General features: G+C 51.6%; 3 protein-coding genes and 2 long non-coding RNA genes across 18 annotated transcripts; 2 read left to right on the top strand and 3 right to left on the bottom strand.

Moving 5' to 3' along the window:
• Positions 1 to 16,122: 16,122 nt before the first annotated feature.
• On the bottom strand, positions 16,123 to 89,814 carry LOC139075828 (uncharacterized). The gene is made up of 5 exons (XR_011526728.1): positions 89,676 to 89,814; positions 82,284 to 82,680; positions 34,168 to 34,412; positions 31,686 to 31,982; positions 16,123 to 16,713 (listed from the first exon to the last, which is right to left on the bottom strand). It is a non-coding gene; the product is annotated as an uncharacterized lncRNA (long non-coding RNA).
• Positions 89,815 to 95,028: 5,214 nt separating this feature from the next.
• OAT (ornithine aminotransferase) lies at positions 95,029 to 115,102 on the bottom strand. Of its 9 annotated transcripts, none has more exons than XM_070631724.1 (12): positions 114,909 to 115,031; positions 109,695 to 109,781; positions 108,205 to 108,374; positions 107,352 to 107,579; positions 104,072 to 104,296; positions 103,876 to 103,971; positions 101,428 to 101,555; positions 100,676 to 100,798; positions 99,850 to 99,978; positions 98,703 to 98,816; positions 97,798 to 97,942; positions 95,029 to 96,110 (listed from the first exon to the last, which is right to left on the bottom strand). In XM_070631724.1, exons 4-12 carry the CDS (start codon positions 107,548 to 107,550, stop codon positions 95,950 to 95,952), a joined length of 1,320 nt encoding a protein of 439 aa, XP_070487825.1. In that variant the 5' UTR covers positions 107,551 to 107,579; positions 108,205 to 108,374; positions 109,695 to 109,781; positions 114,909 to 115,031; the 3' UTR covers positions 95,029 to 95,949. The 9 variants fall into 9 exon arrangements, with proteins under 9 accessions (XP_070487825.1, XP_070487845.1, XP_070487836.1 ...); XM_070631744.1 differs by having other exon boundaries at positions 109,743 to 109,781; positions 114,909 to 115,013; XM_070631735.1 differs by having other exon boundaries at positions 109,695 to 109,778; positions 114,909 to 115,001.
• A 12,364-nt stretch (positions 115,103 to 127,466) lies between these two features.
• On the bottom strand, positions 127,467 to 132,257 carry NKX1-2 (NK1 homeobox 2). The gene is made up of 2 exons (XM_070631686.1): positions 131,993 to 132,257; positions 127,467 to 130,413 (listed from the first exon to the last, which is right to left on the bottom strand). Exons 1-2 carry the CDS (start codon positions 132,204 to 132,206, stop codon positions 129,722 to 129,724), a joined length of 906 nt encoding a protein of 301 aa, XP_070487787.1. The 5' UTR covers positions 132,207 to 132,257; the 3' UTR covers positions 127,467 to 129,721.
• On the top strand, positions 129,619 to 135,833 carry LOC139085238 (uncharacterized). Its single transcript, XR_011543435.1, has 3 exons — positions 129,619 to 129,682; positions 130,898 to 130,945; positions 134,510 to 135,833. It is a non-coding gene; the product is annotated as an uncharacterized lncRNA (long non-coding RNA).
• Positions 135,834 to 144,693: 8,860 nt separating this feature from the next.
• LHPP (phospholysine phosphohistidine inorganic pyrophosphate phosphatase) lies at positions 144,694 to 284,037 on the top strand. Of its 6 annotated transcripts, XM_070631586.1 has the most exons (8): positions 145,086 to 145,269; positions 162,235 to 162,422; positions 165,812 to 165,965; positions 172,535 to 172,598; positions 173,579 to 173,671; positions 190,398 to 190,489; positions 264,045 to 264,233; positions 283,154 to 284,037. In XM_070631586.1, exons 1-7 carry the CDS (start codon positions 145,145 to 145,147, stop codon positions 264,205 to 264,207), a joined length of 879 nt encoding a protein of 292 aa, XP_070487687.1. In that variant the 5' UTR covers positions 145,086 to 145,144; the 3' UTR covers positions 264,208 to 264,233; positions 283,154 to 284,037. The 6 variants fall into 6 exon arrangements, with proteins under 6 accessions (XP_008514438.1, XP_008514437.1, XP_008514439.1 ...); XM_008516216.2 differs by lacking the exons at positions 264,045 to 264,233; positions 283,154 to 284,037 and adding an exon at positions 192,609 to 193,233 and having other exon boundaries at positions 144,694 to 145,269; XM_008516215.2 differs by lacking the exon at positions 264,045 to 264,233 and having other exon boundaries at positions 144,738 to 145,269.
• The last annotated feature ends 387 nt before the right edge of the window (positions 284,038 to 284,424 follow it).

Below are 284,424 nucleotides of genomic sequence, written 5' to 3'. Positions count from 1 at the left end.
GAGGGAGTACCGTCCTAATCCCCATTGTAAAGATGAGGAAACTGAGGCACAGAGAGACTGAATAACCTGCCCAAAGTCACACAGTAACTAGCAAGTAGCAGAGTTGACTACAGGTCTGGAATCTGCCCTAACCACCATGCTACAATGGTGCCTCTCAGTGGAGATTGCATGACACAGGACTCCCATGGACAGAAGTGACAGAGACCCAAACAGGCAAGCTCAAGCATAAAAGGAAATACCTTGGTTCATGAAATGGAAAAGTTCAGGCACAGCTGGCTCCAGGTGCTCAACCGATGTGTGGCATCCACCTCCTTCATCTCTCACTCTGCTTTCTCCTAGGCAGGCTCTGTTCTAAGCAGACTCTCTCCAACAGGTGACAAAGACGGTCCCAGGACTTCAGGCTTAGGCTCTACCCATCTGGCAACCACCACAGAGCAAGTGACTCCTTCCAGCAAAACTTCCAAGGTTGGGTCTCACTGGTTGAGCTTGAGCCACATCCCCATTCCTGAGCCAGTCTCTATGATTCAAGGGGGGCCTACAATTGAGAGTGGGGGGCTTCCCCAAAGGAAAATTGAGGGGCTATTCCCAAAGGATGGATAATAGCTGCTGGGCTGGCGGAAACATCAGCCATGCCTCCGACATGGAAGTACTTAGAATTCTGCCAGACAGGGTCAGACAGGGTCATTATTACTATAGGAGACCACAGTGTGCATGGCATTTGGACAAACCCAGGCTGAGAGACCTGCTTCCACAGAGGGGTTGGCAAGACGTCACAGTTTGGTCCAACATCACCATACACTTCCTTGGTCTCAGAAGGAGCGAGAAAGGAGCGTGGGTCTGCGACCCTGGGGTCTGCATTCCTCCCCTCGTTCTGTCATTCCCTGGCCGTGTGGCCTTGGGAAAGTGACCTAACCATACTCAGACTTGATTTTCTCATCTGGAAAATGGGAACCAGAAAACCTCGCTTGTAGGATTGCTGTCAGGATTGAAAGAGAAGAGGATCCAGGTGCCTGGAACCATCCTGGCACACATCAGGGGCTCAAAGGATGATTTTTAAAAGCCCACCTGCCAGCAGGCACCTGCACTCCTGAAAAGCCCTTTGGGCATCTGAACTGAGGACCAGAGGACCTTCAGGAAAGCAATTCCCCTTTGCCTTAGCTGTTGGCGGACTTCACAAAAAGAAGTTAAATAAAGCCAATGCTGTGACTCTCTTAGCTCTTTTCCAAGCCCCTTGACTCAGCAGTGGTGAAAACATGAGGAGAACCAGTCCCACCAAGCCAATCAATGGCAAAGACTAGCTCCGAGGTCCCCAGGGCCCAGTGCTCCGGCATTGAGGCTGCTGCCCTAAGAGGTCGGGAGACAGGAGAAGAGCAGGAAAGAGAAAGCTGCTCGCCCACTGCCACGACCAGTGGAAGCGCTCGTCCAGCTCTGCAGTCAGTGCTCTGTCTTGCTTGGCTGGGAGTTCCCAGGAGCAGGGGAAGCACTTTGTCACTATGAAATGCCACAAAAGTGGTTCTCAAAGAGGGCATCACAGGACCCGCAGCCCTTGGGGAACTAACAGATGTGCAGTGCATTCTGGGTGATTTGAATTCTGGAGAAAATCTGGCATCAAAATGTTAGGAAAGCCTCCTGTGGTGCAAAATTTAAAATAATGCAAATCTCCCTTTTCACATGTTCAAAATGTGTCAAGAATTGCATAACTGCAAACGAACGAGGTGTCAGTGGAGCTTTCTGTGCTGCCCATGTCAGCACCACCACAGCTAGTGAATAATCGTACCCTGCCCTTTATCCATGCTGCGAGAAATAGGTCTTGAATTATTCACATTGTGCACTGATACAGTAGCTTAAAGAATGGATCCTGTGCATGAAACAACCACCCTGACTTGAGAACAAGTGGCTGTGCTCAGACATGCTCCCTGCACATCACTGGCACTCCATACCATATTGGGGGAGGGGGGTGGGCAGAGGGGAGAGGAGTGGTGGGGAGGGAAGAAGGGAGATGATGGTTTAAATCAGGGGTCAGCTCATAGGCTGAATCCTTCCAGCACTGCTGCCCACCTGGGGCCTCAGCCCTGCTTCTCCTGGCCCTGGGGCACTGAGCTGTCGAAGACCAGCAAGAGGACACAGCTGCTCCTTCCTCCGGCCTCAGACCTCAAGCACATCCGGCCACTCACTGCCACGCACGCCACCCCCTGCTGCAACCGCTGCCAGTGTCCAGCCATCTATGGCCCAGCTCCGGGCCGGGACAGCATTGCAGGAGTGCCAACTTGCATTGGACAAGGGATCAGGAAACCCCCTTCTCTGCCCTGGAGGGCTCATCAGCCGAGCTGAGAGGAATCATGGAAGGACAGGAGAAGGGCTGTGAAAGAGGGGAAATCCAAGAAGCCTTCCTGGAGATGTGGCCCCTGAGATGGGCCCACCCACAGGGCATTGACCAGGGTGACTGCAAAGGCAGAAGGCATTTCAGAGTGAGAGTAGCCTGGCCAGCATCAGGGAGCAGGCAAGCGCAGAGTGTCTTCAAGGAGCCTTGTAGTCCATGTCTGCTTAAGAGCAGCCTTTTGCGCTCTGAGAGAGCCTCAGTGGAGCAGCCTGGCTGGGGCCGAGTGGCAGCTAGGGGTCCTGAATGGCAAGAGAAGAACCTCCTGGCAGCGAGGCTGTTGGAAACTCCAAGATGGGCAGCAGTGTGATCCGGACCGGCGCTCACATGAAACCTCACTGTTCAACCCACAGGTGCAGAGAGTGTAAATGAATGTGACAGCCTAACGGTGTCAGCTGCTGTTTGTGCACACAGTGTGCCAGCCATGTGCAAAACACTGTATGGGCACGATTTCATTTTATCCTCACAAAACCCTTATGAGATGGGGACGACAATTAACCCTGCTTTCCTAAAGAAGATGAGGTTCAGAGAGGTTAAGAAACTTACCCAAGGCCACTCAGCCAGGAAGTGGCAGGGACAGGGGTTTGAATCCAGGCCCTTGACTACTCTTTCTTAACCTCTTCCTGTGGCAGAAAGAAGATACCCAGCACATGGGCTGTAAACTGTTCTCTAATGCCGAATCATTTCCTCCAGATGGCCTCCACCACACTGTGTTAGAGCACCGGGTAGGCCCAGCTGTCCCTGGCTGTGGTGGTCTTCCCAGCAGTGCTCCTCAGCAGGGCTGGGCCTCCAGGGAGGCACCAGTGTCAGCCTGTCTCAGTCCCCGTGGCCTGGCCCAGAGCCTAGCTCATAGTAGGCATTCAGCAAATAACTGTGGGCTGAACAAATGGTTGCACTGCTGTTTGTAAGTGACTGAAACACAGCCCACGGCGGCCAGCTTTCCTCTTTAATCCCTGTTAAAAGGCAAAGTGAAGCTCTCCGAATATCTGCATGATCATGAGCGATCTTGAAGGTGAAACACGTTCCCCCAGATTACCCACCGTGTCTGGTTTCAAAGGACTTATATTCTTGTAGACTTTGGCTTCAAGATGGAACATGTCAAATTCTGACAGTCAGAACGAGAGCAGCTCCTGAGATGTTCAAAAAAGGCAGCAGCCAGCCCGTGACAGCCCTCCCAGCCCCCCAGGGAAGAGGCTGGGTAGGAGAAGCGGAGTCTTCATCTGGGTCGGCAGAAATGAGTGGTGGCATCAGCTGCTCGGGCTGCCCCATGACCCACTCATTCTTTCCCCTAACCCAGGAACTGATGCCATAAATCTCAGGATTACTGATGGCTCCACTCCTCCAGGTATGGGCTTCTTGCCCGGGGACTAAACATCTTATTCAAGATGATCTAACTACGTTTGTTGAGAAACAGACAGACAGAAACAGAAAAAGAAGAACAGAGGGCACACGCCACAAATTGAAGGTTGTCCCTGGAGCATGGGCTCATGCATGATGTTGGTTTCAGAAAGCAAAAGATCATGTGTGGCCAGCGACTTGCAGCTGCCCCCCCTGAATGGGGCCATTCAGTCCAGCTGTGGTGGCGTGGGCGGGGACAGGAAGGTGGTTGAGAAACAGGGATGAGAAAGTTTGCTGGGGCCCCGGCCTTCAGGGCCTGGGAGAGGCCTGGAGGGTGGAGGTGGACAGGAGGCAAGGGAGGTGTCCCCTTGCTAATCTGGCAGGAAGTGGGCATCTGTGACCTGGCTGCCACCTCCCCTCGGTGCCCACCTGTGCCCACCACCCACTGCGCTGGTGGCACCTGCCTGTCTCCCCCTAGCCTGCAGGCACCTCTGGGCAGGAACTGTGTCTGAATCCTCTCTCTCTCCTATGCCTGTCCCAGAACCTGCACAGAGGAGCTACTCAGAGAAGGCTGATGAATGGAATAGTCATTGGTTTGGGAGTGGAAGGATCTGCCCTCAGAAGGCCCCTGGTACAAAGCCAGAAAACAGATATTTTGGTGAGGTTAAAGGTGGGCTCTATCATGAGATGTTTAAAAGCACACACTTCAGAGCAAGATGGCCTGGATTCAAGTTCTAGTTCCACCATTTCCTGGCTGTGTGACCTTGAGGAAGTCACTTAACCTCTCTGAACCTCAACTTCCTGATGTGTAAAATTGGAAAAATAATAAAACCCACTTCATAACGTTGTTGTGAGGATTAAATGAGTGAATATACAAAAAGTTCTCAGAAAGTACCATTTTTTGTGCATAGTTTATCATAAAGGCCACTGCCCCTCTCATTCTGTCATCTCTGCTAAAGTTTCCTCTGTTTCAAGAAAAAAAAAATGTACATATGGCTGAGGGTCCAATAATAGCTGGGTGAGGGAATTTGTTGTGGAGCATCTCAGGCGGTCAGAAAATTCAGTGGAGCGGCGGGAACTGGTGTGCCATGGGGGGCCCTCCATGGAGGACACTCCCCTCCACCTCCAGGGGAGTTCTTTGTCCTGGAGCTGATTCTCAGGCCCACGGAGACGGCCCATTTTGCCCTGCATCCTTGCAGCAAACGTTGATGCACGTGATGGCCGCGCCCGGCGCTGCCGTACACAGTGGCTGGGACCCGTCCCTGCCCCAGGGGCCACAGCCAGCTGGGCTCCGGGCGTTGAGACCAGTCGTCCACTCCGCCCTCTGAGGAGGCCCAGAAGGCCTGTGGGGCCCCGGGGGCTTCAAGGGGCTGCTGCGTATCCCCGGGGGCTGGAACGACACCCGGGACCTCAGAGGGCTATAATTTCAGTCCGTTCTTATCTAATGGCGATGCCTCCTCTGCAGAGAGACTGCCGCCCGGTCCTAACATCTCTCCCAAACCCGGGGTTCTAATCAGCAGGTAAACGGGTGGTATCGTGTTTCTTTTAAAATACGTGTAACTAATGTTTCCTCCTCCCCCCTCCTCCGGCCCGTTCTGTTCTCCGGGATTTGCTCCTCTCCCCGCTCCACAGTCAGGGCATATGGGCTGGTCCCATGTGATTCATCCTGGTTACCAACCTCCTCCTCGGGGCTTCCCGCATACCAGGCACTGAGCCAAGAGCCCTCCAATGTTGACTCCTCTGGTCCCCAGGACATCCTGGGAGAATGGGTGCCATCATCCCCCTAGTTTGGCAGATGAGGAAACTGAGGCATGGAGAAGTGAAGGGACTTGCCCAAGGCTAAGCTGACCCTTCTCTCCAACGGGGTCAGCCTACCGACCAGTGGTGACAAGGACGGAGTCGACCAAGCCATGGCCAGAAGGGTGGAGTCTATGTCCATCCGCGGAGCCCTTGGGAGAGGTCCCCTGGCTCCCACACCTCCCTCTGTGATCTGGAGTCTCTCCTGCTTGATAAGTGCAGGGCCCAAACTCCCCAAGGGCTGGCCTGGAAAACGGGGCCCCACGCCCTGGACAGTGAGAGGTTCTGGGGGTTGAGGGGGAACAAGTAGCCAGAGAAGACCCCTCCCCTCCTCAGGGTGCAGGCATTGATCAACACAAGTAGAGGATGTCTGGTGACATTTGCACTTCGGATAAACAGCTAGTAAATTTTTAACACGAGTACATCACGTGCAGTATTTGGGGTATACTTATTCTAAGGAAGTGTCCATGGTTTATTTGAAATGCAGATCTAACTGGTGTCCTCTATTCTTTCCCGCAGCCCCAGCCCGCATCCCTGACTACTCCCCATAGTGCTGGTGGAAGGTCAGACTGGGGTTTGGTGCCCGAATTCACGCCCTTCCGACATGAGGTCCTGGTGACCGAAGGCGATCGGGTGGAGTGATGGGCAGGGGTGGAAGTTGTGGCTTTAGGAATACTATCATCAGACTGGAGAACGTGCCTGAATTTGGAACAGACTGACCTGGGCAGATGACAGTTCCCCTGTCCCTGGCTGTGTGGCCCAGCCAAGTCCATTAATGTCTGAGCCTCAGTTTCCTTTCCTGCGACTTGGGGCTAACAATAAACCTGCGCTCCCTGCTCCCAGAACGGCTGGGAGGATCGACCCCTAGGTCCCGTGTGGAGGAGCTCCTGGAGAGGTGAAGGGCCGGCCCATCCTACTGCATTGTAATTTATCCACGTGATTTTAATAATAATAAATGAACAGGTGAACGCGTTGCATGACTCCAAGGCCCTCCAGCCGGAGCTTTCTCTACGAACCTCGTTTTCCGTGTGTACACAGAGTTAATGCGAACTCTACCTTCTGGAGGTGGTGGAGAAAGACAAGTAGCCGTAACAAATTTGATTTAGGTGCCTAATTCCGTTTGAGATGACTTCAGCAATAAATAAACCACTCTCTTGGATTCTTTTAGATCAGCATGTTTCAGCAGCAAAGTGACATCTCAGAATTGGTGGTCCTCTCCATCTCACTCTCTTGGCCCAGGTGTGTCCACAGGGAAGGGACACCCAGGCCTGGCCCAATGCCAGGCTGCCGGCCTCTGCAAACACCAAGACTGTCTTTTGCCAACCATGTCCAGCTCGGGCTCAGCAGCGCAGTAAATCTTACTTGGCGTGAGGCCGGCTGAGGTTTTCGCCTTACTCAGCTCCTCTGTGGTCACGGGTGCCTGAGGAGGCTAGCGCGGGGTTGAGTATGTGAACCCATGGGAACTGTCCTGCAGGGTGTTCACGACAGACTGGGAGGCTCTGGGGGAGACGTTGGCCAGGGCAGGATCCCAGAGCTGGGCTGTGGACCAGGGCTCCAGCCCTTTAGCCTGGAACAGTTACCCAGGTGGATACTACCAGGTTCATGGGCCTCACTAAGCCCTGAAGTCAGACAGCCCAGAGCAGCCCCTTACTGATCGGGAGATGCTGGTGAGTTCCTGAGCCCCTCTGAACCTCCACTTCCTCCCCTGGGTGGCAGAGAGGATGGAGGTGTGCACCCCTAGGCTGTCATGAGGATGACCTCGTAGCACATCAGCCATGGTCATGTGAAGCGCTTAGCACAGGGCCTGGCCACTGTCAGTCAACGCCACAGATAGAGAGTTTCCTACCAGGGGTCAGGACACTCTGGGGGGCTCAGAGAAGGTACACACACACACACACACTCACACCCAAAGACACGCACACTCTAACACTCAGAATCAGACACGCATGCACACACATGTACACACACACCCCCACATACACAGATACACTGACATTCATAGACTCACACACACAGACACACTTACATACACAGACACATAAACTGATATACATGCATTGACACCCATACACACACACACACGTACACACACATGCACAAACACACACACACGACAGGCAAAGCAGGGCCTGTACACGGCTCATTGGATGTGGCCACTGAGCAGCTGCATCCAGCTCTGTGTTCACTGGTTCACATGGACACCTGCCCCTCCCTGACCCCGACTCCATCCCCAGTCACCACCCCAAGGTGAGCCCCAGCCATCAGGGGAGGGTTTTACCTTCCACAACACTTGATAATAAAAACAAAGCTGAGCGATTTAATGGCTTGGTTTTTAGGCCTCCTGGTCGCCTGGAGAGGCTGGTCTGGTCCTGGGCCGGGGGCTCCTTCTCAGTCCCCACCTCCTCCCTCCCCCATCCCAGCTGTCTCTCCACCTCGAAAGCTTCCCCACAGCTCCATGGCTAGCCCTTAAACACAACCAGCAACCAGAGGCCCTCCAGCCCTGGAACTAGTCAGGCCCCAACCACTGGAAACCACAGGGACCACAGGAACCAGGCGGACCACGGGCACCGGCAACAGGAGCAGCTGCTGCCTCACAAGCCCCTGCTGCCCTTAGACCCCTTCAGAGGTGACAGCCACAGCCCCCTTCCTGGGCTCCATCCCTTAAAGCTGCCCTGGGCCCAGAGTGGTTGAGCGACAGCACAGCATGGGGGCCTGTTGTCCTAGTGGTTCTCAAAGCCCCAACAAGAAGAATCCCCTGTAAGTCATGCATGGGCTTCCAGGCCCTCGCTGGGCCTCTGATTCAGAGGCCCTGGCATGAGGATGGCTAGCAAACACACCAGGTGATTCTAATCACAGGGAGGGCCGGACCTGCACCGAGGGAAACCAGCACTTCCCAGGCCCTGGCAGCTCAGAGACACCTGGAGAGCTTGTGACAACCCAGGTGGGGGCCCAGCATGTCTAAGCAGGCCCCAGAGATACTGAGGCTGCTGGGCAGGGACCGCACTTCAGTGGGGATTGCTGCAAGCTGTCAAGGGACGTGCAGAGTTCTTTGAAGACGACCAGAGGTGCGACCATCTGACCTGATGGTTTGAGGAGGGACAGGGACATTGGCCATCAGAGAGCTCCTCCACCCTCTGGATGCCTCCAGCCAGAGGCCTACAAGTCCCTCAGATCCAACAGGGCCAGAAGCACGGGGGCATCTCTCACTGCTCCTTCTTCCTCACCCCTGCCTCTGACTGGTCACCAAGTCGCAGGGTGCACCCATTCTGCTGACTATTGCTGTGTGGCATAAAACAGCCATTTATTTTATTCATCGGTTGGATTCTGCAGGCCAGGAGTCCAGGCAGGTCATGGCGGGACAGCTTGTCTCTGCTCCACAGTCTCTTGGGCCTCAGCTGGGAAGACTTGAGACTGAAGTCTAGAATCTTCTGCAGGCATCTTCACTGGTATGAACGGCAGTTGATACTCATGTCAGCTGGGACCTCAGCAGCATCTGTCCAACAGAACACAGCGTGTCCATGCGCCTCTTCCTGCAGCCTGGGCTCCCTCCCAGCATGGCGGCCTCGGGGTGGGCAGTTTTCTGAGTCGATGTTCAGGGCTCGAAGGTGTGTCTCAAGAGAACCAGGACCCAGCCTCAGAAGTTATGCACTGTCACTTCTGGTGCATTCTGGCACCTAGAAGTTCAGCCCAGTTTCAACGGGAAGGGACATGAATGCCACCTTTCCATGAGAAGAGGGTCATGAAATTTGCAAACCTGTTCCAAACCCACCCACCGTCTCAGGAGAGTCTCCAGAAGGCAGGCTCTCCTTCGCCCCCTGGCCTCTTCCATGGTCCCGGGCTTCCGGCTCTCCCATCTGGGCTTGTGGAGCAACTTCTTTGTTGCTCTCCTCACTCCAGCCCCGCCCTCCAGGCCATCCATCACCAGCAGGGATGTTCATATAGAAGCAGGTCCGGTCGCTCCCTCCTGGGACTCCTCTGGCAGAGCCAGGGCCACAGAGCCAGTTGTTTCACTTGCCGTATTCGTTTCTCCTGGCCTGCACAGCCTGCCTGCCGCTGCTCCAGTGTCCTTGCAATCCAAATCCTCCACTCTTCTTCCCTCTCTGCTGCCTTTGTGTATACCGGTTTCTCTACCTGGAAATGTCCCTTCTTCCCCTATAGGATCCTAGCCAACTCCTATTCATCCTTCAAAACCCAGGTACAACCTCACATCCTCTGTGATTTATGATTATAATATAGGTGCAGACCAATGGTTCTCAGTCTTGGCTGCACCTTGGAATCACCTGGGGAGCTTTAACATATATTGATGGCTGGGTGCCACTCTCAGACATTCTGATTTAGTGGACTGGGTGCAACCCAGACATGGAAATTTTAAAAACTCTTCAGGAGGTTCGAATGTGCAGCTAAGGTTAAGAACTACTGTATAGACCAATGGCCCACAATGTGGCTGCACGTGAAAATCACCTGGGACTTTTAAAAGCACACCTTTTCTCCAGGGCCCCACCTCAAATTCATCAAATCAGAATCTATAGGTATGAGATCCAGGCAATACACTGGATCTTTTAGAAAACCTCTCCAGATGATTCTAACTTGTAGCCAGGGTGGAGAAATACCAGGGTAGATTCCAGCTCTCACTCAAAAACTGGACATACGGGGCATGCTCAAAAACTCAAGTGAATTTTCAATTTGTAGAAGATGATCTCTTTATCCCAGAAGTGAACAAGGTCACAAGTCTTTTGGGTTTTTATAGAGCACATCACAGGGCACTTTTGAATTCTAAATCCAATAAATGAATGCAGAATATGAATAATTGAAATATCAATTTCATGCACATAAGAGATGCTCAATAAATATTCATTGAGTGAATTAATCAGTCAATCGATCAATACAGCCCTGGTTCTAGAGCTGCCCCAGATACTTCTCCATCACCCGGTGGACTGAGTCTCCTGAGGGGAGTCCCCAGCCCCCAGCCTGGGACATTTGATGCATGAGACGTTGAGTCAGTGCACTGAGCAAAAGGGCCCTGAACGCCCATGCCCGTCTCTGAATTCCCTAGGTGTGCAATGAATTTCTAGGTGAACAGGGAAATGCTAATATGTCATTTTTGTTGAAAGGATGACAATGTTACAATTTAATTATGGGAAAATCAGCTTGTCTAGGTTATTGTGCTTTTTTGGAGGGCTGGGGAGAAGCTCAGATGTGGTTTTCAACTCAACAGGAAGGCAAGGCTCATGGCCAGCCCTGACTGGCTGGTTAGGCATCTGGCCCTGCTCCATGCACTGTCCCCCTTGAGATGCGGTGGCTTGGCCTTTCCTAAGCAGCCCTCACGGGGGACGTGGCCTCTACTCTGTGCCCAGTGGAGGGTGGATAGCAGAACCATGGCCTGGACATCACCTCTGTCTTGTGATCTCAGTTGATTCGGCCCCTTGCTTGCAAGAATATTCCTCCCCCAGAGCCCCCTCAACAGCCACGGAGCTGCAGCCCAGTGCTAAAAAGCAAGGGCTCTGGGGTCAGACAGACCAGGAGTCTAGTGCCAGGTCCACCACTTGTTAGCTGTGTGACCAGGGCAAGTCACTGAGCCTCTATGAGCCCGTGCCCCTGCCTATAAGACCACATCAATGCAGTACCTGCCCCAAAGGTCATTATGAGATAATGGAATGATGCCTGCTGAGCCGGAACACCAGGCCTGGCACGGAAAAGTCTCAGGATTTGGCAGGTGACAGCACAGAGGTTGAGCCCTCAGACCCGAGGGCTGCCACTTAGTCACTGTGCCACTCAGAGCAAGTCACTTGCCTTGGTAAGCCCCAGTTTTCGACTCTGCAAAATGGGACAGATAACAGGACTCATCATGAGATCACTGCGATGTGCCAATGCCGTGAAGGACCCATCAGGGGGGCCAGCTCACTCTGAGCTCTGAGGAATAGCTGCCAGCGTTATTTTCACCTTTTTGGGACTATGGTTATTAGTAGCTGCCATTTATTACAATAATCAGGAGCTGACTCTTCTCCCAGCAAGGGTGTGGTCATGGTCTGTGTGCTGACAACATCCCAGAGACTGGGAAACAGCTCTCCTTCCCCCGGCGCAGGCCCCGCCAGGACTTTGCCGCAACTGTTTTCTCGTCAGTGGAAAAACACGCGGCTCAGAGGAGGCGGGCGGAGAGGTTGCTGCGCATCACAGGCCTGCGCCTCCCCGGGGCCGTCCGCCGCCACCAAGGCTGGAGAGAAGAACAAAGTCAAGTCACCAGGGGGTGACAGGCCCTTTCCCCACTGACAATCCGAGCCAGCTCGGCCACCAAACACCTCGTTGCCCCAGCCCCGCTGAAGGGAAGCGAGAGTCCCAGCCCCGCCTTCTCCTCCCACGCCCCTGAAGCCATCTGTGGGCCCGGGGGGAATGTGTGCCAGGGATGAGGTGCTGGGTCAGGGGGACACAGGACGGGCCAGCTCCATCCCTGGCTGGACACAAGACTTCTCCCCAAATGCACACACGAGTCCTGGTACAGATAAGAAAAAGGGAGACAGGAACATTCCTTTGGCAAAGAGAAACAGCGTGGCACTCGGTCGTCACATGTGCACTCATGTGGCCATGTCCTTGAACAAAGGTCAGAGGGCCACCTTCTCCCCCATCTACCATGTGGACAAGATCAGCCTTCACCCCCCCCCGTCGGGACTGTGGGGCAGCACAGCTCTCCAGCAAATCCTGACATTCCTAAAGCAGCCAAGGCCATCCTCCCGGGTCCCCCAGGCAGCCGTGGGGCATCCTAGAGCACACGACCCAGAAAGGAGCATGTGGAGAAGACAGGTTGGGAGCTCTGTCTGAAGGCCTGGGTTCCATCTGGGCTGAGCAGGGCTAGCTGCAGCCACTCTAATGGCTTAACCTCTCTGTGCCTATGAAATGCATAAGGTAATTAACGCTGGGTACTTCCATAGGCATGGAGAGTTTGCAGAGTGCTGGGCAGAAGTTAGTGATCCTTACCGGCCTCCCTCTGGCCCCGGGGAGCCCCAGGCAGAGGAGGGTAAGCTTGAATATGGGCTTCTGGGAGCAGTAACTCAGAGCAGCTCTCTGAAAATGTGAAATTTCTGCAGTAACTCCTGTTTGATCTTCAGAGTTCACGCAGACTTTATGTTTAATTCATAATATCTTGGTTTGTTTTAATAAAATGGTGTTTTAAATTAGTTACCATCCGGTAGATTGATGCATCTGGTAAATCAATGCTCCAGAAAGCTCTGGCTGGCGGGTGGCGCCCCTCTGGCCTGCCGGTAAAGACTGCTCCAACCCAGGACGCCTCCCCCCAGGCTCATTTGGGTGCCCTCCCACCCACCTCATTCCCCTGAGGAGTCAAGGGCTGCCTCTGGCAGGTGATCCCACAGCCTCACCCCAAAATGGGTGGGGGCTGCACGTTGGTGGAACTCTCACCCAGATTAACCTGAAAACTTGGCCTATGGGAAATGGCTTTGTGGGGTCATCTGAACACGGGGTCTGGGAGACAATCAAGTCCAGTCCCCATTCTCCAGAAAAGGAAACTGAGGTCCCCTGGACCGTGCCATTTCTGCCACCCCTTGGCGATCCGATCAAGTCTGAGCCCCAGCCTGGCTGAGAACGCTGGGAGGCCTGGGCTTGTGCGAGGTTACGGGAAAGGGGAGGCTGGCCTCAAGTTGTGGGGAGGGCTCCCCAGTCCTTGTAGCCCTCCCTCCAGGTCCCAGGCCCAAATGCGCTGTAAGAGCAGAGCTGGTGTGCCCCAGCGGTGTACCCTTCTGGGCTGTAGGGCGAAGTCAGAGAGGGCAAGGCCACCCAGACTGTCCTCCTCCCCTGCGGGATAACGGCTCCTGTCTTTCAAGAGCTTAGATTTGGGAGCCAGACGGGCCTGGTTCAGATCCCAGAGAGTGGCCTTTGGCTTGGCCATCAGGGTCTTTGTCTGGGAGGAGCTCTGGGAAAATTACCAGCTCCCTGAATTGGACCCAATAGCCACCACCAGCTGAGCACCTCACAGAGCTGTGGACAACCCACTTGTTATCAAAGGTAGGTCCTCGCCGGGACAGGAGTGCAGCATGTGCCCCTCTAAGAGCTGCTGTGGGATCTCCCTCCTCCCTGTGTGGAATCCCAGTGAGACAACTACGTGCTGTCATGAGCCGTGGGGCAAGCCCATCTCTCAAGGGATAGGGTCCTAGGCAGGGAGCCACAGATATGTGGCCCTGAGAAGGAAGCATCTTTGGCCCCCCCCAAGGGCAAGAGCTGATCTCAGATGAGGCCTGCCAAGAAGCCAGAGCTGGCAGGGACCTCAGGGTCATCCAGTCCAATGTTACTAATTCACTTGGGTATTAAGATGACACATTTCTTAATTTGTCCTAAATTGACATAAACCTGTCTTGGAATCCCCACGCAACAAGATGGATAAGCAATTTAATGCCATCCTGTTGAGTGGTCTCTCTGGCATCAGACAAGAGCTCCAGGAACCTTAGGGAGGGATCTTGGGTCTTCAGGCCACAGCTGTCCTCCCTGAGGGCTCTGCATCTGGCCACGATGGTCGTGTGAAGGTGGGCAACTCTGCTATTTTTGTGCCAAGTTTAGGCATGGCAACCCTAGCCATTGCAGACCAGCTCACCATGTGCCCCAGACAGCCATGCCCTTCTGAGACCCTTCCCCCACCACTGCTACTCTGGGAGATATTGGGGGGGGGGTGTGTGACCGGGTTCCCCCTGCTTATAGAACCCACAAAACCCCTGACCCAGGCCCAGCCCCGGTCCACGCCCTTCCTCCCATTGGTCCACTTCCACCTTTAAGAGCTTACCAGCCCACAGCTCCTGGCTGCTTGGCTTTTGAAACAAATTCCTGGGTCGGGGCTGTGTTCTCTGTGCCTAGCATCTTCTGCTCTGGGTCCTGAACCCCAAAAGCTGGTAGTAAACCCCTGTTTGGCTACCTTAAGGATCTGGAGGCAGGAAAATACTTACAAGAACGAGAAGAAGCTTCCATCTTGATAATTATCTTGGCACATACATGCATGGAGAAAGGTCTGGAAGGACACACACCAAACAGGGAGGGGCCAGGGAGGGGTTACCAGCAGACCTTTTTTATCGCTACTTTGAAAACACTGCTATATATAGTTTGAACATTTTATTACTCATCATGTATTACTCTCATTATTCATTTTTTTATAAAAAGAAAAAGTAAATAAAGTGAATGGCCCTATGTCTTACCAAGAGGAGGCTGAGGTCATCAGACAGAGGCAAAAGAATCAAGTATGTTACCCCCAGCAGGGAGGAAAGCAGAGAAGTTGGCGACTGAGGCCTGATGGTCCAGGGTTTCTGGCTGCACTACCTGCCAGCTAGGGATGCAGGCACAACCTTTCAAAGCCTTGGTTTCTTCCTCTGAAAAGGGGAAAGTAATTGTACCTGCCTCCCAGATCGCCATGGAGATGAATGCGCTACTGCATGTATCGCGCTCAGTGTGATATTGTGCGTTTATCATCTGCCTCTTCGTCATCATCGTCATGATGGATTCTGCCCCCAGATTCCATCAGAGCCCAGCATCTACTCCTGGCTCACCCCTGAATAATTCCGGGACCTCGATGGGCCTCCCATCCTCTCAGGCTCCATTCCCTATGCCAGGTCTGTCTTCATAATTGCAGGGCCCGCATTCAAAATGAAAATGTGAGACCCTTGTTCAAACACCAGGGAAAAGTGTCATGAAAGTTACTAAAATGCCAAGCTTTCTCCTTTTTTCCGTGACATCTTTCTCTCTCTGTCTCTCTCCTTCTCTCTCTCTCTCTCTGTGTCTGTCTCTCAACTAGTCATGGTGTTTTTTATTTGCTATTTAATGCCATCCTGAGTACACCTTTCATCACTATATGGTGCAATGCCAGTTTTCAATGCAAATAAAAGAGCAATTAACTCACACGTGGAATCATGGAAACTATACACCTCGTGTTTCATACTTCGCATATGCAAACTTATTTTTGTCCTTACCAGAACAGTGAAAATGCTGCGCAAAACTCAGTGGTTTTTCTTTCACTCCTTGACATTCTACCCACACTCGGTGCCTTTGCCTCACTGCTGAGTAAGAGGGACTGAAGGAAAAGGAGCTGTGGCGGTCCTGTCTCTCCCTTTCCTTCTGTCTCATCATTTTCAGTGCAAGTGCCTGACTAACATGGGGAAGTAACACGAGTGAGAAAGGCTAAGACTTGGTCCTCATGTTTCTTAGAACATCACTGCCTTCTTTCTGCATTCAAAGCAAGTTCTGATTTGAATGGAAAGTGTAGCCTCTCGGAGACGTCAGCGCCCTCACTCACCCAGACATTGACATAACATGCGTGCTTTGTACTCACCTGAGTCTCGCTGAACTCCAGTGCATGGGGGTCCCCTGGAGTTCTGTGCTCACGGGGCTTTAAGAACGTTCTATGCAAGTGGGGCAGCACAGAACAACTGATGGGTATGTTGCACGGATCTCCTCTGCCCATGTGCATGCTCCATGGTCCCTTCAGACTTCCCTTACAAAACACATGTTCAAAGATAAAATTATTAACATTTCAAGATGGCAGCAAAAGAGCATTACATCAAGCACAGGCCCTTCTGACCTGGCCTCTGCTGTAAAATGGGCAGAACGTGCTTTGGCTTGCCTACCTCAGGGGCTTGGGGAACACCATGCGCAAGCAGGATGGTGGAGATGCTTTATAAACAGTGACTCTGGAGCCCATGTGCTCCCGGAGGAGAGAGCAGGCCGGCCCCCTGAGCTCCACGAGCATGGGCATGGAGCCGCGGGAGCAGCCAGCGCCAGCAGGAAGGTGGACAGCAGGGAGCTGATTTTGATTCCGAATGAGCTTGAATGACACAAAATCCACTTCCTTTCAGAGTCTGAACTATGTTCAGTAACCCAGCAAGCTCAGCATCATAACACAGTTCTCCAAGCAGCCACTGGGCTGTAAAACAGACATGGCTGTCTGCAGTCCAGCTCCGTGGTGCTCGGAGGTCAAAGCCGACTCGCTGCTCAGAGCTTGGTCCCCCTCTGCAGATCTTGGAACCGGCAGTGGAGGATGGATGTCATCAGTGACAGCTTCTGCCGAGCTCTTCTTTACTTGGCTGCCCATTCCCTCTGAGTCAAAGTGTGAGAACAGAGCTGGAAGCCTTTCCCTGTGTCTGCTAAGCGGTCACATATTCCCACCTGGGAAGGCGATTTCACACTCTCCTTTCTTCTCTGAGGGAGGCAGACAGGCGCTGTTGGCACAGGAGCAGGAATTCAGCTGGCACAGCGCAGGGAGTCGGGCTGTTCCTCAGCTCTGTCCAGCTCAACAGGCAGGACCAATAGGGCACTGGACCAAGATCTGGAGGTCCCAGGTTCTCCACCACAGCCATGGAACCTGGGTCCATGGTGGCCCAGAGGGGAGCCACCAAACCTTAGGTACTATCCTCAGGTGTGACCTGGGAGCAGTGATGACCACATGGGCGCTGCACCCATCTCACAGCCACCCTGAGAGGTACTGTCCTGGTCCCACTTATTGTGGAAGCACCCAAGGTTTAGAAAAGTTAAGTGACAAAAATGTTACTGTCCCATCTTTACACATGTGAGTAATGGAATAACATTCCCAAGTGCTAAAGGAATATATAAATCTTCAGGTGGATGGGATCCACTGTCCAAGCAGAATCCACGCAGAATGAGTCCACCCTACAGGCAAAGAAACCCTCACCAGCTACAGCCTTCCTCACCCCGGTTCTCTGTCCATAAACACGGACCACCAGACCAGGCACTGAAGAGAACCCCCCGCACAGAAGGTGCAAACCCCAGTGAACCAGCCGACAAAGTTCAAGGAATGGAAATTCAAGAAGATACTGTGTCCCTAAAAAGGAGAACAGGCTGTGCTCAAGGTGGAGCAATTAGAGACCAAGAAAGAGTTCTTAGACGTGTGATTACTAAAATAAAAATTCCATAGAAAAAAGCTTAAATTTCAGGAAATCTCTCAGAATGTATATCAAGAAGGCAGAGAAAAATAGGAGAGAAAATATATGAGAGATGCAAGATCAATTTAAGAAGTCGTGTATCCGTTTACTAAGAATTCTAAAAAAAAAAATGTAGAAAATGTATAAATTATACAAATGATGGAATAACATCCCCAAATTCTGAAGGAACATATAAATCTTCAGATTGCTAGAACCCACCAGGTACCAAAGAATGAATGAAAAAAGACCCGCTCCCAGATACTCCCCTGAAAACCAGAACTCCAGCGGTAGAGAGAAGATTCTCAAGGCTTCCAACAGGAAAAACAGATTATCTGCAAAGAAATTACGAGCACATCAACATGTGACTTCTCATCAGCGGCGCTGGAAACTAGAAGACAACAGAGCAATGCTCCCAAGTTCTCATTAAAGATATAAAATTCTAAACTTACAACTCCCTCTTTTCTTTAAAAAAAATTATTAAATTAGTACAAGGACAAAACAAATATTTTCAGGTGTAAAAATGGTTGGAAAATTTACATCCCAAACATTCTTTTTGAAAGACATTCTCTCAGGATATGCTCCAGAAAAATGAGAAAGAAATCCAAGCAAGAAAAAAAGACATGAGAATTTTTTTAAAAGACTAAACATTCCAGGAGTCCAAGGAAAAAATTCCACGGTCACAGCTGGGCCACAGAACTAGATACAATCTGGCTAAACCATAACTGCAGATCAGAGAACTCTGAGAAGGAAAAAAATCTTCAAGAAGAAAACATTTTCTTTAACAAAGTATGGTTGAGTGACGGATAGCCATAAAGATGTAATGGCAGTATAGAGTTCCTTTATCAAAAAGAAGAAAACAAGGCAATTAGAAACTCCACTAAGGAAAGAAAAAAGAAGAAGAAAAGGTCATGGTCTAATTATAAAGAAACTAAAATGTAGCAAAGTTTAAGCAATCAATGGAATATAACAAAAGAAAATCCTTTTCACTCAGGCTCTTAAAATGTTCTCCTAGCATTTATTTTTTTCTCCTTCAATAACTAATTTATAGATAAAGCACCAAACACTCAATTATAGCTAAGAAGGGAAGGTACATGTTATAAACATGAACAGCGTGGAAATTATGGTGTGCTTGACAGACACTTGAGAAGGGGTGGGAGAAAGAGAGAAGATACAAAGAAACTATAAGAACACTAATTCTATCCCTTACATGGTCGGCAGTTGGAAATCTGTATAAAGGGGATAGAACAAAAAAATAGAGGCGCAAGGATAGAATTTAAATTTCTAAAGGGAACCGGTAAAACTGAAACAGTAAAATAAGAAAACGTTTCGAAGAGACCGAGGTGAAGGGAAGTGGGTAGTAGAAGTGAGCTAAGCCTGTTTTCACATGAGGGACCCACTCAGTGCAGGGGACGTTGCCTGACAAAGAGAATAGTGAGAGCAAAGCACACGGAGACGTGGCCGTGAGCCCCGGACTGCTGAAAACAATGCAATCTGTTTCTATAAGTAACCCTTCAGGTGGAGATTGTAGAGAACGGTTAGGAGAGTTTTCCCCTCTTCCCTTGTACCATTCTGAGCTGTTTGAGTTGTTTCTTATGTGCATACACATTTCTTTCATAGTAAAAATAAAACTGCGTTCCTCTGACCGTTTCATTACCTGTAGACCAGCTCAAATGCCTCCTCGACGGCTAAGCTCTCCCCTACCCTGGGAATAACGAGCTGGAGCAGACACAGGCCCTCACGGGAAAGGGTGCGGAAAAGCCAGGAAGCTCCTCTCACTCCCCTGGGCTCATGGCACTCATTCTCTCTGTCTTCATCTGACACATACCCAAGAGGGTCTCAGGCCACATTTATATTTTTGTCCTCTCAATGTCTCTCTCCGAAATAATGATAAAGCCTGAACAGTGTGCTAGGTGATGTGTTGATGCAGGATGAAACAGGGACTCACCACGCCCTCAGGGAGCCCCCACTCTAACAAAAGAGATTAGCCACATACAGGAGTGTCCAGAAGATGCAGTACAGTGGTGGTCAGTCTCATAAGGAAAGTTTAAATAAAGGTGCAGAGAAAAGAGAGGCTACTCCAATGCAGGGTGTTATGGGCTAAATTGAGTCCTCTGAAAATCCATATGTTCAAGTCCCCATAACCTCAGAATGTGACTATATTTGGAGATAGGGCCTTTAAAGACGTAATTAAGTTAAAATGAGATCATTAGAGTGGGCCCTAATCCAATATAACTGATCTCCGGATAAGAAGAAGAAATTGGACGTGGATACATATGGATGGAAGACCATGTGAAGACACAGGGAGAAGAGGGCCATCCATAAGACAAGGGGAGAGGCCTCAGAAGAAACTAACCTTGCCGGCACCTTGACCTTGAACCTCTAGAACTGTCAGAAAATGAATGTCTGTTGTCTAAGGCCCCTAGTCTATGGTACTTTGTTATGGCAGCCGTGGCAGATATTACACGGCAGGAATCACACAGAGTTTCTGGAGGCCATGGGTCAAGGTTCATTAATAGGGTGACCTATGTCCCAGTAACCAACACCTCCCTTTCCATAAGACCGTGCAGGGCCCTCCCTGGTTGTTTTATCAGTCCTCAGGAACACGAGCAGCCAGGGACAGCTTCCACTCTCAGGTGGTGGGACAAGTCTCCCAGTCTGCGGCTCTTTCTGGCCACTTAGTATACCAGCCAGTGCGCTGTGACCTGTGCCACGGCCCACGAGAGGCAGGCCGTCAGTCACTGGGGTCAGCAGGTTACATGAGAGACAGCAAGTAACGTGTGTGTGAAATACGTGCACCAAATAGCATGGCTTCTTCAACTCTGTTCTCTCTTGTTTATTCTTTTTTCTCTCTGTGCTTGTTAGGATCGTTTGTACTGAGTATCCTTGAGTTCATTAATCCCTTATTCTGTTCTGTCTAGTCTGTTAAACCTAACCAACTAATTCTTTATTTCGCACACTGTTGTTGTTTTTTTCTGTTCTAAAATTTCTATTTGGGTTCATTTTAGAGTTTCCATTTCTCTGCTAAAATTCTCCATCTGTTCAACTATATCGCTCATTTTTTTCTAATTTTTAAACATGTTTATATTAGATATCTTAAACGTATTGATTGTTAATTCCCATATCTGGATCATTTGTGGGTCTGCCTCTATTTACAATATTTTTCTCTTGATTATGAGTCTCATTTTCCTGCTTCTTTACATGTTCTATATTTTTTATTGAATTTTGGACACTGAATATTAAAGAAAAGTAGAGATAAGGGTAGATAACTCATGCCCTTTCTTCTGTCAAACAGCTAAGCGAAAGAGTTGATCAAGGGCCGGCCCCATGGCCAAGTGGTTAAGTCCATGCACTCCACTTCGGCAGCCCAGGGTTTCACTGGTTCGGATCCTGGCATGGATACGGCACCGCTCATCAGGCCACGCTGAGGTGGCGTCCCACATAGCACAAACAGAAGGACCTACAACTAGAATATACAACTACATTCTGTGGGGCTTTGGGGAGAAGAAGAAGAAAAATAGGAAGATTGGCAACAGATGTTAGCTCAGGTGCCAATCTTAAAAAAAAAAAAAAGAGTTGATCACTTTGACGCAGTTAGGAATTGAGATTGGCTGGAGCTGGGTTACAAGTTTAATTAATTTCAATTTACCTCTGCTTTCAACATATTTGAGATTGAAATCAGGCCTCCCCTTCCAGCACAGTTTGGGGACCAGGCATCATGAGACTATGAGATCTCTCTGCTTTCTAGCCACACCCTCAGCCATAACTTATTCAGTTTACTAGCAGGCAAAGAAGATTAGTTTTCCATTTGGTGCTCTTCAAAGTTCCAATCCCTCATGTTGGCTCACACAGAAATTAAAAGTTTAGCTTATTTTATTCCAGCAAAATATCTTTGTCTACGGCAAACTCATGCCTCTGCCCACTCACATACTGTGTAGGTAACATCTTCCAGGTATAAAATTAGCCACCAGTCTTTTCTCTTCTAGAGAGGATTGGTCTCTCTCCCTGGTATACAAACTTTTTTGCATTACGGCTCTTCAACAGCTTTTTAAATACATATAATTTTTTATCCAGTGTGTTCTTAGTGTTTCTTCAGGAGAGACAGTCTTCTACCATTTTCTACATCCTAATCAAAAGTAAAGCTCAAATTTCACTCATTTTCAATTCTAAAATATCATGTTCAGGTACAAAAAGTGAAGCAATTATTATTTACGTGTTGGCTCCATTATAAAAACTATACAAATACTAAAATCATGCAAGTTTTATTCCAGTGTCATCTGATTCTTCAAATAGGAAATCAGTTAATTCCAATAATGTTTTTATTTTTTTCATCCAAGTCATGGACTCAGAAGAAAGCTTTTGGAAGTTTTCGTTATTAATTGTGCAACATCTGAGACTATTAAGAACACTATTGTGAAGCTGACATTGAAATTAAGTAGTTCTTGTTTTTGCAATGACAATGCAAATACGGTTTTTGGTGGAGCACAACGTCAGGGTAAAAAGAACATCCTTACTAAATTAAGAAACCGAGGAAGCAGAAATTGACATGAAATTGGTGATGGTGCGCATGTCACTCATAATCGCATCCAAATAGGTTGATATTCTACCAATTTAAGTAAGAGCTGCGGTTGCCAACATTATGTGACAACGATGATGAGAAATGAAAGAACAAAAAACACACTTCAGCATAGCTTACTGTGCTTTCTCTCTGCTGCCTGCCATCTATCAGATTTTAGAAGAGTTGGAGTTTTGAAGTCAATTTAAATGTCCTACAATGATATTGAACTTTTTTGTAAATGAGAGTGCTCTAAATTTTGGATGCATGTTGCTCAAAACTAAATATTTTTGATCAAATTATTCGGCACATGGGGGCTGGCCCAGTGACATAGAAGTTAAGTTCATGCGCTCCCCTTTGGTGGCCTGGGGTTCACGGGTTCAGATCCTGGCTGCAGACATACACATTACTTACCAAGCCATGCTGTGGCAGGCATCCCACATGCAAAGTAGAGGAAGATGGGCACGGATGTTAGCTCAGGGCTAATGTTCCACACACAAAAAAAGAATATTGAGCACATGGACTTTCAGTTTTTGAAGCTTGGAAAGAATTGCACTAATTGAAAACAAAACTTGCAAATGAAGGGGCTGGCCCCGTGGCCGAGTGGTTAAGTTCGCGCGCTCCGCTGCAGGCGGCCCAGTGTTTCGTTGGTTCGAATCCTGGGCGCGGACATGGCACTGCTCATCAGACCACGCTGAGGCAGCGTCCCACATGCCACAACTAGAAGAACCCACAACGAAGAATACATGACTATGTACCGGGGGGCTTTGGGGAGAAAAAGGAAAAAATTAAAAAAATCTTTAAAAAAAAAAAAAAAAACTTGCAAATGAAAAGACATTGGAATTTACCCCTAAAAACTAAAGGAGAAAAGGAATACATTAAAGAATGAGAGCTCAGTATTGAAATTCTATAAGGATACTTCAGAATATCTTGACTTGTAAGAAGAATCTTTTGATGGAGCTCTTATTTTTAATTTAAGAAATTACGTTCTGTCCCAAAAGGGCATGAAATAGAAAAAGCCTACAATTTTGAAGCATCTAAATTTAATGAAGCATTCAGAAGAATCATAAAGGCAATTTATTTGATGAATTTTATCTTAGAAAAATATTTGTTGAAGAAAGGTACTCTGAAAGGAGGCAAAAAGACAGTACCTGGTAAAATATTTGGGCTGAACGGTTTCCACATTTTAATGCCAAAAACTTAGCACCGAGATGAGCCTTCACTTGCCCAGAGCCAACTAGATACCTCAACACTCGTAGAGAGAACATTTCCCCAATTAAAAATATTATTATAATAATTTCAAATTTACTAACCACAAAATGTTTCTTTGAAGATTACAGTAAATTTTGATTATGGAAAAAACAATTAAAATGATGAGACCATATTGGGGAAAAGATTTTAATACCATTGACATCATATTAGAGACAGACATGGCTTAAGAAACTGATTAAAGTACACTATTCTGCTTTTGATATTTTTAATATTCAGACAGTCAATATAAAAAAGTGTTTTTAACTTTTGCTTCATTGTACATGAATATATGTTAATATTTGTTTCAGAAGGAATTTTATTATTGAAAATAGTTCGTTTTCTTGTTTGGTTTTTTTTCCTCGCCAAAGCCCCAGTGCCTGGTTGTCTATCCTAGTTGTAAGTCCTTCTAGTTCTTCTATATGAGACACCGCCACAGCATGGCTACCGACAGACAGGTGGTGTGGTTCCACAACAGGGAAACGACCTGGGCCACTGAAGTCGTGAGACCATCAAACTTTAACCACTAGACCATCAGGGCTGGCTCTGAAAATAGTTTTTAACAAAACCATTTATAACACCAGTGTAATAAAACCGATCTGTCAGTGGAGAAATAAATATTTTCAAAGTATACAAAATTTTAATTATTTTAGAATCTCCTTTCGCTCTCAAAAATGCTTTGGTGGTGTCAATAAAACCTATGTCACTCTAGCCATGAAGGATAAGGAGGCCTATTAGCTGTCTATCGCTGTGTAACAAATTACCCCAAAACTTAGTCTAAAACAGCCAACAGTTGCTATCTCACAGTATAGACAAGACACCATGTGGCTTAAGATCCCAGATGTGGGTCAGCTGGATGCCTCTGGATGAAGGTCTCCTATGAGGCAGCAGTGAAGTTGTCGGCCAGAGCTGCAGTCAGATCTCAAGGCTCCACCGGGGCTGGGAAATCTCCCAGGCCCACTCGTGCAGCTGCCGGCAAGTTTCAGAAGATGTGCCTCCAGGCTCGCTGACATGGCTGCAGGCCTGTGCTCGTCAGCTCCAGTTGCCATAACAAGTACCACAGACTCAGGGCTTAAACAACAGACATTTATTTCCTTGCATTTCTGGAGGCTGGAGGTCTGAGATCAAAGTGTCAGCAGGATTGTTTCTCCTCAGGCCTCTCTCCTTGGCTTGTAGATGGTGTCTTCTCCCTCTGTCCTCACATGGTGGTCCCTCTGTGTGTGTCTGTGTCCTATTCTCCTCTTTGTGTAAGAACCCCTGTCATACTGGATCAGGGGCCCTCAATGGCCTCATTTTAACTTCATTACCTCTTAAAAGACCCTATCTCCAAATGCAGTCACATTCTGAGGTACTGGGGGTTAGGACTTCAACACATGCATTTTGGACATCAATCAGCCCATACCAGGGCCTCTCCACCTAAACGTCCTCACAACACAGCAACTGGTGATTCAAGATTGGGCGGAGAGAGAGAAGAGAGACCCAAGACACCAAGACAAAAGCTACAGCCTTTTTGTAATTTAACCTCAGAAGTCACATCCCATCCTTTCTGCAATATTCTATTGTTAGAAGAGAATCGATAAGTCCAGAGGGAGAGGGATTACACAAGAGCATGACTATCACAAGGCGGCCATCTTGGAGGCTGCCTTCCACACTTTGTAACTTTTGCTCCAAGTCCACTTGAGGGACCTAGACTGAGACTGGAAATGCTGGCTCTGGAAAGGCAGTTCATCGTCCCAGATCTCTAAAGAGACGGGAGTGAGGCCAGACAACACATTGGCCTCTTTGGTGCCAGCACGACTAAAAGATCCAGGCCCCCACAGACAACAGGCATGAGCACACAGCTCTCTGGGCTCATAGAGGAACGGACGGCTGGGTGTCTCCTCACAAATTCTGAGGTAGAAGCTGTCCAGCAGGCGATTCATCTCAAGGAGGCGAACTTGATTTTTTTCTCCCTCAATTGCATGTAGTCTCATGTGTGAAGCCAGAACTAGGAGCCTAACGAAGGTCACCAGCTGTGCAAACCGGCCCCCAAGTGTGGGGACCCACCTCTCCACGGGGTGTCCCCACACAACTTCCCAGCACTCTGGACCAGACCCAGCTGCTGGTTTTCATTTGTTCACTAGATTAGCTTTCCCTCCGCTACCTCAGCCCCTGACTTATGCTTAACAGTTTGGGACACACGTTTCTCTATCACCTTAGACACTGACATACGACCTGCTTCTCCCTTATTACGTTCACACAACACTGCACATTCACAGCAGCCCAGCTGCCTCCCACCTGGAATCATTCTAAAACCGCTGTAAAGTCTCAGGGGTAGAACACGTGGGGCCTGCGATGCCTTCCGGATTGTCCCCACACAGACAGGCAGGGCGGAAAGGCAGGAAACGGAGGAGAAGGCATTCTGGGCAAAGGCCTGGCAGAGCCGAGACGCCATGGATGGGGAGCTGGGGGCTCTCATGAGGAAGCCCAAGCGATCCAGGGTGGTGAGAATTTAGGGCAGAGGAGGGGAAAGGTGGGGACGGAGGTCAGGGGGCTTTGGGCATCAGAGGAAGCAGGTGCTGTGTGCAGGTCTTGTAGTCTCTCCCTGGCAAGGTCCTGGGGGCAGGACACAGCGTCCCATTCACTTCCGTATGCCCTCCTCTCCCACCACACACACACGCACACACACACCCCCCCCACACCCCACACAGATACCATACACACACATACACACACCACACACACTGTGCACACACATACACACACCACACACATATACACACACACACCCCACACACACATACACACACCATACACACACATACACACACGCACGCCGCATACACACACCATACACACACACACGTGCCCAAGCACAGTCACACAGACACAACCCATATGTACTCACACACACTCACATACAGTCACAATCTCATGCACATACCCACATGTGTGCGCACACAATACACAAGTCACATGCACTTGCACACACAGTCATACACACACATCCACAGCACACATTCACACATCACCACACATACCCTCATTTGTGCTCACACACGCACACTCACACACCACACAGCCCCTCTAGCACCCTCCAGGGTCCCAGCATGTGGCTGGTGCTCTGTCGGAGTTGATAGCATTGATGAAACATTAAGTCCAGGGAAATTGTATTTGGGGATCCTTTTTTCCAATTAATCTTTCCAGGCATTTAACATCACCTCCTGGGCATTCATGTATGCGTGCGGAGCCCTAAACTCGTGCTTCTCAGAATTAGAGAAATAGCATTTCTCTTTCCTGCAAATTGCATCTGAACTGACCATGCTTTGGGGGATTTTTAACGAAATATGACTTTGTAAATCAGGCCACGTCTAAGTCCTATGCTTTAGTCAAGCACGTGGGTGAGGCGAAAGCATAAAAGATTTTCTCCCAGCAAACCGCCCCCACACATTTTAGGGATCCTTTTAAGGGAAAGAGAAATTTGGGGGAAAATAGTCCATGGCCAAATAGCTCCTCAGTCCAGGGGCTGCAACTTCCAAAGCCCCCTGAACGGTGCACTGCGAATGGTGCACCCCAGAGATGACAGCACGGCTGGATTTGTTGAAATACGTTTTCTAAAGAATATCCAATAAATATCCACTATTTTGTAATAAGTTAAGGGTTATTTTTCAAAAGAGGAAAGAAATGATCCTATTACACAATGAATGTGAAGAATTCAGCAAAGGGCCTCCTGGAGGAAAAGTTCTACGGATGTTGCTTTCTGGTTGTTTTTGGTATAAAGAACCCACTGGGAGGGAGCCTGCTTCCCCAGAGAGCAGCATCCTTGACAATTTGATGCTCCTTCCTGGAGCCGCTTTGAGCTGGAGCTGCTTCTGAGCCCAGCTTTGTAGGGAAGCCTCCAGTGTCAACACGGCTCCCAGATCCCCACTGAAGAGGAAGGCTTTTCCACACATCCATTCTTAAACCGCCGACTCGGGGCACGAGAAATCCCACTGGAAGTGCAGCAATGTCGGGAACACTCACGCAGCCCTGATCTTGGTCTCTGCCTCCCAACAATTCCCTGCTCTGTTCTCTTTTGTGACAGGGTCCCACCAAGCCTGCTACTTCCTATTACAGAGTTATTCTTTATTTCTATTCGATTTCAAAATTATTCTTTACGTGTCACCTTTTTCCTTGAGCCATTTTCTCCCTTCAGTGAAATCTTGGCATCCAAAGCAGCTCTTAGAACTAAATTAGCTATAAAAGCATATTATTGTCATCCATATAGCAATGAAATTAATTTATTCAATACATCCACGAGGAAGTCATCAATTATGACCAGTGACTGTAGCATTTTGTGTTAACAGCATTTACTATTCTTACAAATTTTCATATTTCCTCCAGCAAGAATTGCCATAAATATCATCTGCTGTGCAGCCTTGATTTATGAATTAAGTGTACCTTTCAGATGTCACTAGTGTTCAAATATTACATATTTTATTCTTATCAAGTGTGTGTTCTGGAGGATTTATTCTCCCATGAAAAATAAGGATCTCCATTCTCGTAGGGATGAACTCTGCCCTCCACGTGGGGGAATACACAATACAGTCTGTGCCAGGACATACACAAATTTCTTGGAAGTGTTTCCAACTTTCTTGGGTTAAATTTCCCAAAATACATTATAGTCTCAATACCAAGGAAATCTATCTGCACCTTCATGCCAAGATCTGAATACACGTAAGGGCCCCAAGTGACCCACTCTCAGAATGAGTAAGACATTCAAAGGAGCAGTCTGGTCTTCACTTACGTCTCTTAAAGACCATTTGAGGAGATCCAATTCACTATCCATAGCAATCCTTATTAAACTCCCCTTTCCGCTCAATTCTTCTAATTCACCTCCAAGACCCACGGCTAGCCAGAAATCCTTTCTCAACTGTTCCCCAAGCCCCCCAAGAGAAGATAGTTGACGTATATCTGACAGATTACTTGTATCCCAACTACGTGAGACATGCCTACAGGGCAACAAGAAAAAGGCAGACATCCCAATAAAACAAAGGGCAATGCACTAGAACAGGCAACTCACAAAAGAGGAGGCCTGAATGCCCATTAGGCGAGCGAGAAGGGGCTCTGCTTCGTGAGTCTTCAGGGACATGCAGCAAATTAAAACCGCAATGAAATCAAAACAGAACACACTGACTAGACTGACTATAACGAAAAAGGCAGGAAATGCCAAGTTATTGGTGAGCAGGGAGAGCAACGGGAACTTTCACAGGTTGCTGGCTGGAGTGTAAATTGGTACCATTTGGAACGCCTTTTGGCAGGATACACTAAGCTGAACGCATGCATTCCCTATGACCCAGACATTCCACTCCTAGGTAAATACCCAAAAGAAATGAGTCCATATGTTCGTCAAAAGACGCGTACCAGATACTAGAATATTCATAGCAGCTTTATTCATAATAGCCGCAAACAGAAAACTACACAATGTCCATTAACAGGAGAATGGAATAGAGTTGCCAGATAAAATACAGGACACTCAGTTAGAACTGAATCTCAGATAAACAACAAATAATTTTTTAGTACAAGTATGTCCCATACATAATATTACCCAAAATGTGCTGCTGCCGTACACGACGTGGACGGACCTCACAGACACGAGGATGAACAAAAGAAGGCAGAGACAAGGGAATACAATTTGGGTGGTTCCATTTATATGATATTCAAAAACAGGCAAAACTCACCCGTGCTGTTAGAAATCAAGATAGTGGGGGGATAGGTAGTTTCTGCATGGAGACACCAGGGGCATTTGGGGAGCCTGGAATGTTCTGTCTCTCGATCTGGGTGCTGGTTCCACAGATGTGTTCACTTTGTGAAGATTCATCAAAATGTATGCTTGTGATATCTGCCCTTTTATAAACATGAGACACACATAGTAAAAAGTATTTGCTGTTTATCAGAGGTTCAAATTTAATAGTGTCCTGTATTTTATTTGACAACCCTATTCCATTCCCCTGTTAATGGGCATTTTGTCCATCAAAACATATCAGAAGTGTATTTTGTAAGTTAATAAAAGTTAAAAAAAAAAAAAAAAAAAAAAACCACCTCACAGACACTGCTGTCAGTGTAGATCCTTCCATTCTTTTCCCTAAGAAGGGAGGAGGGAAACGTCGGTGAGCCAAGTTGGAATTTTCAGTAGGCCGAGAGGAGGGTCAGAGTAGAAAACAAGGCTGCAAATGCTCATGCAGGAGTAATTTTTGTAACACAGAAAATCAATCTTTCCAAGTCCAGAGATAGAACCTGTTTCTGTCCTCTTAGGATTTAAATTCAAGTTGCCTACTAGGTAGCTTTAAAACTCATCTGTTTTTGTAGAAGGAGAGAGGGTGGTGATCCATCGTGTCTATTTGAGTCCCCCCCTCCTCCCCCACGATAGAGACCCCTGGCCTCCAGATGGGGATTAGGGAAGCGGTAGAGACCCCAAACAGGGTCGAGAAAGACACTGAGAAGTGCAGCTGCTGGTTAGCCGGTGTCGCATTAAAGTGGAGATAAAACATAAAGCTAAAAGAGAGGAGGAATAAGTCTACTGAGATGCTCCGTCCAAGGACGAAAAGGCAGCCTCTGACAGGCAGCAGAGCGATGGCTAGACTCAACTCCCACACTCACTATGTGCCCTTGAGCACTTACCAGCCAGCTGAGCCTCAGTTTTCTCACCTACAAAGTAGGGGTAACAATGACACCTACCTCGTTGGGTTGTTGCGGGAAGTGGGTGAGATAATGAGTGGCAGATTGTATTCTCCAAAAGTGACCACAGTGTATTTCCTGCTCCGCAGGCTCATCTAGAACCTTGCCACTTCCCCATCAAGATGGGGTCCAATTCCCTTCCCTTGAATCTGGGGGCAGGAGAGAACTTGTGACTGGCCTGTAACCAATGGAAGCGAGCAGAAGTGATGCTTGCCTTCCAAGGCAAGGTCATAAAAGGCAGTCACTGTCCCCCTTGTTGGCTGGGATACTCGCCTTTGGAGCCCTGGGCCTCCATTAAAGTCCAGCTACCTGGAAGCCACCCCTCTGTGGGGAAACTCAGGCCCCAGGGAGAGGCCACGTGCAGCCGCTCCAATGGACAGCCCCTGCTGGGATGCCAGCTAACAGACAATATCAGCTCCTAGCAGTGAGTGAAGACACCTCCAGATGATTCCAGCCCCCAGCTGACCATACTCCGGGGTATCAGCCCTTGAGTCTTCCCAGCTGAGGCTCCAGACATCACAGAGCAGAGACATGTCATTCCTGCACGCCCTGTCCAAACCCCTAACTCACATCCAGGAATGTGATGAAATGGTCGTTTTGAGCAATTATGTTTGGGGGTGGTTTGTTAGACTGCAACAGGAACTGAAATACAATATCTTGTATCAGTTAGCTTTTGCTGTATAACGAACCGCCCCAAAATGTAGTGGCTTAAAACAACACGCACTTATTTAGCTCATGATTCTGTGGGTCAGTTGGGCAGTTCATGCTTTGGGCTGAGTCAGTGGATCTCTCCTGGGCTCTCTGATGTGTCTGTGGTCAGCTCGTGGGTTGGCTGGTGGCTGGATGAGCTAGAATGCCTCACTCACAGGTCTGACAGTTGGCAGACTGTCAAGTGAGCAAAAGATGCAACTGGGCCATGGTTCTCTCACTATCTTGGAGGCCGGCCCAGGCTTCTTCACAAGGGAGCAGAGTTCCAAGAGCAGCAAGAGACCACTAGCCCCAGTGTGCAAGCTTCTCAAGCCTCTACTTGTGACATATTTGCTAACATCCCATCGGCCAAAGCAAGTCATGTGGCCAAGTCCAGAGTTAGAATGAGAGGGCTCCTAACAAACATAGCAAGGATGTGTGACTCTGGGGAGGGGAAGAATCCACTGCCATTTTTGTAGTCAACCACATCTGGCACAGAGTAAGCCTCCAGCACGTGTTGGCTGCGCACATGCATCAGGGACATAGAGCATGTATTGCTCTGCCCTCCCTGGACCTAAGCTCCATGGCCCTGGAGCGTAAGGTGTCTGAGAGGATCAGCTGGGGATGGGGGTGAAGAGATAGGCAAGGCGCAGGTATGAAAGGCATTCATCCCTGACTCCTCAGGGACAGAAGGTGTAGCAGAAGGGGACAGAGTTTGAGAGGCAGATGCCCAGGTTTAATTCCAGCTCTGCCATGAGTCCCTGTGAGGCCCCTTGCTAATCCTTAACGTCCCTATCCTTCATCAGGGATAAGAGCGTCTACCTCTAAGGGCTGCAGTGAGAAGGAGATGAGGCCAGGTGCCAGGCCTGGAGCAGCCGTGCCAGAAGAGCTGCGGGTTGGCTGTAAGCGGACCCCAGCAGGCTGGCCAAGGTCTCTTCTGTGCCTGCTGAGTGACAGTAGCTGGCAAAGACAGAGCCAGCAGAAAAAGCTCCCCAGCCAAAGCCTGCACAGATGCCTGCTCCCCGAACTCCCTGTTATTGTGCCACAAAAGAATGGTGCAGCTGCTTACCAAGAAATAACTGGTGCGGCGCTTGTCTGAGGGTCGACCTGTGCAAATTGCAGTTGCCTAGATTCCTGCACCTGGCCAGCCCAGCAGGTCCATGGGGCTGCGCTGATGTACGCATTTCTCAAAGGCTCATGCTAGGTGGTGCTGTCTGATATGACTGATGTCCAGCAGTGGAGCAGAGCCGCGGGCCCAGCTTGCAGTGTTAGAGGTCCAAGGAGGAAGGGCACACTTCCCAGGGGCTGCAGCCCAGAGCGGGCTTGGAAAAAACTTTCCTGCTGCAGGATATTCCCAGAAGCCAGGCTGTGAATGCAAAAGTGCACACATCACACCCACTTACACGTACACACCTACCCACCCCCTTACAATGGCATGCCTTGGGGTCCCTCACATGCCAAGATGCTGTATACTCTGGGATTGCTACCCTAATCATCACCAGGCCTTGCTGACGGGGGAGAGGTGAAAGCACTCCTACCAAAAGAGCAAGAGGTGACAACACAGGGGGTTGCCCGTGGGCCTGGGATGCCACAAAGGTGCAAAGTTCTGTGAAGAAAGTGGGAACAGGGGGATCCAGACCCCCCGGAACATTAAAATTCATCTTGTAAACAGTAAGGGGTCAAGGGAAGTTTTTTAAGCGTTCATGTGATGGCCAGGCATGCAGATGAGTTTCAGGACATCCCCTGGGGATGGCCAGAGGAAGGAGAGACTGGACATGGGTGACCAGTTCGGAGATTTCCAGAGCGCAGGGGAGAGCTGCGGGGGGAAGGAGAGAATGGAATGAGCATCAGCAGTGTGGTCACTGGTTGGATGTGGACGTGGAGAGGGTGGAGGGGACGGGTTGACTTCAGGATTCTGGCGTGCCAGTGGGGTGGGGTGGGGCCGTTACCCAGCCAGAGGGCACAGGAGCAGGAACGGGTTTGAGGAAGAAGCCAGGCTTGGTTTGAGACAGTTCCTCCAGTCTGAAGGCTTGTCCAACACACACGTGTTCGTCCCCTCCTGCCCTGTGCTGCAGCCACTCAGGAAACCCTCCTGCTCCCTGCAGACAATGGGGATGGGCTCCGCTTCCCATCTCTGCAGCTAAGGCCATGGAGAGTGGTCAGTGTGAAATGGGAAAGGATGTCCCCATGGTTGCTGACGAATGAGGAGAGCTGAGTGAAAGGGTCAGGTGACCGAGAGGGAGCCCTGTCGGAGTCATGTTGGCCTCAGTTCACTCCAGCTGAGGGAGCCCTAAGATCCTCACGGAATCTGGGGTGTATGTGTCATCTCCCCCTTCCCCTAAAGATGTCTGTCTCCCCTGACCTTTGACCCTCCAGGCCTAAGTCCCTGGTGCAGTGGACCCGTGACACACCACCTCTCACAGCCAACTGGGGAGCCCTCCAAGTCATGTGCCTGCCCCAGGCTGGGACCCACAGGCGTGCACACACATCCATGCCCTGTCCCCGCAGATGGTGAGCACTACGTGGAGCTGTGAGAAGGGTTATTTTTGAAACCTATTTGCAAGGTAGATTTCTCATAAATGCAGAAAAGCCAAACAAAATCTATAGATTTTTTAAAAAGTAACACGAAAACGTGATTGGTTCTCTGAGTGCATGTGTTTGCAGCATCACTTTTCTGCACCTCGTGGTCCTGCATGTTCAGGCTCTGCAGTCACGCCTGCCCCAAACCATCATCGGCTCCTGGAAGCATCCACTGGGCACCTGTGGGGCAGGAGGCCTGGGAGTGGGGCTACCACAGCCATTCTGGGGGGCCCTCTAGTACCCAGCACCCCCTGAGGCATCTGCCCTGGTAGGGACAAGCTCCAGACTCTACCAAAGAGAAGGGCAGAGCCTGGGGGCTGATTCTCAGGACTCGGCCTCGGCCACACAAAGGGACATTCATCCACTTTGGGGTCAACAAACTCTGGCTCTGTCTCCCCCCTACATCCTGATGTCCCTTCCCTGGGCTCCCGGTCTCTGTGAAAGGTGCCACCTCGCATGCAGGGCACAGCCTCCCCTTCCTCACAGTCTCCAGGTCCTGGGGTTCTACCCTCCTGGGCTTCTCCCTTCCATCCCCCATCAGCCTTCTTGTCTCCCACATCTTACGTCTCTTGCTCCAGGCAGCCTCTACATGACAACTGGAGGAGCCTGCCTGAAGCACAGTATATCTGTCATACTCTCCCTCATTAACCTTCTATGGCTTCCATTGCCTACAAAATCAAGCCCACCTTCTTCAGTCTGGCACGACCTGGCCCTACTACTGCCCCAGGGCCTCTGACACATCTCCTGGACTTCAGCTCTTGTGCCTCTGCTCAGATGGGGCTCCCCTCCTGGGTGGCCTCTCCTCTCCTTAGCAGCTCTGAAATGTCCTCTTCCCAGCCCAGCCTCCACGAATTCTTCCCCAACCCCCAATGAGACCTCCCCTCCCTTGGCTCCTCCACATCCTTCCCTGTGCCCCGAAGGTACCCACCCACTTTGGTTTACAGCCTTTTACATTTGCCATCTCCTCCGACCTTTGTGAACTCCGGAGGGAAGGGGGGACTTCCGTCTCCATCTCTGAAGCCCATGGTCAGTGGAGGCGATGCCAGCTGCTGTCACAGATAAACCCAGAATCTCGGTGGCCTGACACAGTAACCGTTGAGGTCTCACTCATGTCACGTCCAATGTTGGTGCTCCTGGTGGGCCGCCTTCCACAGGCTCATTCAAGGACTCCATCCATCCTGTGGCTCCACCCTCCACTCCACCCTTGGAGTCCTCTCTGCAGAGAGATCACATCCGGGTTTGGATTTTGGTTTCCACTGTGATAAAAAATTGAAAGCATCAAATTTACCATCTTACCCAGTTTACGTGTACAGTAGTGTTAATTTCATGTACATTGTTGTGCAGCAGATCTCTGGAACTTTTTCCTCCTGCACCGCTGACACGCTTACCCATTGAACAACAGCTCCATGTTCACCCTCCCAGCATGCCCGGTTTCAACCATGTCGGCTATGATGTGTGTCAGTTCCACTCACATTCTGATAGCAAGAGCTCACCACGTGACCATACCCCTCGGGGTTGGCAAATGTGGCCGCTGGGCAGGGAGCCCTGCAGAGGGGAGCACAGATCTCCGCCTCGGCTCAGCAGTGGGCATAGACGAGGCCTCGATAAACATGTGTTGAACTGAGCATATCCAGAGAGTGGAGGAAAGAGAGGCTTTGGGGTGAGAGGGAGGGCAGTGTTCATGCTAACATTTCCTGGGCACCTCCTCCGTGTGAGGTGCTGAGCTGGGCGCGGTCACACACATTAGAGCTGTGCAGTAGGTAGAAAGAGCTCTGACTTGAATCCAGAGAGGCCCAGTCCAGGTTCCTGGTTTCTGAGCTTAGATGAGTGAATGAATTCCCCAAGGCCTCATGTGAGTCCTCCATGAAACAAGATGGAGCCCACCTCCAGGGTGTGGGATGATTGCCTGAGATAAGACATGAAAGGTCCCAGCACATAGTAGGTACTCAAGAGCAGGGAGGCACTGTTATTATTTATCTTACATAATCCTGCAGTGGAGAAACCCAATCTCAAGTCGCCTTGGCCACTTGTACAGTTAATAAGTGGCAGGGCCAGACCTGCCCTCACACCAAGAGGGCAGAGAGCTCCCAAGAGCATCCCTGAGATGTCCTCTGACCTCCTGGTTCCAGCGTGATGAAGATCGGGGAGCCAGGGGCCCCTCTCAGACCTCATGACCTCCCTCCACTCACCTCTTGCCCACAAAACCCTTGGGATCTGCCAGATGCCACCAACTCCGTCCACACCCTTTTAAAGGAGCTTCACCCGAGAATTCGCAATAAAAATACTGCAGAGCCTGGGCCAAGATCTGCTTGTTGTCTCTGCACCCAGCCCTCCTGCTTTCACCCATCACTGCCTGCCAAGCAAGTCCCTGCCTCCCACTGTCGACCGTGTCCAAGATTTATCAGCTGTTGGCCCTCCCCACGCATGCCGTCTCCCACAGCCCAACCTGCCGACGCAGCCCTCCCGCCTCTCCTCTCCAACCCTCCCTCTTTGCGCTGGTGCAGCAGACAAGCTCATGGTGGGGCATTCAGACACGCCATAGCGGAAGAAAGCAAATCTGAGCTCGTGTCCTGGAAGGTCAGCCGCACGCCTGGCCATGCATGTTCCCTGGGGAGACGTGTGGGCTGCATGGCTGCTGGGGAGCAGGACCCTCAGAACTGACCCAGCATCAAACTCAGCAGTGCAGGTTCAGAGGCATCAGGTCCTGACTCTTCCTGCTGGCAGCTTCCTAAATGCCGCGGATGATCAAATAGATATTTACACCCCCTTGCCCGCCGACTGGCACACTGCAGGCCTTAAGCTTCAGAAAGATGCGGAGGAGGGAGAAAAATGTAAAAGCCACTCCTTCCTGCTTGGGAAAGGACCTGCGTTCATTAGAACATTCTTACCTCACTGGCGTGAGGCAGCATATCACTGAGAAATATTGATTTGTGGTCAGTTTCTGGCACTCGCGGAGCTTGCTTTCATGTTTGGGGGGCCGTGTGCACAGAGAAGGCCCCTGCCCGCGGCTCCGCTTCCTGTGCCACGTCTGCACTGTTTGATCCTCAGCCAGCGAGGATGCACGGCGGGTGGGAACGGTGGGCGTGGGGCCAGGCCGGCTGGGGCGCCTGCAGCCTGCACACCACCTTCCGGGCCTGGAGCTTGTTAATGTTTGATGCATCACCCTTTCATCTGCACCAAGGTGCACGGCGGGATGGAGGCGAGTTAAATCACAGGGGGAGCCTCAGCCGAGTGTCAGGAGGGAAATAAACCTCGTTGCTCTTCATCTGTACCTGAGGCGGCTGGCAGGCGGGGCATGCCCGGCTTACATCTCCCTCTCTCCCTCCACCGACCTGGAATTAGGAAGGACATTTGTCATCTTTGGATTCTCAGATGTAAATCCCGGCAACCTCTGGTGGGGTCTCCAGCTGCCTCCGTCCTTCTAGACATGCGGTGTTTTCTCCAGGCTCAGCAAGGCCAGGCCCTGTCCAGAGACTGCAGATGCTCTGGCCGCGGACGCACCCAGGATTTCAGTCCCAGAGTCAGCGCCCCCCAATTCCCTGCCCCTGACGCCCCAGGCCCCACAGCAGAGCCTCCCCCCTCCCCCTGCAGCGGCAGACCACCACCAGGTCCGAGGTCATCGGCATCGGAGGGATTGTCAGCAGCCGTGACTATAGGGAGAGAGGGGAGCAAAACTCCATCATCTGGGGTGGGGAAGACAGTCAGTACCCAAAGCACAGCATGACACTGGGCTCCTCAATGCTCCCCAAAATCCTTGCCTACTCTCTCCTGCCTCCAGGCCTGGCATATGCTGTTCCCTCTGCCTCAGACACCTCCCGCCCACTTCCCACTGCTCATTCCCATGGGCCTTTCAGGTCTCACCCTGGATAGTGCTTCCTCCAGGCAGCCCTCTCTGACCACTGCCACACAAGGAGAGATGCCCCTCCTCCCTCTCTCTCAGCTCCCTGCACTCCCCACTTCCTGCACTGCCCCTGTCACTCTGAGAGAGAAGAGCTAGTTGGCTTGTCTGTCTCCCTTTGCAGTCAGTGAGTTCCACAGGGCCAGGCAGGGACGGGGTCAGCTTGCTGCAGTCCCTAACATAGCACCTTCAAGAAGATCTGCTGCTTGAATGAAAAGCTAAAAAGAGTAAAATGAATGAATGAATGAATGAATGAATGCTGGGCTTGTCGCTCCTTCCCAAGGACCTGTATTGCCCAAAATCCCAGGCCGTGTTGCTCCAGAGGTGAGCCCTAAACACCCATGTGGCATGGACAAGCTTCGCTCCTGCTCCAGCTGCTCCAGCTCCACCTGGCTGGTGGGCGGGGCCTCGCCTCAGCCTGACTCTGAGCTTCCAGACCTTCCAGGCCATTGCCCAACACCCTCCTCCCCTTGACTAGAGCCTCCTACAACTGGCTGGCCCCAGCTGACACTGGCCTTTGCTCAGGCCAGGCCCCTCCTACAACGGGAGTTGGCTATGTGCCTGGTGCTGGCAGGCTGGTCCTGCTGCTCCCCATGGTAGAGGGCATGGCAGACCACCTTCCACACTCACCATGCTGGGTACAATTGGCTTCCCCACCTCTGCGCCGCACTGTGTCCCTCTCCCTTCAAGAGGACCCACAAGCCCCATCTTAGGACCCTCGCCTCAATGGTATGGTGAGTGCTGGTGGACCCTGGGTCTCATGCCCCACGTACCACAGTACCTCATGCCTGCCCTTCCAGCCTGGACTCCAAAAATAAGCTCACTCAAACCTGAGTCCCATTTCTCAGACCTTGGAGCTTCAAGGCCCCATCCTCAGGGCACTGTGCATCTCACTGCACTCTCCCTTCCCAGTGAAAAAACTTCCTGTCTGTCCTGTTCAGGTGTGAAGACTTCCACACTCTGTCCAACTCATGTGAAGTCTTTTACCCTTATCCCCATCTGGTGTGAAGGATTCCATACTCTCCATTTGGTGTGAAGACTTTAAAGACTTTCACTTTCCCCATCTAGTGTGAAGACTTCCATACTGTCCCTATCTGGTGTGGAGACTTCCACACTCTCCTCAACTGGTATGAAGTCTTTCACACTTCTTCCCATCTGGTGTGAACACTTCCACATTCTCCTGATCTGATGTGAAGATTTCTACACTCTTCCTATCTGGTGTGAAGACTTTCACACTCTCTGCATCTGGTGTGAAGACTTCCACACTCTCCTCATCTGATGTGAAGACTTCCACACTCTCCTCAACTGGTATGAAGTCTTTCACACTTCTTCTCATCTGGTGTGAACACTTCCACATTCTCCTGATCTGATGTGAAGATTTCTACACTCTTCCTATGTGGTGTGAAGACTTTCACACTCTCTGCATCTGGTGTGAAGACTTCCACACTCTCCTCATCTGATGTGAAGACTTCCACACTCTCCTCAACTGGTATGAAGTCTTTCACACTTCTTCCCATCTGGTGTGAACACTTCCACATTCTCCTGATCTGATGTGAAGATTTCTACACTCTTCCTATGTGGTGTGAAGACTTTCACACTCTCTGCATCTGGTGTGAAGACTTCCACACTCCCCCTATCTGATGTGGAGACACCTATGCTCTCCCCAACTGGCATGAAAACTTCCACACTCTCCCCTTATAGGGTGCGCCCCAACTCTCTGCCTTGTTCAAGCTATTTTCCTAACCAGGAAGGCCTTCTACCACCTTTCTGACTGTCAAATGTCTACGGATATTTCAAGGGCACCCTCCAATCTTCTCCTGCATTGAACCATCTCCTCATCACTCTGACCAGAGTGAGCTTCTCCTTTGTCTGGACCTCCATTTACTCATCCAGCACTGCCCACAGGGGCATCAACTCTCTGTTCATTGCCTCCTATGGAATGAGGCACAATATTCCGGGAAAACCCCTGTCCTGGTGCCCTATCTGCATCCACCTCACCCCCATACAGCCAGTGGTACCACATGATTCAGGGGCTTCTCTCAACCTGTGCTACCCTCTGACTTGGACCTTTCTGCCCAGGCTGGCATTCTCAGCTCATTTCCTGCTGTTGGTGTAAGTTTTCCTCTGCTCAGCTCCACAGATCAGTGACAGCCCACTGAGCTGCCTTCTTCTTTTGGGATTTTGGTTTGGCCCCTGGATGCTGCCTCTCTGATCATGTCTTCCCTCCCTACTCTATACTTGCAGGCTCCACTCCCAGTCTAGTCTTTGCCTTCAGACCTCCTGTCCTGTCCAGGGACCTAGATTCCTTCATATCATGGGGAGAGTGGGCCATCCAGATGAGACAGAAGACCACTGTTCCCTGGATAATATTATTCGCTCACAATTCCTTCTTCCCTCCCCACCTACACCGTGGGATCCTTGTGGATAGAGATATTTCATTCCTTTTCGTTGCCAAATCATATTCCATTGTATGAATAGACCACTTTTTATTTATTTATTCATTAGTTGATGGATATTTAGGTTGTTTCTACTTTCCAGCTATTGTGAGTAATGCTACTATGAACATTGGGGTACAAGTTTTTGTGTGGACACATGCTCTCGATTCTCTTGAGTATACACCTAGTTGTGGAATGCTGAGTCTTAGGATGACTGTGTTTAATTGTTTGAGGAGCTGCCAAACAGAGGCCTCTTCTCTCTCTGCTGTACCTGAGCCTGGAAGGATATGAGCCTGGAGCTGCTGGAAGCTGTCTTGCCAACACATAGAACCTGGGAAATAAGCCAGCATGGAGAAGAAAAGAGGTGAGAGAGAGAAACTAAGCCCTGGTGACATTGGATCAATCAATCCATGGACGTGTCAGTTATACAAGTCAATGTAAGCCTTATTCATTATTTTCTCACTCATTCAGTCACTTTTCATTTAAACCAGTTTGAGCTGGGTTTTGGTACTTGAGATGAAAAGTCTTAACTGATTCAGCTGAATCAGCCTTCGACTGAGTCACCTTCACTCTAGTGCTGACTTCCAGCTCTGGACTTGTCCTCACATAGGTTTGGCTCCCAAACAGAACCCACAGTAGGTACCCAGTCTCTGCTCACAGACAAAGCTTAGATGACACAGGGGTGACCACAGCATCACTGCACTGATGGGAGACAGGGCTGCATGGCCTCGAATGGACCAGGTCTCCAGTCCTTCCCCTTTCATCACTCACAGCTGGACTCACCTCTCAGAGAGCAGAGTCCCTTTCCCCTCCACATCATGCATACTTTCACCATCACCCTCTCCTCTCTGCCCACGGAGGGCTCATTTCCCATTCATAGACGTAGCCTATCACTTTTCTGCACTCCCCACACCCAAAGACAGTGGCCCGGAACTGCCAACAAGGCTGTCTCTATGAAGCCCAGTGCCCTTGATGGTTCCATGACTTTGTCCAGGTGGAATTCACAGATTCCAAAGCTACTCAGTCAGGTCTACTAAAAGACTGTTGGAAATGGTTCAGTTTGAGATGGAACAGTAGCCAACATTCAGGGGTTGCCATGGGCACTGTTTTCATCTCTTCTTAAACACACAGCTGGACTGAGCAGCCAGGAGAAACACAGGCAGAGCCTTGCCAAGGAGGAAATTGTCTCTCACTCACAGTGACTCTCTTCAGGCACAGGGAGGCAGGACTCTGCTTCCGCCTGGGATTTAGGCTGGGCACACTCGAGCAGGTCTGCATCCCAGCATAAAGTCTCCAGGCCCTGCTTGAAGGGGTGGATGGTCAGAGCAGAGATGTGCAAACACCTCTGCAGAAGGGCACAGTGACAACTCTGGAAGGATGAGTGTAGGTAGCATTTTCTGCTGCAAATTGGTACACCTACGTGAGGAATGGTGGGCAGGTGTGCTTCACCAGATGGAAAACACAAGGGCACACGTTCGACCCATTTTGGGCCACCCAGAGCAAGCTGTCAGAAACTCCTGCGGCCAAGAACATGCCAGCACAGTTCACTTCATGATCCCAGTCTGGAATTAATGTTGGCAAATGTTGCCTTGGCTTCATTAAACTTATTAAGATGTGACGGAAGGAGTGCCAGTTCCGGCCCATGTTTTAGATATTCCCTAGGGTGTTGGGGTGAGGGGGTGGACTCTGCCAACCCACAGCAAGTTTCCATAAAACTGATCACCCTGAGGACTCGTAAATGAAGGTTCTGACACAAGTGTTGGATATCTGAGCTCCTTAACGACAGGAATTAGGTCCCACTCATTTCGCGTTCCAGTGCCTTACTCAGCAAGGCTTACAGTCGGGTACAAAGAACCCCATCCACACTCTTTGGGGAGTGGGTATAGGATCCCTTTGCTATGCCCCGGATGTTTGGAAGGAAGGATCAAACCCATAAAGTCTTCCTGTTAGACCTTTCAGCACACACAGCAGTCCAGAGATTGAGGCCAAGGATCCTTTGATTTTCCCCAAAATCTCCCATTGGGCCAAGTAAGCCCACCTTGAATGGGCAGAAGGAGCTCCTCTCTCTTCCTCCTCCCCACCATTGCCCCATCCTTCTCTTAACCTCTCTGCTATCACCCTAGAATCCCACTTCTTATTCATCCTTGGCCCCAGCCAACGTTTCAGTCCCACTGGCTTTGTCCCAACCCAGGGGGGAAGGAGCAAGGAGAAAGTTGGGATCCTGAGAGATGAAGGAAGGGGGTTCCATCCAGGTCTAGGCTCAGAGAGAAGTATCCACCTGGCAAACATACCTTGTCCTGCACAGGCTGACCACCCTTAACTCTGCAATGGTGCCATGAGTCTCGTCTCTTTGCTCTGCCCTCCCCAAGGCTCCTTCCTGTTAGCCTAACATGCAAAAGGCCAGCGCTCCATGCTCCTTGAAGTGATGAGGGAAGCAGAAAAGTCCCACCCCTGTCAGAGCTCAAAGAAAAGCCCCAGGGGCCCGAATATATCTCCAGCCCAATGAATATGCTCCCCACACACACATGCCCCATGGAAAGTGAAATGAGCAAAGGAGATTCTAGGAAAACAATGAACCCATCAGCTCTTTGCAGACCTGACCCCTTTCATCTCTCAAGAGAGTTCTGTGCTTGTGCTCTCCCTAAGAACAAGGACAACTAACTACACTCTCCTGGTCTCCAGAGTCTTCTGTGCATTGAATTCTCTCTACTTCCCCCTGCCTCCCCCTGCCTGTCACCCACAAAGCCTATGCCTGTCCCTGTTTGGAACTCTACTCCCCACACCCTGGGCTCTCCCAGGAGACTGCCAGCAACTGAGATCCCCATGGTACTGATGTGCGGTGGCCACCATCTCTGGGTGGCCACCATCTCTGATCTGAGATCCCCATCCCCACCCTGAAAGCAGAAGCCGTCATCCCCAAAACCCACAGCCATGCTACCTCCCTTTCCACACTCTGCTCTCATCCCTTTCCTGACCAGCCACTCCTGGTTTTATAAAAGGCCTGCTCATTTTTAAATTTCCAAAGTAAAGCAAAAGAAAGATCAACAATGAAATTGGAAACAGATTCACAAATGCAGAAGGGGTAGAAAGGGAGCAATTCCCATCCTCTCATCACTGATCGGCCAGCTGCACCCCATGGCTGCTCATAGGCAAGGGGCTGGGCTGCTTCCCATGCATATTTGCGGGGGAACTGACAGTGTCACACTAGCTGAGCTCCTTTGTAGTGAATATGTTCCGTTCCTATCACGGATCAGACAAGAGATCGTGTGGGCAGAAGATGGTCGCAGTGCTGGCTTTATTCTAGAGAGGGTCACTCATAGTCCCTGCCTTCTTCTATGTGCCAAACATCAGCTGAATATTCCTGCCTTTGAGGCAGAAAAAAGACAGAATAGAGGGTGAGGGAGATGGAGAAAAAGTAAAGCAGCACACAAGGCAACAGAGGTGAAGACAGGGCAACTAAGGGCCTCGGGACCATCTTAGATTTGACTACACATGCTCAGCAAAGTCCAGGTGATCTGAGGTCCCCATCTTTTTTTGCACCTTGAAAAGAATGGAGCAGGTAAGTCGTAACATCAGGACCAGAGCCCAGCCTGTACTTTCCAGCCTAGGGCGCCTCCAACAGACCCAGCTGCCAATTAGTGCCAGTGCTTCCAAGAAGCCACTGCAGGTTGCCCATGCAGGACTTGAACTTCTGGAACTATGGCAGACTAGGTATTTTGAAAACCATCCGTACTGCATTGAATAGTGACCTCCCACAATTCATGTCCACCTAGAACCTGTATATATGACCTTATTTGGAAATGGGGTCTTTTCAGATGTAATCAAGTCAAGATGAGGCCATACTGAATGAGGGAGAGCCCTAAGCCCGATGACTAGCATTCTTGCAAGGACAGGGAGATTTGGACCCAGAGACCCATACAGAAAGAAGGCCAGGCAAAAGCAGACACTGGAATGCTACACCTACAAGCCAAGGAATGCCAGGGATTGCCAGCCACCACCAGAAACTAGGAAGAAACAAAGAAGGATCCTGCCCTGGAGGGAGCAGAGCCCTGCCGACACCATCCTCTCAGACTTCCAGCCTCTAAAACTGGGAGAGAAGACATTCCTGTGTGCCAAGCCGCCCGGTTTGTGGTAATTTGTTACAGCAGCCCTAGAAACTAGCCTGCCTTCCTCTATAAAACATCTAGAAATGCTGGTTAAAATAAAACAGACACCCCCACCTGGATGAGCTCATAAAAAATTAAAAGCCAAACACAAAAGGGAAAGTGAAAATCAGAATAATGATGATGCTGCCACATCTACCTTGGGAACATGCAAATCTTGTTAACCAAGGGGCTGAGGTTTTAAGAACAATACAGGGATAGAGACAAGGCCTTGGGCCCACACTGGGGTCCACATCAACCTCCGCCTACAGCCCAGCCCTTGAAGGCCACATCTTCAGTAAAGGAGTGGAGTGAGAGAAAAATCTCCCAGTGACAAAGGGAGATGACAAAGACACTTGTCTCTCTTGGCCTAAAATCTAGGTGGTGGGGGAGGGGGCAATCCTATCCTCAGACAGATTTGGGATTAACATTTATATTACACATGTACACCGCAGGAAACTTCAAGCCAAGAAATTATTATAAAGTGAACCCCAGAAGGTAACACTTTAGGGAAACTGCAAGAAGAAAATGCACATACTCTGTGTGAAACATCACCTCATCCCAGGCCCAACGTGAGCTCACAATCCAAAATTACAAAATGTATAAGAACACAAGTGGTGTGTGCAAGAACCAAGATAAGTGACACCCAGAAGAATTAGGTCCCCAAAACTGCAGATAACAGAGTTGCTGCACGCCAAATCCAAAATAAGAATGTTTCAAACGTTCAAACAAACAAAAGATAAAATTAAACACATGAGGAATAAGACACTCTTAACAGAGACCAGGCCGATTTGAATTTGAAAAAGAACCAAATAGAACTTAGAGAGGAATGTGTGTGCACATGTGTGTGTAATATGCATATGTGTATATAATACACGTTATATATAATAGATGCATATATATTATATTAGGCACAGCTGAAGAGATAATTAGTGACCTAGAAGAAAGAGATGAAGGAAGTATCCAGAACATAGCAAAGAAAACAAGTTTAGGAATAGGAAGAAAATTTGAATAAACTTCTAATTAGTGTTCCAGAAGACAAACGGAATGGAAACAATGGAGAGGAGCCATATTGGAAAGAAAAGAATTCTCCAGAACTGATTTAAGATGTGAATACTCATATTCAGGAAACTTAACAAACCCCAAGAAGAATAAACACAAAGAAAACTACATCTAGACAGATAGCAGAACACCAAGCAAAGAGAACATCTTTAATGCATTTTAAGAGAAAGACAGATTACCCGCAATGAGACTGGCAATAAGCTTCTCAAGGACAACAACAGAAATAAGAAGTCAGTGGAATAATATTTTCAAAATACTGATAGCAAATATGTTTTCACTAAACTAGTATGCGTAACTAAGCAATTATTCAAAAACAAGGGCATAACAAAGATATTTTTTCAGAGAAAACAAAAACACTTTTAGCCATAAGAGAGTAAGAATGTCTGGACTAGAAACTGGACATCTAGAACTAGAAACTGGACAAAACATAAACTGGAAACATCTTTCCAGACGTTGGAAAACAGGCAGCATAGAATCATGATCTCTGAGAAAAGGGAAACAAATAAGGTGAACCTCAGTATTACTCAGGGTAGAGGCAACTCTGGTCCATGGTGCAAGGAGAACCCAAACAGAGACCTGCAATCGCACAGAGTCGAGGAAGCACACATTGGTGTTCAGGAAGGCCAAGGTAGCTAGAATTTGTGGGGGAGAATACCCAAGAGGAGGAGGCATCACAGAGAAAGAAAACTAGAAATCTAAATAGGGGTCCACTTGAGTCTTGGGCTGAATACCAATCTGAGCATGAATAGAATGACACCCGCAAAAGGCCAAGAAGAATGACTTTCAAGGAAAGAGCCATTAATGAGGAACTGTACGATGAGCAATTCCAAAAGCTCACACAGGGCCAGGACTTGGTCCATTTCCCTCCAGAGAGAGTGGAGAGACATCATTCAAAACACAGGGCGTTCAGTAGAGAACGCAGATGGGCCAGGCCTTAGGAGTGGGAGCTAAATTAGCCTTAGAACAAAGGATATTTGATACCTGCCTAAAAATCCTAAAAACAAAACTCAAAAGAATCAAACTAACCCACTAATTCAAACTAAGTAACTTAACTGCCTGTCTAAAAAGTTCAACACTTTTCCTTCAAAGTTAAACAAATACATGTAAGCACCAAATTGCTTAGTTAAAGGAATATACCAAAACCCAGCACTCAACAGTGTAAAACTCATGAAGTTCATCATCCAATCAAAAATTATTACACATACAAAAAAAACAGGAAAATTTGTCCCCAAACTAGAAGAAAAATCATTCCATAGAAATAGACCCAGAAATAACAGGGAAGATGGAGTAGAAAAAGGCATCAAAACAGCTATTTTGATTTGAAAACAAATTTTGTTTTAGATCAGAAAAGCCTCAAATGAATAATATAAGCTTCCATCTTATGAAACCAGGAAAGAATGGCAAAATAAACCCAACACAAGCAGAGATATCAGAAATCAGTGAAATTGAAAGAATAGTTGAAAAGATCAATAAAATTGATAAACCTCTTGAAAGACTGACAAATTAAAAAAGAGAGAAGACACAAATAACCTATATCACGAATGAAAGAAAGAATATCACGAAAAACCCCACAGATATTAAAAGGATAATAAAGGAATACTATGAACAACTCTATGCACATAAAATTGACAATGATAAAATGGAAGAATCCTACAGAACAAGAACTGCTAAAACTCCCCAAGATGAAAGAGATAATCTGCACATCCCTATAACTATTTTCAAAGTTGAATTCATAATTAAAAACCTTTCAAAACAGAAAAATCCAAGCACAGATGGTTTTGCTGGTGAATTCTACCAAACATCTAAAAAGTAAACCACCCCAATTCTACATGAGCACTTCCAGAAAATAGAAGAGGAGAGAGCATTTCCCAACTCATTTTATTATGCCAGCATTACCCTGCTGTCAAAACCAGTCAACAATAGGACAGGAAAAGAAAACTACAAAGCAAGCTTTCTCATGGATATGGATGCAAAAATCCTCACAAAATATTATCAAGTCGAATCCAGCAACATACAAAAAGAATTGTATATCATGACTAAAAGCATGATTTAGCATTGCCTGAGAATGCAAGCCGGGCTCAATATTTGAAAATAAATTGATGTAATACATCATATTAGCAGTCTAAACAAGAAAAATTACATGATTACCTTTGTTAAGGCAGAAAAAGCAATTGACAAAATCCTACATCTATTTATGATAAAAACTCCCCCAAAACTAGGACCTCCTCAACTTGATATAGGGCAAATATAAAATACATATACCTAACATCATATTTGTGAAATACTGAATGTTTCCCCCCTAAAGAACAAGATAAGGATGTCCAATCTCACCACTCATATTCAACATCATATGGGAAGTCCTAGACAGTGTAATTAGGAAAGAAATAGAAATAAAGGCATACAGATTGGAAAGTAAGAAATGCAACTGCCCGTTACAGATGACATGATTGTCCGTGTAGAGTATCCCAAGCAACCTGCCCCCAAAAAGTTCTCTTAGAACTAATTAATGAGTTTAGCAAAGTTGCAGGACTAAAAATCAACACAAAAATCAATCAAATTTGTATATTAGTAATGAACAATTAGAAACCAAATTTTTATTTAAAAATACAGCTTACACGATCCTGAAAAAAAAATACTTAGGCATAAATATAACAAAACATGGATAGAATCCGCATGCTAGAAACTATAAAAGCTGAGGTAAGAAACTAAAGAAGCCTGAAATAAAGCAAGAGACATACCACGGTCATGAATTGGAAGAGCCACCAAGTTAAGATGTCCATTCTCCCTAGAGAGATCTATAGATTTAACACAATTCCAATCAAAATCTCAGAATGATTTTTTTATAGACATAGACAAATGGATTCTAAAATTTTAACAGAAAGACCAATAAACCAGCAAAGCCAAAACAATTTTGAAAAAGAAAATAAAATTGGAGGAATCGCACTACCTGATTTTAAGACTTTCTAAAAATCTACATTAATCAAAACAGTATGGTATTGATGAAGGAAAAGACACATATCAATGGAATAGGACAGTACATTGAGAGATAGACTCTCACCAATATGGCCAATAGATTTTTGACAAAGTTGCAAAGGCAATCCAATGGACAAAGTACAGTCCTTTCAGCAAATGGTGTTGGAACAATTGGACATCATGGGAAAAAATAAATTTTAAAAAACTGATCTATACACCACATATAAAAACACCCCCAAAATGTAATATATATCTAAATGTAAAATACAAACCTTTTTAAAGCAAACATTGGAGAAAATCTTCATCACAAAGAGTTCTTAGACATGACACAAAATGCAAAATACATAAAAGAAAACAATGACAAGTTGAACTTCATCAAAATTAAAAACTTCTGCTCTTTGAAATACACTGGTAAGAGGATTAAAAGACAAGCTACAGACTAGGAGAAATATTTTCAAATTACATGACAACAAAGGACTTCTATCCAGAATGTACGGAAAACTCAAAATCCAACAGTGAGAAAACAAACAACCAAAATTTAAAATGGGCAAAACTTGACGAGGCACTTCACCAAGGAAGATACACAGAAGGCAAATATGCAGATGAAAGGTGTTCGACATCATTAGCTGTTAGGAAAATGCAAATTAAAACCATGATGGGATACTACTACACGCCTACTAGAATGGCTAAAACAGAAAATAATGACAATACCAAACGCTGGTGAGAATGTAGGGCAACTGGAATGCTCGCAGATTTCTGGTAGGAATACAAATCGGTACAGACATTTGGAAAACAGTTTTGGAAGTTTCGTTTAGAGTTAAACCTCTGCCACCCATTTGACCTAGCAATCTCACTCTTAGATATACAGCCTAGAGAAATGAAAATGCATGTTCACGCAAGAACTTGTACATAAACGTTCATAGCATCTTTATTTGTAATAGCCAAGAACTGGAAACAACCCAAATGTTCTTTCAGCAAGGGAGTGAGTAAACTCCGGTGCGTCCATGTAATGGAACAGAACTCAACTTCTGGCACATGCAACAATTTGAACCAGTCATAAAGGCACTACGCTGAGTGAAAGAAGTCAATATTAAAAGGTTACCTTCTCTATGATTCTACCCATATGACATTCTCAAAAAGACAAAATTCCCCAAAAAACAAAGTTCTCAAACAGACTCTCTGACAAAATTAGTGACAGAATACAAATAAGTGGGTTTCAGGGTTTGAGGTTATGGTGGGGAGTCATTACAAAGGGAGAGCATGAAGAAGTTTTTTGGGGGTAATGGAAGTGTTTTGTATTCTTATTGTGGTGATGGTTACACAATGTATAATGTCTTAAATTCATAGAACTATACACCTTCCAAAAAAGTGTTTTTTACTATACATTAATTTTAAAATATTTTAAGAACTATTATAAATATGCTCCATATACTCAAGTATGTAAAATAAGAACACGAGAAAGAGATAAGTGGAAGATATAAAAAAGAAACAAATAGAGCCAGCCCTGAGGGCCTAGTGGTTAAAGTTTGGTACTCTAGCTGCTTCGGTGGCCTGGGTTCATTTCCCAGTCACAGAACCACCTGTCTGTCAGTTGCATGCTGTGGTGGCGGCTCACACAGAAGAAGTAGAAGGACTTACAACTAGGATATACAACCATGCACTGGGGCTTTGGGGAGGGAAAGAAAAGAGGAAGATTGGCAACAGATGTTAGCTCAGGCTAATCTTTCCCTGCAAAAAACAAACAACAAATAGACTTCCAAAGATGAAAAATACAATGGAAAAATAAATTGAATGAGAGTAACACAGATTAAACACTGCAGAAAAAAATATTAGTAACCTTAAAGACTAACAACAGAAATTATCTAAAATGAGGCACAGAGAGACAGAGGACTGTAAAATAAGATCAAGTGGTCTAGCATGTGTGTAATTGGAGTCCCAGAGAGAGGGGAGAAGGAAAAAATATTTGACAAAGTAATGGCTGAAATTATTCTAAATTTGGTGAAAATTATAAACTCACAGAACCAAGGAGCTCAACTAACTTCACACAGGATATATATAAAGAGAAGCACACCAAGGCGCAACATAATCAAATTGCTGAGAACCAGTTATTAAGAGAAAAATCTTAAAAGCAGTCAGAGAAAAAGACGTAAACAGGAAGAAAAATTAAAATGACAGCAGACTTCTCAGATACTATACAAGCCAGGTGACCAGGGAATTACATATTTAAATATTGAGGGGAGAGGGAGTCAACCTGGAATTCTACACCCAGAGAAAAAATCCTTCAAAAAGAAAAATGGATGAATGTCGGTAACGACAGTGTGCATTGCGGTATTTCACCTTGCCCTATTCCCATATCCCCTCCCCAGCTCCTTTCATGTCTACATATCTCATAGTAAAATAATAACTTAAAAAAGAAATATTTGGCACATCATTTGTTATTTCTCCAAGTCTAAAACTCCCTGATTAACAGATGGAAAGTCAGCTTTCTCCTAGATCTGTACTTCTTACTGTGCTGTCAAGGGTCTTTCCCTATTGGCCCCATCCATGTACTTCTCCTTCTCTCCAGACACCCCCAGGCCACATGTCTCTTCTCGATGTCCCCACCTTGCAGCACCTCAGCCTTCCCGGAGCCTTGGTCCCAGTTGTCTCGACCTTCATAGCACTCCTCTGCCACGCCCCAGGACGCCCCTCGCCAAGTTCTCTGCCCTGCTCAGCCCTGATTCAGGGCTTCCTGCTCAGGGGTGGGGTCACAGGAGCCCCTTACAGGCTAGTCTGACACGTGGCAGGAGGGGCAAGCTGTATCTGATAAAGGGCACTGCCCTCTGTCCCTCTGAGAGGTGAAGAGGGACAATGACTCAGATCCCACAGTCAGAGCAGCTCCACCCGCCCTCAGCACCAGAGCAGAATTCATTCCCTTTCTATCCTAGAGGGCCATTGTCTTCGTCTGTTCGAGCTGCCATAACACCACACTGCAGGCTAGGGGGCTTAAACAACAGAAAATTATGTCTCAGAGTTCTGGAGGCTGGAAGGCCAAGATCAAGATTCCAGCATCGTTGGTATCTGGCGAGGGCTCTCCTCCTGCATTGCAGATGGCCATCTTCTCACTTTGTCCTCACGTGGCAGAGACAGAGATCGTCTCTGTGTATTTTCTTATAAGGGCACTAATCCCATTCGTGAGGGCTCCACCCTCAGGACCTAAAAGATACCCAAAGATATCTCCGAACACCAGCACACTGGGGCTTAGCGAGTCAACATATGATCTTGGGTGGACACAAGGCAATCCCCAGCAGTCACCCTCTGCCCAGGAGCCATGCTTACTTCCCCTTCGCATGCCACGAGAGAGCTAACAGCCTCAAACTTTGGGCTTAGTTGAGTTCTCCCATCCAGCTGGGCTGGCCTGTGTAAACAACCTGCTTATTTTAACTCAGACAGGCCCAGACACTCCTTCTTCAACAAAGGAGATTGGTGCCCCCGCTGAGGCTCACCAGCCAGGCAAGGTGAGCAGAAAGTGGGGAGCTGGCAAAGCTATGTGCCAACAGCGTCCCTACTACTGAGCTGCCAATGCGAGCCTGGTGGAGTCGAAGGAGGAGGCTGGAGACGGACAGGAAATGACATCCTGAGGCAGGGCAGCACCTGCTCACATGGGTTCGCAGGGCATTCACCACCGCGTTTATTCACTTCTCCAGCACACAGTTCTTGAGCACTTACTCCTGGTACGGGGCAGGTTGCTGCAGGCAACAAGAGAATCAGACAGGCCCCTTCCTGCCTCCGAGAACTTCCAGTCCTCTGTCAGGTGCCATAGTGTGTTACAGACACCATGGTGCACACAGGCTTGGAGGTGGCCCCTCAGTGGAACGATGGGCCCCAGGGTACCACTGCCACACTCATCACCTCTGGATGCCAGGTGGCAGCGATTCATGACTGTCTGAACAATGCCAGTACCTGCACCATTCAAGGGCACGCAGGGCTGACATTTGTACACACTTCACATGCAACTTCACTTGTAGCCTTGGGCCAACCCTACAAGGTGCAATTATCACCCTATTCTTCAGATCAGGAAACTGAGTCTCAGAGACAGGAGGTAACTTGTCCCATGGCTAGGCTGGGTCAGGTCTGAGTCCAGACCTAAGGAGCTTCTTTTTTCCACTCCACTCTTGACCTCTGAAGTGGTCCCAATCCCGGGGCCTGGGGACTTCATGAAACACATGGTCTGCAAATGTCATTTCCCCTTTCCCCGCCATGAATCTCTCTTCCTCTGCAACCGCAAGCTGGATGATTTGCGTGGGAGCTGGGGGTGGGAGCTGGGGCTGTGGAGCCGCATTTACGTCTTGCCCCGTCCTTGTGCAGCTTCCAGACACAGACAAATTTGTGCTGTGACCTGCCACTTTCCCATGACTGATCAAGTGTGCTTTCCGCATGGAATCGTTTACTTTCAAAACATGTATGTTTCTCTAGGCATGCTTGTGTAAACACCCTCCTGAGGCTCCCGCCTTCCAAAGAGAAGCACGCTGCAGGCCACAGCTGCTCTCCAGAGCACCCACTCCTCGGGCCACAGCAGCCTGGTGGAGCCTGAGGCCACAGCAGGCAGCCCAGAGCAGTGATGCTGGCAGGGCTGCCAGGCTGCTCAAAACCCTCATAAAGGTGTCCATGCAGGTCCCACAGTGACCGTGCTGGGTGTGGTCTGAGGCCGCCCCAGAATGACTCCTCCTTCCCCAGGATGGATGGTCCAGCACCCTGCTGAGGCCACTGTGACAAAGTGGCCCATGATGGACTGTGAGCAATAGGAACGAGAGCCCCTGCCTGTGGTCCCCTGCGGACTTCAAGATTCAGAAAGGCTCGGTGCACAGCCAAAGCCAGGGGAGGAGCTGTCCTGGTCTCCAACCACCAGGCCCCACGGAGCACATGCTGGGACACCTCAGCACATCAGCGGCCTCTGAAGCTCCCAGTGCTGACCTGTGAAATTAGGATGCTGAGACCAGGACAGTGTTACTGTGAGCGGGACAGCTCACAGCACTGCCAAGAAGATTAAATGCAACAGTGAGGGGAGAACACTTTGCATGGTGCATGGAAAATGGCCAGTGCCCCTTAAAGGCTAGCTATTTTCACTGTGAAGATCAGAAATGTGAGGGTCGAGCAGGGCTCACCCACCTCCCGCACCAACCACTAAATTAATGTAGAGAACTATTACTTGATGTTCATTAGGTGTCTTTGCATCCAGCTGGAATCCAGCAGGAATACCTCAAGCTCTGGGCGGTGGATGCTCCCAGAGATGACATTCACCAAGCCACAGGGGACGTCCACACCACTCCTAACCTGTGCCTCCAGGGCCTTGAGCTGATCTCAGATTACAGACACACGATTCAAGAGCGTCAGCGTGAACTTGGGGGTGAGGGCAACGTGCCCGGCAGCAGCTGCCAGATCAGCACTTCCGCCACACCAAGCACTTTGTCTCATTTCACCTCCCAAGGGCACTGAGAGATGGGCACTATTCTAAAGCCTGGTAGGTGGATGAGGAAACTGAGGCAGCCTCTGTAGCATCCCTTGGGGTAATCAGAGACCCCCCAGAGCATGGCCGAAAGTAAGGAAGCTCTCTCTGGACCAGAGAAGATGTAGCAGCCAAAATGGTCTCCAGCTGCAAAGCCTGGACTCAAAAGTCAGCAGCTCGGAGCAGGGGCCCCGCTTGTGGGAGTGCTGGGGGCCCCTCGCCCAGGGCCTGGGGTCAGCACCAAGGAGCTGCACAGTCTCCTCCCATCACACCCTCCTTCTTCCACTGCACCCTCTGCCCAGCCCCAATCACCCCAAAGGGGCAGGGTTTCTGGGAAGTCAGAGAGCAGAGTCACGTAGAGCCCATGAGTGCGGCACATTGCACCCTGCCATGAAAAGGGGCCAGTACCAGCAGGAGAGCCGCCTGCCTCCTCCAGGGTCACCTGAAAGAATTGGGAGGTCTCCCCAGCAAAGCTGAGGCAGGACAGGGCACTGTGCCCCACCAGGACTCTGGTGGTCCAAGGAGTTAAGAAGGCTGGCCCAGAGGACAAGGAGTGCCAGGTGTCCACCAGGATGACCTCTACCTGGCCAGCAGCAAGGATTTCCTTCTGGATAGAGCCCACAGACCTGCCAGACACTGCAGGTCTGACTCAGGGAAGTCACAACCTCACGGGTCACAGTGTCACCACATCATAGCATCACCACTGGTGCCTCTTGAGAGCTTTCTGGGTCCACGTGATGGCTGCTGAGAAAGGATTTTTCAGGACCACCATGCCTGCCCAGTGGCCCACCAGGGTCCCTGCTGCCCGCAGAGATAAACATCTCGGGATCCATGAGCATCGATGGCTACAGATGCCCACAGGCTGCCAGCACGAAAGGTTTGTGTGGCTCCCCTCGGGGTTCATCTTTAAACAGTGCCCAGAAGTTTTTCTAGATCTATTTTCACATCAACTCTGGAAGAAGTTCCTCGTCAACAGCTAAGTACGCACAGCCAGGTCCAGGAGCACGACGACCTGCAGGGCCTCCTGTCCCCCTGCCTTCCTCGGACCGTCCCACTGGACAGGACAATTGCTTCCACGCTCACGGGCCTCTGCTCCCAGGGGTCATCTCCTCTCCACTAGCCATCCAGTAAGACGTGGCCTTTGCCCCAAGCAGGCTGTCAGAGCCAACTCCTTTGCATAAACCCGAACTCCCACCCACCAGCAGACTTCCAACAGAGTCACCAGCCTGAGAGTGAGTGAGGTGGACTTTAAAGTGTTGACACCACCTACTCCAGGGCCCATGTCCTGAAGAAGCAGGAGGCGGCATCCCCATCTGAGTTTCTAGGTGCCCTGTGGCTGGGAAGCACAAGAAGAATGGATCTTGGTGTCAGGCCCTGTGTTTCAGTTTTGCCTCCACATCTCACTCTGTGACCCTGGGCAAGTTACTTACCCTCTCTGAGCCTCAGCAACCTCCTCAAAAAATGGAAGGATAACACCCACCCCTCCAGCAAGCTCAGCCTAGTTTAGAGACAGGGCTTGGCCACAGCCTAGTCCTGGGCCAGGCTCGGCAGACACACGGTAAACGTTGGTTCCTAACCCTTGAGTTCTTAGCCGGAGGCTTTAACACTAGAGAATGCTGGAAAAAATGCACCTTTGCTTTTTCTCTACAGAGAGGCGGGTTACATTCACAGCATGCAATTCGCTGCCCTGCAGGGCCTGAATCTGCCTGAATGGCGGCTGCAGACCAGGGAGCTCAAAGCGCCTGTGAATGGCCTGTCCTCACCGCAACCCCTCCCTGGGATTGTGCAGAACAGAGCGAAGGCCCCACGTGTGGTCTGGGGGCTGTAGGAGCTGGACCTCACCAGCATCAGTCTCCTTGGAAAATAAACAAGGCTTCCGGCTGCCTCTACTTGGAACCCCAAGTGCAACCACTCCAGGGACACTGGAGGAAGTGGGGCCTGGGGTGACAACGCACGCTGCTGGGAGCCGAGGGAGAGAGGCTGCAGACAGGCCTGGTGACCCACCCTCTGGGCTTTTCTGGGAGATAAGGACAATTCTAACAGCGCCATCTCTTAGAGCACCCAGGCGGCCTGCCGGCTGAGGAAGGACAGGGCCTCCCCAAGCCCTTGCCAGACTCACTCACTCAGCAAAGGTTCATTCTGTCCAGATGCTGGGGACTCAGCCGTGAGAGAAACCAAGAAGGCCCCTCCCTTCTGGAACTTATAAACAGACGCAAATCGAAGAAACTAACTAACAGAATAGCTGCCAGCTGTGATAGAAACGAAGCCATTGTGCTAAGACCTCCTAAAGACCCCTCTGAAAAGATGCTGTGCCAGGACCCGCAGCTGAGAGGGGCTGCCTGGCTAACGGCAGGGCCACAGCCATCCCAACGGCCGGGCCGTGGGTGCCAAGGCTCAAGGTAGGATAACAGCTAGCACTGAGTTCTCACCTACACCAGGCACCGGTCCCAGCTCTTCACAGGTAATATAGTCCTCTCCGAAACCCTACGAGGGAACTTACAGATGGGGAAACTGAGGCATGGAGCAGTTAAGTGACTTGCTCAAGATCATGCAACTGCAAGTAGTAGAGCAGGATTTGAACCTAAATGATCTGGCTCTGCAGGTGGGGCCCACGTCTGATCCCTGTCCAGGGCCACCCTCGGCCCAGAAATGGCCCTACAGGCCGTTTATCTCAGCACTGAGGCCGGCCTGGGCAGCCCAGAGCCCAGCCTGAGCTCTGGGGTCTGAAGACAGAGTTCGATGACTCCCGAAGATTGCTCCTGAGACCCGGCCTTCCACCGTAGACGCACCTGGACGCTGTGCGCCTGCTGAAGTGCGGAGCAGCCGCCTGGCTTGGGATGGAGCTGAATCTATCCCTGGCAGGCAAGACGGTGCCCAACCCCTCAGGTTCAGTCCCCAGCTCAAACTTTTCCTGGCTGTGTGACCAGGGTGAGTTGCTTAACCTCTCTCTGCCTCGGCTCCCTTATCTGTAAACGGGGTGATAAATGAAGATCAATTTAGAAATAGCTATTGAATTGCTCTGCAAAGGAAGTTTTTCCCAAATGTTGGCAATGTGCACTAAGAAATTTTTGCTACATGGTCTTTGTCGTTGGCAAGGAAAGGCAAAACCTGGCCTTTTCCAGAGGCTTCGAGGACATTCGTGCCGCCTCGGTCCCCATGGGGGTGCAGAGCTATCTGTCGCTAGTTGGGACACACTTCGCACATTCATATCAGTGCACACCTGAGAAATGGAGATGAGCTGGGTGCCAGCCAGGCCTGGGGCTTAGTGCAGTGACCTCAAGAACAGAGACATCAGCTCACCCATGTCCCACGTCTGCAGCCACCTTCCCCTACCCCCGCAGCCAGGCTGGGTCTACTTCTGTCTCTCACACACACATGCACACACATGCACATACGTGCACACACACACGCAGCCTCAGGAACTGGCTCAAGCAGTGCCAGGGGCCACGTGTACCCAGGCCCTATTAGGACACCCCTCAAGGGCAAAGCTCCTGACAGCCAGGGCAGGGAGGAGGCCCCGGGTAATGACAGGGGTCATTACTGTGGAAACTGCCAGCCTCAGCAAGAAAAGAGGCCAGGCAGGCACAGGGAACAGCCGGCTCCATGTTCGCGGGGCCTGTCGCCTGTGGCTGGCACGGCGCTAAAACAGCTGTCAGCAGCTGTGGCCAGCCCAGGCCACATCCTGACAACTCCCTCCGAGGAGCTCCCCCGCTCTGTAATTATCTTCCTCAAGGTGGGTCGCAGTCCCCGCCCCCACCCATCTTTGCCTCTGGGCCCTGACTGCAGCCACTCTCCCATCCTCCTCCTGACCTTGAGTGTCCCCAGAAAACGCCTAGAAAGCCTGGCCCATCCCGGCCTCCCTGCAGGCGAGGCCTCCTTAGTGCCCTGTTCCTCCTGAGCCCTGGAGAGCCGGAAGAGAAGGGAAGGCCTCTGCAGCGGCCGCCTCGAGCCAAGAAAGTGACGGCTGCCTGTGCCTCTCCGGCCGAAACTCAAGGGCTCTGGCGGCTGCGGGCCCCAGCGTGAAATCAGAGTGTGCTACTTGTCCCAAGCGCCTCTGCAAAGCGATTGGCTCACCGCCCTGCGTCCTGAAAGTCCCTCCTCCTAGGTTTCCAGGGCTCCCCTGCACCCCCTTCCCCTCCAGCTGTTCCTTCCCAGGCTCTTCGGCAGTGTTAACGGGTTCTTAAATGCTGGGGTTCCCTCGTGGTCCGTCCTGAGCCCCTTCTGAGTCTGCCCTCTCCTGGGCCGTCTTCATCGCCCTGCATCAGGATCCCCACCTGTCTCTCCAGCCCCACCTCTGGGCCGCAGGCCCCATTCACCCCACAGCTGATGGTGCCACTCGGGACCTGGCTGTCGCGGTGGGGCTCGGGCCTCCTTTGAGGGACTCAGGAGCCGTGGACCTGCAGACCCCACTTCCAGTGCACACAGAGATTTCTCCGTTGGAAAGCAGGCCAGAAAGGGAGGCAGGGCCTTGTCCAAGCCTCAGGCTCGGCGGCCATGGAAGGCTGAGAACCCCACCCATGAGGACCTTGCCCTCGCCAGGCCACCCACTGCTCGCCCCAGGGTGGCCTTGGACCCTTCACTCGGTCCTCACCATAAGCTGTCATTATGCAGCAGCAAAGACCCGGATGGACATGCTGTTGTCCAAATACCCACACACACACACCCCCCTGCTGAGGCCACAGGCTGTGCAAGCCATGGAGATTCTCTGAAACCCTGCTCCCTGCTGTGACGAGGCCCACGACTCTGGGTGCAGGTCCAGTCTGGGGTCTTGCTGTTGCTCCCCAGGTCCTGGAACGGATGAGGACAACCTCCTCTATCGTCACCTCTCCCCCTTCTCCACCATCCTTTCCCTGGCTGCCAGAGTCGCCTTCCCAGCCCCTGGACTCCGAGCACAGGATCACCCCGTCTGCGTTTACCTCCTTTAAATTCTTTCTGGAATCACCTGATGCCTCAATAAATAAATAGAAAAGTGTAAATAAGATTATTCAAGCCACCGCCCCCCACCATTTACGTGCTAAAATTCTGTTTTTACACACCTGTGTATCTACGTATTTTTATAAAGAGATATTTATATATATCTAGGCAGCAACCTGGATGGATGAATAGGTAAGTAGATAGACAGATAGAGAAGGGAAGGCCTCTGCAGCGGCCGCCTCGAGCCAAGAAAGTGACGATAGATAGATAGATAATAGATAGATAGATCTCATTTAACCCACTGCATAAGTTCTGGATTTTTTTTCTAGAGCAACCCACACTTCAAATTCATCTGGAAAGCTAGACTTCTGTATAGCAGGCACACACACTGATTTAATGGCTATTTACTCAAGGTTTTCCAGCGTTGGATGGGCGTGGAGTGAGACACATTGAGGCGCACGTGGCAGTTCCCCCATCTCCTCTGTAATCTTCGTGTATCAGACTGGCCTTCTTTAGCACAATCCTCTTTGCTGCCCAAAGTGAGGTTAAGACAAAAATTCAAAGACTGCCTTGTTGGATGCAATTAGTTTCCCGCTGGCCAATTCTTCACACACCTTCAGCTGCTTTGATCTGCGGCTTTGCTCCCGACCCTCACCCTCTCAGGAATCTTCGCACCGTCCTCCACCCCAGTGACCATCCTGACAGCTCCAAGCTCTGAACAAGGGCTGGGAGCCAGCCTGGGAGAGGTGGGCCAGAGTCGGGCTCTCTGAGGACGATTTGCGGAGCAGGGTTCCCTGAAAGGAATGGATATTCCCGCCACCCTGGAGAGTGTTACATGAAGAACTGGAGGCACACGGAGGGAATGGAGATGGGGGAAGGCAATGGAGGCTCGGACGGCTGTCTTGACCGGTCACATGGAGAGAAACTACTCTCCGTGTCATGGGTAGGTCTGCTGAAGCCTGAGGTGTAGAGATCCTGGAGACGGTCTCGTGGTAGGAAGCCATCTGAGCGGAGGGTTTCCTGGTGGGAAGCAATCAGCAGCCCCCAAACAGCGGGACACTGGGAGCAGCCTGTAAGAGGCCGTGGTCTGGCTCGGCTCACGGTACAGCTGGAAGGCTCTGGACGCACACTTGAGCAACAGCAGGAGGAGAAGGCCGATCTGCCCCTCAGCCCAGGTCAGCGTTCCCAGGAGTGGGAGCACCGTGAGCCGGATGCGCAGACAGAGGAGCGAGGATATATCCAGGCCATCAGCAAGCGGCGTCCCGGCAGCTCCTCTCAGCACTGTGAGCGCTGGGGGCAGCATCGCGGCCCACAGGGGTCCAGTGTGCTGTGCCCCAGAATCCCAGGCAGCAAATCTGAGCTCCATCAGTGAGTGGTGAGAACAAAAGTCACCTTGAGGATTTGGGGATCTATCTAGGGAGAGGGACCCAGGAGAAGGACTGGAGACTTCCCACTAACCCAGGCGTCGACTTTGAGGAGTTGACGTGAGGTGACATTATTTGTACATTGGACTGACCAAGCTGTGCGTATGAGCTTCACTTATGTGGGTAGATTCTCTGCTTCACCATACCATGCCTGCAGTGCCTATGGTGGTGACTCTCCACCAGCCGTTCCATCTGAGATGATCACTCTAAGCCAACTGTGGTAATTCCGTCCCCTTTGAAAGTTTCCAGCTGGAACAGGAATTCACATGTGGCCAAATTCTGGCCAAAGTGCAAGCGGAAGTTGACTAGGGAGCTTCTGGGAAAGGCACTGCCAAGAAAGGTATGGGAAAAGACAGCTTCGTTCTTCCTCTAGACATTGTCATGTCTAGCTGTGATGCCTGGAGCTGTAGCAGCCGTCTTGTGAACATGAGAGGCACCAGCCTGAAGACAAAGCTGACCTTTGAGGATGGCAAAGTAGAGGCATGGAAATAACTCAGGTCCTTAATGACACTCCTGAGATTCTGAACTGACCAATCCAGGAGCCTATCCTGCTTTTGGACGTCTCAGTATGTAAGATGGGCGATAACTTTCCTTCCTATTTAACACGGGTTGGTCAGCATTTTCTTGATCTGCAGCCTTTGGTTATTTCTCCATCTGTCTTCCCCCGGTGGGTAGAACCACCTCAAAGTTCTTATCTTCAATGAGAAGTTCATAAGGTCAAACGCTTATAATGATGACAACACCTTCCTGCGGGCAGTTCTTCTCATTAGCAAACACTGTCATTTTTGTTACCTCAGGGAATCCTTACCACCTCCCTCCCAGAGACATGTCTCCATTTTATAGATGAGAAAACGGAGGCTTAGCAAGGGGAAGACGCTTGCCCACGCTCACTGCCAGTAATCAATGCATTGGGCTTCAGTCTGGATCTGGCCCCAAAGCCAATGAGTCATTGGACACTTGTCTGCTCACATTTCCCAGACAGCTCAGATCTTCCTATCTTGTCGTTAGAGTTGGTCCCTTAGCCCAGGCAAGTCTCCATGTCAAACAGTGGGGTCTTTGGTGCCCTTCTCTGGCAGCCATCTTCCTGGTGCCACTTTGACCAGAAAGTGTCTGGGGAACCTGGGGCCTGGCTGGGAGAGGACCCCTCTGGAGCCTCAGAAAATCCAGGATGAACTGGAGCAGTTAGCTGCAGTGGTCACACACACACTCACACACACACACGCATACACACACACACACACATGCACACACCCTCCAAGGGGAGGCACAAACATGCCAGTGGGGCGGCACGAGCTCTGCCATTTTCATGCTCTGTGACCTTAAGCAAATTACTTAACCTCTCTGAGCCTCAGTTTCTGCATTTATAAAAATGGAGAAAAGAACACGAACTTCCTAAGGTTTTATGAGGATTAAACGAGAATTCATGAGAAAGAATTCTGCAAATGGTTAAAGGTCGTGTAAATGAAAGACTTCTTATCATCATCATTATTACGTATTTATTATTTCAGAATTGATAATATTATTAGCATTAGGACATCCAGAGTGTCTTTTCCAACCAAATCAGGAAGGCCAGGAGATTGTTAAAATGCACTTGAACAGCCAAGATGAGTCTATAGGTAGGCATGACCTGGAGGAGATCACTGGACCTAAGAGAAGATTACAGCTGCCTTCCTGGTTTGACCTGAGGTCTGAGGTGCCTGTTCTGGGCAAGGATCTCTAACTTCTAGAGGCTTCCCTGCCCCCGACCTGGCCAGGCCAGGGATGTTTGGGAAACAGCCAGCCCTTCTGTTCTGCTTCTCCTCTCACGAGGCTACCTCGTGGGCTTGTCCATCTCCAGGGCAGTCCTAGTCCCAGGCGGTGTCCTCAGAGTGTTCCCCTGCCAGCTCCCTCCCTGTGGGCCCTTGATTACCCTCCCTCACCAAGCTTCCCCCCCACACACCACGCCCCCCACCCCCCCACCCCCCCGCCCCCGAGACAGGCGGCTGTTGGGCCCTGGGTTCAGGGGATCCGGAACTCAAGAGTCCCGGCATAACACCCATCACTCGGGCGACCACAGTTAGTCCTTCGGGCCTGAGCCTGGGTTGTGGGGATAGCACTGGCCAGCTGAGGCCACATCCAGTCTGGGTTACCCTCAGAGGCAGGTAAAGCACCCCCCAGGCCTCACAGCTGCCTGCGGCCTCCCTGTCCTGCGCAGGCACCCCCTGACCACACACGTGGGTTTAGGGATGCAGGAGGGAGGCCCTCCCAACACCCCAGACCACAGGGTACGATTCCTGTGGGCTTCAAACCATATGCCCGCCCCTAAAGCTCCTGTGGTCGCAGCCAGAGACATGCTGAGGCAGAGCGGAGGGAGCAGAGGAGGCCACAGGCCGCACGCAGGGTGAGACTCAGCATCAAGGTGACCCCAAGCAGGAGTGCCCCATCTCCCCACTGTACCCACAGCATGTGGTCTCAGGCCTCTGCAGGCTCCGCGCAGCCTGGGGAAACCAGGTCAGCCACGGGCCCACCCAGCTCTCACCCGCTGCTGCTGACACTCCAGCCCCAGGAGGGTAAAAGGACATCCTTTTCTATGCTCTGGAGCTCCCCCGAGACAGGGGAATCATCAAAGAAGAGCTGAGGACAGGGGAAGGCCATCTAACCCCCGCTGCGGGAGAGAGCAGCCCTTGGACCCTGAGTCTCCTCCCACCTAGCTGCTGGGGCCCCTGCTGTTGTTCCAGGCTCCTTCTTAGCTGTGCTACTAAACCAAAGACTGGAGCCACCCCTGCGCCCCTAAAAGGGATACCCACGCACGCCCCAACATTGCATGCAGACCGCTGAGGGTGCCTGGGGGCATGGGGCTGCTCTGGCCACAGGCACTGCAAGCCCAGAGAAGCACGGGAATTGGGAGTCCCTGGGGGCAGTGCTCAACAATGACTGACAGGGGTTGACATGTGAAGCCCCCAGCAACCTTGCATCTCAGGTGGGCTATCTCAGGCCGAGTCTCCCAGAGCCCCCGCAGCAACTTCCTTCCCTGGCTCACGTCTCCACGCCGGGTGTTTTGGGATCACCTCCCAAACGCTCGCCCTCCCTCCATTCCTGGCCTCAGGATCTATTCCCAGGAGGCGGGGCAGAGAAGGGAGAGGGAGGTCAAACCAAGTCAGAGGGCCAGGGCTCAGAGGCTGGAAGAGGAAGGACTTGCTGGAAGAAACTCTGTCCTACAGTGGAGGAGGGAGAAAGGAGGGGTGAAGGAATGAGGACCTCAGGGCACCTCCACGTCCTCTAGTTCTCTCCAAGGTCCTCTGGGGAAGCTGTTCTTATGCCCATTTCTCAGATGCAGGAACTGAGGCTCAGATGTACCCAGGCCCCCACAGGGATAGGTGGAGCTGGGTTCAAACCCAGAGCCCAGGTCCCAGCCCGTGGACCATAGGGCTTCCAGGCAGAGGGGGCAAAGCTGGAGGAAAGAGCACGTTCCCCAGAAGCGGAGCATTTTCACGCATTTCATGGAGTTAGCATGGCCCCGTCAGGTCTGCAAGATGGACGAGAAGGTGGTTGGTGGGCAGGACGGCTGTTCTGTGCCCTGGCCCCTCCTGGGCCAGGCCCTTGCGCCTCAGCAGCCGGGGCACACGGCCGGCCCGCCGCTGCGCTCTGAACAGCCTCATCTCCCGCTCTCCCCTTATCTCGAAAAGCCCAGCGCTCAGCTTTCTCTGTAAAAGCTCCGCTAATGAGAAGCATATTTTATTTCCTCAGGGGAGGCAGCTGTGGGCTAAAAGTCAGAAGTGTAAACTCTGATGGTGGATGAATCATCGTGTTGCTTTTTATTAATTTTTTTATGGCAAAGTTTTTACGGCTTTCTAAAAACATAGAAGAATGAGGCTCATCTCATTATTGGCAACGACTATTTGGGGTAGAGTTGAAAAGGCTAAGCCGTTTTTGAAACATTCTCCAGGGCTTGGGGGGCCTGTCATCCTGATAACCCAGGCCCACATCACCTCAGGGCCGTGAGAGCAGCTGCCCAAGGCAAGACAGTGAAGAGAGCAACCGGCACCATGGGACTTCAAGTTCCTCCATTCGCACACCGTAGGTGTTCAATGAGTGTGTGCTGGATGAATTAATTAACTAACTGATTCCGCTCAAACCTTCTGTTTGACCAAGGAAGTCAAACTAATTGACCTATCGTGGCCCATTAATAAGATGGAATACGATGCAGCCATAAACTTAATGATTGGGAGAACGTTTAACGATGATGGGCAAGTATTCCCCTCCTATTATTAAGTGAAAGGCACAGTGTGTAGACTGGGTTCGAAGCCTGAGCTTCAAAATATAACACACGCTTATGTAAATGTGCGGAAATCTGCCATGAATGTGAGGACAGGCACAAATGCCGATGGCAGTTGTCTCGGAACGGTGCGGTAATGAACGAGGTTTGTCATTTCTTTTTTATCTTTCTCTGTATTTTCCAGTTTTCAATAATGAACACGAATTACTTCAGAAATCAGGGAGAAAAAATGTTCTACTGACAGTAAGAGGAAACATCACAGAGGAATAGACAGCTTGACTTGCTGGTGTGAAATGCAGGCGTGACTTGGAGCCCTCTGCACGGGGATCCTGGGATTCAGGCCCTGAGATTCCTCAAGGAACCCTGGGCGGGGGGGGGTGGGGGGGGGAGGCGGGGGGACCTGCACAGACCAGGCACCATCCCCACATCCTGCGTCTCCCAGGCGGCTCTACTCTGCTGGGTTCAGCATGGGCGAAGGCACCAAGAAATGGTACTGTGTATTTTTCAAAAGCAAATTAAATCTGACCCCAGGCTCCCCACCTCGGGGCTAATGTCAAATTCACCCTGTCATTATTAGGGCTCCCTCTCTGACTAGGGTAGCTAGATTTAACAAATAAAAATACAGGATGCCCAGATGAAAAACGAATAATTTTTAGCATAAGTATACCCCATGCAATATTTGGGATATACTTATACTAAAACATTATTCATTGTTTATCTGAAATTCAAATTGAACTGGGTGTCCTACACTTTATCTGCCAACCCTATCTCCGTCCCCTAAGGGTCCTGCAAAGGCCTGGGGAGATCATGCAGAGTAGAACTCTCTGTGAGTTCTGAGTCCACCCTGGCATCCTCAGGGCCAGGGAGCTCTCCTGTCCCCACGCTGAGTGGGGCAGAGTAGGGGGCATCTTTGCCAGAGCACCTGGTGACCAGGGGTACTGGTTGGTCACCCCTCAAGGCCCTGCCACCTCTCAGGACACTGCTGGCATGGGGCCTAGGTGCCCACTGCTGTCAGGACCCCACGTGCCACCCCTGTGTTAGTCAGGGACCTGGTGGGAGACCGCTGGCCCATGAAATTGGGTGATTTAGGCAAGGTTCATAAAGACACCTTTTACAAAGTTGTACAGCTTAAAGAAGAAAGACACAAAAGCCAGGGCTATAAGCAAACCAAACAAAGAAATGCCCCAACTCAAAACTAAACCCCTACACCTGGAAAAGTGTGTAAACCAAAGTGCTGACCACATGCTCTTAGCATGGACATTAATCAGCCAGGCCCAGACAGACCTGCTCCACCGAGGATGCCTCCCTGCTTTCCTGATCCAGGGGTGGGGCGGATTTTCCTTTTGTTTTTTGTTTTTTTTTTTTTTGGTGAGGAAGATTGGCCCAGAGCTAACATCTGCTGCCAATCTTATTTTCTCTTTTTTTTCATCCCCAAAGCCCTAGTACATAGATGTATATCCTAGTTGTGAGTCATTCTGGTTCCTCTATGTGAGACACCACCATGGCCTGGCTTGATGAGCAGTGTATAGGTCCAACCCCAGGATCCAAACTGGCAAACCCCGGCCCACTAAAGCGAAGGGTGAGAACTTAACCACTCAATCACAGGGCCAGCCCCTGATTTTCTTAAGCCAATCAGCAAATTCTGTTTTCCCTGGCCTCAATAATTGGCTCAGGAATGGGCACCCAAGCCAGGCAAAATCAATGAGGCCCCTTCTTCCATAAGAAAGCAATAAGAAGAGACTTAACCTTTCCCACTGGACACAAATAAGGAAGGACGTAGCCCCAGGAGCTTTGGCAGCCATTCTATGCCCATGAGGAGAGAATCTGCCTGAAAATATGTTTTGTTGAAGCCAGTTTGGGTTAGGCTTTCTGATACAAGCTGGATTCCTAAACAGCATGCAGCATATTGAGGGCCAGGAGCATCATTACCTTGTCTTTCAAGGCCAAATAATTAGAAAACTTATAGCATCACCTGTGGTGTGAATTGTTGTGGAGATGAAATGAGGTAATACTTGTAAAGACCTTAGAACAGAGGTTGGCCCAGAAGTAGCCTCACGAAGAGGCTTTAGCTGCTATTGTCATTGTTGTTATTGTTATTGTTACCAATATATAAGCTCTCCTTGGGTGAGCTTCACTCCGGAGGTTATGGCCCTCCGCCCTCCTGCCCACACGTGGAAGAACTCTGCCACCTGTCCTGCGTGAGCTGCATTCTGCTCCACCTGTCTCCCTGCAGGCTCTGCCCAGCCTGGCCCTGCCCTGACCTGGTGGGCTGCCCTGGGCCCAGCTGCTGGTCCAAGCACATGCAGACTCACCGAGCAACAGCATTCCCCCAACCCCAGACTGTGCAGTTGTTCTGCTGCAAGAGACAGAAAACCCTCCACAGACGGGAACATGGGGAGAGGAGCCTTGACCGTCAGGCCTCGGGGGTCTCATGATGCTGGCACCACTCTGCCTCCCACCGCCTCTCCCACTCTGGGTTGGCTATACCTTCTAGCACGTCGTTTTCAAGCCAAGGATAACTTTTTTTTTTTGAGGAAGATTAGCCCTGAGCTAACTACTGCCAATCCTCCTCTTTTTTCTGAGGAAGACTGGCCCTGAGCTAACATCCATGCCCATCTTCTTCTACTTTATATGTGGGATCCTACCACAGCATGGCATGCCACACAGTGCCATGTCCATACCCAGGATCCAAACCGGCGAACCCTGAGCCACCGAAGCGGAACGTGCGAACTTAACCGCTGCACCACCTGGCTGATCCCACGGATAACTTTTTAAAAGGCTGAAAGTTTAAGAGACCCACCACTTTAAAAATGAGAGTTAACAAGGAGAGGGAAAATGATAATCATTCAGAATACTGAATACTGAGTAGCTAAAGTTACCAAAAAAAGCTGAATCGCGATGAACATCTACAGTAAAAATTCATGGATAGTGGGGCTGGCCCCGTGGCCGAGTGGTTAAGTTCGCGCGCTCCGCTGCAGGCGGCCCAGTGTTTCGTTGGTTCGAATCCTGGGCGCGGACATGGCACTGCTCGTCAGACCACGCTGAGGCAGCGTCCCACATGCCACAACTAGAAGAACCCACAACGAAGAATACACAACTATGTACCGGGGGGCTTTGGGGAGAAAAAAGGAAAAAATAAAAAAATCTTTAAAAAAAAAAAAAAAAAATTCATGGATAGTGGCTGAAGTCATCCTTAGAGCAAAATTCAAAGCCTTTAATATATTAATTACCAACAAGAAAAAATGAAAGGAAATTAGTTTAGCTCAAGGGGCCAGACAAAGAGCAACAAGTCAACCCAAGGCAGTAAGAAAGACAACAAAATTGAGAACAAAAAAGAGAAAAAAGTTGAGAACAAAACAGACACACTATCAAAATACAAATCAAATACAAATATATAAAATGAAAACAGGGAACAACTCAGATATAACAAATATTTTTAGATTAAATATTTAAGGGATATTATTCACAACCACAAGCTGACACTTAAAAACAGGTTAAATAGATACATTTCTGGGGGGAAGAAAAACACAGTGCCAAAACTGGCTCAAGAGAAAATAGAAAAATTGAATAAATCAATAGCCATGAAAGTAAAAACCCGACAGAACCGACAGACAGACTATTAGAACGAATCAGAGTCCAGTGTGGTCCCAGACACATAATCAACGCACGAGAAGGCATAGCGTCCCTCCGTTCCAGCAAAACTCACTGGAAAAATATAGCCAAAACTACAATAGCATTTATCATAGCAACAAAAATAGAAAGCATCTAGGAGTCAGCCTAAGCGAGGATGCACAGGATCTCTATAGAGACGATCTCGAATCTACTAAAGGCACAAAACAACATGTGAGAAAATGGAGCGCTGTGCCCTACTCTCAGGTGGCACTACTGAACATTGCCAACGCCAGTTTTCCTCAAGCTCATCTGTAAGTTAAAGACAATCCAATCAAATCACAGCAATGTATTTTCAGGAACTTTACAAATTGACTCAAAAATTCATAGGAAAAATAAAGATTCATGAACGGCTAAAAGATCAAAGAAGTGGTATTGGCAAAGGAAGAGATGAGAGGATCAAAGAAACAGGATAGCAATTCCAGAACCATACCAAAATGATGGAAGTGGCATCAAAAATCAGAGAGGAAAAGATGAATTATTGAGGAAATGATGCCTTAGCTGTTAGCTTGCTGTGCGAAGATCTTGGCTCCTACGGTGTACAGACTATACTCCAAATGGAGAGCCCCCGGCCCAGTGTCCGGTCCACAGCTTGATTCGGGGCCACATTTACCCCCTAAACATCAGGTTGCCCATTTGACAACCTTTAGTCTGGGTATTGCAGCCTGTCTGATAATTCCAACATACAGTCGTGATATTTTTCAGTGTTTAGTGCACATTGAGCGCTTATGTAACCAAACTTCCCCTGCGTGGGAGAGTGGTGGAAAGAAGCAGATTCTAAACGAAAAGCAGGTTCTTGAAATCCTTACACTGAGTTAGTTGAGCAAGCAAGTAACCGGCTGCTTCAGAGGGAGGGTAGCCTCCTGGAGCCGGCGGCTTCTCAAAACGCCAAGGAGAACTACCCGGGACAAACAATTGCCGCTCGATGCCAACAAGACAGCATCAGGAAAGTAAGAAACAAAAGGAAGTAGAAAGAAAAATATTTGCTCTGGATATTGACTTCCTTCAGACACAGAGAGAGATTTTAGATTCTCAGTACAGGTTATGAAGAAAGAAAATAAACAACACTAACGTTCTTTAGATGCAGCTGTCAGCGGTATTTAGAAAGTCTTCATATTGCAAATAAAGACAAGAACATAAAAATGAAAATAGTATATATGTATATAATATCACGTGATAATATAATATACAGACACATTCCAAACAGTTTAAGGACTAAAATATGTAAATTAAATTATAAAGCTAATAAAAGAAAAGTGAAAAAGCTTTATAGGCTCAAAGTCGGGAAGAGTGGCTTAACAAGATGCAAAAGAACAAACTATGAGAAGAAAAACGACAGATTGGACTTCATCAAAATGAAAGTTTTCTATGTGGTAAGTAATACCACAGACAAATTGAACAGCTGAGTGACAGACGGGAAGCTTGTCTTCAATGTCTGAAACTGAGAAGGAATCAAGTATGCAAATTATACAACTAACGCCTACAAATCAGCATGTGAAAGAGGGTCAGCCCCTCCGGAAAATGAGCAAAGGTGTGAACAGGCAATTAACGCAGAGAGCGCCTGCCGGCTGAGGAGGACGTGAGGAGATCTCTACTTCCCATCGCCAGAGACCAAACCAGAACCAGACACCGCCTCCCAGGCATCTGATCTGCAGAAAATCGGAGGTCAGGCAAAAGGAAGGGCAGCTGTGAGCTTGCAGAAGGAGCTTGTCGCCGACTCGGCTAGGAGGACAGACGGCTGCAGGACTGCAGCCAGCCAGGCAGGAGTACCCACTAAGTGTGTGCACCACCATGGGACACAGGGGTGTGGCTTTTGCAGATGTGTCCCATAGATGTGCCTGCCAGGCCACCAGGAGACACGGAGAAGGGCGCTCAGCACAGAGTATTCACTGGACAAAGAGTCGTAGGGCCCATCGCTCAGGAATGGAAAAGGGGAGTGTGCGTGTGTGTGAGTGTGTTTTAAGTTGTCCTAGCCCATTCTGGCTGCTATAACAGAATGCCACTGACTAGGTGGCTCATAAACAACAGACATTTATTTCTCACGGTTCTGGAGCCTGGGAAGTCCAAGGTCAAGGTGCTGGCAGATTCTGTATCTGGTGAGGGCCGACTGGGGAGGTCGGGTGTTCCACACCCTGCCCACATCACCTCTCAGCAAAGCCCCCAGGAAGCCCAGCACACACTGAGGGTGGGACCCAAAGGCCTCTGGGGTCCTAGCCCTGGAGTCCTGGAAGGATGGCCCAGATGACAGCCACAGTCTCAGCTGCTGTCTGAATGACTGCTGAGCGTTATTTCTTGTTAATTAGATTTCAGCTCAGATGATCGTAAAATGAGAGAACAGAAATGCCCGTCCTGCATTTCAGGGATTCCCAAGGCTGCTTGGACTCTGGGGGTGAACACATACCCCCGGCGGCGGCAGCAGCAGCAAAAGGCCAGAAGCTTGTGGAAGGGCACGGTCGGGGGAATGATGTTCGTTTGCCTTGTCGGCAATTATTACCTTTTTGGGGGTGACAGTCTGAGCAGTGAGGGCCTTTGGACAGGACTGGTGCGCCTCCCACAGCAGAGGTGCCAAGGAACTGCCTGTGGAATCTAGGGGAGAAGGAAGGGCTTGATGGAAGGAGGGCAGAGGGAGAGACCTTGTGGACACCGCCCCCCATCTTCTCTTCTAAACCTCCTTCTTCTCTCTCTGACCTCGGGGCCTTCTCCTAGGCTGTCCCTCTGCCAGGACGCTCTCCCCATGATGCTGCAATCCTGCATCACCTGCTTCCACGAACACTAGGCCAAAGCTCTGGGCTCAATTACCAGTGTATCCCATGCCCAGCTCTGTGCCACTGAGCCTGCTGTAGGAGGGTGTGTTTAGACAAGGGAAGCGGGTTCCTACCTGCTTTGGGGGCCTGGCAGCTCCTGCTGGAGAGAGGGGAGACACGGTATTCCCAGCTAGGGCACAGCTGAGCGGGTCAGCTCCTCGGAGGGACCTGCCTCCCCCCACCACGGTGGGGCCAACAGAGGACAAGAACTCTGCCTGGGGCTCAGGATGCAGAGTCCTCAGCAAGCCCTGGGCTGAGATGGAGGAGGATGAGAGGGAATGCTCGCTGGGACCCCAACCCAGAGAAGGCAGGAATGGATGAGGCCCAGAAGGACAGTTGACATTCTCAGCTGAATGAATTTGTGTTCACATGAGACACCAGAAAGGAGAAGTCATGTTAGAACAAACATCACCAGCGAAGAGAGTGGGAGGGAGGTCGAGGTGCTGGGTGCTAGTCAGCCTGGCCTGGAGAGGCCAGCACGTGCGTGTCCAGCGGCTCTCCCCTTCTCTCCCCTGGGCTGGCCCCTCCTCATCTCCCACTCAAAGACCCCAAGGCCACTGGGGCTTGGTCCTTGGTCTCTTTTCTTCTCTCTCCACACTGAATCTTGTTAATCTCATCCAGTTTCAAGATTTTAATTTCATCTGTATGGCAAAAGTTCTGAAACTGACATTCCAGACTGGATCTCTCTCCTGAACTTCAGGCTCACATATCCAGCTGCCTCCTGAACACATTTCCACTTGGACGTCTAACAGATATCTGTGTCAGTTATCACTGCTGCATAACAAACACCCCAAAACCTAGTGGCCCAAAAGAACAACAGGTTGTTTCTCAGGATGCTGCTGGGCAGGGGTTGGGGCAGGGCTCCTCGGGGCGGCTCTTCCACTCCCTGTGGTGTCGGCTGGAGTCCCTCCCACAGCTGCATTCCTCCTGGACCTCAGCCGAGGCTGGACCGTGGGAGAAGGCTTTCCTCACATGCCTGGCGGTTAGTTGATCTGCTTGTTGGCCTCAGCTGTCCTCCATGGGCCTGCCCTCCAGTGGTCTCTCTCGGCTTCCTTACTATATTGCAGCTGGGTTCCAAGACAGCAAAAGAAGAAGCCGTAAGGCCTCTTCCAGGTGAGTCCCGGAACCGACATGGCATCCTTTCCCCACACCCTACTGATCAAAGCAAGTTACAAGACCAGCCCTAATTCAAGGACCAGGGATGAGGGGGAGGAAAAACGGCTGAGTGGCAGGGGGTATGGAAGGAGGGGTATGGAAGGAGAACTGTCAGCGGCTCTCTTTAGAGACTTTTCTACCAGGACATTTCACACCCAGCCTGCCGAAATTGAACTCGCAATCTCCCCCGAGACATGCTCCCCCAGCGCCTTTCCCAGCGGATAACGGCTCCATCCTTCTGGTCCTCCAGCCAGACCCCTGGCTGACAGCTAGTCCCTTACAGGTCCTGTCAGCTCGGCCTTGAGAATATATGCTGATGCCACCCCTCCTCCACCCCCACAGCTCCCAGCCGAGTCTCCGTCTCCAGCATCTTTCCCCAGGTTCCGCCTGACTCGTCTTCCTGCTTCTACCCTTGGAGTCTCTTCCCAACACAGCAGCTAAGTTGATCTTTCTATACTTTAGGTCAGACAACATCACTCTTCTCATCGAACCTTCCTTTGCCTTCCTCTTTCTCTGTGAGTAGGGCCAAACCTCTTACAAGGGCCCCCAGGGCCCTATGCTGTCCTCAGCCACCCCTCATACACACCACAGCATTACTGCTAGCCCCGATCTCTGACTACCATCTCTCTTGCTCACTTGGCTCCAGCCACCCTGGCCTTCCGTCTGGAGAGCACCCTGCAGTCCGTAAAGCATTCTCTTAGCCAGGAGTGGCGACGTAATTTGCAGGGCCCAGTGCAAAATGAAAATGCAGGCCCTTGTTCCAAACGACTAAGAATTTCAAGACAGCAACAGGAGAGCATTAAACCAAGCATGAGGTCCTCTGAGTTGGGGTCCTGCATGCCTGCACGGGTCACACGCCATGAAGCCAGACCTGCCCCTACCCCTCATCACAGCTGGCCCTTAGAACAGCCCTGTGAGGCAAGCAGAAGAGATTTTTGATATTCCGCCCAATTCAAGATAAGGAAACAGACTCAGAGAGGGTAGGCACATGGCCATGGTCACACAGCCAGAAAGCAGAGGGTCAGCTCTGGACGCCAAACCTTAGCAACAGGGTCTGGACTCTTTCCTCCACACCTACCATCCTCCCCTCCACGTCTGGGTCCAACCCTGAAAGAAGGAAGACTCAGCACCCCCTTCCCTGCCCAACCCCCGCCCAGGCTGCTTCCTGTCCTCTCCAGCCCCCTTGGACACTCCCACCCGGCAAACACCTGTCCTGAGCATCAGAGGTCCAGCCCCACCCACCAAGATCCCCAGGTCACCCTATGTCATGGTAAAGCCCCTTCTCTAGGAATTAGGGTTTCAAGCTGAGGATGAGACCAAGGAAACTGGCAAAACAGAGAGAAAAGCAGAAGCTGGTGGGAGAATGTCACTTCCGAGGATGGGAATTAGAGACAGGAGGGGAACTGAACAGGAAAAATGGGTAGAAGGTATTAAACAATATAAATCAGAGCCCTCTGGCCTCCAGCCCCAGGAGCCCGAGAGTCTGCCAGGACTGAGGGCAGAGCCCAGCAGGGCTGGCCCGAGGGGATCACAGTGCCAGAGCCAGGGGCACAGGATCCCTAATTAGGGTCTTACACAGAGCCTGCAAGCCGGGCCCCCACAGGCCCCAGCCCTGTGTTGGGACAGACTTAATGGCCTGGGCTGGAGGATCCAACATAGAGTATTCTTGTTCCCCAGCGATTTTTATAAGGCATTTATGGACCCGGGACAACCTCAGGACAACACTCAGCTTATGAGGCTGGCCACCCAGACAATGGGGGCAAAGAAGCAGGTCAGCACAAGCGCCCTGAGATGGAGGCTCAGAGGCGGGGGACCGGGCAGCATTCACCCCACCGTGCAGGGGTGGGGCCTCCCCACCTTGTTACCACACAGCCCTGGGCTGAGCTCTGGGGGACCCTCACCTCCACAGACTGGGGGTGGGGCACACAGCATCGTAACCAGATTCCCGGGGCCTGGGGAGCCCACTGCCACCACCACCGTTTAAACATAGCCCCAGTAGACAGAAAAATCATTGGAGGCACGGCCTCTGAGCCCCCCAACAGCACCAAGGACCCCGGGAATATATTCACTCCCGCTAACCACCGTATTGTTTCAATCAACCCACATGCTTCATAGCAATTGATCTGATGTCCCATTTTTGCTCATCAAAGGTGGCCGTAACTAGGGTCCAATGTGTGGGAGCTAAGCCCTCACACTGACGTGATTCCAGCCCAAAGCAGACATACTTGGTGCTTTGATCCATCAGTCCCAAGTAACTGTGAGATTTCTGTTTTCCTTGTATGCAGTTACCATTTACCAAGAACCTAACATCTGCGAGATCCGGGGGCAGGGCTTCCAGAGAGTGATCCCATTCAGGCCTCAGGGCACCTTGAGAGAGAGCTTGTCATCGTCAACCCTATGTCACAGGTAACAGATCAGGTGGAGAACAGCCCTGAGACCACATACTGGTAAGTGATGGGCCCAGGATTCCAACCCAGATCTGAGGAGGGTAATATCAGGCTCCTTCCACCCACACGTCCATGTCCACCCTCCTGAGAGGCGAGGGAGGTGCCAACACGGGAAAGAAGCAGCCAGCTCTGCCTGGTACAGTCAAAGAGGGCTTCCTGGAGGTGGTGATAGCTGAGTCAGGCCCAGTATAATGAGTGGGGCTTGGCTGACAGAGAGGAACAAAGAGGCCTGAGCATGGCAGGCAGGAAGCAGAGGCGTCCTGGGGCCACAGTGCACATCCTTGGAGGCTCTGAGATCTGGGGTTCTGCCCTATTGGTATCACTAATAGTAACAGCTACCACATAGCCAACATTTATTATGTGCTCTATAGAATTATATTTTATCCTCACAAAAACCCTATGAGAGAAGAATGATTATTTTCCCCAGAGAACCGAGACGTAGGAAGGTCAAGAAACTTGCTGACTGTGTGATCTCAGGCAAATGAGGAGCCAGGTCTAAAACACGGGTTTCATTTGCAGCCAGCATCACAGGCTTGGTCCCCATGCAGAGAGCCTGCGACAGGACTTGAAACGGGAGACCCTGGCTCCATGCTCAGCGCCGGCACTCACTTCTCAACCCCGGGCAAATGACTTCATCCGTGGGCGCATCCACGAAAGGACCCGGCACTGGAGACACCTTCCAGCTCCCGCATCCAGCTGGGCGTGAAGCTAAATCTCCTGCTGAACCTTTCGGTTAGAGGAGCCAGTCAGCCTCCTTTCAAGCTTAGGCTGGTTTGAACTGGGTTTTTTCCCCTCGGTAGAGTAGTCTCCAAGCAATGTAGGATTAAATGAACAAACACAGTCAAGGCGCCGAGCACGGAGCCCGGGACAGAGTCTGCCAGGCTTCTTTCCCAGGACATGTGATCAGATTCCTGCTGGCTTGTCCCACTAGCCTGTCAGGCGGACCCCGGTCCCAGGTCCACTGTGCCTCTCCGCATCACCCCAGAGGGCACCCTCTGCATCGTGGTCAAATGGCTGCCTGCAACCAGGATGCACCCCAGCCTGCCCAGGCCCCAACCCCAGCGTTAGACAAGCTTAGGTTCAGTCTGGGTCCCGGTGACACAATTCTGCGCCCCACTTAATGCTTTTTGTGGACATTTTCCCTCGTCATTAGTATTCTTTGAGAGCCTGATCTTTAATGTCTAACCATCCAGAATGAAGATTTCCCATAGTTTTTTTTAGCCATGCTCCTATTGTTTGGTATTTAGGCTATTTCCCATTCTCCACTTTGCAAGTTACGCTGTAAAAGCATATTTGCACGCAGAATTTTGACTGCATCCTAGGTTGTTTTCCTGGGATGGATTTCTAGAAGCAAAATGACTAGGCTGTGGGCAGTTTTATTGCTCGACTATTGAGATGCTCAGTTTTGAAGCAACATCTGTCCCCTCTTTAAACGCCCCGGTCCACTGCTAACCAGTCTCCATTGCCCAGGCCTTCACTAAGTGAGCGCTGGAGGCGCTGGAGGCTCGCGAGGTCTGCGGTGAGCATCCCAAGTGCCTTTTCTTACTCATCACAACGCTATCGCATGGACGAGATTCGTGCCCAGTTTCAGGGAGGAAACTGAGGTACAAAGAAGGTCTGCATCTTGCCAAAAGCAACGCAGCTTGGAAGGATGGAGGCAGGATGCGCTCTAGCTTTGTCTGACCCTACATCCTATGCTGCTCCTCTGCCATGAAACCCTCCTGGGAGGGAGGGCCACTTCCTGCTGTGAGTCCCACCTAAAGATAATTCCCCCTGCTGGCGCCTGGACACTTCCTGTGTAACACCATGGGGTATCCTACTAGAATCAGTCTAAATTATTTTGGGTCCTATGTCACTTAAGAACATCATGGTTGGCTTGAGGACCCTTTCTAAGAAAAGCGTAGTCGCATGCATCTATGTGGAAAGGTTCCCTGTGGGACAAGAAGCCCCAAGACTGGAGAATCTCCTTGTCTGGGGTCTTTGAGATGCAAACTACCCCCTGGGTCAACAGAGCAGCTGCCTGGGCACTGGTGTACTGTTCCCTCCCATGGCATTGCCGTGTCCCTTCCTGGGGCAAGCTCAGGGTGACAAAGGGAAGAGCAGGTGCTGGGTAGGTTGAGTTCACCGAGCTCCCCCTCAGGACTGAGGGAGAGGACAAAGAGCCTTTGGGGGTTTCCACAACTGTGTCAGAAGGGGGCGAGGGGAGGTGTGTGCAGAAACCTCAGCCCAGGCCAGTGGCCCTGAGGGCCCAGGGAGGTTGTGAGACTTCTGCTCTGGAGTTGGACCTGTTATGCCCGTTCCTGGAGTGCCGGGCATGAAACTCTCCTTCCAGGGAGAATTGGGGGCCTGTGCACGTGCTACAGCTGGTCTGGCAGAAGAGGGACCCTGAAAGGGAGAAGCCACACGCTGAGATGCTAAAGGCCCTGGTGAAGAAAGGGGGCCCTGGGTGGGCGGAGGCAGGGCATACAGTTGGGCCTGAAAAGTCAGGTACCGAGGGACAGGGTGGGGCTTGGCAGCCTGAAGATCTGTGTATTCCCCTATGGGGTAAACCCACTTCCTTGTCCAGGTGGAGGCAGGCAGTCCTGAGGGGAGAGCGCTCTGGGTAGAGTCGAGGCAGCTGGCCTTTGCTTGTGACTCTGCACTCACTAGCGTGTGACCACGAACAAGTCACGTAGCTGAACCACCACTCACTGCCTCCTTTCTTCCTCTAACCTGGAATGTAGTGAGGGTTGACTCAAAGTGAGACCCTGAGCTTCTTATCATTTGAGGCGAACATTGTGCATCCTCCTAGTGTTAATACTGTTATCAAAACCAGTCACTCATCATTCCTAGTGCTCACCTTACCAAAACAGTCCAGATCCTTCTTCCAGAATGGGAAATTGAGAGGCTACTTGCTATAACAAGAAGCTTCCAGAGCTTATGTGAGCTAACGGCGAGTGGCAAGCAAGCCCTCAGCCTCCAGCCACTGCTCTGGGAGCTCCTGCCCACCTGGTCTGCTCCTTTTATCTATAGATCACTCGTGCAGATCAGGTGAGAGCCCTGGGCTGTCCCCAAGCACTGTGAGGAAGGGTTGCGCATCATCTGAGGCCCCAGGTTCTGGGCTTTAAGAAGGAGTGCGATGTCGGAAGTCGCCCTGTCTGCAAGAAGCTGAGATCTTTTGTTTGTGCAGAAAGTCCTTCAGCATTGCCCCCTCCTCAGGGCTGGAGCAAGGTGTGAGGATGAAGACTGGACCTTCTCTCTTCTTTCAACCTAGTCATCTGGACTTCGGGGTGCTGGTCCATGAGTGGTGACCTGGGGAGTCTGGGGGCTGTCAGGTGTGGAAGGCACCAGGCAGGTTGGGGTGCGCTTCACTTGAACAATATCCACGTCACTCTGAGGGAGGACTGTGGGTAGCTGAGCTGACTCGATCCGTCACAGCAGGAGCCCTGGCGTGTGGCAGAGGCCACAGTTCTGACCAGTTTTTGGTGGCCACCCGCACATCAGCAGGCCCAGGGTGTCTCCTGAGCCCAGGCTGAGGCTCACTCCTGCTGGGTCTTCCCTGCTGCTGGAGGAATTGGGATGAGGGGGACAGGAAGGGGCACACCTGTCCCTGAGAGGATGCTGGCTGAGGCACACGGGAGCTTGTCTTCTGAGCCCGCACTGCTACTGCACGTGGAATCCAGCCACACCCCCACGCCTTGGGCTGCTGAGGACCAGGCCACGAAGCAGGGCTCTACCACCAGCTGCCACGGGATCTGACTACGGCTGACAGGGCACTCCTGACACAGGGACTTCTCAGGGTCCAGGGAAGCTTACGTATGGGGTGGCCCCAAAAGCTTTGGTCCACAGCAGAGTCTGCATGACACACCTCCCCTCCATCATCCCTGAGCCTTCTACCGGCCCGGGCCTCCGGGCCCATTCCAGCTGCATTCTTTGACCAGATTCCACGAACAGGCAACCTTGGACTTCGGCATTGCCTGCCCCGCAGCAATCTCTAGTGGATCTCAAACTACGCATCATCGCCCTCCTACAGCCCCTCAACAGTGCTGAGCCCAGCGATCAATCACCAAATACCTGGACACTGGGGCCCAGTGTGGCAGGGCTGGTGCTAGTTGATTCCAGGGAGATGAGAGCCAGGGGCCAAGGGCCATACCCAGGCACCTTTAGCAAGTGAGTGGACCGACTCTTTTCCCCACAGGTGTCCCCTACACGGGCTCTGCCACTGAGATCTAAGGCCCTTTCCCTTCTGGTCCCCTCGGAGTCCCTCCACCGGGCTTTCTGTAGAGGCAGAGCGAGTTCGTCCCAGGCCTCTTGGCTCGCCTCCTGCTTTCTCCCGAAGGCAATATTAATAAAGATGTCACATCTATAACTTCTTCCCAGATTGCAGCACGGGAGCCAGACGGCGAGGTGGGGGTCTGGGGGCAAGGCTCTCCACGATCCTTGCTGCAGCCTTTGGGACAGGAGGCCGTGTGTTGGAAGAGCTGTCAGGTGACTTCTGCAAGAAGGTGGGTGACTCCATCTCTGTTCGAAGTCTCTAATCCCTTAGCCCTTAAATCCAGAGGGCCTACCCAATGGGGCTCAAGGACAGGGAGCCCCTTTATTCCCAACCCCCCCGGGTCCCATGTGATGTCACAGCCTTGTGAACCTGGGTATAAAGGAACTCTTTTTTATTATTCGGCTTCAAGAAGGTGGCGTGTGCTCCAGCCCCAGCTCTGGGCACCACCTTGAGGGTTGTGAGGTGGGGGTCTTTCCCAGCCCCTCAGCCCCTGCATGTTGTGCACAGAAGGTATTCCTGAGTTTTCTCTCAAGCACAAAACCCCTCCAGATGGGCCTCAGTAGTCTGCGGCTCTGACCTCACTCTGCCCTGGTGCCTGGGGTCTCCAGGGGCCAGGGGACAGTGCTACCTGCCAGGCTGCTGTGCGTGCCTCAGAGAGCCCAGCTGCTGGCACCAGGCAGCATCCCAACGCTGTGCCCTCCCCTGGGGTGAAGACCACATGGGGGCTCTTTAGTCTTCGAGAGCTCCCCTCCTGGCACCCTTTCCTTTCTGAGCTTTTGTCTCCCCATTCTTCCACCCGGGACTCACCCTCCTCCCTTCTGAATCAGCCAAGTGTCCGTGGCGATTGGCCCAAGGCCCAGCTCTGGCCCTGTGAGCTGACCGTTTTGAAGAAACGGAGAAGCAACAGTGGGGTGAGATGGTGGTGGGGAGCGCCCTCCCCATCCTGCTTCTTCCCTGAAGTGGGGAGCATGTCCTCAGCAGACTGTGGTGCCTCATGGCCAGGGCTGAGCCGGCGTCTGGAGCAGTGTGACTACAGCCTGGTCACTTCCCAGGCAAGAATTGGATGTGAGAATTGTATAATAAATAATATAACAATTTCTTATCACAAAATTATATGATTATATAAATACATATATATAAATAATGTACACATATATATATGATTTATTATAGGGTTTTGTGTTGCCCAGTTGTGAGAGCTGATTAAACCGTCTCTGGGAGGCTGTCCCTTCTCTGTCTGGTGCCACAGCCTGAAGTGGGCAGCCGAGAAGGGAAAGTGGGTGTGAAGTGGGGGAAGTCAGGAAAAACAAGATGAGCAGAGCCCACAAGGATGGACTGGAACCAACTTGGATGATGGGGGTGTCCTGACTCTGGGGCTGTTCATCGTGCAGCCAAACACACCCCCAGCCCAGGAGCTGCAGAGGCTGAAGGAGGAGAGCCAGCCGGAGCTGGAGGAGCTGCGGCCCCAGGTCAGCGAGGTGAGCCTGCTGGTGAGCAGCGAGGTCTGTGAGCTGCCACAGTGCCTTGTGCCCTGCTCCAGTCTCCCACGTGTGAGAGAATATGGCTGCTACTTCACTCCTGCCTTCGAAATCTCAGCAAAACATCTCTGTGGTTCACACTAACCTGAAACCATGTAGGGAAGGGAATTCTGGAGAATGCGTCCACCACATACGGATGTCCACTACCCTTGGAGACCTGGGGGCCACCCAGGACACTGCAGCACTGTCCTAGAGGACAAGAGTGACCACAGGGGGGCCACAGGGACACTCTGCCCCGGTGTGGAGCCCAGTTCCCCAGCCTAGAAGCCCCCTTTCCTCAAGACAGGTTTCTGATAGAGACATTGTGAGCCTACTCTGACCCTAGAAGCAGACGGGGGCCATAGTGAACCACTCGACAGCTCTCCCTACCTGGTATTTTGGGGCACTGGGACCGGGCAGTTGGTGCCCAGCGTCTTCCCAAAAGGCCTTGGCTCCTTATACACCTCCTCTCTGGAGTCTCAAGATTCATGCCCCCCCACAAGCTGGGCACCACCTGCTCTCCATCTGCAAAATTCAGGGAGACCACAGACAAGACTCTTGAGGGGAACACAGTCGGTAAATTCACCTCTGCCTTCCCAGACACTGTTACCCACGGTGCCGCGATTGTGGCAGGAACGGTTATGTGAGGGTATAGACAGGAAGCCCAGAAAGAAAGGTGCTCACACATCCTCAGGGGTTCTCTCTGAGAGAGGGGTTATGCGTGATTTTTCTGCCCGCCTGTGCATCTTTTCTGTATTAAGCGTTTCTCAGTCAGCATATATTACTGTATCAGAAAAACAAGCATGTGTAATGGAGTCGGGTTTCCCTCGCTCCCTAGTCCGCTCAGAGCAGACCCCCTCATGGGGCAGGGGAAGCGGCAGCCAGGGCGAGCTTGGGGCCGAGCTGAGCCACGTGCATGCTGCCTGCCTGGCGTCACGGAACATCCCGTAGCTGAGCAAGGAGGTCACTTGTCAGCCTTTCAGACACCGAGGACGCATCCGGGGTGTGAAACTCCCAAAAGGTTTAGTCATCACTCTCTCGTCTCCCCAACAGTTTGCCAGTTGTCGGCAGAGATCTCAGGGACGGGAGCTGGCAGACAGCATCCTAACATATGCGAGATCTGCCAAGGGGCGAGGGGAGAGGGGCTTGTCCCTGTAAGTATCAAACATCCCAGGTGCTGCATGTATAGTCACGCCCCTGGCCTTTCCGAGGGTGGCCGGAGTCCTAGCCCAACACAAACACCGTTTCAAAGGAACGAGGCGGACGAGAGCCTTGCAGAGAGCCGCAGCCTTCCCGAGGAGCCAGACACCAGCGAGAGCCAAGGGTCTGATCCAGCTTCTTTCCCAGGCCCTTCGCTTCCAAGTCACCATCTCAGAGAGCAGCGTCAACAACCTCACCTCACGGATGTGGAGGGAGCATGTGGATGTGCACCACTTGGGGACCAAACCTGGGTGTCCTGTAGCTCAGGGCACGTGCTCAACTCTAAGGGCCAGAGAAGCAGCAGGCACCCACGAAGGCAGATAACTTGGTACCTTCCGATTGACATTCTTGATACATGTGTTCACGTTTATTTGTCAAGTGCAGAGAAGGGACCAATCCTTCCCACACTGTGTGCAAAGCTGAGCCCTTCCTGAATGTGACTTTCTAACCCAGGCACTGCCAGAGGAGGTGTGGAGAGGCCGCTCATTTCTCTCCTGGAATCCAATTACATTTTGCCAATTAAGCTTATTTTCTGTGATACCGTTGTGCCCTTTAGTCAGGATGGCAGCTGTCCCTGCCTTCAATCAACTCTGCCCACTCTGGGGCCAGGGAGAAGCACCCACATCCCACCGCCAAGCCTCTGGGCCCGAGCCCCTTCCGTTGCCGGTCACACTACTGCATGGGCTATAATGCCCCATTTAAAGGGCCCAGCTCCTCTATGCTCCTGCTCTGACACCCCAGCTCCTCTGTGCTCCTCCGCTGACGCCCCAGCTCCTCCGTGCTCCTCCCCTGACGCCCCAGCTCCTCCGTGTTCCTCCCCTGACGCCCCAGCTCCTCCGTGCTCCTCCCCGACGCCCCAGCTCCTCCGTGCTCCTCCCCGACGCCCCAGCTCCTCCGTGCTCCTCCCCGACGCCCCAGCTCCTCCGTGCTCCTCCCCTGACACCCCAGCTCCTCTGTGCTCCTCCCCTGACGCCCCAGCTCCTCCGTGCTCCTGCCCTGGCACCTCAGCTCCTCCATGCTCCTCCCCTGGCGCCCCAGCTCCTCCTCCCACTGCAGGTGGGAAGGTCAGGCAGCGACCCAAGTCATAAGGCCAGTGATGTCAGAGCCAGGACAGGCAGCCAAGGGGTGGCAAAGACAAGCCCCTACTGAGATCAAAACTGCAGGAGGCAGCAGGCATCCCACTCCCACAGCAACCCTGAACCTGTCGCTCTCTGTGTCCCTTAAAGCACCCAGAAGCCTCCTCCACTTTGCCCTGATGGGCGCCTCTTACGAGAACAAATAGACTATGCAGAGCTAAGGGGAGCTTCCTGGCCTCTGGAGGGCTGTCTGTGGTGTCCAACTCAGCACACCCTGCCTCACACTCAGCAGGTGCCCAATAAAGTTTGCTGACTTGTGGATTCTGAACTCTCAGTGTGGGCAGTGGGTCAGCATGGAACACATAGGTAGTCATACCTGCATGGTCTGACTCAGTCCGAGGAAAAGAAATCTGTGAACAGTTGTCCTAGATGAAATCACTCAGTACTCAAGTGGTGGATGATGCTTCTCTTCGTCTCATCACTGAGCAAAGCTGCTGGGTTTGAGCACTGAAACCTCGCTCCAGGCATTCTCAACTCTGCTGCGCATCAGAAGCACCTGGGAAGGCTGCTACAAAGATGCACGCAGTGGACCCGCCCTGCGCGGGGCGTGCAGGAGCCGTAGATGCTCCCACGGGTCTCGAGGGCACTCCGGAGCCTGAGGACCACCAGATTCGCAGATGGGCAGACTCAGGGGACACTGCCCCAGCTCTGCCACTGAAGTCCTGTGAAGTTGGTGCTGCTCATTTTATTGGTCAGGATCTCAGCTTCCTCGTCTGGAAAACAGATATAATAAAACCCTGGACCCCTCTGACCATGTAGGTCCACCCAAGGCGCAGGAACTCACTCTGCAGACCTTACAAAGCAGCTGCCAGCCACGAATAGCATTTTATTTATGTAACAAGCACAGCTTTGCTCCATGACACTCAGATTCGAGAAATATCTCCTTTGATAATTTTTCTTAAAATTAAATCTAGCTAAGGCCGCTGACAAATCCCAACCTGGCCAGGTCACTTGGCCACCCCGGGGCAGACCTGGTTGAGTGCCACAGTCCCCACTAGGGCAGGTTGCACGCACAGCTGAGTTAGCTGGGCACCATAAGCCCAGGAATGCACCTCAGCCAGGCAGCGGGCCCCTCTGGCCAGCCCATGTCACGGCCAGCCATCACTCGGAAGCCTCACGATCCTGAAAAGGGACAGACAGTTCAAGGTCTTTGGGTTTTGGAAGACCTACCTTATGTTTCTTCTCCCAAACCCACCCCCCAGCCTGATCTCTGGTCTAGACTGGACTCCCCACTTGACAGTAAAACGTTTCTACTCAGCACTCAAACTTGGGTTGCTTAGGGTTTTTTTCAACACCCCGCTCCCCAGGGTTGGCCAGACATCCAGAATTAGTAACATTAGGGCCTCCCTCTGCCGCTCAAAGACTTGGTTCTACATGAACCCAGGGCCCATGGCAGAGAAGCCCTGTCCTTGGTCAGCTTACTCCACTGGGCCTTTGCTACGTTGACCATGAGCTTGGCCACGGGGCCTCTAGCTGCTGCTCCTGCTGTCACAGCCCCGGGTATCCAGCCTCATGCCCACCCCCAACATCTGTGCAGCCACTCTCCCATCTGGGGGTGCCAGGGCACCAGTCTCTGCCAATCACAGTAACCAAACCCCAGCCCTTCCCTCAAAGCGCACACGGCCTCCTGCCCTGACGCCCATTGTCCTTGCTTCTGCAGACCCAAAGAGGGGCTGAGGGGGCCTGTCTTGAGGGGGGCCCTGGATATACAAAGAAACTGTTGATCCTCTCCCAGGGTGAGGAGGCCAACTCAGCACACAGAGCCTTGGCTGTTCTTCCAGGAAGAGGGGCCACAGAGCGGAAATCAACCTTTCCATTATTTTCAGGCTCCTGAAATTCAGCAGCAGTATCAGGTCCAGTGTCATATCTCAGCACAGCCAAATCAGCACCCATATTAGCCAAATAATGCAGTTAGTCATAAGCACAGTTTAAACGCAGGTGGGGGGGTGGGCAGTATGCCTCAAGTCAATGTACCTCCTTACCTGGAAACCCTGACCTCCTGTGTGCTCTCTCACGCTTTCTCTGTACAGACCTCCTTCTCTATGTTGGGAGACACACCCTGGTCTACTGCCCTCTCCTGAGTCCAGGTGGAACCTGTCCCTTGCTCCTAGCCAACAGAATATGGCAAAGGTGTGGGCTCGTCCCTCAGCTGATTCACTTGATCACACTGCATTATGTCTTAGCAGACCAGAGCGGGAAACCCTCCAGCTGGCCCTGAAGAAGTGAGCTGCTGCACTGTGTGAGGGGGCTGCGTGGCAAGGCACTGCCAGCCTCTAGGGGCTGAGAGTGGCCTCAGCCGACAGCCAGCAAGAAAGCGGGGACCTCAGTCCTACCACCAGAAGGAGCTGAATTCTGCCAACAATCCCGTGAGCTTGGAAGAGGCGCCCAGCTCTTGAAAGGAACACAGGCTGCCAACACCTGAGCAGGGGACCCAGCTAAGCCATGCCGATTCCTGACCCATGGAAATGACGAGATAATGAAGGCATGTGTGTTAATCTACTAAGTTTGTGGTAATTTGCTACACCGCAGTAGAAAACTAGACAATTTCTTTCCTATTTCATCATGTCAAGTGAACATGTCATCAGCACATAAGGGTCTGGGTCTAAAAGAAAGCAGACACGAACCAGGCCGCTTGGCTCTGATTTCCAACTCCAAAGGAAGCTCCCGCCACTAACCTGCTGTGTGTCCCTGAGCAAGTCTCAGCTCTCCGTCAACCAGGGGGCCGCCTAGGGCTCTTCACCTCTTGCAGCTCTGAAATTCAGTCTCTAGTTTCAAGAGTAAGATCTTACAGAGCCGAAGAAGTCACATTTATTTCCACATTCTCTTATCTTCGATTCCATCAGTCCACTGATCCTTCATTCAAAACCAGAGCAGAGGTAGGAACCAGCACGGATGTCAGATTCCCTGGAGACTGGAACACCTGCAGGGGCCTTCCTGGGCTCCGGCCAGCCTCACAGCCCCCAGCCAAGTTCCCTCTCTGGCCTCCAGCCGGAAGCCTACCAGGACTCAAGGGACAGCCTAAGCAACAGAAAGCCATTTTTCAATGCAAATTGTGCACTGCTTTGGGAACAGGCTGCTGGCTAAGCAAACTTGTCCCGTTTTTCACCTGTCCCAGCACATTCTTCTGAGCCCTGAGAGAGAATAATGGGAATCACAGCTCCCGTTCACAGGCTAATTCACACAGGAAGTCACGGTGCCCAGGAGGGTGAGAAGCCTGTTGCAGGGATGTCCCCAAGCCTCCCTCTGCAACCCAAATCAGCAACGGGGCAGGGAGGGGCTGGGGCCTGGATGTGCGGCTGTGCAGGTCAGGGAGCACCGAAGACCAAGTGCTGACCCAGCCATCAGAGCCACTGAGCCCCAGGCTTGTGTCTGTGGTCAGCGACTCATGGCTGCCCCGCACCCGGCCACCAAGACACCCTGCTGCAGACCCACGAGTGTATTGCAGGGAGTCACCCAGGACCCCCTCGGCCCGGTTTGAGCAGCACTCACCCTCGCTCTGCCCCTGCCACGCCCTGCTCAGCCCCGGGCCCTAACTCCAGCAGCAGGCAGCTGGCCACCCTGTTCAGTCCCACCTTCGGGATCCATTTACCACACTCCAAACAAGCTGAACGATGCCTGCTGGGTGCCAGCCTCCCAGCCCGGCCCAGAGGGTGGGCACAAAGTCAGGTGAGCTGGAGTGAGCCCACTGGATGCCCACCAAGATTCATTCAGACCATTTGTGTGTGTGTGTGTGTGTGTGAGGAAGATTGGCCCTGAGCTAACATCTGTGCCCATCTTCCTCTGTTTTCCGTGGGACACTGCCACAGTGGGGCTGGAAGAGCAGTGCTAGGTCCGTACCCAGGATCCGAAAATACGAACCCCAGGCCGCCAAAGTGGAGCACGTGAACTTAACCACTATACCACCGGGCCAGCCCCCATTCAGACCATTTTTAAGCAAGCAAGCTGGTGCTGTCACAGGAATAGCAGCATCTCCAGAAGGGTCTAGAAATGACTCTCAGCTGCCACCACTGCCACATGGGACACCAGAGGACCCTGTACATGAGTGGACGTCCCTCTACAGAAGTGGGCTCCTTTCCCAGAAAGCCAGGTCCTCCCTGAGGCTTGTCTTCCTGCTATCCATCAGCACTTTTAGGGGAATCTCCCTTACCTCCCCGACCCAGAGCCCTGGGAAGCCCTGAAGCATGTCCCACATGCAGTGAGGCCATGTGAAGTAGCAGCAAGAAGTTACCTGGACCGTGGCTCTCCACAGGGCTGCCCAGTCAAATCACAGGGAGCTTTTCACAACATCATGTGCCCAGGCCTGTCCACCCCCAGAAGGCAGAATGGTGGGGAGTGACCCAGCCCCAGCACGGTGTGGCCTTTGTAAGTCAGTGAACCTCATGGAGCCCGTCTTCTCACCTCTGGAATGGGGAGGATGACAGCACCATCTGGCTGTGAGAGGAAATGAAAGAATCTGGTGCTTCACACACCCTTTCTCACGACAGGGTGCAGAACGTGAAAATATTTGCACGATGCACTGAGTAAAGGAACAAGACCACTTGGAGGTTCCTCCTGGCCCAGACCCTCACCCAGAGCTGGAGGGCTCCCATTCTCTGTCCCCGTTCCCATTCACATGCAGGAAGATGCTGAGGGGCAATGGTGCAGAAGGCCTGGTCACCTTAAAGCACCAGGCAGGGGTCTAGCATATGCTAAGCCCCCCACCCAGTGCTGGTTTTGTCGTCTCAACAGAGAGGTCTGAGACAGAGCAGACGCATCACCATTTTTAATGAGCTCCCTGCATGGTTCTGGAGCAGCTGGTCTGCAGCACCAGGTTTGGACTTTTGGTTCTAGCCGGTCAGAGCCAGTAGGCTCTTCCCCAACAGGGTCACTAGCTCCCCCACCCATCCCATCCTTTCCTGCAGCCCACCCACCATTATGGTCCTGGTCCTCCCAACCTAATTAGCAGGCAAATCCCGTTCTGGGAGAACTGAATGGGCCTCTTCTGCTCCAAGGGGATCCCTCACAGTGTCTCTTTGTAGCCAGCCGGGATCCCGACCAGGCCAGACTGGGTCCTCAGCTGTTTACCCTTCATGCAATTTTGACTTCGCCTCCCGGCTTCCACCTTCAAAGCTGCGATCAGGGCGTGTGGGGGCTCCTGTGGGGCCCCATTTTCCTCTGGAAAAGTGGCTGGCCACAGGCGGGGCCCTGTCTGGCTGCCGCAGACAGGCCTTGGGCTGGCTGTTGGCAGGGGGCGAGTCGACCCAAACAAACGCACTCTGGAGGTGAGAAGCGCAAACAGCCAGGCCAGGCAGAGGGGAGACTGAGTTCTGGCCAACGGGGGCAGACACTGCTCCTGCAGTCCAATGCTCCCACACCCCATGAGGGGCTCCCCCACCTTGAGGGAGAGCAGCCAGAGAGGGCTGCAGTGAGGCAGACATTCCTCCAGACTAGGCAAGGCCCCTCCCCTCTGCGGGAGAGCCCAGCTCCAGTAAGGAATGAAACAGCAGATCTCTCCAGAGAGGGCAAGGCCCCAGGTGGGGTGGGGTCACAGCTCTGCCTGGGGGTTGGGGCTCAGCTCCTGCAGCAGGAACTGGATAGAAGTGTGGGAGCCAGGGCTGGAAGCTACCTGGGCCCCACCCTTGGCCTCCAGAACAGGCGGGAGCCCCCCACTGGGCCCTGCTTACCAAACCAGCCTCAGCCACTCTTGGGTTGGAGAACTTGGGGTAACTGTTGGCATGAGCATGGGGTTTGGAGTATCGGTTAACTCCACAGCAAGACAGGGCATCTGGGCCCAGGCTCCATGGGGGTCGAGCCTTAACTCCTGCCTGAAGACGCCAAGAGCTGCCTGACCTCCCCGTGAGCTACCAACTGGCAGGGCTGCATGGGGGTTCCTGACTCGAAAGCATGAACTGCCCCCATGGGGAAGAGAGGACAGGACCCTTATCCCTACTCATGCACTCATCAGATGGAGACCATGGGGAGAGGGGCAGGCACTGGGCGAGTGAACCCAGCATTAAAACCTAGGCCTTGAACAAGTGACCACAAGATTAGAACTCAGGCCTCAAGCAAATGAACCCAGGATTAGAACCCAGACCTCAGGCCAATGACCCCAGATTTAGAACCCAGATCTCGGGAAAGTGAGCCAAAATTAGAACCTAGACCTCAGACCAGTGACCCCAGGATTAGAACCCAGGCTTCGGGCAAGTGAACCAGGAGTAGAACCCAGACCTTGGGCAAGTGCACCCAGGATTAGAACCTAGGCCTTAAACAAGTGACCCCAAGATTAGAACCTAGACTTTGGGTCAGTGACCCCAGGATTAGCACCCAGGCCTCGGGCAAGTGAACCAGGATTAGAACCCAGGCCTCAGGCCAGTGAACCATTATTAGGACCTGGGCCCCAGGCCATCCAAGTCCGGAGTGTCCTCACTTCCTGGAGCAAGGAGCCCTGCCAGGTGAAATATGGACTCAGTGTGCTGCCTTGAGTCCCCCAAACCGCTGACCTCCCTCACTCTCGACATCGCCTTGTACGGGTTGATGGGTCTTAGGGTGGGCACCTCCCCACACCCCACTCCCCTGGCCCCTCCTTGCCCAGTGCTGGGGCCCATGGGGTCCACCACCAGACCCCAGGAGGGTTCTTCCCAGGAGGATTCCTGGGCCACCCAGACCTACAGAAGCCGCTAGTCGGAGCAGGGCCAGGGCACCTGCAAGTTTATCAAGTCTGGGTGATCCCAGTGCCCTCCCAGAGGAGAAGGTGGGGAAAGAAAGGGAGACAGGTAGGACCAAGGTCCCAGCACTGCCCCCACCCAACACCCTGCTCCCACTTCCAAATGAGGACCAGAAACTACACAGGTTTCAGAACTTATCCAAGGCCGAGCTGGTACCCAGCTCCAAGGACTCAGAAGAAAGCTTGGGGGCGGGGCAGCGCCTGGAGGGGTTGGGGTCTCGCCCTTTTCAGCTCCCCGCTCCCCATCTATCCAGTTTGACTGCACTAAGTTCAGGTCTGGGCCCCAGCCACGGGCCTGGCCCTTGGCGCCCACACAGCCGGGGTCTGCCAGACATCCCCCGGGCAATGCTGTCACTATCTCGTGCAGCCGGGGTCTGCCGGGCTACAGCCAGGCCAGGTGAGCAGCAGACCCCACATCCTCCCACTCATTGCACAACTCCCCTCCCCCAACCACCAGGACAAGTATTAGTAACCCCATTGTGCCCCCAATTGAGGCCCCCAGAGACCAAAAAACCACCCCACGGTCCTTGTAAGACCTCAGGCTGCAAATCCCTCCCACCGCAGCCAGTCCACGGAGCTTTTGGGAGTTCCGGGGCGGGGGGCCTTCCCCCAAGGTCAGAGCGCCCCCTGTCTCCTGCCCGGTGCAGGCACAGGCGACCATCACTGTCAAGTTGGCCGTACAGCTCTTTACAATCACCATCCCGGCGCGGTGGGTGATCCTCCCGCCGCTCGGGAAGCCTCACCTCTACTCAGGGAAAAAAAAGGGGCTCCAGAGAGGTGCAGGGGGCCACGCCTGGGCTCTGAGAGGGCAGAAGCCATCCACAGCGACCCCCAGCAAGCTAGAAGGCCGAGCCCTATAGCCATGTGGAGGCCCAGGAGCCTGAACTGGCGCCCCCACGGCAACAGCACCCGTCTCGGCAGGGAGCGGCCGTGGGAGATTTGTTTCTACGTTTTCCAATTTCCTACGAGGAGATCTTTTCATAATAATAATAAAACAACTTTTACCAAAGCACACTGCACGGTGGCGAGGCTCGCGCAGGCTGCAGCAGCCCCTGGACCTCCTGCATCGCGGGCTCCCGGGCCTGGCTCTGCAGCGCCGGGACCGAGACCACCCGCTCCGAGCCCGGCTCCGCAGAGGCGGGGCCCCGGCCGTGCGAGCCTGGGGCCCCAGCGCACGCGCGCTCACGGTCCTCAGGTCGGGCCACGGGAGCAAAGCTTTGCGGACAGCGCCCCCTGCCGTCCTGCGGCGCCCTGGGCCCTGCGCCTGCGAACGGCTCTGGCCAAACCCCAAAACCCGGCTCCTGGTGCTGTCGAGTTGCACAGGGAGTACTGGATCTTAGAGACTAGGGGGCAACTCGCCACAGCCCTGTCCTCCACCCAAATTCCGAAGCTCCCTGTCCGCACGCAGAATTGGGGCCTCCCGTTTGCGAGGAACTGACTTTGGAGGAAACTAAGTCACAAGAGGATCTTAAAACCCGAGACCAGGCATGGGAACCTCACAAAACGCAGTGGCTGTTTGCTGGCCGTCCCTACTTGAAATCTTCTGCCAGGGGTCTCAGACCCTGGCTCCTCCAGGCCTTCACAAGGCGCACAGAGAGACCACTGACACTGGGTGCTCACTGGTTGGGGGCTCAGGCTCACCCAGGTCAGTGCAGGGCACCACCTCTAGAGACGTTCTTGGCCGGGGCCTCGCTTTAAGAAATACTGGCCTAATTCAACCCTCATTTCATAAAGGACAAACACGCAGGGACTTGCCTGAGGTCACACCGCTCCGGGGAGGGAAAAGCTCTGACAGCACAACTGCCACCCCACCCTCATCCCACAGTTAAAGAAACCAGGAGGCTGAGAAACCACCCCCATCCCAGCTCTGCCATCGCTGGCCGTGCGCACGTGGGCAAGTCCTTGCCTTTCTCCCAATCTCTCAGGTCTGTGTTCTAACACGAAATGATTGGCAGTGGACCCTCCATGATTCTAGAATTCCCGGGGCAGGTGCAGACTCTCACTCAGGTTCAAGTTCAGAGGTCATCCGCTGAAATCCTGCAGCTTTGTGTCCTGTTTGCATAGGTATTTTTAAATTACTCCCAGGAGTAATTAACTTCCAGGTCATTAATAAGTATGTGGCTCGGCACTCAGGAGCCACTAAATTAAAGTGTTTTTGTGATCAAAAGGAAGGCAGAAGAGATTGGGGGCCGGTGGATCTTACTAGCGCCCTTCACTTTCCATCTCACAGAGGAAGATCCACTCGGCTGGCCTGGGAGGAGACCACCAAGATCAGAAGGCACCCAGACCCTCCACCACCCATTCCACAGGAGCCAGGCTGCTTCTGAACAGGCTGCTCTGAGCTGGGTTCTGCCCTACTCCCGCTTCCATTTAGCTCCCATCTGCTCTGCGCTCAAGTATTGTGATGCAAATTATAAAAGCACTCTTAGCTCACATATTTCATTAACGATCTGAGGGACTGGACCAGTGCATGGGGGAACAAATCTCATTTGCAAGTTAATCAAAATAAAGACTGTGGAGCTAATAAAACTCCTCTGAGCCATTATACATTCAGGAACAACATCTAAGTCCCGAAATGTGTTTTAAAGAGTTTTTCCTAAAGTGATTAAGCTGCTTTAGTGTATATATTATCATTTGAATGGCTCCTGCTGGTATTTTTAAGAATCCCTCCCCCAGGTTGGAAACAAATTGGAATGCTGTTACACACACCTGGGGCCCCTCAGCCTGCTCCTGAGATGAATGGAGGAGCTGCCCCTCAGTGTCCCCAGCCCCTGGGGCACCTGGGGCTACTTCCTGCCTGCCCCCAGAAGCCTTGTCCAGCCCACCCAGAGCTCCGGGCTCCACCACTTACTGTTTCAATGACCTAAAGCAAGTTTCTTTGTCACTCTAAGCCTTGGTTTCCTCATCATCTGTAAAATGGCATTAACTGTACCTGTGGTGAAATACCACTTTTGGAGCAGTGCCTGGCACGTGCTGTTTGATAAATGCTATTTCTTTGAACCACTGCCTCTCCTCTGGGGTTAGCCAAGTGGTGCTCAATAAGTATTTTTCAAATACATGTACTGACCAAAAAGTTCAGAGACCATGTCTGTCTTATTCACCAGCAGACTTTCTGTGCAAACCCAGTGCCTGGCAAGGTAAGTTGGTGGACAACACCATGCCCTACACTCAGTATCCACTCATGCATCTATATTCAATATCCAATTTGCAAACCTGCACTAGAATCCCCTGGGGAGAGTTTAATATACAGTTGTCCGGGCCCTATCCCCAGAGCTTCTGGCGGAACTGATTTGAGATGGGGCTTGGGCATTGATATTAATTTTTAAGCACACCAGCTCACCCTAATAAGCAGCCAGGGTTGAGAAGCTCAGTTCTAAACCTACAAGTGGCCCCCACATGGTGTGTCCCCATCGTGTAGGGAGGACACTGGGAATTTTAAATTCCGAGTGCTTGCAATGCACTGTAACTTTGCCTCGTGTATCATCCTAGGTAAATCACAAGTCTTGTCCCAACCTGTTTTCTTATGTGCAATGATTAGTTTAGATGAGGTGTTCTGGAAGGTCAGAATCCAAAGAACAAATCATTATTGGGGTTTCTTATGGGCCGAATTATGTCAATTTCCCCCCCCAAATTCATATATTGAAATCCTAACCCCCAATACTTCAGAAGGTGACTGTATTTGGAGAGCGGGTCTTTAAAGATGTTGTCGACGAAAATAATCCATAACCAATCTATAAATGAAAATTTGGGTGAGTTTATTCTGAGCTTAAATCTTAGGATTATAACCCAGGAGAGTCTTTCCACAAAGGAACAGAGCACTCCAAAGTGGGGGTATAAGGGTGGTTATATACCCTCAAAGAGGGTGTTTCACATATGATTGAAATGTCCCTCCCACAATAGTCACAAGATTGCCCTGTCGGCACAGCGCTTGATGGACACAGCAGGTAGTGGTCTGCTATCTTGGTGGGCATAGCAGGAGGCAAGTCTATTGTCTCCAGCTGGGTGGTCACAGGTGGGCGCAGCAATCAGTTTCTAGCCTAAGGAAAGATACTTAATCCTTAAGGAGACGCCAACGTTGGGAGGAGGAGGGAAGTTGCACCTTTATCTCAAGGGCCTTTTGCTCTTGCCATAGGGAATCTCTAAAGCAGATATACAATGCATGCTCAATGGCCTCAGTCAGGCCCTTTTGGAAAGACAAGGTCAGGCCGAATTAGGTTTATACCAAATGGCTTCCTCATATATTCCAATATATCCTATTACTTGCCATTTTTATTTGTCAACGTAGTTAAGTTAAAATGAGGTCATTTGAGTGAACCTTAACCCAATGTGACTGATGTCCTTATAAGAGGAAGAGATTGGGACACAGACACACAGATGACAGACCATGCGAGAGAGGCCTCAGAAGAAACAAACCAGGCAGACACTTGGCTCTCGGACTTTCAGCTTCCAGAATTGTGAGAAAATAAATTTCTGTCGTTTAAGACACCCAGTCTGTTGCACTTTGTTATGGCAGCCCCAGGCGACTAATAGAGGACTTATGTGCAAAATAGCACCTGGATTATTCTTTCTTTGGACGATTCTGCGTGTGGGCATCCCACACTCTGGGCAGGTTCTCTCTCTCCTTTGGGCCACTGCTCCCCTGCTGGGGGATGGCCAGTCCTATCAACTCTACCCCATCTCTCCTCCTCCGGCTATCACCCTCATACAGAGGTTCCCCGCCCTCCGGTTGTGTGCTGGAGACTCCTGACAATGCTCAGATGCCATCAGCAGCATCTGCACCATGCGGGTTAGCAACTCACTTACTGATCTACAGCTCTGCCGGGTCCTGGGCCAGCTTTACCTACCCCATCCGTTTTACTCCTCAGACCTCTCCTGAAAACCTCTCCTCATCCCTCTTCCGCAGATGAGGAGAGTGAGGCTCTAAGACGCGCAGCAATGGCTCTGACGTTCCACGCCACGTCTGATTCCAAAGCCTCCGCCTGCTCCTGGCTGCCTGCTACCTGGGCTGTCCATCACACGGCCCCCCACCTTATGGCCGGGAGCCTGGAAAGCGAAGCATGCAGGCCTTCCGCCTTGTCCTTCACTGTCCACACACCCCTGCTCCAGCCCCAGGGGGGCTGGCACACCAGTAAGCACATACTGGGTAAGCAGTCCACAGCACTCACCCTAGTGGGCTTTCCTAACAGCTGTGAGATCGTCTCTCCTCCATGCATCACTCCACCCTTCAGCAACCCCATGGCTTCCCCACTTCCCTGCTGGGAATCCCACTCTCCACTGTCATTGCCTGTCTTCCTCCACCCCAGGTTCTAGTCTTCTCTACAGGCTCCTCAGCTTTCTCCTGCAGGGCCATTCTCAAGCTGTCAAAGCCTTTAAACAATTTGAGAGGCTTGCTGATTTGTTAAATTCACCAAGCCTTTAGGGCTTCTCTGATGGCTGAGACTCGCTGACTGCAGACACCGATCTTTCGCCTGAAGGCAGCATCAGCAGGACTCGGAGGTTGCTGGAGATGTAGAATCTCAGGTACCCTCCAGCCCCACAGACACTCACTGAACCAGAATCTGCAGTTTAGTAAGATTCCCAAGACAGGTTCTCAACCTTGACTGCGCACCGGAATCACCTGTGGAGCTTTAAGGGTACCGATGCCTGGTGCCACCCGAGATGCCGTTCTGGGTAAGGCCTGCACAGCCCCAGTGATTCTAATGTGCAGCCGCAGGCTATCTGGGGTTCCCAAGCGGGGGGCTCCAGCAGGTTTCGCGGTCAGGCTGAGAGACTGGGACCAGCACCGGGAATACCCCATTCTGTAGTCCAAACCTGGGGTGGAGAACTGGCAGCCTCTCAGTGTTTTAGGACAGACTTCACACTCCAGCTTGCCATGGGTCTCATAAAGACTTAGATCTGTCTGGCCCCTGCGACCTTTCGATCAGAAACATGCACGCAGCCCAGTAAGCACTGCCACGATGGTGTGAGCAGACCCTCCTGTAGCAGCTCACACGTCTAGTCATCCACTCCCACGCTGCTAAGAGGTAACTCATTAGAACGCGGGGTGGCAGGGAGCAACGGGCACTGTTAAATTCAAACATTCCTGCCCTGTGACACAGCAGTCCACATCTGGGGACCCGCTCCACAGAAACACAACTGTACAGACACAACCAAAGTGGTCACAACAAGCTTTGTTTAAAGAGTGAAAAACTGGAAACAGCCCAAATGTCCCCCAGCAGGAAATTATAATGTATCCAGGTATGATGAAATACTATCATCGTTAGAGAATGAAATAAACTTACAATTACTGACATAGAAAAGCATCCAAAATGCTCTGTTCGGGCAAAAAAAAAAAAAAAACCCTCAGAAAATTGCAAAATACCATGCATAATAAGGATACTTTAATAAAAATGGTAAATACTAGTATACACAAGGGAAAAAAGCAATTATTTTGAAATGGGAGAAGGCAGTATTATTATAAGAGACTTTCTTTTTATAATTTCTGTTTTTCCAGAGATTATCAAAGAATCTGAATGCCCTTAGAAAACAGATGAAACAAAGAAAGGTAAGAACATTCTCAAAGAGCTTTAAAACATTAGGTCATTGATAATACTGCAGTAATGGTATACTGATTACAAAATAGACATTGTAAATATAAGCTTTATTTTAAATTTAAAGAAAAACTGAAAATAAACCTTTTACAAATTAATCAAAGACTTAAAACTAATTCGGAAATATTAAACATGAATTCTTAATTCAAAATAATGACCTTCATAGAATATATCCTGGTCTGGGCCAATATGAAGTTTACTTAAATCTAGTATTTTATATAAGCTAACCATTAATCTTTCCTAAAATTCAATGATTATGATTTAACTTTATAAGGTTAAGCAAGTCTTCTATATAATACCACATATAACTTTTTGAAATACAAAACATTTATACCAGCAAGGAAGTTATACAAACGTATGTAAATGATACTGAAGGTCTTGATTAAAAGGCTGTCGATATACACAGATGTATATTTCACCTTAGAAAGCACGCAGGCACACAAAAACACTTAATCAAATATAGATGCCATTACATTCTCTTATAGTTACGCTACACAGCAAACTGCACGTTTATAAATGTCATTCTATTATGCATGAACTGAAAAATATATATATTAAAAAAAATGTTCTTTAAGACAGGGGAGTGGAATGTGCCTGCATTAAGGGAGAAATGCAGGGGCTTTACAAGACATCAACAAACCGCCTTTCTCCAGCGGGTTCCCAGGAACCAGTGAGAACAGCCACCACACTCAGAAGGACAAGATGGTCTTGTTAATGATTTCCACGGACTCCCGAATCTCATCTTCCTTGATCACGAGCGGAGGTGCAAGCCTGATGATGTCACCGTGTGTTGGCTTGGCTAGAAGTCCATTATCTCGAAGTCGCAGACACACCTTCCAAGCATCATAATCTAAAGAAAGATGGCCAAACATGCACTGATCAAAGATAAATGTTTAAACACTCCTCTACAGTGTGCATGGGCACGGGCAGCCTGGCCAAACAGAATTCCCAGTACCAACTTGAGACAGGCAGCTCGGGCTGCAAGCTTGCTGTTTGTTCTTATTAAAAATGAAAGTACTTTAGGGCTGGCCCCGTGGCCAAGTAGTTAAGTTCGCGTGCTCCGCTGCAGGGAGCCCAGTGTTTCATTGGTTCGAATCCTGGGCGCGGACGTGGCACTGCCCATCAAACCACACTGAGGCAGTGTCCCACATGCCACAACTAGAGGACCCACAGCAAAGAACATACAACTATGTACCGGGGGGCTTTGGGGAGAAAAAGGAAAAAAATAAAATCTTTAAAATAAAAAAAAAAAAAGGAAGTACTTTGCAGCAAGTGCCTAACTAGGTTGGAATGGTATGATCAGACATATGGTTTTTATTAGTTTTTCATAAATGAGAAAGACCAAGCAAAAAAATTATGTGCTGAGGCTGCTGTATTAATTACATGAGGAACCAAGGCAAAAAGAATTTGGGTATGATACAGATAATTAACTGGCAGAGAATGAGCAATATTCACCACTCAGCAAACGCAACACATTCCTAACATGGATTTGCCTCCTGAGCTCGTGGACCTAGACTCTCATTATTTTACAGCATGATTCTCCACCCTGGCTGCACATTGGAATCACCAAAAGGGCCCCTGCTGATGCTGGGGCTCCACCCCAGACCCATCAAATCAGAATCTCCGAGCAAGGACAGGCTCAGACTAATTTTTTAAAAAGCTCCCCAGGTGATTCTAAAGTGCAGCCAAGGATGGAATCACTGCTTTAAAAGGATTATCGCAAGAAAATCCAGCAAGGAACCCTCAAGGCTTACAAACGACGCACTAAAACATCAAACACTCGATTAAGTGGCAGCTGTGGTTATTTCTATGACCAACTGGTCTTTGGGTTCCTCTGTTCTAGACTGTTGACTGACCTCCTATTGACCGAGTCTTTTAGGCAGAGTATCATCTTGTTACTGCTGCTCCTGCCGCCTCTACAGATATGCAAAGTACTAAAGTGAGGTGGGAAAGCACCGGGAAGAGGAAACAAAGGGAGAGTGCTCTGTGCAGACTCACTAACAGAAAAACCCTGACTTCGCCCAGTGCTGCATAACCAACCTCAGGCAGGATAACAAATGACTGAAAGGAACAAAAATGGAGCAAATTAGTTGAATGTGCCTTTGCGCAGGAAAGAGCTATCTTTTTAAGACCATTAATATAAATCAGATGATACTCTGCCTAAAAGACTCGGTCAATAGGAGGTCAGTCAACAGTCTGGAACAGAGGAACCCGACAACCAGATAAAGCACCAATGGTGTTCAGGTCTTCCTATAAAAACAATATTTTTTTTTTTTAAAGATTTTTTTTTTTTTTTTCCTTTTTCTCCCCAAAGCCCCCCGGTACATAGTTGTATATTCTTCATTGTGGGTCCTTCTAGTTGTGGCATGTGGGACGCTGCCTCAGCGTGGTTTGATGAGCAGTGCCATGTCCGTGCCCAGGATTCGAACCAACAAAACACTGGGCTGCCTGCAGCGGAGCGCTCGAACTTAGCCACTCGGCCACAGGGCCAACCCCTATAAAAACAATATTTTGAGTAAAATGTTGTGTCTCCGTACCTTTGGTTTCTCTGATAACAATAGCATTTAATAATCCTTTCCCTCTTACGGCAGTGACAATATCAGAAGGTAGCTTCATGAGTTCATTTCTCAAGACGGTACCCATTTTCTCTGCATTTTCAACAAGGTTTTCTTCTTCCAAGACCTATGTTTAAGGAGAAATTACACAAATGTTGAGATTGCCTTTTTTGATGTTGTTCTTGGGAAGGGAACGTGAACTGTAAGGGAAGGAAGCACACGATCAGATGCCGACGAGAGTGACTTCACGTCCGTTTCTATTTCTCTAAGCCTCTCCCAGTTTAACTTCGCATTAAATGTACACCAGCTCAGACAGAACCTTGCTCTAGTCACAAATCCATCATCAGTCAGATGTGATGGCAAACAGGAATTAAAATTTAATACAACTGGTATATTTTCTTATTAGTTGAATAAATCAAAGAACTAAATATATTTTAATTTTTAAACTGCAACAGAGTTTCCTTCCCTCCCTAAAAAGTCCATCTTTAGAGATTACATAATAATTCTATGCCTTTGGCAGACACTTAAGGAATAAGTCTAAAAATGTTCAAATCCACATTTTAAAAGAAAAAGCCATGTGTGCTACAGCAGAGGCCCGACAGGCCAGGCTCGGTCACACAGTGAGCTCTGCGAGGGCCAGCCAGGGCTATGGCCCCAAGGCCCTAAGCCACCTGGGACCTGGGAAGCCTCCAGAGGATTCCTGTCTATCTGGCCAAGGCTAAGTCACTGTTTGAGACTGCCTTGTCCCTAAAACCTTTCCTCCAGACTCCATGCTCCACATGCTTGCCAATCTTATTACATTTCTCCTTACACCTATGGCTCGGACTTAAAAGTCACTTCAACGCCACCTAGAGGAATGGGTACCACATGGCTGCATCAGTTTTTACCTCAAGGGCTGCAATGGCCACTCGGCAGCCGAGAGGATTGCCACCGTATGTTGACCCATGCTCCCCTGGTTTAATGGTCAGCATTATTTCATCATCACACAACACCGCAGATACCTGAAAGACAGAGAAGTCAGTGCTAACCAAGTCATGTCTCAGACTATTCTTTTTTTTTTTTTTTGCTGGGAAAGATTTGCCCTGAGCTAACATCTGTTCCAATCTTCCTCTCTCTCTTTTTTTTTCCTCCCTCCACAAAGCCCCAGAACATAGATGTGTATTATACTTGTAAGTCCTTCTAGTTCTTCTATGTAAGCCGCTACCACCACATGGCTACTGACTGATGAGTGGTGTGGTTCTGTGCTGGGGAACCAAACCTGGGCGGCCAAAGCAGAGTGCTCTAAACTTTAACCACAAGGCCATCAGGGCTGGCTCAAACTAACTACTCTTATGTTTAGCACACCAGGAACACAAATATATATGAAGCTGATATTACATTTGACATAAAGCTTCAACAAACAAGAGCTACACATCTGCCATCTTAACTAACAGTGACAAACTGAGGAACACCCCAAGAGTACAAGTGCATCAGGCATACTTCAATGGCACAGAACAAGAGCATTTTTGAATTAAGACAAAAGCTATTTCTGCAATGATGGAATTTAGAATTCTTTCCACTTTCAAGGTGAAATGCTTTGTTTAACTGCTTAGAAAACAGCATTCCACACTTTAATACATCAGAGCCCTCTAATCCAGCACCAGCACTACCTCTGAACAGCAAGCTCAAGAACAGAACTACAAACATTAACTTTTCCCAATCTATACTTGAATCATTCATGGTTTTAAATTAGTAATGCTGTGTTTCTGAACAATGGAAAAAACGTGGAGGCCTACAGGAGTACTTAGGGGGTAAATGTTTCCATTCCAGTCCGAAGCAAATGTTGTGGCAGATTCTAATGCCTGCTCAACTCTTCAGTTAACATTTACTAAGCAGATCACCCTAGGGAACTCTGAAATGTTTTCATTATATATATTTCAGGTGACCTAGAGCACAGTAAATAAAACCAAACCATTGGAAAATATTATTGTCAAAATCAGCTGACGTAAAAATATCTTAAGGATACATTTCAGGGGAGTAGGGAACAGAACTCACAGGGTATAAGCCACCAGAAAGTGCCTTTCCAAGAAGGACTATATCAGGTCTGACGTTTTCATGATCAACAGCCAGCCATCTACCAGTTCTGGCCAATCCCGTCTGTATTTCATCAGCAATAAACAGAACCTATTGGAAAATAACATAATTATTATTATTTTCGTTTCCACCGGGAAAAGAAGGACCTCTATTTTACCTTTCCCCAAACAAATCTGTCATTCTGAGATTCCTTCGCATTTGTGAAAACATTTTAGCAACCTACACAACTTCAACAGAATTCTATGAAAATCCTGTAGACACACCAATTACTTCCTGTGTCGGCCACTCTCCCCAGAGGCCCACTCTGCACTGTTCTACGTAGTGGAAAGGCACTCGTGCTAAGTGAGGGTTTTGTGGGGGGTTTTGGAGATAACTGCTCTCTGGGAACAAATTAATTCACTTATTTATTCCATAAACATTTATTAAATATTTATTTCTTATTAAATATTTACTAGCTTGGTGGGAAGAGGAGCAGAGAGCTTAAATGTCGGAGCAGAGGGATACAACAAGGGGTCCAGGAAGGATCGCAGCCCAGGCTGCCGGGGAGGAGGGGAAGGAAGCACAGGGAGGGAGGGCCGGGCAGTCCACAGCTTGGCCAGGGCCAGGGTCTGGCCAGGCTCCAGAGCCAGTAAAAACCTGGCCTCCGTGCAGACTGCTGATAGAGAGCACTAGAAAGTTCTGAAGCTCTCAGGATGACGTCTCCCTCTAGTGGAAAGGTGATGTAATCTTTTCATTTATCCTACCAGCCAAACCCTAAAGGATGCAGGCGGGTGGGAACAGGGACAACCTGGTGCCTGGTGCAGAGTTCTCGCACGCCTGTTAGGTAGCCTAGATCCGGAACAACAACACCAGCTTCACCCTGAATTGGTTCTACCATGAATGCGGCAACATTTGGATCCTGAAGAGCACGCTACAAAAAAATATGAACACATTTTAGTAACTTCCTTTCTAACCTACTTGGAAATCTGCAATCTCATACACTGCATATATTTTCCTGTTAAGAATAAGTATGCAAATCAAGTTCTCACTAATTTATACTCTGACTTCAAAGTATAACACTTCTGACTGACACGCGATTACCAGAAGCTCCAAATACTTCAGCTTTAACCTCCTCTAGCCTGCATTTTCTAACATATAGTCAAATGTACCGCAAAGAAAAACTAAAGAAAATGCCCTTTTTAAAAGCCATTTTATGTGAATCTTTTTATTTTACATGTCCTCTACTACGTGATTTTAAAAAGCTGGCTGAAAACTGAGTGATTTTGTTTAGGAGAGTAATTGAACAAGCAATATCTGAGTTAATACTTCTGCAGGACGCAAATCTCAAGTGACTGGCTGGTCATCAGGATTACACCATGGAACCTGACTGTGCCGTGCTGGAAACTAACTGACCATTACAGAGAGCAAGTCTGAAATCTTCTCAGCCTAACTTAAGACAGATCTTCATTACAGGCACATATTGTCTATTTTTAATTCATACATTTAGCAAATTTAATTTCTATAGACTTTGAGCTAAAACATCACAACGTCAGTGAGTACCTCAAGAGCAGGCAGATCGTTATATGGAATGATTTCAAAACCTGGCATAAATGGTCCGAAACCATCGTAACTGGTTGGGTCTGTGGAACTGGAAACAGCAGACAATGTTCTACCCCAAAAATTTCCAGCTAGAAGTGAGAAATAAACAGCGATTATTCCAAACAAACCTCCAAATTTAATAAGCATTGTCCCCCAAAAATACCTTAGGAAGTTTTTTGGTTTTTGGTTTTTTTGGTGAGGAAGATTGTCCCTGAGCTCACATCTGTGCCAGTCTTCCTATTTTGTATGTGGGATGTCACCACAGCGTGGCTTGATCAGCAGTGTGTAGGTCCACACCCGGGATCCAAACCTGCAAACCCCAGGCTGCGGAAGCAGAGCGCACAAACTTAACCACTACACCACAGGGCTGGTTCCAGGAAGTTTAATTTTTAAAATACCACGGGTTTGCTTTAGAGAGCCTCCAGCGAGCCTCCACTTGTTAAAACAAAGTCTGATATTAAACACCATGGTTCATATGACCACTAAGGTCTGGCCTTGCAATTACTATTTCAGGCACTTGTCTGCTGAACCTCTGACTGTAATATATGGCCCTGAGGATAGATACTTATCTTTTCTTCCAACAATCCCGACCCCTAACAGCTGAGGCGTTCGACACATGCTTTTCTAGAGATGGTGCATTTATGATAGTGATATGAGAAAGATAATATCCTTCACAGAGAATCAGCAGTTTTCCTTTTAAAAATCCAATACTACAGGCTAACTACCCTACAGGACGAATTTTACATTTCTTTTGGAGAAAATATCCTCAGGTAATCCAAACACTTTCAGTTTTGCCTTCCCTAGTATTATAATCTTTTATGGCTAAATGACAGACATTTGCCTTTATTCAGGAACATTCTTTACTCATTAACTTATTGAATTAATGAGTTGGATTGAGGACCTCCTAACTGTTAGGCACTATTCTGTGTCGGGGATGGAAAAGTGATGACAACTGGCAGGCACTCTGCCCTCAAGGAACCTGGATTCTGGCAGGGAAGAAAACACCATAAACCAGTAAAGGGCACAAACGAGATCCTTCCAGCTGGGTTCAATTCAAGGACAGGAAGAAACATGCAGGATAATAGAGAGGTTGGGGGTTCGCCTACGCTTTATTTTTTTAACATCTTCCCACCACCTCCGGCAGCACCAACTCAATGAACCCAGTACTGAATTATTGTACTGTGGCTTCACAGCATCTCTAAATACCACTCTTGCAAAGCCTCTCTAACCTGTGAGCAATCCCCACTTTACTTGTCCACAAGCAACAGCATACTGATTTTGACCAGGCATGTTTAAGAGAAAATGCACCAATGACACCATGAGCCTATTTGCTCTGCTCCCTCCAGCCTCAGGGGTCTCATCCTCCGTAGCTTACCCTGCAGGAATAAGGGACTTACAGCTGGGGACAGTCTTCTCTGTCTCTCTACCCCAGACTCACCAGCTTCTCTCAGTACTCAGGTGAAAACACCTTTGCACCCTTTCCTAGTATGAAAGAGACTGGATACAGTCTGTGAGAATTAAAATCACTGGAAATGCCATTTTTGTTTACGAAACAGTTATGTTATCCAGCAAGTAAGGCAGAAGATTCCAAAATGGCAGGTCACAGAGCTGTGCAAAGATTTCTTTTTTGGGAATACTAATCTATCACCCCCAAATACCAACTATGGCCTCTCAGTTGAAATCTGGATTCTATTATGTAGTGGGGTTTATAATTTAACTGTATTACTCACAAGGCAGAATATTTAATGATTTCAACTATCACAACAATGAATTTTGACTGTGTGCAGTGACAAATTCATACATACTTTATGTTTTTAAAAATTAAAATCAAAGCTTTAAAAAACAGTCAGAACCTATCAATTGAACAGCATTATAAAGATTCCAAAAGTCAGATTCTATCATCTCAATTGAGTTTCAGTCTCCCTAATCAGTATTCAAGTCATTCCTCTCAACCATCCCCAGAAATACATCCAAGGGCAAACCCAGCCCTCCTCTTCCAACAGCTTCTAAGAACACGATACAATACATCAAACATTAAGATTCAAACTTCCCATCACACCTAGGACATGACTTCACTCTAACATAACCCAACCTCAACGACCTAACAAAAATCCTCCACCAGTAAGACCATCTAATTACCCAGAAAACTACTATTAAAAAAACTGGATAAGTGAATGGGAAATAAATCATACAGTAACTCATTTTAGGGAAGGAGGAGTAGGGAGCTATTTAGGAGAGAAAAATCTTATATATAAATACTTGGAAATAAACCCAAGCAAAGGAAATCCCTCATTAATTTTATGAAACACTTGGCAAATATGTATGAGGCGAACACATTAGAAATACACAATAGGTAAATTAAAGTGGCAAGCAACATTGTATGTTTAAATCATGTTGAATTTCACATACCTACAAAAACCATCTTTGCTTTGTATTTCGGGATACCCTTGACGGTATATCCCCATTTACGAGCAAGTTTGCAAGCGGTTTCTCCAGCCTCCACTCCTACCAAGAGAAAACATTTCAGTTTTAAAAATGTTTTAAGTTATCAGAAAATAATAAGATCATATTCTTAGCTATTTAACAAAAAAAGGAAACATTTTACCTGTATTCATAGGGAGAACTTTATGGTAGTTGAACAGTTTCGTAACAAACTCTTCGTATTCACCGAGCACATTATTATAGAAAGCCCTAGATGTTAACGTCAGTTTGTCCGCCTGAGTTTTCAGAGCATTCACAATCTTCGGATGACAATGCCCTTGGTTGACAGCACTGTAAGAACTCAGGAAGTCAAAATATTTTCTGCCTTCTACATCCCATACGTAAATACCTATAACATATAAGGAAAATCGTTTTAGAAAATTACTAAATTACATAAAGTTCAAAGATTAAGACACCTAGCAAGCCCTATGAATACCTACACAGGAACTCTTATTTAATACAGAATTGTGGTTTAAGACATGTTTTAGCTCAAGCATAATAAACTCTGGTTTATAAGGAATTATATTTTATCTGGCCAGCTTCAAATTACACATTTAACAAGAACAGTATAACATGAAAAGATTTTATAAACTGTGGAGTGAAACCTTTAATTCTAGCAAACTGGAGTGTGGAATTTAAAGGCAGAAGTTATACATTGCAAGAGACTATAATTAGTTGACTATAATAATCAGCAGAATGGAAAAAAAATTTCCAAATCATAAATCTATCTGATAAGGATCTAGTAACCAGAATTCTTACAACTCAACAACAAAAAGACACATAATCCAATTAAAAAATGGGCGAGAACAAGGGGCTGGCCCGGTGGCACAGCAGTTAAGTTCGCACGTTCCACTTCGGCGGCCCAGGGTTCACCGGTTCGGATCCCGGGTGTGGACATGGCACCGCTTGGCAAGCCATGCTGTGGCAGGCGTCCCACAGATAAAGTAGAGGAAGATGGGCACGGATGTTAGCTCAGAGCCAGTCTTCCTGAGCAAAAAGAGGAGGATTGGTGGCAGATGTTAGCTTAGGGGTAATCTTCCTCAAAATAAAAAAACAAGAGCAAGAACTTGAATGGACAATTCTCCAAAGGAGATACGCAAATGACCAACAAGTACATGAGAGGATGCTCAACATCATCAGTCATTAGAGAAATGCAAATCAAAACTACAACGATAACATCTCACACCCACGAGGATGGTTATAATTTTTTTTTAAAAAAAGAAAACAAGCATTAATAAGGATGTAGAAAAACTGGAGTTCTCGTATATTGATAGGGAGAAGGTAAAATGGTATAGCGGCTGTGGAAAACAGTTTGGCAGCTCCTTAAAAAATTAAACATAAAATTACCACATGACCCAGTAATCCCACCCCTAAGTATATACCCAAAAGGAGTGCAAGATAGTTGTTCAAATAAAAATTTGAACATGAATCCTCATAGCAGTACTACGCACAATAGCCAAAAGGTGCAAACAACCCAAATGTCCATCAACTGATGAATGGATAAACAAAATTCGGTCTATACATACACTAGAATATTACTCAACCATAAAAAGCAAGAAAGTATGAACACATGCTACAATATGGATGCACCTTGAAAACATGCTAAGTGAAAGAAGCCAGACACAAAGGGCCACATATTGTCTGATTCCATTTATATGAAATATCTAGAATAGGCAAATCCATAGAGACAGAAAGTAGATTAGCGGCTACCAGGCTCTAGGAGGAGGGGGGAATGGAGAGTGACTATTTAATGAGTATGAGGTTTCTTTTGGGGTAATAAAGAAGTTCTGGAACGAGCTAGAAGTGTTGTACAACATGTAAATATACTTAATGCCACTGAACTGAATGGTTAAAATGGTAAATTTTATGTTATGTACATTTACAACAATTTTCTTTAAAAGTTGACTATAGATGTTAAAATGTAGTGGGAGGCTTGACACCTAACCTTTACCATGTGCCTAACTCACTGTCTTAGGTGCTTTTGTACCTCTTCTCATCAAAAGCTCCCTGTGAGAGTGCTACCATCCCTGCAGTACAGAGATAAGGAAACAGATGCTTAGATTCATAACATGCCCAGGCTGGCACTCATGGAACCAGGACCCGAACCCAGGCAGTCAGATGCCCGAGTCCATGCTCTGCTGCTATAAGTGAAGAATATTTTTGCAAACCAAACTGTTTCCAAATTTGTAATATATAAATCTAGATTTTCCTTTGTTCAAAAGGAGATTTATCTGTATGACACTACTGGCCCCAAATAAAATACAAGTAAATGACAAAAATGTTTAATACCTTACACATCATCTTCTGGCCCAAAGCTAAGTAATATACTTAGGTTTTATTTGGTTAAGGCTGTTATTTCAAAATGTAGATTGAATCACCATTTGGCAACTATCAGTAACCACTTATTCAGGAAAGAATCGCTAATGGATGCTACAAGTGTGAGTAAGTTTGATGAGTAACAGGGTATTTGCAGTCTCAGACCATGACCCCACAAGATATTTAAAAGGGAAGAATAAAAACTTTGCTGTGGAGAAGCCTGGCAGACAGTACCTTACCAGACAACCCCAAACTGAGGTTCATTCCACAAAATGATTGGCCCATACTCTTCAAAAATATTAGGTCAAGAAGACAGAGACTGATGAATTGTTCTGGACTAAAGAAAACTAAACAGACCTGAAAACTGAATGCAACCCATGATCTGAGATTTTCTTCTGCTTTACAGGACAAAGATGAAATGTGGATCAGGGCCGTAGATTAGATAACAGTGCTGTGTCAATGCTAATTTCCTGATTTTGATAATCACACTGTTGTTACAGAAGGGCAAGTCCGTGTGTTTCAGGAAAGACACACTAAGTATTTAGGGGTAAAGAGGCAGCATGTCTGCAACTTCCTCTTAAAGGGTTCAGGAAGAAAATGTAGTGATTCTGTGTGTGTGTGTATGTGTGTGTGCACGTGCGTGCTGTGTATGTGTGGCATGTGTACGTGTGTGGAGAGAGAAAGAAGATAAAGCAAATGTGGTAAAATGTTAGCACTTGGGAAATATGGGTGAAGAACAAAAGAAAATTCTTTGTACTACTCTTCCAATTTATCTTTCCTTAAATTTAAAATTATGCCAAAATAAAGGAAAAAAAGCATAGCAATATTATAGCACTTTACTTATGTATCTTACATCCCTCCTGGCAAGGTCTAGCATGACAAAGTCTGAAATGAGTTCATCTTTGTATTCCCCAGAGCACCTAAGAGCAAGAGCTAGGCACTCAATAAATGTTGAATTAACCGTGTCTGCAATATAGAAATTAAGTGCATCTGGAAAAATGTATACTGAGAAAACATAAAAGCAATTTTTACAAAAGGTTTCAAGCCGAAAAAGCAGGGAGGGGTGATTAGATTAATTCAAAATGTACCTTTTCCTCTCTCCAGGGCTACAGGTAAAGGATGGTAGTTGTGGGCACCATATTTAGATTCCCGTTCAAAAATGTAATCAGAGGATGGAGGGCCTTGGACCGTTTTTTTAGTTGCAACAGATGTAGCAGAAGCCACTGAAGAATGAACTCCACGACGAAGCAGGGCAACAGTCTGCAAATGTGCTAGTTTGGAAAACATCGCGTCCTTCAAGTAGGAATATCACCAACCTGTCCAAAGAGAAGAGCAGGCATTAAGAGTAAGACTCTTCTGGGGCCGGCCCGGTGGCGCAGCAGTTAAGTGCGCACGTTCCGCTTCTCGGTGGCCCAGGGTTCGCCGGTTAGGATCCCGGGTGTGGACATGGCACTGCTTGGCATGCCATACTGAGGTAGGCCTCCCACATATAAAGTAGAGGAAGGTGGGCATGGATGTTAGCTCAGGGCCAAGCTGCCTCAGCAAAAAGAGGAGGACTGGTAGTAGTTAGCTCAGGGCTAATCTTCCTCAAAAAAAAAAAAAAAAGAGTAAGACTCCTCCCAGAGTGATGTATGTCAAATCATTACATACGTGTTGAGCATTTACCATAGTCTGATGAAGAATCATGAAAACGAGAACTGAGACCTAGCCCTTGCCTTTGGGAGGCTTGAAGGCCAAAAAAGGGAACAAGCATGTCAACATTTACAGTAAGACCTGACAAGTGCTACGGCAGGATGTGCACAAAGTGCTACAGGCTAGAAGTCCAAGAGAGCACGTGAGGAAAACGAGGAAACCATGGATCGGAGGCCAGGGGCTTTGACTCTTCCCTTACCCTCCTCTGCACGCTTGACCGTTTTATAACAAACACACACACGCACTCACTCTTTGTGTTAAGTCCTCAGTGCCGACAGCCCACCAAGGACAGGGAACTCAATCTGGGGGGTGAGGCAAGGCTGAAGAGCAGAGGACTAAAGAGTTGGCACCTGGCCCTGTAGACTGAGCAACCACCCGACAGGCATTTAGCAGGAGTGCGAGACCTCAGACAGCCAGGACTGTAGGGCAGAGATGGGAGGAAAGGAGACAAATGAGAGGGGCAGCCTGCCAAGAGTGGTCACGGGGACGGGACAGAGGCACTGAGAACCACTCTGCACATCACCCTCTCCCTGTGTGTGAGGAGGGAAGAAACTACAGAATTTGGTTTCTACAAAGATATTAGGGTGATCATTTAGTAAGGTACATAAACGTCGAATCACTATGCTGTACACCTGAAATCAACATAAGATTGTGTGTCAATTATACTTCAATAAAAACAAAGATAACAGGGACCATCCTAAAGGAAAAAGAGCACGTGGGGAGAGGAAAAAGTGATTTCTTGGGGGATGGGAAGGGCTTTCTAAGTATAACACCGAAAATAGAAACTACAAAAGGTAAAATCTATTATTTAGCCACAAATATCTAAAACTTCTGGAGGTCAAAATTATCATAAACAAAGGCGAAAGGCAAAAAGACCAGGAAAAACATGTTTTGTAATCTATAATGAATAGCCTCTGAAGAGCTTTTACAATAAGTTCACCAGAGCAAAACATGTATATATTACACATGGTATATGTTATATAATTTTATAAGTTAAATAAACTATATATTACACACACATATACGAAATGAAAACAGGCAATTCCCAAAAGAAAGAGTCTACTCTGCTAGGATGGTTATTTCTATAAAACTAATCCCAAAAAAACTGCAACACAAAAGCAACTGTTTAAAAGAAAAAAAGGTAATTAGGAACTAGAGAACATCAAAGTACCATAAGCTAAGAATTTTAGTAATAAAACCTAAACATCACTGAGCAAATCGGCATTTACTTGCAGTGTGTATATGTCAGAGTCTCAGCTTCTCTTATCCTGTCACTACCAGCCCTACAGCTGGCCCCTCCACAGTGCCTCCCTTACGGTTTTGTATCCAATCGCTACATTAATAGGCATGATAACCCATGAAGTAAAGACTAAGCTATAAAACAAGTTAAGAATAAAAAGGCAATTGGAGAAAATGCATAGCAATCATAGAGGGAGGGAGTGTTTTTTTAAAAGACAAATTCAAGATTAATAGAAAATTGCCAACAACTAGGTATACTTAGTATGTCTACACTTATTTTTTTAAAAAGACTAGTGAGTTCATGTTTCAACAGAACTCTATCAACAAGTCAAACTATGCATAATCTTCCAGCACTCACTCTGAGCTGCCAAATTAGCAAAACTTAATACTTGGAGCTTGGCTTACTTCCCTTTCAATTTGGCACGACCCAGCAAATCCAGTATGCTCAGGAATTTGCAATTACTAAACAAAACCCAGCACTCTGGTTTGTCAAGACTCACCAGCTATCCGTTCTTCCCACGGTTCCAAATAGAATACAGATTTCTAACCTGAGATCCAGGGACAGTCTTCAGAGGGTCCAATAGCTACTGAAATAAAATGCAGAATTGTATGTATAAGTGTGTTTTTCTAAGGAAAAGGTCCCTAACGTTCACCAGATTTTATTTCAAGGATGTATGTATCAACAATTTAAAAAGGTGCATGAGAGGGGCCGGCCCGGTGGCGCAGCGGTTAAGTTCGCACGTTCCGCTTCTCGGGGGCCCGGGGTTCGCTGGTTCGGATCCCGGGTGCGGACATGGCACTGCTTGGCAGCCATGCTGTGGTAGGCGTCCCACGTATAAACTAGAGGAAGATGGCCACGGATGTTAGCTCAGAGCCAGGCTTCCTCAGCAAAAAGAGGAAGACTGGCAGTAGTTCGCTGAGGGCTAATCTTCCTCCAAAAAAAAAAAAGGTGCATGAGAATCATTAGACTGAAGATAGCTGCTAGCAAAAACATCTAGTACTAGACAGAATCTCCCCAAAATACTACTGCTAAGTCTAAAACATTGATTTTAACTTTATTTCTCTGGCTCTTTATGTTCTATTAAGAATTAAGGCTGTATTTGACCAACTAAAATTAAAACCACACATTAATTTTTGCCTTGATCAAATTAGCAATAAAACATGGCACTCCTTAGTTTTACTCTAAACTGAAACACTTTCTGAAAAACCTTGTAGCCACAATAAAAGCCTTAGAAATGTTTGTACTCTTAGACCAGTAATTTCACTCTCAAGAGTCTATCCTAAAGAAACACTCGGGAATGGGGAGAAACATTCATGCATGAAAGTTGTTCAACAACATGAACAGTTCAAAATAATCACATCCATAGTAACATGTTGCCATTTAAAATAATTACAGTTTTTAGTGACATGGAGAGACGTTTTAGGATGTTTAAGTGAAGAAAACAAAATGATATATGCAGAATGTTCAACTCTGAAAAAAATAAAAGGAAAAAGTATACAGAAAGGCACAAATAAGTTCACTGTGGTTATATTTCTACTATTCTGTACTTCCCACATTTACTAATGACCATGAATTACATTTATAATCAGGAAAAAAGTTATTTAAAAAATTATTAAAAATGAAATGAAATGTAGCATAGTGGTCAAGTTCACGCACTCTGCTTCGGCAGCCGTGGGTTTGCAGGTTCAGATCCCAGACAGGGACCTAGCACTGCTCATCAGGCCACGCTGTGGCAGCATCCCACATGAAATGGAGGAAGATTGCCACAGATGTTAGTTCAGCGATAAACCTCCTCAAGCAAAAAGAGGAAGACTGGCAACACATGTTAGCTCAGGGCCAGTCTTCTTCAAAAAAAGAGAAAGAAACAGTGTCTGCCTAGGTTGTCACATTAGACAAAGAGAAAGCTTAGGCAACAAACAAAACAAAACTAAGAAAAAGAAACGGTTTGACAAGCTTGAGAAAACCGGTTGTGGTTAAAAGAAACACAAGGGACATGGTCAAATTCTAAAATAAAAACTATTCTCTAAGATGATTTTGCTATCAAGGTCTGCAGGTCTGCGAATTCACTAGAACCAGGCAGAGAGGGACTAAAAACAAAAAAAGCACTAAAAACTCTCTAACTAGTATCTTTTAAGTTAATTACCAGTCTAAAACAATATTGCAAGTGAAAGGAATCTTTGACGTTATCTATTTTCAACATTCTCATTTTATACAAGAAGTTATTTGCTCAACTAATTTGCAACAGAAATGGGAGAAAATATCCATTTATCTGCAGCCTTCAGGCCGTCTTATTAAAGATAACTACAGCTTACTGACAAAATAGTCACATTCAAAACATCACTAATTCTCATCCTTAAGGTTTTTAAAGACCAACTCTGGATAATTAATCCTACTGGGAGAAGTCCGCGGTGGCCGGTTGCCTGCTGACACGTACTAGAATCCTGTAAGCACTTTTCTGTTAAAGAAGCTTCTGTGTTCAAGTTACTGTGCTTGGCACTACACAAGAAATATTAGAACAGAATTAAGATGGGCTTAAAAATAGCCAACATCAATAATTCCCTTTTCCAAAAAGCCTTGGAAAATCAGGAGAGAAGAATGAAAAGTCCACAGAGTTTGCAGACTAGCATTTAAATTCTGGCTGGGGCTCTCAAGAGGATGTTTTTGAGCTTCCATTTCACCATTTGTAAAATGAGGTCGAAGCCATTCAAGGTCATCAAGGAGGATTAAGAGATAATGATAAGGGCCAAAGCTAGCACAACACGGCTACTCAATTAGTTCCCTTCCTCCTGTAAATTCATAATAGAGTTAGCCAATTTCTGCCATATAAAAATCAACAGTATCATGGTTTCTTTTTTAAACTGGAGGTTTTTTCTTAAAAGAAAAAAAAGTTTTCTAGTGATAAAAAATTACAAACACAGACAAGAAAATTAGCTGCAATTCCATATTTAGGAGATAACCATCAACTTTTTTTTTTCTGTGTATAAATACTACACACATTAGCTTTTTTTCCACACTTCCCTATAGAATTTACCACATAAGACCCTCCTGAAGACTCCCAGGAACGTTGCACAGACTCACGTCACAGGTCCTAACCCTTCAGGACACTTGTTTTCATGCCTGTCCCCCTACCAGAATCCTACTAGGCTCCTTAAAAGGACAGTAAGTGTGTTTTAAAATTGACTTTGCATAAACAAGGTTATTCCTAAATACACTTAGAACTCCTGAAGGAGTCAAGGCAGCAACAGAAAGTCAGCAAGTCCATCCAGGGAGAAGATTAAGTCCCCAATCCCTGATGGAGTTGAGTCTAGCTCCAGAGGCTAACATTCTCTCAGACGTCACCAGGAGGAACCACTCTTTCCATGGAGAGTTCACACCATTAGATTTAACAGCCTTCAAGAGTCCAATAACCTGTATACTATCTGTGACCATTCCAGGCTGCTGTCCTACATGTAAGCCAGGCCCACACTCAGGTCCCGGAGAAGGGCATACGTTGCTATTGACAGCAAAAAATTTAACACTGAATGTTTTCAGTAATCCACATAATGAACAAAGTTCTTCAAGCTACTTTTATTCCCTCCTGTCTAATCCATCCTGTCTACATGAGAACATACCTAAAATAGAATTTCCATAAAAGGCTGCATTTTTAAGAGTTAATGTAGTGTACACTATGAAATACTAGTTTTTAAAATCACTCTAAAAGAAAAACCAGTGCAAATTCATCAAAAAGCCACTTAAAATATTCCACTTGAGGAGTAAATCTGGTTTTACTATATTTGTCAAATATTTACTTTTCTGGAGGTAACCATTCACAAATACAGTCCATTTTTAAAAGTTCTGCCCACAAAAGTTTTTTGGCTTTCTTTTTTACGTAATCTGGCTAAAATTCAACTCAAGTGCGTCACTGGCAAACACCTGAAGCATTACTATTGGAAAAGGACTGGCTCGGCTACACCACACCCTCCACACAGCTCCAAATTTGGTCCATCACTATTTTAAAACATATGAGATTTAGCCCATCTCCAAGAACTCAGTAAAGGGCAGAAAATATGGACACAAGTAACTGTAATAAAGGCAGACCATAAGGGGAAATACACTTAAGACAGCCTCTCTGGGGCTGGCCCAGGCCCAGTGGTAAGTTCACGCCCTCAGCTTCGGAGGCCCAGGGTTTTGAGGGTTGGGATCCTGGGCGCTCATCAGGCCACGTTGAGGCGGTGTCCCACATGCCACAACTAGAAGGACCCACAACTAAAAAAATATGTACAACTATATACTGGGGTGATTTCGGGAGAAAAAGCAGAAAAAAAAGATTGGCAACAGTTGTTAACGCAGATGCCAGTCTTTGAAAAACCAAAGAAAAAAAAAGATAGCCTCTCTGAGGGGGAAAAAAACGCCTTTTCAAGAACTTTTACTATTTAAAGTTATACTGAATTTTTTCAGGATGCAAAATTAACCTTGAACACCACGAAAATCTGTAAACTCAAAACAATGAGTTTTATTTAAATTTTGTTTTTATTAAAAGATTCCACTTTCATACTTGGATCTTTTCCATAGTCAGGAGCTAGATTCTCTGAAGATGGAACCAGGATATTCTAATGAAAGAAGTCTACTGTGTGTTTCAAGTGGCTAAGTAAAGAACTTGGATTACATACCTAAAGAACAAGTTCCGGGTTCAAACTGGGAGATCTACATTACCCACAGGAACTCTTACAATTCCAAAGAAGAGATTCAGAAATGAGAAACCAGAGATTAGTAGTTTCTTAAGGTAAAGCCACTTCATTCTAAAGTCACTCCTTTTTCCCCTTATCAGAGGTAAAAAGGAACGCCAAGAAGGTAAGAGAGAGAGTGACAAACGGAGGACACCGAAGGTCACCGAGAACAAGTGTCCCAATGAATTCAACCAGAATTGACTGATGCTCAGCATATTGCAAAGGAACGCTAAGGATGAAGTCTTAGCGCTGAAAGCCCTGTTGGCCCCAATCCCCTGACATCGTCAAATTAACCTGCACCTTACTGTAAGGTAAGGCTCTACTTCCCTAATTTTTTATTTGGACAAAGGCGGGGGGGAGGGGGGACGGCGTGGAAAGAGAGAGATTGGGGGAGGGGAGAGATGGGCAGGTTGGCTGCAGGGCCCAGGAGCTGCCCAGGGGCACTCGGACCCCCTCCCCGGAGTCTCCATAGGCGCCCCCCGCCCTGTAACAAAAGCCACCGTTCACTGAGCAGCTCCCCGCATCCACAGTGCACGCTCCTTGCGGACCTCAGGAACCCCAGGCGCCGGCGCCCCAAACTCCTCCTTCCCGGACACGCGGAGGCGCGCGCGAGGCGCTCGGGGCCGCGGCGCGGGGGCTGCGGGCCGGGAGGACTGCGGGCCGGCCCCCACGGGCCGCGCGCCGAGGGCCCCGCCCGGCGCCGCCAGCTCTGGCAGGTAGTGCTGCCACATCCACAGCCTCGCTCTGCCTCCCGCCGCCCCGCCCCCCCGGCGCTGCGGACCGGGATGCGCCGCGCCCCTGCCCGCCGCGGCTGCGCGCCGGCCCGCGGGACCCGCCGCCGGCCACCTCCCCGGGCCGCGGAGGCACAGCCCACCCGCCCGCCGAGGCCCAGCGCGCCCCTCAGCCCGCTCCCCGGAGCCCCTCCCGGAGCCGCCCGCCTCGCCGGCCGCTGTCGGCGGCGCCCCGGCCCCGCCCGAGCCCCCGCCCCGCCGCGCCGACGCGGATACCCGGCAGCGCCTCCGACACCAGCGGGGACACGCGGCGCCGTCTGAGAGATAGCGGCAGTGACCGCGCGTCACGGAGCTTAAGGCGCGGCTTCCGCCCCGCCCCGCAAGACGCCCTTGCCGCCCATTGGCTGGCGGCGGAGGGCTGGGCACCAATCGCCGTGGCCCGCCCTCTGCCGCCCGCCCCGCAGCCGCGCGTAGCGGACCCCGCCAGGGCCCAGAGTTCGAGCCGCGCTGGCGCCTGCTGGGCGGGGCTGCTGGGGGCCGCCGCCCGGGCCCTGCGCTCGGGCGCCCACCTGGCCAGTGCCTTTCCCTCGGTCGCTCACTGCCCTCCCTTTACTGACAAGAAAACGAGACCCGAAGGGATGAAACGTCGATTGGGCCCCCTTGGGCTCGCGGCGTTTCCTGGGCCCCCCCGGACAGCGGGCTCGACATCCAACCCAGCGCTCCCCTGCAGTGCTCCCCGCCCCTGGCCTCGCAGAGCCGTACGTGGGCGCCGACCCAGCCTCGCCCCAGACGCAGCTCCGGGCCCCACGCCCCTGAACCCTGGTGTGCAGCAACGCTGTGGCACTTCTGAGTCCACCCCCAGACGTCCTCACTGCAGCTGGAAAACGCGCTGCCCACGTCCTCGTGGTGCTGATGGATACTTACACAACTGCAACGCACTCAGTGAAGTTTGTCTACGGCGCCCTCCGCAACCCGACATAAAACTCAAAACTCAAAATGATGGTCCGGGATAACCTCCTGTTCGAATTGGAAGGGACTGGGGCATGATTTAGTCTACACCATTTTTGTTGTATACTAGGAAACAGAGCCTGGGAGAGGGGAAGAGACTTACGGGGGGTTATCCCAGGGTGAGGAGCAGCCCAGCCCTGTGTACCACCACCCTGCTCTGACAGCAGTCGCAGAGCTGCAGGGACAGAGGACTGCAGGTCACCTGTGGTGGTCAAGGGCCCAGCCAGCACAAGTCTGGAAATTTGAGGTGTATTTGTTTAAAGGAATTGCTTAAGTGTGGACAGATAAACCACAAGGGGTGGAGAAGTAACCCGCGGCTAGTGCACCAGGGAGAGCCATTGTCAATCCTAGGCCTAAAGGGAGTGGTTTCCTGAACCTAGAGTGAGAAAGAAGGGAGAAGCCACGTGCCTGGGCCATGGTCATGAGAGAGCTCACAGGGAGGAAGCGGGGTGGTAAGCATTCTGACCTCTCATCTCCTGCCAGAGTTCTCCAATAAGCCCAACCCACTAGGAACCCAGAGACCTAGGGAGCCATTTAAGGCAGCCCCTGCAAGTCAGCCTCCTGGGACACAGCCAGGGTGGGGAAGGCGGGAGAGCAGATTCTGTGGGAGGGCAAATGGCAGACATTCAACACACATAGCCAGCTAAGATAAGTCTTAGCTAAGTAGAAAGCTATATGGCAGTGCCTGGAAAATGGGGTGGGCGCAGAGGCAGAGCTGTGAACAGCAGAGCCCATGTCTGCAGGTGTCTGTCCGGAGCAAGACGCCAAAAGGGATTCAGTCCTCCTTGATTGCATCTGCCCTAGACCAAGGCCACTCACTCGGACGGTTGTGGCCGTGCCCTCTCATGCAGAGTAGGACTTTGCCTTTTATTTTTTTGCTGGCCCTCCACACCCCTGATACAGAGTGATTAATTTCTTGGAAGCTGGGTCGTTCTGCCCAAGGGATCAGAGAAGAAGATTTCTCCAACGTCCTGCTCTACCAACCTGGGCAGGTGTGTGGGGCCCAGCCCAGCTCTTGGAACTCTGACTGAGCCCAGGAATCCCCGGTATGCCTTGACAAGTAGGAGCAGGTGCTTCTGAGTTCGTGAAGGGGAACATGACACCCAAAATCCGAGTGAAACATCACAATATTTTGCAGTCCCTTTGGACTCACAGATAACGTGCTCTTTAATGAAAAAAATTCTCATATTCGAGAAACTGCTGAGAATGTCTAGGTTTTATCTCTTCTCTCTTATCAGAAAAACACAATAGGTACAGAGAGCATGATAATATTTTATGGTTTCTCTATTAGCAGCTGTTTTTCAGCTTAATGTGGCCTTGGAGACCTGGACTTGAAAGCAGCTTGTTTTCAACCAAGAAACAGAGCTGTTCTATTGTATGCATTTTATTTGTTCAGTCTGGAAAGATGTAAGGACAGAGCATACATTAGAAAGATTTTTGATCCTCTAAAACCATTCATAGATTCAAGTAATTAACCATACGAGAACCATAAAACTGGAAGATATAAAGACTGACTCTGTAGCAGATATCCAACACCTAAATTAATTTCATTCATACGTTCGACAAATGTCCCTTGTGTGCCCACGTGCCTGACACTACAAGGGGTTTCACACCAGGCAAGAGCATGTGGGTCTCTTTACTAAGGAGGGAGGAGTTCAGGAAATGCTCCTTCAATGGGTATGAACTGAAATCTTGCAACTGTGATCATCTAAAAAAGCTGCAACTACATAAAAAAGGAAAGAATTCTTAATTTCCTTATACAGTCAACTCTCAATTATTCCAGGACCAGAAAAACAAGTTATGGGTTACACAAGCCTCTTGCTTTTCATTTCTTCCCACAGTGTCCAACTCATTATCAGTATAGCCTACATATCCTTGGTTTGCAGTGATTAAAAAGGAAAATCCAAGCTGACAGCCAAGGAGAAAGTCTGGTAAAGAGACTCAGAAAATAAGTGTTTGGTGATTTTTATCCAGCAGGAGAAGTTTTTTTTTTTGCTCCAGATTATGATCACTCTAAAAAGATGTCTTCCAACAAAAGACTCGGTGACATACATAACTCTTTCCTCCTGGGGCCACTGCCCTGAGCCGGGGAGGGCGTTTATATCTGGAGGAGAGTAAACCTCTTTAAAGTCCAGAATGGCAGGGATCTGGCAGGAGTGAGTGAAGCAAAGTGGTGATGAGCGTAGGAGAGGGGAAGCTGGTAGAAGTTCTGAATTGAAGTCTGAAATGGAGACGATGGGCAGAGATTCAGAAATTTTGCAGTGAAAATATTGACTCTCATACGAGGATGTGCCTGCCAAGAGTACTTGCTTTCTCTCCCTCATAGCTGAACTCCGCCCAAGAACTCCAGCTGCAGCTCCTGTTCCCCCCCCACACACCTTCCCTGACTCCCCACGTCCCCCTCTCCCTTAGCTCTGCCTGTCCACTTGTCACAGTACTGCCTGTGGCCATTGACTAACTTACTCCACATCTCCGGGTCTATCTAAGTCTTATCTTCCCAACCAGACTCTAAGTTCTTGAAGGTAAATCCTGTCTTGCAGGATTTTTACAGCCTCCCAGAACCCGTTTCCATGCTCCTTAAAGTCCTAGTAAGTTTATAAAGTTATGTGCTAGACGGAAGGGGATAGACCAATTCTTAGCATGGGGGATGAGATCTGGAACAGAGCTGGGTCCAGAAGGGGAGGTTCTTGGGAGTTGTCGACTGTAGGTGGAGGACATTGTGTGCCTGGAAAGCTGAGTAGAAAAAGAGAGCAGAAAATACCAGAAGAGAGATGGAGGCAAACCAGGCCAATTTGGCTCCAAGAGCTAGAGGTGAAAGTGGGTTTTCTCATTTGTTTTTCAGGGGTTTTTTTGGTGAGGAAGACTGGCCCTGAGCTAACATCTGTTGCCAATCTTCCTCTTTTTGCTTGAGGAAGATTGTTGCTTAGCCAATATCTGTGCCAACCTTCCTCTGTTTTTGAATGTGGGATGCCACCACAGCATGGCCCAAGAAGCAGTGTGCAGGTCCGCCCAAGATCCAAACCCACGAACCCCAGGCCGCTGAAGCAGAGGACGCAAACCCAACCACTACGCACCAGGCCAGCTCTAAGGTGAAGGTGTAATTCAGCTCGATGGCAAATATTCAAAGAGAGATTTGGCTCGTGGACCCGAAAAGTCAGCTAATTCTCAATACTGAAAGATAATGAATATGTTATTTTGAACATATGAACTAGAGCTGTAAGTGCAGAATAGATTTTAGAGCTGAAGAGCTTTAAAGACCTAATCTTACACTTTTAAAGACAGAGACATCCAAGATTCCAAGGCAAAGGGCCCCAGCCAGTGTTACGAAATAGACAATGGGGCAGCCAAGAAGCCAGGTGTTCCACACCATCATGTTCCATGCTTCAGACACTTAATCAGAAAAAAGAATTTCAACTAGCAACAAAAAAGGTAAAAGTGAAATTTTCTGGCAAAAGTTTAAGTAGTGAGTTAGCAGTAGCATTTATTTGGAAAATATTTGCATCGCTCCTTAATTAGAAAATAAAATATGAGAAACCTCAAGTACTAGTTAAATATTTACATCCTTATCTATTCAGGTACTAAAAACCTCAGTGTATTTTGCAATGATTTTTTTTATTGATTCTATGAAGGCTAACTCTGAGTGCCAAAACTTGGGATAACTTTTATAACTTTTCTCTGGAGAGCTTTAATTCTGACTCATTTCAGTTGGACTACAGTAAAAAAAAATTTTTTTTAAATAACTTATTAATTAAAAACAATTCCAACTTTTCTCTTGATATTGTTGACTTAAAGGTAGTTTTAAGATTTTTGAAATTTCCGTTAAATGCTATTAAATAAATATATTATAACATGGTATTATAAATCATTTCATCTTTATTGAAGACAGTAAGTGTGTTCTGCTCAGAATTTTGCCAAGAGGGCTCATCATTTTAGAAAGTTGAGTGACAGACAGCGCTGCCAGCCTGATATTCGAGTAACTAGTAGGCTGTGCATTTGTGGCTGTCACATCGTTAATAATGGCACATGGTCCTTCTCATTTCTTCTGATTTGGATTCTCCCCTCGAAGGAGTTTAGTGATGAAGATGGATTAAACCCTTAAATTAGGGGTGAGAAATTATATTCTTCCCTGCCACCTCAAGTTTAACTTATTCCACTCATTGAACTAATTTACTTTTGTTTTCTGACGTCTGCATTAGTTTGGATATAGATTCAAGCACCAGAAGATCTCCGCTACACTAGTCTCCCCATTTTTAATTTAATTTTGAACTATGTATGCAGTGCCTCCTAACTCACAAAGCCCCTGGCTGAGCTCTGAGAGAATGAGGGGACTGAAGAAATTGTAGCTCCCGCCTGCGGAGGAGTGAGTCTGACACAATGCTCTAACAAACCTGTTAGCCGGCTCCAGAGCACCTAGCATCCCAGCCGATACTGGCTAAGATGCAGGCTTTGGAGTCAGACAATCTAGAATTCAATGCCAACTCTACCGCTCCTTTGCTGGGTGACCCAAGACCCGCTCACTCACCCATCCTGTAAAATGGAGTTTGGGAAGCCCCGGTGGGCCAGGTTACACGTTAGGAGCTTCACTCTGAGCTGGCCTTCTTCTGATCATTAGACAAGCTTTGGTAACCGCTTCCCATGTCTGTTAATTTTCTAAAGGAAGCTGAGATAAATCCAGGGAGGTAACCCCATGCTTCACCGGGCAGACTGTCGAAAGACAGGTTCAATTCTCTCCTTAACTTTCCACGGTTGATACTAGAAGCAACTTTGAAAGCCTTCACATTATAGCAAGTATCTAGCTCTTTTTTCCTTTCTTTTTTTTTTTTGATAACTCTATAGAACTACTTTCCTCTCTGACATTTTCTCTCCCAATCACTTCTTTTTGTTTTGTAAATAGTTAATACATTTGCTTCATTTACAAACCAACACAAATTAAAAAGTCGCCCTGAGAAGTCTTCCTCCTGCCCCAGCCCCGTCCAGCCCTTTATCTGAGCTTCTTGTTTATCCTTCTGATCACTCTTCATGCAAATAGAAGCAAATACCAATACATGTCATTATTTTCTCCACTTTATAACACCCGAGATAGCAGGTTATTTGCGCTCTTTGTACCGTGCTTCTTAATGTGTCCTGGTGCTCTCTCCGTGTCGATTGGAGAGATTGCCCTCATTCTTTTGTTTATAGCTGCATTAATAGCCCCATATTGCTGGACCCTTGGATTATTTCCAATCTCTCACTGTTGTAAACAGTGTCACTACAGATCACCTCATCTCTGACATTTCATGAAGGTATATCTCTAGGATAAAGTCCTAGAGGCGGGATTGCTGAGTCAAAGGACGGGCCTACATTTCCAGTGTCAAGGCTAAGACAGCTAAAGCCGGGGCTCGGACAGTCAAGCAGGCTCCTCGATGTGTGCTCCATGGGGTGGTACCAGCCTCTGCAACGGGCTAGTGCAGACATTGAGAGTAGTTAAAAAACTTTCAGTGATTTTCCATTGCTATGACATCCAAGCGCATGGTCATTTTTCTAAATAGTTGATTTTCATTGATTTTATCCACCTCTGATGACTGGAAATAGAAACGTTACTTCTATGGCTATGCAAAAGTTATCAACAACTTCTTTATTAATATGACAGTTCCTTTCCAATCATTTCAAATTCAGTAAAGTTTGTTATCCAAACTTCTGAAAAAGTTGTGGAAAAATAGAACTACCCCTAAACACCAAAGAATAAAGCAAAATTAGGCTAACCCAAAAGCAAAAACATATTTCAATCATTTAACAACATTTGATTGAATACCAACATATTCTGATGTGGGAGATAAAAGACCCACAAAGTACATGGATGAATTACCAGGGGCAGAGAGAGAGCCTCTCCCCATGAAGCAAGTAGACAATGACACAATACAAAGTGCAGGAGGTGCTAGGTGACATGGTGAGGCCTCATCGCAGAGGGTTCTGGGCTCCCGGGCAGAAAAGCAATGTGTCAGGAATCATCCTGTCTGCCAGGACACCAAGCTCCAAAAAATGGGAAGGAGGTGTAAGACGAAATAGTAATGTGCAGGAAGAAAATGTTAGAAATTCTATTTATGTTTTATAATCTTATCCTTTTAAATATACATTTTTATTTTGCAAAGTAAATAATCTGTTAGCACTGTAGTATACGTAGACAATTTAAACAAACATCTATACTGGGGATGCAGCCTCCTCATTTTTTATTCTGAAAGGTATGAGATCTGAAGGGCTGAAAGGCCCCCTGGCCTAGATACGTGGAGGGACTAGAGGGCAGGGTTTGGGTCTGTCCAGCTCACCATTGCACCCCTGGGGACACAGGGCCTGACACACAGCAAGCCAAGAGTCCTAGTGTGGGCTCTGACACAGCTTTAAAAATATGTCCCTGCATCAAGGTGCTTGCAGGCTTCTGCAAGTGTGTGTCTGCGTCCAGCTTCTGCAGGTGTGGCTGCTAAATATTTACGCTTCCAAAGAAAGAGAGAAAGAGGACAAAACATCCTATGTCTGTCCAGCTGTGAAGTTGTTGTTCACGCATAGTATTTTTGCCTTCTAGGTTAAAAGAAAAATTAGAAACCAGCCGGCAGATCAAATGACATGGGTTTATGCTCCATAAATAGATGGAATCTTGCTGCCGGGAAGGCATAGATTTCTCTAAATCATTGAAAGCAGTTCTACTCTGCTTATTTTAGAAAGCCATGATGGAAGCTAACAACTTATTAAGGGGGAACATGCAGTTATGATTCACCTCAGGAAAACAAGTAACGCTGGTTCTTGAACGTATCTTGGTGCTACCATTAACTTCTTTGTTAGGAATGTTTTCCCACTGTCTGGGAGTTATGAAAGCCTGGCAAGACCTTTCTAAAACACAGACCAAGTCTGTGTAGAACCAAGAGGGCAAAGGCAAAATTATTAGCATATTTTTTTCCAGCCTGAATTCCAAATGATGTCAGTGCTAAAGAAAGTGTTTCTTTGTACAGAAATGGCTGAGAAGGTCATGGCATTTTCTACACTCCACTGCGCCAACGGCACACCTGTCTTTCACTCACCTGAGCTCCTCTCTCCATGCCCAGCTAGGGTCTTTCTGTTGCACGCCACAATAAGATACTACTTCACACCTACTAGGATGGTTTTAATTTTAATAATAATAATAAGTGCTGTTAAGGATGTGGAGAAATTGGAACCCTCAGACATTGCTGGTGGAAATGTAAAATTACACAGCAGTGGTGGAAAATAGTTTGGTGGCTCCTCAAGTTAAACATAAAATTAGCATATGACCCAGCAATTCCACTCCTAGTTATAGATCCAAAATAATTGAAGACAGGCATTCAAACAAAAACTAGCACATGAATGTCACAGCAGCACTAGTCACAATAGCCAAAAGGTAGAAAGAACCCCAATGTCCATCAAGAGATGAATGGATAAACAAAATGTGGTCTATCCACACAGTGGAAAATCATTCAGCCATTAAAAGCAATGAAGTATAACACGGGCTCCAACATGGATGAACCTTGAAAACATTACGCCAAGTGAAAGAACCTGGGTACAAAAAGCCACATGTTATACGATCCCATTTATATGAAATATCCAGAGTAGGCAAATGCACAGAAAAAGCAGATTAAAGGCTGCCAGGGGCTGGAGGGAGCGGGCATGGGAAGCCTGGGTAGTAACTACTCAACGGGTACTGGGTTTCTGCTCCGGGTGATGAAAAATTTCTGGAACTAGATAGAGGTGATGGTTGCACAACATTGTGAATATATTTAATGCCACTAAATCAAACACTTACAATGGTTGAAATGGTACATTTTATGTCATGTAAATTTTTCCACCATTTGAAACAAACAGTGTTTTGAAAGATTTAGAAATGTGATTCCATGTTGGGTATTTTTATTAAGTCAGCCTGTGAATTTATCACACAAGACACATCGTCTTTGGATTTCCTCCAGCAGAGTTGCTATTTGCTGTCATTCACCCATTACTGAATTGATGTATATGGAAGAAAGCTAATTTCAATTAGAGACCAGCTTGAATTTTGAAGTCTTTAAAAAGATTCCACCAAAATCTTGCTTGGAGATAAGTGGGTTTTTTTTTTTTTTTAAAGATTTTATTTTTTCCTTTTTCTCCCCAAAGCCCCCCGGTACATAGTTGTATGTTCTTCGTTGTGGGTCCTTCTAGTTGTGGCATGTGGGACGCTGCCTCAGCGTGGTTTGATGAGCAGTGCCATGTCCGTGCCCAGGATTCGAACCAACGAAACACTGGGCCGCCTGCAGCGGAGTGCGCGAACTTAATCACTCGGCCACGGGGCCAGCCCCTAAGTGGGGTTTTTTAAGATTAAAGAAGCTTTGGTTAGTTTTATTCCCCCTACAGAGATATTTGTAGGGATTAAGTATCCTGAATTCCTGAACTCAGAGTGATTTAGTCAGCCACGATGAGGTACCCGAAAAAGCCCCTATGCAAAACCAGAACCCTTAGAAAAAATGCATTAGTGAAAGAACAGAACTTTCGAAAAGGGAATAATCTCTCCTTTACACAGTTATTTTAAAACCTTCCTGCACATTTGTGGTAATTTTAGACTTCATGAGTATGGACTTGTGAAAGTGGTGTCTAAATTTCCCCCAGATCCAGCACCTTCTACCTCAGGATCTGCATGTTATTTAGAAGCAAAGAGAACATTGGCCCCTTTTGGAAATGTATTAACTACACGAGAAAGAAAATGGCCACGAGAAGGGAATCGATTTTTTTAAATAAGTAATTTCACAAGATTGTCCACTCAGCTCTTTCGTGTGGACTGGCATCTCCTGCCCCAGTGTTCTCAGCGGGGGCAGGGAGCTTGCAGATGAGGACCCCAGCAGGATCAGCAGCCGCCTGGGAGAGCGGTTTATTAAAATGCAGTCCACACTTGGGGACCCAGTTCCAAACCCCACGGTTACCTAAATACGCGAGTTTATAAATTGGCAGGAGGGACGTTAAAGGTTACTGAGAGCATACTATGTGCCTCTCCGGGGCTTAGAAAATTTAGTAAACTAGCCCCAGATTGCAGAGGTAGTAAATGGGGGAGAGAGGAAATAAAGGGCCGTTCTCTTTTGACTCCACAAACCACCCTGGTCACAGGAAAGGAAGGGAATAGAGATTAATCATCCCTGTGCCTGGAACCCCATTTGCCTAAATAAATTCCCATCACCCAAAACAGTCGTTGGCACAGAATGGGTGATCAATACGTGTTTGCGGCAGGAAGGAAGGAGGGAGGGAGGGAGAAAGCAGGAGCGAGGGAACACCTTTCTTTCCGGTACTGACACTTTACCTGTACCTACAGAATGCCCAGACAGCTCACAGATTGTTTAAAAATATTTTTCACAAAATGTTTTATATGATTGGCAGCCCCATGTACAATTTAAATCACCCCGGAGTTATTAGGCCCAGGTTTCAGGCTCTACCCTTTTCTTAGTAGCTGCGTGACCTGGGGCAAGTCACATAACCTCACAGAGCCTCAGTTTCTTAGGTAACGTGGATGACCTTGGGCAAGTCACCTCCTCTCTAAGGCTCAGTTTATTCTACCAGTAAATGAGGGGGTCAAGCAGTGAGCAGAAGATCTGACCAGGCACTTCACCAAAACAGATACCCAAATGGCCAACCGGCATATGGAGAAGTTGTCAACATCACTACTTACCAGGAAATGAAAATTAAAACCACAATGTGATACTACTGCATACCTTCCAGAGTCATTGGAATAGAAAAGGTGGTCAATCCTGAGCACTGGAAGGATGTGGAATCCCTGGAACTTTCGTCCTTTGCAGATGGGAATGTAAATTGCTACAACCTCACTGGAACCTGGCCATTTCTACTAAAGGTAAACATATGCATACCAGTAACCCCACTCCTAGATATATTACCAATGGAAATAAGAAGATAAATTTACCAAAAGATATGTATAAGACTGTTTAATCAAAATGACCTGAAAGTATTTGATTACCCATCAATAGCAGAATGGATAAATAAGTTGTGGTGCGTGTCTACAATAATATGCCAACAGCAATAAGAATGACTAATCTACAACTACACAGAAAACATGGATGAAACTCATAAATAATGTTGAGCAAAGAAGGCCGGACACAAAAGATTTCAAAATTTTTATGATTAAAAGGAAAACACAGTCACAACTCATCCCTGCTGTTATAAGTCAGGATAGTGATGACCCTCGGGGAGGTAATTATCGGAAGGGGACACAAGGGAGTTCTGTCTCTTGATCTGGGTGCTGGTTCTAAGGTGTTCTCTGTGTGAAATGCACCAAGCTGTACACAACCAATATATTCAGTTTTCTGCATGTCTACTATACTGCAGTAAAAATTGTGTACAAAGTCACCCACTTTGAGCTCGGTGCAGCATCTTTAACATTCTTTCCAGCTTCAACAGGAATAACTGTCTTCATTGTGCCAGCCACTAAACTGAGCACTCGCTACATAACCTCTCGCCTGGTCGCGTGGTCCTCTCTTTAGTGCTCTGAGCTAGGCACTATGGAGAGCAAACTTAGGCCCCAAAACGTGGGGAACTTGCCAAGGTCACACATTGACTGAGGGGTCGAAGTGGCTTTGAACCCAGCTACTCAGAGGCCAGATGCCTCACCTGTAGTCCTGAAGACCACAGCCCCAGGAAACCACGAAGGGTTGGGTGTGACAAGTGTGGCTTTCTCTGGCTGATACCCAGCAGAGAGACCCTACTGGGTGTCTGGAGCTGGCCCTCCCTCCCCCTCTCTCTCCACAGCCCAGCGCCTTCTGTTTTCCTCCCACTGGAGGGGGCATGGGTGCACTTTCTGTTTCTCCTTCCTGGAAACTGTGTCCTCCCACTTCTTAGACACTTAGATGCTTCCCTTCAACTGACCTTAAGGTGAACTTACGTCTTTAAGTGTACTTAGCATTTATTGAAGAATTGCTTGTCAGCCTACTCAGAATTTTAAAAGCTAGTTAAAATGTTCTTGCAAGTTATTTCTAATAAGACAAATACTACTGTACGTTGATCTGTGCCCATAAAATGGATGAGGGTCTCTCAACGTAAGAAATGCTCTCCAGTCACCCTCTTAAATATAAGGCTCCTTGGCTACATAACTTCAAGGGAGGGTCTAAAATGGTCATATCTTTTTTTCTTTTTTTTTTTTAAAGATTGGCACCTGAGCTAACAACTGTTGCCAATCTTTTTTTTCTTTCCTGCTGTGTCTCCCCAAATCCTCCCTGGTATATAGTTGTATATCTTAGTTGCAGGTCCTTCTAGTTGTGGCGTGTGGGATGCCGCCTCAGCGTGGCCTGCCAAGCGGTGCCATGTCTGTGCCCAGGATCCGAACCGGTGAAACCCTGGGCTGCCACAGCGGAGCACATGAACTTAACCATTCAGCCACAGGGCCGGCCCTTAAAATGGTCATTTCTAACATCAGAAATCTGTGACCGGTAGACGGCCCAAATCTGAAAAGTTATCTACCAGGCTTTTTATGGGGTATTAAGAACTTGCTAAGTACTAGGAAGTTAATGTCCTAGAAATCTGGTAGGTATGTATTGATTTAACTGGTAGCCACTGATAAAAATTCTGTATAGACACTTTGCTTTTGGTATGAAAATGGCCCTAAATGTGTGTTTGTATATCCTGCCTGCAGGTGTAGCCAGTATGTGCATATCCAGCAAGAGTCTGAAAAGGACGGCATAAGAAAGTCCTGTTAGGGTTGAAATACCCTCTGTTTGTGAATGCAAGCTGGCAGGGGAAGTGGATACATACAAATTCTGATAATTATAAAATTAGTTAAAAGCTTTGCTAATGGAGAACAAGAATTAATTAAACGAGAAATCATTACAAAACGAATTTATTAGACAAACACATCAATAGATTGAGTCTAAGGATTTGGTTGGAAAGCCACTGGGCCTTTTAAAGCAGCAGAAGTCCAAAGTCACCCACTTTGAGCTGTGTTACAATTTGTAGAAATGAGAAAAGTTGGGAACGACAGCCCTCCATGCTGGTCCACAGACGCAATAGCCTCCCGCCTCCCTGCCTTGTCCCTCTCTTCAACTGGAGTCTTCTGTGATTCGGGTACCAGAGAGGAATGAAATGTTTCCCACATCTTACAGAAATTCAGCTTCTTTGTTACAGATCTTGCCTCTGTGCCCTTGAATTGTCTGTTCACAACACAGGGAATGTGTTGCTTTTGAGAAACCAACAAATGGTTACAGAGGGGGTGTTTAGCAACATGTAAAGTGAATAAAACAATATTCTCTACTAGATTTTTAACGGCATTTTTAATCTCATCTGGCATCAATTGTCTTTTAGAAAGTTACAGTGTGTTGTTTGGGGACACTTTTCTTCTTTAGAATAGAAGACAAAGAGTTTAGTAAATAATACAAATAATACATGTTCTCAGATCTTGTGAGAGCCACATGAATATGAAGTCTCCATTTAATTTGGGAGAAAGGGAGGATATTTTCTTTCATTCCTGATAGTAATAGATCTAAATATTTCAAGATTATAATAATATCATGTGTTCATAATACCAGTGTGCTTTTCCTTTATATAAAGCCATTGATCATTAAATACAATTATTAATGGCATAGGCTATCAAGAAATAGCAAGGAATATGGTACCCATATAGATATCAGCAGGCCTCAGGTAATCAAAGAAAGGTGAGAACGAAACATACATGACCTAGTCGGGGACATCTGGGTTTCTGACATATGGGCTTACAAACCATACTACATAGACAACTAAGGGAAGAGTATTCCAACCAAAGCTGGCAAGAGAACTTTGCAGAAGAACTAATTTTTAAGGGAGATAAAGTAGCAGTGAGAATGCATGCCCACATATCACGTTCCTGCAGTTGAATTCACCATGAATGTGCTTTTTGCTTCCACGGTAGCTCTTTACACTCAAAGTATTTATTTCACAGCCTGTTACAACTTTTTGCTTGTTCATCATGCCATCACGGAGTCTGTTTGGAAGAAGAATTGCTTTCAAGCCAGAATCTTAAAACAGCCCAATTCATGACGGCAATGTGTGCTGCAGGCGCTAACTCTCCCCCAGCTTTGTGCACTATTTGCAGCCTAGGAAGGGCTGGGACGGAAGTTTTAAAGTATCAAATACTGCAAATCAAAATGGGCAGTCTCATGCATAGACTTGAAGATTTCAGTTGAGCCACTGGTCCCTTCATTATCATTTTTTAATGCATTTGGGGCCATGGCGGTGGCTTGTCAAAGATGCTCTGAAAACTCGCAGCGCAGCAGAACTGTGTCTACTCCAGCAGGTAAGTCTGGCTACAGAGCAGTTACATTTCCTAGCACAAACTTCTGGTCTTCTTAGAAAATAAGGTACCATTCTCTCAGGAATAGCCTATGGAGAGCCTTTTTGGAACAAATTCAGCTCAAGTCCGAATCTTAAATGAACATCTAAAAATGCAGAGTTTTATGCATTTAAAAAATAGTCCATTTCACAGCGGCAGTGTGTGCTCGTGGACCCAGCCCTCTCCAGCTTTGTTCAGTATTTGGGAGGGATAGCTGGGTTTGGGCCAGTAATCAAGTATGAAAAGGGAAACAATCAGCTATGAAAAGGGAAAGCTCCTTACCCTCCCAGTGAGCGAAAACCTTTGAAGATTCCATACTAGGTGTGAGCAGAGCGGCACGGGCCTGGGGTCCCTGGCTTCTCCGTCCTCGCAGCTTTGTTAGCCCCGCGCGGAACACGCAGACCCTCAACAAAAGCCCTTGAACAGAAGTCAGTCTGCCCGAAAGTGAGAAGCAAGGTCCAGAAACGGGAAGATTTGAGGACAGCCTCCATCTCAGGACACTTTGAAAGATGACAGATCCTTGACCCGCTTTGTGGACCGCGTGGATTTAGGGGGTCGGCGCGGCGGGAAGGAGCGCGGCTGGGAGTCGGCAGGCAGCTTCTCCCTGCCCTCTGGCGGCGCCTCCCGGCAGCTGGAGGGGAAGGGGCGCGCAGACACCCGCGCACCAGGAGGGGGCGGACCCTGCGCGTGGGCGCCCCTCGGTGGAGTGGGGACCTCACGACGACAGCAATCATGCGTGAGTCGCGATGAAACGGGACCCAGGGAGGCTTCGGGTTCACAGGTGCGGGGCGTAGAAAGGGGTCAGGTAGGAGGGCCCGAGGAAGGGCGCAAAGGGGCCCCCGGCGGCGGCGGCCGTCAGTGGGAAGGAGGCGGCGGCAGGGAAGAGGACGTTGGCCCCGGAGTAGGAGGGGAAAGTCTGGAAGGGCACAGCGCCGGGGCCCGGCGGACCAGGGCTGCCCCCGGCGCCCGACCCCGCCGCCACCCCGGGTTGGGGCGCGCCGCCCCCTGCCGGCGCCGCCCCGTCGGCGCCGGGGTTCTGCTTCTTCCACTTGGTCCTGCGGTTCTGGAACCAAATTTTGACCTGCGTCTCAGTGAGGCTGAGCGACAGCGCGAGGTTCAGGCGCTCGCACACCGACAGGTAGCGCGTGGCCCGGAACTTGTTCTCCAGGGCCACCAGCTGCTCGTAGGTGAAGGCGGTGCGCGCACGCCGCGGCTTGGCGCAGCTGGGCTCCGCACGCCGGCGCCGGGGCCGCGGGGAGCCGGGCGAGCCCGGGGAGCCAGCGAGGCCTCCCGCACCATGCTCCCCCGCCGCCAACGCCGCTGCCGGGGCTTCGGGGGAGCGCGCCAAGCCTGTCTGCAGGCACGCAGCCCTCTCCCGCCGCCGCCGCCGCCCCGCGTCCTCCGCCTCCTCCTCCTCCTCCTCCGCCTCCTCTGCCTCCGAGCCCTCCAGGGGGGACGCAGCAGCATCTAGGGGAGAAGGGGGCGGTGACCAGAAGCCCCGAACCACCCGACCGATGCAGGTCTCCAGACCTCCTGGTCCTCCCCAGAGCGCGCAACTCGCCCCCAGCTCTGCTCCTCTTCCAGCATTGTGCTCCCCCTACCCTCGACCGCACATCCTTGAAAGCGCTTCCCAGGAATTTGGGTGTAGGGGTGCAGTGCCCTCTTGCCCTTTACGCATCTGCCACCTAGCAGGCGTCTAAGTGTATTTTGAATGAATGACACCCCGCGTTAAGAAAAATAATGACCTTATTGGACAACCTTATGGAGGGGCTAGGGTCATTGTATATTAAGACTTCCAGACGTCAAGTGCGTTTTGGGCTGTGTCTCCCCAGTCCCTAGAAGCCTATTTTGGTCTGGGACTCCTAGCAATTAAAAAAGAAGTTATTACGCTCCCCCCCTTTTAAAGTGAAATTCCCTTTTTCCCATCTTCTCTCTCCTGCCGTGTTAATAGAGTTTCAGATTTGTGCGGGGCCGGATCGATAGATGTCATCTATTAAAGGTAAGTTTTAATCGAACAATATTAGGATCAGACAGGGAAAGGGGTTTTGAAGTCGGTACCTGCAAGCTGCGGGCAGGAGATATGCAGGCGCCAGTAATAGAATATCGATCATAGGGTGGGGGGAGGGGAGCGCGGCCCCTCCGAGGGGCGATCCGAACAATTACCAGGCGAACCGCCTGGGCCCGAGCGCAGCCGCCAGAGGCGCCCGGAGCCCCAGACAATCACCGCCAAACTTGGGGAGGGGAAGCAGGGGGCTGCATGGCAGCCAGCCTCTCCCGGACTTGCGCCTCTGACTCTCGGCGTCCTTCCAGGGAATCTAGTGCCCACGCCCCACTCAGTACGGGTCCTGCTGTCTTTTGTCCTTCTTTCAAGACACAAACTTTCCTGGACCCTTCATCAGGTGTCCGCCAGAGTTAGCAGTAAGTCAAAAGGAGTTTCGAGGAGAAAGGACCAAAAACATCCCATTACTCCACCCCATTGGGTCTGGGGAGCGTGAGCGTGTGGCAGCGGAGTCTCACACTACTAGATGGTTGGAAGTGGGGCACTAGGTGCGTAAACCTGACCTCGCTACCCACGATTTAACCTCAGCTCCCTCATCCGTAAAATGGGGGCGCAGTTAATGATGCTGTCTACCTCGCAGGTTCTGAAGTTTTCCATGACTTTTACAAGTCTCTAGCCCAGGTCCTGGCACATGGCAGGCGCATGAAATACCCGATAAATGAATGAGACTGGGCAAGGTGGGCATTGGGTGTTAGTTTTCACTGCGAGCAAATCAGAGCTGTGGTGCTTACTCGCTCGGCGGGTGAGCAGGGATGGGGCTTCGGTGGCAAATCCCTGGCCTGGAATGCTGGGGGCCTCCTTTCTGCCTCAATCCAATTCCAAGACAGGGGCTTCACTTCTCACCTCGTCCTGTGCGCCTTCTCCCTTTGGGCAAGGCGCCACTAAGGGCCACTTACCGAGTCCCTGGCTGTCCCCCCCACACACACCTTTCCTTCGCGTCATCAGAGCTGGGGGTTCACGGGGCCGGAGGCCTCCTCGCATCCTTACCAGGGGTCTCCCGCTGCCAGGCCTGGTCCCCCGGGCTGGCGTCCTTCCCCGCTTCGGCCTCTGCCAAACTTTTCTTGGCTTCCCGGGGAGCAGGGCGCACGGCCGGGAGCGCAGCGCGGGTGAATTTCTGCGGGTCCAGGATGTCCAGGACCGAGAAGGAGATCTTGTGGTGGGAAGGAGCCGCTTTGGCCCCGCCGTCCTGCCATGCCAGCATGCCCGCCGTCCGCGGGCCAGAGGCCGGCGGCGCGGGGTCCGGGATGGCCGCGCTCGGGTTTGCCTTCGGCAGTGGCTCGGCCGCAGCTCTCCAGGCGGTAGGAGGGTCGGGGCGGCCAAGTGAAGCTGGGGAGGGGGATGTGGAGGAGGGGCGGGGAGAGATGTGCGGGGGCGGGGGACTGCACGCGGATTGGCACTTGCGCGGCCCAGGCCCCCGCCACGTGCACGACGCGCTCGCAGCAGCCCGGAGACTGCCCCGCGCTGCGCTGGGGCCGCTCGCCTCGGAGAGGGGGCGCCTCAGTGAGACTCGTGCGCGCGCGCGCGCCCAGACAGCGCTGCTGGCTCCGCGCGCCTCCGCCCAACCGCGGGGACTCCGGGTGTGCACTAGGGAGAGAGGGAGGGCCGAACACTTCATTCGGGAGACCCCCCAACACACATACACACACACACACACTGACTTGGGCTTGGGTTTGCGCCCATTCCCCTGTGCACCGCCCTTGAACTGGGGATGCAACTGAGGCCAGCACTGATTACTTCAAGGCAACGCTCAGCACATCTCCTGCCCCGATAGTGATTCAGAGCGATAGCCTCAGTCCCGGTCACCTCGGATTTAAAAGCTCTCGTGTCCTCAGTTTAGTTTACAAAGCCCTTGGGCTTTCACCATCTCGTTTGATTCTCTGAGCATCCCTGTGAGGTGGGCGTGGCCTGGCAAGACTGTTATCCCCGTCTTATAGATGCGGAAATTGAGGTTCAAAGATGAGAAGTGGTTGCCCAGGGTCACTGTTTGGTTGATGACAGAGTCTAGATTCAAACCCAGGGCTACTCCTGGATCAGTACCCTTTCCAGTACCCATCCCGCTGTCTCAGAAATGGAGGACGAAGACCCTGCCGTGTCCAGGCTTTCCCTTCCACTCTGAGTGGGCCGGGTCATAAAGCAGCGGGAGTTTTGGAGAGATGTCTGAGTCCCCACCAAGGTGCCCGCCGCTTTGGAAATATTGGCGGGTTGCGGGCTCAGAGCCAGGTGAGATGCCCTGGTGAGAGCAGGTGAGCCAGGTGAGGGCGGCTGCCAAGCACAACGCTTGATGCCCTTCAGACCTTCGGCACAGTCACCACTTCGATCCTTTGTAACAGACATTGGGTCTCTGGGAACCAGGTTACATCTTTGATCCCCATCCCCTTCCAGCCCCAAGAAGAAAAAGGTTAAAAGATGCTTATCTGGTTTGCATTTAAGCTCAGAGAATGGAAACGATTGAAATGGCCCCCGTCTGTCCCATCCAGTCCGTGGAATGGCGAACCCCAGTCCTTGGGGAAGCTTCCCCCAGCCACGCCCATCTTAACATTCCTTTTTCCTCCTGTCACTTCGGGTGCAGTCTGTGAGCAGTAAGCCTTTATCCCAGCGGCAAATTCTGATGCTTCCCTTACCCCTTGGCCCAGAACCACTTCTGACTCTGCTGGTCCTTTCTTCCCTGCCCCATGGGGTTTCCAAACAATGACTTGGCAATTAATATTGTTCGAGAAGGTAGGGGTGGGAAGAGGAGGAGAAACCTCATTACAGTGCGAGGGGCGGCTAATCCCATCTGTTAACTGAAGGGTAGGCCTTACCGTGCAGCTCCTTGTAGCTTTTCTCATTCAAACCTCGTGGCCCCTCCCAGAGGCGGCCACTGTATTCCCTGCGGACTTTAAAGCCCTGTGGAAATTCAAGCCGGATCCAGTTCAAAAGCGAGGATGGACTGTGCTTTTAAAGGAGATCAGGAAAGGAAGTGCCCTGCCCAAGCCCGCCAGGCTGCCTCCCACCAGAGGGAATGAGCCTGTGAAAACCAAAGACAAGGTGGCCCTGGCAGCAACAGTGACACCCAGGAAGCCGATTGCAAATCACTGACCCTCCCCAATACAGGCAGATAGGGTACTCTGTTTTCTGTTTTGACAACTTTCCCACTGATTTTTTTTTTATCTTTCTTTTCTTTCTCCCCCTCCCCATATTGATACCAGCCCCCTTTTACTTTTTTCTCCCCACATTCATGTTTTTCATATTCAGCTTCTCCCGGGTAGGATCCCCTTAAGGGAGCTCCAGATGGCATTTGTGGCTTCCCACATCCCTCTTCTTCTCTGTTCTCCTGTAAGAAACCTTGAAGCCGTTTTCACAGGAAGGAGGGCTGGCATTCCAGAGGGCACCCTCTGCCCCCACCCAGAGAGACAGGGAAGGTGCAGGGGCCCGGGGCAGCCCCAGCCTGGGGCGTTTTCATTTCACTTTATAAATTGCCTCAAAAATTTTTGTTTAAATGACATGAATCATCTTTCTTTTGAGGTCCACAGGTGTTAAATATAGAAAAGGAGCAGAAAAGGGAGAAGCAAGAAGTTGGAAGGTCAAGAACACATCACACATCGAGGCCATGTGCTTTAAGACTGTCAATCTTTAAGAACTCCTTCTTAAAGTTATCTTTTATTTTTCTTGCCCTTTATTTTCTCTGTATTTCTGATATGTGTGTTCAGTGCACCACAAGTTATGTTGGTTGACTTCTGGAAACAGATGACACAGAAGAAACACTGCAGTGTCTCCCACCAACATTGAGGGAATAGGAAATGCGCCCTCTTACTCACCCAACTTAAGGAGAAACCCCTCAACCAAAGAACAGGCTAAATTCTTCAATTTGGTGAGGGGTGGGGGGCCCTTGGGCAATTGTTTTTCTGGCCACCTGCTTCATAAATGACGAGGAGGCAGTGAGACCTCCTGTAGGTACAGTTTGGCCATGCGTTGACACGCTAACGTCCTCACACAGGTGTTTATGCCCAAGGTATTCCTATATAATAAATATATCCATACCCAGCAAGCCACTTTCCCTCAGTGCGTGGAGTTGATTTGTTTTTTCAGCGTGGACATTAAAATTCCGCCTGAGTGCAGTCTTTAAATTGCTTTGATGCTAGGTGGGTTCCAACCCTGACCTGTCCCGATGGCAAGTGACGGCTGTAACAAGCTCGGGATCAATATTCATAGCGGGTGTCCTGGGCTGATAACACCGTCCAAGACAATGTTCACTATCAGCGCAGACAGCTGAGATATTGCACCATTAGGGATGTTGTGTTAAATAACCTGATCCATTTCTGGGGCTATTTAATGAATTTCACAGTTTAGATAGTATCTTTAAGGAGAAGGCAAAGGCTATTCCGGAGGCACTGATGCAAATCAATGATGCCAAGCTTCTCGAGCTATTCCATAGACAAAGTGGCCTATAATTCCAGCACAGCCTTGAGGAGCTGCTGCCCGAGCCATGAGCAGTGTTAACAGTGGAAAGAATTTGCAGTTTACGCAGAAAGAGAGCAGTATAATGAGCCGCATTAAATAAAGTACCTTGGATAAAAATCTTATGTTCATGAAATAAAATAGCACTTAAATTCTCTAGGTAAAACCCTGTGGTTTGGGGCAGCCCACGGGGTAGGGCTTATGTGCCAAAGAGACAGCTTCATAAAGCACAGCGTGGTGACAAACGGGGAGAAGGCATCTGCAGGGACAGCCAGCCATGAGGGCAACCCATGACCTCAGCCAGCTTTCTCCAAGATGTGCTCCTTCAGCTGAAATCGCTCTTCAAAATGAGAGGGGGAATGTGCTGGATTTGAAAAGAAGACTCCTGAACTCCTGAAAGCCGCAGATCAGTCATTAAATGTTTGCCTGACTCTGTGCCCCTTGTTGCCGAGAGTTTATCTACAGCTAAAGGCCAGCATCTACCATTTCCCACCAGGGCTTTGAACTCAGGCTGCCAAGCGGAGCAAGCACTCCTATCAAAACCCACCTCGGAGCCTGATTTGTAAGAGCTCAAGAGCGGAGCCTTCCCACCCATCCCCAGACTGCAACCAAAATCAAAATGTTTACTCGACATATTTTGCTTTAAGAAATCAGTGTTTCTTCTTGGAAATCAACAGGTTAAAAAAACAATTAGCTTCCTTATCTTAGAAACATCAAGGAAGCATCAAAGAAAGTGATAAAGCGATAGGGGTTATATTGGTAAGCACAGTGCGTGTTAAGCACCCTCCCTCCATAATGACAATTAGTATTAACAATATTAGCTATTCTTTCTTGGGCACTTGCTCTGGATCGGGCACTTGGCTAAGCTTTTTGCTTATTTTGGGTTATTTCATTCAACTGTTCCCATGACCCCATGAAGTAGGCACTATTATCCCCACTTAGCAGTTGAGAAAACCGAATTGAGAGAACTTCAGTCACTTGCCCACAACCCCAGGGCTACGAAGTGATGGAGCTGAGATTTGAACCCAGGTAGTGAGGTTTCAGAGCCCGGTTCAGTAAGGTTCTTATCAAGGAAGTCACCTTCCTGCCCCAGGGTGGAATCCAATTGCAGACATTTATTGCATGGCTTTCCTTCAAAGTTGGGCACATAGCTGGGATATGTAAGAGGACCTCCAAGAAAGTAAATGAGCCCAAGCTCTGCCTGGGAGAATACTGTGGTGCAGGTTTGGGGATCCAGTCTTGGAAGCTCTTACATTCAATGTTTTCTAACGTTTTAAGATATTCCTAGGAGGAGCTCAAGAGCAGGGAATTGCCAGGCAAGCCAAATTGCTCTGGAAAAGTAGAGACATGTAATTGGAAGAAAGAGAACGGGGGCGGGGGGGTGGGGTGGGGAATGCCACGTGACAAGCTGAGGACATAGGAGAGAACTGGTGAAAGACAGGGCAAGAAGGAACAGGGAAACAAATGCGGTCTAGGCTCTTTCTGACCATGAGCCTCGCGCGTCCTGTTAATACCATGCCAAAGGAGGCGTGCACGGAATAAAGACAAGCAAGCAAGGTAGGACTTCGCAAGTAGATGAAGCACCTGCTTCCCAGCTGAATGGAGACCAGTATGATCTGTCATTCTTAGGTGGTCTCTGCAAGGCAGAGGGAAAGCCCTTCTGTTCTCCACATCGGTGCCCGAAGTTCATCCTCTTTTCCCTGCTCTCCTTGCCGCCAGCTTTGCCACGTCCACAGGCCCTTCGCCTCACATGCGTGTGCAAACTCCAGCTCTCCAAGGGCAAGGCTGTGGCCACAAGAGCAAAGCCAGCTGGGCAAGGAGCCTAGAGGCTGGAGTGTTGGGGTCTATGGAAAGGCGACGCTGCTGTTCCACTCGTGGATGGTGACCCTGTGGGAACCCTGATCAGTGCTGCCAGGTCTCCATATTGCCCAAAAGAAACTGGAAATCTGGATTCTCATGTGGCATCTCCAAAGTTTTAAATGCTGGCCAGCAATTCAAAATTTTGAAAAACAGGCCATCAGAAAGAGGTCTGTGGGTTGAGTTGGCCACCTCAGCTGTGTACATGCCAAGTGGCCTCACCTGATTCACTGTTCACAGCATTTCCATGGCTACTGTGGTCACGGGGTGAAGACTAAATGCCTTAGCACTGAATACAAGGTTCTCTATCTCTATCTAACCCAACTGCCTGTGCAGCCCTGGTCCCCGGACAGGCTATGTTCTGTGTGAGATGAGTGTAGGGCCCCCAACCATGCATGCTACCTTCTCAGAGATTCTGCCAAGCCCCTGGAGCCTGCTGAGTGGGCAGTGGGTCAGGTGAGGGGACACTTGACCCATGGCTGGCCTATTCTTGGGCTGCCTAATGTAATCAGCTCAACCGGGTGAGCTGGACCAGTCAAACCCCTCTCCAGGAGTCTGGATTAAGACCCAGGGGCATGTTTCCTGCCAGTAGGGGGTGCTTGAGCTCACTGGGCAAGGAAAATGGAAATGGGGTGGCTCTTGAAGGGGCCACATGAGCATCAACGTTATGAAGAAGTTGAGACTCAGTGAGAGCTGAGAGAGTTGAACAGAACAGATGTGTGGAGCACAGCAGAGAAGCTGTGACAGACCCAGACAGATGGGCGAGCACCAACCGCTGCCTGAGTTCCGGTCTCTCTGAGGTTGGATGTTCTGCTTCTTGTGGGTTCCCAGTGAGCCTCTCTCCATCCTCACAAACACTCCTCCCCACTCTGGTGTAAGCCACCCTGATCAGTCAGGGTTCTCCAGGGAAACAGAACCAACAGGGTGTGTCGATACAGAGACAGAGATAGATATAAAAGGACTTTCTTTTTTTCTGCTTTTTTTTTTTCTCCCCATGTCCCCCCAGTACGTAGTTGTATATTTTAGTTGTGGGTCCTTCTAGTTGTGGCATGTGGGACACTTCCCCAGCATGGCCTGACAAGCCGTACCGTGTCCCTGCCCAGGATCCGAACCCGTGAAACCATGGGCCGCCAAAGCGGAGCGTGCGAACTTAACCACTCGGCCACAGGGCGGGCCCCAAAAGGACTTTTTAATAAAGAATTGCCTCACACAATTACAAAGCCTGGCAAGTCCCAAGATCTGCAGGGTGAGTTGGCAGGCTGAAGACCCAGGAAAAAACAATGTTTTAGTTCAAGTCCAATGGCAGGAAAAAAGCCATTGTCCCAGTTTGAAGGCTGTCAGGCAGGAAGAACACTCTTAACTCAGAGACGGGTCAGCCTTTCTGTTCTCTTCAGGCCTTCAACTGATTGGATAAGGCCCACCCAACACAAGGGAGGGCAATCTGCTTTACTCAGTCTGCCAATTTAAATGTTAATCTCATCCAAAACAACCTCACAGACACACCCAGAATAATGTCTGACCAAACATCTGGGCACCCCATGGCCCAGTCAAATTGGTACATAAAATTAACCATCACACACCTTGAGAGGGGTTCGAATCCTGGCAACTGGAAGACCCCTGGGTAGAACTCGCTGTCACACCTGTGTGCGTGTCGCTCCAGCAATGCTCTCTCCATCCTGTGCCTACCTGGGAGCCTCCTTTCCTCTTCAGGTCTCCTCTGTTCAAGTGCTGTGTCTTCTGTGAGGCCTCCCCTGTCTCACCCAGGTGGACCAGGTCCTCCTTCTCACAGGATCCCAGGCTTCCCCCCAGCCTTGGTGGGCATCTCTTGCTTTTGCCTCACCAGCATCCTCGCCTCCTTTTCTGGTTCTGGTAGTTTGGCTTTGCTCAGATGGCCCCACCTCACTCCTCTTTACATGTGGTAGGGGTGGGACTGCCAATCAAGGGCCCTACCCTCCCCGTCACGGGGTGGCAGTGGGCTCCTGCAGGACCAATCAGGCTCCCTCTCCCCTGGGAATGGGAAGCAGAGGGATTCTAGGGAGGGGCTGCTTCCTCCTGGCAGCAACACCTGAGAGAAATTGTCTGCTATTTCCCGCTCCTGGAGCTGATGGGTCCAGTACTTCCTGAAGTCTGGTGGTTCAGCATTTCTTTGAATCTGTAAATTGTCTTAGCGCCTTCTCAGCTCTCCTCTTCCCAGCTCTCTCCAAATCCCATTTGGCATTCAATTAGGCAGGGTCAAGAACCCCGCCTGGCACACCGTTTATCACACTGCAGGGATACAGACTGTCTGGTCCTCCGACTGCCTAATGCCAGGGGCCACACAGCATTTGTCTTTGTGCCCCATTAGCGCACTGGCATTCAGCAGATTGAAGAGCTGAAAGGAATAAATGGTGGCCCAATAGCATAAACCCAAAGCTCCACAGTCTGATTAAGATGGATTGGAAACGATGCCACCTTAAGAAGTGGTGCAGGCTACGCTGAGAATAAAAATAGGATCCAGAAATGTTTAGATATGGATATGGGTTCATAATGGATCCAACTTCCTAAGGGGAAATCCAATGCATTTGTGGAACAACCTTATGCTTTTAAGCAGGCCATCCATGCCGGGTAATCCTGCTGTTTGCAAAAGAAATCTGCAGGGGTAAAACAGATGGGAGGAAAGAGATTAGATTTATTCCTTCCCTACCCAGCCACAGGTCAGCAGTGGCTGCATTCCTCTACCCAAGGTCATAGCTCTCCCATGGCTACAGCTCTTGGGTAGTTGAGTAAGAACTCAGGCCTGGGGGTGGTAACATTTCCACTATTGCTAACCTCCCAGTGCAAGTTCTTTGCGGCTTTCCCTGACCCTGCCCAGGTCTTTGTCAATAGCCTCTTCAATAAAAAGTATCTCATGTGAGTGTGCTGATAGTCTGATGCCAGATCCTAAAACTTCAGCATGCTTATTTAAAGCCGCTAACTCCCCACTTTTTATACAAATGGAACAGGTGGCTCCGGGGCCAAAGAGAGGCTGAAGAAACACATAAATCCCGTGAAAAGCGTCACCCACGGTGTTCTCTCCTACCAACCTTCATCCAGGTTGCTCAAAGCACTGGTGCAGACAGCCTGAGCCTCACCTCATTGTCTGCTAGGACACCCTGCCAAGCAGGGACAGGAAGGAGGGAAGAAGCAAATGATGAGCATAATTACAAACTGGACATAAAGCGCTTCTACTAACAACATGCGTACACGTGGGTACTGTCTCAAACATGCCGTTCCTCTGCAAAGTGATCTCTTTATAGGAAAAAAAAAAACCCATCACAGGATCATAGAATATCAGAGCTGCTAGGGGCATGAGAGGTCATTCTAGAGTCTAGAATCTAGACCCTCATTACTTAAAGTGTGGTCTGTGGACCAGCAGCAACAGCCTACCTGAGAGCTTGTTAGAAATGCAGAATCTCAAGATCCACTGCAGACCTACGGAATTGGAATATGCATTTTAATAAGGTCCCCCAAGTAATTCACATGCCCCTTAAAATCTGAGAAACTCTGATCTAGATCCAGAGACCAGCAGCATCAGCATTGCTTGGGAGCCTGTTAGAAATGTAGGTTCTCAGGCCCATCTCAGGCCCCCTAAATCCAAACCCTCCAGGAGATTCGAATGCACACTAACGCTTGCGAGGCACTTCCAGACCAATGGCTCTCTACTTTTTTTTCCCACTATGGCCCATCTCAAGAAGACAGAAGACCTCTTGGCCCACATGGGCCTCACTTGGTCTGGTCTCACTTTCCAGGGGAGACAGAATTTGATAATAAGAATAAAGGGTCCCTGTGGGTAGTGGGCACCTGCTCATGTTGCCTGCACAGTGTCTCTTCTTTCATTCTCCTTGTCTTAGTCTGGTCCAGCTCCTATAACAAAATACCACAGACTGGGTGGCTTATAAACAATGGAAATTTATTGCTTACTGTTCTGGAGGCTGGAAGTCCAAAATCAGGGTGCCAGCAGGGTTGGGTTCTGGTGAAAGCCCTCTTCTAGTTGTAGATTGCCAGCTTTTCCCTGTGTCTTCACAGGGTGGAAGAGACCAGCTAGCTCTCTGGGCTCTCTTTTATAAGGGCACTCATTCCATACATGAGGGCTCCATCCTCATGACCTCATCACCTCCCAAGGGTCCCACCTCCTAATACCATCACCTTAGTGGTTAGGATTTCAACACATGCATTTTGTGGCAACACAAACGTTCAGACCACAGCACTCTGGTTACAGTGCTCTGCTTTTTGCTGGGGTTCTTCTCCTCCCCCATCCCATGTGGCCGTGGTAGGACTGTACACAGGGGCCCATCCCCAGCCCTGGTAGGGGGTCTGAGCCAGGCTGGATCATCATGGTACCACTCCCCTCTGTACACAGACATAAGGATTTGGGGGCTCTTACACAAGAGGGCCAGTCAGAGTTCTTCCTGGAATTATCAGACCAAGTTGAGGAAAAGATTCCTCACCACGTGGTTTACCCTGGACTCTGCTGGCCTGGAACTGCCACAGCTGTCTCCTTGAACTGCCTGGAGAAAGCCTGGCCGCAGTGAGAGAGAAGGAAGTCAACCTACAGACCGGGGCGGAGCCAAGACATGGAGAGAGAGCCCAGAACACCACCATTTGAGCTTTAGAACCAGCCATGCCTGAAGCCATCAATGGCTAGACTATCTGGTTACATGAGCCAATAAATTCCTTGTAAGTTTAAGCCAATTGAAATTGTGTTTCTGTCACTGGCAACCAAATAGTCCCAGCTAATACGAGCAAATTTGGAAGGATTAAACATATATCTACTGCAGCAATAGAAGATTGGATGGATTCATATTTGAGCTGAAATTCAGATATGATTTGTAGATTTGTTACTGGAAATGTAACAGGCCCAAAGCTCTGTTGATGAAATATACATCCCTGCACACTGTAGTGTGTTAATGTGCCACGTGACCAGCTCTGGCCCAAAAGATGTAAACAACAGTCTGTTGGATCAGGATTCAGGGGAAGCTTTTGTTTTCCTGGTATAAAGGCAAGACTCAGCTGTCACAGGCCTTTTCCCCCTTTTCTTCCCCTTCTTCTTGCCTGAAATGCAGACATGATGCCTGGGGGTGCAGCAGGCACCTTGAGAGGGGGAGGATGAAAGCCGCATGCTGAGGATGGTACCGCAAAGGGTGGAAGTAGCCTCTTCCCTGATGCTCCTGGGAGCTGTTGTACCTGCCCAGGGCTGCCTTCCTCTTGGCTTCTTGACATATGAGAAAAAGTAACCCTATTTGGTTGAGCAACTATAGTTGGATTTCTGTTACATGCAGTCAAATGTAACCCTAGCTTATACAATGCCCTTTGCCCATTACATCCAAAGAAAGGTGGCCTTTTGGGTTAGTCTCAGCCCATCAGTGGCCCATGCTCAGAGACCTGTCGCCTTGGACCAACATGTCATTCTTCAAGTGAGGGACCTGGGTCCCTGTATTCATTTCCTATTGCTGCTGTAACAAATTAGCACAGATTTAGTGGCTTAAAACAACACAAATTTATTCTCTTACAGTTCTAGAGGTAAGAAGTCCTAAAATCAAGGTGTCAGCAGAGCTACATTCCTTCTGCAGGCTCTAGGGGAGAATCCATTCCTGTGCCTTTTACAGCTCCTAGAGGCCACCTGCATTTCTTGGCTCATGGCCCCTTCATACTCAAGGCCAGCCGTGTAGCATTTACCGATCTCTTTCACTCACCTCTGCTTCTGTTGTCATGTCTCTTTCTCTGACTCTAACCCTCCTGCCTCCTTCTTTCCCTCATAAGGACTCTTCTGATTATACTGAAGCCATTTGGATCATTTGGGATAATCTCGCCATTTCAAGATCCTTAGCTTAATCTCATCAGCAAAGTCCCTTTTGCCATATAAGGTAACACATTCACAGGTTCTGGGTAGTAGGAAGTGGACATCTTCAAGGGGCCCTTATTCTGTCTACCATAGTCATAGATGTAGAAAGCAATTCACCCAAGGTCACACACAGTGCTGGTGGAAGTGGGAGAACGATGCACAGGCTCACCACGATTGGCAGAAGTGCCCTTTCTCCTCCTCCTTGGCATGAAGCTATAGCCCAACCATTCTGCCAGGTTCCTTTCAGGCTGCCCCTGTGTTCTGAAACCACTGCTGCCCTCCACGGCCCACAGAGCCCATCCTCTTGACTGTGTCTATGTCACTCATTGGTGCTCGGCACACATTTGGTCAGCAATCTTAAAGGTGTACATCTTGTTCTCTGCCCAGTCTTGACTCAAAGGCAAAGATCACACTTTAGACTTTTTTGCACCCCTAGAGCCCCCAAGAGAGTAAAAGTTCATTACTGGATCATGATTTTTGTGGTAGGTTATCCAGATTGACTCACTCAGCTCCTATACCACAGATCTGGAAGGCTGTAAACTGCGTTTCCCAGACTCCCTTGAAGGCTGGACTAGGTTCTACCAAGCCAGATGTAGTGAAAGCAAGGTGGCAGCCACAGGCAGAGAGAAAGAATCTTTGGCAGCAAAGTGGTGGGCAGATTTGGTTATTTTGGGGGCTGTACAATCAGATCCCTGGCATCTTAGGAGCCAATGGAACCATGAGTTGGGCGTTTCTCATAGCCGCATGGCTCTTGTCTGTATTGGTTGAGCTTGGTTCCCCAATCTCCATGGAAATTGGTGAGCTCCTTAATGCCCTGTGTAAATGCACCCCTCTAGTTGGAGTGGTTTTGATTGTCTGCAACTAAGAACCATGGCCAATACAAGGTCTAACATTCTTTTCTTCCCCAACCAGATTGTAAATCCCAAAGAACAGGAAGTACTTTTTATATTTCTCCTGTATAATCAGCAGAGTACACAATTCTCTTAGTAATCTTATCAACATGGTATGCATAATTCATTGAACTGGGTCAAAGTTCTAGCATTTTGACAAATTCTTCATCTTATTAGTGAATCAAGAGCCTGAAGTGGAGGGGCCATCCTAATATGGTCTTCTTCTGAAACCTCAAAACTAAGTCAGGCCAGGAGAAGTCAAATTTTTTCAATTTAAATACTTGAAAGGGTCAGAAGGACAGTCAAGGAAGTTCTCCTTTTCTATCAATTTTTATTTATTGCAAAAATGATGCACCATTAAATGGAATGTAAAAATTATCCAAAATCTCACTGGCCTAACGCATTGCAGTATTCTGATTTTCTTCTCAGCCCTATTCCTATGCATCCTTATTTTTGCAGGCTGTTGTCTAATTTTGTGTTCTACTTTTTCATATAACGTTATAACATGAACATTTTCCATGTTATTATCTAGTCTTCATTTTTGATGGCATAATATTTCTTTCAGAAGCTATCTTAGAATTTCTTGAACAACTTCTGTCCTTGAACATTTATTTTTCTTCCATCTTGTTCTGGCCTGATAACTTACACTGCAGCTGTCTTTGGAATCGTCTCCTTAGCATCGCTTCCCATGCGCGGGGTTGTTCGGTCAATGGGTCCAAGTATCTCCACTGCTTTCCAAGGACTGTCACACTCTCTCGCTGAAAGATGAGAACACCATCCGAAGTACTGGTATTGCCTGTTCTCTTTGATTTTTGCTACTTTTACAGGTGCCTCCTTTTTGTCTCAACTTGCCTTGCTCTGATTTTTAGGGAAGTTAGCTACTTCCCAGAGGCTTGTTTTCTGCTTTTCCTGCTCTTTGTCCATTAATCTCCCGGAAAGGGCTTCATTTCGGGGCGCGCGTGACCCCTGAGCAGGGAGGCTGAGCCCAGTGGTGGCCAGCGGACTACATTTCCCAGGCGCCCCTGCGCGGCATGCGCGGCCGCAGTTTCCAGCAGCCGGTTGGGACGCGGGGGCTGAGGTGCACAGCGGGGCGCAATGGCTGCGTGGGGACAGAGGCTGGCCGGGGTGCGCGGGGTGCTGCTCGACGTCTCGGGCGTGCTGTTCGACGGCGCCGAGGGCAGCGGCGTGCCGATCGCCGGCTCCGTGGAGGCGGTGGCGAGGTGAGTGGGCCGCGCTGGCAGCCAAGGGCGCCGGGCTCGGTGCTCAGCCGAGACCCACTGGCCGCTGCAGGCCGCTGGCGGGGGGCAGGCGGGGCAGGGGATTTCAAAGACTTAGTGAGAAAAATGTGAAATAATTCATTATATTGTTTTATATTGATTACATGTTTAAACGATAATAATTTGAATATATTAGGTTAAATAAAATACATTAAATGAATTCCACCTGTTTCTTTAGACTTTTGTTAATGTGGTTGCCAGAACACTTTAAATTACATATGTGGCTGGCTTTGTAATTCAGTTGGACTGCGTTGCTTTACAGGGGAGGAGGAGGAGAAGGGCGTCTTGCCCACCAAGTCGTGTGTAGGAGGATGCTGCCAGGACCAAGGTTGGCACCACTGGACCCTGGATTTTGTAGTTGCCATTGACATCGTGGGCCACTGCTGCCATGATGTTGATGGGAAGCTGGGAAGGGCTAATTGCACAACACTTCACCTCCCAGAGTCACAAGCTCGGGGACCGTGGCTTGGGGGCTTGACCTGGCTGGAACTCAGTTTACCTTCCTGTAGATGGCAGTTAAGTGAGCCTCTTGGTCCTTCTCAGAGATCCCATCCCAGCTGTCTTTACAAAAGCCAAACTGTCCTGCATAGCAGAGCATGACGTGTTGGGGAGGCCAGGAACTCAGGAAAGGAAGACAGGGCCTGCAGGAAAGCATGTGAAGGACATCCAGACCTAGGAGACTCCTGGCGGCCCTGGGGGCGCAGTTCCCGAAGTCTGGGTCTAAGTGTTCTCTGCCTTGGTCTCTGTTTATGCCAAGGTTTCAGAATGCTCTGTCACAGACAAGAGCATTATGGGGGTGGCGCCTTTGGGAATGGAGCAGAGGACACTGGGCTGTGTTTCGGGGTGAAGTGGGCCCAGTGTGGGGGAGCAGGAGGCCAGAGCCTCAGGGCTGTGACTGAGGCAGAGAAAGCCTCATGGGGTGACGTCTGGAGGGAAGATGGACAGTAAAAGATGGTTTATTCATTTGTGTCCAACTTCATTTGGACACAAATGAATAAACCATGTTACCAGGTTGGCATAGGTGACGTGAAAAAAGTGGGTACTGAGAGAGTGTGACAGGGATGAGGCTGTCTGTGCCAGGGTCCAGGGACAGCTGTGAGGAGAAGGCATTGGACTGAACCAGAGGGAAGAAGGACCATCTGGGTGACGGGGCGGAGGAAGTGCATTCCAGCTAGAGGGAACAGCGGCTGCAAAGGCCTGAGGTAGAAGTAAGCGTGGCACATTCTCCTTCAGGGAGTAGTGAGGGGGAGCAAGGCTGTAGCAGGCAGGGACTTGACGGTCACAGAGATGTGTCTGGATTTTATCCTGAGTGCAGTGGGAAGTCACTGAAGATTTTAGGCAGGAGTGTCGTGTGATCTGACTTGTTTTAAAGAAATTTAAGTGTAAAAAGTGAAACTATGTAAGTACTAAATGAAAACAGGGGAGATTTCCTTGGAAATCTTGGACTAGAAGACTTTCATAACTATGCCTCAAAATCTAGAAATCGACAACAAAAAATCAAAGCCCAATAGAAAAATGCACAAAGATATAAACAATCAGTTCACAAAGAAAAACAAATGACCCCTAAGCATATTGAAAGAAATGCAATTAAAACTATGCGGAGATGCCATCTTTCAACAGTTAGAGAAAATTGGCAAAAATCCAGAACTTTGGGGATGCATCCACTTGGCGAGAGTTTGCGGAAGCAGACCCTGGCATTCATTGCAGATACGTTTGTCATTATCTATCAGCAGTCCCGCTCCTGGGAATTTGTCCTGTCTCATGCGTGAGACGTGATGTAAGTCTGGGGTTGTTCATTGCAGTGCCTTCTGAAGTAGCAAAAGATAGAAACAGCTCAAGTATCCATCAATTGGGGAGCATTATGGTTCATCTATATGGGGAAATACCGTGCAGCATAAAAAGGAATGAGCTCTCTTGCCATGTAGACTTGTTGTCAGTGAAAACGGCAAGCACAGAACAGGATGCGTAGTGTGCTGTCTTCTGGGTGGAAAAGGCAGAAATGCAAGTGTGTATTCCTGCTGCTATGTTGGCATAAGGAAACTGGAGGGAGGAGCCTCCCTGTGTGAAGATCTGGGGGGCAAGCAATTGGGGAGGATTGTGGGGTGGGGAAGGGGTGGGAGCGAAACTCTTTGCTGTACCACTTTGTATGTGACCATTTCTAAAAGTTTTTGAACCACGTGAATGTATTTCCCATTCAAAATATGAAATTACAAGTATTTTGTCAATTATATCTCAATAAAGCTAGAAAAAATACCACACCAAAAAAAAAATTGGAAAATTTTAAGAAGCTCCCTTGGCTGCAAAGTGGGGAATGGCCTGGGAGTGGGACAGACAGCAGGGCTCAGGAGAGGAAACAGGGGAGCCACTTAGGGCACCGTTGTGTGGTCCAGGGAGAGGTGACAGGGCTTGGACCAGGGTGGGTGATGGAGATGGAGAGAAGCTTATGAGTTAAAGAGATGTTTTGGAAGTAGGACCAATAGACCTGCCAATATATTGGACATTGTGGATACCAGAGAGAAGATGAGGTAAAGAATGGTTGCTGGTGTCGGACTGGAACACCTGAGGAGATGGAGAGGGGACAAGGAGGAGGGCTCAGGGCAGGTGCCATGATGGCTCATGATGTATGTCAGGTTCCTGACACTTGGCACACAGTAGACCCCACGACAGTATAACATTTAAATCTCATGTCCCATGTTATTAATCTAGGAATTCCTGTTCTATAGGCTTTTAATTCTTTTAAAATCTGGGTCACTTAAAAGCAACTTTTTATTAAAATTTAGATGTATTCTCCTATTGATAGGATGTAGTTTCCCATTTTCAGTTATTATGAATAGTGCTGCTGTGAACATTCCAGAACATGTCTTTTGGTGAGTGCACGGATGCATTTCTGTTGGGTAGAGACCTAGGAGTAGAATTGCTGAGTCATGAGAGAGGTTCGTGTTCGACTTTCATAGTTGCTGCCGTGTGAGGGTCCCAGTTGCTCTGCGTCCTCAACACTTGGGTTTGTCAGTGCTTTTCATTTTAGCACGGTCACTTTGCCTCTAAAAACACCTGAGAAGTAGAGTAGGTCAAGAATATGGGTGGATCCTCCATCCCTTCCCGTCCACTTCTGCCGAGGAGCACAGAATGGATTTGGCAGTGGCCTTGGGGAAGGCAGGCTGCCTGCTGAGCCCTTGTTTCCTGTCAGGAGTGGGTCTGGGGTTCCCCCTCCCCTCCTGGGGGTGAAGCTGCTCTCAGAGCACTTCCTCTGTGCTGGGCGTCCCTGCCTGTCTCCTTTAGTCCCCTGGCAGTCCAAGGGGGAGCCATTGTTATCCCCAGGGATCAGCTGAAGCAGCTGCAGCTCAGGGCTTGCAAGTGGCTCAGCTGGGATGCCCAGCACCGCAGGATCCCAGGTCTTCCTGCCTCCTAACCCCCGAGTCAGATTGTCCTTAGAATCTTTTGAGGGAGAAGGGGGCACTGAGAAAGGTCAGGGGCTCCTCTCTGACAGCCTCTCCTGAGTCTTGCTCCCCCCGACTCACAACTGTCCAGCAAATGCAGGCACAGACTCCAGGGTGTGGCGTTAGGAGGGTGGTCCCTCGTCCCGTCACTTCTGTGGGTGCTGCCCTGGCATCTTCCGACTCATCCCCCGGAGGGTGTTGTTTGGATTTGCGGGGACGTGGGGGACTCATCTAGCTGGGGTGTCTCTGGTAGCAGCTACACTGTGCAGACCTAACGGCGATAGAACAGCAGTCCTAAAATCCATCCCTGCCGGTTATGTAGCTGAGAGGGAGTCCCTTCCCCAGCGTGGGGGTCGGGGAGGTTATTCTCTGTGAGCGGGCATGGTACTCCTTCCCCCGGGGATTTTATCGTTGTGCTGCCCAGGGGCCTGGAGGATGATGGCCAGGTTCCCTGAGACCTCCCTGGGCTCCCATGGCACAGGACTACGTCCCCTGCTTGGCCCCTGCTCGCGGCCTACCCGGGCCTTCTCTAGTCCCCTTTGTGGCCCTTCTCCTCCCCCTCCGCCCACCTCACCCCTTGCTCCCAGTTACACAGACTCCGGGTGGGGGTTTCACTGACCCAGCCCCGAGCCTCCAGTAACCCAGAGTTGGGCCGCCTCATGGCAGTGCCCTCTGGCTCTCCCAACGGTCCTTTTCTCTCTTTGGCTCTTCTGCCGCTCTTTAAAGATGAGGCCCCTCCACGTGGGCCCAGCCTCCAATGGCCCACTGATCCAGGAAGCCCCACAGGTCCTCCTCATGGGCGGCCTCGGCTTCCACAAGGGCCAGTGGCCAGGAGCTTGGTGGCAGCGAGTGTGTGCGGGACACTTCCCTCTGGTCAAACATGCCTGCACTTGGACTTTTCCGTGGGGGTGTTTCAGACATGCAGGACACCACGTTTCCCTTGTGGTGGCTGAGCCTGGAATGGACTCTACCAGGAGCCCTTTCTGGGAAACGCCTGCTTGCCAGGTGCACAAGGCTGGGCATTCGGCTGCTCCGTGCGGTGTTTGCAGCGCAGGAGTGAGGTTTCTTTGCACCCTGCTCTCTGTGGCCTCCTTGATATTCACGGCCTGCTTTGAAGTCGCCAGCAGCTCAAAGGAAGTTCCTGGGGTGAGAGCAGCGCTGCGGGGGTGGGGGGGGGAGAGTGTGACAAGCATGATGGGGGACCCGGGGTCCTGGGAGCTTTGGCCTCCATGGCAGCTCCCAGCACTGTGGGTTCTCAGACAGCACCTTCCATTCCAGGAACCCCGGAGGGGGCGACTCACCACTCTTCTTCTTAGACTTTCTGTGATGACAGGTGTCCCAGATTTTCTGAAAGGTTCCTACCTTGTTTGGGACACAGAGCACACGGGGAGTATAAACTCTGCTTTTTAAAACAACGTCGACCACAATAGTAGCAGTCACCAATGATTGAGGGAGGCCTGTCCTGTCCCAGGTAGGTGCTTGCCACACATGCCAGCTTCACGAGCAGCCTTGGGGTAGGGGTGTCGCCCCTTATCAAGATGAGGACTGAGGCTCAGAGATTCAGGAACTGGCAGAGGTAGGGAAAGGGGCTGAGCCAGGGTTTCCCCCCGGGGCTACCTGGCTCCAAAGCCCCAGTTTTCCCCCCAGTACCACAGTGCCTCTCAGTGAAGATGCTTTCCTTCCTTCACGTACACACCCAGCAAGTGTTTATTGAGTGCTTCTACTATACTAAAAACACGGCTCTTGTGAAACTGATGATCCAGTATGGGGAGATTGGCGTAAACAGCACCCACAAAGTCTAGTGTCAGATGGAGAGACTGATCCTGCAGGAAGATAGGGAGCTGAGGGTGGGGGAGCATGGCCTCACAGATTTGGAGATGTATGAGCTGGGTCTCAAGATCTCATCTGGGCCAGGAGTGTCCCAGACAAGAGAACAGGAAGCCCAGGCTTCTGAGGCCACGCTGACTCCTTCCTGGAGCTGCCAGGGACCGTGCTGGCCAGGTGGGGCCCTCCTGCTGCTCTAGGGCTTATGGGCGGGCGTGGTCATGGGACATCTGTAACCGGCCTGGGTCCCCCCACCAGGCCCTTTATTGGAGCCCATTCTCGGGCAGAATGGCTCTCCGAGGGGAGCCATTCAGAGGCAGGGCTGGGCACAGCAGGGGCTTCAGGGGCCCGCCTAGGGCCTGCCCAGCACAAAAGATAGCCCTGGAGGCATCTGCATGTGAAAGGCGGGTGGGCATTTACTGCATCCTGTCTCAGGGCCACTAAAGCACATCTGCTGGCCCAGCCCTGTCCAGCCTTTTCGCAGCCAGCGGAAGGAAGCAGGCCTGGCCTGGGCCCAGGGCAGCCTCATAAAGCAATTGCCACCCAGGACCACCAGACCTGAGACCCATCCTTCCAAGTGGGGCCTCTCAAACCCCAGTGTGCACCGGAAGCCCTGGGACCCTGTTAAAATTCAAGTGCTCCCATCAGGTCTAGGAGCAGCCAGGAATAGGGTCCAGGGACCCCTGTCTGAAGTCTGACTCACCCACAGCCTTTAAGACCGACCTCATCCTCTGTGCTCTGCTGCCCTGGCACCATCGGCTCTCCAGGAGTGGCAATAATAATAAAGCTACTAGGGACCGAGGCCAGGAGCCTCACCTGCATTGCGTCATCCCATCCCCCGACTCATGGCCCAGCACCTGCCAGAGGGGGCTTATTGGAGGGGTGGGTGCTTGTTTGAGTTTGTTTAGGCCAACAGGAGCTTTCCTGACTCAGCCTGGATTCTGGACGAGGGGTGTTCATTGAGAATGTCCTGTCACCCGTGCTGTCATTTACTGTTGGGGGTGAACTATGCTGTCTTCAGAGGTGGGGGGTGGATGAGAGCTCAACGCTCGCCTCCTGGGCTGTGTTCTTATTTTATAACGTCTGCTGTTTAAGCTTCAGAAGTCAAAGGCGGCTCCCTTGTAAACACTCCTCCTAGTGCGTGAATGTACAGAGTAAAAAGTCCAAATTGTAGTTCCCTGCCCCGTGCCAGTCATTCCCCCAGGGTGACCCTGTGGATCCTTCCAGACCTCTTCCTCTCTGTTTCCTGGAAAGCACAGAGGACTTTAAGATGCAGCCCCCTCCCTTTCCTGGCTCTGGTCCAGCGCCTCCGGACGGTTCCCCGTCATACCCTCTGCTGCTGCCTCGCACTCCTCGGGCAGCCCCATGCTCAGGGGACATGTTTTGTTCATTCACATGTCGCTGGAGGCCAGAGTCGCTTGCACATCCCTATCCAGGGGTTTCAGACTCTTGTGTAGCCTCAGAGCATTTATTCTTCAAATGAAATCTGGGGTAGAACCCCTAAATTAAAAAACAGATATAAGGGCAATGTTTGAATAGTGTATATTTTCTGGGTTCCAATCTATAATATTGATTATAAAGTCAGTCAGTGAAAATGATGCAAGAGTTTTGATGAATAACAATATTGAAGTCTGGAGCAGTGGGCAGCTCAACACAGCTTATATGTTTATAATTTTATATGTGTGGCTGGGAATAACCTGCGTGTCTATGGCAGGGGAGAGGGGGAATAAATTTTGGTTTATCCAGACGGGAGAATATTCTGCAGCTGTTAACAAGAGTGAGGTAGCTCCGTTTGGTGTTGACGTTAGTTTATATGACATGAATATAGTCAGTGAAAAAGTTATAGAATGATGTGTATGAAATACCATTTTTGTTCCAAAAGATAGAGAAAGGAGACACATCACCTGTGTGTATCTGGGGTAGAGTAATAACAGGACCTCGAACATGGCTTGTGTGGAGGGAGACTGAGGGACGGTGGCGCATGGTGAGGCCGCACCAGACACAGCTCTTTCTCACTTTCTGACCTTGGCTTTGGTGGGCAGGCGTGGCTCTGTGGAAATCAAGAGCAGCCAGGCGGGGCTTCTGGAACAGTTACTAGTTTACCCCGACAGGCCTGCCGTCCGTGGGAAGCCCACTGATTAGGCGCTGAGCATGGCACCGGTTCCTCATGAAACTCATCAGTGGAGTCATGATCCCCCAGCACCCCAAGGATGTATGGAGAGGCCATATTGGCAAAGCCGTGCCCAGGCCCTTCCCCTGATGGTGTGCAGGGCGATTTCCCATGACCCTGGGGCTGGCAGGATGCTGCCCCGGGAGGAACCTGAGGCTCAGAGAGGTGACGGGACTTGCTCAAATTCGCCTCGTGAGGAAGGAGAGTGGGGCCAGCATCCTCGCCAGGGCAGGTGCTACCTCTTACCTGTCACCTAAAAAAAGGTAGGTGTCAGCTCCTGTGGGCGAGGGCTTGGGTTTCGAGTCCCAGCCCTGCCCTGTGGTGGCGATATGGTCTCGGGCAGGTTTCTTAGCCTTTTTGTGCCTCAGTTTCCCGCCTGTAACACCTGCGTCATGGGGTTTAAGAGTTAAGTGAGATATTTTCTCTTAAACCAAAATTTTTCTTGTTCCACATCTGGGAGCTAAAGGAGCATTTTGTTGCTTGAAGGGTCAGATAATGGTGAAGAGGTGGTTATTTTGCAAATAAGCAGTCTTTTGGTTGTGGAACTTGGTGCACATTTGAAACAAAATCGCTCTGTTCTGCCCAGGGAGTTGTCTTTTTCACATTTGTATATATTTTCATGAGGCTGATGTTAAAGGTTCTCGTCCAAGCCCTGCCCCTGGGCGAGGCACTCAGCCCCTCCAAACCCCAGGTCCTCATCTCTAGGTGGGGATATTGAGCCATCTCTCAGATTGTTGCCAGGATTCAGTGTGAGCCTGTCATTAACCCATGGGTAGCGGGTGGCGGCCAGTCACTGGGAGCTGTGGTAGCTACTATGGGAGCTCCCTCTGTCCTGGGTGCCCCAGGGATGTCCGCCAGGTCACTGAGCCCCGGATTTCACCCTAGGCTCCCTTTGCTGGATTGAACTTTGCCCGCCTTCTTAACGGTGCCCCTGGGTGATGCTGTCTGGGCTCCCTCCAGCAGGCCTCCCTTGCCTCCTGGCTCCCCCTGCCGTCCCTGGTTCACTGGGCATCTGGCTTCCTGCCAGACTGTCCGCTTCGAGGGCCTAGATGTCCCCAGCACCCAGCTTACCAGAGGTGTGGTTGTCGTTGTCGCCGTCTTCACTGCCATTCATTATTTGCAGTGTTCCAGCGGCTTCTCATGTTTTTTTTTTTAACATAGTCTTCATGACAGCCCTGTCAGGTAGCTACTATTAGCGCCCCACTTCATGGATGCGGAGACCAAGGTTGGAGAGGGTTAGGTGACGAGCCTCTGTCACAAATGAGAAGGCAGTGGAGGCGCTGTGGGTGTGTCTGCTTCCCGAGCCAGGCTCCCCACTTACCCTGAGGATGTCTGGCCTCTGTCCCCTGCAGTGGCCAGCACTGAACCGGCCCATGACGGCGCTCAGGTGACTGGCTGGTGGGTAACTTACAAGGTTGGGGAGAGGTCCAAAGAGCCCACGATTCCCTGAAACATGTCCTTAGGCACCCCGTGCCCCCTGGGCCTCAGTTTCCCCCTCTGTGAAATGAGCCACTAGGTTGGACAGTCTCCCAGGTCTCTGGCTTCTAGGTTCCCTGCACTTGACTTTTAATTGTGTTTGTTAATAAATAGTAAACTGACGTTTGTGGGCTCAGCATGTCCCTTTGATCTGAGTTCAGAGGCTCAGGCAGGTCAGGGTGATAACACTTCATGGCAGGTGAGGCAGTCACGGGCATGGAAAAGGTGTGCCATGCATTTTGTAAGAGCACTGGCTTGAGGCCTTCCCGATGTCTACTTGACCTTATCGCTGTCCCGCTGAGGTCACTGGCCGAGTGGCCCAGACCAAGAGGCCCAGCCAGGGCCCGCCCATGTGCGTCACTGCCTCTCTTGCTCTATCTCTTCTCTCCGCCCAGAGTTTGGACTCTGTTTCTTGCCTGGACTCTGACGACACAATGATGTGCATCGCTGCCCAGGGGAGTGTCAGATGGAGAATGGGGAGGGACCTACATGGTGGGTGAGCTGCATGCCATCAGCCTGGCTGAAAGGTCTGCTCTGGGGGGGGTTGGTGGAAAGAAGGGGCAGGTGTAGCAGGCCCAGCTGGAGCTAGTGACAGAGGCTGCTACCGGTGCCCCTCAGCGTCCGTGGTCCTGTGGTGACGCCAGCATGAGGGAGGGGTCACGGTGTGTCCGCCATGGCCAGCCCTGGGGAGCCAGCAGGCCAGGTGCTGCCATTACCCAATTTCATGACTGGGGCTCAAGGACCCCAAGAATCTGGCCCATGGATGCCTGGCCAAGGGCATGTGCAAGGTACAGATGCAGGACCCCAGCTGGGAAGCCAGACCCCATTCTTATGGGGGCAAGAAAGCCAGCTCTTCTGTAGCTGCTCCAGCCATAAGGCAACTGCCTCACCCTGAGCTGATGCCCATCAGCCGGGCACATGGGGAGCTGGGCCGGGTCCCTTCCCGGATCAACACAGGCGCCCCTTGGAGTGTTGGAATGACTGTATTTTTCTACTCAGAACCATCCCTGCTCTGTTTCCGGGCTCCTATTTGACCTTCTATTTTAAAAAATTGGGTTCTTAGACAAATAAGCACTTCACAGGGTTCAATTCTCTAAACACGTTTTCAGTCTCTGTGGCTTTCTTAAAGGGAAGCAGCCAGAGATCTCAAAATCAGACAGCGGCTGGTGCTGCTGCCAGCCCGGCTCTGTGACGAGGTCTGGATGCCGTGGGGCGGCTGACGCTGGTGTTCACTGCGGGCCTCGGCTGGGCGCGGCCGCTGCTGTTAGGTCCGTAACACTCCCCAGGTTTTGCGATTGTGCTTTCCCTCTCTGAGGAGACTGAGGCCTGGAGCTTTATTTATCTGCAGCTGTTCCCATTTCTATAGTAATAGGGACCCTCTGCCCCACCAGATAACGTCCCCAGGGGCAGAGCAGGCTGTGGGTCAGGGAGCAGGAATGAGGGGAAATGCCCTCCCTGCCTTCACAGCCCCCTTTCCTTCTGGTGTGAGTTTCTCCTGCCTCATCTGGGAGAGGGTTCCTGGCCTCTGAAGTAGAAGTGGCCCTGGCCCCGGTAGGAGACCAGAATTACAGTCCAGTGTGGGCCCGGAGGCCTCACGCAGCTCTTTGAAGACCAGCCCGGGGACGAGCAGATTAAAGAAAGCAAACCCAGCTTTCTCTGAGATGTCCGAGTCACCCCTCCCCTCTGGGCACTAATCTCATTTGTCATATCCAGTGTGACCTGCCAGCTGGCGCCCTCACCTTCCCACCCAGGAACCACTCAGCTTGAGGCCTCCTCCCCTCCACCGTCCTGTAGGGGTCTCTCCTCCTGGGTGGAGGCGGTGGGATTTGGAGTCACCGTCGGCCTGGTCTGCCAGACCCTCCACACATCCCTCCTTCATAGGACCTGCCCCTAGCTCCTTGGGTTGTCCAGGTGGGCGAGGGTGGTGGGAGCAAGAAAGGAGGAGTTCCTGGCAGCTGATGGCCTCTCTGCTACCACTGCTTGGTTACAGGGCGTCTAGGGTGAGGTGGACAAGCACCCTGCCCGCTCTGAAAGGTTAGGACAGGTGGAGTGGGGAATGAGGAAGGCAGGAGGAGCCTGCCCACTGCCCACTGGCAGATGTTCTCAGCTAGCGTTTAGTGAGCACTCACTGGGTGCCAGGCCCGTGCAAGCACATGGCAGGTCTCACTGGATCCTCACAAAGTGAGGTAGGGGCTATTATCACCTCCATTTTACAGATGAGGAAACTGAGCCACAGAGAAAAGAAATAGCTTGCTGGAGGTACCATAGCCATTAAGTGGCAGAGCTGGGACCCAGCCCACAGTCCTCAGACTCTGAAGCACCTCTTGTCTCCACTTGGCCCCCTGGCCTCCTCACTCAGCAGAGAGCATCTTCTTGCACATCTGTTCCACAGCCTGTAGAAAGGAGTGCATCAATCCTGCATTCTTCTACACAGGCCCATCCTCCCATCTCCCTGTCTGGACTCATCCGGCTCTGCTGTACTTTCTCCTCTGGAATTCTCTAGAAACCTCACACCAGAAAGGATAAGAGGCAGACACTAGAGCAGTGGTGAAGCAGTGTTGCCCGTGAGTGGGATTGGCAGGGAGCGTGGGTTTCTTCTTGAGGTCCCTTGGAACCGGAATGATTTGGTTCTGTTACTGGGTGGGCCCATCAAATCTGGAACGTGGATCAGTTAGGTGCTTCTCACGGAAATGCATTGCCACGCTTCAAGGGCTGTGAAAGCCGAGCAGGAGGATGGGCTGTGCAGGGTTGGGCAGGGGCTCGGGGGGCTTCCCGAAGGAAGGGACATATGATCCAGGCCTTGAAGGATGAGTAGGATTTGGCTGTAGGGGAGAGTGAAGGCAAGGACTTGGGGCGACAGCAGGGCCTCTTGGGTCAGATGTTCCTGAGGGCTGGGTGGGGTGGGGAGGGAGGATGGCCCAGCTGGGAGGGGTGTTGTTCGGGGCATCCTCCCCTCCCAGCCCCGACTCTGCGAGCCGAGAGGGCAGCAGGCTGTGGAGCAATGCCAAGGTCAGTCAGGATGTCCAGTAATCGTCCTAGCATTCTACCTGCTACTGAACGATAATGAGAGGATTTCCATTATTTTCGGGTGAGCGCCCCTGGCAGATGCCGACAGCCAGCAGATGTGTGAGGTCCGAGGTGATTTGCAAGGGACTGGTTCATGTGATGCACGGTAATTGCACCAGACGACGTTGTCAGTCAGAGGCTTGTCCTGGCCTGCTGGGATGAGGTAAAGGTCAGTTCAAAGATCCCGTGTGGCCTCAGGAAATGGGGGCAAATCCCACTCTCACGGGCATCCTGGGGAGGCGGTAGTGGGCTGAGGTGGCATTCATGGTTTTAGAGGGGCCACCTGGCCAGAGCCCTGCCCTGTGCCACCAGGGCCCTGCTGTTGGCCCCCTGTCCGTGAGTTTCTTGGATGTTGGGGGGCGAGGATAACACAGCCTGTCCCAGAGCTGGGCTTGGCCCCATGCCAAAACCCCTCGGATTCGCTCCCTGTGGGGGGCGCTTTGAAGGCCGTGCCTCAGCCCTGAAGCCACACTGCCTCGGGCTTTTCTGACCTTCTGAATTCTTGTGTTCCAGGCCTCCCAAGGCCAAATCTGTGACGTCTGGCTGCAGACCCCACCAAGAGATGCCGAGGATTTGGTTCCTCTGCTTAGTCTATTCGGGCTGCCATAACAGAATTCCACAGACTCGGGAGCTTAAACCACAGAAGTTTATTTTCTCACCATTCCGAACGCTGATCATTCAAGAGCAAGGTGGCAACAGGGTCAGCTTCTGGTGAGCGTTCTCTTCCTGGCTTGTAGGTGGCCACCTTCTTGGTGCATCCTCATATGGCCTCTTCTTTTGTGCACAGAGAGGGATAGATCTTGTACAACACTAGTCCTTTCATATCACGGCCGCATCCTTATGACCTCATTTAACCTTCATTACCTCCTTAGGGCTTCAACATATGAATTTGCGGGGTGGAGGGGCGGGTAGGCGGGACACAATTCAGTCCATAGCATTGGCCATTCAGGGCCTCACCTGCAGTGCTGACCATCATCTCATGCCTTCTGGCCCCCATGCACACACAGGTGCACCTCACACCTGTAGAGTGTCAGTTTCCCTTCCCGCAGGAAGAGCTATGCTGTGTTCCTGAGGCTGTTGGGCCCTGGCATGGTGCTTCCCTTATCGGGAAAGTGCCAGCTGCCTTTGCTCACCGGTGTGAGGGTACCTGCATGCCACCACGAGATGGTCGAGAGCTCGTGGGCTTTGCTGCTCACAAGTTGCATGACATTGTAGGTGTCTGTCTCTCAGAGCCTCCATTTTCTTGTCTCTAGAATGGGGATAATGGGTCTTACCTCATCGCTCATTCAGTGAGTGCCACCTGCGTGCCAGGCACCTGGCCCTGGGGATGTATGTAGGGGACACAGACTGTGTGGCTGTGCCCTCAGGGAGTGAGGACAAGATTGGATCACGGATATGGAGCCTAAGGTGAGGCTCAGTGTAATGTTGTATTCATGCTTTACCATTTTAATAATAATAATGAACACTTTTATTATTTTCAGTGATTAAGAAAAATGAAGAGAGGACCTGGGACTCACCCCAGGTGGTCAGAAATAGTCAATGGTGACACCTCAAAAGGGGGTGTGTTGGGGGGCACAAATGGACAGACCCCCAGGGAGGGGACTTCGCCAAGCGTTTCTCAGAGGCTGATTTAATCCTAAAATGTACTTTGCTTTTAAAGCCTATGTTTTGGATGAACTGACATGGTGTTTCCAAGGAGACCAGTGGCTGAAGTGTCCTTAAGTGGGTTCTGTTATTTACTGTGTTTTCATCGGCATCTGAAGTGTTTGGAGTAGCAGATGTGGGGCACTGTCATCTCACTGTCACACGGATTGTTCACTGTTCTGAGAAGGTCACATCATAATTCATTAGCAATAATTAGTCCCCCGGCACCCCCTGCACGTCTTCATTCAACAGCTCCATTAACTTGGGTGCGAATCACGCGTTCCGGGCACCAATCAATGAAGATCCATCCGTAATGTACAAGGTGATGCTATTAGTTACAATATATTAACTGCCTAATTTAAAAATACAAAAGCTGTCTTTATGAAGGGCAATTAACCACTCAGCGTAATTGATAATTCATAACCCTCTGATTAGGAAAGACAAATACTAAGAAAGGACTGAATCACCTGGGCTATTGATTAAGACATTGTCAGCCTCTCAGTTTTCATTCACTCTGTTGTCTGTAGATTACAGATTTCTTCCCAAATCACACATGTGGGCTCCAGTACCTGGAGGGTCTGGAGGCGCATTGTAATGTGGGAATGTGCATTTTCACCACTGAATCCTGTCTGTTTCCCTCAGGGCTTAGGAGGGGGCTCCGTGCTCAGGACACCCTTGGGGAAGCAGTTGTGTGGTTGGTATGATCATAAGGAAGGGTCCCTCTCACTGGCTGTCATTTGGACTTTCCATCAGTCGGTCATTCAGCAAACATTTATCCGGGACCTGCTGTGCATCAAGCCCTGTGTGAAGCACTGGGAATGCCGAGGAGAGTAGCATCCCATTCTTGGCCTCATGGAGCACAAAGGTTTGGGAGAGAGAGAATAAACAAATATATAAATGGGGTGGCTGGAGCTATTGGTTACTGTTATAAAGAAAGAAAAACCATGGACAGAGATGGGGTGGGAGTAGTGTCACACAGGGTGGTGGGAGAAGAGGCAATGGACAGACCGTTTCCCTAGTTGCTGTCATTGCTAAGGAGTTTCATTCAGATCTCCTCCACCCCAGGGTGAACAGAGTGCCTGAGCTGTCCCCAAACCTCCTCTCCAGCCTGTTTATCCGGCTCAGCCATTCTTTATGCCTGACCAGGGCCCGGGAGGGTGGGGCCCACACCATGCCTGTGCCTCCCTCTGCTCTGCCTACCGTCCTTTGCCATCTCCTTGTCCTCCTGCAAGATTCTCGTTAGACCTGGCTCTTCTGGGAAGCTTTCTCTAAGACCCGCCCTGGGATAAGACCTCTGGACCCCTTGGCTTTGTACGTTAGCTCTGGTGCACGTGCTGCCTGTTCCCGACTCCAGGGAAGTCCCAGGATCCATGTCAGGGTCCAGTAGGGCTTAGCCCATGGCCTGGAGTCTCAGATCCAGGAGGAAGAGCAGAAAGCACTTGACCTTTCTGAGACTCAGTGTTCTCATTCATAAAGCGGGACAAAAAGTATATTCCTGCTGGGTTCAGGTGGAGTTGCATTTTTAGTTGGGTCTCACTTAGTTGCCCAAATGGAGGTTGATTTCAAGTCCATAGTTCTGAGTGACTGGGTCTAATCTGTGTGTTACCTCTGGACATGGGGCTACATCTGTAAGCACAAAGTTGGAGCCCATACCTTCCATATATATTTACTTATAAATAATAAAGGATAGATTATGTATTTAACACTGTGTTAATATATCACTTATAAAAAATATAAAGCTGGGAAGGATGGCTGACGAGTAAAGATGTCTTCCTGCATCTTCAGAGACCACTGACAGGGGCGTGTTGGGGACCTGTGTACCAAAAGTGCTGGTGACGATTAGTATGCCTGGGTAATTTCACTAGGGTTTCCTGGACCTCCTGACTGGCAGCCTGGTGTCTTTCCCACGACCCCATGCTGTGGCTCTCCGCAGGTGCCAGATGTGACTGACTGCTCCCTTGCTGTCAGGGGTTTGTCCAGGGAGGGCTGTGTGCCCTGAGCTGCGGCCTGTGTGGCCGGTGCCTCTGGAGATTCCTCCCGTCCTGCTGGCCCCCTTGCTGGGCACAGCCACGCTGGCCTCCTTTCCTGGCAGCTGTGCCCACAGTGCTGACTGTGGCCAAGTCCGCCCTTCCCTTGCTGGTAGCTCTTCCTTTGCCTCATTGCATGGCTGGCGCCTTCTCTCCCTTTAGGTCTCAGCTGCTGAGCTGTCTCCCCCGGGAGGCCTCCCCCGACCTTCCTGTCCACCCTGGCTGCCCTCTGTCTCTTCACCCGTTTCCCTCCTTCATAGCACCTCTCTTTTCTTAATCACAAACTCCCCTTCCTTTGCTCAATTTCGCACCCCACCCACCAGACTGTGGGCCCCAGGGGAGCAAGAGCCTACCTGTGGTCCTGCTGGCGGTTCCATGCCCTAGCCCAGCCAGGCACTTAGTAGGAGCTCAATCACCGTTTGTAGAAGGGCTCAGTGTTATTCCATTGGGGCCTCTTTATGCATCTGCTTTATGGCTTTGCCTTCCAAGAGCCTGCCCAGTGCAGCTGGGACACGACGTTCTCCTGTGAGCTCAGGCGGGAAAGACATCAGTGCTGCTGACGTTTGGCAGCATCTCAGGTTCACGTTCCGTTAACTCTGGGTCTGCATGGGATCGTCCGTGTACCTGATGACTCTGTCAGGCAAACCTTTCTTCAGTGACAGCGATGAGAAGACACACCTCAGCTTGGTCCCTCAGCCTTTGCACTTTTTGGGAAATATGGATCCAGAGTTAATACGGCACATGTAGCTCAGATGCAAAGTGGCAGTGCTAGTTGTTGTGGAAAGGTACAGGGAGATTGCTGCGGATGCTCAGAGGTGACCTCTAGCCAGGCTGAGCAGGATGGTGTGGTGAAGGGGAGGTGTTAAGTGGGGCTCAGAGGGTGGGAGAGTTGGCACAGTTGGCACTTGTGGAGAGGCAACATGTCCCAGGTGAGAGGGTGGGGATGTGTCCCAGGCAGAAGGAGAGGCATGGGCAAAAGTCACATGGTAAGCTTGGGGAATCTCAGGTGTGCCATGCTCAGTGAGGATGAAAAGGAGGGTTGTGGGGCATGGTCAGGTCCCTTGAAAAGGGTCTGCTCCAGCTCAGAAATCCCAATCTGAACATCCCTGGGTTCAATCAAGGCCTACCTCAGGCACCAGTGGTGACCTGGCCTTCTCTGGGACTGTACCCATCGCCCTTCGAGAAGCATCCATTCAGCTTCCTCCCCAGGAGACAACACGCCCCTGGTGTTGACAGCAACCTCCACCTATCATTCCACTTTCAGACTGAAGCGGTCCCGGCTGAAGGTGAGGTTCTGCACCAACGAGTCGCAGAAGTCCCTGGGAGACCTCGTGAGGCTGCTTCAGCAGCTGGGCTTCGACATCTCCGAAGGGGAGGTGACTGCTCCGGCCCCGGCCACCTGCCTGATCCTGAAGGAGCGAGGTCTGCGGCCATACCTGCTCATCCATGATGGTAGGCCTGCCGGGGCCCTGGGACCTCGTGGGGGTGAAGGCGCCCACTTTCTGGGGTGGGACTAGGGGAGGGTGTCCACTCACACCTGGGCCAAACCACTAGGAAGGACACCGAGGTAACACTTGGCTCCTATGGGGTGGAAATCTTGTGGGGCTTCCTGCTGGGGATCCAGCCCCATCCATCCCCTGGCCTCCTACCAGAGGGTCTCACACCACAGCCCTTAGGGGCAGGTTCCTGGTGGCTCCTTGGAGGAAAACCCTGAGCCAGCTTTCTGTGATCCAGGATGGACCAAGGGGGCAGGGAATTGTCAAGGGGGCAAAAATCTAGCTTCTGTGTGTGTGTATGTATGTATGTGTGTGTGAGAGAGAGACAGAGTGAGAGACAGAGACAGAGAGACAGGATGAAGAACTAGCCTGAGGCCCGTAGGTTTCTAACATCTGGCACCCATAGCCTCGGACTGTATGTGTGAAAACCAGCCCCACCCTGGCAAAGGGAACAAGGTCTACGTCCTGATATAGCCTGAATGCGAGAACAGAGCCCCTTTGACCCTCGGGGGGGAGTTTTTCTGGAACGAAGTGGAAGGAGCAGGACTGTCTGGTGCCTTCTGAATATTTAGGAAGAGGCAGAAGCGGTGCTTCAGAATTCAGGACCCTTTCCTGTCGTCGCACTGAGGCCTCCTCCTTCCCTCATCTGCGCTTGGTCTCTTTGCTTACAAACCACTGGCAGGGACAAGCACGCTTGTCTGTCCCCCGGCGGGAGGGGGCTCCCAGAGCTGCACGGTGCTCCCTGAAGGGCCTGGGTGTCAAATCCGTAGCTCTGCTGCCAGCTGAGGGTGACATCCCTGGCCTTAAGAAATCCGGTTTCTCAAAATCTTTCCTCTGTGATCTAGGATCCCGCCCTGCAGCGTCTTTATAACAGGTCCTCAGAGAAGTGAAAAGACTTAAGAAGGAAAACCCCCTTCTGCGGGGCAAAGGGAGGGGTGGGGGAGAAAGGAGCAGAGATGAGAGGAAAATTCAGGGTTTGCCCTGAAGGTGGCCTTAGTCACTGAGGGCCCCCCCCCGCCCCCGCCCCGAGCAGATCTGAGAGCTTCAGAGGCCCTTCCTTAGCTGGAATCCTGCTTCTGTGTTTTTCATGAATGTGCCTGTGTTTTCAGACTTCGAATCTTTTTTCAACTTTTGTTGTTGATGAATTTATTCCCCCTAACATTTTATTATGAAAATTTCCAAACATACAGCAAAGCTCAAAGAATTTTCCTTGGCATATTTGAATACGCATCGCCTTATTTTTATCAATGACATTTCACTATATTTTCTTCATTATAGATCGACCCATCCCTCCATCCATCTATCCATCTTATCTTTTTGATGTGTTTCAAAATAAATTGCAGACATCGGTACACTTGCCCTAAAACTTCAGCACATCGTTAACTAAAGTTCAGTATCTGTTTAGTTTTTCATTTCATGTAAAATTTACCTACAACGAAATGCAAAAATCTCAAGTGTACTCGCAGACTTTTGACAGAAGCACACAGATCTAAAACATTAGCGTCACCCCAGGATTTCCTGCATGCTCTTCCCAGAGGAAGCAAACCCCCAACCCCCTTAGGGGAACTCACTATTTGGATTTCTTCCATTATAAGTAAGTTGGCCTTGTCTAGAATTTCATATGGATAGACTCATACAGCATCTGGTTATGTTGGGGGTTCCCAAGACCACCCTCAGGCATGAAGACTTGCGAGAAGGACCCACAGGACTCAGAAGCGGTCGTGCTCATAGTTCCGGCTTATCACGGTGAGAGAATAAAGATTCAACTCAGCAAAGGGAAGAGACGCCTGGGCAAACTCCAGGAGCCTCCAGGTGCACCCTCCACCTGTCCCCTCCAGTGGCATTGTGCTGGGATGCGCTTACTTCTCCCAGCAGTGATGGGTGACAGCACATGTGACATGTTGTCACCCAGAGGAGCCCCCTGGAACTTTGTGTCCAGGGTTTTTATTAAGGGTCAGTTGGGTAGGCATGCAGTGTCTGCATATCTGACCTTGGCTACTCAGTCTCCAGCCCCCCAGATGTCAAACTGACACAGCATGGCCCAGGGCCCCAGCTTCCAAAAACCTTCCTTCCAGGCAGAATATTCCAAGGGCTCAGAGGTGACCTCCCAGGAGCTGCTGGAGGACCTGTCATGGAGATGCCTTTCCTTGGCACGTGCAGGGTATGAGCAGCCCAGGCCTGCTGACTTCACCCTTTCGCTGTAGTCGTGTGTGTGCAGCTTCTTTCACCCAGCATGCTGTTTTGAGACCAGCATGTGGTTGCATGTGTCAGTAGGTGTCTTCCTTTCCTTGCAGAGTGGTATTCCCTTGAGTGAACACACTGTGGTTGGTTTGTCCATCCCTCTTTTAGTGGACACCTGGGTTGTTTCCAGTTTTAGACTATTAGGAATAAATCTGCTGTGAACATTCCTGTACAGTTCTTTTGGGTAAATACCTAGGAATGGAATTTCTGGGTCATAGGGTAGATGTATGTTCAGTTTTATAAGAAACCGCCAGCCCTTTTTCCAGAGGGGCTGTATCATTTTACATTCCTGCCAGCTGTTGCAGCTGCTCTGCATCCTCACCAGCACTTGGTGTTGTCAGTCTTTTTAATTCTCCTTATTCTGGTGGGTATGAAGTGGTATCGCATTGTGGTTACTTCAGTTTTTTAGTCGAGAAATGTCAACATCTGATACCAAGATAGATGAGAGTGTTTCTTCCTAGGGACTGAAGATATAAGGCCAATGACCCGATTTATCCTTTCAACTTTCTCTTTTTTAATATGAAATGGGGGAGGGCATGGAAGGTGAAGGAGAAAGAGATGTTCCCAAGGAGGCTGGTGAACCGGGCTGGTGGGGATGAGATTCTGCTCCTTTTCAGGATGTGTGTGCCCCTGTTGTCCCCTCTCCAGTGGGGTTTGGCTGCAATGTGTCGATGGTTCTTAGAGTTTGGGGCCAGCAGTACCAACTCTATAAAGGTTGCAGCAGCCTTTTTTCGTGCTACGTCTAGGAATCTGTGTCTTTCAGACAGATTTCCCTTCTTAGTTGCAAAGCTACAGGTTTCCTGCCTGTGGTATTGAACTAAAGGAGCTCTTGCAGTGATGCTTGTGTTGGGGTGGGGCTCCAGGGCTGGGCCCATCTGTCTCCTAATAAGCTCTCTAACTGTGGGGAGCTGGAATTCCCTCATCCGTAAAATGGGGATACACCCCTTCCTTGCCCACCTCCCATGGCAGCAGTGAGGATTGGAAAGAGAGCATCCGAGAATGGGACAGGCAGATGTGACAGACAGAAGGTGTCCCTGGTAGGAGATGGGAGGCAGGCCGCATCACCCAGAGGCTCTATCCCTCTTTCTCTCTCTCTCTTTCCAGGAATCCGCTCAGAATTTGATCAGATCGACACGTCCAACCCCAACTGTGTGGTCATTGCAGACGCAGGAGAAAGCTTTTCTTATCAGAACATGAATAAGGCCTTCCAGGTGCTTATGGAGCTGGAGAATCCCGTGCTCATATCTCTGGGGAAAGGGTGAGTCGGCTCCAGGGGGAGTTGCTTTTGGCTGCTTTGGACGGTGCTCCATGGATCTCTAACTTCAAGAATCAGGAGAGGGGCCAGCCCGGTGGCGCAGCGGTTAAGTGCACACGTTCTGCTTTGGCGGCCCGGGGTCTGCTGGTTCAGATCCCAGGTACGGACGTGGCACCGCTCATCAAGCCATGCTGTCGCAGGCGTCCCACATATAAAGTAGAGGAAGATGGGCACAGATGTTGGCTCAGGGCCAGTTTTCCTCAGCGAAAAGAGGAGGATTGGCAGATGTTAGCTCAGGGCTGAACTTCCTCAAAAAAAAAAAGAATCAGGAGAGAAGGCATGGAGTGGGCACAAGGTGACTTCTTTTCCCTCCCTCCCTTCTTGCTTTTTCTCTTCATTTCTTCCTTCCTTCCTTTTAATAATTTTTTAGGAAATCAGCGTACTCTGTCTTCAGGAGCTAGTTGGTCAAGCTTCCATTTGGGCCCTTGGCTGGGAGAGGCTAGAGCAGGGAGGGTCCTTGCAGACAGAGACCTCTTGGAGATCTCAGAGAGCAGGTGCTGACTGTCCCAAGTTTAGGTGCACATGCACAGGACGCAACACAGGGCATGAAGGACTGTGCCAAGGGGACACCTAAGTGGAGAGAAATAGGTTCTCTGGCCTGTGGGACACTCTGGTCCAGACCCCACATCTCTGGCCACAGTCTCTGCAAAGTTGTGACTTTGTGACCACTGTTTTTGTCGGAGCCTTTAGCATGGCCTCGCCATCTCTTTCTTTTAAAAAACCATGTTGGTTATCTTTCTCAACATCTTTTACCACCAAGACAGCACATGTTCACTAAAGAAAAATTAGAGAATACAGATGAGCAAAAAGAAGAAAACAGAAAGTATCTTCAGTCCCACTGTGTAAGAGACAGCCGTCAGTGTTTGGTGTGTGTCCTTCCAGGCGGCTTCCTGTGCAGACAGATCATTACAAACGGATGTGCTCTCACATTGGCATCCATCTTGACCTAGTGATGGTGTCCGTTTTTTATTGTTCACCACACGATATTTTGTGAACAACTTTCCATGCAATAAATAAATATCTCTGTAGATGGTCATTCCTATAAGTTTTTTTTACAGGATATCCTGTAGTTTTTTTAACCGACACCTGATGGACATTTAGGTTGTTTCTGGTTTTGTACCAAAGCAAGGCTGTGGTAAGCATTTGTGTGTTTCAGATGATGTGCATTTTTGAGGTTCTTGGTGTGTATTGCCAGGTTGCTTCCCAGAAAGCCGTGCACATTTGTTCTGTCATCAACAGAAGCAGCACTAGGATTTTAGAATCACAGGCTCTTAAAGTTGCAAGCACACTGTGGAGCCCTACATGTACAGCTTCTCATGCAGTGCAGGAGTTCTGGGGCCATCTCTGGGGAAGCCTTTCCCAGCTTTGGTACTTCTGGTGGTTGAGAACTCCCTACCTCTGCCTGCTGAATGGGGTCAGCTGTTCGCATAGATAAGGAGGGACTTGGAATCTGGCCACCGGCCATTAGCAGGCACTTTATGTACTCCATTTTGTTTAATTCCCACCACAACCCTGTGAGCTGTAGGCAGTGTTATTGCCATCTTACGGGAGGGTATATTGAGGCATAGGGGGTGAAATAAGCCATGGTCCCCCAGCCAGCAGTGCCACCCTGAGCCTGTGCTCCTCACTTCTAGGCTGCATTCAAGAGCAGATGTTTGGGCCACACAAGATCTTAAATTTTTTGAGCTGTGTTTAAAAAGTGGGAGATTTTACATAAAATACCCATATTTCTGGATTCTTTTGAAAAATCAGAAGATCTGACAGTGCTGGGCCCCATGTTCCAGAGCGCACAGCAGCTCAGCCAAAGCCACGGCCTCCATTCGTTCCAGTTCACCACAAATGCACTGCCTCCTGTTGTCCCCCTCTCCAGGCTTCAGAGTCACTTGCCACTATCGTATACGGTTTGTGTTTTTCTCATAGTGGAGAAACATTTCTTCATGGCTATGTCTCTATCAAAATAGGCAAATGAAAGAGATTTCAAAGAAGAAAAGAGAGGATATATTTCTTTTAGGAACTAAAAATATTCTAGTGTGTTTATACAAATAAAATAAATGTGTCCTGTGTTAGTCAGGGTTCTCCAGAGAAACAGAAGCAACAGGATGTGGAGAGTTATATATATAAGGAGAAATTGATCGTGAGGCTCGGTGCGTCCAACATCTGCAGGGCAGGCAGGCAGGCTGGAGACGCGGAGGAGCTACAGTCTGAGTCAGAGGCTGTCTGCTGGCAGATTCCTACTTGCTCAGGGAGGTCAGACTTTCTTCAGTTCAGACCTTCAACTGATTGGATGAAGCCCACCATGTTATGGAGGGCAGTCTGCTTTACTCATCACAGTCCACTGATTTAAATGCTAATCCCATCCAAGAAACACCTTCACAGAAACATCTAGAATAATGTTTGACCAAATATCTGGGGACTGTGGCCAAGCCATCTTGTCACATAAAATTAACCATCACTGTCCCTTTCTAACCTTCTGCAATTTGGGTTACTACAAACCACAGCACCTGGCCTGCCTGGTTCCTTTACGGTCCAGGCTTGGTCCCTACAGTTACCAACCCCTCGCTGGAGAAGAGCATAATTAAGAAGCTCTGTTAGAGCACATTTATGTTAAAATTTTTTTCTTTAAAATTATTTCTAATTATTGAAAGTTATTATTCCAGATTATGGGTAGTAGTCAAAATAGATATGTTGTTGAAAACAAAAACAAAAACACGGCATCAGTTGCATTCAGCTTTGTAATTCTGCAGCAAATTCAGTAGTAGGCAAGGGCTTGTTTCGCAAATAAGTGGTTAGTGAGACCGCCAGCTGATGGGCATTCTGACTCGGGCTGTGTGCTGGGTGCTCAAAAACCAGAGAAAGGAACTAACAGCTTTTGGGCCTAGGTCACAGTTCTCGGGACAGCCTAGGATCCATGAGGAGCTGCTGTCACATCAGAGTAGGGGTCACTTGTGGTGAGGGGCCATCCCCCACCGGAGCGGGCCAAGCGGCGCCCCTGAAGAGGCAGGATGGCGGAGGCACTGGGGCAGAGTGTCCTCCTCCTGGAAATGGAGTGATTTACATTTGGCATCTGTTTGGACCAAGAGTGGGAATTGCCTTTGTAATTTCTTCTGTCATGCTGCCGTCAGAAAATTAAGCTGTTTACGCAACAGATGATGGAAGGTTAATGGCTCTTGTGGGAAAGGTCAAGTGGTCATTTTGAAGGGAGGCTGTGCTGAATAATCGGAAGGGCAGGAGAATAAAGCATAAAATCTATCTGAGTGCTTCTCCCCGGCCTTCTCCTGTCTCTCTGGCGTCCACAGTCCCTTCTTTGTGGCTGGAGCACTCCGGTTCTCGCCAGGCCTGCTGGGGCTTTCATTATGCCAGGAACCAGAGATAAATATATCAAAGCTCCGGTGTTTCAGGAATAACCTGGGCCTTTAGATTAAAAAAAATTAACTTAGGTCCTTGTATTTACTGTATCTCTAAAAATGTTTTCAGCTAACAGATGGCCTTCAAGATGCCTTTTTGTTTTCCTGAATGAATAAGAAATAAAGAAAAATTCTGGGCACTATAAAAACAAGTCCAGATTCAGTTAAAAAAGAAATATTTGGGTTTCTAATTTTGATTTATGAAAGTCAGATTTTTCTTTAAACTAAAAATGAATGTACCAGAGACAAGGTCTTGATTGTGTATTTTAAGCTGCATGTTCAGTTTTTTCCTCCCATCAGGAATAAATTTATACTTAAGAAAGTCCAGGTTTCTGTCACTGGAAGAAGGAATTGGCACCTATGAGGCAGGCAGAAGTTGTGCCACGTGGGTGTCCTGGGGAGGGTTTCCCAAAGGGGAGGTGCCCCCTCCAGCCAGCCCGGAGGCCCCCGGATGCTCGGCTCCAGACAGAGCTGGGCCTACGGCTACTGGGTGGCGCTGTCCCATAATTTGCTCTTTGGCTTCTGGGTAAGCCCTGCCTATGCGGCTGCATGCTTTCCTCACCTCTGCCCTCCGCCCTGGCTCCCTTCCACCTGTCCCGGCCTCAGGGAGGCCCCCCTGGTCCCCTTCCCTCCCAGTCTGTGCTCCCACTGCCCCCTTCTTCCCCTCCTGCAGCGGTCATCACGTGGAGGGCAAGGGGACGAGTGGAGCTCTCGAGCGCCTGACTGAGGCCTGGCCTAGAGCAGGGTCTGGACCACCGGGTCCCCAACAGGGGGCTGCACTCAGTTCTGAGGGGCTCCCCAGGCCCACACACTTCCACTCCCTGCCCTTGGGCTTCAAGTCTCAGCTTTGATGTCTCCTTCTCTGGGAGCCTCCCTGTCCCCAGGGTGTCCAGCCCCACTCCCGCAGGGTGCCCAGAGCACGGGGTCCCTCGTCATGGCCTGTGTCCTGCCCTTTAGATTTGTCTGTGGACTGTCTGCTTCCCCATCAGACTGGGAGTCCCTGGGGGCGGCTTGGGTCTGGGAGTGTCGCCAAGTCCTGCAGGGGGTGTGGGGCAGCTGCATCCTGAGTGTCTGGGGGACTGAGTTAACGGACACCAACTGCAATGCCCACGAGCGCAGGCCCCAGCGCCCGGCGTCTCCCTCTTCCTCTCGGCTAGACTCCGCTTTACTTCATCCTTCACTCCTCCCTTACAACTCGGGACCTGGCTAAGGAAATGGTCATACAAAGTAGTTTGTGGTAGAAATGGGAAAAATAAAAGGAAACACTCTTTTGAGGCTGTATGAATGCAGAATACGTGTCTAGATTCTGGATTTAAGACAAATGCAATTAGGGATCTCTAAGACTCTGTTTTGGGGTCACCCTTTAAAAGGGGGAGCATTTGGAGGTCCTGCCTCTGTAAGCAGGTGGTAGTTCTCTCTGGCTACCAGGCACCTTCCTGCCGTGTGCAGTGTCCCAGCTAGTCCCTGTCCTTGTGGGGTGGCTCCAGAGCACAGAGCCTTGGACCTTCGTGGAGAGGCCTCGGGTTCACTTGAAGACCAGCGAAGCCTGTCACGACAGGAGACGCTCCCAGGGCTTCCACAGACGGGCTCCAGGCCCCAAATCCACTGGACAGGAGTGAGTGGCAGGGAACCAGTCCTTGCTGAGGCCCAGGGTGTGGCTGAAGCCGCAGTGGAAGCCCAGCCAGGCAGTGGAGAGCGCAGGGCGGGAGAGCGCCTGTCCCCGAGCGCCGGGTCAAGTGGCGGGCAGTGCAGCCTCGCAGCCTTCACGGCCTCACGAGGGCGGAGAGGGACAGGCCGAGTCCCTGGGCGTGGCAGAGCTGGAGGAAGAGCACAGCCCTGGGTGGATTCTGAGAGCTCAGTTCAAACCTTTTAAATAGGTGCAGACCAGGTGTCACTCCCACAGGTTGGAAAGAAAGACCTGCGCTCGTTCTGTCCTCCCCAGCTCAGGTCTTATTGCCACGTCTCAGTCTGGGCGAAAGTTATTTATAGCAATATTCTCTAGTATTTTTTCAGCAGTTTCCACATGCCAGGCATCGTGTGAGGAACTTTGCGTGCATTATTTTGTTCACGCCTCACAACAATACATGAGGTAGGTACTGGGTTTTCTTTTGCCCATTTTACAGATTAGGAAACTGAGGCCCAGAGGGCTTAAGCAACCCAAAGCCTAGTTAAAAAGAAATGGAGAGAGGATTTGAACCCTGGAGTCAGCATGCTTTAGTGTTCTCCTAGGCTCTCTGCATACACGTTGTGTAATGTCTCCCGTGTTCAAAGGGCCTGGGAACGGGAGAGAGCTAACTGCTGCGACGGGTCTCGAAACGTCTGCGTAGTCCTGAGTTTCCACTGACCCTGTCTTCAGAGCAGCATGGGTTAAACTATCTTCTCCCCTCTTCAGAGTCCAACGGCTTTGCTCAGAGAGAACAGGGCTTGGTCCACTGGGTGTCCCCAGAGGTCTGCGTGTGGCCTGAGGTGGGCCAGGCAGTGGCGGCCGGGGCTCAGCACAGTGCTTGCAAGAGCAGTGAACCATCTTCAGAAAGGCGTGCTCCTGGGAGCCGGCCTGTCTCGGCTTTAGTGAGATGGGGAAGAAACAGTTGTCTTCCCCTAAAAGCATCTGGCGCCTGTGGAACCCGACAGCTCTCTTGGCCTCTGGCTAATAGGAGATGGGGCAGGGTGCTGTGGAACCAATGGAGTTTTCTTCTTCAGACAGCAATTAGGGCTTAATTATTAGCAGTTAGGGGTTCACCACATGCTCTGTGGACCTGCTGTCCTTTCCCAGAGCACAGGTTACTTGTCTTTCTCTCTGTTAGCAACTGGATCCATCTGCCCCTGGGGTCCCCTGTTAATCACCACGGCGGGGGCCCCACAAGGCTGGCAGCAGGGGGCCATTGTGACTGAGAGCTGTTGCCTGCTGTCTCACTCACCCAGGTGTGGTAACCCACCACTGGGCTCTGTGGGGCTGACCTCCATTGGTTACTCTCAGCTTGGCATCTGGACTGACCCTTGCCTGGAACTAGACTCTCCTGAGCTGGCAGAACCAGGACAGAGTGGTTTCTCTTGGCATTTCCCAGACCCCAGGCTCAGCTCACCTTGTCCACTTCTGCTCTTTTCTAGACGCTACTACAAGGAGACTTCTGGACTGATGCTGGACGTTGGTGCCTACGTGAAGGCGCTCGAGGTACCTACCCGGGGTCTGTCCAAGCCCTCCTCAGATCTCAGGGCCGTCAGGGATGTTTCCGGTCTTTCTGGAGAAAGGGGTGTGCTCAGCATCCAAAATTGCCTTTTATGTTTTCAAAGTAGGCCCTTCTATTTGGGGCCTCAAGCCGAGCGCTGCCTCTCCTCTGGAGCTTGGCCCCTCAGCTGCCCTGGCAGTCACTCTGCTCCCCTGTCGCTCCTACTCCTCCCCAACCCAGCACTGCCTGCCGTTGACCCATTGGCCCTCCCAGCATGCTCTCTGCCACTCTCCTCTCTGACTCCTGGCTTCCGTATCTGTGTGGAACATCTTCCTCATTCCTGGACTGGTCATCTGCAGCACCTTGAGCTTGATGGGTCCTAACGGGCCTCTTCCCGACACCCTCCCCCATTTCCAAGGCGAGGCCAGATGAGGCTCCCCAGCGTCCGCTCTGACCCATGCCCTGTCAGCTGCCCCAGCCAGGCTTCTGCCCCAGGTCAGCTCATGTCACCTCCCATCTTCACTGCTACACTGGCTGCCGCCCACCTGCACTCAGGTGGGAAGGTGGACAGGCAGGCAGATGGAGTCCTGGACCTTTTCCCCTGGAGGGCCTGTAACAGACCTGCGGGGGGAGACGGGGAGAAGGGAGGGGCAGAGGCAAGAGTGCCAGTGAGAACATAGTCAGGGTGGCCCATGTGACACCTGTGACTTGGCCAGCTATGGGCTACCTCTGCTGTGGTCAGGCTTTTGAGCAGATGGCAGGGCGCCTGATGGGGGGCCCCAAGCATCTGGGCAGCCCCGGTGGAGTTGTGATCTCTTGCCTCTGAGATGTGTCTCTCAGCCCAAGTGTCCTGCCCCCTGGAGGCCCCTGGGCGCATGTTTGGGGCGTCTTCCCTTGCTTCCCCAGGGGGAGGCCTTCACTTCCGGTCGGGCATTCACCTGGTGCTTTGTCCGAAACCCGTGCCATGTCCTTCTCTCCTTCCAAGTATGCCTGTGGCATTGAAGCCGAAGTGGTGGGGAAACCTTCTCCTGAGTATTTCAAGTCTGCCCTGCAAGAGATGGGGTTGGAAGCCCACCAGGTAGGTGTCCCCTCACCAAGGGCGCGTGTAGAGGCAGCAGTGTTGGGGGAGGCCCAGGGTGCCCACGCTGGGGCAGCCGTGGGGCCTGAGATGGGTTTGGGGGCTCAGGCAGCCCAGGGCAGACCCACCATGAGAGATGATTTGGCTGGAAAGGGGGAAAAAAGATAGCACAGGAGGCCCCCTGAACGTGTTCAGCCTGTTAAATGTTTCAGTGTAAGAGTGAGAAACAGAAATGCCTGTGGCTTTTTCTAAGCAACTTTTACTTCTTGTCTGGAAGGATAAGAATTGACAAGTCCTATCAGTGTATTAGAAATATTTCATTGGGAAGACAATATAATGGCAAAATTAAAACACTCTAAGAGAGAAATCACACATCTTGCCGCCTTTGCAGGATGACTATTTGTGAGACAGATTGCCTTCCAAACATATGTCTTGAAAACAAAAAAAAACGGGGGTTATGATTTTAGCATCCACAGTGCCCACGCCCCTTCCCAGTTAGTGTGGAGCTGGTCCCCTCCAGCCAGTGGTTTCCTGAAAGCATAGCTGAAACAATGGGCACGTGTCTGCAGCTGGCCCACGGCTATCCTGCTGTCTGTTTTGGACATGGCACCTGGGACGGTGTCAGCATCCTACGGCGTGGCTGAGCCCCAGGATCACCGTGCACTCCCTTACCGTTGGACCCGTGGTTGCCGCATGTGTTCTGATCTAATGGTTAGAAAAAGACGGCCCACGGGCACGGAAGTCTGGAACTCTGTGCCCACCCTTCCCCTCAGACTCACAGAGGGCAGAAGGTGTGGGGTCTTGTGGGTCCCCAGGAAACACCGGGATATGCCCTGTGGGGCTGGTGGAGAAGGAGAACCGTGTGTTTTGAGTGAGTGAAGACTGCAGGCATGCACAGCCTGGGTTTCAGGACTTGTTTCTCAGAGTTGAATTTGTCTTCTTATTGTGACAAATTTCAAACACACAGAAGTAGAGAGAATGGTACATGTATCCATCACCCAGATTCAGCAATTAAAAGATTTTGTCAGGGCTGGCCCGGTGGCGCAGCAGTTAAGTTCGCACGTTCTGCTTCCGTAGCCTGGGGTTCGCTGGTTCAGATCACAGGTGCAGACCTATGCACTGCCTGTCAAGCCATGCTGTGGCGGGTGTCCCACATGTGAAGTAGAGGAAGATGGGCACAGATGTTAGCTCAGGGCCAGTCTTCCTCAGCAAAAAGATGAGGATTGGCGGCAGATGTTAGCTCAGGGATAATCTCCCTCAAAAAACAAAACAAAGCAACAACAAAAAATATATATATATAAATTACTTAAAAAAAGATTTTGTCAAATTCTCTTCTTTTCTCCCTTTTCTTTCTTTTTAAAAATTTACTTATTTTTTGCTGTCATATTTTAAAGCAAATCGCAGACTTACTGTTGTTGTATCCTTTCATATTATAGTGTGCTTCTCAAAAAAACATGGTCATTTTTGACGTAACCACAGTGCATTCAAACACCTAACAAGAAGATGCTTGGTGCCTTCAGTCATTAGGGAAATGCAGATCAAAACCACAGTGAGATGCCACTTCACAGCCCCTAGGATGTTCTGTTTTAATAAAGAACAATGGAAAATAACAAGTATTGGCAAGGATGTGGAGAAATTGGAACCCTTTTAGAGGAATGCTGGTAGGAACGTAAAATGGAGCAGCCACTATGGAAAACAATTTGGCGGCTTCTCAGTAGGTTAAACATAAAATTACCATATGATCTAGCAATTCCACTCCTAGGTATAGATCCCAAAGAATTGAAAATAGGTGTTCAGACAAAAACTTAAACACGAATGTTCATAGCAGCACTGTGCACAATAGCCAAAAGGTGGAAACAATGCCCATGTCCATCAACAAATGAGTGGACAAACAGAATGTAGTATATTCACACAGCGGAATATTTCAGCCCTAAAGAGAATGAAGTAATAATAAATGCTACAACGTGGATGAACCTTGAAGATATTATGGTGGGGCTGGCTCTGTGGTGTAGTGTTTAAGTTTGGCGCACTCCACTTCAGCGCCCTGGGTTCGTGGTTTCGGATCCTGGGCATGGACCTATACCACTCATCAGCCATGCTGTGGTGGCATCCCACATATAAAAAATAGAGGAAGATTGGCACATATGTTGGCTCAGGGCTAATCTTCCTCAGCAAAAAAAAAAAAAGTATTGAAAAAAGAAAATGTTATGGTAATGAAAGAAGCCAGTCACAAAAGGCCATATTTTATACATTACTTGACTTTTATGTGAAATGTCCAGAATAGGCAAATCCGTAGAGACATAAAATAGATTAGTGGTCACCAGGGGCTGGGGGCATAGGGGGGAATGGGGAGTGACTGCTTAATGGGTACGAGGTCTCCTTTTGGGGTAATAAAAATGTCTGGAACTAGATGGTGGTGATGGTGCACAACATTGTGAATACTTAATGCCACTGCTTTGTACACTTTAAAATGGTAATTTTGGTAAACTTTATGTTATGTGTATTTTATCACGATGAAAAAAACCCCTCCCTAACACAATCAACAGTAATTCCTCTGGATTATCTAGTAGCAGTCCGCATTTAGACATCCCTGGCTGTCTTGGAAATGTTCTCTTACGTTGATTTGTTTGAATCAAATCCACATAAGGTCCATACCTGGCATGTGGTGGTTTTGTCTCTGAAACCTCTCTTTTTAATCTTTTATCGTGGAGCATTTCAAATATCTCCATGAGTAGAGACAGCGTAATGAACCCCCGGTGCCCATCACTGAGCTTCAATAATTATCAACTAAGAACCACTTTAAAAATTGTTTTTAACTGTTCATTTTGAAGTAATTTCACACTTCCAAAAAAGTTGCAAGAATAGTAGAAAGATTTTCCATATGCCCTTAAACCGGCTTCCCCAAATGCTAACGTCTTATATAACAATCAGAACAATTATAAAATCAGGAAATTGGCATTGATACGCGGTATCAACTAACCTGGAGACCTTCTGCAGACGTCTTCAGCCGTCCCGCTAGTATCCTTTTTGGGGACACATTGCATTTAGCAGATGTCCCCTGGTGTCCTTTGCTCTGGGGTGGTTTCTCAGTCTTTGTCTTTCATAACTGTGGCATTTTTGAAGAATCCTGGTCAGTTATTTTCTCGAATGTCCCTCAATTTGCTTTTTCTCGATGTTTCCTCATAGTTTAATTCAGGGTATACAGCGTGGGCAGGAATCTTATGGAAACGATGCTGTGCGTCCCATCGAGAAGCACATGATGGCACTTTGCCCTGTGGTGGGTGATGTTCCTCTGATCGAGGCCGAGGTCGTGTCTGCCAGGGTTCTCCACTGCAAGTTACTGTTTGTCCCTTTGTACCTAATGAGTACCTTGTAGGAAAGGACTTGGGCACTGTGTAAATGTCCTCTGTCCTGTCATTCTTTCCCCTCCTAATGTTAGCACCCATTGATAATTCTTACCTGAAACAGTTCTTACTGTGGTGTTTGCCATATGGCAATTTCCTGTTTCCATTGTTCCTTCCACGTTTACTACTTGGAATTTACTGTAAGAAAGAGCTTTCTTTTTTCTCCCATTTGCTTGCTTGTTTGCTTATTTATTTAAAGACTTTATTTTTCCTTTTTCTCCCAAAGCCCCCTGGTTCATAGTTGTGTATTTTTAGCTGTGGGTCCTTCTAGTTGTGGCATGTGGGATACTGCCTCAGCATGGCTTGATGAGCAGTGCCATGTCCGTGCCCGGGATTTGAACTGGCGAAACCCTGGGCCACTGAAGCAGAGTCTGCGAACTTAACCACTCAGCCACAGGGCTGGCCCCTACTTGTTTATTTATTTATTCCAACATGGACTCAAGGATATTTGCTTTATTCTACGAATTACAATCCATTTGGGTTTCTTTTGCTTTTTTTTCCCCTTTGGTGAGGAAGATTGGCCCTGAGCTAACATCTGTTGCCATTCTTTTTTTTTCACTCTCCCCAAAGCCCCAGTACATGGTGTATATCCTAGTTGTAAGTCATTCTAGTTCTTCTATGTGGGATGCCGTCACCACATGGCTTGATTAGCAGTGTGTGGGTCCACACCCAGGATCTGAACCAGCAAACCCTGGGTCACCAAAGCAGAACTTGCAAACTTAACCACTCGGCCGTGGGGCTGGCCCCCACAATCCATTCTTACTGTTATTTATTTTGTTGCTTAAATTGGGCCAAATTTGGCCATTGGGACCCCTCCAACATTTATTGCCACTTGTTTAATCTATATCCCCACCCATTCCTCTCCCCTAGATTATTTTAAATCAAATCCCAGAAATCCTATCACTTCAACTGTAAATATTTCTGTCTCTAAAAAATAGAAATTGGTTTTAAAAGCATAGATAATGCCATTGTCATGTCTAGATAATACTAACAATAATTCCTTAATGTCATCCAATATCTAGTCATTCTTCGCATGTCCCTGATTGTCTTCTAATTGTTTTCTGTTTCTTACAGTTTGTTTGAATCATGATCCACATGAGGTCCTTGCATTGTGATTCATTAGTGCGAGTCCATCTCCCTTTTGTAACGTTTTGAAGAAGAAACTGGGTTGCATGTCCTGGAGCGTTTCCCACAGTGTGGATTTTGTTGGTCGCGCCTCAGTGGTGTCCTTTCACGTGCTCCCCTGTCCTCTCTGCCTCCGGGATGTTGGCAGTTAGACCTAGAAGCTTGGTCAGAGTCCGGTTCAATTCTTTGACGAGCACTTTCTAGGTGGTGGTGTGTCCTCCATCAGGAGGCACAGAGTGTCCAGTCACATCCCTTTACAGTGTCAGCAGCCGCTGATGATTACTGCCTAACTCCAGTGACTCACTGAGGGCTGTAGGACGGTGACATTCAAATTCTGTCACTCCTTCATTTTTCTCTGGATTACTTCTAACAGGAAAACTTCTCCTCACCAACTCTTTGTTACCCTGAGGTACAGTTCATATGGGAAACTCCAGATAAATGCCTGTTTCTTTCCCATCATTTATTAGTGTTCAGAATAAGGAGTTGATTCTCTAGCACCCTCCCAAGGTGACAAAGGAGGTTTAAAACTACATATTTCATTATAAATAATTAGACGTAAGCATATTTGATGTGTTTCTATCCATTGCAGTTCTCATCTTCTTCTTGTTCGAAGTATTCACCCCTGACCAGTGGGAGCCTCTTCAGGGGAGCATCTGAGTCCTTTTGACCCCACCCAGTGGTGCCTGAGGCTCCTTAACTCTCTGTTATTGCAGGATGTTCCACACCTGCCTGACACATTGCCTTTCCTGAGCCTGGAATCCACCCTCCTTCCAAGGAGCCATACTTACCTTTGATGAGGAGTAGTATCTAGGAACCATAGTGGGCACAGTCCTGGTCTCGTTGCTCCTGGGTTGGTCATCATTTCTAAGCGTTTTCAGTTGACAAGACTCGGGAAAATATGTGTTTTTAAACATGAAGTACATGATGAGTTCGTACTGATCTTCTGGTGCACATTCAGTCCTGTGGGTTTTTACTTATCTCATCAGTCTTAGACCTGTATTTCCTTTTTCCACGTCAGAAATCCTGGTTCTCAGAAGTACCAACATAATCACTCATTTGCTTTAGCCCATAATACACACGAGCCTTGAGTCTTAAAAACATGCTGTGTGAAAGAAGCCGGGGGCAGAAGAGAGCATGCCACTCCCCGTGCTACCGGTGCCTCGGGGACTGGGGCGAGTTGTGCTTGCCGTGCCCGTGGACCGGGCTGTGTACCCAGCATTGCTGTCGTGACTGCTGGCCGGGAGTGGTGAGGCTGGTCACCCGTGCTGTTTAAGATTTCTTTTTTCACAGCTCTTTTTTTGCTTAGAGCATATCCCTCTAGAGATTTACTGTATTTTAAAGCTGCTATGAATAGTCCCTTTCTGGATCGTATGTACCAACAGGACCTCCTTGAATTCACTTTACTTCTCATTTTTAGGGAATTGGTTTTTCACTATTTAAATTTGTTTTATAGATATGTAAGATATTTATGTGGTTCCAAAATCAAACCCATAAAACGAGATGTATTCAAGGAAGTCTACTTCTGTGCTCTTCCTTATGTTCTCTTCCCACCCATCTTATAGGGAGCCATTTTTATATATCTCATGGCTGATCTTTCCATTTTTAACATGTAAACAACTATATATATATTTACATCCTACTCATAGGATGAGTTTAAGAGAGAATAAAGTCTTAAGATAACTTGTGATCGGGTAGCAGAAAGGCTAATGTAATGTGAGTTAAAAAACCAGTATTTAGAATTACATAAGCAGTGTGACAACCATCTCAAACAGCAAAAGCAATAAACTGCCACTGCTAGGAAATGAGACCACAGGAACCAAAGACCCAGACGGCATCCTCGGCTGTATTGGATAGGTTAGCCGTGCGTGATTCTTCCCCTGACTTTTTTTCCCTGTTTGGCATTTTCCAGGATTTTCACAGTTGGCGTCATTTACATTCTGAATGAGAGACTGCCCTCCCCACACCCCGAGGAGGAGCCCACGCCCTTATCGGGGTGAGGTTATCCGGGCTTCTCATTTGGCGGCTGCTTTTGGATTCCTGGCAGTTGGTCTTTGTGTCTGCTGGGCTTGTGGCCCCTGTGCTGTCCGGTCCATCGCAGCGTCTGGGGCCCTGAGTAGCTAAGGAACGGTTTTCTCTGTGGCTCTGAGCACGTGGCAAAGCTGAATCTTCTTTACCTCCCACGCGATCATTCCCTTTCACCCTCAAATGTCATTTTCGTCTCTGCCCTTGACAGACAGCTGAGCAGCAATTACAGGTTCTTAACACTCCCGCCCCACAGTTTTTCTAAAATGTTCGTTGATGTTATTTGAGCCTCAGGATGTGTAGACATTTTAAAGCAGTATTTCAAAATAAGGCCATTTCAAATGAACTGCGTCTTATGCACAAGGTAACAATTCTCTGTTCCTGCTTCTTTTTTTTTTTGTTTAATGAAAAATGCCGGTGAGTGGCTATCTTGCTGTCGAAGTGCCAGGCTGTGGCAAACCTTAAATTTTTCAAGGCGCTTTAATCAATAAAGTTATCACCAGTCATTTCCCTTGATAACCGCTTCTTCCCAGACCCAGGCTTGCTCCTTGCCACTGAGTTTCCAGCCTGCTCTCGGAATGGATATAACTCCCCAAATCCAATTTTCATTTTAACCTTCCCTCCATCGCCTAGAAATAACGAATTGCCAGTATTACTCTTAATAGATTGGAACTTCAAACCTCTTAGAGGTAACCAGGCTCTTTCTATGATTTGGTAATAAAAGCAAAGAATAACGTACCTTAAAGGTTACTTGTAGAAATACCTAATTCTCCTGGTTTAAGCCTTCTGAATCAGTGGGTGGTTTAATAGCTTTGTAGTGAAGCCCAAATGCTGTGAAGGTTTTGGCAGTTTTCCGTAATCATAAGAAGTTCCATCAGCTGTAAACTGTGCAGGTTTAATGGAAATTGGGACCGTTGAAGCCGGAGTGCTTAGTTAGCGCAGGAGGCAGCCTGGGGCTGCCAAGCTGGGCGCCCGTTTCACAGATGAGGAGCCTGAGGCTGAGAGAGGAAGGACCTAGAATAATTTGAGCCCCACGTGTGCTGGGCACAGCACACCTGGGTACTGTCACTGACCCATTTATTTCATGAGATCCTTTCTCCAATCCCCTGTTGCAGGTACTTGCATTTCCATGCTAAGCTTAGGGAAGGATTTCTCACCCTCAGCACTGTTGACATTTTGGGGCCAGATCATTCTTTGTGGTGGGAGGCTGTCCTGTGCATTATAGGATGCTTAGTAGCACCCCCTCCCCCAGTTGTGAAACCACAAATGTCTCCAGACTTGGTCGGATGTCCTCCGGGGAGTAAAACCACCCCCAGTGGAGAACCACAGCACTGGAGAAGTCACGGAAAAGTCTAGCATCGAGCCTGAGATTACTCTGCTGAGGAGGAGTGAGGCCGGGACCCAGTCCCCTCCAGGGCTCTGCTGTACCCCAGTTCTCAAGGAGAGGCCAGTGGAATTTTTAGATTTGGGAAATGAAGTTTGAAAAGGCATAGTTAGTAGTACAATATCATTTTCTATTTTGAAAAATATTAAAATGTATATTGTTGGCAGAACATAAACTATAGAAAATAAAGTTAGACAAGGTCTTGGATGGTGAGGGTAAGTGCCCTCAGGTTGGCCTGTTGGACATGGGGGCGAGGTTTGTAGGTTTATCCACAGGTGGCATAAAACATGGACTGGGCCTCATCGTCCACTCCCTGGTTCTCAGGGTGTTAATCCCAGCTGTGGGGCTCTGGGCACAGCCTGTTCCCCGGGTGCGGAGGCCTGTGTGGGGAGTGAATGTCTACATGGGGCCGCTTGGGGCCTCTCATTTCTCTCGTGGCCGCCTCTGCCTCAAGAATGTCCATGGATAGCCCTCCCCTGCCCCTCTTGGCTGAGCCCCTCTGCTGGCCCAGGTCTCGCCCCTCCAGCTGTGTGCATGGTCTTAGGGTGTTGGTTTAGGGACCCTGGCTGGGCCAGTGTGAGCTTCCAGCACCGGGAGATCGCAGGCTAGGAGTGCTCAGTGACACCGCAACAGTGGGTCTGAAACTGCCAGGAGCTTCTGGAAATTCCTGTTCTGAGGTTGTCTTTGTGCTCATCTCAGTCATAGAGTATCTTTAAAACCTCATGTCTTCACTTTTCCTAAGACATTTTCTCTCCTAGAGCATTTTTGGGTAGATTTTATTTTCTTGTCCTCAAAACACAAGTATGTTTTTATTTGATTATGAAGTAACTCATGTTCATTAAAGGAGATAGGAAAAACTCAGAAAGTACGAGAAAAAAACCCCAAAACCATTCATTGTTCCACTAACCTAGAAAAATGCAAATCATGCTTAACCTTTTCAATTTCTTTGTGTCTGTATATACGTCTTTTTTAACACAAAATTGGGATAATTCTGTATCTGCTTTTTGAAACCTGACCTTCCCCCCTTAATATTCTATTGAAAGCAATTTCCTTTTTCCTTATTGAAGCTCTTTTAAGTAACTTTCGTGGCTATGTAGTATTGCATCACGACCTGCCATAGCGTTCCTTGCCAGTGCCCTACTGGACATGTAAATTGCTTCCAGTTTCCCTCTCATACGCAGCCCAGGTGAATACCCTTGTATATACATCCTTCTCTATATTCCTGATTATTTGCTTAGCAGTCCTCATGGGGTGGTTGTGGGGCCATGAGGCTCAGTGCCTGTTTCCATTTCTGAAAGGAGGTATCAGTCCGCGTCCTTACCAGCTGCACATACCAGTGCTCATTTCCCCGCATCCTCGCGTACACGCCTGTTTCTTACTTTTTATAGAATAGTGGTCTTTGAGTTTGACTGTGTTGACGTTGTTCCTTGTGCACATTCCTTAGCCAGGAGGCGTCTCCAGGAGTCTGCGGGGCCCGGGTTCCTCTGGGCTGCAGGCTGCAGGTCTAGTGCTGGTTGTCATCTTGAGGCCTCTCCCTGTGGGTGCGTGCCCCTCAGGGCTGAGGTACAGACTGAGCCTGGTGCCCCTTCAGCCCCAGCCCTGCTGTTTGCTGCCCGTGAGAGGAAGTCCTCCTCCTGGCAGAGTCCCGGGATAACTAGGAAACTTGTGGACTGTGGGCTTTCTTGGGAAAGCTCTTTGGTGCTGGAAGTTTTGTACTCCCAGACATCGCCATCTGTAGAATGGGTGCTGCCCCTGCACCTTGGATGGGGAAGAGGAGACTGTGGCTGGCAGACAGATATTTAAGAAGGATGCTTTTGTTTTGTTTTCTTTTTCTTTTTTTTTGAGGAAGATTAGCCCTGAGCTAACATCTGCTGCCAGTCCTCTTTTTGCTGAGGAAGACTGGCCCTGAGCTAACATCCATGCCCATCTTCCTCTACTTTATATGTGGGACGCCTGCCACAGCATGGCTTCCCAGGCACACCATGTCCACACCTGGGATCCAAACGGATGAACCCCTGGCCACCGAAGCAGAATGTGAGAACCTAACCGCTGCACCACTGGGCCAACCCCAAGGAGGCTTTTTGAACCCAAACCAAAAAAGCTGCCTGAAGGGCTGTGGTGCCCCCTCCAGCTCTCTGCTCTCCGTGTTCTGTGGGAGTCCGACCTCCCCGTGTGTCTCTGTCTTCCTTTCACCATATTGCAGTCAGAAAGGAACTGCAACCCAGGCCTGACAGGTGGGGTTTTTTTATTTCCCCCGGCAGCGCACCTCCTGACCTCTATCTTCTTGCCAATGATTTTTTAAATCCTAAATGATTTGGCAATAATTGCTCCTCCTTGCGTGATTATTGCCCTTGACCGATAGTAAATCTGTGAAATCCCCGGGGGCCTGAGCACACTTTGGTATGCGGAGCCCACAAGCTGGCCCAGACAGGCCTCGCTGCTCCGGGCAGCTGCACCCCCAGCATCCCACGCCCCGCGCCCCCCCACCACACACGCTGTGGGGCTCTGCCTGGATTTGGCATCAGTTTGTCATGCGGAACCACAGCTACTGCTCCTCAATGTGAGTTCTTCCTCCAAGGGCCCGGGTCCCTCTGGTTCCATCTCTGTGGGCCACATCAACAAGTGTCCTCATCAGGGAAGCTCTGGGAGTCTCTATTCTGAGGGGGAAGAATTTCTGCTGCCTTAGTGTGTGCACGCATGTGTGCATGTGCACAATGTTTTATTTTCACCAGAAGCACGGAAGATGCTGATGTAATAATGGGAAGACCCGTTTCATTTCCAAGGAACCTTCTAGCAGAATGGCCCCTGGAGCCTCTGGCAGCAATGGACAGGGGCCTAAGCCGGAACACTGTGAATGTTCAGGTTCCAAGACACCTTCTTGAGAAGGGCAAAGTAGAATCTCATGCTGGCGTGTACAGCTGGCCCAGGCGCCGGGGCCTCCCTGCTCCAGCCCTCTCCTCCCAGGTGAGCCGTGCGGTTGCTCGGGTGACCTTGGCTTCACATGCACCCTTAGAATCGCCTGTGTGTGCAGCAGGCTCTGCTGCTGGTCCCACTTCAGGGAACACACGTAGCCTCTGGCTGTCTCCTCTGGTGACTGATGATTTCCACACAGATGTATGGCAGCTTGATAAACACACAGATTTGGATTTGGTAGTGTCTTCTCCAACATCCGTCATTCTAGAAAAAAAATCTTGCTACTGGTGCTATTATATACTTAATGTTTCTTTAAATTGATTCTTTTTTTTTTTTTAAAGATTTTTTATTATTTCCTTTTTCTCCCCAAAGCCCCCCGGTACATAGTTGTATATTCTTCGTTGTGGGTTCTTCTAGTTGTGGTATGTGGGACGCCGCCTCAGCGTGGTCTGATGAGCAGTGCCATGTCCGCGCCCAGGATTCGAACTAAGGAAACACTGGGCCGCCTGCAGCGGAGCGCGCGAACTTAACCACTCGGCCATGGGGCCAGCCCAAAATTGATTTTTTTTTTTTTTTAACTTAAATAAATGTATTTTAAAAGAACTTTTGATCACTACTATAAATGGAAAACTAGAATCACTCACTTACCAGAAATAGATTACTCTAAAAATAAATACAAAACACGTACATTAAAAATGTATGTTCTTGTTCTACCAAAAATCAAGTAGTATATCACCAGGATGCATAACTCACTTTGGTAAACATGGGATTAGATGGAGAAAAGGTCAGAGAAAACGGGTGAAATGCACGAAGTTTCCGTTATTCACTGGGGAGGCTCACAGTGCTGTTGAGGTGCCTCCTGTGTCCCGCAGGGGCTGTGGCTGCCTGCAGTGGGCAGAGTCCTCAGCACTGCTGGTCGCTGGCCAGCTCCTCCAGGCTTTCTCCCTCGGCCAGTGTCCCCGTGGCCTCTCTGATGGAGGTCCCTCTGGCCTCTGTTGAACATGATTAAGTGATGGGTCTTGTTACCCCCAAGGTATCCCGTGCTGATGGTTAGAAAAGCCTCGTATTTACCTGGCACCAGCTCAGTCTTTGTCCTTTTCCACAAGATCCTCGTGATTCCTCCAGTTATTTGAAGGCCTATTCAACAGATGTTTCCAAGGATAGTTGCTTCAGGCTTATTAGCCTGTGCTTTTTGGAATTCATTGTGTGGCCTTCTCTGGTGAATGGTGGCAGATGGGTAGTTAGCAGATGTGTGGTGTCCCCTGCCTGGAATGCTCTTACCCCTTTTGCTACACTCCCTAACCTGGTTGACCCCTGGTTTTGAAGTTCAAAACCTCACCTCCTCCAGGAAGCCTTCCTTGACCACCACCAACCCACAAGGTCAGGACTCACAGCTTCCTGCACTTTTCTTCCCTGTGCTTTGTCACAGGGCCTGGCTATGTGTCGGTGAAATTATCTGGTGAACATCTGCCTTCTGCATTTAACTGGGAGCTTCACGAGAGTGAGGACAGTGTCTCTTTCACTGATTGTGTCCTTCCTGCCTGGCACACAAAGGATACCCAGGTGCTGGGTCACTGGAGGATGGAGTGCCGTTGTAAAGACTGTGGACTGTCTCCAACAGGGCCAGACTAGGAGTTTCCTTAACAGAACGTTTCCCAATATTTTTTTCCTTTTAAACCTGTATAGATAAGTTATTATGTCCAGGCACTGTCCTTGATGCTTAACTTATATGATCTCCTTTAAACACCACACCAGTTATACCCATTCTCAGGTTGAAGTGGAGGCTTACCCAAGATCACAGAGCTTGCAAAGAGCCGAGCTGGGATTTGAGCCTAGTTGCTCTGGCCCCGTCTGAGACTTGAGCTCTGTGTGTTCGTTCTGCTGGTCACACAGGGCCTGTCTCTGTTTCCACTACCCCTTACCCCCCACTCCGAGATGGAAGGCAGTTCTATCTGGACTCAGTCCTCGCAGGCAGGGTCCGTACTCATGGTAAGACACCCCCACTTGTGAGTGCCTCATGGTCTTCATTTTGATTTTCCTTGATTTTGGTTTGTGTGTTTATTCATCGGTCAGCCCTGCCTAGCATCTCAGTTCCAGAGAGGAAGCTTGTGGAGTAACTGTCGCTTTCAGAGCTGCTGTCCCAGCAACATTGGGACGCTCACCCTGTCACAGGAGTCTGGTTTCTCAGGCCTGTCTGGCCTCTGACCAGGGAAGTTCCTGACTGGGCTGGAGAGCAGATCTGGAACACATCTGGTGTCTGAGGTGTTCGAGTCTTCTTCCCCTGGCAGAATCTCCTGAAAATATTTCGAAGCTTTTAATCAGCTTTTTGTGGTAGTTGAGTGAGGGAGGCTGCTCTTTTTTCCTTTAAAAATACATTTATGTAAAAAAGTATAAATCAATTTAAACAATAATATTGACAATCCTGTTGATATGGCAAAAGGAGACCCAGTACGGACTCAAGTTTCAGCAAGACTGAAGTGGACTGTACTACCTACCCCCCAACTCTTTTTGTTGGTGACCAATGAGAAGTCCTATTGGCCATGCCCTCCGAGTGTCTCCAGACATGGACAGCCATGCCTCAGTTCAGAACACTGATCTACTCATTAAGCTTTTGTTGGTCGTCAGCTAAGTGCCAGTTATCAGCACGGGGCCCCACCCTCAGGGAGCTCACACATTCTGGAGTGAGATAAGAGGTAGGGCCAGTATAATGCAGTCAGGTGCATGCCTTGCTGGGGGTAATCAGAGTGTGCTTTTGGAGGGCCCCAGAACCGGCCAGGGGGTTGAAAGGTGGTGATGCCCTGAGCTGAGTCCTGAAAGACTGGTCGGCGTTGGCCAGGAGATGTAGGGACATAAGCAGGCGGAAAGGTCAACACGTGCCCATGCGTCACCCTGTCTGAGGCCCTCCAATCCTTTCTCTGGATCCATCTTTCCATTTAGTAACATGGTCCTCTTCCCTAAAGGACTTCCTTTCACATTTCTTGTGTGTGGATCTGTTGGTGAGGAAGACTTTTAGCTGCAGATATCTGAAAACATCTTTATTTCACATGTTTTTGAAAGATAGGTTTGCTGGGTATGGAATTCCAGGTTGGTGTTTTTCCCCCATTTCAGTACTTGAAAGAGGGTGCCCCCGTCTTCTCACTTGATTGTTTTCAACAAGAAATCTGAGGTCTTGTCTTTGTTTCTCTGTACATGACATCTCTTTTTCTCTGGCTGTTTTTAACATTTTCTCCTTGTCACTGGTTTTCAGCAATTTGGTTTATGTTGTGCCTTAATGTACTTCTCTTCATGTTTCTTGTGTTTGGTGTTGGTTGGGATCTTGGACCTCTGGATTTATCATTTTTATTGCGTTTGGAAGTTTTTCAGCCTTTATTTCCCCAAATATTGTTTCTGTCTCCTCCTCTCTCATCTAGCATTCAGGGACTCCAATTAAATGCATATTAGGCCCCTTAGAGTCATGTCATAGCTTGCTGATGCTCTGTTCATTTTTTTTAAATTACTTTTTCTCTTTGTGTTTCATTTTGGATAGTTTCTATTGCTGCCTTCAAGTTCATTAATCTTTTCTTCTGCACTGTCTAATCTGGAATTATTGTCAGCCAGTGTATTTTTCATTCCAGACATCCTACCAGTCGGGCAGTCGGGTAGTTTTCATCTCTAGAAGCTTGATTTGGATCTTCTCTTTTATCTTCCATGTCTCTGCTTAACTTTTGGAACATATGGAATGTGGTTACAGTAACTGAGGTAATGCGCTCGTCTGCTAATTCTCACATCTGTGTCAGCTCTGAGTCAGTTTCGATTGATTTTTCTCATTATGTGTGATATTTGTCTTCTTTGTGTGTCTGATCATTTTTTCTAATTGCATACCAGACATTGTGAATTTTACGTTTAGGGCTGCTGGATATTTTCGTATGCCCATAAATGTTTTTGAGCTTTGTTGTGGGAGGCAGTTAAATTACTTGGAAACAGTTTGATCCTTCCAGGTCTGATTTTAAGATTTGGGAGGCAGCGCCCGAGCAGAGGTTAGTCTAGGGCCAGTTATTCACCACTCCTGAGGCAGGATGCTTCTGAGAAGGCTACCCAGTGCCCTGTGAATGATGAGATTTTCCAGTCTGGCTGGTGGGAACAGGCCTGATTCTCAACACTGTGTGAGGTCCAGGCACTGTTTTCTTTCATTTTTCAGTGTGCTGCTTTCCCTAGCCTTGGATGGTTTCCTTGCTCGCACGTGCTGATCAGCAGTTGGCAGAATGCCGCATCATTTGGGGACCCTCTGCAGATCTCTGCATTCCTCTCTGGGTAGCCCTCTCTCCCAGATACTCTGTCCTACCAACGCCGGCTGTCCGGGTCTCCCAGCTCTTGGCTCCATCTCCTCAATTCAGGGAGTGTGCCAGCCTCCACCTGGCTCCACCCTCCCTGTGCGTCTAGAAGCTCTGAAGGGAGTAAGTGGGGAGTCGCAGGGTTCCTTGGTTCATTGGTTTCCTGACTCGCAGAAATCGTCCTTCATCACTTGATGCCCAGTGTCTTGAAAACCGTCGTTTCATAGTTTAACTGCTTTTCTAGTTGTTTCAGGTGGGAGAATACATATACCAAAGGCCGCTTTTTGAAATGATATCCAGGCTATGAGCATTTCCTGTGTGTGTGTGTCTATTTTTATTTGCATGTTATTTTGTTTTTTATAAGTAGTATCTCCACTGTTGAAAGTAAAACCTTCTAAATTGTGGGCTACAAAGATTTGCCAAGAGATTTACTTAGTTTTGATGGCCAATGAACACATGAAAAGATGTTCAGCATCACTAATCATCAGGGAAATGCAAATCAAAACTACACTAAGATACCACCTTACTTACGCCTGTTAAAATGGCTATAATCACTAAGACTAAAAATAACAAATGTTGGAGAGGGTGTGGAGAGAAGGGAATCCTCACACACTGCTGGTGGGAATGCAAACTGGTGCAGCCACTATGGAAAACAGTATGGAGATTCCTCAAAAAACTAAAAATACAAATACCATATGACCCAGCTATCCCACTACTGGGTATCTACCCAAACATCTTAAAATGAACAATCTGAAGTAAATATGCACCCCTATGTTCATTGCAGCAGTATTCACAATAGCCAAGACATGGAAACAACCCAAGTGCCCCTTGAATGATGATTGGATAAAGAAGATGTGGTATATACATACAATGGAATACTACTCAGCCATAAAAAGACAAATTCATCCCATTTGCGATAACATGGAAGGACTTAGAGGGAATTATGCTAAGCGAAATAAGCCAGACTGAGAAAGACAAACACCAGATGATTTCACTCGTATGTGGAATATGAACAAACACATGGACAGAGAAAACAGTTCAGTGGTTACCAGGGGAAGGGGGTTGGGGGGGCACAGCAGATGAAGTGGAGCACTTATATGGTGACAGTCAAGCAATAATGTACAACTGAAACCTCACATTGATGTAAACTATTATGAACTCAAAAAACAGAAAGAGATTTACTTAGTTTTCACAAAAACAACAGTTGGCAAAATAACCTGGTTACACGGTGTTGAGCTGCAGGTAGAATTCAGCTTATGTTCAAGTGGAGGCGAGACAGTGTCAGCCTCATCACGTGTCATGGGCACCATATCACGTTGATGTCTGCTGATCGATTTTAAATGGTCTAAATATGCACCATTCAGAGTGTCGGCCCATGGGGGCCAGTGGGAGACATATTCAAGGTGAGTTGACTTTTAATCAGTGCGATGACAATATTACTTTGTTTAATTTGTATTATGGTGGTTTTAAACATCAAGTCAAGCAGTTTATGATGCCAGAAAGGATGAAGGAGCACAGGAATAAAACCCTTCTGCCACCTTTTCTGAGTGCATTTCGCTGTCTGACAGGCCGTCATGATTGGGGACGATATCGTGGGTGACGTGGGCGGTGCCCAGCAGTGTGGAATGAGAGCGCTGCAGGTGCGGACCGGCAAGTTCAGGTGAGTCGCCGCGCGGCCTGGTTCCTCAGCCTGCCTGCCTGCCTCGTGGATTCCCCGCGTGGCCACATTTTTCTGTTTTGTTCTTCAAAATAGAGAGGGTTATTCTTTCCAAGTAGAAGAGCAATATGTGGGCATCTGCTGACTTTGACGTAACTGTGCTCTAAGGACGGGCCTGCCTGCCCTCCTGTAGCGGAGAGTGGTAAGGGAAAGCAGCTTTTAATCCGGTCCGAGTTTCGAAACTAGGATGTGCATAGCTGTGTACCGCACACAAAAACAAAGGCTCCGGCGACGCAGGCCCCGCCGGCAGCCAGTCTGGCGGGACTAGAGCTGCCCCATTTCGGCAGGGCGGTGGGATCCTCCGCTGCGCATGCGCCTGCAGGTTACCGCTGTGGGCGCTCTGCCCGCCTCGTCACCCTCTTTCTCCTTCTGCCCCGACTTCTCTGATCTGCAAGAGACACAGAATCCAGAGGCGACAATCCTCAGTCAGGGACGCTTGGAACTGAACCACCGCCTCCAGAGGAGCTTGTGTCTTTTCTTGGTCAAAAGTCAGTCTGGTCGTGAGCAGGTCGCTGATGGGCGCCTGTTGGGGGTCGGGCGCTGCGGGCACATGGGGGTGCCCTGTGGTGACCGGCTCTGGCTCGCTTGGCTGTTGAGAGTGCCTTAGATGTCAAAGTGTTGTCTTGCCTTATTCTAGATAGTATCGTTTGTGGCCATTCAGAGAAAGGACAGTTTTCTGGATGCTGGAGAGACTTGGTTAAAACATGGCTACCCAGGGGTCCTTGGATTTGGAGGGAGGGGTTGTTACCTGTGTCCCTAGCGATCTGCTTAGACAGGGTCAGAGAAATATATTAGAGGGCTGGCTCTCACTCTGAGGCCCCTCTCCTATGTGAGGGACCCAAAGAACTTGTGGGTTGGGGCCGTAGATGGACATAAGGTGAGTGAGGAAGTCTCGGTGCACCTGGGGTTTGGGGCCAGAAAGTTCTGGAACCCACCTCCTAGACCATCCCAGAGCACTAGAGGCCCTCTTGGAGCCCCTGGCACGCCTGAAATATGGAGCTTCTTTCTTCCCCAGGTCCTCAAAGAAGGGTTTCCTGAGTCCCCTCTGCCATGTCTGGCCTAATTGAGGAGGGAGACCCTACTCACAAACCTCAGAAACATTCTCTCCAGGAGGGCAGCTGGGGGCCCCAAGGTCCCTAATCTCGCCTTTCGCCCAAACTTGCAGGGCCTAGTCCTATTGCTGAGCAGTGGGACTGGGCGCCCTTTAGGTAATGCTGTTCCTCAGTGCTGCCTGGCTCGTGGTGCCGCCCCAGGGTCACTGTCCCATCAGGAGCCCAGCCCAGCAGCCAGCACCTGCTCAGTGAGCATCAGTGACTGATAAACACAGGAGGGACACCTCCTTATTGAAAACACAGCGGTGTGGCTCTGAAGGAGGTGAAGAGTGAGAACTATGCGGTGTTTTGCACAGGATTTCTGATTTCTTGGGGAGAAAACATATCTGTCCCAATTGAATGTGAACTCACTTGGGGGTCTTTCTGGCCAGCCTAAGCTGTGCCCCTATAAACTGAATGTACTGGCCCTGCCCTAGGCCCCAAGAAGGCTTCTAGGTTGCTGGGACTCTGAAGAAGGCCCACACACACAGTGGGGAAGCCCACAAGTGGGCAGGGGGGTGTGTGCGAGGCTGTATCCCACCATACACCACCAGGGTTGGCACTTTTCAGTCTCCCATGACCCTGTCCCCCGGAGAGAGAAACCCCATTAACGGATGGCCAAATCCTTCCAGACTGCCTTCTCTGTGTAGATAAACATGTGGCTAATATTTTGGTTTTTTTCTTTTTACAAAAAGGGATTATATTATTTCATAACCGACTTTTTTCTTGAACGATGTTTTATGGCTTATTTTCATGACTGTTCTTCATAATTTTAAATACCTAAGGAGATACTATATGTAAGTCCTCTTTCCTGCCTGGCACCCAGCAAGCCCTCAGCAAAGGTGAGGTGATGATGGATGGTGATGTCCGTCTCACTTTCAGATACAACCACCTAGCCCTGAGTGGAGAAGATGAGGCTTTTCTTTTCTTGATGGTATTTAAAATTTCAGATTTTTTTTTTTTTTTTTTAGGAAGATTAGCCCTGAATTTACTGCCAGTCCTCCTCTTTTTTGCTGAGGAAGCCTGGCCCTGAGCTAACATCCTTGCCCATCTTCCTCTACTTTATGCGTGGAATGCCTACCACAGCATGGTGTGCCAAGCAGTGTCATGTCCGCACCTGGGATCTGAACCAGCGAATCCTGGGCCACCGAGAAGCGGAACCTGCGAACTTAACCGCTATGCCACCGGGCTGGCCCCAATTTCAGATCTTTTGATTTGCTTGTTTGTAAGGACATAAATCTGCTTTGTTAACTATGCAGGATGGAGGGAGGAGAACTGTCGCTCAGTTAAGGTAGCCAGTGAGCCACCCACGGGGGAGGTCACCCAGCAGAGCAGGAGGCCGGGTTCTGTGTGTGAGAAAGCAGGCGGGAGACGTCTCTGCCGTTGGCCACTATATAAGGCCAAGCTGTCTGGTACGGTAGTCACAATCTGCAGGTGGCTGCTGAGCGCTTGAAATGTGGCTGGTCCTAATTGAGATGTGCTGGAAATGTGAACTACTCACCATATTTCAAAGACTGAGTGGGAGGAAAAGAATGTGAAAGAGCTCATTCATTCATAATTTTTTGTACTAATTACATTGAAATGTTGAAGTGCTGATATTTTTATCTTTGTTAATGTGGCTACTAGAAAGTTCTAGCTTGCCTCTTCGGCTCACATTAGAGGTCGGTGTATTTCTGTTGGACAGAGGGGCCCCTGCACTGCCCCCTTCTCCCTGCAGATGGCACTCTTGGAGCGTGGACCGTACCCTGGTCGGGGCATGGCCAGCTGGCCAGACCGGCTGTGTGCTCTGCAGCCCCTAAGAGGTGGGAAATCCACAGAGGCCTCCGTGGCACCCTGCATTGTCTCTCTGCAGATGTGTGTCTGGCTCAGGGCTGGTGAACAGCCTCAGAAGTCAGCCAGCACCCTCGCCACTGAGCAGCGTCCCTTCCTTCCACCCTTCCAGGCAGCTCCTTCCCGGGCTGTCCTGGCCCACCCCTGGAGCTCTCCGCCCCTCTGTTGAGCGGGCAGCACTGGGTTTGGAGGTCAGCATGGCCCATGTCTGCACAAGACGTAAGCCAGGCAGGGGCAGAGGCTGTGTCCCATATGCGAGCAAGGTGTCTCCTTCCTGTGTGCTAGGACCTCTCCTCTGAGAGGCCCTGCGTGGCCTCACAGGAGCCAAGGGTCACTGGATGGGTCAGCTGGGCCTTGGAAGGTCCCATGTCCTCTCTTGGTGGCCTTGGGCTAGCCTTGGCTGAATTGGGGGCTGGGGGGCGTGGAGAATGGCCTTGTCATGGGCAGAGGTGCAGAGAGCCGTGCAGTGAGTGGGTTTGGCGCTTACCTGGGGCCAAGGGGCTTTTCTGCTGGCTTGAGGCCCAGGGCAGGATGGGGAGGCTGAGCCGAGTGCGAATCTGGGCACTGTCAGTCTGTAGCACTGGAAAGGGAGGGAGGCTGGAGGGGGTGACATAGGGCCTCCTGATGGCCCCGCTGAGGATGCCCCCTTAGGCCAGTGTTTTCTAGTTGTGCACACACATGCACACACACATATGTGCTTGCACACACACATGAACGATTCTGTTTCTGAGGCAGCCAGTCAGATGTCTGCTGGTGGGTGTGAGATCTGGACTTGCCCGTGGCTGTGAGATCTCCCTGTAACCTTCCATGTCTTCATCCCCCTTGCCTCTTTCTGCTTTTATCACAAAATGGCCCAAAGAGAGGAGACTGAAGCCTCAGAATTGGAGAGGCCACAGGGCGGCCGCAACTTGGGAAGGAGGGCTTCGAGGGCCTGCCCCGCCAGGAAGGCTCAGCTCCTTCGCAGGAGGGGCCTCGCACTTTGCCCAGAGGGCTGGGTCACTATGCCAACCCCACACGTTCGGGCAGGAGAGGCTCACAGGGCAGACGGCTTGCAAACCTGCCCCCGCCCAGCAGGCGACCTGAGCCGTGGATGGAACGACACAAAGCTTTCTTTTCATACCTGCTCTATTTGGAAGTCCAGCCCAGCCAGGGTGCGGCCCTCACCTGGCTGGCAGGTGAAGGCCTTTTGGGCCTTCTGCCCACCTGCCTTGTTCCTGGCATGTCTGACGCATTGGGTCTGTTGGCAGAACCGTCCTCCAGCCTGAGGCCAGGAGGCTGCTACTCCTCCACACTCCTTGAGATCCCACCCTGACCACAGGCTCCAGACACACAAGGGTGTTTCCTTCACTGGGGGCCCTGTGGCCATTGCTGGCAAGTCTTTCTGGTCCCAGTGTGTCCTGGAGACCCAGAGGGTGCTGGCTTGTGCACTACCAGGGGCCTTTTCAGATGAGACAGCTAAAGCCTGGCCCAGGGCCACCTCGTGACGGTTCGCAGAGGTTGGGCTGGAGCCCGACTTCTCCTTCCCTAGTTGGGTGCCTTTGCCACCACCTTTTTCCTACTGGGAACATCCTGTCCTTGTGGTCACATTCTGCAGCCATAGCAGTCACGGTCCCAGCCTCGATTCAGGGCCCAGGCAGGGCTCCATGGCTGACTGATGGGCAGCTTGGCTGGGCGGACCGGTTCCCCCACTCCCGGGCACTGTAGCCCCCCTCCTTTTCTCCCTCCTTCTCTGAGGGACAGGCCTCATCTTCCATGGGGGCCGGGGCTGGCTCCTGTGTACCCCATTCTGGAAAATTCAGGCAAGGGACACTCTTCCCAGTTCTGAGACAGCCTGTCTGTCCCCAGTGGAGGAGGAGTAGCTGGCAGCGTGTGTGACAGAGCCTTCATACCTCCGTATGTCCCCACCTGGCCCCTCCTGGGGACATGCCACAGACGGGATAGTGTCACCCTGAACTGTCCCCACATCACTCTGTTCCCCATTCCACGCTGCACACCACAGCCGGCACCCGGGTTCTTAGGCACAGTCATAGGTGTCACTGAAAGTCCCCTCCAGTTGTGTAGTTGCTGTATAAATAAACCAGCTACACGGAGCCCGCATTGGATTTTCTCTTGCTATTTACTCAAGGTTGGAAGATGGTTTATGAGCCCAGAACATTTTTGACAGTTTGCCCTTTTGGACTCGAGAGGGAAAGTTTCCTGGGACCGGGATTCCAGATGTCCTCCCAAGGGCCCCTCCTGGGCTGGGGCTCGGGGCTCCATTTGCCCCAAAGCTTAGCTGGGGCCCGGGTTCTGCTGGGCACTTTCTGCCCAGTGGGGCAGCTGACAAATCTGGGATTCCAGCCACCTTACAGAGGCTGGAAGATGAGGGGATGCAGAGAACTTGACAGAGGAACTGGAGACTGGAGTGGAACTACCCCAGAGCCCGACTCAGATGCACCCTGAAACAGCTACTGCCAGCATCCCCCTGGGGCTCCCGTGGCTTTGCAGCCACTGAGTTCAAAGTTTTTCTTACGAAGAGGCTCTGCTTTCTCTTTGGAATGAAATAGATTTTACTTCTAGTGCCAGGTAGTGTTTGAGGGAAGTGAGTGAGCTGGGTGTTAATTTTTCAGCAGGCACAGTGCTAGCTATGAGGGCTGGGGTTGGGGGTGGTGGCCCAGGTCAGCAGACACAGGAATCAGGAGCCCTCCATCCCTGTGTCATGTCACAGCACTGCCATGTGTGCACTGAGCAGAATCTCCTGTCCTCGTGGATGAACACTTCCTGAGCCTTGGGACGCTGGGAGATGCTCCTGGCTGGGGAGGAAGCCCTGGGCACCTTCAGGTGGGGCAGTAGGCCAGGCACAAACTGGAGACAGGCCCAGCTGCCACCCCAGCTGCATCCAAGCTGGTCCAGCAGGGGAGAAGGGGTTAATGCTAAACTTGGGGGCTCACCCCTGGGTGTCTCAGGTTCCAGTCCTGTCTACCAGTCAGAGGAGGGCAGTGGGGACAAACCTGCGGAATATTGACTGGAATGCGTCAGTGGGCCAGCTGGTCAGCCTGCTAGGCAGCCTCGGTCTTGCAGGTAGATGGAGACTGTGGGCTCGGGTTGTCGGGGGCACTCCTGGGCTTCAAGAGAGGTCCCTCAGCTCGCCTGAGGTCACACAGTAGGGGTGTGCCCAGATTTGAGCCTATATGCCTTCTTTTTCTTGTGTCTTTTTTTGTAGCAGCTTTATTGAGAAATGATTTACATGCCATACAATTCAGTGGATTTTCAAATATTCACAGAGTTGTGCAACCTTCACCACAGTCAGTTTTATAATACTTCATCACTCCAAAAAGAAACTCCGTACCCTTTAGCCATCATTCCCAGATCCCCTCCACCCCTCCCAGCCCTTGGCAACCACCAGTCTACTTTCTGCCACTTCCTTTCATTAAAAACATTTTTCAAAAATTTCTTGTTGTGGTAAAATATATATAACGTAAAATTTGCCATTTAAAAAATTGTGATGTGAATAAAATCTGAATACACACTTTATACATGAATAAGGAAGGAAGCTCCCCCAGGTCAGGAACTGGGACATTGTCAGCTCCAAGAAGACCCCATTCCCTCATCAAGCCCTGGCCTTGAGGAGACCATGGGGCCCGGGATCACAGCCATGTCTTGGTATTCTTTGTGGTTCTCCTTCGTGGGTCTGCCTCCCTCCACGATGGAGTTGGTCTCCTGACCTTTATCCACCCAGAATCACCACATGTGCCACTGGTTCATCCTTGTGGCCATGTGCCCTTTGTCCTCCAGGATGTGGACACGTCTGTCTCTGCCCCTCCCAGAGGGGACACTTGGGTGGGTCCTGGTTTGGCCATTCTGCACAGTGCTGCCAGGAGCATTCTGGTCCGTGCCTCCAGGGCACCTGGGCACGGCCCCTCTAGGATAGATCTGCTCACAGATGGAGTTGTTGGGTCGTGGGGCATGCGTATGGTCAACTTTACCACATAATACTAGACTCTCCCGAATCGGCTGTGCCTGTTTATACCCGCACCACAGTGGGCCAAGCCCCACTCGCTCCCGTGCTCGTCACCACTTGGCTGTTCTGGGAGGGAGCCTAGTGTTCTTCCCAGTTTATGGTCCCAAGGGGTCTCAGGGACAATGCTGGGTACAGACCAGTTCACCTAGACCCTGGGCCTCTTGAGAGGTTGGGGAAGGACCCTGAGGGGCCCCAGGGGAGGGCATTGGAGAGGCAGAGGGGACACTTGTGGCAAGGTCAGTGGCTTGTCAAGGTGGGTTTGGCCTATCTTGGCCCCGCCCCTCCGGCTCCACCTGCCCCGCCGCTCTGGCTCTGCCGGCCCCCTCCAGCCCCTCCGGCTTTTCCTGGGTTGGGCGGCTTCATCCAAACCTACTCGGTTTCTCTGCTTTCTGATCAGCTGTGGGGGTCGAGGGGTACAGAACTAGGAATAGTATCACTTTCTGGTACCTGACGCTCATTATCCTTGATCCCTGCTGGAGGCTGCTTCGAGCCCAGGGCAAGAGGGGAATGGTCTTCAAACCGTAAACAGCCCTGCTGGGCTTTGCGTGGGTCATGGAGAAACCAGCGGGCCAAGGGCTGGTGGGCTCCGGGCTGGGGGGGTCCCAGGTAGAGGCCAGGAGGTGGCTGCAGAGCAAGGCCATGAGGCTTAGGGGGTGGCCCAGAAGTTAGGACCCCGTCGGCAGCCTCCTAGTCCCAGGCACTTGCCTCTTGGGGACCTGCAGGTAACTCAGGGGTCCTGGAAGGCTCTGGAGTGGTAGGACAGGGAGGGAGGACTGGTCAGCAGGGCCCTCCAATCCCTCTGGATGGCTGGCACATTCCAGGAGTCCCTGAGCAAATGTCCAAAGGTGTGTGCTCTGGGACTCCCACTCCCATTCGCTCCTCACCCTCATGATGTCCCGAGGAGGGGACCGGGGTCATGGTTCCTGTTCTACAACGAGCTGGCAAGGAAGGTGTAAGAATAGGGTGGTGCCTCACAGAGAGCATCTCACACATCAGGGCCTGTGCCAGTGCCCCCTGCGTCTCACCCGGCTCGTCCAAACCTCCCAATTGCCTGGGGGGCTGCCCCTCTTCTTACCCTACCTTATAGACGTGGAAATGGAAGCTCAGTGAGGTAGAGCAACTTGCCCAAGGCCTACAGCCCGCCAGTGTCAGAGTTGGGATTCGAACCCTCTTTGCCAGACTCCAAGGTCTGTGCTCTGAATGCTCTCACACCCTGCTGCCCCCTTCCCCCAGCTAGCCAAGTCTCAGTGGAGCTCCGAGCCGGGGCCAGGTCTCGCCAAGCAAGAGTGGCCACTGTGGGACTCGCAGGACTGTGTAGGTCCCTCGCCCCATTGTGCCCCCTCCTCAAACTACCCTGTGCTCACCGTGGCCGAGGAAAGGGGCCGAGTGGAGATGAGCTGTGACTTGAGCAGGGGCTGGCCCCTGGGAGGCCCGGAAGTTGGTCACCTGACCCCACCCAGGGCCTGGTTCCCCAGAAGTCATGTCTTTGCTGCCATTGTGGTTAAAGCCAGCTAAACCCGAGCCTTCCCTACACCTCCTGTATGTAGGGGGGAGGTGAGGGGGTGCCAGGCAGGTCTGGGCAGCTCGGATGGCTGCAGTGGGCCAGAGAAGTCGGGGGACGCTGCGCTGACAGTGCAGCAGGGACTGTGGACCGGCTGTCCGGCGCTGGGCCAGCCGCCCACCTGCAGTGGTCTCTAACCCTAGCATGAACCTGGGCCACTAGGGCTCTGCTGGATGCCCCCAGGGCTGGCAGAGCCACCTGCTGGCAGAGCCCCTCTGAGACCTGGGCACAACTGCTGCCCCCTCGCTGGAGTGCTGTTGCTCAGGGACGTGGTCAGTGCGGTTGGCGTGAGCCAGCCCAGGGAGCCAGGGGAGGGGAGGAGTCCCCCAAAGCTGTCCTTGTTGCTGCTGTTTTCTAGCATACCAGGGAAGGTGCATTTTAGATCCATTGATGGGGTCTCTGGTTTCTACATCTTCCTCAGAAAGGAAGATGGTGGCTTGGGGCCCCAGCCTGCGCTCACAGACACAGCTCCACGCAGTTCTTTCTTTCTTTTTCTTTTTTGAGGAAGATTAGCCCTGAGCTAACGTCTGCCGCCAATCCTCCTCTTTTTGCTGAAGAAGACGACTAGCCCTGAGCTAACATCTGTGCCCATCTTCCTCCACTTTATCTGTGGTACGCCTACCACAGCATGGCTTGCCAAGCAGTGCCATGTCCGCACCTGGGATCCGAACCAGCGAACCCTGGGCCACCTAAGCGGAATATGCAAACTTAACCACTGTGCCACCGGACCAGCCCCCACCCGGTTCTTATTTCTGCCGATCACTCGATACCTAGTTTGTTTTTGTGTTGAGGTTCATCTATGCCTTGGGCAGGACCCAGATCATGCCTGTGTGATCTCAGCATGCTCCCCAGTCCCAGTGGCAGTGGGCTCCTCTGGGTGGGGACACCCAGGGGCAAGGCCCTTGCCCCAAGCTCCTCTCGCAGCCCCGGGCTGGACCCCACGTGACCCGGTGGCTCTCCCTGCCTTCACCATGCACGAGCACCTACCTGTGCCAAGACCAGGGCAGTAGGGAGACCCAGGGCCTGGCTCCTGTTTCTGAGGGCATCTAGTCCAGCTGGCCGGAGACCTCGTCGTGAGGGAGGCAGTGAGAGCTGAGTCTCAAGGAGCTGGGCATGAGTCTCAGTCACTCCACCACTTGCTAATGGTGTGAGCTGGGATCTCAGTTTCCTCATTTGTCGAGTGGGAAGGAGCCTCCCCTCCCTCAGGCTCCCCTCTTCTGTGTGTGGGGTGCACAGGGGAGGGTTAGGCTAGGCATACGACCCCCATCTCCACCCCCACCCCCGCCGGTGGCATCTTCCCCCTAGTGGGTCCCATTTTGTCCACCCAGCCCAGACCAGGCTGATGGGGTATTGTTCTGGACTCCCTGGGCCTCCCCACTGGGCTCAGCGCCTCCGGGGTACTCTCTGCTCCGTGGGAGCCCTCCACCCAGTGGTCACTGTGGGTTTCCAGAGCGTAGACCTGATCCTTCCCACTGCTGATGGGAGGAGCCCAAGTCCATCTGCCTTTACACCTCTCTCCCCCTCCCCAAATATTTACACAGCACCCACCATGTGCCAGGCTCTGTTCTGGACAGGGAACTAGAGGGAATGTGATGGGGTCTGCTTCCCTCCAGAGCTGTTCTTTCTAGTGGGGAGGGGGCAGCAGTAAATAAGTGGATAAACCCACAAGCAAGATCCTTTCAGAAATGGAGCTCCACAGCCCTTTCCTGACACCCATTAGCCTGCCAGCCTCCTCTCCTGGCAGCCCGTCACCTGTCGCTGCCCAGCTGCCCCATCAGGCAGACTTTCACACCCCCTGTCCTGCTTACATGCTTCCCAGAGCCTGGACTGCCCCACACCAGGGGTCCTCAGATCACTGCTCCTCCTTCAGGGCCTGACTCCCCTCCTGGGAAGCTCCTGGGAAAAGCGTCCCTCATGGGTTCCCCCAGCCTTGGGCTCAGACTGTCTCCCCACCAAACTGGGACCCAGTCACCCTCACCTCCATGGCCCCTGCCTGGCAGTGGTCCCTGGGGCAGCCGAGCTGACCACCTGGTGCATAGGTCGGGGGCGGGGGCAGGCAGTGTAGGGCTGGGCCCAGCTGCCTCTCTGCGCCTCAACTGTGGGTCAGGGGTGTCAGCCGCCTCAGTGTCTGGCCCCCTCATTTAGCCCATGCATTCCCAACGGGGGTGATGTTCCCCCCAAGGGGGCCAAAATGCTTCTTAGGAGTAAAAAAACTTGATGTTACGGTGTTTTGTAGCCTCCCAGAGGGCCGTGGTACGTACACAGGGTGCGGGGTGGGGACTTGTTTCTCCCTGCTCTGCGTGTGGTCCCTGCGTGCTTTTGGGGTCACCCTCCTCCACCCCCAGCCCTCCACCAAGCCATAGGCCTGGGCTTGGAACTCAGGCTTGACCAGTCTGGAGCACGCAGAGCTCCTGGCCACAGTGATGGGTATGTGATCTGAGTCAGGCCAGTGAGTTGGCCCAGGATTTTCCAGAACCCCTAGGAAGGTGGCCAGTGAAATAAAAGCCAAGAAGTACCAGTGGCCATCTTTGCTACGCCAGGAGGAAGCCTTCCCCAGGTGAAGCCGACAAGCAGGAAAGCACAGCCCAGAGACAGAGACTCCCAATTACATCGTTCAACCACCTGGATCTAGCTCTGCCTGAAGCTGGTCCTACTTCTGGCCTTTTTAGTGGCGTGGGCCGATAAATTAGCATTTTTGTGAGCAATGCAGCAGGGAGCACTGTGGTACCTCAGAATTGGTCCAGACAGTCTCTGAGGTCTCCCCGGCTGGTCAGCCATGTGGGCTTCTTTCTGACATATGCCCACTGAGGAGCCTGCCTCAGGGTTCCGCCTTCTTTATGCATGTGGGTGATGTGGTGTGGAAGGCCTGGTCCATGCTGCCCTTTCCAAGGGCCAGATAGAGACCTTTGCAACGGCCTTCAGCTCACGCCACTGCTGACTTTCTCCATGTTCTGGAAAGTGTTGGAAAGGACGTCATTTAACTTTGGAGGAAACTGCCCACAAAGGTGTGTCAGAGCTGTCCCAAAATAGAACAGGTTGCCTGGAGCGGGGAGAGTCCTCATCACTAGAGATTTCCCGCAGGGGCTGGCGGACCTCCTGCCGAGGCGGCTGAAGAAGGGACTGCAGCTGCCAGGGTCCAGGACTAAATAAAGCCTCAGCCCCTCCTGAGGCTGCTGACTTTTAGCTGGCACCTGCGGGTGCCAGGTCGGTTCTGTAGCTCTGGTCCCTGGGACAGCCCTGGGAGGCTGGTCCTGTCTCCCCACTGATGGACACTGATAGTACAAGTGTCGCCACCTTGCATTTGCAGATGTGGAAAACGAGGCCCAGACAGGGCAGGGGCATTGGTACTATCATTCAAGCCCTGGATTCCAGCCAGCCTGTGACCTCCTTCTCTAGGTCACGGGCTGTTAGCATCAGAGCTGGAGCCCCACAGTTAAAACCACAGGTGTCGATGCAGGTGTGCAGGTATCTGCATAGCAAGGAGACCAACAGGGAAGACCTCACTAGTTGCAGGTTGTTTGGTCTTGTGCTTGCATCCTTGGGTGTCTTCTAAATATTAGAAAGGATAACGCTTTTATCAGAACAAGAGTTCTTCTTTACAGTACATTTGTGCCACCTTCCCCCCGTAGGTTTGTGAATTGGGGGGATTCTTAAAAAGAAAAACACCCAAAGTACAACTTCCTTAGTTTAAAAACAGACACCAACCCAAGTCTGCCAGCACCCTGAGCCTCCGTGCGGCTCTCACCTGGCCCCCAGACGTGCAGCCAGGCTCTCTCTCCCGCTCAAGGCTGTGAATCACTGAAAATGGGCCACCTCGTGTTGGAGAGCCCAGCCAGCCCCAGTCCGGCTGGCCCACTGAGCCGGCGCTCGGCCTGCCCTGCTCCTCCTGCCGCCCCTCACTCCCCAGGAACACGTCCAGAGGCTCACTTTGTACCCTGAGGAGTTTCACGCAGGAAGGATTGGGGGCCAGGGGCTCTGGTCCCTGTGACTAAAATCAGTGCCTTCTCTGGGCCACCAAACATACACAGCTGTCTCTGACCTCCCCGTGGCTTTCTCTGTCCCCCAGGCGTGGCAGGGATGTGGCCTCATTTTGTCCCACACTCACACCCAGGTCCCACACCCTGGCTTATACACACACACACACATTTTGCCCTGTGGAAGGGTGGCCTCCTGAGGGTGGGACCCCTGTGCCCAGCATGGAATGGGTGCCTGGGGCTGTTGTCTCTGGACTTGCAGACTGCAGACCCAGGATGGGGGATCAGGGTGCGTATCGGGCAGAGGAGCCTGAGCGCTGGCTGGAGAGCAGTGGTCAGAAGGCAGACTTGAGGCTCCCCTTGCTGAAGGACCAGGGCAGCCCGGACGTGTCGTGTGAGGCCAGTCCAAGCCCATCAGCCCCATGTCATCTGAGAGGACACCTCAGATGACGTGGAGGGAGAGGCCTGGAGAAGACCCAGAGGGGTGTGCAGGGGGTCAGTGTGAGCCACCAAGACCCGCTGCTCCCCAAGGACCCAAGGGAGCACACATCCGGCCCTCTCTTGTTTTCTCCTCCAGACTCTCTCCCTGCCTCTTTCCTCCTGTCCCCACTCCCTGACCATCATCTCTGCCCTTGGCTTGGCTGCCTCTTTCCAGATCTTTTAGGGTCAACTTTCCTTTTCCTGTCTTCCTCACGCTGCTTTCTGCTGGGGCCACTAGACGGTGCCTGTTCCAGTGCAGGGAGAGCCCCGGATGCTCACACACTCACATGTGCTCATGCCCAGGCCCCATACACTCACACACGCACTCACACCCAGGCCCCACGCCTACACACTCATGCACACTCACACCCAGGTCCCCCACACACTCACTACCAGGTTCCCTACACATACACTTTCATGCACACTCACGTCCGGGCCCCCCTCACACACGCACCTCAGGTGGCACACGTGGGCCTGCTGGCACATCTGCACACACTCCCACCCAGCCCCCCCCTCGCCCCCCCCCCACCCCCTTGCTCGCAGCTGCTGTGCGTCTCTGCCAAGCCTGGGGCAGCCAGGCCTTGGGTCCCACTGCAGAGCCGCCCCCGAGCCTGCCCACCCCTCCGCTCTTCCCTCCTCTGCCGCCCCTCGTGGGCGCGGGCACTGAGGCGGGGAGAACACAGAGGTGCTGGGGGCTGGCGGGCCGGGATTTAAAGCAGGTGAGTGGCCCCACGGCAGCCTCACCAGCACCTTTTCCCTTTCCCAGCTGGCCTTTCTCGGGGGAGGGGAGCCTGAGAACGGCCAGTGCTCTGGCATGGGGTCCCGTGTGCCCTGCGGGTGCAGGAAAAGCCGGCATCCACTCAAGCACGGCCCTCCAGCACACCCGGGCTCCCCTCCATCCCTGTCCTGCCTCCAAGCCTTTGTTCATGCCCTGCTCTCCACCTTCCCACCACCCCTACCTCAGCTTGCTTCAATCCTGCTGCCCTCCAGACCTTTCCCGACAGTGGAATTCCCAGAGTTCTCCCACCTGGACAGGCCCTTCGGGAGCCCTCTGGCAAAGGGAGAGCGGCAGAGGGGCCATCTCAAGGTCAAGGGTAACCCCATGGCAGGCTGGGGTCTGTGTTCCTTCCCACACCAGGGCTGTTGCTGTTGGACTCAAACACACTTCACCTCCGGGAGAATTATCTGGCACTCCCTTGCCTTCCCACAGCCTTCTTTCCAAACCATTTTTGAGATTTCCTGAATAGACAAATTCCATGTACCCTTCCTCCAGAGCCAGACCCGCCCGGGTTTCACTCGTTGCTCCATGAGCTCCTTCACAGAGAGGAAGATCCAGTGGGGGCAGGCAGCTTCCAGCTCCCGTCTCTAGACTCCGTCAGTCTGAGTACTTTGCCCGTACTGCCTCGACTCTCACGACTTTGACAGTTTTTCGATTACAAGGCAGTCAGTTTGTCTGTCACCTCGTGATGTGACCCAGGTTATGCTTCTGGGGCCAGCATCTCACAGAAGTGATGCTGCGTGCTTCCCAGGGCGTCCTGTCAGGAGGCATGCCATGTCCGTTTGCCCAGTATTGGTGATGTCAACAGGATTATTTGAGTAAGATGGTGACTGCCGTAAAGTTGTGGGTTTTCTTCCCTGTGGGATTAACAACTACTTGGGGAGAGATACTCTGAGATTTTGTGAAGTCCCTTTCCTCACCCTACTTTCATCTACAAGTTTTGATGTCTGTTGCTGCTTCTTGAATTAATTATCTCTGTGATGGCTGCCAGGTCATTCTGTCATTCCTTCTTACATTTGTTGTTGGCATTCTACTGTAAAGAAAAAGGTTTTCTTCTCTCCCTTCATTCATTTATGCCAGTGTGGACTCATGGATTCCCATTTAGTTCAATGGGTTATAATCTGTTACCATCATTATTTATTTTGATGCTCCAGTGGTCCCTGATGTGGCCAGTGGCAGCCCCTTCAAGCTGGCCTGGTGTCCTTTTGACACATCCCCACCGTCCTTGAGCCCTTCCTTACTTTCTGGCACAAGAAGATGTTTCAGGTTCATCAGGTGCTGTCTTTGCCTCAGCCCTGGAGTCGGCCATTTCTCCAAGGAGCCCTAGTTTGTTTTAGTGGGAAGTGATATTTATAATCGAACACCCGGGTGCTAAATATTCTTATCTTGCCTCTGGGTGTCACTGCTCTCAGACCCTCTCGTGGTCAGAGGTAGGAAACATATACATGTGTATATACGTGTAATTCACACACATCAGTACATGTCTCTGTACCTTTACTTCTCAAACCCCTGAGTTCACCCCTAACACCTCATCCCGTCCCAGCGCCACAGGGTTCATCCCAGCCCTACACCCTCGCAAATCTGTACCTTCTCCTCTGACAGGGAGAAACTTAGTTACGTTATTCTCTCTCTGTTTACTGATTTTCTGAGTCCCCTTGTATATAGCCAATCTCTGACCCTGCTGGGCTACCGTCCCACCCACTGTCCCAAAGCCCTCCTTACGTGGGGCCCTACCCCCTCACATGCCGGGCACCGTGGGCTGCCCTCCCACGAGGAAGGAAGGGAGACCCCAGGCCTCTGCTGGCTTGTCTGTCTCCCCACTCTCTCCCACCCTGCTCTTGAGTGGAGGGACTGGGTCCATGCCACTGCTGATGTCCCCACAATGCCTTGCACATGGTGGACACTCTTTTTGTTAAATGTGTAACAGTGGTCTTTCCCATTGGGAGAGGACTTTGAGCTTCCCAGATCATTTTCGTGTTCGTGGTTCTTGTCCAGGCCTCACTGGTAGGCAGAGGAAGCCTTCTGTTTTCTGGGGAAGAAGGCAGCTTGCCCAAGGTCACCCAGCTGGTAAGGGTGTTCCAGGGCAGTTACCAGTGTGTCTGTCACGGTTGTCCCTGTGCCCCGTGAAAGCCTGGCCTCGTGGTGTAAGAGTGCCGGGGCACAGCGGCCATTTCTTGTTGGCAGCTGGACACTCCCCTGGGCTGGTGCGTTTGTGGAAGAGCACACATTCAGAAGACAGAGAAGAGCCCAGGGCTTAAATCCTGGCTCTGCCGCTTACCAGCTGGGAGAGCGCTGAGCGCGGTTTTCTCATCTGTAAAATGGGGATTTTTGGAAGTATTGCCTTGGTGTCCTCAGCCTCTTCAGTATAGGAGGAGCTCAACACATAGACGACTGCAGGAGGTGCGTCAGGGAAACCACAGCACAGCAGGGCTTGAGGCTGCTGCCCGGCCCTCCAGATGCCCAGGGCATCCCTGGGGGCCAGCTTGGCCAGGTCCCCTCTCCTGCACAGAGCACAGGGGTCAGGAACCAGGACGGTCAGGGCACCACTATGAGAATTCGCCCTACAGACCATGTCCTCTGATTTCCAAAACATTCTCCCAGCCGGATCCCAGCCTGGCCTTCCCTGTGTGGGTGAGTGGACGACATACTTGGACGCGGGGAGGAAAAAGGACAGGTACAACCACGTGAGATTTCTCTTCCTGCTCATGACCTTGTGGCAGCTGGGCAGAAGGTGCACGCTGCAGGGCCAGCCTCTCCCAGAGGATGGATGCTTGATCAGAAAAGTTGGCGTTTCTTTAAATATGCCGCGATTGGCTATATCTGGGCTTACTGCATGGCGGGGGTGGGGGGGTGCACCCTTCCTGGCCTCCCTCACTCCCATGTAGGGAGATGCAGCCCCCCTTGCCAGGCCGCCTGCTCCCACCACCCAGACTGCATCCGAAAGGCCACTCAGCTTTGCAAACACCTACTCTGTGCTCAGCAGTGTGCAGGGACATGAGATGAATGAACCAGGGGGCCTGGAGGGTCCCCAGCCCAGTGCTGGGCACACTGTGCGTGTCCAGGGGGACTTGGGGGTGCCTAGGAGGACTCAGTGAGATGCAGAAGGCAGGGGGACGAGGCATGTGGGTGGGAGTGGCAGCTCAGGGGTCACCTGGTCAGCAGGGACCATGTCTCTGCCCTGGTCAGTGTCCTACCCACTGTGGGCACAGGGCTGGACACATTGCGGGCTCTCAGTGGCAGAGTTTTGGGGATTGGGGCTGAGGACGCAAGGGGCCTGGGGTGGGAGCCCAGGGACGGCGGCCCTTTGCTGCAATGGGAATTCCTCAAAGGCCCCAGAGCGTGACACAGAGGTGGGCAGGCAGCGGAGAGAGCCCGGCAGTGTGGGTCACCCATGTTTCAAGAGCAGATGTCTCCCGTGGGGCCTGCTGGACGGGCCACTGCGAGGAGGCTGGCATCGCCATCCTTCCCCTGGTGCTGGGGAGCTCAGCCCGGGGGACAGCGCTGGGTCGGCCCGGCTCTCCCTCCACCACAGCACCGCAGGGTTTGCTCTAATTTTTCACTCTCCTGTGGGTGTGAGATTGTAGAGAGCCAGTGGCAGGAAGGGGCAGTGCTGGCTTGTTAGAAGCTGCAGTCGCAGGGGCAGGCGGCCTGCATGGGCGGCAGGGGCCCTGGGGAAGGCCCTGGGCTTTGGGGTCCGTGGCAGGGGAGGAAGTCTCTGAGCCACTGCCTTGCCAGTGTGTGGCCCTGCACAGGGCACTTTCCCTCTCCGTCCTCCGTTCCCATCTGCAAAATCCAGATGCTGCTGATCTTGAGGATGCTGTGAGGTACAGGTGAGCCCCAAGTGAGCCCTGTCTGCCCCCTGTGCCTGACCAGAGGTCAGCTCACAGTGTCTGGTGCTGTCAGTAGCATGGCTCCAGCCTACACAGGACTGGGGAGAGCCTGTTGACCTGGCGTATAATGTAGCAGTTAGACCTTAGAAATAGTTCCAAATAAAGATTCTCATAGGATCTGGGTAATTTCTCATGTGCCCTGGTCCTTGGAGCCTAATGGTTATGCATAGAGGCTCTGGGCTCTCAGCTGTGTGGCCATGGACTGGTTACTTAACCTCTCTGTGCCTCAGCTTTCTCACTGTAGATGAGGGTAGTACTGTGTCTCCATCCTAAGGTTGTTGGGAAAACCCTAATTGTGACAGGGACAGACACAGGGCCTACTCCACCAGAGATGGTTCCATTAGCTCCTTTACCTCAAAACAACTGCACGGGACGGCTAACTGCTGTTGTTTCAGAGAGATCGAGTACCTCACCGAGGTCACAGAGCTGGCGAGAGCCAGCCTTTGAGCCCTCAGAGTCTGCTCCACAGTCCGTGCTCTGCACCCCTCCACCATGGATGGTGTTACCTGTGATTGCTGTCTTGCTATTTGTAAGTTAGTCCAGTGGATTTTTAAATCGTGTTGGCCTCCAGGGCGCATGCTGTGAAGTCCTCTGGATGGGTGGCGGGGGTGCCCTGGCACCGGCAGGAGCAGCTCACAGCTGCCCAAGGAGCTCAGAGCCCCAGGGCTGAGAGAACAGCTGGCTCAGGGTCCTCAGGCTGGGAACTAGGGGACTGAGGTGGGGCTTCTTGGTCCTGCCCCTAATTCAATGGGAGTAGCTCTCTGGTCTGTATCGGGGCGGTGGGGGGGGGGGGGGGGCGGGGAGGTTCCTTGCAAATTCCACTGGGCTGAGGTGGAAGGTTCTGCTGCTTCAAAAGCATTTAAGGGGCCAGCCCAGTGGCGAAGTGGTTAAGGTCCCTGGCTCTGCTTCAGTGGTCCAGGGTTCGTTGGTTCAGTTCTGGGGCACGGACCTGCATCCTGCTCATTGGCCATGCTGTGGTGGCCTCCCACATACAAAACAGAGGAAGATTGGCACAGACGTTAGCTCAGTGACAATCTTCCTCACCAAAAAAACCTGAAAAGCATTTAAAAGCTTTGGGGAGCATTGATCTCTCCAGACCGTGTTCCCCTCCCGCCCTTTTACAGGTGACGAGGCTGAGGGGGGCAGGCTTGCGAGTTGAGGGCCAGCACTGGCACCAGGGCCCCCACTGGTGTGAGCAGCCCACGTCACAGCCGAATGGGTCTGGCCGGTCCTTGGGCGTGTTCCTGGGTGTTCCACCCCGGGGCCTTGTGGGGCTCATGGATGCTGTGTCTGGGGGCTGGCAGGATCTGGGCGGCATATGGAAGTCATTCCTTGTTTTGTTCTGGCCAGAGTCAGCCTGGAGGGAGAAGAAGGGGTTAACCTGTTTGGAACCCGCCAGTAAAGAGGAAGCATCAGTGTTTCCACATGAAATAGTTTAAAATAAACTCCTGTCCAGCCCCTCTGAGGCCTTTCCAGAAGGATCTTGCTGGGACCGGATGGAAGCTCATGAGTGCCTCCTAGTGTCCCAGCACCTCTGTCTGCAGGCCTGAGAGAGCCCCCCGGCCTGCAGGTTGTGGGCAGGGCTGGACGTGGGCAGCCTGAGGGGCCTGGGGACTCCAGGGACCAGCTGATGTGTCCCAGAGCCAAAGTGGAAGGCTCCTGGAGGGTTCTGTGAGCTGGGGGCTGGTGAAACTGAGGTGGGGGAGCGGGGGGAGACACTTTGGAAGGAACCTTCTGAAGGCAGGAAGCGGGACAGGCCCCCATTTGGGAGAAGACCACTGGGAACCTGAGATATTTAAACAAATCTTGTGGCCCAGCTCTGAGCCCTGGGGGAGTCTGGATGGATCCACAGGTCTTGGTTTGGACAGTGGCCCTTGACGGGTCCTGTTGGAAGCTATGGGCATTCCTTTTGCTGCTGAGAGATGGAGGGGCTGAGCCATGAGAGGTGGGCACTTGGACTGCCAGGTGGTAGCTCAGGCCTCCTGACCTCTCTGTAATAAAAATGGTAGTCATTCTTTAGAATAATCCAGCACGTAGCGATGTGCAGGCACAGCCACTTCCTCCCTTGTGAAACAAGCCCGTGAGGTAAATATTGTTGTCTCTGGGTTTTAAATAAGGAATCTGAGCATCAGAGATGTTCGCTAACAACCTGGTGGACCTGGGAGTCAAACCAGATGTGTCTGACTCCAGAGCCCCTGCTTGCAGTCCCACTCAGCCTTGCCAGACTCAGTTTCCCCTTCTGCCCTCTCTGCCTCCCTGCTGCCATGAGAGGTCCCGGGGTACCACGGGGAGCGGTGGGGAGTGTCAGAGCTCAGCCCAGGTGGCAGGGCCCCTTCTTGTTGCTGGAAGTAGGGACCTGGGCGAGGCTCCGGGCAGCATGAACTGGGGCTGCAAAGTGTTGGGGGGAAGGCCGGGCCCTGTTGAAGGCTCTTGGCCCCAGTGGAGCCTCTTCAGCCTACCTGCCCAGCCCCAGGCCCCGGGCAGACGCCATGAGCCCAGAGCTTCCATAAGCCCTCCCACAGCTCCATCAAGAGATGCAATCTGAGGCCATGCCCTTTAGAGATACTGGCCAGGCCTTGTCTCATCCATCACACTGCCCCCACCTCACAGATGAGGAAACCGAGGCCAGAGAGCTGGTGGCCAGTGTGAGGGCTGGCCCCAGGAGCCAGGCTCCCCAGTTCCTGCTCCTGTGGGCCATTTCTGTGCCACTGCCCTGGGGGTGGGGGGGCTGATATTGCCCAAGAAATTGGATCTGTCAGCCAGGTGTGAGCAATTTAGGCTGTGGCGCAAACAAAAACCGCTGGGTTTATTTTGCCCTGTTATACACGTGGGGGTGAGGGGTTGTGCCCCAAACATGTGTCACCACAGAGTGGACACAGGGCATAGACATGAGGGTGTGGCCCGTGACCATGGTGGGCAAGCAGACCCTCCAGACGAGGCAGGGTCCTTGACCCTCTGCTGTGACCGAGCCCTCTTCTGGGCTTCCTCCTGCTTCCCACTCCTGGGTGGCCCCGCCGAGCCTCACAGCCTGGTGCCGAGGGTGGGGCCCTGCAGGACGTGGTGCTGCTGAGCAGTTTTCTGTCGCTTTTCCTGCGGTCAGCAGGCCTCTTCATGGCCTGACTGGCTCCCAGCTCTGCGCTGCCTCTGCCCTTCCCACAGTCTGGTCTCCTGGTCGCCTTCTCCTCTCACCTGGTGGGATGTTTGTGTGAGGGAAGGAGGCCCGATGCCATGAAGCCCTGGTCTGCACCCTTCCAGCAGCTTCAGGAGAGCAGGCTGCTGCTCCAAGCGCTCTGCCCAAGCTGGCCGGACAGGAAACGGCGGACAGTGTCCCCGCCCTGAGATGGGGGCCTCACAGCTGTCCTGACAGTGCCCTCCCCACGAGGCTTTGCTGCTTGTTTCCGGCTCCTTGGAGCCGGAAGAGACCCCTGATGACGATATGTGGCCTGATACCACCTTTGTCCCGAGACTCACACGTTCTCCAGGTTCCTCCCTCCCACGCCAGGGTACAGAAGGCAGCCCTGAGGGGGGTTTGGCGTGCCCAGGTGGCACAGCTCTTTGGCAGCTGCCCCAGCTGGAGCTGGCCAAGGAAGGGAACACTTCCTGAGCACTTTGCACTGCCTCCCCTGACATTTCAGGGCACTTGATTTCTTTAAAGATTGTAGGGATCGAAGTATTTTTAGCCAGGCCTCATGGGATCTAAGAATAAGTTTGCTGCAGCTTGGGCAGACGTACTTCAAGCGTAGAATGGTTGGTTGTTCAGTGCCTCTTTCTGAGAGAATTAGGTGATTTGAGGAAATGTGGGATGCCCCCGAGGCTTACCAGAGGGCCCCCAAGTGTTCCACGTCACTCCCCCACCCTCTTGGAACCAAAATGCTCCCCACCCCCCGAGTTCCCAGGGTGCGGATCAGGAATGCTTCAGGGGAGGCCGCGGGGCACCTTCAGTCAGAGCCTCTTGCCTGAGTCACATCCAGCCCCAGACACTTCAGGCCTCAGTTTATCTTTAAAATGGGAATAATAAAGCGTACTGACTCCCAGGTCAGGGAGAACAGAACAGAATATTCTGCAGAAAGCATTCAGTACATTTCTGGCACATTGCAGTGCTAGGCGGATAGTAGCTGTTGTTCTTATTGGTGTTCCGTCAGTGTGGTTATTTGGGGAAACAGGCCCCGGGATAACGTGGAGGGGAGGGGCTTCACTTCCCAGGCCCTCGGGCCAGCCTGTCCCTGCAGTGTCACTGTACTCCTGAGGCTTTGGGAGCCGCGGTCTCTGGACAGATGCTCTGGGCGGGTGGGCAGGTGCCTGTGCTGTCAGGCTTCCAGAGGCCAGGGGTCAGCCACCCTGTCCCTGCAGGTCCACATGGCCTCAGGCCCCCACCAGGTGGTGGTGGGGCTGATCTCTCTCATGGCCAGGGTGGGGCCGGGGGAGCCACGCAGAGAGGGCCTTTCCTTGCATCTGGAGCCTGCGCTCACTGGCCTCTGGACTTGCTCTGAAGCGTGCCGGGGCAGTCACAGCCACAAAGAACAGTGCCTTGGGGAGCTGGCTCCTTCCACCAGGCCCCCAAGCCCTGTCGACGTGGCCCGGTCTCACGTTCCTGCCCCCCTTGCAGCCTGCTCCGTTCACTCTGTGCTGCCATTTGCAGTGTGAGTGAATTTTTTGCTGGGGATCGGGGTGGCTGTGAGCTAGCCTCTCACACCACCCACCCACCTTGGCTGCCTGGAGAAGGGCTCATGTTGCCCATCACTGCTCCCGCCCCAGCACCTGGGCTCTACAGGCAGGGCCAGGGCCCAGGGAGCACCTGTGTCCTCTCCAGCAGGCCCTGCACAGGTGCGGGTACCAGGACCAGCGGGTCAGAGTGCTCGGCGGTACATAGAGGACACTTGTTCTCCATCCATTCCCTGAGCCACTCCCAGATTCTGGCCACAGGTCTGGGCTCCAGACCCTCCCAGGAGTTGGAGCCAGAGTATCCTGGGCCCCCTTACCCATCAGGCTGCGAGACACAGTACCTGGAGCCCACAATACCATCAGGGGCTTGTGAAAATGTTTTAACTTCTTTTAAAATTAGAAATAAAAAACTCCCAAACTTTTAAGGTGGAAGAAAATGTTCTAATGTTTTTCCTCACATCAGAAATAAATGATATTTTTAAGGCCCATAGAAATCTATTAAATTATTAAAAATTATTTTTATGGAGGAAGGGGCCTGAGAGTCATAAAGCGGCCTGGGGTGTCAGAGCCCACCATGCCCACAGCAGGCGTGCGTCCCCGAGAGCCACGGATCGTGAGCCACCCGAGGATGGGGGCCCCGCTGCAAGAGGAGAGCTGGATGAGGAGACAGCCCGCCAGGCCTGCGGATAGTTTAGGTCTGAGCTCAACTCCACCAAGCAGTGGGAACTTTCACCCAGAGCTGCTGTGTGGAGGGAGCTGGGTCAGGCTCCAGTTTGCAGGAACGTTGCCTTTGGTTCAGAATGGCCATGTGGGATGGAATTTCTGAACTCCACAGCTTGGGGAGGAGCCAGCTCCTGCTAGCCGTGACCTAACGGTGATGGGGACCACGGCCACCCCAAGGGATTCCACCCGCAGCTCCAGTGGCAGCCAGGCTCGCAAGTCTCCTGCCTGTCTGCGTGACAGCAGTGTAGACTCAGGACTGCCTCTGGGGAAAGGCCTAGGCCAGCGAGGGGCCCTGAGGCCTGGGGCTTCCTGTGGGCAGGCGGGGCACCGTGGTCCTGCGGGCTCAGAGCTCCTGTGACCTCCGCCCTCAATACACACTACAGGGGCCTCAGAACACACGGATGGGGCAGTTCTAAATACTGTCTGCACGGATTTGTGATGCTGGAGGCCAGAGTGGGGAGGGCTGGTGGGCCAGGAGGAGGTGACAGTCCCCTTCACCCCACATTCCCTCTGAAGGGCTGCTCCCTCCCTGAGGGACTTATGCTCACACACAGTCCCTGCCCAGATGGGACGGAGGGCAGCCACAGGGCTTTGGGCGGCTCTCCTGAGACTCGCCTCCAGCTGACACTCCTGGAGCTGGAAGTCCTCAGGCCGGGAGTTGAGTCACCAAAGGCCATTGTCACTCATTTGCCCTCTCGACTTCGTTGCCTTGTGACCCGCAGTAGACCTGACAGGCATCCGAGGCAGTCAGGGCCCAGGGCTGGCACTCGGACCAGCACAGAGGTGTGGGTGCCTTCTGGCCTGGGTGTGCACGTGGCTTCCACAACACCAGACTGTGACCCTGATTGAGGCTGTCTGTGGGGCTCAGCCACTGGGTGACTTCCACTCATTTACTGACATATGTGTTTACAAATATGTTCACGACAGCCCAAAGAAGTGAATGCTAATATATCCCCACTTTACAGGTGAGGAAACTGAGGCACAGAGAGGTTGGGTTACCTACCCAAGAGTACACAGCAGCAAGTGGCATTGTGTTCCCAGTCTGTGTGCTCAGGCTGGGGCTCTCCCTGGCAGTGATGCCGAGGGGGAACTGGGGTTCTAGTTGGTGATCTCTCAGGGCTGGAGAGCACATACTGGGGGAGCAGAGCCACCCTCCCTCATCAGTCCTGCTCTGGCCTCGCCCACAGTTCTCCTGCCTCTTCAGGCAGAGTCCAGACAGAGGGGCAGGACGGGTCCTTGCCCAAGGGAGCGGACAGTTGGAGGAGTGGGTCTTCCGCTGGCCCCATCCTGGCCCCCTACACCCCTAGGACCTATCCTGGCTTGAGGCCCATCTTCCCTGGAATCCTCTCACCATAGCTCCTTCCTGGGGCTCTGCTGCCCCTCCCTGTGTGACCTCCCTCCATTTCATGGGGTTTCTCTAGGTGTGTCCCACCTGCATTGTGCCTCTGGTGTCCGGCTGTCTCCTGACTGAGAACTGAGACGGCCTGCAGGTCTGTGCCTGTCGCGGATGCCCTCTTCGTGGCACCCGCCTGCCCCAGAGCTCTGCCACAGCTGGGATGCAGTGACTGTCTATTGTCCCTACTATGCTACACAAGTCCTGGGAGCAGGGGCCACCTGTGCTGGTCCTCATTGCCATGTGATGCCCACCTTGGGGTGTGTGACAGCTGGTCCTCAGTCAGGACCGTGGGGGGGATGGTCAGCCGCGCAGGGCCTTGTCCGAGGGGCTCGGCAAATGTACCTCAGGGACCAGGAGAGAGAATGTCTCCCCTGCAGCCGGAGCACAAGTCTCCATCCTCCCGAACACAGCTCTGCGTCCCTGAGGTCTGGGCCCTGAGCCACGGGGCTGCTGCTTCCTGTTCAGCGTCCACATTCACAGTCTCCCACGTGGGGTGGGCAGCTCACTTCCTGTCAGCGGGGGCCGGATACACGCCCCAGAGGGACCCGAGTTCATGACCCACCTGAGGGAGACGCTGCCTGTCCTCCAGCCCCTGCACGCCCCCTGCCGGCCCAGGCCAGCCTGAGACCGAAATCCAGGCCCCATCTCGAGGTGTCATGCCAGGGACCAGGTGACTGCGTCTGCAGAGATGCCCCAGAAAGGTGAGGTCCAAGGGCCCCAGGAGGGCAAGACCTTGGAGCCTGGGAACAGGGCGTCTTTCTGGGCTCAGAGCTCTTTTCCCAAGAAGAAATATCCTGGTTGCCAGGGCCCCTCACAGCACGGAATTCAGCTGCTGGTGGGGAGCGCGCACGGGGTTTTTCTTGCCTTTCTCATCCGCTGCGGGCTGGGTTTAGTGGGGCCTGTCTGGGCCCGAGCTCAGCAGCCCGTGGAAAAGCCATATTTACCCTGAAGAACTCCATTAATCATCTTAGTTTTTGCACTTTTGACAATGCCTCCAATGGTTCTTTTTTCTTTTTTTTTTAATTAATGTAATTTTTCTAATTATGGAAGAAATGGAAGCTCTCTTTGGGAAATACGGAAAAGCACAAAGAAGAAAATAATCCACAATTCCACCTCCCAGAGGGAGCCACAGTTACCATTTTGTTCATCCTGTTTCTTTAAAAAAGTTGTGCTAAATGCAATCATTTGTAAAGCACGATTTTGGAGTTAAGATCATCCCCAGAGAGTCACTTGTATCTGAGCGTGTTCCCATTTCGGGGATGTGTCTGTGCCCTCCCAGCTGCAGCCCTCCAGGGTGGAGCCTGCCCAGGAAGCTGGGAGCCCAGCAGAGCCGGAGGGCAGGCTGGAGGGCACTCCCGACCCAGGCTGCCCCAAGAGGCCGAGGTCTGAGCCAGGCACGTTCCCCAGCCTCCAGCCCAGCAGGGAGGCCTCTCGGCCCCTGAGTGCAGCGGAAAGCTGGTCATCCCATCATTTCTCCTGGGAATGGAGGGGAACTTCTCCCCGCTCTGAAACCCCTGAGGTGGGAGGAACTGTGCCCTGGACATGAACATTCCATGGTTCTGGGGGAGCCTGCTAGCCTGGAGCCCCCAGGGGCCAGGAGCTGACCGGCTGGGGGCACGGTGGGAAGGATGCTGTGACGCGTGGTGACAGGCAGGCTCCACGTCCACTTCTATGTGCCGTTCGACGAGTGAGTGTCTTTGGGCGGTGAGTGTGGAGATCCCGGGGGAGGGTCTACATGTGCCTCTCCTCCCCACCCCACCTAGTGCCGTGGGGCGCAGCCAGCCCTGGACGTACCCTCATGGGGTGGCCCGCCCGGTGGGCAACAGTGGCAGAGGGCAGAGAATGGGTGCCCCTGGGCTGCAGTGTCAGCCGTGCTGATGGGGGTGGTAAGCGGCCTCCACACACCCCTGGCTGCTGTTAGCCCCTGGGCGGGGTTCCATTTACTGTGGTCAGGATGCTTTTTAAACTTAATTATTAACACATAATACACAGAAAAGCACACAGAACTTAAGTGTATAGCTAGACAAACTCTTACTGAGTGAACCCACCTGTGTAACAGAACGTGACCAGCCTCCTGTAAGCCCCCTTGGGTCTCTTCCAGTCACTACATCCCATGAGATCACCACGACCCTGACGACCTCCGACAGCAGAGGGTAGTGTGCCTGTTCTGGAACTTTCTATGAATAGAACCATACCGCACATGCTCTTCCTTCTTTATTTGATTTGATTTGATTTGATTTTTTGAAGATTTTATTTTTTTCCTTTTTCTCCCTAAAGCCCCCTGGTACCTGGTTGTATATTCTTCGTTGTGAGTCCTTCTAGTTGTGGCATGTGGGAAGCTGCTTCAGCATGGTTTGACGAGCAGTGCCATGTCCGCGCCCAGGATCCGAACCAACGAAACACTGGGCCACCTGCAGCGGAGCGCGTGAACTTAACCGCTCAGCCACGGGGCCAGCCCTGCTCTTCTTTCTTACGGTCAGACTTTTAAAGGGGCTTCTGCTGGTGTGTGGCTGAGCCATGCGGTGTCATCTGGCATCTGTGGTGGGCAGCGATGCCTCTCCCAACTGCCCCTGTGGGTGAGTTTGTTCAGTCACTCTGCAAAGGCTCCCGATTGTTGCTCCCTGCCAGCGCTGGCTCAGTGTGAGGGACGCTAGGGCCTGGCTTTGTAGCAACTCTCAGTCCACAGGGCAGGGAGCCAATATGTAAATAGGCAGTGTCTCCTTCTGGGGCTGGATGGCATGGGGGCTGTGCCCACAGGAAACAGAGCTAGCGCAGATGGTGATCAGGGTCTCCCTGAGAGAGGTGGAGCCTGAGTGGGGTTCTGAAGGATGAAGAAGAGTTTGCCAGAGGGACAAGAGCTGGAGAAAGGGCAAGTCAGGAAGAAGGAAGAGCATGAGCTTTCATCTTCCCAGCATGGCCTTGGCTCATGCAGACCCAGCCACACCCCTGCCCTGTCCCTGTTGAGTCTGGGGGCCCAGGAAGCTACATATCAAGTCAAGTCAGGAGCCAGAGTGGAGCTCATTGCCCACCCAGCTCTGACAGGAGGCCCGTTCTTCGGCACCATGTGTCCTGGTGTTGGGCCAGGGCCTCTGTCTCCTGGGCTCTAAGCCAGCAGCACACACGAGATGTGCTGGGATTCCCAGAGGAACCAGGAAGAAACTCTGTCAAAAATGTCTCCCCATGTTCTTTCAACAGGCGGAGAGCCTTTTCTTCCACCTTGAGACCTAAGGCTTAGGGCAGATGCTTCTGGGAATGATGACAGCGTGATGCAGGACAGGGCAGGGGGCAGGGTGCCATGACTTGGCCTGGCCCTGCCCCTCGCCGAGCCTCCAGAAGAGGCAGGAGTTGGGTAGAGAGGTCTCTGATGTTCCTTCCAGCTCTGACCACCTGCCAATTAGATGTGTGGTGTGAATAACTGAGGGTCCATCACCCATGGTGAGCACTTGAGACGGAGGGCAGCATCACAATGTAAGGCCTTGTGTGCCTGAATGTGGGTCGGCAGGGATGGTGGGCACGCAGGGAAGCAGGACTGCGTGGCAGAGCTGGAGACGGGCTGTGGTTGGGTTTAGGGGCCCATGTGCAGAGATGGTATAAATGGCGTCGCTCTGAGATAAGGAGCTGTGTGAGGGGCTATCTCAGACTCTGTTCCCTGGAATTATGGATGCTCTGTGGGGCAGGACAGGCCAGTGCCCCATTTGTACTTTGCCCTGGATGGGCCCTGACCTTGGCAGAGGCCAGGACACATCCAAGAAGTACCACTGAGTCAGTCAGGTTCATGCCCTGCAGGGGCCACTGATCTTGTCCTTGTGTAAGAGAGGGACCCCTCCTCGCTCCACCTCCAGAGTCTCTGAGGAGCTGGGCGGCTCAGCCTCCTCCCAGGAGCCACTTTGGGATGCTGATGCCGAGTAGGCCCCCTCTATTCAAGCCAACTCCACTGTCTTGATTCACCGACAGGCTCGGAATCTGCCTCTTGGCTGGCAGCCCCTCGTTGCAGGAGACCTGACTCCTGTTTTTGTATTTATCACCGTGAGGTTGTACGAGGTGCGAGGAAGAGTCTGTCCAGAGCACAAGCCTCGGCCCTGTGGCTAGGTGGGCCAGGCCTCAGTGGCCTCATCTCTGAAGTGGGGAGAAGGCTGCCTACCTCTCGGGGCCTCACAGGTAAATGAGATTGCAGGTGTGATGTGCGGGGTGCCCATCGAGCCTTCAGTCAGGACATGGCCATCCCTCTTGGCATGGATACCAGCACATGGGAGCCAATAGCATTTGACCCACCCGTGGAGTTGGGTCCCATGAGTGAGTGCACCCCTGGAGGTACGATCTGCATCCGCCACTGTGCTGCACGGGGGGCCAGCTCGCCTGGGGGCACCGCGGCTCCCAGCCATATCCCCCTGTTATCCCCTTCCCTTGTCAGTGCCAAGAGCGGAGTTACAGATGGAGCTTCTGAGAGAGCTCTGCCGGGGCCCCCCACAGTCACCCTCCCACAGGGCAGAGAGAGGCGTCAGCCCCTGCCTGACCCCACAGCTCCTTCACAGTGAAGAGGGCCTCCTGCGCCTGTGAGAAACTCCGGAGGACGGGAGGCAGCTCCCTGGGCCTGTCGCTGAGGCCTTTACCTCCCTGAGCATCTGCTTCCTCCCTGGATGGGGACGTGCAATGGTGTGGACTTCACACGGCAGCGCAGGATTAAATGAGATCATGCATGTGACAAATGGTTTTCACTCGCCTGTTTGGGGCCATCCTGCAGTCCTGTACGTCAGCCTCCAGCTTCCCTCCTCCTGGGGGGTGAGGGGCCTTCCTGGCCTCAAGGAGGGGCCCTGTGTCTCCTCTCTGTAGCTCACCACCGGCTCCCCCTCAGCAGCCCGCTGCGCACTCAGAAGCTCCTTACCTTTGCCTCCGTGTCCAGGCCGTGCCACGAAGCCTGGCACTCTGATCTTGGTTCACGGGCAGGGAGTTGCTGGGTGTCTGGAGCACAGCGTTGGGCGAGCCTGTGCTCTCGTTAGTGTCAGGAATACTCGGGTGCCTTACTGAGATGTAAGAGGAAGGGCCGAAATCCGCAGTCAGCGTGAAAGACCTAGCGGAGCGTGTGTGTGTGTGTATCACTGTGAAAGACTCAGCAGAGCGTGTGTGTGTGTATCAGTGTGAAAGACCCAGCAGAGTGTGTGTGTGTACGCTTGTGTATCCGTGTGTGTATGCAAGTCTGTGTGCACATGCATATTCGTAAGCACATTTGGAGGATAAATATTTTTTAGCATGTCTCCTGTGGTTTTCGATTTTCTTAATGTTTCCAAAAATCAGTACAAATCGTCAGGCATAATTCAGATCTGTGAGGGCGGACCTTGTCATCCTGTGGCGAACGAGGTGAGAAATTCAGTCAGGGAGAAAATGCACCCGCCTTTGCTCTCATTAGGAGCGCATGAAGTCCACCCCGGACGATGGTAATCGCAGCTCGGCTTGAACTTCATGAAGAGGGAGGAGATGGGGCATGATGAGGCGTCTGTTTCAGGGATGCACTGTTGGAATGGGGGCGTTGCTCAGTTGCTGCCCTCGCTCCCTCGCTGCGCCAAGCTGGTAGGAAGGTCCAACGTTCACGGGACTCTGTGAGGGGCATGGGGTCTGCAGGGGCATCTCTTCTTCAGGAGCAGTGTGGGGTGGAAAGATGCGCCACTGGACCACCACCCTATCCTGACCTTGGGTGGCTGCTAATGGACAGGATAAGGAGGGTGGCCTAGTGTCTGCTGTCACCTGGGGCCGTGCCAGGTGCTGTGCACATCCTGCCATCAGTGGCCATCAGCCGCCACCTGTGATTTATTGAAGGCCGCTGCCCGGCTCTGAGCTCTACCAGCCAGATATTTGCTCATATTGTGAGCTAAATAAGAAGACAGTGAATTATTTCACGGTGATTCACTATCGATTTGTGATTGATGAGAGAAGTCCAGAGTCGTCCTAAATTCTTCCCCGCTCAGGTCCTCAGTCGCCAAGTCTTGAGTCCTCCCCTCTCAACGCTTCAAGTCGGGGCCCTGTCCACTCCACACTGCCTCTGGCCTGGGTCCCCTGTACACTCCTGTGCCATCGGACGCCTTGGACTGCGGCCGACAGAACGCTCAGCCAGCAGTGGCTGGTTGTTTCCCTAAGGAAATGGTTGGGGGTCCTCAGACTCAGGGCTGCAGTGCCGTGTAACAAGGGCCATCTTCTCTCTTTTTGACCCACCAGCCCTAATATCAGTGTGAATCTGCGGTTTTTGAGGCCTGGAGTTTAGACAACTTGGTGGAAGGGGCCGCTTCAAGAAGAAGAATTCAGTGTTAGTTTTAATGAATACAAAGTTGGGTTTGAAAGAATTGAAAACACATGCTCGAACAAAACCATGTACACGAATGTTCAGAGAGGCGTTATTCATAATATCCCCCAAGTGGAAACCACCCAGATGTCCTTCAGCTGGTGGCCGGATAGACAGAATGTGGCGTAGCCATGCAGTGGAACGGGCCTCAGCCACGGAACAGGACGAAGTGCTGGCTCACGCAGCAGCGTGGATGGGCCTTGAAAGCGTTGTGTGAAGTGGAAGAAGCCAGACTCAGAAAGCCATGTATCGTGCGCTTCCACTTACAGGAAATGTCCAGAATGGGCTCCTCTACGGAGCTGGAAGGCAGACTGGCAGTTCCCAGGGGCTGCCGGGTAGCCAGGAAAGGTGATGACTGCTTAATGGGTACAGGGCAAGGAACGTGTTCCGACATGAGATAGTGGTGATGGTTGCATAACATTGTGAATGCACTAAAAGCTACTGAACTTTGCACTTTAAAATGGTGCATTTTATGTTATGTGAATTTTACGTCAATTTTTAAAAAGTGACTATGTGAACACATTGCTGGGGCCTTAGAAGGTGCCCATGCCATCGAGGGGCCTGAAACGGAAGCTTCATTAGCTTCATGGTGAATCCACTCCTGCTTGGCATGTTGGCTTGTCTTTCTCTCGTTTGTTACCTCATGGTCATAAGATGGCTGCCATGGCACTGGGTGTCATAGTCACCTTCCAGGCAGTGCTGGTGAGCTTTACTCTCATGAGTGTCCCTTTTAAATGGATGCAAAAGCTCTCCCAGAGGTGCTCCCCTTCCCTAACAGACGTCCACTTCCATCGCATGACCATGCCTGGCTACAGGGCTTCTCCAGAGGGAAGTACCTGGTGGACGATGGGGAAGGCCACAGCCAGCTTAGCCAGCCGGGACACTCTGCCTAGAAATGGGCCCATTGCTGCCTCACACAAAGTTGAGGCTGACCAGTTTTGCAGCTCGGATGGGCCCTTGCCCAGTCAGGGCCCTGAGAAGATGACTGTGCCTGCTCCAGACCCCGAGGCCTTCACCAGGCTCCCACGCCCCATCCCAGGATTCCACTTCCCTGAGCTTTCCACCCAGGGCACCCCAGACTACCCGTGCCTGTCACTGAGCACCCAGCCCCTCTGGCTCACCCCTCTGTGTCACCTTTGTTGGTGCCACTGCTCACCCAGACCGTGTCCTACAGTCACTCTCCCCAGTCCCGAGTCCGTCCCTCTTCTGCACCCCCGCCCATGCCCCAAGCTCAGTCACACCGACAGTGGCAGCAGCTGCTGGCTGGTCCTCTGTCTCCGTCCTGTTCCCACGCTCCAATCCATCTTCCCTGGGAGCCAGAAGGACCTAAAATGCAAATGCGATCAAGCTGCTCCCAAGCTTGAACGCCGCCACGGGTGTCTTGTGGCCTGTGAAGAATGCAGGTCTCCATTGTCACCTTCCCCTAACGTCCCCCAGCCTTGTCTCTCCATTCTTGCTCTTTGTCCATCTGCATGTTTAGGACTTCTTTTTTTTTTTTGGAGGAAGATTAGCCCTGAGCTAGCATCTACTGCCAATCCTCCCCTTTTTTTTCGCTGAGGAAGACTGGCCCTGAGCTAACATCCGTGCCCATCTTCCTCTACTTTATATGTGGGAAGCCTACCACAGCATGGCTTGCCAAGCAGTGCCATGTCCACACTTGGGATCCAAACTGGCGAACCCCAGGCCGCCAAGAATCGGAATGTGCGTGCTTAACTGCTGTGCCACCGGGCCAGCCCGGGACTTCTTCATATCAGTTTTTAGATACTTAGCAGTAATATGTTGTAGTTAGAATTTTGTACTCTGCATTTTCACTTAACGTTCCACCATGCAGGCGTGTTGTTCTCTTTTACTGTGGTCTTTAAAATTTCCTACGCCAACTCTCCCTCCTCTCTCCTCCCCCCACCTCCGTCCAGGCCAATCTGAGTTATCCATCTGCTCTGCCCCTCTCCTTGCTCGCGCCTGCACACACACCCCACACACAGGAGGGGTCGTCTTATTTGCCTTTTAGAAAATGGAATCATACTGTTTTTCTCTGCACCTTGCGTTCCTCACTTCGCATCTTGGACGCCCCGCCAAGTCCGCGCAGACACACTAACTCGGGCTCTTTGATAGCCTCGCGCTGTGATAGCGCACGTGTGTCCTTGAGGTGGACATCCCAGTTTATTCCTCCAAACGCCCATTAATGGATATTGGGGCTATTTTCTTTCCTTTTTTTTCTTTCCGTTGCAAGTAAAAAATATGCTTTCTTAAGCTTATTTTCGTGTTTTAAAACTCTTTCCAGTTTCTCACTTAAATGGTTTGGACTTTAGATTCTAGTAATGATTCTATTAATTCTATTCATGTAACTCTTTGTGGAGGAAGGAAGAGTTCTGGAAAAGTCCAAAGCTTATCTTCCCCCAGTGTCCACTGGGCCGAGGTTTGAGTGAGCAGGGGGTCAACCTTTGTCCCCCAGTCTCCTGGGTGAGGTTCCAGTCCAGGGCTCCCTGGGACCTGTTCTGAGGGCCCCTGACCTGGCTCCGTGCTCGGTGACATAGCATCGCCTCAGATTGGCGGCTTTCCAGCTTCAAGGAGGAGGTTTGGGCTGACAGTCTCCCTCCAGAAGAAAGTTCCAGGGCAAGGGCGCCCCCAGCTGGGGAGGGTGCTCATGGCGCTGTGAACAGGACCTTATGTGGAAATAGAGTTGTTGCAGACTTAATTAGTTCAGTTGAAGCCATACTGGAGTAGGGCTGGCCCTTAATGCAGTGTGACTGGTGTCCTTATAAGAAGAGGAGAAGGAACAGAAAGACACAGAGAAGTCAGCCACGTGAAGATGGAGGCAGAGACCAGAGTGATGTGGCCATAAGCCAAGGATGCCTGGGGCCACCCGAAGCTGGAGGAGGCGAGGAAGGGTCCTCCCCCAGAGCCTTTGGAGGGAGCTCGGCCCTGCCAGCACCTTGATTTCAGACTTCTCACCTCCAGAGCTGTGAGAGAATAAATTCCTGTTGCCTTAAGCCCCACAGTTTGTGGTACTTTGTTATAATTAGTATCAGCCAGGCCTGTCTAGTACTAATTGAAAGAAATACCAGATGCCATATCATTTCATCTGAAAACATTTCAGTCCAGAGCTAGAGACTGGCAGGCTGGGGAGGGGCTGGGGAGAGGGGAGACAGAGAGATGGCGGGTGGGGCGTGAGCAGTAGGTGGGGGTAGGGTGGGAGCTGGGCCATTGGGGCGGCTGGGGACCGTGTTATGATGGAGAGGCTGTTAGACACCCAGGTGGAGACCCGGTGGGCTGTGCGGTCTTGGAGTCTGGAGCTCCGAGTGGCAGGCCGGGCTGGGATCAGCCACATAGCTTGTCCAGCGGAGCCTTGACTGGAACCCGGGCCCCAGACAGCGAGGCCGGCTCTTTCTGCTGTCCCCTCACAGGTCAAGGTCCATGGCCTTGGAGCCTCCTTGGCCTGGAGAGAAACGGAGAAGGGGGACATTTTAGAAGAAACACAGGTATTTTTAAAGGCATGGCTTCTTTTAACTTTTAACTACCAATGGTGATTATTGTGTTTAGCCCTGAATGGGAAATAATCAGTGTAATATAAAAATCTAGCCTAATGAGATTTTTCCCACAAAACAATTTCCCAGCATGCATCGTGGACACAAAAGCCCTTTGATGAATGAATCTTATCTGCTAGAGTCAGAAGTTTAAGGGAAAGGAAGGAACTCAGCTTCTGAACCCTGGCTCTTAAAAAAAAAAAAAAGCTTTCTCTTTTCTTTTTTGGGTCTCCTCTTATTTGTAAAGCCTTAAAAATTCATCGAAGAAACCAGTTGGTGCTCTTTTCCCATCGTTGGGGGCAATGTCTGGGGTTCCTGTGGTGACCAGTAGTGTGGTTTGCAGAATGGGGCCTCTCGTCCCTGGACAAGTCCGCCAGGCCGGCTGCCTCGGGAGGTGTTCAAGGGCGTGGTGCCTGGAATCAAAAGCCCAGCTTTGACTCCCGGCTCGGTCACGGCCTGACAGGGCGCCTTGGGCAGGTGGCAGACCCTCTGAGCCTTGTTCTTCTCATCTGTAAGTGGGGCCAGTAATGCCTCCTTGGTCAGGTGTTGTGAGGATAAAATCAAGTCAAGCTGTGTACGTAAAGCATCTCGCGTGGTATTTGCTGGCCATGGGACGACGCTGGCCTTGCGGGGAATGGGTGGCACAGATGTCCTGCCCTTCGTGAGCAGGGCTGGTGGCCCAGCACCCAGCCCCTCAGAGCCCTGGGGTTGGACGCGCTTCACTTCTCTTTGTGCCTGCAACTGGGCCTGAACACTTCCAGTGATGAGGAGCTCTTTCCTGCCCGAGGGAGCCTGGTCTGCTGTTGACACCGTCGTGTGTGTACCCTCTCTCCTGACCCATGCCTTGTGGCCTCTGCTGTCAGGCAGCTGTGGGGCAGGGGGCTCGTGGGGGATCCCAGTCTTGGTTGTTGAGGTGTTACCCTGGCTTGAGGATGTTGCCCCCCCAAGACCCACCCCTTCTTGTGCTGTCAGGGAGAGGACCCGTCCCCACTCTCTCTGCAGCGCCTGTGTTCAGTGGTGCGTCTGCTTTTGTTTGTTCATAAGATTTTTTAGAAACGTGCAGGTGGCCGCAGGGACGTTGTGTGTCTCATGTACAGGATGGTCCAGCTGCAGGGGTGTAGAGGCCACCACAAAAAGCTCAGCCACAGCGAGGCTGTGTGCACAGGGCCCTTCCTTCCTACGTGTGAACACGTGTGCACAGGTGTGTTTGCACGGCTTCTCCCTCCCTTGCCTGACCCTGGAGAAGACAGACATGCTATCCCTCTTTAGGCTGTGATTCTAGAAGAGGGACCCCGGAATGCCAGCTCGGGGAGAGGGAAGCCAGGGAGCAGGGAAGGGCCCAGCGGCCCATAGAGGCCTGAGACGGCCAAGCCCCCATGCCCACAGCCCTGCCGTGTCCTCGGTGCCCCCAGGTAACAGTCATACTCAGAAGCAGGGACCAGCTCTGTGCCCCACAGAGGGCCCTGGGCTAGGTGGGGTCTGGAGCCCAGCTTTGAACTGACAGCCTGGGCGCAGATCCCTGGTCCACCGCTGAATAACCTTGCCATCTTGGGTTCTCTCTGTGTGTAAGCCTTGCTATGCCTCCGTTTCTATGTAACCCATCTGTGAAATGGGGCCCTGGGAGCCGCCACCTGCCGTGAATCGTATATCCCAGAAATAGTGCCTGTTGTCATCATTGTCATGCCCACTGGCATCAGTGCCGTGTCCACCCTCCAGGCTTCCTGGGGAGAAGGCCCCCAAGCCTCCCACCCACCTGTCTCTGAGACCAAGTGGACATGAGGACAGGTTGGACTGATGGCCAGCTAGCTCTCTCCTCAGAGGCCTGGGGCCCTGTCCCATCTGCCTCAGGCCCCCCAGAGTTCAAGCCTGCCCACCACCCCTTGGGCTCTGGACTCTCACCTCTGCCCAGCGAGCCTTTCCCCTGCCCCCTTGGCGGTCACACTCTGCCATCAGCAAACCCCACACCCCAGCCTCCCAGGTGCCCATGCTCGCCCTCATGCTTCATGGAAGCCTGCTGACCCGGTGCACCCCACCCCCCACACCTTCCCTGTGGGCTCTCCTTCCTCGCTGCTTGTTCTGAAGAGGAGGTAAGGGCCAGGTGATGGGACAGGATCCCGAGTGGGAGATTCAGAACCACAGGAGCCAAGGTGGGCAGGGAGCCTGGGGCCCTGGCTGGGAGAGCTGGCTCTGCCGGGGTGGCAGAAGTGCTACAGACTTCCGAGCTCTGATGCCAGTGACCCCTGCTGGGCTGGGCTGGCCTCCATGGGAAGAAAGTCCACAGCTGTGAGGACTGGTTGAGGTGGGCATGTGGGGGGCCCACAGCCCCTCTACTGCAGTGTGGGGACCCCTGGCAGGCCTCCTTGGGTAGCGATGGGGCTTGGCCCTGGCAGGGACGCCCACCTCTGGCCTGCTGAGCTGCTGGTCTCCCCTCAGAGCCTGGGCTCATCGCTGGGACACACAGGGGACATCCAGATGCACCATGCCAGGCTGCCCACTCTGCGGTCTTGTGAGCAGCTTCCTGACAGCGGGTTTACTAGGGACTGAGGGCAGGTCCAGCGTCCTGAGGCCCTGAGACCCTTCACATCCCCACCGACTACAGTGACTTCCTGTCCTCCCTCCCTTCTCCGCTGGGCTGTCTTCTTGAGCTTTTTCTCACTGTCACCCTTGTCAGCCCATCCTCCAGACTGCTGGGTGGGGGTGCCCGGCGCTCCTGCCCTCGCACCCCGCTGGCCGTGTGGCCTGCCCACTGCCCACTCTGGCAAGTGGGTTAATAACATCCCCCGCCGCCAGTGAGATAAGGAGAGAAAGCCAGCTCTGCCTGGAGGTGCCGGGAGTCGTAATTAACGAGCTGAGTGTCCCCATCTCCTTGAGGGAAGAGAGGGGGCTTCTGGGCTGTCCTCACAGAGGAGCAGCTGAGCCGGGCCCAGCTCTTAATCCTGCAGTCACTGCGTCGCAGGGGGGGGCTGCCATCCCCTGACCTGCATGGCCATCATTTCTAAATCAGGCCTAGACGGACTGGATGTGTGGCCACCATCCTTTGGAACATGTCAGAGACTGTGGACTGCTTTCCCCCATCCCACCCTCTAACCTCCCAAATGCCCCTGAGCCTGCACAGGGCCAGCCCCAGTGTAAGGCCCTCAAAGTACCGCCAGCATTTTAATAGCTTCACCCCGAAGAATGAGGAGGACCCCCTTTGCTGATTTATATGCTATATGCTTGGGGTTTAATTGGAGCATAATTGTAATCCATATGCCTGTTAAGGTAATTACACTTATAAACCTAATATAATCCATAGATCAATGGGTTCGCAGCTAATTAAGGCAACCGTAATTAACATTTACAAAAAACCTGGCAATTACTGGAATATCCTTTAAGCTGGCCTTCCGAGCTGATAATGAGGCCGCTCAGCGCTCCGCGGCCTCCTGGAGCTCTTTGATTGCACATCGGGCCTCTGGGTACAGAGTGCTCGCGCCTTACCTCTCTGGGGTGGGGTCAGCACCCGCCGTTTCCACCCCAGGGCTCTGAGACCGGCACCCGGCTCATGACGGTGGCACCAGGGGACCCAGATCCTTGTGACTCTGTTGTCCCCAGTGCTCAGCTTGTGTTCTGGCTCAATAGACTCAGCCTGACAAGTAGATCTTGGAGAAAGAGAACGAGAAATCCTCGTGTTGAACTAGAGGCAAAACCAAACTCAGGTTCTTACTGGAGAGAACATGGAGCTTCCTCCCCAGCCTCCGGAGGAAGAGGGTCTGCCTCCGGGCTCCTCCTGTCCCGCTTCTGCACCTGCAGCTACACCTGTGCTCCCTCCCTGCCCCAGGGGCAGAAGTGTGGCAGGACAGACTGCCCTCAAGCACTGGCCTCACTGTGCCCTATTCTGTCCCTGGGGCTCCTCCTCAGGAGAGGGAGAGTTGGGCCTGGTGGGTGTGGGAGGCTGCAGGTGGCAGGGGGAGAGGCCAGGCAGGGACCAAGGAGGCACAGCCAGTGCTCAGGGGCCGTGCGTGGACTGGGGCTGGGGGGAGCCAGCCAGGAAATCCAGATGCCCTTGTTCGTCTGTGGCTTTTGCATAATCTCCAAATTGTGTGTCCAGGAGAAGGAGCCCTCTCTAATACAGAATGTTCCAGACCTCTGCCCTCTTCTCTCTCCACTCCTTCCCAGCCCCAGGGAGAGTCAACAGCTGTGCGCCAGGGCCAGGGTCGCTCCTGTTCCTGGATGTTGCCTGGTTCCTGGTAATATCATCAGCTTTGTGAGCTGCACAGAGACCCACCCGCCCGCCCCCGACCCCATCTGAGCAGAGATAAGCGGCAGCCCCAGCAGGCAGTGTCCGCGGTGGGATTACCGCAGACTAATCCACTTGGAATCTGCCCTTTTCCTCCTCTGGAAGCAGCAGCGCTCCAGGAGGGACAGGGCCTCCTGCTGTCCTTGCAGCGCTGTCCTCTGGGAACCAGGTGCTCCATGGATCCTGTGGGAGGGATTCTGGCGTAGATAGAAGGAGCCCCCAGGGCCTGTCCTAGGAGGGAGTGTGGCAGGGCCGCTCTCAGCCCAAGCTGCCTGGACTCAGATCCTGCCTGTGCCACTTAGAGCTGGTGTGACCTTGGCCAGGGAGAAGTTATTTAACCACTTTAAGTCTCAGTTTATGGGAATATGACAACTAAGTTAAGTAATGGACATGACATGCTTAACATAGTGCCTGGTACACAATAAATGCTCAGCCAATGCTGCTGCCACTGTTCTTGTCGTCACTGTCATTGACAAAAGCCCTGGAGGAGCTGAAGGACACAGGGGTAGGTGGGGGTGGGGCCAGGTGAGGGCAGGGCCAGGTTGGGGGCTAGGTGGGCTGTTACAGGGACAGGTGTCTCGGCTGTCCCCAGCACGCCGACTCTGAGTCTGGGGTACCTGGGTCCTGGCGCTGGCTCTTCTCCCTTCATTTCTGCACACCTTCCCGTCTCTGGGTGCCAGAGACTTTGCAACTCTGGCAGAAGTTTGCATACAGGACGGGGTTCTTTAATGGAGGAATGAGGCATGTGGGTACAGGGATTTCTCCATGGGAACCAGGTGATTGGTCAGGGGCCGCACAGACGTATCAGGAGAAAATGACAATTCATGATAACAGCTGGCATTTATTGAGCACCTACTGTGTGCCAGACTCTGGGCTAAGCACCGCATAGACTCATTCACTGACTCCTGACAGCAGCTCCATGCAGTTGGCATTTTATTCCCATTCATGGATGGGAAAATTGAGGCTCAGAGAGGTTGAGTCATTCATCTGAATTTGTCCAGCAAGGGGTGGTTGGGCCAGAATTTGAACCCAGTCATTCTCACCATGACTGTACCCTCTCCCTTCCATGGGGAGCTTCCCACCTGCTCTCTCTTGGGTGGGCCAGAGGGGCTGGGTAAAGGGGTGGGCATGCGGATGTTCCTCTCACCCCATAGTGGAGAATAGGAAGGAGGAGGCAGGGCCGGGCTGCAGGGGGCCCGGCCCAGGGCAAGGTGGACAGCCCCTGGCTGGACCAGGGGGAGGAGCCTGCAGAATGCTGGGGGAGGCCCCTCTCTAGGGGAAATGGGAACTGCACCCTGGAGACCCTGCTCAGGGCCCGCCGGGTAGGCTGGGGGTCAGCGAGGCCACCTCTTCCCTGAAGGAACCTATAGGATGGGGCCACCTGCAGAGAGGTGGGATCACACCTGACCTTCCGCCTGGACGCAGCCCGAGTGTGAGCAGAGGTGCAGGGCCCCCTTTCCCTTTACCTGGGGCAGCTGGGGGCCTGGCTTCATTGGTCTCCCTCCTCTGGGACTGCAGTCCTGCACAGTCTGTTGTCCAGGGTCTGAATACCATTGTTTCAGGAGAATCACTCCAACGTGACTGTTAGCCTCTTTATTTTTTCAAAACTTTGATATAATAATTCGTATTTTTTTCTGATCAATACTAACACTATGGACAGTGCTGAGCTCCTGTCCTGGGAGGGGAGGAGCTGTTTGCCTGTGTGCCTCACTGAAGCCACACGCTGAGCCAACGGTGTGCATGCTGTCATTATCCTCCAAACAGATGAGTTCAGCCACCTGCCTGAGGTCACGCAGCTGGGACGTGGTACCGTGCTAGCCCCTCACCAGCTGACCCCAGTGCTTATGTGCACTGGCTCCTTTTGTCCCTACAACCTCCAAAGCCACAGCTACAAGGTGGCAGAGTCAGAATTCAAACTCAGGCCGTGCGGCTCCCCATCCTGTGCTCATGTTCACTGTTGAAAATGTAGAAAAAGGGAAGAAGTGAAAGGAAGAAAGTCACCCTCAGACCAGCTCAGCATCTGGAAGAGACTTCTGATGAAGCCTGGGGTCCCTTCCAGAGCTCCTGGGCAGAGTACACAGGTTGTGGGTTTTGTGTTCTATTCGAAAGTGAGGTCAGGAGCACGTGCTGTTTTTGGTGCTTCTCTCCAGTGACTGCTCCAGAAGAGTGCTCCACATCAGTGCTGTGCTCCCATGTCATCGTTTTAACGGCCGCGTCCAGCTCCATCGTGTGGACCCACTGTATTGCTTGACGTTCCATTTGTTTCCAACTCTTCATTAGTGAAACAGGGCTGTGCTGCCTGTTTTGGAGCATGGCCTTGCACTTAGTTGTGATTTTGCATTAAGACAAATTCTTGCATGTGGAATTGCTGGGTCAAAGGGTATGCAAAATTCTAAGGTTTTTGGTACTTCTGCAGAATTCTCCCCCCCAACATCAACTGCACTCCGTCTGCAGTGTAGATGGTGCTCTGTTTCTTCACACTCGCCAACAAATAATACCAGTGATCAGTGTCATCGTTTTCATAAATGTTTCCATTGATAGAAAAAACTGGTACCGTCTGATTACTAATGAAACTCAAGGTTTCTTTCATCTTCCTTGGTCACTGATATTTTTCCTTCTGTAAATTGCATATTTATATCCTTTCTCATTCTTCATTGTTATGTTTTTAAAACCAAGGCTTTTCTTTTAATGAGAAATCTGCATTTCATCAAAGATGGAACGCAGAGTCTGAGGCTCATTTATTCTCTGGAAAAGATGCTTCTTTTTTGTTCTCTAATCTAGTCGGGTACCAAGTGTAAAAGATGTTGGCAAATTAATGTCTGGCAAGCGAGACTGGCGGTCGGTTTGTTGGAGGACCCTAGCCGAGAAAACTATATTTCAATCCCAGTTACTCAAAATTGTGAGGCTGCCTGGGTTCACTGACCAGGGTTCAAATCCCCACTCAGCCACTTTCAGACAGGATGAGCTTGGAATGCCCCTCAGCCATTCAAAACTTTCATTTTCAGGGCCCTAGAATGAGGACCCCCCTGGGGTTGCCAAGCAGTGTCAATGAGGTCTGGGCGGATGTGCTGTGGCTCGTCCTGCGCCCGACACAGTAAGCACTCGGTGAACCTTTGCCAGTGTTATCTCCAGCCTCCGTCTCATCCCCAGGTACTGGTGATACCTGAATAAATGAGAAGAAAAAGCCACTTTAGTCTGGAAGGGGGTATAATTTAGTTATTTGTAAAGAAAATCTTAGTTGTTGCAAATCAAAACCTACAGGGGCCGGCCCCATGGCATAGTGGTTAAGTTTGGTGCGATCCACTTTGGCGACCCGAGGTTTGTAGGTTGGGATCCCAAGTGTGGACCTACGCACTCGTCAGCCATGCTGTGGTGGCATCCCCCCTACAAAATAGAGGAGGATTGGCGCAGATGTTAGCTCAGGAACAGTGTTCCTCAAGCAAAAAAAGAGGGAGATTGGCAGTGGTTGTTAGTCCAGGGTGGATCTTACCCACCAAAAGAGAAAAAAACTCTACAGTAAGCTGTGGGAGAGGCTGTTTTTCAAATATGGCTGGTGCTGGGTCGGGCATCGCTCCTGATGGCCTGAGATGTCAGGCAAATGGAAGGAAGCTGAGGATGGAATGCTTGAATGACGTGACTCAAACCAGCTGGCTGCATCACTGCTGGGGCATCAGCGTGCTAATTATGTCGGGCGTGCCAGGGAAGCCAGCAGGGGTCCTGGATGTGCTAAAGGTCTGCCGCAGGGGGAGGGAAAGCGAGAGAGATCTGCAGCTGAGTGGTGGGCAGAAAGGATGTTCCGGTTTGCTGCCAGTAGTCTCATAATTATGAACGTTTATTGAGCGTGAAGGCAGATGCTGTCTTAGCCCCATTTTACAGGTCAGGAAACTGAGGCCCAGGGAGGAAAATGGCTTGCCCAAGAAAGCGCAGCTGGGGAGTGGCAGAGCCAAGACTGTGGCTCGTTCTGGACGTGGTCCTGCGTTAGGGTCTTTGAGTCTGTGCCCAGCAAGGACCTCCTCACCTGCTTCGTGTTCTGAGTGTGTGCAGCAGGGGTCAGGCGAGGCCTGGCCTCTTAGCCCCCTGGTCCTGGGCCTCGTGCGTCAGTCGGGCCCCATCAGGCTGGAGAGGGAGGAAGGTGCCCAGGCAGCTCTGAGACTGTGTAGGGTCATGCGGGTCTGATTCAGTGAATATGATGGGACTGTGGCCTCCACCCAAGTGGCCTTTGGTTCCATCAGGAGGTGAGGCCACATCGAGTATCTCAGAGCAGTTTTGAAACCAACTTTGCAGGCGCTTGTCCAGGATCTGCTGCACCTTTTTCAAAGAATAAAGTCTGAACTCCTACCCCTGGCATTTGAGATCCTTCTAGAACAGCCCTAGCAAGCATTCTGGTCTCGTTCCCCTCTCCTCCCTCACACACTGAGTTCCAGGCTGGCAAACTACAGCCGTGCTATTTCAGGTCTCCCCTGTCTGCAAGGCCCTCCTCCTCTCTCACACTCCCGGCAACGACTCTTTCTGTGAGTGCAGCCTCCTCCAGGAAGCCTTCCCTGGCACCACTGGGGAAATGCAGGTGTTTCCCGTCTGTTCCCCTCCCCAAGACACCTCATCCGTGCCTTGGTCACGCATGGACCAGGGCATCTTTGTTTTTCTGTCCCCAGTGTCCAAGCCAGGGGCAGGCCTGGAATGTGCTCCAGACCTGGGTTTGAGCTGATGAATGAGTGAATGAATGAATGAATGGAGGCACAAGCAAATGCCTGGTGGATCTGGGCCTCTGGAAGGCCTGGTGCTCAGCCATGCTCAGCACATGCCTGTTGGGTGGGTGGTGGTGCCAGGTGGTTTGCACGGGCTGCGGTCCCAGAGCTCGCTGGGTGCACCGTCCGGCTCACATAGACCAGCCCCTTCTGTTTGTGTTCAGAATTCGAGTCCACACACGGCTTCGTGGGTTTACTTTGTCCTCAACCACTGTGTCCCTAGGAATTGGAGAGACAAGGATACGGAAATAAATGATTTCTGTCGTGGAGAAAATCATAGTCCATTTGGAAAATCTATTTCCTAGAAGAGGATTGGGTGCTGGTCTTCGGGTGGTGCTAGGGGCTGAAGCCTCGTGTGACTTTGTCATTAGCCAGCTGGTGGGCTCAGCCCTGGAGTGGCCGTTGGTGGGGCAGGTCATCTGTACCCTGCAGTGATGCAAGGCTGGCCACAGTGAGGAGGGGTGCAGAGCACATGGTGCGGGGGAGGCGACACGGGGGTGGACTGTGGGGCTCCGGGGGACAGGGGACCCACATGGTGGTCTTGGGCTGAGTGGTGGAGCACATTGACCAGACATGTGAGCCGTGGGAGTCCAGGGAGTTGAGGGCCGGTGCAGAGGCAGCCAAGGGGTGTGGCCTCCGTCCCTCCTATCAGTGTGTCCCAACCCCGGGTGGCTGGTGGAGCCTGTCCTCTTACGCCAGCTTCTTCCCCATCTTTGCCGTCCTCTCTGGCTGGCACTTCAGGGTCACAGAAGAGAGGCCTCCTGACGACTCTGGGTGACAGTTGAGGGCACATGAGGCTGGGAGAGAGAAACAGCCACGTGGCCCTGCATTCTCGTGCCGCAACTGGACAGCTGCTTCAGCCGCTTCAAGGACTACTCTGCAGCTGCTGGGCCACCAGGCCCAGGGAATGGGCCCAGCAGCTCCCCCGGCAGTGCTCTCAGCAGCCTTTCTCAGGGAGGGAGGCAGTGACACGTCCAGAATCTGAGCCCCATGTTGGGGCGTGGCTGGAAGGCTTTCCGTGTCCTCCCTGAGTGGACATCCTCCCGTGGCTGTTGGGCCTCCTTGTCCCCAGGGAGCTACCATCTACCTCACCCTCACAGTGGGTCTGCATGCAGCTCACATGGTATCCATGCATGTGATGGGTTGTCCTGCACAGCCCCTGATTATATCCATCACTTTCCCGATGAGGTCAAGGAGGGGTGGGAGGCATAAGCCACTCGCCCCGGGTCCCACCAGTGAGAGGCGGACGGGCTTCAGCCCCCAGCTTTCTGACTCTGGAAGCTGTGCTCTGAGCCACTCTGCTGTTGCCCTCTTGGTTATGAGGAGTCCCAGCCTCTCCCGTGGGTGGATGCGCTTGGTTTGTGTTTGTTCAGTTCAGACACAGAACCTCCTGGAAAGGCTTGCAGGAAAACACGGGAGCAGAGCCCTGAGCTGAGGCCCTGGTCGGCCCTGCGGGGGTGGCGGCAGGCAGCAGGCAGGGGGCAGTCACCACACTCCCTGGGCTCCCACCACCCAGTGAACATGTCACAAAACGGCTCCAGACCCACTTGTATTTTGCTGGAGCTTTTAGTTCCCATTAACATGTTTTGTTTTTCCTTTATGGTCCCAAGTGTCGAGCCTAGCAGAGCACAGATGTCTCACTAAACAAAAATAGATCCGATCCAAGGGGGGCTGTGCGGCCACAGACATTCTCATGCTCTCAGCAAAACCAAGTTCCCTTGCCAAGCACTCGTTGGGAGGATGTTTGGAAAAAATGTCAAGGCATTCATTTTTCTCTCGACCTTTTTGGTTGGAATTGCAGGGCCTTAACACTAGAAGTAAAAGAAGTTATAAATAAAGACTCAGCCAATGGCCAGGCCTGGCCCTGCTCTCCCAGCTGGCCACGAGTGGTTTCTCCGCAGATGTTACTAAGCAAGAGGGTCCTGCCGAGGCCCGCCTCCATGAGAGGAAGTTAAGATCGTTTCCAGATAGCAGAGGGGCAGAGAGCAAGGTTTCCACCCTCAAGGATAGCAAAGGAAGGAGAGATCCGAGAGAGAGGGAGTGGCAGAGATCGCTGCTGGGGGATCTAAGAGGTGTGGCTTCCGGCAAGCCCGTACCATCAAGGTGTGTTTGAATGCTTTGGATGTTTGCTGAGTCCGTCCTGGAGGTTGGAAGTGTTGGGTCTTTACGGCCCTTCAGCTCTCCGGCCACACTGACCGACTGCTGGAGGAATCTGGGTGGGGCTGAGGGCACCTGCCTGCGATGCAGACCAGCTGGCTCTTAGCTGTGATCACGTTCCTGCGCTCCCCTGGCTGTGCGTCCCAGGCTCCCGGCCAGGGGACTGGCTGGCTTCCCCAGGCCCCACACCCTTCCAGGGAAGCCACGACCAAGAGTTCCCTGCTGAAATGGAGGCCACCCACAAGGCCACAGAGGGGGTCTGCTGGTGGGGCCACGGACGTGGAAGATGACACATTTGGGCGCTGGTCTGCCCAGGCCAGAGGCCACCTTGCTGTGGAGTTGCTTCATGGAGCGTAATGAGCAGTGCTTTCACCTCCATCCTGGAGGGCCTCCTCCGGCAAGTCTGGGGCAGGCCGTGATGCGAGATTGCTTCTTGGCAGTGCTGGGTGTACGGCACTTTGGTCTTTTGATGGCACTGACTGTCTGTTGCAGGGCCCGAGGGCACCAACCAGTGTCTCCATAGCCCACGGAGAGCAGATTCCATGGGGTTCATCTTCAGCCTGAGCTGCAAAGCGACTCCCCACAGGGGCATTGCCACCTGAGGTGCCACCGAAACTGGAAAGCCTTGGCGCTGAGCGAGATGGCAACTTCAGGTGCCCAGGGAAGAAGTGTAATTTCCACTTTCCAAGCCGTGCATCTGGTTTGCATCACATGCAATGGCACCAGAGTCCTGTCTTGACCACAGCTTGTGGTCCCCAGGAATGAGCCCAGATCCAGATGAGATGAACAGCCTGTGATGGCTTCATATAGTCACTAGTCTGCTTTTGTAGGGGAGAGAACTGTTTTTTGGTTTAAATTTTTGTTTTTTAATTTTATAAATGTCATATGTTCACATGGAAAATTTGGAAATTATAAAAAATCTGAAAGAAGCAGCTAAGAAAAAGTCCTTTTGTAATTCACCAAAGACATCAGTTAACATTTTGGCATATTTCCTTCCAACCTCTTCCTTTACTTAGTATTTTTTAAAGATAATTGAGATTGTGTTTTATGTACAAGTTTACAGCATGTATTTGTCAGCTTTGAAATAGACTCATCTGCATTGTCTATAAGGGCTGTAGGAAAAGACCAGATTTCTGAGGTTTAGCTGAAGCTGTGGGAGGAGGAAATCTAAAAATATCCTTCTCATTGGCCTTGCACAAGGAGCACTGTGGCCTCACATTTTCTTTCCAGTGAAATAAAGGCCGAATCAGCCAAGACAAAGAGTGAACCTCGTGATGGGTGCTTGGCGTTGATGCTCATAGACCGCGTGCTGTGCTCTCCATCAAGCCCGAAGACAAGGAAGGGGCAGTCACCGAAGGAGTCCTGGAGCCTGGCCTGGCCCGGCTGTGGAGGGGGCCTGGAGCCCAGCTCCTTCCTGGGGAGTCCCTCAGGAGCTCTCTTGGGTCTTCTGTCAGAGACGTATGCTGCTTCTTCACCTAAGACTCACCCTGGTTGCAAAAGAAAAAAATCTAAACTGTGAAAAGCTTTTATAGAGACTTCTGCTTCTGGCAAGATGGAGTAGAAGTACGTTTCCCTATTCCTCTTGCTAAGCACAGTGAAGAACCCTGGGCATTAGGTATAGAACAGACATTAGGAGACTCTGAAAGATGGAGAGAAGAAGGCAGACCAGCTAGGGATCTAGGGACCCAAGGAACAACCTAGTGGTGTGTCCCCTGAGTTTTCTTTTTGCCTCATAGATCCCAGACTTGGAGCTAAAGACGCCAGCAATCCAGAAACGCCAGTGGGCACAGACAACAACATCCCCACATAAGTTGCTCTCTCTAGACAAAGGAAACAGGCAGCCTACCAAGACAGAAAACTTGTAGACGATAACCGCTCTATGCCAGTCAAATACCACAGGAAGAGCTGTGGTCCATCCTCATCCAGGCCAGCAAAGGCCAAGTGGGGAGCCTAGACTTCCAGCCTCGTGAAGCTATAATGAGCTCCCCACCACTGTGGGGTGTCAGAGAAGGCCAAGTAGGGACCCAGGAGCTGGGCGATAATGAAAGCCCCTCAACTGGGATGTCAGTGGAGACCATATGAAGAGCCTGTGCTTCTGCCCCCAACCAGTGGCAAATAAGGCCACCCCCCCCACCCCCCCAACACACACAGTGTCAGTGGAGGCCATCTAAGAAGTAATCATGAGCCATTCCTGCTCCTCCCAACCAGGGCAGAACTTCCACCCTTGACCTGCAGTAGTAAGAGCCCCTCCCCCACCTCAGTGTCAACAGAGGCCAAGTGGAGAACCTGGACTTCCACCCCACCTGGCAGTAATGAGGCAGCTGTACCCTGCTTCCCCTGTCAGAGTTATATCCAAAAAAAAGCCACCTAAAAGAGCAGGTTTAAATAAGATTCAGAGTGTCATACCATAATACCCAGAATGTCGAGGTTTCAATACAAACCACTTGTCTTACCAAGAACCAAGAAAATCTCAACTTGAATGAGAAAAGACAATGAATAGACACCAGTACTGAGATGACACAGATGTTAGGACAAAGATTTTAAAGCAGCTATTATAAAAATGCTTCAATAAGCAATTGCCAATAAGCTTGAAAAAAATGACAGTCAAAAATCTCAACAAAGAAGTTGGAGGTCTCAGCAAAGAAATAGAAGATGTAAGGAAGAGCCAAATGAAAATTTTAGAACTGAAAAATACAGTAGCCAAAATAAAAAACTCAGTGGATGGACTTGATAGCAGAATTGAGGGACAGAGGAAAGAATCTGTGAATGTGAGATAGAAAAATAGAGGTTACCCGATTAGAACAGAGTAGAAATAGACTGCAAAAAAAAATGAACAGGTATTTCACCAAGGATGATATACAAATAGCCAATAAGCACATTAAAAAATGTTCAGCATCATTAGTAATTAGAGAAATGCAAATGAAGGCCACAATGAGATATTACTACATACCTGTCAGGATGGCTAAAATAAAAAACAGCAGCAACAGCAAATGCTGATGAGGATGCTGAGAGTCGGGAGCACTCAGACGTTGCTGGTCAAAGTGTAAAATGGTACCACCACTTGGGAAGATAGTTTGGCTGTTTCTTAAAAATCTAAACGTGCAACTGTCATATGACCCAGCAAGGGCACTTCTGGGTATTCATCTCAGAGGAATGAAAACTTGTAATTCACACAAAAACCTGTTCTTGAATATTCATAGCAGCTTTTCTCCAAGCCTTAAACTAGAAGCAGCCCAGATGTTCTGCAGTGGGTGAATAGTTTAACTGTACATGCGCACAGTGGAAAACGACTCAGCAAGGAAGAGGAACAAACTGTTGATAAACGAGGTGAATCTCCAGTGAAAAAAGCTTTCTCAAAAGATTACGTACTATCCAACTCCACGTATATAATGTAATTCTTAAAATGATAAAATTGTAGTGATGGAAAACAGATTAGTGGCTGACAGGGGTTAGGAAGGGTGTCAGGGCCAGAGGGGGGTGGGTGTGGCTATAAAGAGCAGAATGAGAGATCCTGGTGGTAATGGAAATCTTCTATATTTTGTCAATATATTGGTTTTGATGTTGTTCTGTAGTTTTGCAAGATGTAACCATTGGAGGAAACTGGGTAAATCTATACTTAGTAGATTTCTTACAACTGCATCTCAAAATTAAAAGTTTACTGAAAAAACAGTGGAACAAGGAAAAGAAAAACATTTGTAAGTAGCCACCCGGAAAATTGCCTATGATGTAATCTGAAGTGACAGGAGCTGGTGACAAACTTGCTTGTTGAAGAGCGATGATAACTCTGGAATAAGCTTGCTTGTCAGGGGAAGAGACTGGAAGGCAGCATCCCCAGATGCTCATGTGGTTGAGTTAGAGGATTGGCGTCGACCTGTCGTTTATCTCTCTGGACATCCATCTCCTGCCGTCTTTCCTGGGTCCCCAGTGGGAGACAGACGAGGAATGAGGTTGTTGCATTGCAGGATGCTGAGCCTGGGGTTGGGGTAGTGCACTGCACTGTGGAATTATGGGTAGTGTTTTCTTCTTATCTCTAAGTTCCAAGCATGTGGTATGGTTACATTATTTTTTTATGATGGATGAAGTTATACATTAAAAGGGAAACCACAAAAGCAAAGTAAAGCTCTTCTGCTAGCCATTCTTGGGGAGCTCATACGGTGCACCCAGTTTCTAGACAGTCATTTCACAGCAGCTCTGGGTTCTGGGGACTTGCTGGGGGCTGGGGGATTCGCTCTGACCACTTGCTGCTGGGGCTTCGCCCTGTACTTCCCTGACACACCCACATCCCAGGCTGGTGGTGTGCTCACCTGGGCCAGCCACACCTGTTCTAACCTGTTCTCCCACCAGGCAGTAAACCGGAAGGCAGTTTCCAGGCAGGAGTGCGGCGGGGACTGTCACAGGAGCGTGTGTCTTCATTCAGCGGTCATGTCCTCACCTGCACGTATCCCATGTTAGGCTCTGTGACTCTGTGATTTATAGTAGGAAATATATATTTGGTCTTCATCTCTGTTTCTGGCACAGAGTTCCTAAAGCCTTTGGAATTTCCTAAGTGATAAGAACGATAAAGGTGTCTCATGTTCACAACAAGCCCCTTTCAACCGCAACTGAGTTTATGTTAATGAGGTGACTTTTGGAAAGCACTAATTGAATTCAGTCACCACTGGCCAATGATTTAATCACTCGTGCCTACGTAATGAGGCCTCCATAAAAACCCAGAAGGACGGCTTCCTGGAGCTTCCGACTTGGTGAACACGTGGAGGTGCTGGGGGCCTGGCACGGCTGCAGAGGGCATGGGAACTCGCCCCTTCCCCAGACCTTGCCCTGTGTACCTCTTCGTCTGGCTGTTGTAATATCCTTTATCATAAATTGGTAATTGTAAGTAAATATTTCTCTGAGTTCTCTGAGCTGTTCTAGCAAATTAATTGAACCAGAGGAGGGGGTTGTGGGAACCTCCAACTTTAGAGCTGGTCAGTCAGAAGCACAGGTGACAACTCGGGCTTGTGATTGACATCTGAAGTTGGGAGTGGGGAGACAGTGTTATGGGACTGAGCCCTTGACCCACGGGACCTGCCGCTATCTCCAGGTAGATAGTGTCTGAACTGAGTCGGATTGTAGGATGCCCAGCTGAGGTCGGAGAATTGCTTAGATGTTGAAAACATGAATGGGAGCCTCCGTGCATCCTCACCACCCACTCTGCTTGCATGTTTGTAAACGTACCGCCGGGCAACAACGAGGCCCCACGAGATTCTCAAGGGCCTTCCCTGGGCAAACCTCCCCTCCCGCAGGAACCTGCAGCCAGCTGAGAGGCGAGTGTGAGAGGGCGTTTTTCCTCCCTGGGAAAGTCTTTTTGGTTGAGATAGAGGTTTTATTTATCTGTTTGCTCTTTCACTACTTGCAGAAGTAAGGACAGTCTTCTTTGCCATCCGTTACTGGAAGTTGATAAAGAACACAGGCACCCGCAGGCTTGCTGTGCAGGTCACGGTCCCCGGGAATTCACTTACTGGCCTTTCTCTGCTGAATGCATTTATATTTAGGCTTACAGTATCAGTTCTTGGCACATTCAGCTCTGTCAGGAGGGGAAGAAGCGCAGCTCTGTTGTCCTGCGTGCAGCCCGAGACCTGGGGGAGTTTGGCCTTGCTCAAGGTCACTGGGAGGCAGCTGGAGAGATTGGCAGACCGAGCCTGGAGTACTGCTGCCAGCAACCTGCTCCAGCCCGGGGACTGGGTTACAGCGGGTCCACGCCAGACTGGAGGGCCTTCTGCCCCTCTGTGCTTGTGCGAGTTGAGGAGAAAATTGGACTTTACACCTTCAGAAACCTAACAAAACCAAGGCGCCAATGTGGACCGTGCCCTGCTGTCCTCAGAGGCCTGTGGGGAGGTGGGCGTGGTGTGGCTGTGTGGCCCCTGGGTGGCCTGCGGAGCTGGGCTTGGCCCCTTCAGTGTTTGTTGTGGCAGTTGCCATGCCACACGCAGGCGTCTCAGCAGGCGAGGCCGAGGGACAGGTGGGGCTTAGCCCAGGGGTTCTCCGGCCTGGCCGGCGGGCAGCACCTTCTCCAGTTACCCTTAGGGGCCCAGATTCTGAAGACTGGACATGTCACTATGTCCCCTCCACATGCTCGGGCACCCCTCTCCCCCAGTACCAGGAGTCTGGTTAGCATCGTTGGGTCCCTGGGGAGACCCACTCTCAGAAGGGGTTGTCTTTGCACCCCTAGGGGCATACCGCTCGTTTGTCCTCGGAGGGTGCTAAGCTGGGGACCGCACCCGGCAACCCCTGTGAGGCTTCTGCCCACTTGCCTGTGGTTTTCCCAGCATCGACACCAAGCTGTGTGGCTCAGGTGATATATGCAACTGTGATTTAGGCCTTTGGGGTGTGGAGCCAGAGGGACCAGCTTGGAGGACTCAGTTGTGCACGTCTTCCCAGCTCTGTTCAGCCGTGTCACATTGGCAGCTTGAAATCCGCTGTGGTAGAGGTATGTATTTACACCATGGCAATTGGCAAACGCTGCAAACTAGTTTCCCCTGTGCCCTCAGGGAGCCAGTTCACCAGCACACCTCTGCATTTGCGGTCTTTTGTGCAGAGCTGATGGAATCCCAGCAGAAGCTTGGCTAGGCCACTGTGAGGCTGTCTAGGGTGACCTAGACACGGAGGCCGTGGGTCAGCAGCAAAGCCTGAGGGCTGTATGGTCATCTCGGCCACCCAAACCCTTTCTGTTGGAGATCTTGGGAAGCTGCACTTTGCCCAGGAGCAGCACCCTGCCCCCTCAGTCAGGCCCCCCATTTCTAGGAGTGTTGGCACACAGTACACACCTTGTCAGTGTAGCTCCATGGGAGAAACAAGCCACTCGGGAAACTGGAGGCTGCTAGCCTCGTCCTTTCAGCTCTTCTCCAGATGGTGTTCACCAGGTACCAGGACCCCGACAGGGCCAGGTCCAGCTCCGGTCCACAGAGCTCCCTGCCAGTCTAGCGGGGAGGACGGCTGGGGAGGGGGTCCCACAATGAGGTGGCAGGGGAGGTTGAGGTGAAGGGTGAGTTCCCTGGGATCCCAGGAGCTCAGAGCTGGCGCTCCCACTGAGTCTCAGTCCCACACAGCATGGACCTAGCTCCCCTGTCCTCTGGACGCCCCACCGCTTTGTCCTGACCTCTGCTGGGGCTAATTGTTTGGGTCTGTCCCCACAAGTGGACTGCAGGCTCCCTGGGGGCTGGGTCCTGCCTTGGTCAGCTCTGTGTCCACAGGCCTGGGCAGAGCAGGGCGTGATAAACATTCTTAAATAAGGAGGAGGACACTAACCGGGAGTGAGTGTGTGCTCGTGGGCTAACGAGAGGCACGGGCGGGTTCAAACCCCAGCTCAGCCACTTCTTGCTCTCAGTGCACCTTGGCTGCCCCTCAGCCTGGGCTCCTCCGCTTGTAAATGGGCCTAAATAACAGAATAGGAAATGCAAGTCAGTTCTTGGCCCGGCACATAGCAATGCTCAGTGAGTAGGAACTAGTTTGATTATTATTAATGAAAATGTCCTTTGTGGTCTCCTTTATGGTGTCCTGTGAGTCTTTAATATCCCTGGATGACCACAAAGCTGCACTCTGGCGTGACAAGGGGCAGCACTGTTGGTTAACGTCCCGGTCAGCCTCAGGTGGCCTCTTGTGTTACCAGCTGTGGCTTGTGATCTCCTACGGTAGACGGAGCGTTATGCTCCTCGGTTGGAGCCCAGTGCTGACACACAGGCATGCATACATACACATGCACACACATGTACACACCATGTACAAGCAAACACATCAGCCCACATGTACATACACACATGCATGTCCTCATGCACACATGTACACACTTGTGTACACACGCAGATACACACTCATGCACGTGTGCACACAGGCTCATGCACATGCATACCACAGCTCCCTGTGCTCTGCTCTGTAGCTGTATAATATTCCATGGTTCTTTAAAAAATTTCTTTAGCTTTATTAAAAATCACATAATAGTGGGGCCTGCCCGTTGGTGCAGTGGTTAAGTTTGCACGTTCCGCTTTGGCAGCCCCGAGTTCGCCAGTTCAGATCTCGGGTGTGGACATGGCACCGCTTGGCAAGCCATGCTGTGGTAGGCATCCCACATATGAAGTAGAGGAAGATGAGCACAGATGTTAGCTCAGGGCCAGTCTTCCCCAGTAAAAAGAGGAAGATTGGCAGCAGATGTTAGCTCAGGGCTAATCTTCCTCAAAAAAAAAAAATCACATAATATAGAGAAGTGCACAACTTGGTATATTTTCACAAAGTGAAATACATCCCTGCAATCAGCCCCAGATCAAGAAACGTTTCCAGCCCCCTAGACATTCCAGCCCTTGAACCTCACCACATGTCCCTTCACGTCACACCCCTGGCCCCAGGGTGAGCACTTTCCTGACTGGGCTCCGTGGTCTCTTCCATCTGTCTCTTCACTGCATATGGGTAAACCCCGCAGTGCGTTCTCCGTTGTGTCTGGCTGCTGTTGCTACACCCAAGTTTGTGAGTCCCGAGTGCTGCCTGTCACACACCCCATCTTCTCTCACTGCTGTGCGGTTTCCGCCATTTCTCCGTGATCCTGCGTGGGTGTGTGGGTCCCTTAGGAACAGTGCACGGGAACATTCCTACCTGTTGTGGGTGCACAAGAGGTGCGTTTCTGCTGGGTGTGTGCTCAGAGGGGGAGCCAAGCGTCTGATGCTCTCCATGCAGGCCAGGGAGGGGGACACCCGCTCATTTAGTCTTTACACAGCAGTCCTGCTGCGGTGACCTTTCCCTATTTCAGAGAAGAGGAAACAGGCACAGCAGATGACATGACAGCACATGCCTGGGGATACAGGATGCATCCCCAGGTTTGTCTGTAGTGAGCTGTGCTGTAACCACCACGCTTCAGCCCCCTTCCACTCTGCAGGGCTGTCAGGACCGGGTCTCACTCCAGTGCGTGGGCAACAGACCCCCAGGGGGCAGCGCAGGGCCAGCTGGTCCTGGGGCTCCAGGCCTATGCCCTGGGGTTCTGAGCGCCCCCTGGCCCCATCCCCTCCACACTCACGGCCTGGGTCGGGCTCATTCCGACTCCGGCCAGCACCCCGTCCTGTGGGCAGGGCCCCGACCCGGAGTGGCTGTCCTTCCACCACCATGAGTGGCTCAAGGTTGTGGTGTGAGACGGCGGGAGCTCGGCAGCTGAGAGGCCCAGGCTCTCGGAAAGGTTGGGAGTTTTTCCTCTCCCCAGTCTTGGGTCAGGTATTTGGGGATGTACACAACAGGTGTAGCTGTGAGGCCCCTCGGCCCCTCAGGGTCTCTGTGGGCTGCTTGGCACAGTGGCCGCGTGGGCAGTCAGCGAGCAGTCCGCTGCAGCGGGACCCCAGCTCTGCCATCCTGGGCTGGCCGGCGCTGGGCTTGCGTGTGCCCTGTCTGAAGACGGAGCCGGGGTTTCCAAAGCAGGCGGGGGCATGGAGGGCCAGGCCGCCTGGATACAGACTCAGTCACTAACAAGCATTTGCTGGTGACCTGATGTGCTCGGCACCCCGCTGTGGGTATCACGGTAACCAAGACAGACCTGGACCCAGCCCTCTCGGAGCTGTAGCCCAGCAGGGAGACAGGTGTCTCCCACCCCGCAAGCACAGACACCATGACTGCAGAGAAGGGAGAAACAGGGGAGCAAGCTATGGTTGGACGAATGACTGTCATCAGTAAGTGTTATCTGTTCTTTTTAAAGATGGTTCTAACATACAGTAGAGTGCATTATTCTGAAGTTTGCAGCTTGGTGAGTTTTTACATGTGTGTACACCTGTGAACCACTACCCAGATCAACATACGGAACATTCAAGCCCCTAGAAGGTTCCCTCGCACCCCCTCCCAGTCAGTATGCCCCCAAGGTAACCGCTGGTCTGGCTTGCAGCCCATAGATCAGCTTTTCCACTTTTATCTGTTCCTCACAGCTGGGGAGGAAGGCCTTTTACTTGGGGAAAACTTTGGCTATTAACTTAGGTTTAAGATGTATTTCTTTCTTTTTTTTTTTGAGGAAGATGGGCCCTGAGCTAACATCCGTGCCCATCTTCCTCTATTTTATGTGGGACGCCTGCCACAGCATGGCCTGACAAGCAGGCGTAAGTCCACACCCGGGATCTGAGCAGTGAATCCTGGGCCACCGAAGCGGAATGTGCGAACTTAACTGCTGTGCCACTGGGCTGGCCCCTTAAGACATGTTTCTAACAGGCAGATCTGGCCAAGTCCCTCCCCACCTTAGTGTCTTCAGTGGCTCCAGGATTACTCTTGAGATCGTCTGAACTCCAGACACAGCGCCGCCCTGAGCTACCGGCACCAGCCCCTCAAATCTCAGGTTAGCCGCCACTTCTCCAGGAGGTGCCCTCTGCCCCCACAGTCTGCTCCCCGAGACTGGAGGAAGAGCTCCCCTTCTGTCCCCACAGCACCCTACAGTGGCCCCTCCCTGCCCGTCTCCTGACTGGTCACTGCTGCCTGTGGACTCACTGTCTCCCCCACCACATGGATGACGCTGGCTCGCCCATGCCCATGGCCCCAGCACACAGATCTTCAATTGGGTTCCATCTGAGTTAGTTCCATGCAGCCAGCATTCCTTAAGGACCTGCTCTGAGTTAGGCATGGAGCTGGTCCGGGGCCTGGGGAGTTGAAGGGGACAGTTGAGTTGAGATTGGTCCCAAATCAGAGATTTTATCCTATGAGCAGCCAGGTTTAAATTTTTTTTATTGATATATAATTCACATACTATAAAATTCCATTTAAAGTGTGCAATTCAGTGGATTTTAGGTTTTTAGAATATTTGTAATTGTACAACTACGACCACCATCTAATTCCAGAACATTTCCATCACCCTACAAAGAAACCCAGTACCCATTAGCAGTCACTTCCCATTTCCCCATACTTCCAGCCCATACCTCCAGTCTACTTTCAGTCTCTGGATTTGCCTGCCGTGGACGTTTCCTATAAATAGAATCATACAATATGTGGTCTCTTGTTGACTGGCTTCTTTCATGTAGCATTATGTCTTCAAGGTTCGTCCGTGTTGTAGGGTGTGTCAGTACTTTATTCCTTTTTGTGGCTGAGTAATATTCCACCACATCTATACCACATTTTATTTGTCCATTCATCCATTGATGGTCGCTCGGGTTGTTTCCACTGTTTCGGATATTGTGAATAAAGCTGCTGTGAACATCCGTGTACAATGGACAGTGGACAGATATTTCCAGTTGTCTTGGATATGTACCTAGTTCTGGGTCATGTGGTAACTCTGTTTAACTTTTTGAGGAAGCAGCAGCCAATTTTAAAAACTGGATAAGAAATATGTAAGGAAAAGACAGAATGTAGTCACTTCCATTCAGCAACTTACCAAATAACATGAAAAGAGAACCTCCGGAGCCTTGGCCCAACAGCCCAAATGTGCAGGCCGCAGTCCCTGGAGCCCCGCACCCACCTGTCCGGGAGGCAGACCAGCGCAAGGTGGAGTCATCCCCTTTTTCAGAGGCCCTTCGTGGAAAGGTTAAGTAACGTCCAGCCCATCAGGGAGCGCAGAGAACTCATAAGGGGAAGTGTTTTATGGTTTTTCTGTTGAGTCATTCCCTCCTTTAACCAGAACTCAGGGGATAGCTGCTCTGTAGAGATGGAGGTCCCTGCCGCTGGACCTCACATGCTGACCGAGGAAGACGGACAGTGGAGATGGCAAATAAGCAGACTGTATTGTATGTGAGAGGACGAGAGGGGCTCTAGACAGTGAACAGGGTGCCGGGCACTGTGGGTACAGGTGTGGGGTCAGCACGTGGGTTCAGGGGGGCTTCATGGAAGCGGTGAGGTTTGAGCCAAGACTTGGAGGAGATGGTGGGGGCTGGTGCAGATTTCTGTGGGGGGAGCCATTCCAGGTGGCAAGACAGCTTCAGGAGACCCCGAGTGTTGGAGGAGCAGCACCGAGGCGGTGGCTGGAGCAGAGGGAGGGAGCGGTCAGTGCTTTCTCTTCTGTGCTGCCAGGACAGCCCATTGCGGGGTTTTGCACAGAGGACAGACGTGATCTGACTTCAGGTCTCAAAGAGGTCCCTCTGGCCGCTGTGCTGAGAGAAGATTACAGGGGGGTGAGGGCGGACCAGGGAGACCGGTCAGGAGCCTTCTGCTGTAATCCCCATGGGGGGGTGCTCGCTTGCACAAAGTACCGTAGGCGCGTTGTAAAGAAACGCCCTGTTAAGTAACACAGAAATACATGCACTAGAAAGTGGACATCCCCTCATGGCTGCCCTCCCAGAGATGTCACCACTGTTGCAGTTCGACATCGGTCCTCCTAGACTCTTTCACCTGTAGAAACACACACTTTTTACCTTAATGGGACATACCCTGAGTATAAAGTTCAATAGTGTTTTTCTTGCTTCATGTCCCCCGGGTGCCTGGGTCGGTGTCTGTGGAGCTCCCACCTCCTTCTGTGTACCTGCGTGGTATGTGTGACCCCATGGTACCTTGACATATCTAACAGCTCCCAGACTGGTAGACCTTGCCGTTTCTACATTTTCACTATTTTAAACAGTGTGGCAGTGAAAATTCCTATACAGACATATGTGTGTGTGTTTTTAAGAATAAACCTTCTTTTGGAATAATTTCATAGTTACGGAAAAGTCACTAAGGTAGCACCAAGAGTTCCCGGGCGTGCTCCACCCACTTTCCTCTCTTGTCAATATCTTACGTTTCCATGGTCCCCTTGTCACAAGTGGAGACCCAACGTTGGACATATATTGTTAAACTCCTGACTTTATTTGGATTTCACCACAAACATATATTTTTGTAACTGGTTTGACTGTTTCTTTAACGTAAACTCCCCGAGGTGGAGTTGCGGGGTCAGAGGGGATGTATTTTACCCCTCATACCCGTTGCCTTATCGCTCCCAAGAAATATGGCGCCACTGATCACCCCACCCAATGGATGAGGGCCTGTGGCCCCAGCCTCACCGGCTGCTGAGCATTGTCACCAGGTAAGATCGTGGACCCAGATGGAATGCTGGACTTGGGGTCCCCTGTGCCAAGCCAGCCATTTTGCAGATAAGGAAACCAAGGCCCAAAGAGGCGAGGTCCCTGCCCCCACTTATGCAGCAGCTGGTCTCAGGGACAGGATGGAACTGGGCAGCTTTCCCTCTCCACGCCTGAAACACGGAGGATTCTGCACTCCCAGACTATGGCTTCGTGTGCCTGAGACTTGGACAGGTCCAAGTTCACGTTTGAGACCTGGGAATGAACAGTCGCCCTCGCAGCCTCCAGGCACACAGGCCCCAGGCGCCACAGCACAGCCCCACGAACCCTTTGGCCATCATGCCATGCCCATGAACCCGCCAGGCTCAGGCCTCGCCTCCCGGTGCCCAGTGCCATGGGAGCTGTGTCTGTGGTCGCACCTGGCACAGCACAGGTGATTCAAAACGGCGGTGCTGGCTCCTGATGCCTGTGTGAGTTACATCTGCCATCGGACGACGTGTGTTGTCTGTGTGCACATGTGTGAAACCTGCCAGACAAGCAGAGGAGACCTGCCTGCCAAAATATTTGTTGTTACACAGAGCAGTAAGTCGTTTTTGACATATGGCTCTCAACACACAGCTACACAAACAAGCCGCACAGCACTGAGGGCTACAGGTTTGCCTGAAAGTGGGAGTCGGGAACATCACCAGCAGCGGGATCATCTCCCTGTGGGCAGGTGCACACAGAATTCATTCGTTCCCCTAGAGCAGGGCCCTCGAGGGAGGAACCTCGTTATGGTCACCTCAGATCCCCAGAACTTCACACACAGACAGCCTGACTCAGAGGACCACTGGGGGAGTATCACTGGCTTTAAACTTCACAAGGTATCCCGTATGCAGAGGTGGTGGGTGAGTCAGGACAGTGGAAAATCAGATGTGGGAGCTGCTCCCCAGGGTCCAAGTTCACGGGGACTGATACCCAGCATCCATGCTGTCCCAAGGGCCCAACCAAAGTCCAGAGGAGTCTGGGCCAAGGGATGGGAGTGGTCACATCCCACTGGGCACCTGGAATGGCCCTGGAAGGCACAGCATCTGAGTTGGGCCCTGTAGGGTGAGAGGGAGGGTATGCAGGGCCAGGGGCCGGGAAGGGATGGAAGGGAGGCAGAGGGAAGGGTGTGGGCAGACATGCAGAGGTGGGAACGCGTGGGCCTGCCATCCTGAAGAGCTAAGGATGGGTTCTAGTGTTTCACCTGCTGAGGCCATGCGCCCCTCTCAGCCTCGCAGTCCACTCACGGGGCTGCTTCTCAGGCTCCCTGCTGGCCCCTCTCCTTCCCGGTTGTCAGATGTTGCAGGCTCCAGGGCAGTTTGCCTAGGCCCACTGCTCTCCTTCTCCATTCTCCCTCAGGTGACGTAGCCAGGCCTGCGGCCTTAAACCCAGCCAGAGGAGGCCTCCTGACCTCTGCCTGAAGCTGGCCCTCCCACGTTCTGGATGTTGGCATCAGTAGCCTCGTGACCTCTGCCGTTACCCATCATTAAACATCTCCAACGTGGCAGGTGCAAAACAGAGTCCTTTGGAAGTTTAAGCAGAAACAGAATATTTGCATAGCCTTCAAGGATCCCCCCTCCTCCAAATATTTAGCAATTGCAAAGGGAAAAATGGGAAGTTTACAGTGGAGGATCCTGGTGGACTCGACCTTAACCAAGTGGTCAAGGTTAGTGTCACTGCCATAAGACATCACGCACTCCCGACGATGCACCGAGAGGGCGCCTCAGCCCTGTGTGCCATTCCCCATCAGTCAGGGGAAAGCCTCAGACATAAGCACACAGAGGAAGGGATTGAAAGCAGGGACTTGATCCTTGTACATGAATGTTCTTAGCCTTATTCATCACAACAGCTGGAAGGTGGAAACATCCCAGATGTCCATCAGCTGGTGAGTGGATCAACCAAATGTGGTCTATCCCTGTCATGGAATATTATTCAGCCCTAAAAAGGAATGAAGTTCTGACGCGCTACAGCGAGGGTGAACCTTAAAGACATTATGCTAAGTGAAATAAGCCAGTCACAAAAGGGCAAACATTATGTGATTCCACTTGTGTGAAATAACCAGAATAGGCAAATTCACAGAGACAGAAATTTGGTTGGAGGTTGCCAAGGGCTGGGGGAAGGAGATATGGGGAGTGATTGCTTAACAGGTACACAGTTTCTGTTTGGGGCGACGAAAAACTCTTGGAACTAGATAGTGGTGACAGTTGCACAACATCATGAATGTAATTAATGCCACTGAACTGTACCCTTAAAAATGACTAGAATAGGAAATTTTATGTTCTATATATTTTACCACAATTTAGAAAAACTAATAATGTAGTATACCAAAACCCATTGATTTGTACACTTTAAATAGGTGAAGGATATGGTATGTGAATTATATCTCAATAAATCTGTTACAAAAACAAACTGAAGGACATTCTACAAAATGGTCCCTACTCTCCCAGGGGAGTGGCCCATTTGCCCCCTCCCTTCCCTCTGCTCAGATGCCATGCGTCGGTCTGCTCGGGCCGCCAGAACAAACCACCACATGCCAGGGGTGCAGGGGGCACTTCAGCCACACACACTTGTTTCTCACAGTTCTGGAGGCTGAACTTCCAGGATCGAGGTGTCGGCGTCTGTAGGATGGATGTAAGGGGCCGGCTCTTGTGTCCATATTTCCCCTGCGTTCCTGCCCTCTGTTTGTCTACTTCCCCCTCCTGCACTTGGCTGCCCTAGACCTGCTGTCCCCCGCGTCGCCCGCTCTAGGGGGCAGGGGCCGTGTCTTGCTCCTGCACACTCTGGCCTCCGAAGCCGCCATGTGTGTGGATAAGTAAAAGCCTCCCAGCAAGAGTCAGTGCTTATCCTGGTGGCGCGGTGGGCGTCTGAGCGGGAGTGGTGATGTGTCTGGACGGCCGGGGCCAGGGGCTGGGCAGGCACCCCAGGCAGCCTGCTGGCCCACCAAGAGGCTCGCCGCCCCTTGGGTGTCTGCTGTGATATTCAACCATCAGCGGTTCATAAAACAGCTATGAGCCGAACGGAAACGTGGATCCCAACCGCACGGGTCGTTTCTGCTTGGTCTGCAGCGCTCAGACCTGGTCCTCTTAATCGCTTTGTTCTCTGAACACCCAGGGTTTTGATTATTAGCTGCCGAGGATGACTTCATGTGGAGATTTTATTGCCTAATGGAGTGCACACATATTAGAAAAAAAAAAAAAAAAAAAGCCTGGCAGGACAAGAGTAAAAATACAGCTTTCCCAGAAATATATTTAAAGAAAAAAAACGTTAAGAACCCAGCAGAACATAAAGCACTAGTGTAAAGCATGAGGCAGTGAGGGGATGAGGGGATGTGGAGGGCACGCTTAGGGTACGTGGTTGGGCCAGACCCCCCCTCCATATCCTGCCCCGGGTACCCCTCCACCCCCTGCCCCAGGCCTGCCGGGAAACACAGGCACAGGGGTCTCCTGGACCCCCCTGCACATGCACACACAGAGAGTGTGCACATCCCTGAGCAAGGGACAGCTGGAGGACCAGGGAGGGCTCTGCAGAGTGGCATGCTGCAGGTGGAAGGCCCGTCCCAGACGGGGTGCCCATGGCTAGTGTCTGTGCTGCTGAGGAAGAGCCCTGCCACCCCCGCCGTCCCCAGCCCACCATCCCCCAGGCTCTGCCTCCACCCCATCTGGCCTGTGCCCGGGATGGGCTGCTGAACAACAGGCCACAGCCAGGTCTCCATCTGCCAGGGTCAAGGTGACCTGGCTGTTTATCATCCTGAGCTCTCAGGTATGTTGTCCAGCCCACCCAGCAGCCTCTAAGGAGACAGAGCAGGTCCTATTATTTACATTCTAAGGATAGGGAAATTGAAGAATAACAGGAGTGCCCGCTGAGTGCTCACTGTCGTTAGGCCTGGCGCGGACTCATTTGATCACTCCTGGGAAGGACGTATGTTATCATCCCCACTGTGGAGCTTGGGGAAGAGGCCCAGGGAGGCGCCAGCCCGCGCCATCTGTGGTCAGCCAGGAGGTGAGCCAGGTGGGCTGGCTGCTCCTGAGCACTTGCTGCTGGCCACTCTTTTCTGCGCCCTGAGAACCAGGACCAGGGTGACTCGCCCCCATTCCAGCCCCCCTAGAGACGGGCTGTCCCTGGATCCACCCCAGCCTCCTGAGCATGGAGGGCACCCCCACCCCCAGCCCACCCACATGGCCTGTCCCCCATGTAACCTTCTCTTTAAATCAAGACTTCCCCTGGAGTGAGCCCACCCTGAGATTTTATTGATCCAAAGAAAAAACTTAATAAGGTTCATAAACTGTCACTCTTGACACTCTCCAGAGGGCCTGCCTGCAGTTCCCAGGGTCCCTGGGGAGCCCAAGGCCTCAGCTGGCGGCACGCAGGTGTGCCTGTCTGACCCTCGTTCCTCCTTCTTCAGACGGTGCCAGGTGGCCTTTGGAGCCTGGCCTGGCCCTGCCTTCCCCACCTTGCAGCGCCATGCTGTGGGCGCCTCACTCCCTCACAGTGAGGCGGTGATAGGCTCCTCCCCACCCTACACGTGTGCATGTGCACATGCTCCCACACTCGTATGCTTGCACACACATGCATGTATACACACACGCACACATGCTTGCACTCACAAGCACATGCTTCCATACACAGACCCACACATGTGCACATGCCTGCACACATATGCCCATGCCTGCACACATGTGCGCATTCTTGCATAAACCCACACACGCATGCGCACACCCGCACACATGCACACACTTTCACTCCTGATCCCCTTCTCAGCAGACGGCGTTTCCTCTATCGCAGCTGCATTCACACTGTGGTTAGCTACTCTAACTGCTGCCTGATGATTCGTCCATGTGTGTGTGTCCCCCGTCCCGCAGGCTGTGAGCTCCCTGGGGTGAGGTCACACTGTCATGATCACCAGCGTCCAAGCACTGGCCCAGCCAGGGAAGCTGACTGAGGAAATCATGACAACCAGCACTTGGGTTAGGCCTTTTCTCACCTGTCCCAGCTGCTCTTTCCAGAGGCTGGACTGAGCACTCCTCAGTGCCTGGCTGCGGTGGCTAGCTGAGGGGCCTGGGGGCCCTAGGAGAGTGGTCCCCAGCTCAGAACCCCGCTCCCTGGCCCTCAGGACAGGAGCCAGCACACACACCAGGGTGCTTTTCCTCCCATGGCCATGGGTCCAGTTCCCATTGCCCTTCCAGGCCCCCCAGATGTGTCGCCCCCAGGAATCCTCCAGAGACCTCTCCCTGCGACCCCTGCCCTGGTTCCCAGTGTATAACTCCGCACGGGGGCTGCTGGCTATGTGCTGAGCATGGGCCTTCAGGGGTGGCTCTGTGAGCCCCACCTGACATGAGCCACAGGGCACAGGCGTGACTCGGGGTTTCAGGGGCCAAAGGAGCTGGCAGGACAGCACCTAACCCAGCGTTGGCAGGGGTAAGGAGGGATGACAGTTGGGAAGGACATTCCTGTGTCCTCCCTGTGACCTGTGTCCAGGTACCTGTGTGCCTTGTGCCAGGTGCCAAGGGGGCACAGACCCCAGGGGACCCAGGCACAAGCACTGGCCATGAGGAACTCACACTGTGCCGTGCGTCCAAAGCTGGTGGGGTCTGAGCAGTGCTGTGGGCACCTGGAGGGCTGGGCCTCTGCGCTCTGCCCTGGCGCCCCCACCACTGTGCAGCCTGGCCGCCAGTGGGCACTCAGTCGTGGCTCACACACTGTGGTTTTGGCCTTTGGGAAGAGGCACCATTTATCCAAAAGCATCTATCCAAAGATCAATGAGCTGTGCATCATTGATCTTTGGCCCCACCCATATCAGGCTGCTCAGAGGCCCCATCGAAGGTCAGAGGGGTGTCTAGTAAAGGGGATTCCACAGAAAAGGGGTTCTGCAGGGACTAGTCTGGGAAAAGCTGGCTGCTGTAGACTAACGTGCTTACGGTCCAGTGCTGACACATGTGCCCCTGGAGGTGTCCCAGACGCTGTCACTGGGTCCCTGGGTCTGTAAGGCAGGTCTTCCCAGTGCTGTGGTAGGCAACCTGGCTGAGAAGCAACCCAAACTAGCTTGACCACAGAACTTTTCTTTCGAGGAGCATCTCACGGCACCAGGGTTTGGCGTGCCCTTTGCAGAAGGCACTCCTGCTCCGGGCAGCCCCTCCACCACCTGGAACGCGTGGGTGTGAGTCACTCCTGCCTCCTGATGGAAACAGTCAGCTGCTGGGAAGGTAGAAGAACCACAGCACTGAACGCTGTCCAGCCTTCCTCAGCTGTGTTCATGCGACATGGCGCCATCAGGGGAAATCGCACCTAGGACCTATTTATTTAGAGGCCTGGCCAGCCTCTGGCAATGAGCATTTCAGGGTTGGCCAGGAAGGAGGCCAGAGTTACGCTGTAGCGTTTCAACGTATGGCTGCCCCACAATTTGTATTCCAGTCTCCTGTTGATGGACGTGTAGATGGTTTCCAACGTTTCCATGATTATAAATCACGCGGTGGTGAAGTGTTGGCAGGCCTCCTTGTGCAAATGTGCTGGGCTTTCTTTAGGGCAATTTTCCCCACACTTGCTGGGTAATAAGCATCACCCTGGAGAGCTTGTTAAATATACAGATACCAGGTCTGTCCCTGGCAGGTCTGAGTTTTGGACCCGGGAATCTTTTCTTTCTTTCAGCAATGCTTCATTGGTTCCTGTTATCAGGCAAGTTTAGTAAACCCTGATTCCGAGGCAGGAGAGCTGGCTCGGAGCGGACGAGCATTCACAGTGTACTAATGAGAGATCGTCGGCCACTCCGGAGTGCCCATTTCTGTCCCCTCCAGCAGTGGAAAAGAATCCCATTTTCCCACATCCTTTCCAATTCTTGGTACTGTGAGGTTTTTCTCAAACTTTTCCAAATCTGCAGAGTGTGCAGTATCCCGTTTTAATATAATCTGTGTTCCCCGTACTTTGGGTGTGGTTGAGCACTTTTTCAAATGTTTAGTGACATTCCAGTTTCCTTTTTGTGAATTATCTATTCTTGTCCTTTGTACCCTTTACTGTGGAATGCTTGTCATTTTTTAAATGAGTTTGTAACCATTCTTTATACATTCTACTCCTGCTCCTTTGTCAGTTATCTGTGTTGCAAAAATTTGCTCCCAGTCTGTGATTTGTTTTTTCATTTTCCTTATGGCATCTTATTGAACAGAAGTTTTAAATTGAAATACAATAAGATTACTAATCATTTGTCATGGTTCATGCATTTTGCACCTTGTCTAAGATATCTTCCCTTTCCCATAGTCAGAAAGATATTCTACATTCTTCTCCAGAGTTTTTAAAGTTTTGCTTTGCTAAATCTACTTGAAGTTGACTCGTGTGCATGGTGTGAGGCAGGGACTAATTATAGAAAATAATTAATTTTATTTTCTGTGTGGATGACCAGCTGTTCCAACACTGTTTTTTAATAGCCCACCCTTTCCCAATGATTTTTGATGCCACCTCTGTCATATATCAACTTTCCATATTTGTTATCAGTCCAGTTAAATGTGTATTTTTAAAACAGCTTTGTTAAGATGTAATCCACAACTGAACAATTCACCCATTTAAAGTGTGCAATTCAGTGATTTTTAGTATCTTCACACACCATCACCATTAGTCAATTTTAGAAGATTTGCATCACCTCAAAAAGAAACCGTGTACCACCCTTCTCATCTAGCAACCCCCCATCTCCCCACCCTAAGCAACCATGAATCCACTTTCTGTCTCTATAGATTTCCCTATTCTAGACATTTCGTATGAATGCAACCATACGATATGTGGTCTTTTGTGACCGGCTTCTTTCACTTGTGTATAGACCTAGGAGTGGAATTGCTGGCTCGTATGGTAGCTACATTTAATCATTTGAGGAACTGCCAGACTGTTTTCCAAAGCAGCTGCACCCTTTTACATTCCCACCAGCAGTGTGTGAGGGTTCTGATCTCTCTATGCCCTTGTCTGCACTTGTTATTATCTGACTTTTTGATTCTAGCCATCTTAGTGGGTGGGAAGGTGGTATCATTGTGGTTTTGCAGTTCCCTGATGACTAATGAGGTCGGGCATCTTTTCATGGACTTATTGGCCGTTTGTGTATCTTCCCTGGAGAAATGTCTGTTCAGATCTGTTGCCCATTTTTAAATTGGTTTGTCTTTTTTATCATTGAGTTCTAAGAGTTCTTTATATATTGTGGATATAGGCCCTTATCAGATATATGATTTGCAAATATTTTCTCTCATTCTCTGGGTTGTCTTTGCACGTTCTTGATGGTGTCCTTTGAAGCACAAAAGTTTTTAATTTCGATGAAGTCTAAATTATCTATTTTTTCTTTTGTTGCTCATGCTTTTGGTGTCTTATCTAAGAATCTTTTACATACCTGAGGCCATGGAGATTTATCCTTCGGTTTTTTCCTAAGAGTTTCATATTTAGTTTTTCATTTAGATCTTTGAGCCATTTTGAGCTCATTTTTGCCCATAGTGTGAGATAAGGATACAACTTTATTCTTTTGCACGGGGCTGTTCAGTTGTCCCAGCACCATTTGTTGAAAAGACTGTTCTTTTGCCTTTGAATGGTCTTGGCATCCGTGTTGACAATCAGATAACCACACACAAAGTTTTATATCTGGACTCTCAGTTCTATTCCATTGATCTTTCTGTTCATCCTTGTACCACACTGACTGAATTCCTGTTGCTTTGTGGTAAGCTCTGAAATAGGGAAGTGCGAATCCCCCTCTTTGTTCTTTTTCAAGATTGTTTTGGCTATTGTGGATCCTTGCAATTCCGTATGAATTTTAGAATCAACTTGTCAAAATCCACGAAGAAGTCAGCTGGGATCTCATGGGGATTGTCTGAATCTGTAGCTCAGTTTGGGGAATGTGGCCATCTTAACAATGTTAAGTCCTCCATTCCATGAACATGGGATGTTTTTCCATTTATTTAGATCTTTTTAAGTTTCTTTTAACAATATTTGGTAGTTTTCAGAGTATAAGTTCTACATTTCTGTTGTTAATCTTTGTTCCTATGTATTTTATTCTTTTTGATGCTGTTGTAATTAGAATTGCACTCCTGTTAGATGTTGTTTTTAAAACAGCATTTTAGAGTACATTTTTCTTAAGCTGGCAGGCTGAGGGTCCCAGATGGTGAAGCAGGAGAGTCCTGAAGCGCCTTGCCCCTCCCCGTCCTGGCCCAGCAGCTGCTCCAGATGTTGTGAGTGGGTCCCTGCCTTGATCCCTTTCTGTCCATGAGAGGCAGGGAGGCGGGGGAAAGGTCAGTGAGGTTAGTCACTCCTCCGTGTAGAGGTGTGGCCAGGGGAGAGAAAGGCTTGAAGGGTTCCCCTGCTCTTCCTCCCTCCCAGCACAGGAGCAGAGGTGAGGGAAACCGCCCCCACCCCAGGCCTGATCTCGTGTGGACGGTGATCACTTGTCAAGGTCAGAGGGACGACCCTGCCCTGTAGGCTCTCCCAGGTTTGTGGAGAAGAGAGACGTGGACTCAGCACAGAGTCGTAAGGCTGGCCCGGGGACGTGGCTCTGTGCCCAGGAGGGGGTCTGCCTAGTGAAGGGCACAGCCAGCCACTCCTGTGAAGGACCAAGGAGGCTTCACAGAGTAGGAGATGTCTGAGCTGAGTCTTGAAGGAAAGGCAGATTCTCGAACGGGTAGAGAGGGGTAGGCTTTCCGGTCAGGAAACGGCCTTCATGGAGGCCCACAGGCGGGCAGGAGGCCGCAGCTCTCCCATGGACCTCACCTGCTAATGTTAATGTTAGTGACTCAGAACAATTTTATACAGTAAAGGTTTGCTCATTTCAACAGACCTTCTCTGGATTAATAGTAATTAAGTTTTATTGTCATGATCTTGGAAATTGCCCTACCGTGCATCTGGGAACACAAGCCATGTATACGTGAGCATATAAATCATCATCCCATGGAATTGTTTTTAACTAAGGGGAACTTGGAGGATTAACAAGTTCAAGTGGTGTGCTTTAAATTAACAACTAGCCCTTCAGGGGAAAAAAGCCCTGATTGGTAGCACTTGCCTCTTTCCACGGTGTAAATACTGCCATCGTGGCTGATTTTGAGCATCAATGCAATGTCACTGAACATGGAGTTGGGAGGAGATGCGCACAGTCAGTACACACCAGCTCCAGCACGCCACTGTGTGCAGCCCACTTAATTTATGTTCTAGTAAAGAAAATTCAGTCCCACAGCTCTTTCTGGGGTGAAACTGGTGTCAGCCATGTAAATGTCAGCTGATTTCATCCTTAGTGCTTGTCAGTGGTTGCGCTGACATAACCCTGGGAGAGAAGATGTATGGGGGTCATGCAGAGAGGACACTGTAGGTCTAGTCTTTGCAGAGCACAAAGCAGTCAGAAGTGAACCAATAAAGGGGTTTCTGGGTGAGTTGTAGAGAAGGGACGAGGAGGAGGTGGAAAGAGCAAAGAATTCCCAAGTCCGTGAGATGTGCCACCCAGCAGGAGCGTTTGCTAGGCTCTGACCCCTCCGCCATCCAAGTCTGATGACTCTCAGTAACGCTTAGATGGGGAGGCCAGGTATCTGGAGAAGAGCCCAAGGAGTTCAGAAGGCTCTGGGGTCAGGGGATTTGCCTTAAGTCAGACACCTCTGCCCCTGACCTCTGGACCCTGGTCCCAGCCAGCAGTGCCCTTAAGATGGAGCCCCAGCTGGAGCCCGTGCTGGAGCTGGCACAGTGCCCCTTCCAGCTGTCTCTCCTCAAGCCTGGGCGCGGAGGCCCTGGCGCGGCCCCTGTCAGCGCCTTGGCAGCTTCACGAGGGCTCCCAGGTCACCTTTGCCTCAGGCCTTCCCGAGCGCCACCTGGGACTGAGTGGGGTGGTAGGTCCAGAGGGCCGTGGGAGCCTGGGCTGGCGTGTGGGCCCCCACGGAGGAGTGAGGCTGCCCCTACTCAACAGGCCATGGCAGGAGAGCTTTTCCTGGGGGTGTAGTGAGCACCTCTGCCCTGTCATTTTGGCCAAAGCCACCTTCCTTCTCTCACATTGGGCCCTGTCACTTCACCTCCTGCTCCTTGATTCAGTCTGAATGTTTATTTCTCCCTTTCTGATTCATCCCTTCTTCTCCACCCCTTCCTTCAACTCTGAGGCCAGGGTGACCTTGACGGTGTGGCAGCCGGTAGCCTGGCCCATGCCCCCATTGAGATGTGCCCCAGCCCTGCCCCGATTCCTCCCCCATCACCGCTGTCCCCCTTTCTGCCCCTATGGCCTTTGCTTTGGCTGTTCATTCTCAAGTATGGCCAGAACTCACCCTGAGTTAAAAAAAGAAAAGCCAAGAAACGTTTGCTGAGACGTCTCGGGACTGACGCTGACCCTGCAAGCCTTCCCCAGCACAAGGAGAGCGTGGAAGCCCTGGCGGAGTGCGGATGCAGGTTGAGGACAGGGCTGCCAGCCTCTGTAATGAGGGTATCCCCGACCCGCAGGCCCCACACCAGCACTGCCAGCCACGAGGGAGAGTCCCACTGCCCCCCAGCCCCAGCAGACCTCACTCGCAGGCGCCGTGCGAGGAGAGCCAAAGGCTGAGCAGTGTGACCCGCTGGACAGGTATTCGTGGAGGTCTAGGGCTCCATGCGTGCCCAGCCCGGGGGAGCCATGGGCACAGCGCGTGTCAGCCTGGGCCTCGCCTCCAAGGTGACATGGGGTCCAGCCACCGCAAAGCATTGCTCTCTAGAGCAGCAATCTATACTTTTTAATTTAAAAAAATAGAAGTTTTTGCAAATGTCTGCACAAAAATATCCATATTGGTGGCTTCTCATTCCTCAGGATCTCCCATGACAACAGCTTGCAGGGGATAAGTCTGCCTTCCAAGGGGGGACATACCACAACCCAACCTCATCCCCTCCCTCTACTGCTGGCACTCACCTGGCACTGGGGGACGGGGGGTGCTGGGGATGGGCACTGAGGGGCACAGAGGGCATCAGTGAGGGGCACCAGGGGCACTGACCCACCCTCCGCAGGGGCTGGTCCCCACGTTGCAGTGTGCTCTGGGAGCTGAGGAAGGAAGAGCAAAGTTTGGGGAAAACCAGACGCTCGCTTTCTTGACCTGCTGTGTTGCCAGCAAAGCGTGGTTATTTATAGCCATGGTGGAGGGTCCATAAATCAAGGCTTTTGCCCGGCGGTGCAGCTAATGTGGACTCCAAAATGATCTCCTGGGGCCCTCTCTGCTGAACTATCTAAGAGAAAAAGGCTTGTCCTCTGCGAGGCCCGAGGCTTCTGCCCAGCCTCATTCAGCCCCTGGCAGACCTTGTTCCGTGCTGCAGGGTCTACACACAGCCTTTGGGGCAGTCTGCGCAGAAGGAGGAGCTGCTCGAAGCAGGCGGAGCAGAGGAGGAAGGGAGTTAGGACTATGTGTGGCAGGCACCTTTTCCGAAATAAGCGGCTCAGAACATAAAGACGGAGCCCCCTTGGTGGCGGCCAGACTTGCTCACAGCATGCGTCCCAGGTCCTCATTTCTCTCATCTGTTCCCAAAGCTGCCAATGCTTGATTCCGCTGTGCCCACCCTTCTGGCTTCTGTTGTACCTCCAAAGGCGAAGGCCATCAGCAGAAATTGAAACTTGGCTTCAAAAGGTGACACGGGCTCAGCCACGGAGTCACTCAGACACAGTTGATGATCTCAGGGGCCCACGCAGGACTGCAACCAGGAGAAAGTGTGGGCAGTGGCTACGCAGGCTCAGCACTGCCCCTTTGTTCAGGCCGGATGAGTGGGGAGGAGCTGGACCTCTGATGTATATGAGGATCGGGCTCCGTGGAAGGCCGTCGTGCTGGAGGGCTCACCCCTCGAGACTTCAATCGCCTGTCAGGGGGTGGCCCCAGGGACAGTGGAAAGGACAGTGGAAGTCCCATTCACTGGCACTTGCTTGCTGTGTTCATAGCATGGACGGAGCGAGGCCTTTTCCTGTCCATCTCGACAGACCTGTTGGCTCTCCTACATCTGTGGGGACAGATCTGTGTGGTCCCCACTGGGCGCCTTGGCCATGGCTGCAGAGCTGAGGTCGGGGTCCCCGGGGCTGCAGCCCCTCTGATCTGCAGGCCCCCTGCGTGCACTAGCTCTCCAGCTCCGGGGCTCAGCTTTGAATGAGTCTATTATTCCTGCCCTGATGCAGCGTGCTGGTCCGGCAGTTTCTTCAGGCTGGCGTGCTCGGAAGCTGGCTGCTGCCAAATCCAGTTGCTTGACTTAATGTTTCAAGGCCAAGTCCTTTCAGGAAAGTTCTCTCCACCCCTACCCTGCCCCCTTAGAAAAATAGATGTGCAATTGACTGGCTTTGCAGGTTTTTAATCCATCATTCTTTCCAAAGAATAGTGTGAAGGGCTCATTCGTTCATTCACATAACGTTTTTCTCTCTTCCTCTGTCTCATTCCACACGCACATGAAATGAAGTGGGAGAGCACAGACCGCGAGCACTTTGGGGATGGGGTGCAGAACTAGCACTGGCTGAGGTCTGTGCAAAGGAAAGTGCCACCGAATGCCAGGGAGTGGCGGTGCCCATGGGTGGCCACCGGGAAATGCTGAAACCTTCCACAAGGGGTTTGCTGCAGCCGGATGTCCCTGTTGGCATTCCTCTTTATGCCTGTGATGTTTTAAAAGGCCTGGATTAATTAATAATCCCTCTATGTATTTATACGCCCACCTCTTCCCCATGGTGGGAGGGGCGGCGCCGTGCGGGCTCTCCACTTGGCCTTGCCCTTGCCTTTCCTGGCGGCGAGGGGATGAAGGATACACAGTCAAGGGGGTCTTGCTTGTGCTCCAAAGGTGCCCTCAGAGCCAAAAGAACTTTTCCTGGCCCAGAATTCTGAGTCAAAGTGTGATGTGGGCATTGGCAATGGCGAGCATCTCCAGGCCTTCGCTGAGACAGCCCCTCTGTGATGGGGTTACAGGGCTCCCCCCGGCCCAGCCCTCCCCACCCCCAGCCCAGCACCCCACGGCCCACCCGTGCTGGGACTGGGACTTGTCAGCCCCAGGCAGGAGCTGCAGGAGGCAGGGTAGGGTCTATCCCATCTGCCCAGGGCTTCCTGACGTACACACGGTAGGCCCGTCCCACGGGAGGCACCCAGTGACACCCAGCTGAGAGACGCGGCAGACCCACTCTGCCCGCCAGTTCGTGCAGTGCTGTGGTCGGGCCTCTGCTCTGTGGATGAGGAAGCAAGCTCAGAAAGGGGCAGTAAACCCTCTTAGTCCCACAGCAGTGCTGGGCCTTGGACCCTCTGTCAGGGTCTGCCGCTTCCCCCAGCTGAGTGTCACTGAGGGTCCTAGGCCCAGCACTGCTGTGGGACCAAGAGTGGGTTCGTAGCTTTGGCTGTGCCCCGTAATGTCGGGGAGGGCACTGTGCTTTTGGTAAAGCCGTCGCCCACCTCCTGGCAGGAAACAGGAGCCCTGTCCCAGAGAGAAAAACTCCCTCCCCTCCTGAGGCCCAAGGTCACCGTTCTTTCACACCGTTTCCGCCATGGCTGAGGGTGAGGTGTCCTGTCTCTTCGGTTCTCGCTGGGGTGCACAGAGCAGCCTCGTGAGAGGGTGTGCAGTTTGCAGGGCACAGCCGCCGAACCGGTGAGGTGGGGCTGCACGCAGTGCTGTTTCGGGGTCCGGGCTTGTTAACTGAAAGGGAGGCAGGACAGGAGGGTCGGCTCCCCGCGCCTGCCCCTCCAGCGAGCCTCCTGTGAGTGTCCAGCGGGGGTGGCCTGACAGAGAGAAAAGACGGGGCCCTGCCGTGCGGAGGGAAGGCCCGTGCAGTTCTGGAAGGAGACGAATTCGGCCATCACGGTGGCAGGGGCCACTTAGGCCACCACAGCACGGGGCAGGGCCTCCTGACAGTGGAGCAGACCTGAGGGGCTGCATTCACAGGCCCAGGGCCTGGGGTGCGAGGGCAGAGTCCACACCACCCCCCAGTGGAAGAGGCGGGCAGGCAGGGCTCCTGAGGCCTGGCAGCCTGACCCCCACCCTGCAGCCCCAGCCTCGTCTGGGAAGCTGAGGCTCCAAGCAGCACAGTGGAGAACGTTAGGTCTAGGTCAGAGTCTAGTGTGGAAACTGAGGCCCGGAGGGAAACGGACTTGCCCAGGACCACACAGCCAGTGGCTGGCGTTGTGCTGCCTCCCTTGTCTTACAGGAAACTGTGGCATTATCCCGTGGCAGGCTGCTCTTTCTTCCTGCAGGACAGCCCTCAAGGGGTCTGCACGTGGGAGCAAGGTGGTCCTCAGACAGCGCTGTCCATCAGAATCTCCTGGGGAGACTGGACCACCCGCCCCCAGGCCACACCTCAGACCAGCTAAGTGAAAATCTCTGGGAGGAGGTTTAGGTATCATTCAATTAGCATTTCTGATTGATCTTTTCAAAGAACTCCTTCTTTGTTTCAATGATTTTCTCTATTGTTTTTCTGTTTTCAGTTTCATTGTTTTCTGCTCTGATCTTTATTATTTCCTTCCTCTGCTTGTCTGAGGTTTATTTACTCTTCTTTTTCTAGTTTCTTAAGGTGAGAGCTTGATGATGGATTTGAGACGTTTCCTCCTAACTTAAGTGTTTAGTGCTATAAATTTCCCTCTGGGTCCTTGTTTGGCTGCACCCCGCAGCTTTGATACCAGGCACGTCATTTTTCTAATTGTAAGCTCCCCAGGTGATTCCCATGAGCAGCCGGATTTGAGAACCAGCATTCTCATCTCACGTCTGATCTCGGGCCTGTAGAAATGGAGCTGGCAGCACTTCCCAGTCCACTTCCTACAGTTCTGAGGAGGAAATTAGGCTTTTCCTGCTGAAGAACTTTGTTTAGGGACAATTTAAGACACCAGCGGGGTCATGTGCTCTGCTCCCTCCATTCCCCACCACGTAAAACACACTGGACAAGTTAGTTCTCAAGTATGTATGGAAAAATAATCAAGGAAATAGTCTGGAAACCTTGGTGGGGTGGGGCATGAGGGAGATGGGCCTTCTCGGATGTTAATGGTGTAAAGCCTCAGTCACTGGAACAGTGTGGTCCTGGCACACGCCCGGGCCAAGGGACCAGTGAAGGATCGCATTCCTGTGTGTGCCAGGCCCTGTGCCCAGCACCTGGTGCCCAGGAAGGAATCGGGTTGAGGATGCATCTGGGGCCCTGCTTCCCACGGAACCCTCAACCCACACAGCACCAGGAGGAAGAGGGTCCTGTTACCTTCCCACCCGTCACCAAATTGGCCTGCCAGTCCTTGATCCCACCATCCCTGAGCCCTTAAATACACCAAACCTGGGGCTCGAGTCCGAGAGGTCACTGGAGGGCACTGAGGCTGAGAGGGTTGGGGGAAGAGCAGTCACTGGGGTGTTCCTTGAACCTGGGGAAAGCCCTGGCCTCAGAAGCCTGAACCTAAACCACTGCCAACGGCCAGACTCCCCCTCCCGGTCCTCAGTTTCCCCATCTGTAAAGAGGACAGCGCCCCCCTGAGGACCACTGAGCAAACACATCTGAGTGCTGCCACCATCCCCACCCACAGCTGGCCGGTGGATGGAGGCTGCTGGAGCTGCTTCCAGGGTTTTCCGAGCCACAGGGCAGGCTTGTTTGGGGCCAGTTTATGGCTTCCCAATGAATCGTGGGACAGGACCAGGGTCTGAGGAAAATCAAAGCAGTGTTGAGTAAACGTTCTGGAGGAGCAGCTCGTCTTCCTGGACTGGAGATGAAACTGAAGAAAACAAGATTCCATCTAGGAATCGTCCAGGGCGAGGCGGCCCGCCAGGAGCCAGGGCAGCTTGGATGGGGTCCCTGCACGCACAATCGACCCAGTGTGGGGCACGCTGCCCCGGCAGGCTGGCGTCCCCGAGGGCTGGAATGAATGGCCCCCTCACTGGGCGGCTTTGACCATTTATGAGGTGCCGTCTGGACTGTGATGAATGAGGTGGTGTCCGTCAGCTTTTTGGGGAACCTGGCCTGGGTGGAAGATGCTAAATAAATACAGGGGGAGGGGCGCTGGCCTCCCCCCCGGTTTGCTCCAAGCCCTCCGTTTCTGTGCCTCAGTTTCCCCATCTGTATAGAGGAACTGATGAGGAATACCCACTCTCCCACCCCCAGCCAGTGTTGCAAGTACAGGCAAGAGAGAGAGAGAGTCCCGGGGAGAAGGGAACCCAGGGACCCCTTCTGCTGGGGCCTCTGCCCGTGAGTGGCAGGCGGACGGCCTTTTGTGCAGAACCAGGCTCAGCTCTCTGCGAGGACATAGAGTCTTCCCATCTCGGTGCTGCCTTGCTGGGCTGCCTCAGGCCAGCCTCTGCCCCTCCGTGGGCCTCAGTGAGTAATGAGGGGTTGTACCCTGAAGTCCTTCCAGCCCTTGGGTTTGGGGGCTCATCTGCCTTGTTTGGGGGCTTGTTCTGTCCAGGGGTACAGGGAAGATGCCAGCATCGCAGTCAGCCCAGTACGTGAGTCCCAGCTCCCCCACGTGCCGGCCACGTAACCCGAAGCACACCGCTCACTCCTGTGTGCTCCTCCCAGGGGTGGGATGTGGAGTCTTCTCCGGGTGGACAGGAATGAGGTGCCTCTGTGGACGTGCTGTGTGCCCCCAGGGTTCTCTGTCCTGAAGGTGGTGGGTTTGGGCCTATCTGATGGCCTCCAGTGAGGGCCAGCCCTGGGCGGTCTCTGGGTGGCGGTCAACGTCTGTTTGACGTTGCAGGGACCCCCGGGGCACTTGGCTCAGCTAAGGGTGCTCTGTAATTAACTGACACGCTCTGCAGAGCAGGCGCCTTTCCAGGTGCTGGGCCCCAGGAACAGGGCTGGCCTGGACTGCCCCTCCTGTGGCTGGTGAGCCGCTGGGTCCAGGAGGGCCACTGCACCCCTTGTCCTATTTGGCTGGGCTGCAGAAACTGCTTTTCTTATAACGTATGTAACATAGCATTCCTGCAGCCTCCAAGGGAACTTAGAGAGAAGGTCCCACCCATTATCCTACCTCCCTGAGACAGCCAGCTGTCTCCTCCAGCCTCTGCCAGCTCCCTTCTGTAGCCATGGTCATGTGCACAGATAACTCTCCTCGTCTACCTCCCCCGCCCCCGGCCATTGTTCATAGCTGCATCATATTTTATGGAGCAGATAAACATACTAGCCGTAACCCCTCCCCTGTGCTGGGCATCTGACTGGCCCCTTCTGTTGTACACAGTGCCGGCATGGCCATCTCTATGGCACCCATAGCTTTTTCCTTCGGTGCAGCAATTTTCCACATGCCAGACTCCGTATGAGGTCTCTTTAGAATTAAGTCTTTAGGAAAGATTTCCAGAAATGGGGTTGAAGATTGTGATTCTTTTTATGGATCTACAGCCAAATTACCCCCCACCAGAAGCATTGTCAGCTTGCATCCCCAGGAAGGGGGCCTCAAAGGAGTGTGCGTCTGCTCCCCAGGCAGGGTGTATAGCAACAAATGGAGAAGTTACACAGTGGCCGCAGAGGCCTGCGCAGGGGACAGGGAGGCCGTCCCAGAGGCGGGGATGCTACAGAAGAGACCCACCCGCAGGGGACCATCCTCTTGAACCAGGGTGTCAGTTTCAAATGAATGAGCAGCCCCTTTGCAGTGTTTCTTGGGGCAATTTGGTCCTTTTTGTCCTGCCTGTGCTGTCATCTGTGAAGGCCATCAGCACCGTGGCCGCATCATGTCCAAGTGCTCATGCCAACTACCCCTAGGTAGCCCACCACCCACCCAGGTGCTCAGCACCCGCCATCTTATTCAGGCTTCCCGTCGCTGCTCCTGAGACAGGGAGTCACCTTCTCAGGAGGGGTTTGGACCCTGGCCACAGGAGTCCAGAGCCTGTATGCAAAATGCTGCATCCAGGCGCTGCCCCCACAGCCCCACCAACTGCGAGGGGCCTAGGGGGTCTCCTTAGGTCCCTTGGCGCAAGAGGCGCTCACACTCAGAACTCAGTCGTGGGTGGGAGCCAGACCAGCGGTGCGCTGCTCCCTGCCTGGCGCAGGCCCTCCTCTCCCCGCTTGCTCCGGCTGGAGACTGACGTTGGGAGCAAGCTGGCTGAGGTTTCTTCTTCTGCCCTGTTAGCGCTGGAGGCTCCTGATGATGGTGAGTGAGCGACAGACAGTTAACTTGGGACCCTCACAACGGAGCACGTTGGTGCTCAGCGCCCAGCATTAGGATGCTCAGCTCACCATCTCGTTCAGTGGGCCCGGGCTGCCTCTTTGTGACGGGAGAGTCCTCTCCATGCGAGGGCCTCGGGTCCACCTTTGCCATCACATCGGCCTTTGCGGGGACTTCTTGAGCACGTGGGGGCCTGCACTGCAGGCAGATCGGCTCAGCCCCTTTCCTCCATGCAGGCCCTGGGGCGAGCTGGGTGAATGAGGCTGCCAGGGAGGGGAGTGGCTGTCACCCCACCCCAGGGCACCCTCTGAGACTTGTTATGTGCAGGATTGGAACTGAACGATGAAATCCCTGCATGGGGCTCATTAAACCCAGGCTCTAAAACTCCGCTTGGCTCCTGGGGCCTTCGCCGCTTGCCTGCACTGCACTGTTCCGCCCGTGCCCACTTCCCCGTACTGTCTGTTCAGGGCCGCATCTGCCTCTGTCCCCTGTCAGCCCCTGAGGTGAGACGTCCACCCACAGATGGGAGAAAGGAATGGGAGAGCCAGAAGGTCAGCTGGAGCTCCTTGGTGTTCTGAGGGGAGACTCTGAAGCCCAGAGAGGAGGAGGGACTTCCATGAACGAGGTGGGGGCCAGGTGGGAGCAAGGGAACAAGTGGGAGCCAGTTTGGGGAACCTGGGCTGAGCAACCCAGTGACCGCTCACGGTGCCAGGCATCGGGAAGTCAGGGGAGTGGGTCTAGCCAGTCTCGGAGCCATGCAACAGGCACCTTGGACTGAGAGGCCCAGGGGTCTGCTCGTTTGGGAAGAACAACTTCTGAGCTTCTGCAGACCCCTGCTGAAGCCTCACCTGCATAAGGCCACGCATGCCCTCACCTGAGGCAGGGACAAGAGCCTCCTTAGGAGAGTTGTCCCTCCTGGACAGTCTGCTTCTGTGTAACCCCCAGGGTTTCTCTCTTTGCTTTGGCTGCCAGGGAACTCAAAGCTACATGTTTTTGCTCAGATTCCCAGGCCTGTGGTACAGGTATTTCCCCTCTTGCTCACTGTGGTTTCTGGGCTGCCTCTCTAACTTCCTCTGGCTCTGTGCTAGTATAAACATCACTGTGTGCCTTTTTAGGCTGCCTGGGACACTTAAAAAACCAACTCTTTATTTCATCCACATTGCTGTGTGTAGCAGGAGCCTGTTCTTTTCCCTTGCTGTGTGTCGTTCCATTGTATGGCTGGGCCACAATTTATTCATTCTGCTGTTGACGGACAGTTGGGTGGTTCCCGGTTCCGGGTCATTATGAACAGAGCTGATGGGATGTTCCCGTCCTGTCTTTCCATGGACGGAGCCTCATTTCTCTCAGGCACACGCCCGGGCTGTAATCGCCGGGTCACGCGGTATTCCTGTGTCCAGCGTTAGGACAGCTCTGCCAGGCGTTTTTCCAGAGCACCGCCCCATCTTGCACTCCACCAGCATGGGTCCCCGATGCTCACGTCCTCTAGCACTCGGGGGTTTTCCCTCTGGCCATCCTGGTGTGGGTGCGGTGGGTGCTGCTCTGCGTCTGCACATCCCTGACGGCTCGTGATGCTGGGCGCTGTTCAGCGGGCGCAGTGGCCAGTCGGACCTTCTGGTGGTGGAGTGCTGGTTTCAACCCTTTTCCAGTGGCGCACGCGCAGAGTAGGTAAGGGCTGGTAGCCCACAGTCCATGGGGGCTCTTGAGGCCGTGGAGTTTGTGACACTGCGTTTTTCAGCTCAGGGTGCGCTTCTGTGGAATGAGAGCTTCCTTACTGGACCCTAAACAGCACCCAGGACAGGGCAGCCTAGCCCATCGGCTGTGGGCACCCTGCCTTAGGAGACCTTCCTCCGAAGCTCACAGATGGACAGGTGCTGGGGGAGCCCTGCTCTCAGCCGCCCGGAGCTCAGTTTCTCCGCCTGTCAGGGGGAGTATGGGTACCACCTCCCAGGACAGCTCGAGGAGGCGCCAGCACGGTCCCCACCCATAGTAACCCCCGTCATCAACAGGGTCCCCAGCCCAGCTCCCCAGTCCGGACGTAGCGGTGACAACAGCAGCCTTCCGTGTGTGGGACCATTGACCCCCATGCCCCCAGCATGAGAGGGGCCCCACCCATGCCCTCCCTCTCCTGGGCCACCAGTGGAGAACTCATAACTTGGCTGTGGATCCCAGGGCCGGCTGGGCTGATGGCGAGTGGTTTAGCCTCAAAGGCGGGGGGAGGAGGGGGTGCGGTGGCTTTTCTGGGGAGGCCGCAAGTGAGCGCCCCGCCCGGTGCCCCTAGGGGCCTGGGTGCAGGCGCAGGCGGACCTCTCAGGGGATTCAGCCGCTGGAGAGCACATTGCAGGGGGCTGGGCCAGCTTGTTTTAATCAAAACACACACCAGGTGTTCAACATGTTTTTATCAAAATATTCTAAACAGCCGTCAGAAGCTCCTCAGCCACGAGGCCACATGCCCAGCTACCTGGCTCCTGGTGGGGGGGCAGCAGACCTTCCAGCTGGCTCTGTGACCCCAGGAAGGCAGCTTACCCTCTCTGACCCTCCATTTTGTCAGTTGTAAGATGCTGCTGCGAAAACCGGAGCAGGGTTTTCGCCAGGTCCCCCGAGGGAGAAGCCTCAGTGATTGTCACTATTATGAATAATATTATGAGCAGAGCATCCCGTCAGCTTGGAGAAGTGGGCCCCGAGGGCAGGCTCGGGGGCACAGGCTGCGTCAGCAGCCCCTAGGGGTGCCCCTTCTCTCTCTCAGGGGAGTCAGAGAGGCCCCTTGCCACCTGTCCCTGGGCACAGCCACACGGGCATCTCTGCAGGCCTGGCATTGGCCACCGCCGAGTTTGCTCATCACCTGCCAGGTAGGAGCATGGCGCTTGTCCCTAGCCTGGCTGGCTCCTGTTCAGAGCCCCTTGGGCAAAGCCCCCTAAGGTATTTGGCCCTCAGGACCTGCCACCTTCTCAAAACATGGCATCTGCTTCCCAGACACCAAGCCCAAGATGAGCTTCCCGTGAGGAGCTGTGGACCTTGCTGCTCCCCCGGCCAGAGCAGGCCCCTGAGGTTCTCCACTCACCCGGTCCAGCCCCTGCCGTCCATCCCTCCACCCAGATGGTGCATCTGTGGGGGCCACACCCTGTGCCGGCTGCATCATCTCACCGGCTCCACTGAGCCCTCGGAGGAGGTTGTCTCAGCCCCACTTACAAATGAGAGAGTCCAGACTCCGAGGGGCTAAACATTTGTCCAAGGTCACACAGCAGTCAGGGCCAGCCCTGTCCAAACCCGGCTCAGGCCTCCTCTGCCAGGCCCAGCAGGCCAGACTAGCAGGAGGGCCGCCAGCTCCCTGCCCATCCCTGGCCCAAGTGTGGGAGGCTTGAGTCCTGCGTGGGGCTATAGTCGGGGACCTCAGGTCAGACCTGAAATGCTTTCTGGCAACAAAAAGGGGGAAGAAAAGAGAAACTGCCCTTGCTATTTAGACGACCTGTGGGAGTGATTGTGGTGTGACGGCTGACTGCTCGGGCCTGACCTGGGGTGCTCTGGGGCTGCCCTGCCTCCCAGGGAGCTCCGTGGACAGAGCCGCCCATGCTGGGGTGCTCTCCCATGACCCTGTCAGGCCCCCATTCTGGAAGGTCCCAACTGGATTCTCTGGGCCTGTGTTCCAGAGGCCTTACAGGTGTTCATTCATTCATTCACTTGTTCATTCAGGGGGTAGGCTGCGTCCTGAAGACCACGTGGTGGGGGTCAATCTGAGCTGGGCCTTGCAGAGAGGAGTGGGCGTGAGAGGAAGTTTTGGGCAGCCGTGTGGACAGTTTGAGGCACGTGACAGGATGAACACCAAAGCTGGAGAGTGACAGGGAAGGAGAGAAGAGGGTGGCAGGTGGGCTCCGGGGTAACCTCATGGGCCACGCTAGGGAGCCTGGATTCGGTCTTGGTGATGGGGCGCTGCAGGGGCGATGGGTGCCCTGCCCAGACCTCTCGGCCCCCGCTGCTGCTTGTGTGCAGCCCCCATACCTGCAGCTCTGTTCAGGATGCTGCCCTCAGTGCTGGAGCCTGCTCAGCCTGCAGGCGCAGAGAGCTGCAGGCCTGGGGTCTGGGGGCTTGCCTCTGGGACTCACTTAGACTGGGGGTTGGCCCTGGGGTGGGTGGCATGCTCTGACAGTCAGGGTTTGGGGGGAGAGGACATTTCACCCTGGTAAGTGGTTCTCCAGAAGGAAATTCTCTGGCCTGGCCCTGCCACCCAGACGAGAGCCCAGGTGCTTGGGGACTCAGCACTGGGGCCTCCCCAAGGAGGTGAGGAATTCGGAGTGCACATGGCCCCATGCTGGGGCCTGGGCTCTAGAGGGAAGCAGGAGGGTGAGGCCAGGCCAGGGATCCAAGGCCCCAACCCTCAGACACCTGCCCTTCTGCCCAGCCCCCCTGGGCTATGGGGACAGATTGGTCCCCACGCCTAGATCTCTAGGGAGCCAGATGCATGGGTGATAACACACAGCCCCAGATGGTCAGACGGAAGGAGGCTGCTGGCTCGCCTGCTCAGGTGGTTGGCTGGCTATTCCTGTCTCTGCCAGGAGCCAGGGCCTTATGCTGGGAGCATGGGACCACCACTGGGATGCCCCTGACCTCAGGGAGCACAGTCTGGAGGGGGATGACACAGGCAACCAGACAATTGCAGTAGAGTGACAGGTGCTCTGAAGGGGTCGACACAGGTGCCATGGGGCACAGAATGGGCACCTCGCCGAGGTGAGGGCTAGGAAAGGGCTCAGGGAAGCCTTCCTGGAGGAGGTGACTTGTTCCTTGGGAAGTATGTCCCAGATAGCCAACACTTTCCGGCAGGGCAGCAAATTCAGATACTTGCAGGGGCAGGCAGGAAATGTAGTGGAGGGAACCAGGCCTGGTCTGAGAATAGGGAGACGAGAGAGAGTGGTGGGGAGTATGGCAAACCATCAGCTGTTTGCCCCATTTAAGGGGGCAGCTGCCTCTGCATCAGCTCAGTTTTGCCTGGGGGATGCCAGCCCGTTGTTACTGGATCTTCCAGATTTTCAAAAGAAGCCAGACTTCCAGCTTCTGTTTTTGGAAAACACTACACTCACCCACGCAGACATGTCCAAGGTCCCTGGATTGTGCCTCTGGCCGTACTGTGCGTGTGGACTGGGCAAAGCCTAGGCAGGGGCTCCAGCCGGGGCCGAGGGCTCGTGTGTCAGTGGGAGGGAGTCTCCCGGGACCTCCAAATACCAGTGGGCGGCCATGCAGCACCACCCACTATTTTCGGGCGTCCTGTCTCTGTTCTCAGCACCTCCAGGTGCCGGCCGCCCGCAGGCGGTGCAAACCGCGCAGGAAACAGCTGGTGCCGGGGGTCAGTTTTGGTTGACAAGGTGCCGCCAGGCTGAAACCGCCGTCAACAGGCCCGTTTCCTCCCTGTGGACAGAGTGGCCCTAAGGGCGGGTGCCAGGGCCCATGGGGAAGTCCCACTGCGGCTGGGCTCTGGCCTGTGCCCTCTTCCTGGCTGGCCCCAGTGCTAGAGATGGACGGCACGGCCTGGTAAGGAGACCGGCGGCTCTGTGCTTCTGCCTGGGGCCGGCTCCAGCGTGCGTAGTACTTTTCTTTCGTTTTCCTCGTCGGTTTTCCACAGCACCGTGCTGTCCGCACTGCGTTCATTGAAGCTGGTGGTCACGCCCCAGGGCCACCTGTGTCCTGAGCTGATCCGGAGGGGAGGGCGTCCCTGCCCACAGGCACTCAGTCTGGCTGGAGGTCAGCCAGCGCATCAGTGATTCCCAGATGCAAAACATGTCCCGGGCGCTGAGGGCAGAGCGCTAGAACGAGCCGCGATCTCAATTTGCGTGAAAGCCAGACACGGACGTTGAAGTCCCCGCTCTGCCAGGTGCTGCTGTGACTTTGGGCAGGTTCCACCCCTGCTTGCATCTGGGTGTCTGTCATCTCTAGAATGGGCCAGTTGTGCCCACCTCATGGGGCGCCGTGCAGGGTACATGGGAAATGCTCCTCAGAGCCTGCCCGCGGCAGACACGGGCTCCAGTTGTCCCCTTGTCCTTGTGGTGCAGCGTCTGTGGCTCACCTACCCCTCAAGCCAGGCGAGCTTTGCCCGCATCCTGGGACCTGCCTGCTGGCTGGGTGGCAGCTCCAGTCTGTGGCAAGTCCCTTCCTCTGCCTCAGAGAGACCCCTGGTCCTTCCCAGCTGGAGGTCAGGTCAGTCAGGCCAGGGTTCTGGGCCCTGGAGCACCCCTTGCCTGAAGGAAAGGGGCACCCGTTAGCCCAGCTCTGCCCCTCGCCCCCACTCATCACCACATCCAGATGAAGCAGACCACCAGGACACTGGAGGGACCACGGAGCCCATGAGGCAGAAAGCACAAATAACGTGCCCCCCCCTCCCCGGGGGGGAACCCCAGCCCACAGTGAACATGCCGTGTGTCTCCCAGCTGGCAGGCACAGGACCCCACTCCGCCTTTAGCTCCTCTGTCGAGCAGAGGCAGGAGGGAGGGGGAGGCAGCCAACTGCGAGCCCCTGTCCCTCCCTTCAGTGCCAGGCTCCTGGCCCCACGTTCATGCCCTGAGGGGCCTGGCTCACCTGAGGTGCGAGGAGGGTGGTGTGGGGAAGGCGTGTGGGGGGTACAGGCCGGCACATCCTCAGGGTGCGCCTCTGCCTTCTTGTTTGCACAGACTCCATGGGGTGTGCTCTGGGGGAGGGCCACCCTCCCCCCTCCCCTTTCCTGCCTGTTACAGATGAGCAGACGGCCCAACTGACAGGGGAGGCCCTGGGGCCTGCCAGGAAAGGGAGCTCTGGGGCGTGGCCACCTCCCCTGGCAGAGCTCTGACCCCAAGGGAGGTCCCAGCCAGCAGAAGTGTGTGTCCCCATTCCCTTTCCTGGCCAGGGAGCCATGGGCCTCAGTGGGCTGGGCCGAGGACTCTTTCAGGCCTAGGGTTTTTGTTTCGGTATTTTTCCCCACGTGGTTTTAAAGATTTTATTTATTTTTTTCCTTTTTCTCCCCAGTACATAGTTGTATATTTTAGTTGTGGGGCCTTCTAGTTGTGGCATGTGGGACACCACCTCAGCGTGGTTTGATGAGCAGTGCCATGTCCGCGCCCAGGATTCGAACCAACGAAACACTGGGCTGCCTGCAGCGGAGCGTGCTAACTTAACCAGTTGGCCACGGGGCCAGCCCCCCAACATGGTTTGAAAGCACCCAAGAAGCCCCTGTCTGTGTGAGCTGGTTGGGCCAGGGGAGGACAGGTCTCTGCCATCCGTGGCAGGAGGTGCCCCAGGCTGCAGGGTCCCCAGGTGGGTCTCAGGGGCTCCAGGCTGGTTTGTGCCAGGCCTCAGGCAGAGGCTGGACCCCGGCAACTGGGAATGAGGACCAATGGCAAGAGACACAGGACCCAGGGGTCCAGGAGCCTGGTGGGCAAGGCTGGGGGCCACAGGCCTGAGGGCTGAGCCCATCTCTGAGTGAGGACAGAGCTTGAGGCTGGAGCCGAGGACCAGGCACCCAGCTGAGGCATCCAGGCAGGACGGCGCAGGGCCTGGTTCTTGTTTCCATGGTGACGTCCCAGCAGGCAGGAGCCAGGTCAGGGTCCCCTTGTGAAGCAGGGCTCAGCAGGCCTTGGCTGGAGGAGGGCACAGGCCCCTGGGGAGAAGCTGCTGCCTAGGTTTCTCTGTAAGCACCAGGACCCCATTTCCCAGAGGAGTCCAGGGTGTCTGCCCAAGTCTGGGCCTGCCCCACCTCCAGAGCCCAGGTCCTGCATTGGCCCAGGGGACAGAGGAGGAAAAGCAGTCCGTCTGAGATCTGTGGCCAACTCCACTTTCCTGGCCAGATAAGGTCACTGACCGGCAGGCACCTGCCAGCAGCCAGCCCAGGTCCAGGGGTCGCTGCGTGCCCCACGGGGCCCCAGCAAGCTGCCCTCTTGACAGTGAGCATCCTGGGGCAGCAGGTGGACGGCAAGGAGCCTGTGGTGTGGGCCTCATGTCTGGGTCATGGCCAAAGGCCAGAGTCCCTTAATCAAACTGCAGCAAGGTGCCTGGGGCGGGTGGCGGCGGGTCTCCCAGCACGTCCTCCTGGCGTTTGCAGGAGACCATGCTCTCGCCCTACCCCGGGTCTCGGACTCCTGGGCTCAGATGGAAAGACCCCTTTGCCCAGTGTCATCACCTCTGGCTGCATGGATCGACACCCTCTGTCCTTTCCTCCAACGCCGTCAGCACAGCTAGCACTGGCATCAGTCTCAGTGCTGTCACCCTCCCCGTGCCGGCACCAGGGCCCTGAATTCACTTGGCTGGTGGTGTGGCCAGCGCTTCCGAAACAACTGGGGATGAAGTTGCGTGCCCTTCCCGTGTGGGCCAGGCCGTGGCCTCTGTCTGGCCCTGCCCTGGACCAGGGCAGGGGGTGGCAGGCAGGCAGCGCCGAGCCCTCCAGAACTCCACACGCAGAGGTAGCCCCTGTGTCCCCTCAGTCGGCAGAGCCGGGGAGGAGGTGCTGGCCCCGCGTGGGCCCAGGGGAAGGAGGCAGGAGTGGCGACCGTCCTTGCTGCGCTCCCCACTGGGGAGTCCAGCCACCATTTCCTTTCGCTGGTACAAAGACCATGCCTGGGAAGCTGTCCCGGCTCAGCCTCCTTCTCTGCCTCCTTCGTTCCCTCCTGCCCTCGGCTCACAGGGCACGAGGGGGAGGGATGGCTAATGATAGGCGGCGCCCTGCCTGGGCAGGGGCCTTTTGTTCATTCACTCAATGGTGGACACTTCCTGGGTGCCTGGCCCTTCCCTCTAGGCAGCCCAGGTCAGCAGGCACCAGTAGATGTCCAGTCAGCATGGCACAGGGGAGTCAGGGGACAAGTCCTATGTGCTCAGAAAAGAGTAGCTCACCCTGCGGGATGGAGCACAGAGTTGGAGATGGGATTAAGTGGGTGAGGTCTTGAAGGGTGAGTAGGAGTTTGCAGGTGGAGCAGGACCTAGTGATCATGCCATTCCGGGACACAGCATGACAGTGATGTGTGAGAGAGGGAATGTCTGAAGACCAGCGGGCCCTGGACGCTGGGTGGCTGGCGTGTAGAAGGAGGGTACTCAGTTAGAGTGGACCTGTCTACTCTGCTGAGCTGGGCTGTGACGTGGGCAATAGGGAGCCACAGCAGAGTTTACATAGGGAGAGTGGGAGCTGCAGGACAGGGAGGGAGGAGCCAGTGAGGGGAAGGGACAGGCCTGAGCAGAAGACCCTACCGCACCCTCCGGAAACGGGCTCAGCCCAGCGAGGGGGCAGGTGGAAGCCATGCTGGCTCCTGGCTGACCTCCTGATCCTGCCACCACTTGTCACAGCCCTGCTCCTCCGCTTCCAGCTCCAAAACTGGGGCGGCAGGACCCACTCACAGCTGCTGTGCAAGGAGGATCCACCCCCCAGAGACGCCAGATCGCCGCTCACAGGAGCCCGGGGAGGAGAGAGGATCCCCTGGACACCGGGGCATCTGCCTCCGCCTCCACCTTTGGGCCAGGACTGGAGGGCCCCGCTCCCGCCTAGTTAGGGAGACATCCTCAAGGACCATGTTTTGATGCTTCAGGAGGATGGCGGTGAAGACAGTGGATGGGGGTTGTCCAGCCTAATGTCCATTTTTCTGGAAGCTTCCCTGACCCCTTGGGTCCCCCATAAATTCCCTCAGACCCCTCCCGCTGTGAGCCACAGGAGGACAGAGGGCAGGACAGGAGGAGGCCCACCCCCCAGTGCAGACAGTGCCAGGTGCCTTCTCGGTCACACTTCGATTCTCGCTCAGAGTGGCCCTGAGTGCCGGGTCATGTGCCCACCTTACAGATGAGGAAACTGAGGCTCAGGGAGGTGAAGAGACAGCTCGCGGTGGACAGAGCAGGGAGTTCATCCTGCATGGCCTGGGCTAGGCCTGGAGCAGGGGAGGGGCAGTCCCGTGACCCCCACAGGGATCTCCTAGGGTTCAGGGAAAGGGGGCGTCCACTAGGTCCCCGGGGGGCAGAGGGGGTCAGGGCACACGTGGCCTGGAACAGGGCCACTGAGGCAGCCCCGGCCCCGCTCAGGGACATGGCCAGGTGCTGCCTGCTCTCTGCTCTGCCCCCTACAAGCTGTCTCTTCACCTCCCTGAGCCTCAGTTTCCTCATCTGTCTCCCGGGAGACTCTGGTGTCTGTCCCCCCCACACACACACACTTTATGTGCTCTCTGTCCCTTTCTACCCGTCTCTCTTTCTCACCTCCTTCCCTCCATCCCTCTCTCCGCCTCTGTCTCTCTCTGCCCCTGCCCCACCCGGTGTGTCTGTCCCCTGCTCTCTCCCACCTTCTTTGCTCTGTTTTCTCCCCCACTCTCTGCCTGTCTCTGACTCAGTTGCTCTTCCCTCCCCCATGTCTCTTTCTGTTTCTGTCACACTGCCCTTCCTGTTCCTGCCTCTCCTCCCTCTCGCCTCTCTCTTCCTCTGTGTGCACATCTCTGTGTCCCTCTGTCTGTCTCTTCCCCCGAGCCCCCGCTCCCATCTCCCCTCCTTCCCTGATGGCTTGCTCTGTCCTGGCAGGGCCTGCTCAAGGCCCATGTGTCTCTTGGCCCCTTTCTCCATCACCCTCTCTGCTCGGTTCCCACTGCCGAGGGGCAAGTCTTTGCTGGGTTTCTGGTTCAGCTTCCGTAGTGTGAGGTCTTGGAGGCCCCGTGGGTCATAGGTCACTGGCTGGCATGGAGTGGGATCCTCTCCTGCCCAGTCCATTAGGCCAAGCCTAGCTGCATCAGGGGCTTCAGAGTGGGCAGGCCCATAATGAGTCCCCTCCACGTCCCCAGCTCCCGGAGAGCCGCAGCCTACGGCAGCGTCACATAATGAAGATATAAAAGTCCACGATTTCCTCTGTGTGTTGGCAAACACCGCCGGCTGCTAATGCAATCCTTTCCTTTAATGGATTCTTGAATTTAAACGATATGTAATTAAACATAATTAGCCATGCACGCCATGCGGCTAGGTACCGTATGCCGTGGGACCGGCTAGAATGTCATTACAAAGCGTCTTCTTTTATGGACGGATCTCTTGTTCCCTCTCGAGGTCGAGTTCATTTGACTGGACAGTAAACCCGGCCCGAAGGTCTAGTAAAGGGGTCCAAGGAGGGGCTCCGGGCCAGCTGCCCGGGGACCTGGATGATGAATTGGGGTGGGCGTGTTTGCTGGGAGAAGTTCAGTTTGGCTTTGAGCAGCCACGCTGACCTCACTGTGGTGGAGAGAAAAGCTGGGAGTCTGATGGGAACTGTGGGGACCTGGGGGAGGGGGCACAGAGCAGGGACAAGGGGCGTCAGCACCCGGGCAGGCGGGGCCTGAAGCCTGCCTGGCCGCCCACTGCCCCCAATGGCCCCCTCTGAAGTGGGGCACTGGGGCCCGTCGCTGAGCAGGACTCCGGGGCCACCCTTGGGCCCCAGGGGTAGCTGAGGGATGCCCGAAAGGGCGCATCCAGGGCGACGCAGGACTCGAGCCTCAGGCACACCGGCCAAGCAAGAGGCAAGACCAGGGCAGGGGCAGAGCGCAGCAGAGCCGGCTGCCGGGCTGGAGCCCGCTGTGACCACTTCCTTGGGCACTCCAGGCTGTCAGGATGTCCCCCCAGGGTCCTAGTCCCAGCCCACCTGCCTGTCCCACTCCACTGCCCATGGTTACACATGCCCCTGCACACACACACTCTGTCTTCCCTGTGCCTCCAAGACTGATGTGTATCCGTCCGGCCCATCTGTCTGTCCCCCACCAGCCTGTGGGCCAGGGTAGGGTCCAGGCCGGGTCACCCTCCCTCTCCCTGCCAGCCCGGCCCTGGCCCTAGGGCACAATCCAACAGCTTGCTGGGTTCTCAGTGGTCCCGGGAACCGTGCTGAACCCCCACGCCAGGCCTGTCCCCCAGCCTCACCGGTCAGCTCCTGCACTCCTCATGAGAGTCCATGCGTGTGTCCTGCTGTCACCTTCGTTTAGAGACAGGGATACCAAGGCATGGAGGTGGACGGCCCTTGCCCAAGGTCACATGGTGGGTGGGGGTGGAGCCCTGCTGATCCTCAGGGCACAGATGAGGAAACTGAGGCAGAGGGGCGGTTTGCCAGGGAGTGGGTTTACTGTCCAGTCAGGTGCTCTGTCTCTCGCAGAGGGCCCCGCCCCCTACCTTGTGTGTCCTGGGCCAGGCTGGGAAGTGGAGCTGCCGAGAGAATTCCTGCTCCGGGAAAGACGCGAGGGAGGGGGTGCATTAGCAGCTGCAGGGGCACCTGGGACCCCTGCCCGGCCCCTCAGTCTGTACCAGGGAGGGGTGTCTGCACACCCTGGAGCCAGGCATGCCACCAGTGCCCAGAGCCTGCCTCTCCTGCACCCCAGGAGGGCCTGAGTGTAGAGCACCGGGTCCCCACGGAGGAGGAGCTGCCCACAGGAAGGACCGTCCACAGGGCCCCGGGCAGGTGGGAGGCTATGAGCACCCCATCCTGGGAGGATGGATGGCCCGACCAGGGCTCTGCCAGCCTCTGTTGTAGAGGCCCGCAGAGGAGCTGGTTGAGGCTCTGTGGGTGACGTGTGGTCTCTGTTGCATATTTTCTTCTTTTTACAAGGCCTTAAAAATATGAAAACCGTGCTTAGCTCAAGGGCTGTACAAAAACAGGCTGCAGGCAGGATTTGTCCCCCAGGCAGCAGAGAATGGCCACAGTGACAGGAAATAGACGCCTTGCATTTGTGAGATCATGTGCAACATTTTAGTTAAGTTTTCAAGGTAAAATATACCTCAAAAGCATGTTCTAGATAGCTTTGTCCATGTGCATATAAGTGCACGACAATGAACAGCAGGATGCATTTCCCTTGTGTGCCCCCCATCATAACCCCCCAGGTCAAGGTCTAGAACACTGCCAGCACCCCAATCGCACCCCCCAGGAAGTGACCCTCCTCCGGCCTCTGCACTGGAGACTGGTCTCGAGGGCTCATCCCATTCGGGGTCTGTGAGCCTGGCTTCTTGCGCCCGCCATGAGGTCTGGGCATGACATCGGATGGGCGTCGCAGCCCAGGAGCAGTTCCTTCCGAGTCTTGTCGTGCGCTGTTTTGACGTGCACACTACTCTCCCGCTGATGGACGTCTGTGCAGTTTTTGCCTTTTTGCTCTTATGACTAAACCTGCTCAGAACATTCTAGCACCATGTCGATGCACTTTCATTGTGTGTACACCTGGGAGTGGAACTGGTTGGTCACAGTAGGTACCGACACACAGTTTCCCAAAGTGGCCACATACAAGCTTTTGGTGCTGATGAGTGCGTGTCTCGGCACTGACGTAGGATGACGGAGATCTTGAATTCCCACGTGCCTAGATTGTTTGTGTCTGTGATGGCAAGAACAAAATAACAATCCCTTAAGATACGTGCACAACACGAGAGTTACTCTTGCTTGAGTTGCTGATGCCGTAGGTGATGGTGAGGACCCTTGTGCCCTCATCCCCTTGTCTTGTCCCCAAGGCTCACAGTTTGGGGCCTCACCTCTGGGGCAGTCATGCGCCCTTGGGGCATCTGTCCACGAGCATGTTGATCCTCGAACCGCAGGGTGGCCACCCTTGAAGGCCAGAGGAGCGATGCCCACTGGCCCTGGCTCCTGTAGGTGGTCTCTGTGCTTAGAGCCGGCGCTGCTGACCCAGGACCTTCCTGGAGGGTTGGGAACGTCCAGCCGCCAGGCATGCTCTTGGAGGCTCTGGCACCCAGGATATAGCTGGGAGTCAGAAGAACCAGGTCAGATCCCAGCTCTGCTCTCCCTGCTGCATGACCTTGAGCAAGTCTCTGAACCTCTCTGAGCCCCCATTTCCTCATCTCTAAGATGGGGTGCCTGCCTCCTCCCCGAGGATGTGAGGAGAAGATGATATGAGACTTGTGGAGGCTGTGCCTGGGGATGGCAGCAGGAGGGAAAGTGAAAGTGGCCTCGGCCCGTACGAGAGGGTGGGTGAGTAAGTGGGGGTCCTCTGGCAGGGGCAGGGGACAGGGCAGAGCCAAAGCTTGCCCCCCCCAGTCATAAGGAGTGTCCACCTTGCCCTCCCCCCAGGTCCTGGGCCTCCGCAGCCCCTGGGGAAGTGGCCTCCAGGCCACTGGGCTGAAAACTCTGTAAAAACAAAAGGTGCCCTTGCCCATGACGGCCGTCTTTGGGTAAATTGCTTTGCAGAAGCCAAACCCTTCAAAAAGGACAACTTGGCTTTTGGAATGTTGTCAGAACCAACTTCAACCACTTCCTTCCAGACAAGGGAGGAGCTTCCCAGGTGCTGGGCCGGCGGCTGGGAGGGCGCCGTTCGGGCTTTCCCAGGGAGCTCGGGCCAGGCTGCATGGTAAGGAAGCAGCCAGCCCCCAGCAGAGTGAGGGTGCAGAGGGCGGCCCTGACCCACCCAGCTCCAGCCTAGAGCAGTGGAAGGGCCTTCCAGTCACCAGGACCCCCTCTCCAGCTCATGGCCCCCTTAGGCTGCCATGGCCACGGGGACAAGGTCCTAGCTCCTTCCAGAACTGTCAAGACTCTGGGTGGGATGTCCCCAGGAGCCCACCCCGAGCGCCTCCTGTGGCCGCGGCCCCAGCTCCATTACAGTCCCTTGCCCACATGCCCACCTAGAACCCTGTTCTACTTCAGAACCCCACAGCCCCTCCTCCCCAAAGCCCCCACACAGGGTCCCCTTGGTGCTGCACAGACCCTATAGGCGTGGTCTTGCTTCCCTTGTCCCCAGCATCCAGCCAGACCTCAGGAAAGGTCTGGGGAATGAATGAAGGCTTTGGGAGGTTCTAGCCCACAAAATCCCAGCCAGAGAGGAGCGTCGCCAGGACCCTCACTGTTGGCAGGAGCAGCCTCGGAGGGCCCCAGCCAGATGGCTTGTGGGCCCCTGGGGTCTGGGCAGGAGGGAGCTGGGAGCAGGGTTGAGCTCCCACCCCTGCTCTCAGGCTGTGCTGCTTCTGCTGGCAGCACGGACGGAGCAGGGGCCAGCGGCCACTCCGCACAGGGCTCCGAGCAGGTTTCCAGTGGAAAGGTTTGGGCAGGTGCCAGGAACAGTCAGGAGGGAGATGTATGTGCCCTGAGTTGGGGGGGCTGGGACTGGGGTGTGGGGATGAGGGGGAGAGCCACTGGCCACAGGCCTGGCTGCCTGATGAGACGCAGCAGGGCCTGGAGGTTTCCTGAGGGCAGGGCCAGGCCTGTGCTAGATGCTGGAAGAAAGCAGCTTCAGGGGGTCACCATGGGGTCACCCACCAACTAACCTATAGCCATGCTCTCCAGGCCCAGTGACGAGCACCATCCAGAAGTGAAGGCTGACGGGTACGTGGACAACCTCGCGGAGGCCGTGGATTTGCTGCTGCAGCATGCGGACAAGTGATGGGCCCTCTGAGACGGCCCCCAGCATCCTGCCACCCCTCCCCCAGTGCCTGGACCACCCAAGGCCCTCCCCTGTGCCCTTTATCCTGAACAGGCAGGGAAGAGGGCGCCAGCCAGGCAGCTCTGGGCTGCCCTGCCTCTGGGCCCGTGCCAGCCAGCCCCTTCCTCTGTCTCCCCTGCCCACTCCGTACCCTGTCCGCCCTCCCCAGTCATGCCCCCCAACCTCCTGAGCTGAGGTCATCCCCACCTGCTGGCCTGAACCCCTGCCTGCACCCCAGGGAAGTCACGAGTGGGGACAGACCTGGGGCCTCCAGAGAAGGAAACCCTCGGGCCTGGGCTGGGGGTGCTCTGGGACTGTCCCGAAGCCCGGGTCCCGTCACTCTCCCTTTGCACCTGGTCCTTTAACTGCTCCACCTGATTGGACTCAGAGGCACTGCCCACTGCCTCCGTATCAGACATTCCGTGCACTTGAGGGAGGAGCCTGGAGGGGCCTCCCGTGCACAGTCCATGCAGCCTGGAGCTGAGCCAGCCTCCCTGGGACTGCCCAGCAGCCCCTGCCCACCCTCCACCCGCCACCCTTCCTGTCCCCGCAAGTCACCCCTGGAGCCAAAAGCCAGGCCAGCTCCCGGGCACTCTAAAGACACCCTCCCACAGAGCACAAGTATGACCCTCTGGAGTCGAGGTTGCAGGCACGGAGGGTGCTTCTGGAGCCCCAGCTCAGACTTGAGTGTGTCCTGCCCGGCACAGGCAGGAGGAGACTAATTAAATAAGCTCTGCCCTGACCCACAGCCGACTCAGGCCTTGACTGCAGAGGGCCGTGGGGGTAGGGGGCGGTGGGGGCAGCCTGGCACCGTCCCTGGGCCTGCCTGTGCTTGAACCCCAACATCAGCGGGCCAGGACCCTGAGACACCTCGCCTGTCCCAGCCCCAGAGTTTAACTGGTGGGGAAACTGAGGCCTTGAGGGGACAGTGAGCTCCCGAGGCCCCATCAGGGACCAGGTGGGCCAGGGCGCACGTTGGCCTTCCTCACAGAGCAGCCCCGTGGCCGTGGGCTTCCCCACTCACTCAGCCCGGGTTTCAGGTTTCAAAGTCATCAGCTGTCAATAGATAGTGCTCCGTTTCCCCCCACATCGACCCAGAAGCCACTGATAAGTCTTGGGATACAGCTTCTCATAA

The sequence above is a fragment of the Equus przewalskii genome, chromosome 1, assembly GCF_037783145.1.
Source record: "Equus przewalskii isolate Varuska chromosome 1, EquPr2, whole genome shotgun sequence".
Taxonomy (NCBI): domain Eukaryota; kingdom Metazoa; phylum Chordata; class Mammalia; order Perissodactyla; family Equidae; genus Equus; species Equus przewalskii.
Note: the sequence above shows the minus strand (reverse complement) of the source record. Positions and strands in the feature narration are given on the sequence as shown.

Excerpts from the sequence above, each read along its gene's own strand:
- OAT (XM_070631701.1), bottom strand. The coding sequence starts at position 107,550 with ATGTTTTCCAAACTAGCACATTTGCAGACTGTTGCCCTGCTTCGTCGT. Across the intron at positions 103,972-104,071 it reads AGTTCTCCCTATGAATACAG|GAGTGGAGGCTGGAGAAACC; the intron begins GTAAAATGTTTC and ends TTCTCTTGGTAG. Across the intron at positions 100,799-101,427 it reads ACGATCTGCCTGCTCTTGAG|CGTGCTCTTCAGGATCCAAA; the intron begins GTACTCACTGAC and ends ATTTTTTTGTAG.
- NKX1-2 (XM_070631686.1), bottom strand. The coding sequence starts at position 132,206 with ATGCTGGCATGGCAGGACGGCGGGGCCAAAGCGGCTCCTTCCCACCAC. Across the intron at positions 130,414-131,992 it reads CTGGCAGCGGGAGACCCCTG|ATGCTGCTGCGTCCCCCCTG; the intron begins GTAAGGATGCGA and ends CTTCTCCCCTAG.
- LHPP (XM_070631586.1), top strand. The coding sequence starts at position 145,145 with ATGGCTGCGTGGGGACAGAGGCTGGCCGGGGTGCGCGGGGTGCTGCTC. Across the intron at positions 173,672-190,397 it reads TGGGGTTGGAAGCCCACCAG|GCCGTCATGATTGGGGACGA; the intron begins GTAGGTGTCCCC and ends GCTGTCTGACAG. Across the intron at positions 190,490-264,044 it reads GTGCGGACCGGCAAGTTCAG|GAAACTGTGGCATTATCCCG; the intron begins GTGAGTCGCCGC and ends CTTGTCTTACAG.